This window comes from Giraffa tippelskirchi, chromosome 5 (assembly GCF_054371585.1).
Source record: "Giraffa tippelskirchi isolate mGirTip1 chromosome 5, T2T-mGirTip1v1.2.pri, whole genome shotgun sequence".
Lineage (NCBI taxonomy): Eukaryota > Metazoa > Chordata > Mammalia > Artiodactyla > Giraffidae > Giraffa > Giraffa tippelskirchi.
Window position 1 is genome coordinate 186,991,711 of NC_137279.1, and position 217,533 is coordinate 187,209,243.

The 217,533-nt window shown below is 41.8% G+C and overlaps 3 protein-coding genes, 1 long non-coding RNA gene, 2 other non-coding genes and 8 pseudogenes across 51 annotated transcripts; 13 read left to right on the forward strand and 1 right to left on the reverse strand.

Annotated features, from left to right (window-relative positions):
- Window positions 1-1,208: 1,208 nt before the first annotated feature.
- Window positions 1,209-84,449, reverse strand: USP40 (ubiquitin specific peptidase 40). Of its 46 annotated transcripts, XM_081491031.1 has the most exons (35): window positions 84,339-84,449; window positions 83,049-83,266; window positions 79,838-79,905; window positions 78,587-78,700; window positions 75,813-75,977; window positions 73,938-74,084; window positions 71,505-71,648; window positions 68,885-69,013; window positions 63,290-63,385; window positions 61,807-61,914; window positions 54,222-54,522; window positions 50,422-50,503; window positions 48,424-48,595; window positions 45,206-45,290; window positions 44,320-44,390; window positions 43,327-43,646; window positions 40,014-40,137; window positions 38,620-38,677; window positions 33,283-33,336; window positions 32,437-32,525; window positions 31,039-31,125; window positions 26,398-26,434; window positions 24,022-24,086; window positions 23,479-23,480; window positions 22,075-22,130; window positions 20,919-20,920; window positions 20,802-20,876; window positions 18,063-18,189; window positions 17,304-17,398; window positions 15,906-16,021; window positions 11,797-11,862; window positions 6,837-7,047; window positions 6,595-6,690; window positions 2,975-3,069; window positions 1,209-2,762 (listed from the first exon to the last, which is right to left on the reverse strand). In XM_081491031.1, the coding sequence occupies exons 2-35, from the start codon at window positions 83,245-83,247 to the stop codon at window positions 2,651-2,653; spliced, it is 3,768 nt and encodes a 1,255-aa protein (XP_081347157.1). In that variant the 5' UTR covers window positions 83,248-83,266; window positions 84,339-84,449; the 3' UTR covers window positions 1,209-2,650. The 46 variants fall into 46 exon arrangements, 38 of the variants coding, with proteins under 38 accessions (XP_081347157.1, XP_081347159.1, XP_081347156.1 ...); XR_014053905.1 differs by lacking the exons at window positions 20,919-20,920; window positions 22,075-22,130; window positions 23,479-23,480 and adding an exon at window positions 17,169-17,208 and having other exon boundaries at window positions 61,807-61,911; XR_014053903.1 differs by lacking the exons at window positions 20,919-20,920; window positions 22,075-22,130; window positions 23,479-23,480 and adding an exon at window positions 17,169-17,208.
- On the forward strand, window positions 45,911-45,983 carry TRNAG-CCC (transfer RNA glycine (anticodon CCC)). Its single transcript has one exon. It is a non-coding gene; the product is annotated as a tRNA-Gly (tRNA).
- On the forward strand, window positions 59,726-59,861 carry LOC145508152 (small nucleolar RNA SNORA11). The gene has a single exon (XR_014055408.1). It is a non-coding gene; the product is annotated as a small nucleolar RNA SNORA11 (small nucleolar RNA).
- LOC145506421 (uncharacterized) lies at window positions 83,561-109,560 on the forward strand. Its single transcript, XR_014053908.1, has 3 exons — window positions 83,561-84,524; window positions 103,495-103,571; window positions 108,977-109,560. It is a non-coding gene; the product is annotated as an uncharacterized LOC145506421 (long non-coding RNA).
- Window positions 109,561-124,908: 15,348 nt separating this feature from the next.
- LOC145505307 (UDP-glucuronosyltransferase 1A6-like) lies at window positions 124,909-125,838 on the forward strand. Its single transcript, XM_081487027.1, has one exon. It carries the CDS (start codon window positions 124,909-124,911, stop codon window positions 125,836-125,838), a length of 930 nt encoding a protein of 309 aa, XP_081343153.1.
- Window positions 125,839-152,266: 26,428 nt separating this feature from the next.
- On the forward strand, window positions 152,267-153,166 carry LOC145505308 (UDP-glucuronosyltransferase 1A3 pseudogene; annotated as a pseudogene).
- A 3,610-nt stretch (window positions 153,167-156,776) lies between these two features.
- On the forward strand, window positions 156,777-157,694 carry LOC145505309 (UDP-glucuronosyltransferase 1A3 pseudogene; annotated as a pseudogene).
- Window positions 157,695-161,264: 3,570 nt separating this feature from the next.
- Window positions 161,265-162,164, forward strand: LOC145505310 (UDP-glucuronosyltransferase 1A3 pseudogene; annotated as a pseudogene).
- Window positions 162,165-168,063: 5,899 nt separating this feature from the next.
- LOC145505311 (UDP-glucuronosyltransferase 1A3 pseudogene) lies at window positions 168,064-168,981 on the forward strand (annotated as a pseudogene).
- Window positions 168,982-172,542: 3,561 nt separating this feature from the next.
- Window positions 172,543-173,394, forward strand: LOC145507405 (UDP-glucuronosyltransferase 1A3 pseudogene; annotated as a pseudogene).
- Window positions 173,395-185,643: 12,249 nt separating this feature from the next.
- On the forward strand, window positions 185,644-187,154 carry LOC145505312 (UDP-glucuronosyltransferase 1A3 pseudogene; annotated as a pseudogene).
- Window positions 187,155-194,978: 7,824 nt separating this feature from the next.
- On the forward strand, window positions 194,979-195,971 carry LOC145505313 (UDP-glucuronosyltransferase 1A3 pseudogene; annotated as a pseudogene).
- Window positions 195,972-200,214: 4,243 nt separating this feature from the next.
- LOC145505314 (UDP-glucuronosyltransferase 1A3-like) lies at window positions 200,215-209,508 on the forward strand. The gene is made up of 2 exons (XM_081487028.1): window positions 200,215-201,078; window positions 209,500-209,508. The coding sequence occupies exons 1-2, from the start codon at window positions 200,215-200,217 to the stop codon at window positions 209,506-209,508; spliced, it is 873 nt and encodes a 290-aa protein (XP_081343154.1).
- Window positions 209,509-210,562: 1,054 nt separating this feature from the next.
- LOC145505315 (UDP-glucuronosyltransferase 1A3 pseudogene) lies at window positions 210,563-211,475 on the forward strand (annotated as a pseudogene).
- The last annotated feature ends 6,058 nt before the right edge of the window (window positions 211,476-217,533 follow it).

Genomic DNA, 217,533 nt, shown 5'->3' on the forward strand with positions numbered 1-217,533 from the left:
GAGAGCACACCTCGAGGGCTGTGCTTGGGTCCCCAGCCCACACGACCGATGAAACAGGGCCTAAGTCACACATGGGCACCCGGGCCCAGGAGCCTGTGGTCCTCCTCGCACCGATGGCAGGAGCCAGGTCTCAGCCTTTGCGGGTGTTGTGGGGTTTTTCTGGCCACGTGGCGTGTGGGATCTTAGTTCCCTGACCAGGGACTGAACCTGTGCAAAGCGGCCCCAGTACCACCACCGTGAGGCCCGCCACTGGGCTGTTTGGGGGCTGTGAGTGCTCTGGGCGGCCTTGTTTTCCGAAGGGCTGTTGGACTGTGGTGCCTGTCCCCTTGGCACACTTGCTTCGGGCCGAGTTATTCGTCACTTGGCCGCTGGCTGCGGAGCTGGGAGGCGCTCCCTCCACTGGGCCCACCCCAGACCCAGGCTGCGGGCAGGAGCCCCCGGGCCTCTGGGCTTTGGGTGGAGGGGCTGCTGCTGAGGGTGGGGTCCCCCTCAGAGCCCCCACTCGGGACTGGAGCTGGTGGCAGGGCGGGCGGGCACCCGCTCGGAGACTGTGGGCATCGGGCCCAGGACTTGATGGGCACGTGAAAGGAGGCCTTGGGCCGACAGGGAGTAACTCGGGGGCTGCTGGCGGCATCGCACCCCCGGGGGCACGCGGCGGGTGCTGCAGCCTGACCTGGACTGGACGCTGTGTTGCCATCACAGTCCCCTCCTCTCTGCAGACAGCACCCCCCACGGGGATCCATTGTGTCTTTTACCGACAGGGCAGGACTGAGAACGGGAGTGGCGGCCATGTCTCCATCCGGCCAGGATGCAGGGCCCCGTCCGTCTTCCTTCACAGCTAAGTCTGTCCTGGGGGCAGCCGACCTCTCTAAGCCATGATTCTGGATCATTCAGGACTTCGGTGCCCCGCCCTCCTTCTGCCAGAAGAGTGACATAGCGGTATAAACGTGTTTTCTCTACAACCACCGTGGGCAGCTGCATTTCCCTGAAAGGAAGAAGAGAACCAGACCACTTCTGGTTTCTTCAAATGCAATTATTCCCATGAGTCTGAGTTTATTTAAAATCAAAACACAGTTCTGTTCTTTTTTTCTGTTATTTCTAAAGCAGTACTGAACTGGTCTTTTTTAATATAAACCCCAGCGACTTAGATCCAAAGTTCACTTGGGAAAAAGGCCAGAACATGAAGCAGTCAGCAAATAGACAGGAGGTGACAAATCCAACAGTTTATTTTTTCTTTAACAAAATCTTAGCACTTTCTCCCTGTAGCCCCACTCCATGCCCGAACTACAAGGAAGGAAGGAGGGGAGCAGAGACCACGCCGTTCACTCGGGACACCGAGGGAGAGCACCTCGACCTTTTCTTGTGGTGAGTGACCTCCAGCGAGGCCTCTGGCTTCCCGGTTGTTACGTTGCTGTCGGGTTACGGTGGAACGAAGGGGTACCAGGGAGCCCTGGACAGGGCACGGGGCCAGCCTCGGTCAGCCCCAGGGCCGCAGTGTCGGCATCGTCCCCGCCCACTGGGCGCCCTGGAGACAGTCGCCTGGGTCTCCTGAGATGGGAGTTGGTGCTGGAGAGCCGGAAGCACTCGCCAAAGTCCAACTTCTTAAAACACAGCTGCTTCCATACTGTGTGAGTGTGTGTTAGTCACTCAGTCGTGTCCGACTCTTTGTGACCCCATGGACTGTAGCCCACCAGGCTCCTTTGTCCCTGGGATTCTCCAGGCAAGAATACTGGAGTGGGTTGCCATTTCCTTCTCCAAAAAGGCTGATGAAAGTGTGTAAAATCAAGATGATAACCGTACTTAGCAGCACAGTCACAATAAAGCATCACTGAGATCTGAGGAAGTATTTTCTTAGGAGTTCCTGCTTTGGACTGAGTTAGCCTGAGACACTGATCACCCCAGTGTCCTAAATCCATCAACAGGAACACAGATGCTCTATTTGTTATAAATATCTATTCAATCTTTTAAACTGACGGCTAGCCATGCCAAATTAAGAAGACTCTTGGCCCACATTTTTTTTCTCTCCTGTTTTAATCAAGGCTGCTCAGGGCTGGCCCCCAGCCTGCCACGGGCCTGTCTGCTGTGACCCCACCTCCCGGTCGGGCTCCTGGATGGGGAGACACGCGGCCCCCGCAGGCGGCAGGCCCAGCCGTGAGGACCCCTGACTTGCACGGCACAGCAGCCGGTGCCCCGGCAGCACGTGCCTGACTCCAGAGGGTGCCCCGCCGGGCTGCTCTCTGGGAAAGAGAGGGAGCGCTTTAGAATCACAGACCTAACTCAGCCCCAAGGGGAAGGGTGCCTTCTGGGAGCCAGTTTCTGTTGTCACGTTGACAGCGGGAGGAGGAGAGTGGGCGAGCGAGCTTGAACGGGCGGGCCTGGCGGAGTTAGCAACGTGCCGCCTCATCCTCGCCTGCAGTTAGTGCAGAACGAGCTGCCTTTCATGTAAAGACGCGCGGGGCGGCGAGTGTAGGGTGCGGGGGCTGGCCAGTCTGTGCCAGCCCCTGGGGGGACGCCCCACAGAGCTGGGAGAAGCCCAGTCACTCGGCCTGAGACGAAAGCTCCCTCTGCAGGTGACAAAGCAGCAGGCCTGCTCCCGAGAACCTGGAGTGGGAGCGCGGAAGTCCCATGCTGTCCGGCCCCGCCCGCAGCGCTATCTGAAGCTCCCGACGTGGATGGAGAGAGAAGCTTCTGGTCCACGGGCCTGGGCGGGCATCTCTGCACCAGAGAAGACATCGCTGCTGCGTGCATGGAGGGCCTCCCGGCTGTAGGGAGAGAGAGGCCGTCAGGGGTTCACATCCCAGACGCTGGGGCCCCAGCAGGTTGAGGAGGGGCTCCTGATTTCACTTCCAACGTTCAGGGTCAGGTGAGAACAGGGCACAGATATTCCCACAAAGCCCTGCAGACCAGGGCTCCACGCTGCACTCAGGAGCGTGAGCCCAGAGGTCGCAGTGGGAAGCTGAGGACCGTCACTCACCTTTTCCTTTTCCCCAGGGCAAGCTCTTTCTGTTTTTGTCTTCCTATGTCGTCTCGGACGGTACTGAAATCATCATCGTCTTCAACCAGGAGATTCTGCATGTCAAAATAATTACTGAGCAATGTTTTCAGACATCTTTCTAGCCTACATTTAAGAGATGTATGTAAAAAATCACCTATGGGATATCCAAACTTACATAAACTAGATTAATAACATGAGACGATCTAGTGCTTGATGAGAACAAAATGAGCTAGGGGCAGGCCAAGCTCGAGACGGAGGTGCGGGGGTACTGTCCGAGCTCCCCAAGTGAGCAGGCAAGGGGCCCCGAGGCGCAGCAGGCCACCCAGTCAGTGTAGCTCCGCGGCCGTGTCCTGGCACTGGGCTTCCTGCATCTCCCTGGAGCCGCCCCGGGGCCCCCTCCACCCTGCCGGGACCCACAGGCAGTCAGAGACGGGGAGTCGGCGTCAGGCTCGCCGCTCCCACAGGCCGGTCTCTGTCCGGGTGCACTGACCACAACGCTCCGTCTGAGCACACGTGGGCAGGAGGAAAGCCTGTGTTGCAAAGTGATGCCGAGCCTCCCAGGCCCCGGGTTAGGGACGCCGGGGTTCTTGGCCACGAGCCCCAAGGGGATATGGGGGAGCGAGCGCTGATTGGGGGTGGTGGTCCTCCCACGCCCGACACGCCAGCTAAGGGGCTGCAGGGGGCTGGCTCCCTGCTTCTCCACCTCAGGTGGGAAAAGCCTCCCCCACGACAGCCAAGTGCTCCGCTGAGTTCAGTGCGACTGTGTCCATCTTCGTCTTTACAGCACAGGAACCTGACCCCCAGCAAGCCTCGGCGTTCCACCTGGTTCTCTGCTTTCTGTTAGTGATCGTCCTGTGACTTTCCCACACCAAACACTTGGATGTGTGTTCGCAGTGACACCTGGGCTCTGTTTTATCTGCTTTAAATGCTGTGCTCTCTACCGCCACATCAATCCTTTCCCCCCCATTTTACGTATCCCCTTTCTGGGGGTCATTTAAGTTCTTTCCAGTGTTAGTCTTCTATCCAAACAGCCCTTCAATGCTCATTTCTGCATACCCACCCCCCACACATAGGTGATTTGGCAACCCACTCCCGTATTCTTGCCTGGAAAATCCCATGGACAGAGGAGCCTGGTGGGCTACAGTCCATGGGGCTGCAAAGCACTGGACACGACTGAGCATGCATGGACGTGCGTGCGCACACACGTGCACACATGGGTGTTTCTGGGTGTTTATATCTAGAGTGGAAGCACCTGGCTGCATCGTGTGGGCACCTTTGTTGACTGCTGCCAACTGCTGCTTACTTGGCACTGGTGTTTCCTGGTGCCAGTCCCACGAGTCTGGCCTGGCAGCTCAGGTTTTATCTTGCAGGCCCCTGGTTACTGGGAAGCTGTCTTTTCACCTGCTTTCTGAGCACTGCCAGGCATTACTCACTAGGGGAGAGATGGGCAAAGCTTATTTTTCTGTAACTGATTTGCAGAAGTACTTTACATATTTGGGACACTAGTCCGTATTGCTTGTATCCTGATATATTATCTTTTCCTATTTGTGGCCTGTCTTCTCACTTTGTACTGTTTCCTTTGATGAAAAGCAGCTTTTACTTTAAATGTATGGTTGGCCCTCAGAGTTCACAGTGGACTGGTTTCAGGACACGCCACAGACACCAAAATCCTGGGATGCTTGAGACCCACAGCTGGCACTCTGCATCCGCAGTGCCACACCTGCGGATTCAACCAACTGCAGTTTGTAGTACTCTGTGTATTTATTGGAAAAAAAAAATGTATATATAAGTGGACCCAGGCAGTTCAAACCCATGCTGTTCAAGGGTCAACTGCAGTCAAATTTATTCATCCTCTTCTTTATGGATTATGCTTTATATTTCTTACTTTAAGAAATCCTTCTTAACCTAAGTCATAAAAATTTTCTTATCTTCTAAAGGTTGAAATGCTTTTCACATTTAAGTCTTCATGTTGATTGTTGTACAGGTGTGAGCAGAGGTGGACAGAGATTTTATGGGGTCTACAGCTTATAAAAATTGATCCTCTTTATGAAAATACAACCAAACTTATGACTATAATTATTGAATAATCCATTTTTAATGCAGCCTGAAATACCTGTCAAGTTTCATTATATGAGTGATTTTGTTTCACTGCTCTATTTCAATCTTGCCCCTGCCCCAAAGCTAGTCAACACAGCTCTGTAATCAGTCTTAATTCTTGGTACGGCAACACCCTGATCTTGTTCTTTAAAAATATCTTACCTCTTCAGCCTTTTGCTGTTCCACGTGAATTTATTCTCTTTAATCTACATGGTTTTTCACTGTGATGATACTGAACTTACAGATGTGGGACAACAGGTATCTTTACTGTTGTGAGGCTTCTGTTCCCAGAACATGATATGGGATATGATTCTGTATCTAACTGAAGCTTTAATGTCTCTCAGTATTTTTGTAATACTCTCCAGAAAGGTCTTATAAATCTTTTTGTTGGATGTATTCCCAGGTACTTTGTAATTTTACGTATGTTGACCTTATAACCTTTTGAACTCTCTTATTAGAACTAATGGCTTATTTGTATAGTCTTTCAAATGTGGAAAAACTGTATTTAAGAACAGTGTTATATATATTTTCCTTTGAGAATTTCTTTTACCTGTCTTTCAATTTCTGTTTATTTGCTTTTCTTTGTTGGGGGGAAGGTCATATTACATTGGTTACATTATTTAGTATTGTACAATGAAGAACAGAAGTGGTGATTAAGGGAATACTTATTCCTTAGTATAAATTTAAGGGAATACTTATTCCCTAATACAAAAAATTATCTAAGTCAAAAAACAAATTATTAATCAATAATTTAATAAATTATTAATTCTTAAATTAAGGATTTAAATCATTAACCCTTAATACAAAAAATACAATGACAACAAGTAGGTCTGTCCAAGGAATGCAAGGAAGGCTCAGTGTTGAGAGTATGTTTATGTAATAATACTCCATTACCAGATTAAAGGAGAAAAACCATATGGCTAATTAAACAGATGCAGAGAAAGCAGAGAATAAAATTTAATATTAAAAATCCAGTGCTCACTCATTATTTAAAAAAAAAAAACTTAAGAGTAAACTAGGAATGACAGAAATGTTTTAACCTAATATAGGTACCTGCATAAAACCTAAAGCCACACACTTAGTGATAAAACTTCAAAAGCATTTTCATTCAAGTCAGACTCAAACTTAAGGTTTTGGTATTGTGGTTCCACTGGCCTCATCAAAAGAGCTGTCTGGCTCTCCCTGTTCCCCCCACCTCGTGAAACAGTTTATCTGAAATGGGGCCGTCGATGCTCTGAAGACCTGAGTGTGCTTATCTGTGCTCTCCTGCAGAGGCTTCCTTTGCTCTTGCAACTACACCACCTTTTCTCTCTTCCCAGCTCCAGAGGCCCTCAATTTCTTCTCCCTGCCTAAGTTCTCTGCCAGCTTCACCGCGGCTTGCTCTGACATCAGCATTTCCTGGGGAGTTTCGCCGTGGCGGGGAGAAGTTGATAACACTTCTCTACACAATCATTTGATTCTGGTGTTTTGTCAGAGTGGTAAATTTACTGTGAAAAACTTACCTTAACACCAATAATATCTCCATCTTTCAAGTAATAAGGTGCACCCTGCAAATTATCTTGCTTTTTCTTCTTTTTCCTCTTGGTAGTTTGCTGATTCTACAGAAAAATTAAAACATCTTGAATTAAAACAAAAACTCAATCTCAAATTCTTAGTAGATACCCTATCAGTCTGTGAAAATATGGTTAATCTATTTGCTATGCCAGGAAGGCCCAATTTTCTTGAGAAAGCCCCATGTCTTTACCCAACTAGATACTGGAAGCCACGCAAACTTTTCAGGAAAGTATTTGGCAATTTCAATTTTCTCCACGGGAAGTGAATAGACGTCTGCCACTCGCTGCCTCAGGGAGCCGGCCGTCCAGCCTCGGGCCGTGTCCCACACCACATCCACAGGCGGGCCGTAGGCTCTCTTGCCAGGAAGGCGCATCTGTGTCCGCAGCAGCACGTCCCAGGGGCTGTGCCAGAAAACAGTTGCGTGTCAGATTTACCACCAGAGGAGAGAGGTGCTGTGAAGGGCAAAGCTGCTCCTCTGACTCGGCTGCTTTTCCCAAGAGATTCGCCCTGAACGAGCCCTGAACGCTTGTGGGGAACTTTGATTTCCTTCACTCCTGACCCAGAACGGAGGTGAGCGCCCATTCTGAGTCTGCGGCGCAGTCCTGGGGGAGGCAGCAGGAAGGGCTGAAGGCGGAGTTGGAGATGTTCCTCCCGGGAACACAGAGGAAAGAGGACTGGAGACAACGGGAAGGGCTGGCAGGGCTACACTCAAGAGGTGAGAGGGAAGGGGCTCAACACGACCAGGTTTTCTGCCACGGCGACTCCCCAGGAAATGCCGATGTCAGAGCAAGCCGCGATGGAGCTGGCAGAGAACTTAGCCAGGGAGAAGACATTGAGGGCCTGGAGCTGGGAAGAGAGAGAGAAGGCGGTGAAGTTGTAAGAGCAAAGGAAACCTCTGCAGAAAACCACAGATAAGAGGTCCTTGGAGAAAGAGAAAGAAGAGAAACATTCAGACAGGTCAGAAGGAAGTTCAGATGTGTGGAGAGTGTTTAAAATGTAAAATAGTAGGACGTGAAATAAAAACTACAGATAAGAACTGGAAGATAGGAGAAATGAAAACAATGGTGAGACAATGAACAGTTTTAATGCTGTATTTCTATTATATATAATATATATAAATATATATTATATATAATATATTTATATTATAAATATAAGTATATAATATATATTTTTATATATTATATAATACATATATAATCTATAGCATATAATTATATATAATATACTGATATATATTATAATATATATTATATTAAATATAAATATATAAATATATTTATAAATATATATTATATTTCTATTATATTGGTGTTTTATTGAAAGAAAGGGAAATGCAATTGTAGGATATGGACAACAGGGAGAGGGAAGGCCTGGTGAATTAGGAGACTGGACTGAATGCAGGGGACTGTGATCAAGAAGGGATTTGTCAGAGGGTGTGGGTGTTTTGGGGTCACTAAGCTCTATACAGTCAGCTAAAACAAGACCGGGAGCTGACTGTGGCTCAGATCATGAACTCCTTACTGCCAAATTCAGACTGAAACTGAAGCAAGTGGAGAAAACCACTAGACCCTTCAGGTATGACCTAAATCAAATCCCTTATGACTATACAGTGGAAGTGAGAATAGATTTAAAGGACTAGATCTGATAGACAGAGTGCTTGATGAACTATGGATGGAGATTTGTGACATTGTACAGGAGACAGGAATCAAGACCATCCCCAAGAAAAAGAAATGCAAAAAACCAAAATGGCTGTCTGAGGAGGCCTTACAAATAGCTGTGAAAAGACGGGAAGTGAAAAGCAAAGGAGAAAAGGAAAGATATACCCATTTAAATGCAGAATTTCAAAGAATAGCAAGGAGAGATAAGAAAGCCTTCCTCAGCGATCAGTGCAAAGAAATAGAGGAAACAACAGAATGGGAAAGACTAGAGATCTCTTCAAGAAAATTATAGATACCAAGGGAACATTTCATGCAAAGATGGGCTCGATAGAGGACAGAAATGGTAGGGACCTAAGAGAAGCAGAAGATATTAAGAAGAGGTGGCAAGAATACACAGAGGAACTGTACAAAAAAGATCTTCACGACCCAGATAATCACGATGGTGTGATCACTCACCTAGAGCCAGACATCCTGGAATGTGAAGTCAAGTGGGCCTTAGAAAGCATCACTACGAACAAAGCCAGTGGAGGTGATGGAATTCCAGTTGAGCTATTTCAAATCCTCAAAGATGATGCTGTGAAAGTGCTGCACTCAATATGCCAGCAAATTTGGAAAACTCAGCAGTGGCCACAGGACTAGAAAAGGTCAGTTTTCATTCCAATCCCAAAGAAAGGCAATGCCAAAGAATGCTCAAACTACCGCACAATTGCACTCATCTCACACGCTAGTAAAGTAATGCTTAAAATTCTCCAAGTCAGGCTTCAGCAATATGTGAACTGTGAACTTCCAGATGTTTAAGCTGGTTTTAGAAAAGGCAGAGGAACCAGATATCAAATTGCCAACATCTGCTGGATCATCGAAAAAGCAAGCGAGTTCCAGAAAAACATCTATTTCTGCTTTGTTGACTATGCCGAAGCCTTTGACTGTGTGGATCACAATAAACTGTGGAAAATTCTGAAAGAGATGGGAATACCAGACCACCTGACCTGCCTCTTGAGAAATCTGTACACAGGTCAGGAAGCAACAGTTAGAACTGGACGTGGAACAACAGACTCGTTCCAAATACGAAAAGGAGTACATCAAGGCTGTGTACTGTCGCCCTGCTTATTTAACTTATATGCAGAGTACATCATGAGAAACACTGGGCTGGATGAAGCACAAGCTGGAATCAAGATTGCCGGGAGAAATATCAATAACCTCAGATATGCAGATGACACCACCCATATGGTAGAAAGTGAAGAAGAACTAAAGAACCTCTTGATGAAAGTGTAAGAGGAGAGTGAAAAAGCTGGCTTAAAGCTCAACATTCGGAAAACTAAGATCATGGCATCTGGTCCCATCACTTCATGGTAGACAGATGGGGAAACAGTGGCTGACTTTATTTTTCTGGGCTCCAAAATCACTGCAGATGTTGACTGCAGCAATGAAATTAAAAGATGCTTACTCCTTGGAAGGAAAGTTATGACCAACCTAGACAACATATTAAAAAGCAGAGATCATATTATAAAAAATAAAAAAGAAAGCAGCAGGAAATAAATAAATGTTAATTGTAGTTATCTCCAAATCTAAGGTAAAAAAAAAAAAAAAAAGCAGAGACATTACTTTGCCAACAAAGGTCCGTCTAGTCAAGGCTATAGTTTTTCCAGTAGTCATGTATGGATGTGAGAGTTGGACTATAAAGAATGCTGAGTGCCGAAGAACTGACGCTTTTGAACTGTGGTGTTGGAGAAGACTCTTGAGAGTCCCTTGGACTGCAAGGAGATCCAACCAGTCCATTCTAAAGGAGATCAGTCCTGGGTGTTCATTGGAGGGAGTGATGTTGAAGCTGAAACTCCAATACTTTGGCCACCTGATGGGAAGAACTGACTCATTGGAAAAGACTCTGATGCTGGGAAAGATTGAAGGCAGGAAGAGAAGGGGACGACAGAGGATGAGATGGTTGGCTGGCATCACCAACTCAATGGACATGGGTTTGGGTAAACTCCCGGAGTTGGTGATGGATAGGGAGGCCTAGCGTGCTGTGGTTCACGGGGTTGCAAAGAGTCAGACACGACTGAGTGACTGAACCGAACTGAAGCAGAGCTGAGGTCCCAGAGCTTACAGAAGGTGGTCATTGTAGACGCAGGTGTTGCCAAGGAGGTGACAGAGGCTGGTGAAGACCCCAAGGAGCCAGAGTCCCCACTGAGGGTGGGCAAGAGTGCTTTGGAGGTCGGTCCAGGACAGAAGTGCCAATGGGGAAGGGGGTCTAAGTAAGTACACAACGTGGTCTTCAAAAGGACACTGCTCACAACAAATAACGACAGAAGGTCAAATTACACAATATAATATTCTGTATTATAGGAAGAGCTCACACAAATTAAGACTTTTTACTAAGACATCATTACAAACAGGCAAGATATATGAAACAATTCACATACCCACAAAATATAAATGGCCCATAAACCTTTGAACAAATGCCCCAATCTCACTAGCAATCAAAGCACCAAGGCAAATGAAACAAGATGACCATTTTTCATTTAGCAAACATTTAAACATTTAGCACTCAATGAGGGCTTGACAGTGAGGTGAAATAAATACTTAGAAACACTGCTTGTGGGAACATAAATTGATATACCTTACCTGGAAACGAATTTAATGATTTATTTTAAGAGGTTTAAAATGTCCATACTATTTGATCCAGAAATTCCCCTCCAGGGAACTACTAGAGTAACACAATTTGCATTAAGAATGTCTTTTTATAAAACAGAGGGATTAAGTGAAGGTCAGATACGGTTGAAAGAGCAGACTTGTTATACAGGTGGGCAATGAGAATCATCGTGTCAGGCAGAACTTAGTATCTGGTGTTACTGACAAAAATGTCTCATACAAGAAAGTCCTATAATGAAAAAAAGAATAGTTACGTTTGATCACAGACAACTCTGGGGTGCTTCTTTAGTCAATAAACAAACTGACTGTGACAAAGGCGCTGTCCTAGGTACTGGGGACGCAGCAATGACCAAAAACAGCGCTCGCTCTCCCAAAGCCATTATGGGTTCAATATACACTGGGACTGACTGAAAAATTAATCTGTTTTTATGGAAAGATGAATTCTAAGATCTAGATATCAGACATACAAACACATTTCTAGAACATAATCTGTTTTAAGTTGCCAGACTCATTAGAAGCAGTGGAAAAAAACACTTAAAATTTTAACAACTTAATAGTAAAGAAACTATCCTTTGTGATCAGTTGTTGTTTAGTTGCTAAGTCATGTCCGACTCTCTTGTGACCCCATGGACTTTAGCCCACCAGGCTCCTGTGTCCATGGGATTCTTCAGGCCAGAATACTGGAGTGGGTTGCCATTTCCTTCTCCAGGGGATCTTCCTGATGGAGGGATCGAACCCACGTCTCCTACATTGGCAGGAGGATTCTTTCCCACTGAGCCTCCAGGGAAGCCTTGCTGTGATCAGACACATATGTAATTCTGTATGTGTAGTAGGATGTCTTACCCCAGGTTTTCTTCTTTCTGAAGGGGCTCTAAGCAGATCTCAGTTCTCTTTCCCAATTTATATTCCCTGATAACAAATGAAACAAAACAATACTGAATGACATACTACTTAATTTTTTAAAGGTTTTTTAAAAAACCAATTTCAAGTATTCTTAAGTGAAACAGTATACCATATAAGAACACTGAAAATTTAAGAGACTACCATGAAAAATTATATACCAACAAACTGTACAACAGAGAAGAAATGGTAAATTCCTAGAAATATACAACCTACCAAGACTGAATCATGAAGAAACAGAAAATCTGAACAGACCAATTATTAGTAAGGAGATTGAATCAGTAATAAAAAACCTAACAAAAAAGAGTTGAGGACCAGATGTTTTTACTGATGATAAAAGATTTAATACCAATCCTTCCCAAACTCTTCCAAAAAAAAAAAAACAAACAAACAAAACCAGGAGGGAACACTTCCAAACTCATAGTATGAAGCCAGAATTACCTAGATATCAAAATCAGACAAGAACATTACAAGAAAAGAATATTAAAGGCTAAAGTCCCTGATGAACACAGCTGCAAAAATTCACAAAGAAATACTAGCAAAACAAATTCAACAACACATTAAAAGGCTCATACACTATGATCATGTGGGATTTATGCAAGGGATGCAAAGATGGTTCAACATTCGCAAATCAATTGATGTGATACAACCACGTAACAGAATGAAGGACATGATCATCTCAACAGATGCAGAAAAAGCATTTGACAAAATTCAACTCTTTCACATTAAAAATTCGCAACAAACTGGGTATTCAACACCATAAAGGTGTTATTTGACAAGCCCATAGCTAGTATGATACTCAACAGTGAAAAGCTGAAAACTTTCTAAGATCAAGAACAAGACAAGGATGCGCTCATACCACTCATATCCAACACAGCAGTAGAAGTGCTACTCAGAGCAATTAGAAAACAAAAGGAATCCAGACTGGAAAGGAAGAAGTAAAACTGTTGTCTCTGTTTGTGGATGACATGGTGATGTTTACAGAAACCTCTAAAGGCTCCACCAAAAAAAACCCTCTTAAAATGAATAAATAGGGACTTCCCTGGTGGCCTAGTGGATAAGAATCTGCCTGCCAATGCAGGGGACACGGGTTTGATCCCTGGTCTGGGAAGATTTCACACACCTCAGAGCAACTAAGCCCGTGGACCACAACTACTGAGTCCACGCTCTGGAACCTGTGGTCCACAGGAGCAGTGACCCCACTGAGGAGCCCTCGCACAGCAAGGAAGAGGAGCAGCACCCATTAGCCGCACTGCAGGAAGCCCACGCAAAGAGCAGCAAAGACCCAGCACAGCCAAAAATGAATAAATAATGATTAAAAACCCACTAATAAATGGATCCAGTAAGCTTGCAGGACACAAAATCAATATACAAAGATCAGTTGCATTTTATATACCGACAATAAATTATCAGAAAGAGAAATTAAGAAAACAATCCCAATTCCAACAGCATCAAAAAAATCAAATAAAATACTTAGGAATAAATTTAACCAAGGAGGTGAAAGACCTGTATACTGAAAACTACCAAGACACTGATGAAAGAAATTGAAGACACAAACAAATGGAGCGATTCCATGGTCATGGATTGGCAGAATATTGTTCAAATGTCCACACCACTCCCCCCCCCCAAATCTATAAGTTCAATGCAATCCCTGTCAGAATTTCAACAGCATTTTGCAATTAAAAATAGAAACAGTTCTAAAATTTTTATAAACCCACAAAAGACCTCAAATAGCCAAAGCAATCTTTTCCTAAGAAAGAAGAACAAAGCTGAAGGCATCATGCCCTCTGATTTCAAACTATACTATAAACCTATAGTTATCAAAACAGTGTAGTACTGGCATAAACAACACACACGTATCAGTGGAACACAAAAGAGAGCCCAGAAATGGACACATGCGTATCTGGTCAATTAGTTTATAACATGGAAGCTAAGAACCCACAATGGGGAAGTCTCTTCAATAAATGGTGCTGGCGGGGGAAATGGACAATCTCATGCAAAAGAATGACACTAGATCCTCACCTTACACCATATGCAAAAATCAACTTAAAATTGATTAAAAGATTTGAACATAAGACCTGAAATTGTAAAATTCCCAAAAGAAAACCGTGGGGTAAAGCTCCTTGATATCAGCTTTGGCATGATTTTTTTTTGGATTTGACACTAAAAGCGAAGGCAATAAAAGAAAAAATAAACAAGTGGGACTACATAAAATTAAAAAGCTTTTGCACAGCAAAGGAAACCATCAACAAAATTAAAAAGCAATCTATGAAGTAGGAGAAAGTATTTGCAAAGCTAAGAGGTTAGTATTAAAATTATATTGAGAACTCATACAACTCAATAGCAAAAAGCAAACAATCTGACTAAAAAATGGCAGAGGGTGTGAACAGAAATTTTTTAAAGAAGACATACTAATAGTCAACAGGTACATAAAAAGGTTCTCTACATCACTAATCATCAGGGAAACGCAAACCAAATCCACAGTGAGATACCATCTCACACCTGTCAGAACACTTATTATTGAAAAGACAAGAGAGAACAAGTATCAGTGAGGATGTGGAGGAAAGGGAACCCTTGTTCAAGGCCGGTGGGAATGTAAATTGGTTCAGCCACTATGGAAAAACAGTATGGAGGTGCCTCAAAAAATTAAAAAAAGAACTATCACATGATCCAGCAATCCCACTGCTGGGTACCTCACCAAAGGAAACGAAAACAGGATTTTGAAGAGATTATCTGCATTCCCAGGTTCACTGCAGCATTATGTGCAGTAGGCAAGATATGGAAAAACCTAGTGTCTTTACTGAAAGACTGGATAAAGGTGTGGTTTATGGGTGTGTGCATACACTCACACACACAAGGAAAATCATGCAGCCCTAAGAAAGGACATCCAGTGGCTTGAGATAACACAGACAGACACTGAGGGCATTATGCTAAGTGAGACAGGGCCACTGCTGTATGCATCCCTTACATGTGGACTCTAAACAAGCTGAACTAATAGACACAGGGACTGGACTAGCGGTTTCCAGGGGCTGGGAAGGGAAAAGGGAAGATACTGGTCAAAGGGTACAGACTTTCAGTTATAAACTATAATCAGCATGCTGTACCTGACATCCCCAGGATGTACTTATCTTATAACACTGTATTATATACATACTTTTCTTATAACACTGTATTATATACATACTTTTCTTATAACACTGTATTATGCACTTAAAAGTTGCTGATAAGAGAGTAGATCTTAAAATGTTCTCACACAAAAAATGGCGATTATATGATGTGATGGAGGTGTGAGCTAACACTATGGTGGTAAAATCATTCTGCAATATATGTCTGTCAAATCAATACTGGAGAAGGCAATGCACCCAACTCCAGTACTCCTGCCTGGAAAACCCCAGGGACGGAGGAGCTTGGTAGGTGGCAGTCCATGGGGTCGCTGAGTCAGGCACAACATTTTTCACTTTTCACTTTCATGCATTGGAGAAGGAAATGGCAACCCACTCCAGTATTCTTGCCTGAAGAATCCCAGGGACAGAGGAGCCTAGTGGGCTGCCGTCTATGGGGTCACACAGAGTTGGACACGACTGAAGCGACTTAGCAGCAGCAGCAGCAAATCAATACACTTATACAGTGTTAGTGAGCTAAAATTGCTCAGTCATGTCTGACTCTTTGCAACTCCACAGACTGTTGCCCGCCAGGTTCCTCCGCCAATGGAATTCTTCAGGCAAGAATACTGGAGTGGGTTGCCATTCCCTTCTCCAGGGGATGTTCCTAACCCAGATCTCCTGCATTGTAGGCAGATTCTTTACCATCTGAGCCACCAGGGAAGCTTTATACAATGTTATATATCAATTATATCTCAATAAAGCTGGGGGAAAAAACACTCAAAATTTTGTTCCACAGTCTCTGGACCAAAGTAAAAACAGGCAAAACTACATTTTTACTTAATATGAAAAACTGAAGTTGTCTCAGAGTTTGTGATAAAAAGCTCTGTCCACCTGACAATGTGAATGACCTGGAATGGGCTGTTAGCGAGTGTTCACTAAGAAACCTACTTGAGCTGCTGCTGGTGGACTCGTAAGAGCCGGCCTAGGCGCTTACTTTCCACTGTCCAGGCTCGGAGGAAGGCTGGAGATGGGATGGAAAACTCCAAGGAGGGCAAGGTCATGGCCTAGAAAAGAAACAGACAACTGAAAAAGCACTCTTAAAAACAGACTGCTCTAGGGAAAAATGAAGTGCTACACAATGACATCTGAGGGAGACAGCATCTCAAGTGATGATAATATCTACCAAAAACCCACAGGAATCTCTCTTAAATGAAATTAATCCTGAGTCACTTTTGTATTCCTCTATGCTAAATGACTTTTCTATTTCTGAACCAAAAGCTCCTTTTTAATGATTATGTTTTAGAAAATGAAACTTTAATTTCTATGTGACTGTAACTCAAGAGCAGAGGCCACTCTAATAAAAGCAAGGACTTGTCTTCAATTTCCATCTGTACTACTATCATTCAACAGTGTTTGCTCTGCCAAGGAAATGACTTTCTATTTTGAAATATTTCAGAATCTCCGGATCCAACTGCTAGGCCCAAACCACTGTACTAATTCTGTAGGGTGGATAACTATTCATATACTTAGGTTGTATTATATGACATGGCCAATATTCATCCATTTTTTAATCTAGAAACAGTAATTTTGTATCTTTTAATCCAATATAAGAAAAAAAAGGTCGCTTCCTTCTTGTTCTTAAGAGAATAAGATCATTTGCTTTTTTTGAGGAAGGTATTTCAGACAGTGAGGATACACAGGAGGTCAATCAATGACTGATATTTAACTTACATGCCCCTACACTTTTTCCTTTAAGAAAAAGAAGGATGCTCATTTTAGTCCATTGAGAGTTAAGATGCTTCTTAAGCATTTTGTGTTGTAGTCAACCGAGCCCTTCCATTTGGACAGAGCACTCTGTGAATATTAATGTCCAAGAAAACAATACAATATCTAGTTTAACATTCTAACATAAAGCTGAGATTCTAACCTCCTGGGCAACTGACAACACAGCTTTTGCTAACCACATTTAACACATGAATCACAATGGTGCAAAAACAATGTAAATAAAGGAGTAAAGTGAATGCTTTACAAACGTTCCAACAAATGTTGCCCTAAAAAAAATCAAAATGAACATAAGCTGCAAGTCACTGAGGAGACAGTCAAATGAAAGCACAGCATGCCTGTCAGAGTGGGAAGAAAGGAAGCCACAGGGTGACTGAACGAGCCCGGGGGCCCCCTGAGCAGTGTGGGTGTGGCCTGTGAGGTACTCACCACTGAACATGGCATGTGACACATGCCATATCAGAACAGACTGTAATTGAGGGAAAAGGAAATAGAAGAATATATTAATATCTCACTGGAAGCAGCCAGATCACCACTAGGGTTCGCTGCAGGAGGAAGGCTGACCTGAGACTTCAGCTCCCCCAAGGTGGCATCTTCTGAGATTTCAAGGTCTCCCAAGTACCAGAGGGAAGCTTCCGCGTGTGCGTCACTGGGAGCACCTGCAAAGGACAGAGCGAGACTCTGACAGGAGCTTTAGATGAACTGAGCTCATATTTCTGAAATACAGGCTGTGTTGGGACACTGTACACAGGCTTAGTACAATTCTATCCAAGCAACTCGGAATCTGCGTGCCTGAGAGTCAGCCTCTCGGGACTTCATGGGGAGGAAGCGGGGTCTGGTAGATGGGCCGCCAGGGGGCGTGGTGTGGGCACAAGACCGTGTCTTCTGCCAGGATGGGTCTGAGGAATTTCACACTTGAGCTGTCACTGAAAGCATCAGGAGCTTAAATGTCCTGTTCTGTTACAGTGAAGGGGGATGCTATTCCTACTGCCAAGGGGAGCTTGAGAGATAATATATAACAATTCCTTGAAAAAACTGAATACACTGCCATAACAATAAAGATAATAAAAATAACAGATGGCAAATGAAAGGTAAATCCAAAAAAAAAAGAAACAAAACAGGATGGTATTTTATAGAGGTTACATACAAATCACTGTATAAAAATAGGATGGTATTATTATGCTATGAATTACAGAATACATAGATTTTGTTGTAATTTAAGTATATTTTAAAAAACACACATTTCTGTTGCTTCTCAGCAGAAGCAGTCATTTTACTTTTCTTCATGACACATTGGCTGCTGTAATTCTGTTGTGTTCTCACCTGGAGTGGAACTGGCTTTCCAGACGCCGCCTTGAGAAAGGGTACAATTCATCTGGTCCTGGTGATCCTTCCAGTGATACAGCAGCCCCTGAGGCTGGTACCACCAGATGGGCATCGTCAGGAAACCCTGAGGAATGGAGATTTCAAACTGCTGATGCACACAGATTAAGTCAACTTCCACTTCCACAGATAAACATCTTGATATAGAAAGTGTTCCTGAATTTAGTATCTTTCCTTAAGATGTATGTATTAACTGCCATACATTATCAATTTACCGCTTTTACAATCAAAAGTTTAAAATCATAAAAATCAGTATTTAGGGTGAATGGGACTAATGTTCTATAAATTAGGAGCTACAATAAGTGAAAAGTATAAACAAACTAACAAAACATTTGACAGAACAAACTACATAACTATTTTCAGGCACTGGAACAGCACCGCAGCACAATGCACCAGTTACATGCAGTTTTAATTTATAAAAGTTTCTAAAGGAACTTTCTACAGAGAAGCAACAATCTATTCATCTAAAGTGCATTCCTATATAACAACTACATGAAATAAACCCATCTCCTAAAACACATTCTGTAATTTCAGTTTTACTAACTTAATTGGTTCTTCCCCACCCCTTTTTTGAGTTAGTAAAGAACTTGAATAGATTAGCTATGCTACAGTGGTCAATTTCCAACAATAGAAGATGAGAATGTGGGGAAAAAAACATGTACTTTTAAATACATATTTTTCAAGAAATGCATGTTAAAATGAGAATATTTTTGTTTATCAAATTGGTGACAATTAATAAATACTTAACTTTCATGCAATAAATAAATGTAAATCAGAGCAAAAAACTCCATTTTTTCATTCAGTTCAAACCTAAACTCTTGTAAACTGGTGCCTGGAGTGTAAACTGCTGCCAAGTTTCTGGAGAGTAATTTGGTGCTGTCAAAATTTAAAATGCCCAAGCCCTCTGACCCAGTCATTCTATGGTTGGGATTTTACCCTCTTATATACTGGCCCATGCATACTGAGATATTCACTGCAAATTGTTTATGGCAGCAAAAACCATGAACCAACCTCAAGGTTCCATTTTAGAAGACTGGTACATTACGGTAGGCCGTAACTTTTGACAAAGAAATTTCAGTTCCAGGAATTTATCCTATGGATACATATGTACAAAATGGCAAGTAGACAGTATTTTTGGCAGTGTTATTTCTATCAACAAACGACTGGAAACAACCTAAATGTACTGGTTAAATAAATCATGGGTACCTCCATACATATCAAATAGAATGAGATAATTTTGTGTATGGATACAGCATATATATGGGGATAAACCATTAATGAAGAAAGCCAGGTGCAGAATACGGTGTAAAGCTTATAATCTTTTCTGTAAACAGAAATATGTATATACACATGAATGTGTACATGCATGCTCCATATATACACATATGTGTGTATGTGTGTATTGAAGCACACGCTTCTGGAAGGATACAGGGGAAGCTGGCTGCCTATGGAGGGAGGACAGACACCAAGGGGATGCTGCTGCTGCTGCTGCTGCTAAGTCGCTTCAGTCGTGTCCGACTCTGTGCGACCCTATAGACAGCAGTCCACCAGACTCCGCCGTCCCTAGGATTCTCCAGGCAAGAATACTGGAGTGGGTTGCCATTTCCTTCTCCAGTGCATGAAAGGGAAAAGTGAAAGTGAAGTCGCTCAGTTGTGTCCGACTCTTAGCGACCCCATGGGGGACCTCCTTTTCATGGCCCAGCTTTTTATATCCTTTATATTCAAAAATTAAAGAGCACAGTATAAAATACAATAGAATTCTTTGAAGTCATGAAGAATAAAAAGGTAGGTCTGTATGTGCTGATGTGAAGAGATCCTCAAGACATACTAAATGAACAAAAACAAAAAACACAAGGAATAAAACAGTGCGTAGAGTATGATCCCCTTTATGTAAACTTTGAAAAGGCTATGCACATATTCACATTCAACATACAAACAGGTGCAATTTTTTTCTTGGAAGTATAAAAAAGGAAAAATAATTGGGCTCTTTCTGGAGAGAAAGATATAAGAGAAACTTCTGTTAATCATTCTATAGCCTTCTACATTGTCTGAATTTTCTAATCATAAGCAAATGATTATCTGAGTGCTAGAATTTGGGGTAATTTTATTTTCCTCTTTACATGTGTCCACATTAATAACAACAACAACTACTAAATAATGGCTTTTCTGAGTGGTAATATGCAGTGTCTGTGGCAGAGGAGCAGCATGAGCCCCCTCACAGACCCACACTAGGACTGCAACCTTGCTTCAATCAACTCTTCGGGAAAACGATTTGGCTTGTTAACTCCATCTTTAGAATTGTCTTAAGAAGGATTTATATTTATTACTATTTATAAGAACAAAAAGTTTAAAATAAACTGAACTCCAAACAACAGGGATATAGATGAATTAAACTGTGCTAAGTCATACACTGGATATAATGACTGTTTTTAGATTTTATGATCAGGTTAAAAAATTAAATATAAAAAATAGGAAATAAAACTGTACATACAATTGATGGAAGGAAATATATAAAGATGTAAAGTATGGTAGCTATCTGACTGGTAGAATTTGGGGTAAGTACTCTGTACTCATTATGATTGTATTTCCCTATTTTCACACAATGAGAACATATCATCTTTGCAATCACAACACAGAAACTGCTATTTACAAAATGTCTACTCGGGAGCAAAGTCTTACCAGAGGAGGAAGTTTTCCTTCAGTTAAAAGCAAAGTATCTCCAGAACAGATCATAAGCTCTTTCAGCTTTGCATCCTAGAAACACAGAAAGTGAAAGTCTCTTTTGTCACTTATGACTTCTGAAAGGAATAAAGAGACCATTCAATCTTTAAAAAAAAAAACACCGATGCCTCTATTACCCTTTCAAGAAATAAGTAGATGAATAATGAAGCGGATATTGAAGAGATGGAAATAAGCTATAAAATAGTACATCATTATGTATTAAAACTGTATAATTAAGAACTTTAAAAGATTAAAGGAAGGCAGATGGATGAGATGAAAAATGGCAGACTAATTTACAGAAGATAAAATTTTCGTTACGCTTAAAAGATGGGCTGGATTTGGAAAACTCAGAGGAAACAAGAAGGAATTTCTCAAGGAAAGAAGAATACGGCAGGACTTCCTCAGTGGCTCCATGGTAAAGAATCCGCCTGCTAATGCAGGAGACACAGGTTTGATCCCTGATCCAGGAGATCCCACATGCCACAGAGCAACTAAGCCCGTGAGCCACAGCTATTGAGCCTGTGCTCAGAGCCCAGGGGCCGCAACTACTGAGCCCATGCACCCTAGAGTCCATGCTCCAACAACAGAGCCCACTGCAAAGAGAAGCCCGGGCACCGAAACAAACAGCCTCCTCTCAATGCAACCAGCGAAAGCCTGCCTGGCAGCGAAGACCCGGCACAGCCAAAAATTAAACCAATACAATTATCACAAAAAAAGAAGAAGAACATGGCAAAGTCAAGGTTAAGTCAAGGGTCAGTATGATTTGTATATATGATTTACATCAAGGGGAAGAGCTAAGAGACTAATTAGAGTGGGAGGTATCTGTTGGAGAGTAACAGGAAAGAAAACTGGGTGGGAAAGGGGTCACAGGTCAAAGGGGTGTGGAACAGAAAAAAAGTAGTTTTCAGTTGTTTTTAAAAAGCCACTCAAGATTTCTGAGAAGAGGATTTTTAAAGATCACCCTAAGTTGTCAGACCTGTGACATACTGATATCAAGTGGGAACACCGAGGCTTAGGGACGCCAGCTGTAGTAACTCAGGCAAGAGGCAAAAAAAAACCCAAATGAAACAAAAGACCAAAAATCAGGGTTTGAACCAGGAGGCCAGCAATGGAATTGGAGGAGTGGAAAGACTGACAGGTCTCTGAAGGCCAGGACCAAATATGACCTACGTCAGGTAAGGAGGGTAAGCCACATGTGGAGCTGGAAAAGGTTAGGATGAGAAAGACTAACGGCAAATCTGAGAAGTGGAGCCAGTTCTGAGGGTAATGAGTTTGCTTTTAGAGGAACTGGTTGATACTGGTTTGAGAATTAGTAAGAGAAGAAAATGAGGCAAACATTTGACTAGATAAACTCTCCTGACATCCAAACTTTATGTCCTGACAATTCGTTGAGGTCCACTTCTTACTCTAGGCTGTCAAATTCCTGGCCAGGACTCACAGGGGCCTCTCTATTGGCTGTTACACAGCAAAGACCTTTCCCTGGAAGGCCCTGCTTTAAATCAGCCTCTGCTGATGTTTAATGCCAGAGTCTCACTGAACAGAAAGCAGGCACATAAAGACTGGGGGAAAGGGCACAACCATCTGAGGACATAGATTTGGACTGTGAGGTCTGATGCTACTTGGAGCAGCAATAAGGAGATTAACCAACATGAAAAGATAGTCATCATCACTAATTATCAGAGAAATGCAAATCAAAATTACAATGGGGAATCCCCTCATACCAGTCAGAGAGGCCATCAAAATAGTCTACAAATAATAAATGCTGGAGAGGGTGTGGAGAAAAGGGAATGTTGGTGGGAATGTAAATTGGTACAGTCACTATGGAGAACAGTATGGAGGGTCCTTAAAAAACTAAAAATAAGAGTTTTCATATAATCCAGCAATTCCACTCCTGGGCATATATCCAGAGAAAACTCTAATCTGAAAAGATACAGGCACCCCAGTGTTCACAGTGGCACTATTTACAGAAGCCAAGACATGGGAGCTGTCTAAGTGTCCATCGGCAGATGAACAGTTAAGAAGATGTGGTACACACACACACACACACACAATGGGGTATTACTCAGTCCGAAAAATAAGAATGAAATAATGCCATTTGCAGCAACATGGATGGACTTAAGAGATTATCATACTAAGTAAGATAAAAAGACAAATATACATTGCTTACATATAGAACCTAAAAAATGGTACAAATGAACTTATTTACAAAACAGAATAGACTCACATACAAAGAAAGCAAATTTGTTTACCAAAGGGGAAAATGGAGGAGGGATAAATTATGAGGTTGGGATTAACATATACACATTACTATGTATAAAATATATAACAAGGACCTACTGTATAGACAAGGCAACTATACTCAATATCTTATAATAACCTATAATGGAAAAGAGGGCTTCCCAGGTAGTGCTAGTGGTAAAGAACGCGCCTGCCGGTGCAGGAGACCTAAGAGACATGGGTTTGATCTCTAGGTCAGGAAGATCCCTTGGAGGAGAGCATGGCAACCCATTTCAGTAAATGAAAAAGAATCTGAAATAGAATATATATATATATATATATATATATATATATATATATATATTTAACTGAATCACTGTGTTGTACACCTAAAACTAACACTCTAAACCAACTATACTTCTATAAAAATTAAAAGCAAGAGGAGGAAGAGTAACCAGACTCCAACCGTCCTATAATAACTTTGTTCCTATGTCTTATCCTAAGTGTCTGGTGGAATTTAGAGATGCAGCTTGAAGCAGAGCGTAAGTGATTGGCTGGTAAGATGAATTCTGCCATCATCAACTTACACAGAAACTCTGAGATTAAAACATTCAGGTTTCAAAATTTAGAGTATATCTTCAAATTCTTCACTGGTTCAAATGTCTTTTGTTCTCTGTAGTTCTCTGCCTCTTTATGAAGAACTACTACTAGAGACATATTCTCTTATCAAAAGAGGACTCAATACATATATTAGATATGTTCCCACTTAGCTGAAACTTTCCCTCTGACTCTGAAAAAACTACAGTGAGAAGAAACCAAAGTAGATCCACGTACGGATTCTTGTATCCTAAAAAAAGTAAGCTTTTTCTAGAATTTATTCATATGAATAGGGTGGTATCCTTAGGAAAACACAAAACAAACACAATCACTTTACAAATGAAATGTATAGAAATAATCTTACTTCTTCACATAAAGGCTCCCCAGCTTCAAAGCACCAATCCATTTTTCGTAAATGCCATGTGTCTCCTAGGAAGGAATCAAAATCAAGATGGAAAAAACAGTCAGAATAATATGGTTTATGAGTTTGCCAGGAATGACCCTTCTGGATAAATGAATATCAAATGGGATATAATCTAATAATTATTAACTAATTTTAAAAGTAAATCATCTCTTCAGAGCATGAAAAAAATTAACTTGTTGCCCCAACTTGGTGAATCTTCTATTCCACCAAGTACTGTATACCTTCAAATAAAAATACTTGGTACTAGTATGCAACATCTATTTATACCTTTATTATCTACATGTACATATGCATACCTACATCACACGTTAAGTGTGAACAGATGTACATACAAGCATAGAATCCCTTTTAAAATCACAAAGTTGTCTTGGATGTAAATACATGCTAACGTTACTCAGCAACTGGTAACATGTACAACAAAACTGTTCCTGTCCGATCAGCAGTTAATCTAACAAAGAATTGCGTTGAGTACAGAAGTTTAATGAGTTGGGTATAAAAGAACATTTACGAATGTTAATTAGATTTCAGATTTTCAGCATGTTTATTACACTGACAAAACGGGAAGAGACTATTTTTTTTTGAGGAGAGGGAGCTGAGTAAAAGTTGAAAATTTTGGTTACTAAAAAATTAGTGATGTTTTATAACAGTCAACTCCCCCACTCACCAAAAGAAGCTCCAGACCAGGGAATAAACATAGATCTCATATTTATCCTGCACAGGCCACAGGTTTTAAATCCTCTTCTTGTGGCTCAGATGGTAAAGAATCTGCCTGCAATGTGGGAGACCTGGGTTCGATCCCTGAGTTGGGAAGGTCTCCTGGAGAAGGGGATGGCAACCCACTCCAGTATTCTTGCCTGGAAAATTCCATGAACAGAGGAACCTGGTGGGTTACAGTCCATGGGGTCACAAAAGAGTCAGACACGACTGAGCAACTAACACTTTCACTGTAGACCCTCTTTTGTCATTATTTCTAGTTTTAAATGCAGCACAGGCGTGTCGCTTCATTGGTGTCCGACTCTGTGTGATCCTATGAACTGCAGCCGGCCAGGCTCCTCTGTCCATGGGATTCTCCAGGCAAGAATACCGGAGTGGGTTGCCATGCTCTCCTCTAGGGCATCTTCCCAACCCAGGGATTGAACCTGTGTCTCTTGCTGCTGCTGCTGCTGCTAAGTTGCTTCAGTCGTGTCCGACTCTGTGCGACCCCATAGACGGCAGCCCACCAGGCTCCGCCATCCCTGGGATTCTCCAGGCAAGAATACTGGAGTGGGTTGCCATTTCCTTCTCCAGTGCATGAACAGGAAAAGTGAAAGTGAAGTTGCTCAGTCATATCTGACTCTTAGCGACCCCATGGACTACAGCCTACCAGGCTCTTCTGTCCATGGGATTTTCCAGGCAAGAGTACTGGAGTGGGGTGCCATTGCCCCCACTGTGTCTCCGCTGTGTCTCTTAGTCTACCTGCATTAGCAGGCAATTCCTTACCACTAGTGCCAACTGGAAAGTCCCTTTAAATGCAGCAAGTTGTAATGATATTTAACTTAATCTAAGTATGTTTAAAAAAACAATACCAGTAAATTAAGAGTGAACACCATTATGTCACAGCACAGCATGGCAGAGAGAAATCAAAAATGAGCTGTGAAACCAGAGCAACCTAGCTACCTGTGGTATAACTCTGGGTGAGCTGTTTAGCCATTCTCTGCATCTGAGAAATAGGAACAAGTGAGGATCCCTGCTGGGATCCACTAGTGTGGAGATGAAACAAGACACCGCAGTAAACTCCTAGAAGAGTGCCCTAAGCCTGAGCAAGCCAATGTTCCTGCCTTCTACTCTGGTGCAGAGAATGGCAAGCACTCAGTCTACTGAAACCAGCTTGATCCCTCCTCAAGCTTGCTCACATGGCTCCACGTGGGTAGCCACTTCAGGATATCCTGGGTTTATTTTTTTCATTTATATTACATTCCCTAATCTATACACAGAAATACTGGCATCAAACACAACGTACTAAAATGCTGAATTAATGAGGTTACAAAAATCAGTAAAAGATCTAGGAAATTCCAGTGGGTCTAAATCTTAACCTTATCTCTTCTGTATCTCTGCTGGATCCTATCTAGGCTTTCCTTCCTTAGAAGTAGGCTAACCTACACCTAGTTTTCTTTCAGCATGCAAAGAAGAATCAGGAGAATTATGTGCATATAGAAGTGTAAAGCACAGCTGACAACCCTGGAGAAAAACAAGTTTAAAAAGTTTTCATTAGGCTTATAGAAAATGTATTACAAGTAAAGGACGGGAACAAGCTTATGTATCATCATAGTAACCCACCTGTGAGGCCACATTTGTCCAGCATTATTTTCAGACACTGTTAAGAAAAAAAATTACGTTCATTAGTAGTTCTGTTTCTAAGTTACAGTATGAGAAACACCTTTCTTTTGACCCTGGGACTATCTGATTATATTTAACAACTCTCAAATAGATAAAGACATTCATGGTTAACTGGTTAGGTAAGCGCTCCTTAAGGGCTAAGGAGGTGCCAACTCAGCAGGAAAAAAAAAAGCTTCCGGTGTTCGCAACCAGAACCTACAAGTTCATCCACTTCCAGGTCTGCAGTATGATTTTCTTCTTATGAGGACTAACAGTGTATTTCTGACCAGATATGATTAATTAGGTTGCTTTCACCATGACTTCCCAGGTAAAGAACCTGCCTGCTAATGCAGGAGACCTATGAGACATGGGTTCCATCCCTGGGCTGGGAAGATCCCCTCAAGGAGGAAGTGGCAATCCACTCCAGTATTCTTGCCTGGAAAATTCCATGGGCAGGGAACCTGGCATGCTACAGTTCACAGGATTGCAAAGAGGCAGACATGACTGAAGTGACTTAGCATGCACAGATAAGTAAACTCTGACTCCCATAAAAGGAGATTAGCTTTTATTTATCCAAGAAGCAACTGATCATATACCGACTCACAAGGGGAAACTGCACACGCTGTGAGCTCACTGCATATGCTGTGAGCGAGACACGATGAGCAGACATTCGAGCAAAACAACAATAGTCATTAAAAACTCCCAACTTCTCGAGGTGAAAAATATTCTTAAATAAATGTAGGGCAAAGGAGAAAGTAAAATTTGATTTATGCTATAACCGGGCAGAAGGGAGAGGACTAGGGATGATGACTGCTGCCTTGCTTGGCTTAGAGGAAAATGGCAAACAATCCAGACAGCCCTGGATTGGCAGGGGAACGTTTACATAAACTAGGAAAGGTCTTAAAACAATTAAAGGATAAAAGAGATTTATATTTATTGGCCTTAAAAGATCTTTAAAATATTTTTAGTGGAACCAAGTTCTAGGATCCCATTTATGATTTTAAAAGAAACCAAGTCAAGCTCTTATTTCTACATGTACATACATACTACACATTGGTGCACACACAGCAAAGGTGTGGGAGGATACACTATTGATGTGGATGGGATTACGTTATCCAATGACAAAAGTGACTTCTGAGGAAAGGACAACAATAGGGTGGTAACTAAGGAGGACTTTTAGTCACCTGTGAAGTTTAAAAAATAAGACTAAATCCACAATTACCTGTATGATTAAAGATAAAAGCAACTATAGAATTAAAGATTGTTTAGAAAATGATGACGGGAACAACATATTAAAACAAAGAATGGGGCCAAAGAAAACTGGATTCAAAGAAAACCACAGTCTCAAAGGTCTCTATTATTTAAGAAAAATGAGCAATTGAGCATTTAACTTCACTATGTTTCAGACAGAGGAAACTGCCAGTGTAAAGGCCTGTCTGAAGAACAGCACAAAGACCAACTTGGCTGGAGTAGAGCAAGTGAGAGTAATAGTTACAAGTTCTGTTTTTTGTTTTTTTTTTTAAAGATACCAAAGGGTCAGATCACAAGAGCCTTGCAAGGTCACTCAGGGGCTCCGCTCTCACTCCAAGTGAGATGGGAAAGCAGAGGAGGGCTGTGTGTAGAGGACTGACTGACCTTAACTTTAAAGGATCGCTCTATTTCTTTGTAAGAATGTACCCTGGGAGGTGCCAGGTTAGAAGCAAACAGATCAGTTAGGAAGCTGCTGGAATAATCCAGATGAGGGGTGAAGGCGGTGAAAGCAGTGGAGGGAATGAGATGTGGTCAGATCCCAGATAAATCCTGATGGTAGAACCAAAACGATTTCTTGAAAAACTGGTTATGAAGAAAGAAAGAAAAGAATCAAAGATGATTTCAAAGGTTTTGGCCTAAGCAAGTGGAAAATGGAGCCACTGTAACGGAAAAGGAAATTGTGAGTGAAGTGCGTTTGAGAGAGGTCAGGAGCTCCATTGTGGGTGTGCTATCATTTGGGATGACAATCAGACAACCAAGGAGTAGCTGGATATATGAGTACAGCATCTATGAATTGAGTATGAGGTGCTCACAAGGCAGAGAGAAGAGGAAACAGACTGAGAAGGGGGAGGCCCGCGAGACAGGAGGAAAACCTAAGAGCTGCGGTCTTCTAAAGGCAGATGACCAATGTCATCAAGTATGTCACCGCTGCTGAAAGAGCAAGTAAGCAGACGCCTGGGACCTGCTCCCTAGACACGGCAACATGGTGGGCTCTGACAGCCGTGACACAGTAGTTTCAGCTCTGGGGAGGGAGGAGTGGGTAGGCATGGGGAAGGAGTCTGTCTACAATGGTTTCAGGACAAAACAAAGAAATACACAGTATTTGAAATGAAAAAACACCGAAGTTACCCACGGCCATACCTCAGGCACAAAGGACTAACCATCTTTTCCTCTGAGGAGCTGCCTTTCCACCAATGATATCTCCAGTCCCTCTTCACACTTCCAACTTATGAAGACAAATAAGATACTAAATTTCCCCCAACTCTTGATAGCATCCAAGCCACAATTAGCCCTTATCCCTCCTTACAATCATTTAGCACAAGTCCAAACCCTGTCAGGGAGATCATTCAGATGAGAGGTGAAGGGGGTACAGCAGTGGAGGGAGGAGTGCCAGGGGCACTCTAATGTCTGATTCCTGTGATATGAATCTCATGCTGGCAGTAAGTCAATAATAAACCTTTTTTTAAAAGCTAACCACCCCCAACAAAAAACTCATTAAAGTTAACAGGCAAACGAAAAACTGGGAAAATATTTACAGCATATAGCAAAGGGTAAAAAATATATATTTATTAAAAATGTGTTTAATCACAGAAAATCTCAAACTTATGCACAGGGTTGTAAAATGAACCTTCAAGTATCCATCTCCAGCCTCAGTTCCTGCTGCAGCCTGTCTTGTGTGTCAATACCCCCACCCATTTCCCCTGTCTAGCTCCCTAGATTTTTTTTTGAAGCACATGTCAGGTATCACTTCATTTCATTTATTGATATTCAGTACTTATTCTAAAAGATGAAGATTCTTTAAAAAACTGTAACTGGTAAATAATTATGATACAGAATTCCTAAATAATGAATATCCTGTCAATGTTCAAATTTCCCTAATTTCTCTTAACTGTTACTGAAGTTCCTTTGGTTTCAATCAAGGCCCATATGAATTCTACACATTGTGCCTGCCTGCTATTTCTCCTCAGTCTCCTTTAACCTGCAGGCTGCCTCACCCTGCAATCGATTTCTTGAAGAAGAGTTTCCCACTTGAGACCTGTGCTGACTGCTGGCCTGAGGTGCATTTAACAGGCCCTTCTGTCGCCTGAATTTCTTACAAACTGGTACTCAGACCTTGATCGGACTCAGGTCCAGTTTTGTTTTATGTTTTGGCTAGAGCACGGGTATTGCTGTGAATCTCTAAATGTCTGGGTGTTGCTCTTTTGGGGCTGTTAGCAGTTTCTCAGGATCATGGCTTAGATCCATTAATTCATTAGGACTTGAAAAATGGTGATAGTTTAAAATTTCTTCTTCATTTTATTAGCTGGGATATGTCTATTTAAAAAAATCTCATTATCTATTTGGTTATTGTGAGGTAAAGTTTGCAAAAGAAAAACAGGATAAATATTTGATTCTTTCCTTTATGGTTCCCTGGCATTCACCACAGAAAGCAATGAACAGCATATTTTTAAAGATCATTATGAACTCATGGATTTTATGTATATGTGAATCAGATTTCATTATTATTCCCACTGCGGTTCAAACGCTTATCTTCAGGTTGGCTCCTGACTCTCTTTGCTAATCTCAGAAGTCTCTGCTAGCTTCACTGCTTCTATTGTGGCAAGATGTTCCAGGCTCCTCACACACTTTCCTGACCTAGCGACAGGACAAGCCATTACTCCAAGAAGCCCTAGTGTCTTCCTGGAAATGGAATTTAGCAAACCACAGTCTGGGTGCTGGGGTGCCTGCTACTACCAGGTTGATCATTGTTTCTATAAGCTGTTTCAGGGGACAGAGATAGAAAAATAATTTTTTAAAGAAAAAATACATCAGGTTCATTTTGACTCTTCTAATTAACATTGAGGAGTACAGGCTTTATTTATAACCACGTAACATTGATGTTATCTGTCTCTTCATTTTCCAATACTGAAAGTCCCTGTTCTCAGTGATACCAACGTAACTGTTTGTTTTATCACTCACACAAACACATTAATACCTGTGTGTGTCAGATTATGTGTGTATACATAATGTAAAATCACCAGAAGGAAATATACCAAAATGTGAATATTAATGGGATAAAAGATAATGAGTTCTAATTTTTTTCTTTTAATCCATTTTTATACATCCCAAGTTTCTATAATAAACATGTATTATCAATAGTCAGAAAAGAAAAAAAAATAATCTTATTTTTGAAACCACAGCTGGCTCACCAACTTTCAAGACACCTAAAATACTCCTTTAGCGAGTACATAGAATTCTTTAAAGGCTATTATGTAAACCCTAGCCTTAGGATCTCAAAACCCTAATATAGGTTACCACTGCTCCCCACCCCAAACACCCACAGACCCTGGCTCCCAAAGTAAAATAACTTACATCCCTCACAGATATTGTTTCCTCTACTATGATCTCCATCTCTGTCCCAGGGTGAACATCACTCCCCAAAGCAAAAAACAGGAACAGCTAAGATTGAAACAGAGGTATAAACACAGTTTAATTTGAATTTTAAAATTCTATAAATATATTTATTTCCAATAAATTTATAAATAAATTTATTTCCAAAAGAGAAAAGCCAATGATCATAGAACTTTAATAAAAACCTCAAGTTATGTAAAAACAAGTCTTATGTTGAGTAAATTTATAATTTAAACAATAATCTTGACTACCTAGAAAAGTAAGATTCTTTATCACCAATGTTTTTACTCCTAATAAACATCTCTCACAGATATTATTTAGTCTATTATGATCTCCATCTCTTTCTCAGTCATTCCTCAAGGAGATTTGCAATAATTGTACTCTGTAAGCATGAACTGTTTTTTCTGAGTCCTTAGTTTGTGATCTTATTTTGTGTCCAAAGGTCCCATACACTTCAACTCCAAGAAAACCAAAGAAAAAAATGTAAACCTGATCTCTTGTCTGTTCAGTTTCTTATAGCCTTATTTCTCCTTTCTAATGCGACTTCACTTGTCATGTTTTTCATTCTCTGAGCTTGTCACGTACTACTATTTGCTAGTTTGGGGAAGAACAAATTAAAGGGTGGGGGGTGGTTGGGAAACTAATGAAGTGAATTAGTTCCATAACAGGGATCCAGGAGCCAGGGGAATCCTGATATAGAGTTCAGCTTACCCTGATACAGAGTCCTAACAGTAAGGACATCATTATGCCTTCTGGACTGTAATGAAAGTTTATTAAGTAGGCAGGGCTTCTGGCAAAGGTCAGTCTGATAGTATTTTATACATAAAATGAACACTGATAAGAAAAAAGCTGCTGTGAGTCTATTATTGCAGGCAATAATTAAACTCAAAATCAGTACACTGTATTTCATTAAATCTAAAATACTGCTGGTTGTTACTTACTATTTTATGTACCACTAAGAAAGAAAGCACAGCACCAGCTATAGCTGTAGGAAGCCACGACTGTCAGATGCATCTAAATCTCACAGATATTAAAATGTAGGAGGAAAGGGGTGAATTTTAGAATTTATGAATTATGGTGGTTGAAACTAGAGGCCATTCAACTTTAAAGATCCCCCTTAACAACAAAATTTTCACAGGAAAACAATCTTATGAATATACTTTGACATAACATTTTTGATTTAAACACAGAGAACTAACTATACGGATGTATTCCTATAGATAAAAGGTATAATCTAAGGAAAAGAAAAAATTTTTAAGAAAAACAGTATTACTACAGTAGTTAAGGAAAGAATTTTGCAATTAAGAGCTTCCAGTCATGGGAAGGTGGGTTTTGGTCTGTCGGGTGACCTCTGTTTACCTGAGAGGAAGTTGGTGCTTTTCCAGGACACAGTCCCAATGAACTCCCCATCTTCAGTCCTGCTTCCTTCAGAGTGTATCTGTCTGGCACTATAAAGAATTTTGATAATATGGTAAATGTTACTAATTCCTACCTTTTTGGGCAAAAGAATACACCGAGATCATCTTTCTTTGAAAATCAAGAATGTTAAAGAAGAAAACTGAGTTGTCCTCCATGCAAAAGGGTTATATATATTCTAGTTGTTTGATTTCAGATTTTCTCACTCTAGAACACATTATTCTTGTTATCTGTACAGCAGTGCTAAGAACTAAGAGGCAGCTATGAATGTTCTAGATTCATACTTAATAAAAACCAGAAAGCTGTTGTTTGCAAGGATTATGTAATATCGTGAATTGATTCATGAATGATGGACTAGCTTCTTTCAAATTTAAAGCTGCTGTGATGAACAGTTTCAGTAAATTAAGTCTAATGACAAGATGTGTTACAGAGGTAAGAATCAAGTCTCTGGTTACAATGTAACTGGTGTCACAATAAAATTAGCAAAACAAAAACTTTGATAATAAACCTGGAAAGATGTAACTAGATCAAAACCATGACTAAAATGAGCATCGGTTAATCAGGAAGAAAGATGTTTTACTTTAGAAAACAGAGGTGACTGAAATTTGGGGTAAGACTTTCTGTAATTCATAAGGAAGACACCTGGATGACAGTATGGTTTATAAACCAGTTTATAAAAGGTACCTTCAGAATATTAGGTATTAGAAGTCACTGTTTAAAGTAAACGTGTTGAGAAAGATAGATGGCATGATTATGTGTCAGCTTTTGAAGGCTAACAAAAAGATTTACCTGGGCAAAGCAGTTTCCCATTTCTATCAATAGGCCTCAAACAGCTGTTCTCAGCTATAAATAAAAAGATGCTGGTTAGTACAGCAAACAAACAAACCCCAAAAGATACTCTACTGTGTTAATTAGCAAGAAGTTGAAAAACAAAAACAAACAAGAGACAAAAAAAAAAAACCCAACCACTCAGCAACAAAAAACCACATACAGGCAATCTTCCCTTTGTGCAGCAGCACGGGACCATAAGCACACCTGTGCAAGGTGAAACTGCAGAGAAATCTTAATCAGAAAAATTACCACTGCACTGTGAGTTCAAAAATTTGTCAAAACATTAAAACTCTGTCAGTCACATGTGTACAGTGAAATGAAAAAAATAGTAAAACTAATATTTACATTGTGATTTAAAACACTACAGACATGGAGAATTAAAATGTTTCCTTTGCAAAAAACAGACCACGAATCGTTTAAACAAGGCCTGCTTTCTTCTCGTACAGTTTGCGGGACAGGGTGAGCATCTTCTCTGCCCTCGAGTGACACTCTTTCTAAGTCTGGGTCAGCTTGGTACTTTCAATTTCGTGAAATATCTCCACGAGTTCCTTTAACATGAAGTTTTGTGCCAGCATCAGTTCCTCTGGGATTATCTTCATACTTTCCGTCATGATCACTTTCCTCACTTCTGTGAGTTCATGCTCATTGGCTCCTCTGGCTGCAGACCTGGAGTCTCTCAGATGACAATAGCATCAGCATCCCCACAGTCAGCTATTTCTTCCTCTGCTCCACATACTTCTGTTTCTTGCCTGCACTTTCACTGTTGTTAGCTAATTATCCTTTTTTTTTTTTTTGTAAAATATCACCTGGTTTTATCACTGGGGAAAAAAGGAGGCCATAAACTACACACTTCGCTGTCCATGTGGTGAAATGAACAGCAGCTGTGTACTGACCAGTTACTGACATGCTTTAAAAAGTGAAGTAAACTGGTCACTGATTTACAGCTCAGTTCAGTTCAGTCGCTCAGTCGTGTCTGACTCTTTGCGACCCCATGGACTGCAGCACGCCAGGCCTCCCTGTCCCATCACCAACTCCCGGCGTTTACTCAAACTGATGTCCATCGAGTAGGTGATGCCAGCCAACCATCTCATCCTCTGTCGTCCCCTTCTCCTCCTGCCTTCAATCTTTCCCAGCATCAGGGGCTTTTCCAATGAGTCAGTTCTTTGCATCAGGTGGCCAAAGTATTGGAGTTTCAGCTTCAACATCAGTCCTTCCAATGAACACTCAGGACTGATCTCCTTTAGAATGGACTTGTTGGATCTCCTTGTTGGCCAAGGGACTCTCAAGAGTCTTCTCCAACACCACAGTTCAAAAGCATCAATTCTTCAGTGCTCAGCTTTCTTTATGGTCCAACTCTCAACTCTCATGACTACTGGAAAAACCATAGCTTTGATGAGGCAGACCTTTCTTGACTGTGTACATGCTACTTCACAGTGATCTGCAGACTAAAGAGCTTATAGCAAAGTCTGTACTTAATGTGATGACTTAATTAATATCTGGTGACAGCTGACATTTGAACCATGCTGCTGGGTAACTGATAAACAATTAAATTCAATCAGAACTGCAGAGACTACCTAGATTTAAAAGTTAGGTGATTTTTATGCTGAGTTAGTAAATGGATTAAGGCCAATCTGCCCTGTTTTTGAGGATGTGAAGATTCCCACTTTGTGGGAAGACACTAGGTTTTAATTCCAAACAGAATTCTTACCAAGTTGGATATGAAGCTGGGAAATTCGAAGGAGTGGAGCGAGCCTTCTGAGGGGGCAGGAATGGCATGGGCCTTGGAAGGTCTAATTGTATCTGAGCAGAGCAGAGTCTCTTTGAGATTCCTGAGTTCTAGCCCTTATACTACAGTGATGTGAAGCTAGCATAGAATTCTAATACAATTTCCTAGATAACTGAAACAGCTTGTGTTAAAGAGTCCTCCAATTAAAAAAAATGCATTTAAAATAGTTTTTTTTTAAATTTTTCATTTTCTTTTGACAAATGCCATGTGTCTCCTATGTGCCAGGCACTGTCCTAGAAGCTGACAATAAGCAAAACAGTCATGGACTCTGCCTGCAAAGAGCCTCATCTAATGGAGGAGATGGACGTTCATTGCACAAAACACAAGCAGTTATAGAGTAAGTACCACAAAGGAAAGGACGAGGTGTTAAGAGTGAGACAGACAGATCGAGGCTGTGCAGTCAGGGACGATGAACGTTATTTCAGCTGAGACCAAAGGAAAGACTGAAGTTAGCAGATGAAGAATAACGAGGACGGAGTTCAAACAGATTACAGCACTAAGAAGTCGCAGGGGTGGAAGAGGCCTTGTGCACCAGAAAAACCAGAAGGTGAGCACAGAAGTGTGACGTGAATGACAGATGAGTGGAGGGTGAGGTTAGTTAGGCAAGGAGGCTCCTGTAGGCGAGGAGCCCACACGCAACACGTTACAAAGTACAAAGAGCACAACAAAGGGTTCTGAGCAGAGGGTGACATGACCTGACGCACCTATGTTTAAGAAAATCACTTGCTATATAAAGAACAGTTTGGAGGGGAGGAAGAGTGGAAGGGAGGTCTGTGACACAGTAAGACAATGAACTATTCATCTTAAGAAGCCATATATTTTTCATCAACTTTACTGAGATATACTTTACTTACAGTAAAACACATCCAGTTTAAGTGTACAGTTCAGAGAGTTTGATAAAAACACTCAGTGACCACCAGCAAATCGAGGTGAAATCTGCATCACCCCCCAAATGCCCTCATGTCACTTTGTAGTCAACTCCCTCGTCCTCTAGTCCTGATCTGACTCTGTAACTCTAGCTTAGATTTTCTTTTTTGACAATTTCACATTGTAAATGCAATCCTAAGAGTACCATGCTTTCATGCTAGCTTCTCTTGCTTGGCATGATGTCTTCGAGATTCACCCACGTTTTGCATGAGGCAGTGGTTCACTTAAACAGTATCCCATTGTCTGGAATTTGGTCACCTGCTCATGAACATCTGGAATGTTTCCTGTTTTGGGTTATGAACATTTATGTACAGTATTTGCAAGATTTGTATTTCAAGTTTTCTTAGATGAAAATCCAGAAGAATTGGTAAGTGAATGTCTAAATTCACAGGAAATAAGCTGACTCTTTACCAAAGTGACTATCATTTCACGCTCCCACCAGCAATGCATGGGATTCCAGTTGATCCACATCTTTGATATCACTTGGTTTTGTTGGCATTTAAAATTTTAACCATTCTGCGTGTGTAGTGATGTATCATTATGGTTTCAGTTTGTTGGCTAATGATACTGAGCACCTTTTCCTGTGCCTGTTGGGTGTTCACAGGTAGAGTTTCTTTCGTAAAGCAGCTTCCCGATTTGAGCTGTTTGTCTTCTGATTAGGTGATAAGTTTTTTTTAATGTATACTGGATGCAAGTCTATTGACAAATCCATGTTTTATAAATTTTTTCTCCCAGTTTGTGGCTTGCCTTTTCAAATGCCCTTTGAAGAAGTTTTAAATTTTGCAGTAATCTAATTTGCTTTCTCCTTCCTGATTTGTACTTTTTGAGTCCTATCTTTAAAAAAAAAAAAAAATCTCTTCCTTATGGTAAAAGTAACAAAGATTTTCTATGTTTTCTCCCCAAATTTTATAGTTTTAGGTTTTAACATTTAAATAATGTGAGTTCATTTTTCACACGATGCAAGGCAAAGTTGGACTCGATGGGCATGAGTTTGAGTAAGCTCTGGGAGTTGGTGATGGACAGAGAGGCCTGGTGTGCTGCAGTCCATGAGGTCACAAAGAGTCAGACACGACTGAACGAGTGAACTGAAGGCAAAGTTGGAGGTTCATTTTTGCATTTATGGCTATCCAACTGGTGCAGTATTGTACCCTGAAATAACCCATGAAAATACCTTGGCACTTTTGTTGAGAGTCAACTAAATGTGTTTGGATCTGTTTCTAGCTATTTCAATGCAGATCCATTGAAAACACTTTAGAACATTTCCACGTATGATCTCTGTTACATATTCTTCTTAAAAGAGCCCTTAAAAGTGTGAAAACTATATTCTTAGCTCATGGGAGAAACAGGTTGTAGGCCACAGCCTGCTGACCTCTGCCGTATGTATCTACTCTCATGACAACACACACTTGCTGGTTTCTAGTTACAGAGGAAGTCCTGAAATCAAATAGTGTAGCTCGTTCACTTCTCAGGGAATAGAGATTCCGAAAGCCATGCAAAGCAGCCAAAAAAAAAAGAATTCTAAATACTAGCAAGGATGTGAAGAAGCTGCAACCCTGATACATGCCAGTGGGTGTGTAAATGACTCAGCCACTCTGGAAAATAATATGGCAGTTTCTTATAAAGTTAAACACAATTCTTCCATATGACCCAGAAATTCCAATCCTGTACATCTACCCAGGAGAATAGAAAACGTATGACTACACAAAGACACAATCTGTACAGCAGAGTTATTTATAAAATCCCCAAAGTAGAAACAATCCAAATATCCATCTACTGGTAAGGAACCAACAAAATGTGATATATCCATACAATGGAATACTAGTCAGCAAGAAAATGAACAATTATTGAAACATGCTAAATCATGGATGAATCTCAAAAATAATGTAAGTGAAAGAAGCTAGTCACAAAAGACTATATATTATATGCTTCCATTTACATGAAACGTCCAGAAAAGCAAGTCTAAAGGGACATTATAGATGAATGGCTGTTAGGGACCTGGAGATGAGTGATCTTTCTGGAGTGATAGAAATGTTCTAAAACTGGATTGCTGTAATGGTTGTACGACTTTATACATTTACTAATAATCACTGAATTACACTTAAAATGGATGTTTTATCATACGTAAATTATACCTCAAAAAGCTGTAAAAGAATACCTAATGCCAAGTAAACAGTGAATTTGCAGAATGTTATATTCATTATGATAGAATATATATAAATGTAAAAATATAACATACACATACATATATATAAATGTTAAAATATAATATACACATATGTATAGAGCATAATATATATAGTACAATGTGAATTCAGAAACCAGATACACACCCAGATCAGATATAGTGATTGCAACTGGGGAGGCAGGGAGGGAGGGTTAGGGCTGAGGAGAACAACAGGACTTTACTGTAATATCTGAAGGAAAAACAAACATGGCAAGATGTTGACATTTGTCCATTTTGGGTGGTAGATACATGAGTTTTCCCTAAATCACATTTTTTTATATAAATACTCTCCCATATTTTTTTCAATTAAAAATCAAAACAAAACTAAATTAAACCAAAAGCAAACATAAATGATTACCTAGTTCCTTCAATAATTTTAATTCCTTTATGGCTTTAATTCGAATATCAAACACCACCTAAAATAGAGAAATAAACTAATGACTGTGTATAAGTTAAAAACAATGGGAGGAAGGGAAAAATGAAGATTATCAGCGTGTGCATATGCAGATTATCTAAGTTACTAATTACCTGATGTTTAACAATCTTTGCATGCTTGAAAAAAAGTTATTTCCTTCCCTGAAATTCTTCCACAAAGTCAAAGGGAAAAACTTAGACCTTGGTTAAGTTTTTACCAAATTGATAATAATTGGAACAGAAAAGGCTGCCTACAGAAAACTTTAGAAAACTAAAGACGTAATAGTAGCAAAAGGCAAAAAAATAGAAAAACAACTCATCTTTCTGATGATAGCAAACAAAAGACACTATAGACACTTATATTTCTTTATGTCAAGAATGATGAATTTAGGGCCAATAAGCATTAATTATATAAAAATGTACTAATCCAAGGGTACTATTTAAAATTTCTATGTAAATTATCTTATTTTAGACTTTTTTTCTTTTTTAAAAACTTTAGGCTAATCGCCTCTAGGGCACAAAATTGTGGAAATTCAGGGATAAAGATAATCACAGACTCTACTTTCCCACCAGTGCCCCCTCCCAGCTTGTCCCACCACCACTGCTGCTGTGCCAAGACTGAGCAGAGCCTGCAGTGACTAAGGACTGCACCAGCCTCTTGCTCAGGGTCAAGGAGGTAGGTCTCCTGAGCTACGCGGCACTGATCTTATACTGTCCCCACTACTGTGCAAACAAATATTAATGCACCTTAAGAAACTATAATTTTATATAAAAGAAAACATTCTAAGTTTTCAAAATGAAGTTACAGAAAAAATCTTAGAGACTACATAAATATAAAAAGATGTTTCTGAAATACTGTTTAAGGAAACCAGTATAACAGTCTTCAAATGGGAAAAAAATGAAGAAAAATCCTTTTTAAGAGCAACTGACTTTATATAGAGCAGAGTATACTGCAGAGCAATTTAAGATAAACTTTGTAAAATCCAAACACCAAAGAACACAAAATCAAAATATATACCTGACTTAAAAAGTACAGAAAGAACTCTTAAAAATAGCATTTCATAGTTACCAAAGTCAGAAGATTCCATGAGCTAATTAAAAACATAACTCTCATATTCTAATTCTAGGCTTTGGAGGGGAAAAAAGGCACATAATTTCTTGAAACGTGTCAAGGGCTAACAAACGTAAATAATCAATAATCATATATTACAAAAAAAAAGGTGACTTCTGAAGATCTGTAAGTTTACCGAGATGATTGTTTCAAAAGATTAGGGTACTGCTTTCTAAACAAAATTCTATCAACTAAAAAACTGTCAGCCACACTTATAGTCTACTCACTGTGTTAAGAGTTGCTGATATTTTAACTTGCTCCTCTTCAGATTCTAATTGGCTTAAATTTTTAACTTGGAGCCAGTCAATCTCATTCACAGTATTGATCCATTTCCCTTGTTTTGTCAACAAACTGTAGGTAAAAAGACATTTAAAAAAATGTGTGTTCACACGGTCCTTTTATGGATCAGAGAGGATTGGAAAATTCATGCTTTTCCTTAGGCACCACTTCCAAAATTTTCCACTTAACGTGGCTAATTAAGGTGACCAAGTTCTACTGAGTAGGACTTTTGAATGTTGACTATCTTTCTAGGGCGGTGTTAGTAGAGGAAAACAACAGAATGGGAAAGACTAGAGATCTCTTCAAGAAAATTAGAGATACCAAGGGAACATTTCATGCAAAGACGGGCTCGATAAAGGACAGAAACAGTATGGACCTAACAGAGGCAGAAGATATTAAGAAGAGGTGGCGAGAATACACGGAAGAACTGTACAAGAAGGATCTTCACGACCCAGATAATCACGGTGGTGTGATCACTCAGCCAGAGCCAGACATCCTGGAATGTGAAGTCAAGTGGGCCTTAGGAAGCATCACTACCAACAAAGCTAGTGGAGGTGATGGAATTCCAGTTGAGCTATTTCAAATCCTGAAAGATGATGCTGTAAAAGTGCTGCACTCAATATGCCAGCAAATTTGGAAAACTCAGCAGTAGCCACAGGACTGGAAAAGGTCAGTTTTCCTTCCAATCCCAAAGAAAGGCAATGCCAAAGAATGCTCAAACTACTGCACAATTGCACTCATCTCACACACCAGTAAACTAATGCTCAAAATTCTCCAAGCCAGGCTTCAACAATACGTGAACTGTGAACTTCCAGATGTTCAAGCTGGTTTTAGAAAAGGCAGAGGAGCCAAAGATCAAATTGCCAACATCCGCCGGATCATCGGAAAAGCAAGAAAGTTCCAGAAAAACATCTATTTCTGCTTTATTGACTATGTCAAAGCCTTTGACTGTGTGGATCACAATAAACTGTGGAAAATTCTTCAAGAGATGGGAATACCAGACCACCTGACCTGCCTCTTGAGAAACCTGTATGCAGGTCAGGAAGCAACCATTAGAACTGGACATGGAACAACAGACTGGTTCCAAATAGGAAAAGGAGTACGTCAAGGCTGTATATTGTCACCCTGCTTATTTAACTTATATGCAGAGGACATCATGAGAAATGCTGGGCTGGAAGAAGCAAAAGCTGGAATCAAGATTTCCAGGAGAAATCTCTAACCTCAGATATGCAGATGACACCACCCTTATGGCAGAAAGTGAAGAGGAACTAAAAAGCCTCTTGATGAAAGTGAAAGAGGAGAGTGAAAAAGTTGGCTTAAAGCTCAACGTTCAGAAAACTAAGATCATGGCATCTGGTCCTATCACTTCACGGGGAAACAGTGGAAACAGTGTCAGGCTTTATTTTGGGGGGCTCCAAAATCACTGCAGATGGTGATTGCAGCTTTGAAATTAAAAGATGCTTACTCCTTGGAAGGAAAATTATGACCAACCTAGATAGCATATTGAAAAGCAGAGACATTACTTTGCCAACAAAGGTCCATCTAGTCAAGGCTATGGTTTTTCCAGTAGTCACGTATGGATGTGAGAGTTGGACGGTGAAGAAAGCTGAGTACCGAAGAGCTGATGCTTTTGAATTGTGGTGTTGGAGAAGACTCTTGAGAGTCCCTTGGACTGCAAGGAGATCCAACCAGCCCATCCTAAAGGAGATCAATTCTGGGTGTTCACTGGAAGGACTGATGCTGAAGCTCCAATACTTTGGCCACCTGATGTGAAGAGCTGACTCATTGGAAAAGACTCTGATGCTGGGAAGGATTAAGGGCAGGAGGAGAAGGGGACGACAGAGGATGAGATGGCTGGATGGCATCACCGACTCGATGGACATGAGTTTGGGTAGACTCCGGGAGTTGGTGATGGACAGGGAGGCCTCGCATGCTGGGATTCATGGGGTCGCAAAGAGTCCCACAGGACTGAGCGACTGAACTGAACTGAGTATTCTACAGAGTCTATAGTCATGATTCCAAATATTCTTTGTCTTATGCAAATAATTCGTTGCCACAGTTTTCAAAGAGAACTGTTGTACTTGAACAATCAGTATTTGAACAAAGCCAGGCAGCTGGCCCCTGAGGCCTTGTCCCTGCCCACTCCTCACACAGGAGCACAGGCAGGTAACACAACATAGGTTATTATGCAGCCATGAAATGAGGTGTATGAAGAGACTTCAAACATGAGGGGAAAGCAGGATAAAACTGTTTATCTACAAAATTGTCACTATGGTGTTTAAAAGAAAAAAAATCTTCAAAACAAAACCCCAATTATTCGAGCTCAGAAAGTTGACAGAGATGGACACTGCACGAGTGATACAGGGATGCTGTTCTGGGGCTCCTGTTTTCACCCCCGTATTTCCCAAGTCCTAAAAAATGTATATTACTTTCTAAAAAGAAATATATAATAAAAGTTTAAATTAAACAAACAAGGTGGGCAAATAAGTGTCTGGAACACACTTGTTGAAAAGAGTGGTAAGTGTAACACAAAATAAACACAGTTCACAAGTGCCCTGTTTCTCTATGTCACAGCCACTAATAAATAATAATACAGAGCCTCTGTAATCTAAGTGCATTCACAGCACCGATAAAGCAGGAAACTGATTCACTGGTCATAACCTAAAGTCTTTAATGTATGGAAACTGGGGGGCTTATGGTATATGATACACTGATCACAGAAAATTGAAGAGAGGAAGCACTTTTAAACTTCAAATGTGACTTATAGGAATCGAGGGTGTAACTCCCCACATAATTGCCCTACCTGGGTATCTAGAGGATGGCAAAAAGATTATAACAAAAAACTGAACTGCCTTCTGAGATTCTTGTGACAAGACAGACAAGCCATAATACCCTCCTCATGAAAAATTTCGGGAACTTTCTTTGCGAGAATGTGCCCTCAGTCTTATGATGAGTACTAATTAGAATTATTTGGTAGGATTCTGCTTTATTGCCAACCAACCTACACTGTATCTAGCCTATACCTATATTATTCAGTTACCACATTTACCAAATTAAAAAAAAAAGAAATCACATTACAGTATCATTTTCTTCCAGGTCGCCTAACCAAGAACATTCCTATTTATGATATATAGAACACAATGTCTAGAAATAAAAAGAAACATTTAACTCTTATCATTATTAACATAAAGCTTTAGAGTTCTAAGAGATAGCACTGTAATTAAAATAACTTTGAGAAGCATTCTCTCTTTAGCATGTTACCTGTTACCATCATTAGAACCCTGGATTAAAACTGAGCTTCCGTTTCTGAGGCCTTGTTCTCTGAATGTCTTTTTCAAGTCTTCCTTGGGAATGGTGGTCCAGTTCTCTTCACCTCTAGATTCAGTGTTGTTGATTAAGATGACTCCCTCTGGAATTGCTAGGGCTGTGAATACAGTGCCTATTTCCGCATTAGATGGAAAGACATGTGGAGATTCTATCAGCTGCTGACACTCCTCTCCCTCACTGCTTGTTGCTACATGAAGAACATTTAAAAGCAGAGGTTCACAGTCGCTACCAGTTGGAATCTGGATTCCACCAACCTACAACAGTATCAAGTCAACCGTTAGTACAGTTCACATTGGCCAAAGTTAAATTAACATAGTAATGCAGTAAAAGACGTTCGTAGAATAATTCTCATTTTTTTTTTCAAGTGAAATAAAGTTTTCACAAAATCTCTTTCGGTATCAGAAGCACAGCTTTAGATTTTGAAGCTTTTTCTTAGCCATCGTTTACTTTTTAGAAGACAGATCTCAAGTGGAGACAGACATGTGAGTCCTCAGAGGTGGTAAAGACATGAGGAGGACCAAGGACAGTCCATGGAGAGGGTGAGATGCTCCTCACCCCTTTCTCGGCTGTGCTCCCTTGGTCACCTCCACCTCTACTCATATAGTGTCCCGCCCTGCTGAGTCCTCATCCCGAGTCCGGACAGACCCTCCCGGGCACTTAGCTCAGTGCAGTGACTCACACCTCGGGCCTGAAGGACACAGATGGATTACTCACCTTTGCGTCTAGCTTCTGACACACAGCCTGGCCCCATGGAGATGTTCTACAACTATCCCTGAACATATGACCAGCATGGACTGGACTTAAAATTTATTGGACATTTCAGCAGTTTTCTAATATATGTGCTGTCACATATGCTGAATAAAATTTTATCATAATAACTTAAAACATATCCAAAACTCTCAGGGCATTTCTTCAACATTTATTTACCTCTACCCCATTCCATACAAAGATGTCTTCTCCGTCAGCGATTTCAATTTCACACAGTGTCAGGTCATCTCCTAGGAAGATGAGATTATCAGTGAAACTGTTCTTATGATCCTCAAAAAAAAATTTTTTAAAGACAGAACTGAGATACAAACATTTGTTTGAAAAAGCATTCTCATTAAGGAAAATTAAGAAAAAGGAAGTAATTATGGTTGTTATACTGGTATTATTTTTATCTTTATTCCTTCCATCATACTCTTTACTTTTTTTTCTCTTCATTTTCATTTTATGCAAGCATTTTCCCCAAAATCTTTGTGGGCATGATAGCAAGAAAAAAAAAATCAACATAAAAGGTCAACTGTACTTGACACTGTGAACATAGAGAAGACTTACACATCACATGGTCCTCACCCACCACTAACTAGCTGTATGTCCTTGTGGACTTCAAGCCTCTATGCTCAGTTTTCTCATTTATGAAATGGGGATAAAAGAATTTTGTGAAATCAAATGAGAATTTATACAAACACTTGTCTTGGTCTTTGGCTCCATAAGTCCAAGATAAATGTCACTGCTGTTACTGCTATTCATGTTTTGCTGTTATTCAAAGGAAGTACTTTTAAGCTCTTAAAGTGCTTTTGTCTTGTTACCAAATCTGAAGTTGAGAACTGGGTAAAAAAACCAAGCCGTATTAAATATTTAAATAGTTTCAAACCATTTTGCTCAGAAGTTTGTGGTAATATAAAAAAATTTCCAAAGCTTTAAAATTTTTGTTTAGGTGCTAAGAAAAGTAGTAGGTAGGGGGAAACTGGCCAAGAGTAGAAAATCATATGAGCCCCACAAAAAATGCAAATATACAAAATAAGTTGCTGTGTCTTAATATTTATCTTACCATTAAGTGTCTGGCAAACATGAAGTCCTGCTGGTACAAACTTTGCAACGCTAAGAACCATATCTCCTTCCCAAAATTCTAACAGCTGCAGAATATGAGTGAAAGAAAAGAAGACAATGAAAAATAACAGAGATTACTTTTCCAGATTAAATAAGGAAGAGCACTGTGCCAATTTCTTTATGTAGCTGATACAAACGAATACGACAATGTCCACCCAGCATCAAAAATGAGGAAAGAAGGCATTTTTCATCATTAACCTAGTCAAATCCAAAGACAGTTAACCTCACACCCATTAATGATAAAAGAACCTTGACATATACAAAGAGCACAATAACCTTCTCAACAACCATTTCTACTTAATTTATTGGAAGACCACTTTTATCAGAAGGCAAAGTGATCTGTGTGCCAGCCCAGGAATCCTGGTCCCAAAGAACAAAAATTGTGTGTTTAATCAGCCCTATTCAGGGAGAAGCAGCACACATGAATATTCCTGCTTCTTGAAAGGAATGTCTCCTTTTGTAAATTTAAAAAGTGGCATTACCACTTTACTCAATAGATTAGCAGGGAGTTTTTAAGTTTCTAGCTCCAAGAGTCTAAGGACTGTGGCAACCTCACCAAAACAACACCACTCATAAAGGTCAGTCCTATTCAGCCTCCCTCCACAGTATTACAAGGCAGTTCTCTTAAAAAGAAATTTCAGGGACTTCCCTGGTAGTTCAGTGGTGAAGACTCTGCACTCCCAATGCAGGGGGTCCAGGTTTGATCCCTGGTCAGGGAACTAGATTCTACATGCCACAGCTAAGAGGTTGCATGCTGTAACTAAGACCTGGCCCAGACTAATAAACAAATAAAAATAATAATAAACTTCATACTTATTACATGAGTACTTAACTGTGTCAGTCACACAGACTCCTGCCTGTGGGTTAATTCTAAGATAACAGAGTGCGTGTGGGGGTACAGCACACACTCAGTCACATCTAACTCTTTGGGACCCCAAAGACTGTAGCCTGCCAGGCTCCTCTGTCCATGGGATTTCCCAGGCAAGAATACTGGACTGGCATTATTAGAGAAATGCAAATCAAAACCACAATGAGGTATCATTTCACACTGATCAGAATGGCTGCCATCAAAAAGTCTATAAACAATAAATGCTGGAGAGGATGTGGAGAAAAGGGAACCCTCTCACACTGTTGGTGGGAATGCAAACTGGTACAGCCAGCCACTACGTAGAACAGTATGGAGATTCCTTAAAAATCTGGAAATAGAACTGCCATACGACCCGGCAATCCCACTGCTGGGCATACACACTGAGGAAACCAGAACTGAAAGAGACACATGTACCCCAATGTTCACTGCAGCACTGTTTACAACAGCTAGGACATGGAAGCAACCTAAAAGTCCATCGGCAGACAAATGGATAAGGAAGTTGTGGTGCATATACACAATGGAACATTACTCAGCTATAAAAAAGAACACATTTGAGTCACTTCTAATGAGGTGGATGAAACTGGAGCCTGTTATACAGAGTGAAATAAATCAGAAAGAGAAACACCAATATAGCATATTAATGCATATATGTGGAATTTAGAAAGATGGTAACGACAACCCTATATGCAAGGCAGCAAAAGAGACACAGATGTAAAGAAGAGACTTGGACTCTGTGGGAGAAGGCGAGGGTGGGATGATTTGAGGGAACAGCACTGAAACATGTCTACTACCATATGGAAAACAGATGACTAGTGCAAGTTTGATGCATGAAGCAGGGCACTCAAGGTGGTGCACTGGGCCAACCCAGAGGGATGGGATGGGGAGACAGGTGCGAGGGGGGTTCAGGATGGTGGGACATGTGCACCCCTGGCTGATTCATGTCGATGTATGGCAAAAACCACCACAATATTGTAACTATCCTCTGATTAAAATGAGTTAATATAAAAAAATACTGGAATGGGTTGCCCTTTCCTTCTCCAGGGGATCTTCCTGACCCTGGGATCAAACTAGTGTCACTTGCATCTCCTGCACTGGCAGGTGGATTCTTTATCAGTGCACCACCTGGCAAGCCCTAAGGTAACAGAGATGCACACTTTAAAACGCCAAAAAGCACGACTGGCATGAATCTAAACATTATGACTGTGATTAAGGCCTTCTCCACTTGAAACGTTACCCTAAGCAGGGTCAATCCCCAAGTCTACCTATATCAACACTGTCAGGACTGGCTCAGAAATAAACTTTTAACAGAAAAGTTCAGAAGTATTAGACAATTTTAGAAATCCTGATCCTATATTAAAATATCATTCAAATCAACTACAGTTAAATAAGAAATTCGCCAGCTTTTCTTTGTACAAGTGGAAACTCAAAAGAAAGCTAATAATTTTGATAAATGATACAGATTTTTCAGAAAATTCATTTATTTCTATGGGGGAGTGCTTCCATTTTCTATTGCTCTTTTCCTTGACAGGATGTAGTGTGGGGTAAAGTAAAACTAAGAAAAAGAAACAGTAGGGAAACCAGGGCTGGAGTCCGAGTTCTACTGCTAATGTCTGACCCTAGGCAAGCCATTAGATCTCTTTAAGTCAAAATTTCCTCATCTTTAAAACAGGGCTATCTTGTCCTCCTGAAGTTGAAGAATCAAATGATACAATTTATATGAAAGCACTGTAAGCAAAATAAAGAGCACTATTGTTGTTGTCATTAAGATACAACTGGATAAATTATTTGCAGACCATGATTATAACCATGGTTGTTTTTACTATAGACCAGTAGACATTTTCTTTCCCTTAGGAATCTTGTGAATAAATGTTATTCTACAATGAAAGGAAGAAAAGTTAGTTGTTTTTATTTGTTTCGTGGCTCTTGGTTTTAGGCAACATAATTATCTATCTTTTTACTCCTTTTAAAAAGCAATTCTCTTTCATTTCTTTTCCCGGAAACAGACAACCTTATACTCTTTCTCTCCCCCAAATTAAATATACCAGGCTTGCTTCTTCTCTGAAAACGTGCTGACAGGACCCTCTGAGTCTTGACTGTGAAGAAGAGCTCTTTAAAAACACTGGCAAGTGAGGGGAGACATTTGGGCCATCCCCCTATGGAAGTGGCTGATGTAGGATTTTCCTAAACTGCTGTGAAAAATTAATAGCTGAATCCTAAACAGAAATTTAAATAGGAAAATCCAGCTTGAGATAGACCTTAATGTCTGTTAAGAGGAACTGAGGCTAAATTACCTGAAATATTGATTGTCGAAGATCTCCTAAAGTTTTCCTTTTATCAAAGGTCAAATCCCACACGCTTTCTGTTTGGGACACTACTGGGTGCAGAGCCCCGTTGCAGAAATGATAGTGGGGGCCGAGGTGGAGACGCAATTCAACAGGATTGTTTGTAGAATCACATTCCGCCCTTGAAAGAGGCATAAGAAACACATAAATGCCATGTTTCTATAAAAGATACCCTTTTATCTCAAACCAAAAATATCTGATTTACAATATAAAGAAGTTCTCCACTTAAGTAATTATAATTAACATCCTTTTCTTCCATGCTCCAAGATGTCTCATTCCAGTTTCTCAATAGCTCTGCCACCGTGCATTCCAAGGAAAATGGTGTTAATGTACGCTGTGCAGTGTTACTCTGAACAAATATTGACATCTGAAATCTTCCAATCCTGAGATCATCATTATGAACAAAATGCTGGAAACATGCTCCTAAAACTGTGGTAAGCGCTGTGGCCCAGCTGCTTCCTTCTTTCTGGAACTACTGGCAACTGCCTGCCACTCTTCCCCAGCAGCATAGTCGACACCTTCTGACCTGGGAAGCGCATCTCGCGGTGTCATATCCTTTTGCCTTTTCATACTGTTCATGGGGTTCTTGTGGCAGGAATACTGGAGTGGTTTGCTATTTCCTCCTCCAGCCGACCACATTTTGTCAGAACTCTCCACCATGACCCGTCCATCTTGCGTGGCCCTGCACGGCATGGCTCATAGTTTCACTGAGTTACGCAAGCCCCTTCGCCACAGCAAGGCTGTGATCCATGAAGGGGTTACAACTTCTATTTTCCTCCTTACTTCCACTAGACCTCACAGACTCTCCCATAAACTATATGAAGTCAGTCTCATGATCCATGGAGTCTACTCTCTCCAGGTCATATGTCCTCAGCAGCAGCCTTGCGTCTGCTACACTTCTGAATCCATGGAGCTTCTGTGAGGCACTGGGCCCAAAACACTCCGGAGCTCAGCCAATGGGGAGCTAGATGACTCATGTGGCTGTAGCCACCACTCAGGTACCTCAGGCACAGTTCTGTGAACGCGGTCAGAGGCAGCATTAGCTTTTGATGACCACAGTGTATAGCTTAGTGGTGGCTGACTAAAAACCCCTGGGTTGTTCCTGTTTTTAACACTAACTGCTAATCCACACCACTCATGGAGGCTGGTTATTTTTCACACTTCAGATATTTGACTCTGATAAATTTCTCTATTTTTAATGCCTTAATTTTTGTTGAGATCTATTTTCTTTGATCTTAATTTGCTGTTCAAGCAATTTATTTTTTCTCAGCTTCAAATCAATGATAAAAATGTTGAACACATACCTGCTATGTATTGTCACCCCGTGGGTCTATAAGGAGACTGTAGGAACATCCATTTCCCTACTCCAGTACCCTACAGACCCACCAACCCAGAAAACAAATAAAAAACCACTTCTTCACGGTCCAAGGTTGGACCTCAAAAGAAAAATGTTGAGATCATCAAGTTCTCACAAATCATCCATTTAATAATCCATTGTAGGTTTTCGCCCAAGACTGACATTAAGCCAAACAGTCTGCAGACTCCACATTTCCTCCCCTTGGCCCGTCTCTGCTGTGCTGTCACTACAGGCCAGTTCTCCACAACTACTTACACACGAGGGGGAATTTTCCTGACAGACTCCTTCCGTGTGGAGGAAAAAACTCATTCAGCACAATCACGGCTCAGATTTCTCTAGTTTTCTTAGACTTTGACCCCTACTTAACAATGGCCATTTAAGTGTCATTATTTCATCACTCTCACAGATAAGGGTAATTTCAAAGTAAAAGATACTCTCAGTATTAAAATTCAGCAGCTAATAACAAGACACTGGCATTAAATAGTTGACTTTTTTTCTTCTTTACTTTTCATTACTGAATACTTAAGACCTCAATTAGGTCTTTGCTCCCCAGAAAAACCATTTAAATTCTAAAAGTAACTTAAAGTTACCTTTTTATTTGTAGTTCAATGTTAGCTGCATCCATTTCACTCAGCAAATGACATGGAACCTTGTATCGTGGGTTAGCTCGAGCTGTGAACAAAACTTTTCATTAACTTGTGCTGACTAAATAAAATCTGGTTGCTGAAAAGGAAGTACGGAAAACTAGAAAGGACCACGCTGGGAGCTAGGAAAGCTTCTACAATCTGCGTGAATACAAATTTTCTCTGGATCTTAATTTTCCCATCTGTAAATTGAAAATATTAAAACATAAAAAAGGTAAACAGTTCTTTAAGCGAAGCTAGAGAATTCCATTTCTTCAACTCTTTTTAAATACACTTTTTAAAAAGAACATGTACTATTTTCTTCCTGATACCAAATGATCATTATAAATAAAAGTTCCAGAAATGATGTTTTTTAACGTAAAAGAAATAAATATCACCTATAATTGCACTCCTAGGGAATACTGCTAAAATGTGATCTATATACTTTTTTTTTTTTTTGAGGATCTATATATACTTCTGGTGTTTATTCTACACAATGTGTCTGTACACACACACACATACACCCCACACCTATTTAAAGCAACTGAGATTATAGTCAACAAATATATAACTTGCTTTTTCATTTAATATACTGTGAATATTTTTCCAAAGCCTTAAATGACTGCATGGCAGCCCATTCTATAAATAGCTTAATTAATCCATTTCTGTTGGACATTCAGGTGATGTCCAGTTAGTCATTACTACAATGTAACAGGGCTAACAAGTATCTCTGAACTAAAAATTTATACACAGCTCTATTTCAAAACAAATCTGTACAATTATTGGCTTAAGGTTTTTAAATACATACAACCAAACAAGTTGTATTACTTTATATACCTACCAAATGTAGAGGAAATGCTAATTTTTGAGAACCAGATTAACAGAAATATTTGATTTGGGAGGAAAAAAGTCACTCACTGCTGTTATGATTCATGTGTTTTGGTTATGGGCTAGACAGATTTTTTTGGCAGTTCATTGGTTGTTCTTATTTCTTCTTTTGTACATTATTTATACCCTTTTTCCAATTTAACACTGAGCACAATGGAATAAATGTAAGAGCACTCTATAGACAGGGAAAATAAATGTCATGTATTTTTCAGTTTTCCACTAGCCTGTCATTTGCCTTTTGGCATTGTGTAATAAGGTTTATGTGGGCTTCCCTGGCGGCTCAGATGGTAAAGAGTTTGCCTGCAATTCAGGAGGCTAGGTTCAATCCCTAGGTTGGGAAGATCCCCTGGAGAAGGGAATGGTTACCCACTCCAGTATTCTTGCCTGGAGAATTCCATGGACAGAGGAATCTGGCAGGCTATAGTCCAAGGGGTCACGAAGTGTCACAAGCGTTAGTCACAACTAAGTGACTAACACAAATACACAATTAAGGTTTGTATCACTTTTCCTTCAATTTTTTTTGTTGCTCTCAAGCTAAGAAAGGTCTTTCCTATCTTAAGATCAGAAAAATATCTACATTTTAAGGCTTCTTTTTTACATAAACATTAAAGGAAGTATAATTTCATGAAAGGGATAAATAGAATCATTTGTACTAACTGTTAATTCAAGTGATTAGCAACTAACCAACTTCCCAGTTGTATTTGCAGAGTAATTCATTTTCCCCCTATTTATCTGAAAGGCTACCTTTTTATGGATTAAAATCCTAAAAATACTTAGTATCAGCTTCCGGGCTTATTGCTCAATGATCTGTCTACCTCTGCATTAGTGCTACACTGTCTTAATTATTACAGCATTATAAATATGTTTACACTGATAGAATAAATTTTCCTTTAGCATTCTCTCTTCAGTTCAGTCCAGTTCAGTCGCTCAGCCATGTCCGACTCTTTGCAATCCCATGAATTGCAGCAGGCCAGGCCTCCCTGTCCATCACCAACTCCCGGAGTTTACCCAAACCCATGTCCATCGAGTCAGTGATGCCATCCAACCATCTCATCCTCTGTCGTCCCCTTCTCCTCCTGCCCCCAATCCTACCCAGTATTAGGGTCTTTTCCAATGAGTCAACTCTTCGCATGAGGTGGCCAAAGTATTGGAGTTTCAGCTTCAACATCAGTCCTTCCAGTGAACACCCAGGATTGATCTCCTTGCAGTCCAAGGGACTCTCAAGAGTCTTCTCCAACACCACAGTTCAAAAGCATCAATTCTGCGGCACTCAGCTTTCTTCACAGTCCAACTCTCACGTCCATACATGACCACTGGAAAAACCATAGCCTTGACTAGACGGACTTTTGTTGGCAAAGTAATGTCTCTGCTTTTAAATATGCTATCTAGGTTGGCCATAACCTTCCTTCCAAAGAGTAAGCGTCTTTTAATTTCATGGCTGCAATCACCATCAGCAGTGATTTTGGAGCCCCAAAAAATAAAGTCTGACACTGTTTTCACTGTTTCCCCATCTATTTCCCATGAAGTGATGGAACCAGATGCCATGATCTTAGTTTTCTGAACGTTGAGCTTTAAGCCAACTTTTTCACTCTCCTCTTTCACTTTCATCAAGAGGCTCTTTAGTTCTTCTTCACTTTCTGCCATAAGGGTGGTGTCATCTGCATATCCTCTGGAGAAGGAAATGGCAACCCACTCCAGTACTCTTGCCTGGAAAATCCCATGGACGGAGGAGCCTGGTAGGCTACAGTCTATGGGGTCGCAAAGAGTTGGACATTCTCTCTTCAGTTTTCATTAATTTATCTTTCGAGGTGAATTTTAGAATCATTTTGCCAAGTTCCATCCCTTCAACCCCCTAAAAAACCATGAAGATTTTGGCTGGACCTTTATTCAAGTCCTAAGCTAACTGGAAAATTGTCACTTAGTACATACTCTAATTATGTACACACTTAAGTTCAGTGAAAAAACAACATGTCATCTGAAAAAACTGATATATATTTCTACAATTGTGAATTCAATTTTTCTTCAATATTTTTTTATCAGAACCATTACCAGATTTTTTCCCCCTTAGGGAAAAAAACCTTTCTGGTCAACAGAACCATTATATAATTGTTACTGTTTCAGGTCCAGAGAGTTAATTTCCTTTGATTCACTGCAAATCAGTAATTGCTTTATTCTTATTCTTTATAAAAATGATCACTATTCTCATTCTCCAAGAACAGTATCCTCATCTGTAATCATAGATATGTCTCAATCTAAACAGCTTTCCTAGTTAGGATTTTTCACTTTTGCATAAATTCTGGGAAGTGATTAAAAAAAAAGTCTTACAGACTAATTAATGTTAGTAGCTTAAGTTCAAAAATTTATCATTGTGGATCTCAGTGTTTAACCTCCATCCACCATGGTATGAGTTCTCTTAGAAGATTCAGCAAAGAAGGCTTCAGAGATACTTCAACTGCTTAAAGACTTATTACCTTGAGGAAAAGGAAAAAAGAAAATAAAAGGGAACACATGAAAATAAGACCAAGGCCACTTGCAACCCAATGACAACACACGCCCGAACTGCAGAGACAAGCCTGAATGGAGAACAATCTTGTCTGCCCTGCCCACACAACAAGAAAACATGATGTGATCCAAGGAAATGCCATTTTGAAAATCCAACTATGGCCTCATATTATCACCCGGTGAAAAAAGACAGAAATATATCATCTTTTTAAAATGACAGAATGTTGACTTTCTGGTATAGTTCTAGTTAACTTGAAAATATTTTAAAATATTCCAAGAGTAACCTTCTTCTAAAAGGGAAAAACTTCAAACAGCACTCAGTATTTATCTTCTATGGTCATCAACTTAAACAAATAGGGACATTTATCTTTCCATACCTTCAGGGGGTCTCTGCAAATGGGATTTCCGATAAAACAGCATGTAGGCACTTTCTTTTCCTTGAAATTGCTGTTCAATATCCTTTTCCTTGATTGGTTGGACTCTGGAATCATTTATATCAAACCAGTGGGGACAGGAGGGTCTATCATTTAATCTTGAGGATTCTGAAGTAAGTGTCTTGAAAAGTCGTTGATCATTTCTTTGGGTATTAGACTCAGCCTGGACAGAAGAGTCCTTCAATAGACTAACTGTACTTTCATCTGAACTGAGCAGAAATATCTGAGAATGAAGCTGCAAAAACTGTACAGAAACAAAAAACAAACATCAGGTTAACAAAAAAAATTTCCATTGACATGATTAAAAAAATTGTCCTTTCTGTGTATGTCAACTTTTTGGCCTGGCCAGTTAAAGAGGGAAAAAAATTTCATTTGGGCCATAATAAAACATTTAATAAAAACCAGAGTGCTTTCTGTTGAACAGTCTAAATGCTATATCCAGGGAGAAAGCTGCCATGACACAATCTATTTTAGTGTTTTGTTTTTTTTTGGACATTTCTACCCCTGGGCCCTAGCCTCTCAGGACATGCCCTGTTATGACACAATCTTAAACATGTTTTAATTATATCTCAGTAACTGTTTTAATGCTGTTTTAAAAAGCCTTTACTGAAACAGATTACATGGAATAAACACTTTCAAAATGTTTAACGCCATCCAAACAAAGCACAAAACAAAGGAAATTACACAGTGAAGCATCACAGAAGATAATCCTGACAAAATTATGGGATATAGTCATAATTATAAGCTTACATGAACTAAATTAAGTATTGTCTTTCCTGGAGGCTACAGGCTAGCTCAAGAAATCAAAACATTGAAAGGTTAAGTCATAATCTCAAAGATGCTCAAATTCCTCCAGCTAAAGGATAGGAAGAAAAAAAATTTTCTTCCCCAGCCTATCCCACCTTTCCACCCCTACTCCACTCTTCTCTCATTCCCTAATCTGCCTGTATCTCTTCTTTTCTTCTCAGCACAAACTACTTCACACAGAAAATCACTTGGGGGCATATGGAACATTTTCTTAGCTCATTGAACAACACAGAAAGGTGATTTTCTCATTTTTCTCTTGGAAAGGAAGAATTTATAATGATGCATACTCTCTAATCAAACAGATGATCCAGAGGTAATACTGTTAACACTATATCTAACAGACGGTAATATAGTTTTGTAGCTAAGTACAATAAAATAATAATTTTAAGTACAATAAAATAATAATTTGAAACCTCTGAGTAATGAATACTTTCCATATAGCAATTTTTTTCTTTGTTCGATAGTTGAAGATTAACTCTTTTAAACCTCAAACTTCAGTGTAGTCTGGTCCCAGTAATAGCAGAGAATTTTATCAGTAGACTAACCCCACTGATTAAAAATCATAAACTTTGAGCAAAATAAAGAAAACAACTGTTTGAAGAGTAACCAAAAACAGACAAAATGGGGGGGGGGGCATAACCCTTCAAAAAGGGAAACGAGCTAGGTGAGCTCCGCACTGACCCGCCACTTTCCAGTCTGCTGCACAGAACGATGGAGAAGAGAGTTCAAGCGAAGGGCAGGAGTCTTACTGGACTTAGGAGGCAGAATTTGAGAATGCCAGAGAAGCAGAAGAGTGAAAGAGAAAATTCCAGAAGTAACCCTTATCAAAACCTCCTCCCATCCTTGGCTGACTTTTGAATGGCACGTGTACAGTCTGAGACCCAAGGAACCGAGCAGAAGGCAACAGCTGGGAGATTTAAGATATGAGCAGAGATTTTGGCCCCCTGCTGCTGGACAGGAAGAACATGGAGCTGAAGACCTGCCAAGTCTGAGGCATATGACAAGCACCTCAGGCTTTCCACTGGGATTCTAGCAGGGTCCCGTCTTAGGTCAGGGACTGGTAAACTTTTCTGTAAAGGGCCAGAGAGTAGTATTTTAGGCTTTGTGGGGTAAGAGGCAAACCTGAACACCTTTTTAAACATAACTGTTTGAAAATGTAAAGACAGTTCTTAGCTGGGGGCTGTACAAAATAGGGCAGCGATCCCTAGCCTGCCCATGCTTGCTAACCTCTGCCTTAAGAGGGAGGACCACGCAGGCCCCAGGACTAACAGCTACTCCCTAGGACTGTCAGCTAAACTACAACAGATCCACCCTACCAAAGCCCCAAATGAAGCTTCCACAGGATCAAGGTGATTCAAAGTTACTTAAGGGTCTGTTAGACTATAATGAAAAAGTCTTATAATCCACAGCCTCTAAAACACATCTTCCACAATGTCCAACAAGCAATATAAGAATATATGGCATGCAAAGAAATACGACAATGTGGTTCATAATAAAGAGATGAGGCAGTCAATTCACAAGAGACAAAAAAGTGAATACAGACCCAGAAATAAGCCAGATGTTATAATAGTAAAGTTATTGAAATACATAAATTTATAGGAAAGGATGTACAGAGTAGGTTCAAATGCGGAATTTCAGCAAAGAAACGGGCATTTTAAATAAGACCTAAGTGAAAAATATACAGCTGAATAAGACAATAACTGAAACAAAAAAATCCATTGACTGGGCTTGACAGAAGACTGGATACAGCAGAAGACAGATCAATGGAAATTACCCATATTGGAGCCAAGGGGGAAAAAAACCCCACAAAACCCTACAAGAATATCTACGACCAGTGAGGAAATACTGAATAGTCCAATATATATGAAACTGTAGGTTTTGAAGAAGAGACAGATAATAGAGCAGAAAAATAAATTGAAAATATGGCCAAAACTGAAGAAAGATTTCAAGCCTCAGACATGAAAAAACTTAGCAGATACAAAGCAAATAAACACAAAGAATGCCATACCAAGACACATTATTGTTAAACTGCTAAAGACCAAAGATAAAGAGATGATCTTAAAAGTAGACAGAAAAAAAGACATGTTACATTTAAGTGACACTGACTTCTCAGCCAAAATAAAGGAAGCCAGAACATAATAAAATGACATTTTAAAGTGCCGAAAGAAACCAATAAAAACTATTAACCTAAAGTTCTATATCCAGCAAGAATGCCATTTAAAAAAATGAAAGCAAAATAAAAATATCAGACAAACAAAAACTGAGAATATTTTTGCCTGCAGCTCTAGAGGCCCAGAAAAACACTAAAGGAAGATTTCTAGGCTGAAGGGAAAGGATATTAGATGTAAACTTGGACATGCAAGAAGGAACAATAAACACCAGAATGGGTAAAATAAAACATGATTTTTTTCATTAATTTCTTTAAAAGTCACTTAAATGTTTAAAGGAAACACATACATACATACAAACACATGGTGCATTTACAAATAATGGTAAGATACAAGACAACAGCAGAAAAGAATGAGTAGGAAAATGAAATTATACTGTAAGCCTCTTACATGGTACATGAAGTGTTACACTATTGGTCTATAAATTACAATACTAACTTATGAATAGTGTAATCCCTACAGTAAAAAAATTAAAGAACTACAGCCAAAAAGTCAACACAGGAGACAAAAATAAAACATTAAAAATTACTTGATTAATTCAAAAGGCAAGAAAGAGAAAAAAGGAACAAAGAATAGAGGAGGCAAATAAAAATCAAACAGCTAGATGATGAATTCAACTCAACTATACAAATTAGTACATTAAAAATAAATGGACTGAACATTCTAATTAAAAGGGAGACTATCAAACTCTAATATTTGATAGAAAACAGGTGAACAAAAGAGAAAAACAAATGCAAAGCTGTTTCTTTGAAAAGGTTAGTAACCTTGATAAACCTCTAGCAAGAATGATGAAAAAGAAATCTAAAAAACACAAATTACCAATATCAGAAATGAAATACGGTCCTATAGGTCCTACAGATACTAAAAGGATAATATGGTAGTATTTCAAACAACTTTATGCTAACAAATTTGACACTTTAAGAGGTTAAATTCCTTAAAATCACAATTTTCTAAAATCAACAAAAACTAACTTCACACTGTTTACAATAGACACACTTGCATTAGAAAACTTGGTGCAAAGTAGGTAATAATACCAAACAAAGTAGATTTGAAGGCAAGGACCATGACTCAGACAGTAAAGAATCCACCTACAGGAGACCTAGATTCAATCCCTGGGTCAGGAAGATCTTCTGGAGAAGGCAGTGGTTACCCACTCCAGTATTCTTGCCTGGAGAATCCCACAGATAGAGGAGGCTGGCGGGTTGGGCTACTCCATGGGTCACAAAAAGTCAGACACGATTGGGCAATGGAGCACAAATTAGCGCTAAGAAGGAAATTATGATTTAAAAGCATGTTTTAAAAAACAACTGAGATACCAACCCAAGAAGCTAGAAAAGGGTAATTAGATTAAATCCCAGGGGTGAAAGGGAGGAAATAACTAAAAACAGAAATCAATGAAGTTGAAAACAGATGAGTAGAAAATACAGGTAAAAGTTGTTTTTTGAAAAGCTGTTTTATTAAAATTTGGTAAGCCCTAAGGCAAGACTTATGAACAAAGCAAGCAAACACAAATTACTAATTTCAGGAATGAAAATGAAGAACTTTAGGTCCTACAGACACTAAAAAAGATAATATGAGATATTCTGAACAACTTCATGCCAATAAATTTGACACCATATATAAAAGGACAAATTCTTTTAAAAATATAATTTTCTAAGACAATCCAAGAAGTAAAAAAATGTAAGTAACTCTACAAACAAATTAAAACTATAATATAAAAAACTTCCCATAAAAACATTTCAGGTCTAACAAGTTTTATCGAATATTTAAGAAAGACGTAATAATCTACCTCAGAAAAATTCTTTCCAAGAATATAAAAAAGTGAAAATTTCCCAATTTGAGTCCTCCCTAACTCTGATAATAAAATTGGACAAAGATACTACAAAAAAGGAAGTTAAAGACTCATATCTCTCATAAACATAGGCTGCTGCTGCTACTGCTAAGTCGCTTCAGTCGTGTCCGACTCTGTATAACCCCATAGATGGCAGCCCACCAGGCTCCTCCGTCCCTGGGATTCTCCAGGCAAGAACACTGGAGTGGGTTGTCATTTCCTTCTCCAATGCATGAAAGTGAAAAGTGAAAGTGAAGTCACTCAGTCGTGTCCAACTCTTAGCAACCCCATGGACTGCAGCCTACCAGGTTCCTCCATCCATGGGATTTTCATAGGCACAAAATCCTTAATAAAATATGAGCCAAATATTTGCCATTTCCTTCTCCAGGGGATCTTTCCAACCCAAGAATTGAACCCGAGTCTCCTGCATTGCAGGCAGATTCTTTACTGAGCTGCACGGGAAGCCCAACATAAACAACAGAAATACATAAAACTATGTCACATAAAACTATGTCATGATCAAATGTGATTTATCCCAGAAATGTAAGATTTGCTTTAACATTGAAAAAAGTCAACAGAATTCACTACATTAACAGAGTAAAAGAAAAGAGCCATGTGGCCACATCAACAAATGTAACCAAATGGCCTTTGATAAACTCCAACCTCTATTCAAGATACAACTATCAGCTGCTTATAACACACCAAAAAGGAATCTGGGTTCACTGTGACAAGGGGCATAAAACTTGTGGCCTTCCTATGACCAAATACTCTACACGTGTCCTCTGCACTTTATGTGGCTGTTGGGCAGGACCAGTGGGACCAGGTTCAATATTGGAAGGAAAGCTGCAGCATTTAGTGGGGAAGTTTGCTACTTGGAGTCTGCCCAGCCCATGAATGCGTGGGCCATGAGTGGTCATAGAAATATAAACGCTTTGAAAGAAGAGAGATTTCAACTATTTAGGCCATTATGGAAAAGGCAAAACTATGGATACAATAAAAAGGTTAGTGGTTGCTAGGAGTCTGGGAGTGAGGGGAGGTGAATACACAGAATACAATTTTTTAGTGCAAATACTTTGTATGACATTGTAACAATGGATATATGTCATTATACTTTTTTTTTCAAACCCAAAGAATGTAGTACTACTTACTTCATTAGAATGAATCCTAAGATGAACTGTGGACTTTGGTGATTATAACACATCAATAGAGTTCATCCTTGGTTTAGGAAAAACAAGCTAACCAACCAACCACCCTGATGAATGATGTTGGTAACAACTATGCATGTTGTGGGGAAGGGGAATATAGGAAATTTCTGTACCTTATTTTGTTGTAAAACTGCTCAACAAACTTATTATACAGATAAGTATACATGTTCTTTACATATGCGTTTACTGAACTGTGATGTAAAATGTATTTTTAGGTCAAAAAAGTTTGTAAGCCACTGTAGTTAAGTTATATTGGCAAATAAAAGCACAAATTAACTTCAAAGAAAAAAAGAGATAAAACTACCAATCAACTATGAGTAAAAGCTAACTTCCTCAAACTTATGAATATTTTTATTTAAAAACAAAACAATAAAGCCCCTGCACAGCTGATAACATACTTAACAGTAAAATACTGAAACACTGGTCCAATCGTTTTGATTGAAAACTTAAGACTGTCTATGAACTCAGGGTCAATAACTTCATTTATGAACTGTGGTCAAATTAAAAGATGAAATTAAACATGGACAGAAGCACATAAGCACCTTGCTTCTACAAGAAATAGCTCCAAATGTTTACTAAGTGTTTTGTTGCTTTGCTTGTTTTCAGTCAAGTTTTCGTCTCAATTCTGGTATTACCAGCTTTTGCTCATCTTACAGTCGAGGAAACCAGACTGCCAAGTTTAGTAGAACTGTGTATCAAAGAAAGATCAAGTGAAATGTGGATGAATGCCAGAAGACATTTCTATAAGTAAGATGATAAGCCTTAGAATATGAACTTGGCATATACACAATGGAGTATTACTCAGCTATAAAAAGAAACGCATTTGAGTCAGTTCTAATGAGGTGGATGAAACTGGAGCCTATTATACAGAGTGAAGTAAGTCAGAAAGAGAAACACCAACACTGTATACTAATGCATATATATGGAATTTAGAAAGACGGTAACGACAATCTATGCAAGGCAGCGAAAGAGACACAGATGTAAAGAACAGACTTTTGGACTCTGTGGGAGCAGGCGAGGGTGGGATGATTTGAGAGAATAGCATTGAAATATGTATATTACCACATGTAAAATAGAAGACCTGTGCAAGTTCAGTGCCTGAAGCAGGGCACTCAAAGCTGGTGCTCTGGGACAACCAAGGGGGATGGAATGGGGAGAGACAGGGGAGGGGGTTTAGGATGGCGACACATGCGTACCCCTGGCTGATTCATGTCGATGTATGGCAAAAACCACCACAATATTGTAAAGTGATTATCCTCCAATTAAAATTAATTAGAAAAAAAGAATATGAACTTGGTGACATTTTTTGCTGTTGTGATTAAAAGCCCATTCTCTATTCTTCTCTTTCTTGATTCTATGATAAATTACTAAGTTATTTAACTGAATTTTAACCATTAAGAAAAATACTAATTATATTTCTACCTAGTTTAAATTTCCTTCTGCAAAGAAATTCATGTTGCCAAGATCACAATAAAATTTCTTGGGAATGGAACTTTCTAGAAGGATGTCATGAATACCTTTCGCAGTGGTCCATACTGTTTTCGGTACTTCTTATTCCAAGATATTCCTATCTTCTTTAACAGTTTCTGGCCCAGCTGATCAACAGCAATTAGATTACTCTCCTCCTTATGAAAGAAAGAAAAGTCATTTAAGAAAATCTGATAAGATTTAAGTGCAATGCTTATGAGTTCAAGGAACCAGCAGGATTTGGTGCCTGTAACACCAAACCAGTAGGTGGATTAACCAAAATTATTTAAAAATAAAAAGGTTTTAAAAATAGATTAAGCCTAAGTTTAGAAAACTTGAATTTTGCCACTTTCTATGTGGTAACATTTAAACATTTCAAGAGCAATATCCAAAGAGTATTTAGAGATTTGGTAAATTTCTGATATTATGTGGGATTTTTAGAAGAAATACTTTCATGCAAAAAGACTACTGGTCTCTTCTGAATGTTCTGAATTATAAACAACTTCTAAAAGGGGGTAAGAAGTGACTATTTTGAGCTGAAATCTGTCCCCCTACCACAAAAATTCACATGTTGAATTCCTAACTCTCAAAATTTTAACTGATTATATTTGGATAGGGAAGTTAAAGAAACGACTAAGTTAAAATGAGGCCTTTAAGGGTGGGCCCTTATCCAATCCAGCATCCTTCAAAGAAAGGAAATTTGGACACACAGAGACACCAGGGGTGCACATGAACACAGGAAAGGCCATATGAGGACACAGCAAGAGCCAAACAGAGAACCCTCAGAAGAAGCCAAATCTGCAGACACCTTGATCTGGACTTCCAGCCTGAGAACTATGAGAAAGCAAATTTCTGTTAATTAAGACACCGGTCTGTGGGATTTTATTATGTCAGCTCTAGCAGACTAATACAGTAGCCACAGACCAATATTCAGCCTAGGTCCCTAGAAAGAAACTGAGAAAAAAATGTTCATTAAGAATGAATGAATAAATGAAAAGAGACTACCATCTTTACAACAGAGTACAAGGCAAACGTTAGAAGTCATACACTTGAGGTATTATCAATATTGGGAATGAAAAGGGGGACATAACTTCAGGTCCTAAAGACATTAAAAGGATAATATGGGAAAACAGTAAATTCCAAAGAAGTATATACAGTATATCCCAATTCTACTTAAAGTAACAATAACAATAATAATACCCAAAGAAATCTTGTAACCCAATCCTAACATATCTATACAAACACAAAGGAAATAAAATGCAAACAATATATATCATAGTGTTAACAGTAACCAGACATTGGGTTTAAACTTATTTTTTTTATATACTTTCAATTTTTCCCCTCAAAATTTCTACCATTCATAAGTATTTCTTTTATAATCAGAAAGCATCTAATAAAAAAAAAAATTTTTTTTAATAGAGAATTTCCCCTAAAAAGACTATGAATAGTAACAATATCATTTCTACCAACTAAATCATATAGCTGATAGCTGATATCTACATAAACACAAACATAAACATATACTCTTTCTACCTGTAATAAGATTGCTTTTAAAATCATCAACGGATCATCAATCTCTTCTTTATTCTGAATATCTTCCAAATTCACATCTGGTTTACTTTTGTCCTCCTAAAGAAGCAAAACAATAAAAAAAAGTTTCTATCACTAATCTTTTAAAAAGTAATTAGCAAAACAGGAATGTTTGTGCCTCAGAGGTTTCAAGATGAAGAAATATGATATAAACATCATACTAACTTGTATGTGCTTTGGAATCAGGCAGTCTGGTTTTGAATTTCAACTGTGGTTGAATAATCCTGGACAAATTACCTAATTTCTCTAGCATTTCTATAAGTTGGGATTGTGAGATAAACACAGCTTCTAGCACAGTGGTCCCCAACCTGGACACTCCCTTAGTCCCCTTCTTTCAGAGTTTTATTTAAGTTTCATTATGCAGGCACGACTGATTGAATCGTTGGCCCTTGGTGACCAATCATTGGTCCCTGGTGGCTCAGGGGTAAAAGAATCTGCTTGCACCACAGGAGACATGAGTTCGATCCCTGGGTCAGGAAGATCCCCTGGAGGAGGGCATGCACCCTGTATTCTTGCCTGGGAAATCCCATGGTCAGAGGAGCCTGTCAGGCTGCTGTCCATGGGGTCGCAAAGAGTCAGACATGACTGCAGCAATGAGCACGTACCACCAAACTCAATCTCCTGGTCCCTCCCTGGTCAGGGGGTGGGGCTGAAGGTTCTACCCTCTAACCACGTGATTGGTTCCTCTGGTGACCAGCCCTCACCCTGCAGGTAACTTCATTAGCAAAAACAGGTATGGTTGAAAGAGGATCATTATGAACAAGAAAAGACAACCTTATCACTCGGAAAATCTCAAGGGGCTCTAAGCCAGGAATCCAGGTCAAAGATCAAATGTATACATTTCTATTATACCCAGCAAAATAGATCCCTGCAAAAAGCTAGAAACCTGAAAGGGCTATGTTCTAAATATAAGCATGATCCACAAACAAACCCCCCTCCTCAACAAAGGACAATGAGAAACTTGTTTGCTTTCACCTTGATACTAGATGAAGGTGGAAATACACTTCCTCTAAAAATCTATAATCACAAATAGGTCCTCATGTAAGTTTGTGGCCCAAATTCATACTAGTTGAATGGCTCTAAAACACAGATCTTATCTTCAAGGTGTTAAAGGTTGGAGGTGACCACGGGCATGTGGTAGAGACAGACACATATCTTTCATGGAGGGTACTTTTAACTCAGGCTTCCAATCATTCCTAAACTGTATTTTTAAAAAACAAACAGCCAACCAAGTCTACAGCCTTAAATAACAAAAACACGAGGAAATAGAGCCAGCAGATATTCAAAGACCCACAGTCTTCAGATACTGCAATTTTCAGGTAGAGAATAATAAAATAGTGTGTTTAAGATGTTTAAAGACATTCATGAGCTTCCCAGGTGGCCCTAGTGGTAAAGAAACCGCTTGCCAATGTAGGAGACATAAGAGACATGGGTTCTACTCCTGGGTTGGGAACATCCCTTGGAGAAGGAAATGGCAACCCCCTCTAGTATTCTTGCCTGGAGAATCCCATGGACAGAGGAGCTTGGTGGGCTATAGTCCATGGGTTTGCGTAGAGTCGGACACAACTGAAGTGACTTAGCATGCAAAGACATTCATGGCTAAGAAACAAGAGATTTAAAAATGGCAGGAGGGGAGAGGTAGGCTGGCATCACCCAGGACGTGACACTGGTGCAGGGGGCATGTGGCCTGGGCCGAGTTCTCCTGCCCTCTGTCAGTGTCCAACCTTGGTCTTGTGAGGAGAGGCTGGTCCTGCAAGCACCAGTCCCGGGGCTGCCTGGTGGGACTTATTGAAAAGCCTTCTTTGTCCCACATCCTCAAATGTTCAAAGTGATATCAAAACATCAATGAAACGAAAGGCCCCCCTTTGGAAGGCCTAAGTCAGGCTCCTCTTCATAGCCAGATCTAGGGCCACATTCTGAATAGTTAATGACCTCCATGCAAGAGAGAAGAACTCATCTTCTAGCTGGGCTGAGAGAGACTGAAATGTTGGCTTTCACCCAAGAAACATTATGTGAGACAGGTTATTTAAAGTTGTTCCTTGCAGATGGCACCTAGCAGGAAAACTTGCAAGGGAAGAAGAAATCACCAAACTGAAAGCAGAAAAAACAATACCTGCCTGTGTTTACAGTATTTGGAGTCCTTTATCACTAGGCATAAGAGAGCTCTCAGGATAATGGTAGTAAACAGACAAGCAGTGTCCAGCAGGTATACCTACTGAAGCTGAAATTCTTAAAGCATGCATCATTATTTGAAAACCATAAAGCTCTAGATGAAAAGCTAGTGATTCTTAAAGAGCGGAATAATAATAGTAATAAAAGATAAATGTGATGCTGCACAGAAGTCATGAATGAGGAAATATACAAGCAGAGACAGAAAGCAATCTTCTGATTGTTCTTTAAGTTTCAAGAAGACCCTGCTAAAGTACCAGAGCTTCAGACCAGAGAAGTAGTGTAGATAGCCAAACCAAGTGAAAGCATGCCTGCCTGCCCTTTTGAGTCATATAATGGAACTGAGAGAAGAGCCTGATGCTGCTAACCATTTCCAAAGAAATGAACATGGAATTATTGAGATGTCTAAGGAAACACAACTCAGGGAAGATATGGAAGAATCATTCCTTTTAAGCTACCTCACCGCACCATGTGAAGCTACCTCTGAGTGTGATGTCAATGATAAACTTAAAAAGGAAACTGTAAATAAATACTTTATGCATCAAAAGACTGAGGATAAATCCCGCCCGCTAGAGAAGTGCCTGAAATCTGACACTGGCTGAGCAAGACTGAGGGGGGCCTGCGGCCAGCATGGAGGACAGCAGAGACACAGCCCCGAGGCAGAAGCAGAACTGCATGGAAGGCAGGGGCACTTTCCAAGGCTGAAGAGAGACAGGGTACCATTGGAAACAAAGGCTACCACAGAAGCATAAGTGGAAGGAGAAAACCAGGAACTACAGTGGACTAGGCAAAGAGAAGAAAAAAAAAAAGAACTATATGGTAACTATTTATCAGACCTGTTCATAAGCTTCAATAAAGATCTAATACAAGGTTCAACTTCATCTTTTAGAGAGAATGAAATAAAGTTAATATAATTGTTTGAAAGTGGGGTGGCGCAGGGGAGAACAGCTGTTTGGAGAGTAAGATTCACTATCATGGGGCCTGGAAGACAGAGGTGTGAAGGAAGGTAACAGGATAAGAATCAGCAACTAAGGGTGGAACATGGAGGGCAGAACTAGATCAGAGGAGGTAAGACGTGCGTCATTCCACCTGACTGAAATGTGCCCAACGAGTTAGTGTCTTGGCAAATAGGCACAAGCATTCGAGAGATGCTTGTATGGTTTCCTAGACCCCAAACTGGATAAACCCAGTTCTAGAAAGAAAAGAAACAGGAGGTTAAGGATAGGAAAGAGTGAAACAAAACAGTCTTTTTCCAAAAGCAAGATGGTTATTATAAAGTCAATGTACTAACAAGGTAACTGTATTTCAATATACCAGCCACAAGCAGTCCAAAAACTACACAGAATAGACACAGTACCATAGAACATCTCCCTGTCAATATTTTCCCAATAGAACAGTTAGACTTTAAATATCCAAACTTTACAAAGCACAAGTATCTCTCAGTACATTCTAAGTATAACCAACAGAGCATCAGAAACACAGGGAGATGCTCTGAAAAGCAAAGTGAATGTCAACAAAGGGAACATGGCATTTTTCAATACTGCTGGCACTCAGAGGGATTCCCAGGTGGCTCAGTGGTAAAGAGTCTACCTGCCAATGCAAGAGATGCAGGAGACCCAGGTTCGATCGCTGGGTCAAGAAGATCCCCTGGAGGAAGAAATTGCAGCCCATTTCAGTATTCTTGCCTGAAAAATTCCACAGACAGAGGAGCCTGGCTACAGTCTATGGGGTTGCAAAGAGTCGGACATGACTAAGCATGTACACATGCATGCACAGCACTCAGAGAAGCTATGTTACCTCAAGTGGAGCAATTATTCATTCATCACAATATTAACTGTTTGACAACCAGGAAGGTATGTTTGAAGCATGCCACATCCTAACATGATGGGTTAGAACTTACATATTAGTGTTTTAGTTACATTTTAGGAAACTGGTTGAGAGTTTGGGGCTAGCATGTAATATATAATTTTCTCCACTGCAAATAACTGGAACTGGACTCCTGATGAGTGCTTTATTTTCTAGAGAAAATTATAAAACTTTTTTTAGACAACACTAAAGAAGCTCTAAAAACCAAAAAGATAGATCTTATTTACACATGTAGATTCAAAACCCTACTACTATTATGTGCATATATGTCTTAGAATATTGATAAGGTGACTCTAGAAATGTTCAGAAAACCATAAAAACCAAAACACTCCTGAAGAATAACAACACATAGAGAGACTTGCCCTACCAGATAACAAGACTTACCAATACAGCTATAGAAATTAATAGTGTAGCATTTGCCTAGGAACAGGAAAACAAGGAATAACAACAACAAAAACTGAATACAGAGCCCCAAAATGGACTTAAATAAAAATAACAATTAATATAACAGAACTGGCATTGTAGATTGGTGGGGAAAGAATGGAATATTAAATAAATGGTACTGGGAAACTGGGTTCCCAGACAAAATAAACATCATGCCATTCACAGTCAAGTATTTCAGGAAGACTGAAGTCGCATCTGTAAAACACAAAGAAGACAATATAGAAGGACTACCTTTGTTTGGTGCCATGAAAGACAAAGAAAGCTGAGGAATGGTTATTAATTAAAAGAGACCGAAGGGCTTCCCTGGTGGCTCAGATGGTCAAGAACTTGCCAGCTAATGTAGGAGACGCAAGAGACACAGCGTTCGATCCCTGGGTCCGGAAGATCCCCTGGAGTAGGAAATGGTAATCCACTCCAGTATTCTTGCCTAGAAAATCCCATGGGCAGAGGAGTCTGGCAGGCTACAGTCCATGGGACTGCAAAGAGTCGGACATGTCTGAGCACCTAACACTTTCACTTTTCAAGACATGTTAACTAAATATAATGCATGTTCCTGGACTTTACACTACAGTGGGAAGAAAATGCTATAAAGGATTTGGATGAAACAGGTTAAATCTGAATATAAAATATTTATTAGATAATAAATAGTATTGTATCAGTGTTAAAAATTCTTGATTTTGATCTATGCTTATGTAAGAGAATGTCCTGGTTCTCTGGAGATAAACACTAAGGAATTCAGGGGGTAAAGAGGCCCACGAAACTTCAAGTGGTTCAGCACTAATAATGATAATGTTAACTCTGTGTGTGTGTGTGTGTGTGTGTCTGTATACAGAGGATGGGCTTGCAGAAATGTGGCAAAATGATAACAACTGGAGAACCTCGGTGAAGAGAAAATAGGAGGTGTTTAAAAAATTTAAACTTCTATCTGTATTAACTTTTAATGCCTTTAAGAGTTTTCTACAGAGTGAACATATAATAAATGACCAAAAATAGCCTCACCAAAATAATAAGGCTAGAAAACAGTTGCAAAGATACTCTTAAACTAATTTCTATACTTACTTGAAACTGCCAGTTTCCCAAATGATCGACATCTTTAATATACACGTGATAATGTCCTCCATAGCAACCACCTTTGTGTATAATAACCGAGAAGAGGTCATACATATATTCCAAGTCATCTAATTCACTCTACAAGAAAGAACATAAACATTGTTATAGTTTACATAGACAGAAAGATATATAATGAAAGGGGAAAGAAGAATTTCAACTATTAAAATCAGTAAGAAACATCACTGGTTATTATTATTATTATTTAGGGTAAATTAACATAAATTTGAATAACCAGTTTTAAATTTTGAAATGCATAATTCTTTGACTGAAAATACCAATCATACTACACCAACCAAACTCTGCCTGAGTTAAACATAAAAACATATATTCAATCAAGATGCTATTTTTATATACTTTGGCTAAAATCATGCAAGTCCACATTGTAACGCAACACATACTACCCTACCAGTGAGTGAGAGAGCATTTTAGCAAGAGAAAATTGTCTTGTATTAAACCTATTACACTGGTTTATAAAGGAGTTCTTTAGCAGTTGAATATATTTTAATGAGATTGTTATGTGCCTCAAAGTCAGAGCTATATCTACTATGCATTACCCCTCCAGACACTTCAGTCCTCTGCATAAAACAGGAATTTAGCAATTATGAATACTAGCTGGTTTTGTTTAGAGGCAGTTTACTGGAATGAAAAGTTTTTTTTCAGTTATCAAATCTGTGATCAATCTTCTCTACAAGTAATGTATTCTACAACTGTATAATTGTGAACACCTATGTGTGCATGCTCAGTCGTGTCTGTGTGACCCCACTGACTGTAGCCCACCAGGCTTGTCTGTCCATGGAATGTTCCAGGCAAGAATACTGGAGTGGGTTGCCATTTCCTACTTCAGGTATGAACACCTACATGGGCATTAAAAAACAAAACCTACTTTAGGTTAAAAGATACTTGGCATATGTGATGCTACTTAAGGATGTGTCAATTATTTAAGGAACTTGTTTTCTTAAATTATACTTTTTAAGTGAGCAGCATTTTTTAAATGTCATTTTTCAAATGTCTGGTTCAGGCAAAAACCAAGAGAGATGCAAACAAAGATGATAATGATTTTCATTCATACAGATAATCAAAAAGCAAAATTATTGTGAATTTCTTAGATGCTCAATGTCTTGCTTTTTTCAGTTTTGTTATTTCAACATATGCTAAAATCATGTAACAAACTACTTTTTATAAAAGGACAAAAATATTTCTATATGAGATAATGGAAGTCAACTAAACCTGCTGTGGTAATCGTTTCATATTATATGTAAACCAAGCCATCATTCTGTACACCTTAAACTTATACAAGTGATGTGGGTCAATTATTTCTCAATAAAACAGACAGGGAGAAATAACTCAATTATTTCAAAAAGAATTTTTATTTTTTTCAGGCAGCAAATAGGAGGAAGGAAAAGTACCCTGGAAAACCTGTTTGTTCTGTGTATGCTGGTAACAGGCTCAGAGCCAAGACATTAGAACCTTTCAATGGAAATTAGTGTAATTATAAAACCCAAAAGCTCGATAACTATGCTGAGGAAGGCCCACCCGAATTTAAAACCATTTAGAAAAAGATTACTTTGATACACAGAAATTCTATAGCTGGCTAATTAATGTTCTGGTCTCAAACATATAAAGAATGGTTCTTAATACAAAATGCATCAGTCTCATCATTCTGATTTTGGCATGTATAGCAATGGCACAGAAAACATTTTTAAACAGCTTATAAAGTAGGCTGATTATAAAATTAATGTTTTTAAACTTTTTTTTTCCCCATGTCTTAAGGATTACAAATTCTACACTAGTGACATTCCAATTTCTCATTCGCTTTCTAAATGTGTAATTCATTTTTGCATCTAAAGTAAACTAGCTACAAATAGGAACATACTACTGAATGGTAATTTTTCCTATCGCAGGGTCTTTTCTAATTCTATTCTTAAACTTTCATTTCAAAGATTTTTCAAGGAGAGTTTAGGGTAAAAAAAAAACTAGAAATAAATCCATACTTGGAAATTAAAAAGGACTGTAATAAACTAGTGGTTCTCAACCAGGAGCACTTTTACCCACCTTTCCTCTCCTCAGGAGACAGACATTTGGCAAAGTCTGAAGACCTTTTGTCACTTCTGGGCACAGAAGCAGGAGATGCTCCTGTCATCTACTAGGCAGAGGCCAGGGATGTTGCCTAACATCCTAGAATACATGGCACATCCCACCACAACAGAGAATTACACAACTCTAAACGTTAATGGGGGCTTCCCAGGTGGTGCAGTGGTAAAGAATCCAGCCGCCAATGCAGGAGACATAAGAGACGCTGGTTCGATCCCTGGGTCAGGAGGATCCCCTGGAGGAGGGCATGGCAACCCACTCCAGTATTCTTGCCTGACAAACTCCACGGACAGAGGATCCTGGCAGGCTACAGTCTTTGGGACCACAAAAAGTTGGACATGACTGAGCAATTAAGCACACAAATTTTAACAGTGCCAAGGCTGAGAGACTCTGCACTAAGCAAACTGCAAATAAGGTGAACAAAAAGATTCCCCTTTAGAGGGGAAAAGAAAGAATTTCAAAACAGAATAGTTCGAACCTGTTCACAAAAAGGCTTGAGATTGATCCGGAGAGGGAATGTGTAACAGCTTGTTTCCTTGTATCGTTCACACTTCACAAAATCAAAATTAAATCTTAATAATGAAATTGTAAGAAAGGGAGGCAGCTTACGCAATTTGGCCGACTGTCAAAAGAAAAAAATTTAAATTTTAAAAGCTGAATTATATAAAAGAATAACGCTTCTTACGGTATAAAAAGGCAATCTATGACACAGTTTTAAGAGAAATATATCCTTAAGTCACATAAACTAATCATTGTGGATTCAATACAGCTCTTGACATAAACGCATCTATTTTATGGTGCTAAAAGTTGATATTGCTCACTTACGCTTACACCTAAAAATTTACAATGCACTTGTATGTTTTAATGTTGCTATCCTAAATAAAATTAAAGCTACCTGATGAGGGTGCTTCCTCCCAAACAGTGCTCCTTTCCTGTCTAAGCCCTGACCTTTCACCTTCCCCCTCGGTCACTATCTCGACTTTACACAGCTCTTATTTACTGAAGAGCTGGAGCTCTTTCACCTTCGACCTAGGGACTGTTTCAATGGATCTGAATCCTTTAAATTATATGAAAATTGTATGTGTATTTGCATGTATTTTTCTGGGGAGAAGATCCACAGCTTTCATTAGACTTTTAAAAGGACTCTAACTTCCCAAACACTGAGATCCATTGACTGGGGTTTTATAGTTACTGTCCTTAAAAGCAGATAGTAAAATATTTTTTATTTTAATGCCTTGCTTTAAAACAAAAAACTAAATTAAAGCTGCTTTTTATTTTAAAGGCATGAGCTTTTCCCAAATCCCTTATTAATAGCAATGTGAGGCGGCAAAAAAATCCTTCCCCATATATAAAATTATCCATAATCATAAATATCTAACATTCCTAAAAATATATAAGACAGCAATTCTACAAATCTAGTGGGTGAAAAACAAATTAAATGAAAAAGCAGCAATCTAACAACATGGCAGATTTTCACATGAGCTCAAAAAAAATATCTAAAAAAAGTAAGTAACTCAACTATAATGTGGTAAGAAAAGAAAGACTGCCCAGAACAAGAAAATACGCATTTTTTTAGGTAACACAACTAAGCCTAACCCTAGAATACAGTAAATCTAATGCAACTAGAAGGCAACTTTAAAAATATCGAGATCAAAATTCACTGAAAATGAATTAAGCCAGTAACATAAAAGGTGCATACAAGAATTACTTTTGTTTGGTAAAAGGTTCTTATTTTACTAATGTGCAAATTAAGTTCAACCAAAACTAAGCATGCGTTTGTCTTTGCATGATGCTCCATCCTCTGAATTTTGTATTTATTTTATTAGGTTGTAACACCAACGAGGAAATACAAAGTAAGTAAGCAAAAAATAGGCCTTTCTCTTCTGGTTTATAAAAGGGCAAAGGCTAGATGGAAATAAATATTAAACAATATAAAATTGTTTTCACATCCTGGTTTCAGATACCACTGTGAAAGCTACAGACATGGAGTTTATTGTTTTTATCACATTTTCACCTACAATCTCCAGGATCCAAATCAATACCGTGTGCTGTCTAAATCAACCTTCATTTTATCTGTTGGAAAATTCAATATCGTCAGCTCTAGGAACAGTGCTATCACTGTCTTAACAGAATAACTGCAAAGATACATCTGTTGTGGCAGTTCTTTAAGTCAGGGCTCAATAACCACTGGTTCAACTGAGTTCAAGGTTATCGGGTTAATGCATAGCCTGTCATATCATCCACAAGCAGTGAAAGAGTTCCTACTACAGATAATAGCAGCTGAGTTGATGCCACGTTGCAAAATAAATCAGTTGCTTAAATCTTGTTTTCTTTTTCTTCTATATTTTGCTTTGTTGTATGAATAAAAACCCTGATGTACTCTGTCAAGTCCTGTCAAGTTAGGTACTTTCAATGCGGGAAAAAGGAAAGGTCATATTAGATTTGTTAGCATCAAGGAAGATATCTATCAACATATATATCAATATTGTACAATAACTGCATATGCAAAAAATAAAGCTTTCCGTTTTCATAATGGCAGACCAAAAACCTGAAAGCTCAACAAGCTTCCTAGTTGGCAGAAATAAAAATATATTGCCTTCTTCATAACAGTAACTTCCAAAAGAGAAAAAAAAAGGTTTATTTAAGAAACACTGAGCTACAAATAAATTTTTCCTGGGCGAGAAAGAAGTTGAGCAAACTGTGAGGTTGATGGTTTAAAAAATACTGTAAAAATAATTAAAATACAAATATATATACAGTGTAAGGAAATGTCTTTTCAATCCTTATTACTGATTAAAAGCTTTATGTACGTCTTCAAGACTCTTCTTATACAAGGTAACTTCACTTGACAGACGTTCCTGCTCCAAGTACTACCTGCGCACCCTCAGAAGAGGCAGGGGTCTATCTTTACCTTTGCTGCTTTAACCAGCCTGTCACAGTTTCCACAGTGGTATAAGTTGTCGTAGTCAAAAACTTCCTCCTCTACATACATGTTCCAGAGTGCATCTTCTAAACCTGATACATTTTTGACTGCTACTGTTAGATCTAGGAAGTCTTCCTGAAATACACATGAATATAATATTGAAAATACAATTCCACAGAGGTTCACAAACAGATCACCAACTCAAACATACACTGGGAATAATCACACATATATTTTTTTCTAAAACACATATATCTTTTCTATATATGAAGGCATAGGTCTCCCAACTAGATATGGTGAGATTCATAACAATAAATTATTCTCTCAATCAAATTATAACTCAGCTTAAAATATATCAGGAGCCAATTTACGAGTTCACTGTAGATACAATAAAACCTATTTTTATCAGGAAATAAAACAAACCACTGAACATATGAATTGAGAAGAGTGTATGTGCAATTCATTAGTACTATGTTAGTCTCCAGGCAGGCACAGCAAGTCCATGGTTGGACTCTCTATTGTAAACTCTGCTTCCCCCTCTTCTGCTAGGGTTAGTTTAAGAAAAAAAATTATTTTGAGAAAAAAAATTATTTTCAGCCAGGACACAAAGGTATTTTCATGAAAATTAAGAGGAGGATATTTTCTAAAATGTGAGTCTACTAATTCCACTAAAATTACCTTTGAATTACAACATATTTCCAATATTAAACAGATACAATTTGACAAGTTGAAAGCACATTTATAATTTTGCATGTGTGTTTGTGCAACAGCATTACCTTGAGGGATTATGGGGATCGTAAAATAGCACTAGTTAATTCATGGTGGAACTCTAAAGCAGTAAGACTAACATTCATCTGTGCTTTACAAGATAGATACATGGAAAGTTAATGCCTAATTTATAATGTGCCTTCACGTACATTATATCTTAAAATTACTTTACGATTCATTACATTATAGTGGTCAATCATACAGTAAACCACATACACATAACATCTTAATATTTCCAAACCAGGCTGGCCAAATCTATTATGATACACAATAAGGGCTCAAAAGTCTTTTATATGCCCGAAACTTTCATTAAAAATATAGAAAAAAATGTATATATACTTCAAAAGGGCAATTAATGCAACATTTATAAAATGGCATTTAATTTTTTTACTCATACAAACATATAAACTTTCTATAATTCTTGCCATAAGAAAAGAAGGTTTTTATTAAAAGACAATGGTTCAGTGATGAAATCATTTGTTATATAAGATTTGTAGTGCAAGCAGTGATTATTAAATTTACATAAGCAAATTTCTAACTAGATAAAATGGACAATCTGTTATGACAAATAATTGAACGTTACACCAGTTTAAACAGGATTTATGATAGCTTTATATATATAATATTTAAACATAAGCACACACATACAAATGAGCTTTCTGAGGGACATCAATAAACTAAATCCAATATTTAATTACAGATTTAATTGTTAACTTAAACATTCCTCAGTGTTCTCTGTTTTTATTACCTAAGTGACTTTCTTTATGATATTCCAACCACCAACCCATGACAATATTGGCTTTTCCATGATGCCACAGGTCCCTACTGTAAATATTCCCCAAATCTAATTTCTAAATATTAGAGCACTAAATAGAAAATTTAAGCTATATCTTAAGATATCTACTTCTTTCAGTTTACATGGAGAAATATGGATTATAAATTTATCATCTGGGAGCATCTAGAGTACAAGAAAAAAAGTGATAGTTATTTATAGTAATAAGCACGTTAATCCTCACATGGTACAGATCACAGATTTAATTACATGAATTATAATTTATGATTTAACTTATTACTAAAATACTCTTGCATATTCACCTGCTTTTCACTGACATTCTTACATTCTTTACAAACAATCTGGTTAACAATGGTTCCGTGATATAGGCGGTTGATGAGGTCATGGCCGGAGGTTCCAACTAAAGAAGTTTCCAAAGCACTAAAGAGAATTCGATTCAGTTCCTGCACATCATGTTGCCTCATTTCCTATAAAACAGGTAACTTTTAAATGTAATTTTGTGCTTCAGAATTTTAAAAACAGATTTTTTTTTAAGTGATATTAGTTAAAAACCACAAGATTTATTTAGAAATCCAAAGGCAAGCCTCCATCAAATGTAAGGATGACTAAGCTAAATGAGCTGAGAGCAGGCTAAGAGATCACCACCTATTCTCACTTTTACTATAAAATGAAAAAACAAACAGATGATGTTCAGTGTGTACATGTAACTCAAGTCACCTGAGAGCAGGAAAGTGCATTTGTTTGGCAGGAAACCACGTACATGGCCGTGCCAGAGGAGAGGAGGAAGGGACAGAACAGGCAGAGGATAGTCAGGCAGCATGTGCAGAGAAATCGCAGATCAGAGGGATGGGTAAACACTCTGAATCATCAATGTTTGAGAAGAACTAGAGCTTACTGCTTTGACATGTAGACCAACAAAGCAAGACTAACACACTGCTATGGAGAAAAATTCTGATGGAGTCTGCCTTAACCTGCAGATTAATCTGAAAGCCACCGAGAAATCACTGTTGTATGAAACTGTGTGTGAAGAGGCTGAGAACCATTTATAACTCTAAAGTCAAGGGGCACACCAACATATAGGAGTGGAGAAGACAAGGAAGAACCAGCACAGGAGCCCGAGGAAGAGCGAGGGGAGAGGCAGGAGAGCGAGGTCACGAACATCAGCAAGGGTGGTGAGCGCCACTACTGAGGGCCGCGGGGAGCGGAGCAGTGTCTCCTGGACTTGGCACGTGGACGCCGTGAGTGACTGTGACTGGAAAGGTAGAAAGGAGCAAATGGAGGGTGCAGAGGAGAGGGGTGAGAAGATGATTTTGAAGATAAGTTTCATGGGAAGAGAAGCTGATAAAGGGATGAAAGCTGGAGAAAGATGTGGGACGTATGATCTTTTTCTTGGTTTCTGATACACAAGACACTAGGTGATATAAATTTCTCCAATATCACTGGCTCTGATGGGACAGAAACTTTGCGGAAGTTTTCAAGCTCTGTTTCTGAACAATCCTAAGTTTGGCAAAGGTGCCTCCGAGATCTACCACTGCAGGTCCAGTCTGAGAGGGTTTCCTACAAGATTTTATTTAGAAATCAATCAATCAGGTTTTCACAGCTTTAAGAAGGCTGAAGCCAACAAGAGGAAGCTCATTATCTAACCAAAGAGAAATCCATCAACTGATGACTAGGTTAAAAGAAGCCAAAACACTGAGGCATATCCATCCGATAGACTATTATCTGGTAATAAAAAGGGATGACATACTGATACATAATACAACACGAATGAATTTTAAAAACTTTACATAAAAGATGCTAGCTACAAAAGTTCACATACTATATGAAACTATTTCTGTGAAGTGTCCAGAAGAGGCAAATCCACAGAGACAGAGAGGAGAAAAATGGTGGCCAGGGACTCAGGGAAAGGGCATGTAGGGTCGGGGAGGAATCGCTAATGGGTATGTGGTTTCTTTTGGTGGTAGTGAAAAAACGTCCTAAAGTTGACTGTAGTGATGCTTGTACAACTCTAAATATACTAAAAAAACCACTGAACTGTACCCTTTCAAAGAGTGAATCTTAGGGTATGTGAATTATATCTCAATAATTTAAGACAAGACAATACCTTTAAAACAAGGAAAGAAAAAGGACTTCATCCTAAGCACCTGCCCTACACCAGAAACGTAACATAAACTCTTCAGGGAATGTATTATACCCTATTTTACTTCCAAGCCCAAACCTGACTTCTTCAACCACATAGCATCGTCCAGTTAATTAGTGTTACTGGTTAGAAGACAAGAGTTCACAGTTTATTTCTGAAGGCAACATAAGCTTATTCTGATCACTGCCTCTTTAAATTCTGTGGTGGTCTCCCATACCTTCGTCTCTGCAAGAATACATCTATTCCATAAAAAACTGCAGACCTGATTTTGATTTTGTACAGCTAACAGCTCATCAGTATTGACAATGGGCATCTTCACTTAGTGCTGACAAAGGTTTAGTGTTTGCATATAGTGAAATATCCTTTAGGAGTGCAAGCAAAATAAAAAACAAAACAAAACAGGAGGAAGTCCACACACACGGTAGGATACAGGAAGAAAATGAAGTGAGTCAGGAGAAAGGCAGGGCAGGGAAAATGAAAAGACCTGCCAAGAATGGTTTCACCGTTTTGCTTGAAGAAAATGTTCAAAATCAGAATACCCAGATTCAAACACATAAAGGCAGATATATTAACTGCCAGTCAGCTTAAGTTGATAAGTGGTTTGCTATAAAAATGGCAACTTTCCATTAACATAACAGGTATTACATCTCAACTACACTATACAAAGGGTAGAAATGATAAAAACCAGCTCTTACAAACATTTCTCCTTGTATCCACAACTCCTTTCCCCAATCCCAAATGACATCCATTCATAAAATCCTGGGTAACAGCAAATGTCTAAAATATATTTCTGGCTTGTAATTGTGTAGTATTAGAAGTAAGTATTTAAACAATATCCTGTGACCATAAGATAAAATTAAAGGAAGCTAGATAACATTAAGCCAGTGTTCACTCTTTATTGCTGGTAATATTTCCATGGAAAGCTGACCTTCGTACCTCATCACTGGTCCACCCAAAGCTGTCAGTGAGGTCGGCTGTGGATGCAGCTTCCTGGTCTAAGAGTAGAAGCTGTGCAAACAACCGCTGTAACTGCAAAGGTATGATTCGGACCTGAATGAGAAACAAACGTGCTCCTAGATGAAATCTTTTAAATGTTGGCTGGGCCTTTTTAAAAGAATTGTGTACTAGTGTTCTCCTATCTCCTAGTCGATTTAGTTCACTCAGGAGAAAATTGATGAATACTGTGAGGGATGAACACATTTTTCTTTGAAAATTCTAATTCAATACAATTCTTAGCTACCTGGAACTCTCTACCTTGGCATAGTAAAGATAAATATTAAAACCCAAACCGCCCTAATAAACCACCCAATTAATCACAGACTGACAGGAACTTAAGTCTCCAACAATTCATCCTTTCTCCAAAACACCTCAGATACAGACGTACTCCCTGTGAAGAACTTTCCAGCTGCAAAAATCTCACAGGGCTGGCTGCACCCTGCCTTTGCTTTCTTCCTGCCAGCACCACACCCGTTCTGCCCCTGTGGTGTGGGCTGGAACACTGAGAATGCTGCTCAGAGCCTGCTTTGAAGACTGGACTTAAATATCTCAAGTGAGAATGTGCCAGAAACTTTTTTGGCAATTTTGCATTGTCATAACGTTTTTTTATACCCAACAAAAGTCTGATCTGCAACAGACTGAGAAAAAAAAACAAAAACAAGAACCAAAAACCAAAAAACCAGGCTCTTTGCCACACACGGAGTTTGAGAGACACTGGGCTGATCATGAAACTCTTACTAAGAAGTACAGATTGTAGTCTGGGGGTGATAAATTTCTGAATGATATTTAAGTAAGGGAGGAACATGATTAGATATGTACTTATAGTAAGCCAATTCCTCAGTTTATCTCCAGAACACCAGACTGAGAGAATACTGGTCTCTATTTTTGTTCTTGCTACATGTAAGTGCATTAAGTGGGTTTTTGGTAGGCTAGTGTGGATGATTTGCAAATATCTCCTTAGCGGAGAGTGAGGCTATCTATAAAACAGCAGGAGCATTACAACTGGAAAAGCAATTCTCTGGAAGGAAAATTCCCTTACCAGTAAGGTACAGGGCAAGGTGCTTTCTAAAATAAAGATCTTAATTTGGTAATTAATAAAATTACTGATTTCTATGAATAAGGAGCTTAATTCTTTCCTTAAAATATCTCCTTAATGTTTCAAAAATCCCCTGTAAATCATGGATTTAATACCTTTGCATCAGGTTTATCCTTGTCCTCTAACGAACCAAGCTCTTCTGGGCCAAGAGAGAATAAAGCTTCTAAACAAAAAAGTAGAATCAAGAGATGTAAATGACATTATTTCACTTTTGAAAACTGTTTTAGAAAGCCAAGGCCACCAGTAAGTAAAAATCAGCTTAAGATTCAGAAATAAGATTATGACAATATTCATATCCCTACACCACACATTTTGCTTTCTAGTAACTTTACTTTGGGGCTTCCCTGGTGGCTCAGTAGTAAAGAATCTGCCTGTCAATCCAGGAAATGCAGGTTTGATCCCTGGGTCAGGAAGATTCCCTGGAGAGAAGGAAATGGCAACCCACTCCAGTATTCTTGCCTGGGAAATCCCACGGACAGAGGAGCCTGTGGGCTACAGTCCACGGCACTGTAAAGGAGTCAGACAGGACTTAGTGACTAAACAACAGCAACAACATTACTTTTAACCACTGACTATAAAGTGGAAGCTAAGGTTTCAATACGAGAGCTGTAAAAGGAAAATCATACAATTAAAAACCCTGCAACATCATAAATCTTTGGTGGCTTCCGACTGCCTATGGCAATGGGTTCCAAAGGCCACATGAGTAGAATTAGGAAATATGTAATAGGGTTACGACATTTACAAGCCACAAGTGAGACTGCCAACCACTCTTTCATAAGAAGGAGCACCTTTAACTCTGGGATCATGCCTTTCTCTTTTTTGGTATGAAAATATCTTTTCTGCGTCAGGGGTAACAGCAGATGGTAGTGAGCTTACCTGGAAAAGAAAGGTTGGTAACCCACTGCTGGTCTCCAGAATTTTCTTTTAATTCAGTGTCTAGGAATGACACCCAGTGGGGCACATTTGAATCGTTTGGGAAGTCTGTATTCAGACAGGAACTCCTACTGAGAGACTCTGATATACTTGAGGGAGATGGGATGGAACAGATGTTGTCTTGCACTGAAAACCACTACTGCCTTAGTGATTACTGTTACGATACATTCTTCCTGAGTTCCCAGCAGGAATTGGGGGAGAAAAACTACATGAAGGTTGTATACACAAAGGTTAAATCATAAAAACCATAGAGAGACTTCTACAATCATCTCCTACTATTCCCAGCTACACTGACCTGGGTGTGCAGGGGAATCAAAGCTAGTTCTGCTCCTTTAAAAAGGATTCCAAAGAGTTTCCCTCCATTCTGTCAGTCCTTACCCTTTCCCAAATTACACTTCTCCATCAATGAGCACCAGGATTCATGCTAAGCCTTACAAGTGCACAAGTCAAGCTAATGCATCAACCCATGTGCTTGGCCAGCCACCTTCTTTGCTAGAGAAGAGGGCCTGGGGTTTTCAGTCCTATCCTTGCTTAGCGGTACTCTCAGCAACCTGCCTACCTTCCAAAACAACCACCTTTCTCAGTCTTTTTGGATTATTTATGAAAATATTTTTTATTTTTATATTTTACTGAGTATAGTTGATTTATATACAACTATATAACAACACAACAATGTTGTGTTAGTTTCTGCAGTACAGCAAAGTTAATCAATTATATAGTCTCTTTTAAAGGCTAATTTTCTACTTCAAGCTGCTAATTTCAATTATACTAAAACTTAGGAAAGATTTAACCTCCCTAAGAATCTGCTTATTCATCCTGCAAACTTTTAACGGTAGAATTACTGAATGCATTGGGGGGATATTCTGATGGAGTGGATGGAGTCTAAGATGAGAAGCAACACTCTTAAATTCCCAATTTAATTCAAACCATTAGAAGACCCTAGAAAGGGGTTGATGATAATTATACACTAAATCTCTGAAGGCAGGAAGTCTTTGTAAGCTTAGAAACAAAAAAGTCACAAAACTTTGCTACATTTGGTAGTGGTGGGAAGGGGGTGAGATAGAGAATAAAAGCCAGGATGTCTATCCTCAGAATAGGGAGACATGTGAGGAGCTGAACTACAGTCATGCAGCTTTGTAGCTGGGGACCCTCCAAGACCATGTGAAGGTAGAAGAACGTTAGCACAAAAATCAAGGGAAAAGACTGACATCCCTGCAGAGGAAGCTAGTTGGCAAAGAAGGGATTTGGGGACAAACACGTGGAGAAAAACAGGGGCAAGGAATCAAGGGTTCAAGGAGGTAAGATAGCTTCCTGTAGGTGGTTTCTAGATTCCCTCTAGATTCTTAAAGTAAATCTGTTAATTGAGCTGTTTGACTGGGTTTCTATTCCTTGCACATGGTCTGTTATCTAACACCCTGTATCTCTGGAATTCAGAAATTCCAGATTTTAGAAAAGTTAAAAAATCCAGATTTTAGAAAGTTATTATGACAAAAGGGTTATATATGTTAACATTACATCCCCAGGAGGGTGTGGGACTAATAGTATATATTAACCAATATTAACCTTAATATTCCTGTAACAAATGTATGACCCACGTGAGATAATTAAGACTAGAAACAGTCTCACCTCAGTTCAAGGTCTGAAGCCAAACAGGTTCAGATTAGATCACCTTGTTAGAATTTTCTGCATTTCAGAATTGCAGATAAATGACTGTAGTTTGTATGAATTAATATGACAACACCTGCCACTCCAAAGAGAAGCATATAACTGCATTGAGTAACTCTGGTTTAAGTGTTTATTACTTTGAGAAGATAAAAAAATACAAATACTGAAACAATAATGAAGACTGGCCCTCATGATACAATTGTCTTTATGTTTATTTTAAATTATGCTATTTAGTCTCTAAGTCAGGTCCAACCCTCTTGCCACCCCATGGGCTGTAGCCCCCCAGGCTCCTCTGTCCATGGGACTTCTCAGGCAAAAATACTGGAATGAGTTGCCACTTCCTTCTCTAGGGGATCTTCCCCACCCAGGGATCAAACCTGCGTCTCCTGCACTGGGAGGCAGATTCTCTACAACTGAGCCACCAGGGAAGCCCCATATTCTAAATTACAGGAAGGAATTACAAAAGAAATACATTGCTTAATTTTTAGTTTGTTACTGAACATTACTGTGATCATACAGAAAATATTCATAATTTAAGCTTCACATTTTTCTGCAGAGAATTACCAATTTATGTCCCTCATAGGAACAATTAACACATACTGTGGAATACACATTTAAAATAATTCAGCTACTTGTGATTCTGCATGATTAAATACATGTAGAGATGAGGGTACATATTACCAGCCAAATGCATGTAACATATCATACCTCTGAATTCAGGTGTGAAATGAAGAGTCTGAAGAAGGGAATTGAGGTAACAGGTTCCACCCTGATTTCTGATTCCACTTAAATTGGTGAATTCTCTAGGAGCAGGTGGCTCCAAAGCTTTGGTCTTTAATTTCTTCCCTTTTCCATAATGATTATTTGACACACTGGAATAATCTTCTTCAAATAGGTCCCCAAACATTGTGAAACTAAATACTACCCTTAAAAAAATATGACATGTTATATAATGTCTTTATTTTAAAACAGAATTCCCCCACATCTCCCCCTTGGGACTATTTTAAGTTGCTCATTAATAAGTCTGGGCTTTGGAGGCAGCACGATCTGAATTTTTTTCATCCCTATTCCACACTACCTGTGTGACCTTGGGCGAGTTCCTTAACCTGCGTTCCATGTAAAAATGGGATAACAACTGTCATGCAGGGTCATTTTAAAAAAATCAAATAATGAAACAAAGGCATTAGCTCACAATAAATGACAGCTATTTTTTTTTAAAGGCATATTGATATCACCAGTGAAAAAAGAAAAAAAAAAACATGAATACACCTAATCCGCTGAGGTGGCAAAGTCAATCCTAGATCCTGAGCGTTGACAAGAGCCTGGGGACCGTGAATCACTTCCCCAAATCTCTGCTTCTCACACTCCTTGTACCAGATTGTGACAGCTAAAAAAGTTAAAAGGAACAAATTAATCCCCAAAGGAATTTAATACCGGCCCCAAAGCTGGAGAGCCCGGAATTTCACTGGGAAAAAAAAAAATGCCATTTAAGTCGTCGGGCCTCAAAGGCTCACAATATTTATCCAGTGATCTTGATATTAGCTCCTGGGACGTCAAGCATCCGGTCAAGGTCTCACTCACATCGAGTGTGGAGAAAGGTTCCTTGGGAAATGAGAAAGCAAAGGGCCTAGCCCAGTTCCTAAGTGACAGGAAACACTGAAGTAAAATTATTTTTCTCTTCAATCCGTTCCTCAGAAAAAAAGCACACAAAAAAATGGAACGTAAAAGTGTGGCCTCGAGCGCGTGGTCGGGATTCCGGTCTCCCCCACGCCACGGCCGAGGCCAGGCCCTCAAGTCCTTCCAAGCCACCATGGAGCCTACGGGCGCCAGACCGCAGAGGTCCCCGCGGCGGGGGACCGCAGAACCCTCACGCCAAGAAGATCCCGCATTTCGGAGCCGGCCCGAGCAGCCTCTCGCCTCGCCTCGCCCGCCTCAGGCCGTGCCGTCCCTACGCCCGCCCCGTCCCTCCCGAGAACCCCGGCCGCCGACCCCACTTACAGCCTAAAGCCCAGACCCCCGCCCCGGACAAAACTCGAAGCGAAAGAACGAGCCGCAACGGGGCGCCGCCATGATGGCGTACGCAGCTCTCCCGCCGCTCCGTGCGTGAGCAATTTATGGAACGCGCGGACTACTTCTCCCAGGATGCCCTGCGGGACCGCTGGCCCGCCGCGCAGGATCTCATGGGTAATGTAGTTCTTTGCGCCGAGATTTCGGCCGTCTGGTATAATGGATGGTGTTCGCTTCTAGTCTACTGGCGAGTTCGCGGGTTCGCTGGATCAGGCGGCCACTCATTCATTCACAGTTTTAAAGTTTATATTTATTGCTGTTCGCAACTCATATTAGTTAGAGAATACAAAGATCGCTTGTCTTTTGGCTTGGCCAACGCCAGGTTACTTCAACCTTGGAAATATTTGTGTAGGGCTTCAAGGGTGCCGTGTACTTGCAAAGACATTTTACAAGTGTATCTCCAGTGAAAAGTGTTCCACATAACTTTGATCCTTTATAACGTCCTCAGTATTTGTTTTGTCTGCACCAACTCTCATACCCAAGAAAGGAAAGAGGAAAGTGTTAGTCGCTCCGTCGTGTCCAACTTTTGTGTCGGACCCTGCCTGCCTATGGACTGCAGCCCGCCAGGCTCCTCTGTCCGTAGGATTCTCCAGGCAAGAATACCAGAGTGGGTTGCCATTCCCCTCTCCAGGCGATCTTCTCAACCCAGGGGTGGAACCCGGGTCTCCTGTATTGTGGGCAGATTCTTTACTGTTTGAGCCACCAGGGAAGACCCTCATACCCAAAGGTATACTAAAAATACCTCAAAATCATGCTCTTTTGCCCACTTGAGCACGTTTGGTGGGCTCTTTTGATAGTTTTTTTTTGGCTCTTCTGGCATCTCTCCTGTCCGATCTAGCTTCCATCCAAGAATGAATGAGGCAGGCAGGGAGAAAATTATTTTGACTTAAGCTAAAGGTTTCAGAGATTGAGAACAGCAATAGTGATAGACAAAATCACAAGGCAGGAGTCGAAGTGAATGCCAGCCTGAGGGGTTTGTGTTTGGAACACAGGAGGGGCATTTCTGTGGTTGCAATGTTCAGATTGTCGGGAGGGAGAGCACTGGGGGCAGGGGACCAGCTAGCAGGCTTAAGGTCTAGCCCAGGAAACCGCAGTGGGAATTGCTGGTTCTCAGGTCTCATTTCTCTTGGCGGCCTCCTCTTCGTAACTCTCCTCCCTGGCTCTGAGGCACTCTATCCTACCATTTCTCTTACTGCCTTTTGATTGCTTCTTCTTTACTTTCGGTGCTTCATTTCCCTCTTCCTCAAATTTGAGTAAATATTCCTCAAATTCCCATTCTCAGATCAAGAATGAGCCCGGAAGATTAGCTCCTGAGGACACAAGCTCACCCTTGTGCCCAGCTCTGTCCCTGCCATCTCAACAGTGACTGGCTCATTATAGGATCTTAATGATATGCGTTAAATGAATGAATGGTTTATTAACACCACTGTCATTCCCAGGTCTTGGAGCTGTATTTGAAACTTCATCTTTTCCGCAGGAAGAAAATCATTTGTCACTCAGAGTATTGCCTGGGCAATGCTTGTTCCATGGTTCCCTCTCTTCCTGTCAAATCCTTTCTCATTAAGGCTCATCCACTTTAGGATGACAACCTTTTAGGGTGGACTGCCGCTTTATCTAGCCCATCCTGCTTGTCACTATGAGATCGTCTGAAGCTCGCCCCAAGCCTATGTTTCTTTACCAAAGAGGCTTTGGTGATTCCTTGGTATCTACTGCAGAAATTCCTCCATGGTCCAAACACTCTTCATGCTGTATTTCTTATGACTCAACTATTCTCCAGTTAAAGTGCTTCCAAATATGCCATATGCCTTCCTGCTTCTGTGACCTGAATCGTGTCCTCACTGCAAGAGACATCCACCCTCCCAGATCCTTGTCACTCCGTTCATTATAAAGTGAAAGTGAAAGTTGCTCAGTCGTGTCTGACTCTTTGCGACCTCATGGACTATATAGTCCATGGAATTCTCTAGGCCAGAATACTGGAGTGGGTAGCCTTTCTCTTCTCCAGGGTATCTTCCCAACCCAGAGATTGAACCCAGGTCTTCCTCATTGCAGGCGGATTCTTTTTCAGCTGAGCTACCAGGAAATCCCTCCTTCATTATAAGTCCATCTCAAACTCTAAATCATCCATCTGAAATTTCCATCTTAAAATTTTCAGAGCTCTCTAAACAAGGTATGACCTTCTCTTTCATCCAGGCTTCAGGATGATATGCTCCTCTCTTGTAACCCGTGTCTCTGACAAAGTCAGATTCGCTCTTTTTGTCTGTATCTCCAAGACAGAGATTGAACACGATCTTCCCTATAGCCCCTGTATCAGTCCACACTAAAAATATTAGTTGCACTTTCATTAATAACACTAACATATGGAGATCAAACCAGTCAATCCTAAAGGAAATCACCCCTGAATATTCATTGGAAGGACTGATGCTGAAGCTGAAGCTCCAATACTTTGGCCACCTGATGCAAAGAGGCAAGTCGCGTTGAAAAAGACCCTGATGCTGGGAAAGATTGAGGGCAGGAGGAGAAGGGGATGACAGAGGATGAGATGGTTGGATGCCATCACCAACTCAATGGACATGAGTTTGAGCAAGCTCTGGGAGATAGTGAAGAACATGGAAGCCTGGCCTGCTGCAGTCCATGGGGTCACAAAGAGTCAGACACGACTTAGCGACTGAACAACAATGTGGCTTTTTAGTTTATGGTGAAAATTTAAATCTTTTATTTGCTCAACAGAGAACTGAAGTTGGATCTTTAAAGCCATTGACTAGACTCTGGGCCTTAAAAGTTTCACCCAAGTGTTTTTAGCATGTAAAGTGCTGCTCAAGGAAGATTAATGATGCTTTTTAAAAGTGTGAGCATTTATTCTGTGCCAGGTAGGTGCAGAGGGTTTCCAAACACTATCTCATTTAATTCTCATAACACTCCCACGAGATGGGTAGTGATGTCATTCCCATTTTACAGATAAGGAAACTGAGGTACTGAGAGGTAAATAATTTATGCAAAGTGACACAGCAAGTAAGTCTCAAACCAAGACTTGAACCCTGGTGATCTGGCTCTAGGAGCTGTGCTCTTAACCACTGATCCTATAACAGTGAAAAGGAAAAAAAGAGTAATGAATTTTTCTTTTTTTCTTTCCCTTTCCTGAGAACAAAAAAGACTAAAAGAACCTTGAGCAGACCTGATTAGTCCTAGCTTTTACTTTAAGTGTTCCTAATTTATAATCGGTAACTAATTTGCTTTCCTCAAAACTACATCCTGCGCTTATTACCCTCTAACTCCATGCTAAATACATCCTGTCCTTCACTATGCTCTCTTCAGACACCCTTGGTAGCTTTTTGCATTTCAGAAAGGAGATTGCAGTGCAATAAACCAGAAGCAAACAGACCCAGTTACCGGGCTACCTAATAGCAGTTATGACTGTTTTTGAGACAATGCAAGAAGAAAAAGAATGCAACATTCCATTGATATATGATCCCTCAGATTCCTCATGGCGGGGTGCAGTTCTTGAGGTGCTAAAGTGCTGTGTTTCCCCCTCGGTCAGCTGAGGGAGGGACCTGGGTGAGAGAAGATGAGTTTTTAGTCCATGGATTGGGGACCACCAGGTTGAGTTGTGTGTGTTCAGTAGCTAAGTTCTGTCTGACTTTTTGACTCCCTGGACTGCAGCACACCAGGCTTCCTTCTCCTTCACTATCTCCTGGAGTTTGCTCAAACTCATGTCCACTGAGTCAGTGATGCCATCTCATTCTCTGTCACCCTCTTCTCCTTTTGCCTTCAATCTTTCCCAGCATCAGGGTCTTTTCCGATGAGTTGGCTTTTCCCATCAGGTAGCCACAGTATAGGAGCTTCCAATGAGTATTCAGGGTTGATCTCCTTTAGGATTGACTGGTTTGATCTCCTGGCAGTCCAAGGGACTCTCTCTTTCTGCATAGTTTTCTCCAGCACCACAGTTTGAAAGGTTAGCTGACCTTAAAACTCTAACCCTAAGCTTCCTGATTCTGAGCCTGATGGAAGTTTCTCTCCTGCTGTCCACGTTCCCCTTGGTGCTGCCCATGGGCATCGTGAGCAGGGCCTGCTGATGCAGGCATCACACCCAGAGGCCCACCCCAGCCAGAAGTCCCCCAGAAATCCCACAGATGTCTGGGGACTTGCTTCTGAAAGCATTAATTGTTTGGGGCCAACTATTCTGAGGCTCATGGTTACTTTTGCACATTCTTTGGGATTTTTTGCCACAAATGGTTGAAGGGAGGGAAAAAACCAGGATTCTGGCCTGAAAAACTTGCAGTTTTATTTATCGGTATTCTTTGTTTCCCTGTGTATGCTGTGTTACTTAATATATTTACTATATTGATCTCTACCCAATACTGTAAGCCAGAATCTTTCATACTGAAGGTTATGTCTTATTAGTGAGTTACAAAATCTATTCAGAGGGGGTTGTAATCAGCATTTAAAAAGAGAGAGAAAAGACTCCCTTGGTGATCCAGCGGTTAAGAATCTGACTGCCAATCCAGGCCATGTGGGTTTGATCCTTGGTCCAGGAAGGATCCACATGCCCCGGAGCAACTGGAGCAGCTGATCCTGGGAGCCACAGCTATAGAAGCTGCCTGCAAGCCGTGCCTAGTGCAGTCTGCGCACCTAGAGCCAGTGCCCCGCAGCAAGAGAAGCCCCCTCAGTGAGAAGCCCTTGCCCGGTAATGAAAAGTAACCCCCACTCGCCGCAACCAGAGAAAGTCCACACGCGGCCATATATTAATTAATTTTTAAAAAGAGAAATGTAGAAGAGATAGGATTGGATTGGATTAAAAAAATCAGAGTATAAGAGTAAAGGTTGTTATGTTGAACTTTTGTTTCTGGCACATAGTTGCACAGTTGTGTAGAGTAGTTCTCCCTTATCTGGGAAGTATTCGTTCCAAGATCCCCAGGGGATGCCTAATGCCGTAGATAGCATAAAATCCTAAACGACATTCTTTCCTCTGCGTACGTATCTATGATAAAGTTTATTTATAAACGAGGCACAGTTAGAGAATATCCAAATGGTCAGCATCACTACTCTGGCACTTTGGAGCCATTATTACATAAGGGTTATTTGAAAACAAACACTGCAGGACAACAGTGGTGTGTATCTGATAACCCAAGTTGGCTGCTAAGTGACTAATGGGCAGGTAGTGTATACATGTGTGTACAGCACGGATTCTCTGACCAAACAGATGATTTACCTCCTGGGCAGGACAGAGTGGGTCGATATAAGATTTTATCACGCTGCTCAGATCGGCGTGCGATTGAAAACTTAGGAATTGTTTATTTCTGAAATTTTCCATCTAATATTTTCAGACTGAAAACTCAGAAAGCAGACCCACAGGTAAATGGGGACTTCTGTTCTGAGTCTCAGTGTTTATGTAAATATCACTGGGGGTCCTGACCCAAGTTGTTTAAGAGTCACTGTCTTCAACCACCTATAGACCATGCAGCAGCCTCTGCAACCCAGTCAAACAAACTTTGCCGACTATGGGCTCCAAGTAGGGAAGACAAGACTATTTTGGATTACCCACCAGGTTCTTCTGTCCATAGGATTCTCCAGGCAAGAATACTGGAGTGGGTTGCTGAAGGAAAGCTACACGGCTCAAAATAGCCTGGTATTAAAACTCCCCTCCAGGTCCTCCCCACCATTCTACACAGAATAAAGAACTTTCTCCCCTGAAGAAAGGAATGGGCGTTAAGATTGATTACGTTCAGCTCCCAGCAGATCCCAGTTTCTGACCAAGTGTAGAGCTTCTATTCATATTAATTTCTTCATGCCTAACAGCTTTATTGAGGTAAAATGGCCCATGATGAAGTGCGCAAACGTGGCACACAGAACTTGAGGAGTCTGTGGGGTTGCAAAGGAGTCATTTGTGACTTAGAGACTCACCACCACCACCACCAGCAGGCATACAGGAGAGGCTCAGGCAAACAAAGTTTATTATACTTACAGGTCCTAGAGATAGGGCCACGACACCCCATACAGGGCCACATGGAGAAGCACCAGGTTTGGTCAGGAGGCCGTGGCCATTATTGGAGTTTTCGTGGAAAGACGAGACAAACAGATTAGGACTGGCAAATCTGAATGATTTTTACAGGCTCTATGTTATAGGGGTGGTCTCTGGTTGCCTGGTCCCTGTTCCTAGGATGGTGAAGGCTGAGGAATGTTGCCACCTATGGCTCTGGGTTGGTTAATTTCCGCATATCAAAGGCATGCTCCCAGCTGGGCCTTATGCTGTCTGAGAATTGACAAGCCCACGGAGGGGTAGTTTCTCCTCAGCCAGAAGGGTTTTCAAGATGTCCAAACATCATAATATACAGAAAATTAAAAATACAGGAAGCATTGTATGTAGATAGGGTAGAGCATCCCCAGAAAGAGGGAACAAGGCATGGCTTTCTTGACATAAGAAAAGCCATTTTGAGCCTTAAGCCTGGCTACAATGTTTGTCTCACTTGAACAGGTCTCAGTAATTAATGTGTGTATTAGTTGCTCAGTCATGTCTGACTCTTTGCAACCCCATGGGCTGTAGCCCACCAGGTTCTTCTGTCCATAGGATTCTCCAGGCAAGAATACTGGAGTGGGTTGCTGAAGGAAAGCTACACGGCTCAAAATAGCCTGGTATTAAAACTCCCCTCCAGGTCCTCCCCACCATTCTACACAGAATAAAGAACTTTCTCCCCTGAAGAAAGGAATGGGCGTTAAGATTGATTACGTTCAGCTCCCAGCAGATCCCAGTTTCTGACCAGTCTCAGGAATTCCTTGCCCCAGTTGTTGAAAGCTAACTAATCAAAAATAATCATGAGGAAAAACAGACCCCCTCAAAACGATATATCTCCACATATATATGTTTTCTATATATACCTACTCTCTGCTTGACTTAGCGCAGCAGCTCACTGATCTGACTGCTGCCCCTTCTGGCCTCATTAAAAGTGATGTGCTCCTGTAAGGTGCCGGTCTCCTTCTTTCTCTGAACCTCGCCTTCTCTAGTTCCTTTACCTTACATTTTTGGTGTCAAAACCCAGAAGGTTGAGGTTCCTTCTCATTCTCATTCTCCATGGCCAGCTCTTCGGAGCATGGAAACCTGCTGAGCTCACTTTCCCGCCAGGGCTTAAGACCTCCTCAAGAGGACACCCTGCACCTTCGTGAGCGGTACAAGCTCTGTGTAAGGGCTTTATTGGTTTTCCACGTACCCCGAGGAATATTGGCCTCTTTCTCTCTTTCTCTCTTCTCTCCACTCTCTTTTTCGTGAGACCGACCAACTCCAAGACAGTGGCCTTTTGCCATTCAACCTCCCTCCATCCACCATGAATTCTCACCTGACCCAGTAGCCCAGGTAAGCTTGGATGGTACTTTAGGGTGCCATAGACTATCGTCCTTTCCGGGTTCCTGGGGAACCCTCCGGCCAAAAGGCCCTCTGAGGAAGTACTTGGAGGACGCCCCCTCCCTCCTTCAGAGTTTCTCTCTCTCCTTTTGCCCGGTAGAAGGATTAGGTGATGACTTTTTCTCTTGACTGGACAGTCGCTAGCCATTTGCTATGGGGTCAAGCCAATCCATCCCATGGGACTCTCCCTCGGCCTGAGTAAAATGAAACCTCAAACCTCTACTCTTGAAAGATCTCTAGGTTCATAAATTTGAGTCACTTTGTACTCAAATTTGGCCTCAATACAAATTGGATAACCAAAACCGCTGGCCTGGGTTCAGGACTTTTGGTTTCAATATTTTATCAGATCTCAGTAACTTCCTCAGATGGAACGGCAAATGGTCCGAAGTCCCCTATATTCAAGCCTTCTGGGACCTTAGAAGCCGTCCTTCTCTCTGCAAGGACTGTGCTAACTATCAAATCCTCCTCTGTTCTTTCTCCCCCTCCACCACAAAAGAATCCAAATCTAAAGCCCCTAAAAGGACCTCTAAACCCTCAGCCCCCGATTTCGACCCAGCAGATGAGCCTCCTCCCTACCACCCCAGGAGATGAGGCTTCCGGAGACAAAACCCCACCCTCTAACCCTTCCTTCTCCAAACAGGCAAGTGATGACCCCAAAACCCCAAAAGAGATTTTCACCCCCCACCCCCGCCATCGACTAGGATCCAAGGCAAACACATGTTTCCTCTCAGAGAGATAGAGGGACCAGAGGGCCCTACACTGGTTCATGTGCCTTTCTCAATTTCTGATATGAGCTGAACTGAAGAAAAATTGGGATCTTTTTCAGAAAATCCTACTAGATATAGGAAGGAATTCCCCCGCCTTACACAAGCATATTGTTTAACCTGGAATGATCTTTATTACATCTTAAACACCATTTTAACCCCTGATGAAAAGGAACGGATATGGCAGGCAGCCCAAACTCATGCTGATCAGCTCCACAACCAAGACAGGGCTAATCCAGTGGCCGGTGATGCAGTTCCTTTAACTGAGCCACGATGGACATATCAAGCCGGCAATGCCAGCCTCCAGTACCTACATCATATGATCACCTGTTTATTAGAAGGAATGCCAAAGAGCTCTCACATTCATGTTAACTACAATAAGATTTTGGAAGTGACTCAAGAAAAGGATGAAAATCCTGCTCTTTTTCTTTCACAGCTTACTGAGGCAATCCAGAAATACACAAACCTAGTTATATCCACCCCCTCCCGACTCCTATACTTACACATCCAGTTCGTAAGTCAGTCAGCCCCTGATTTTTGCCGAAAACTATGTCAGTTAGAAAAGCGCCCCGAAACCCCTCACCGAGATCTGCTAGAAATAGCTTTTAAAGTTTTCAATAATAGGGAGGAAGAAGCGAAAAAGGAAAAAGAAAAAGAAAGAAAGGCCAAATAGGCTTTATTCGCTGCTGCTACCCAAGGAAAAAATTCAACTCCTTTGGCCCGCCAACCTCAGCCCACCTGTATGGGACCTAACCCTCCGGGCTCCTGCTTCAGATGTAACCAAACGGGACACTGGGCTAAGTCCTGCCCAAACCCCTGGCCACCCACCAAACCCTGCCCCACCTTCAAACAATGGGGCCACTGGAAAATGGATTGTCCTCAGACACTACCCACCAAATCTTGGGGTCCACCCCAGACCCAACAACAATGGACTGGGAACCAGACTCAGGGGGGCCCTGGCACCCCAGACCATGGTTCCTCGGATGAGGTGAGAGATAATCCAATTGTGCCTGAGTTATTCCAGTGCCAGAGCTCAAGCTCCAGACCACAAGTCCGTCCCATACGGACAGACTCAGAGCTGCGGGTAATTGGCACGTGGCCGGACACAAAGTCTTGTTCTTAATAGACACTGGACCAGCCTTTTCACTTTTAACTTCCTTTAAGGGCCCCCTCCAACTTTCAGGAGTGGCCATCGAAGGGATCTCAGGCATCCCTTTTTATCCCAAAATAACCCCTCCTCTCCTTTGTTCCTTTGGCAAAACAACACTAGCACATTCTTTTATAGTAGTTCCTCAGTGCCCAATGGCATTGATGGGATGTGATATTCTGGCTAACCTACAAATTTCTATAAACCTCCCATTTTTAGATCTCATATCAATTCTTTGCATCCAAATGGCACCCTAACCCTTGGGCAGTCCTTACTCCCAAAACCTGCGCCCTGATTTTCCCCTGATAGATTCTCAGATTTGGGACACTGAAGCCCCATGAGTAGCTTGACACCATTCGCCCTGTACAGGTTTTTCTTAAAAATCCCTCTCAAGTCATAAGCCAATCTCAGTATACCTTGACCACAAAATCCCGACAAGGACTTAAACCAATAATCTCCCGACTGCTCAAAGCTGGCCTTTTGCGGCCTATCTGTTCTCCTCATAATACTCCAATCAGTTCAGTTCAGTTCAGTTCAGTTGCACAGTCATGTCTGACTCTTTGCGACCCCATGAACCACAGCACTCCAGGCCTCCTGGTCCATCAACAACTCCCGGAGTCTACCCAAACCCACTTCCATTGAGTCAGTGATGCCATCCAGCCATCTCATCCTCTGTTGTCCCCTTCTCCTCCTGCCCCCAATCCTTCCCAGCATCAGGGTCTTTTCCAATAAGTCAACTCTTCACATGACGTGGCCAAAGTATTGGAGTTTCAGCTTCAACATCAGTCCTTCCAATGAACACCCAGGACTGATCTTCTTTAGGATGGACTGGTTGGATCTCCTTGCAGTCCAAGGGACTCTCAAGAGTCTTCTCCAACACCACAGTTCAAAAACATCAATTCTTCTGTGCTCAGCTTTCTTCACAGTCCAACTCTCACATCCATACATGACCACTGGGAAAACCATAGCCTTGACTAAATGCACCTTTGTTGGCAAAGTAATGTCTCTGCTTTTCAATATGCTATCTAGGTTGGTCATAACCTTCCTTCCAAGGAGTAAGCGTCTTTTAATTTCATGGCTGCAATCACCATCAGCAGTGATCATGGAGCCCCAAAAAATAAAGTTTACACTGTTTCCACTGTTTCCCCATCTATTTGCCATGAAGTGATGGGACCAGATGCCATGATCTTAGTTTTCTGAATGTTGAGCTTTAAGCCCACTTTTTCACTCTCTTCTTTCACTTTCATCAAGAGGCTCTTTAGTTCTTCTTTGCTTTCTGCCATAAGGGTGGTGTCATCTGCATATCTAAGGTTATTGATATTTCTCCCAGCAATCTTGATTCCAGCTTGTGCTTCTTCCAGCCCAGCGTTTCTCGTGATGTACTCTGCATATAAGTTAAATAAGCAGGGTGACAATATACAGCCTTGACGTACTTCTTTCCCTATTTGGAACCAGTCTGTTGTTCCATGTCCAGTTCTAATGGTTGCTTCCTGACCTGCATACAGGTTTCTCAAGAGACAGGTCAGATGGTCTGGTATTCCCATCTCTTTCAGAATTTTCCACAGTTTACTGTGATCCACACAGTGAAAGGCTTTGGCATAGTCAATGAAGCAGAAGTAGATGTTTTTCTGGAACTCTCTTGCTTTTTCAATGATCCAGCAGATGTTGGCAATTTGATCTCTGGTTCCTCTGTCTTTTCTAAAACCAGCTTGAACATCTGGAAGTTCATGGTTCACATATTGCTGAAGCCTGGCTTGGAGAATTTTGAGCATTACTTTACTAGTGTATGAGATGAGTGCAATTGTGTGGTAGTTTGAGCATTCTTTGGCATTGCCTTTCTTAGGGATTGGGATGAAAACTGACTTTTTCTAGTCCTGTGGCCACTGCTGAGTTTTCCAGATTTCCTGGCATATCGAGTGCAGCACTTTCACAGCATCATCTTTGAGGATTTGAAATAGCTCAGCTGGAATTCCATCACCTCCACTAGCTTTGTTGGTAGTGATGCTTCCTAAGGCTCACTTGACTTCACATTCCAGGATGTCTGGCTCTAGCTGAATGATGACACCATTGTGATTATCTAGCAGTCAAAAAAGGATCCCACTCCTGGCATCTACTCCAAGGTCTTCACAAGATCAATGAGGCCATAATACCCATACACCCCATGGTCACTAATTGTTGAGGTCCTTTAATGGACTGGAACCTATGGTGGTACAGAGTCGATGATAAGAAAGTAAAAGAAACAAAGAGGCTGATACTCCCTGGTTTACTCAGAAAACCAATAAAACCCTAAGACAAAGGATTTGCACTGCTTATGTAGGCTCAGGGCGCCCTCTTGAGGAAGTCTTGAAAGCCTGGGCAAGTAAGTAAACTCGGCAGGCCTCTACGCTCCAAAGAATTAGCCTGAAGGAGAGAGAGAGAGAGAGAGAGATGAAGAAAGACATGGGGACCCAAGCTTTGATGGAACAAAGGTGTTTTATTCAACATAGTGTGGGTATATATACTGTCTTACAAGGTAGCTTTTTCAGCAAAGATAAGGATCAAAAATCTTACAAAATATCAAGGAAACATAAGGCTAGAATTCATGTCAAAGAGAGAGGGTTGCAAATAATCACTTTCCATATCAGAAAGGAAGAGGGTCATAAATAGTTACTTTTCACCGTATGGAAAAGCTAATGAAGGAAATACATGCATTCCTCAGTCCCTGGGAGCAGCTTGCCAGCTCCTCTTAATCCTTGAATATTCAAGGATTAATAAGGAACAGAGGAATCCTGACAGATCAAAAAACAGCACACAGGAAGCCTCCTGTTAAATGCTCCCTAACAATTCCCCCTATTTTATTATATTTGTAAAAAAGGTCCTGACCATTTGAGTTTGTTTAGTATAAACCATTCTTATAGAAAGGCAATGATAAACAGCAAATATAATCACCAAGACAATCACCAAAGTTACAGTTCCAGACCCAATGCTGTGAATAATACTTTGAAACCAACCTCGTGGGTCTAGCCCAAATAATTGATCAGCTAGTTGTACAGCTAAAGTTTCTAAATTAGTGGAAGAAGGCAGACGTTTAGAAAAGGTATCAAAGATTTCTTTTTGCAGTAATTTTACATTCAGAGAGGCATTATCATGTATGTTTAATAAATGAAATTTAATTTGTTCGCAGTTGTAGGCACTATGATTAAATTGAACAGGAGTAACACAAAACTGAGTAAGACAAGTATGTAGTTTGCAATTAGCAGAAGTTACAGAACGTAAAGACTTATTAAATTGTAAGTTTCCTATGGCTATAATGAAAGGAAGTGGGACACAGGCCTGTATAAAATAGGATTGATTATAGTGAAAGAAATAGTTACTAAAACCACGGCTGGTCCCTGTGAAATGTCCGGTCCAAGTCTCAAGTTCTTCAGTGCTTGCAGCAAGTTTCCAGATGTCCCATTGTTCCAGATGTCCCATTGTTTATCGAGGACGATTTGAGGGTGAAGTGGGGAGATTTCTCCGTCAAGCCACCCAAGAAGTCCTTTGTCATGGTAATGCTCCATCATATTGTCGGTAACCTTCCATGTGACTTGAGTAGCATAGTCACACACAGTGCTGTTAATATCATCTGATCAGTTATATAACCACTTACCATGGGCTCTCCAATCGACAATAGTATGATTAGCCATAAATATTAATTTTCCTGATTTGGCTTGACATTTGTCCCAACGAACAGGGAACTCTTTGCATAATGTTCTTTGTTCTTTCCCTAAAGTCTCCATAGTATAAACATGGCTCACAAAGAAAAGGCTGTAAACAATCCAAGCAACATCTGAAAGTCCTTTTTGGGAGGCAGGGCGAAAGCCCAAGTTTGTCAGCTAACATTTATGCATAGTTCTGCTGGGCCCATGCACAAAGGAAGGCGTTCATAACCTAGAGAAATATTAATTAATTTCCCTTCTTCTTCAGAGTGTGAGGACCCTTTAATGCTCCAGGGAAAAGGCATATGTATAGGGTCATTAGTAGAAACAGTCCATCCTCTCTCCATCCATTCTACCACCTGTAGTAAAGAGGGGTTGGGTATGATTAATTAGTTCGGCTTGGGCAGAGGGGAAGCACAGGCAAGCAGATTGAGCATTGCCAGGAAAATGTATTCAGGATTCCGCGGCACTCCTTGTTGAAAGACCAAATTTTCAGCTTGATTAGTAAGGGTTTTTATTTGTCCCCAAGTGTGGAAATCATAAGGTTGATGCCCCCAAGCACAGTGCTTCCTGAAGATCTTTAGAGCCCCCATGGCCCGTTTTGGAATTTCTTCCTCCTGGGGTTTTTGCTGTTTCGTCTCTGTTTTGAAGGCTGGGGGCCTCCTTGGGTCAAATCTTCCGAAGAGGAAGCCATGTGAGTTTGTTGGATCCATCTGGGGAAATACAAGCATACCCGTTTCCCTGTAAGATTAGTTTCCCAGATTTCCATTGTTTCGTTAACCCGTCTTGGTACCAAATGGACAGAGGAAGAGAAGTGTCCTTCAATTCCTCAAAATGTTTTTCTGCTCTTGTTAAGATATCTCCCTGTGGTAAGTTTAAAAAATTTAGAACAAATAAAGCTGTATTAACAATAGTTATAGGTTTAGAAAATATCTTATGTTGGAATCTGGTAAAGTCTGCTTTAGATAAGGAAGACAGTAGTGTTCCTGTGTATTCTCCCTTTTTAAATTTTTTTATTTGCAATTTTAGTGTGTGATGTGCTTGTTTGACTATGTCTTGTGCCTGTGGATTATAAGGAATACCTGTAATATGTTTAACAGAAAATGATTGTAAAAATTGTTCAAAGTGTCTAGAAATATAGGCAGGACCATTGTCCGTTTTAATAGAACTAGGAATTCCCATTGCAGCAAAACAAGCTAGGAAGTGAGTTATAACACGTTGTGCAGCTTCACTGTGAAGAGATGTGGCCCAAATAAAAGAAGAATTGGTTTCGATACAGATACGTAAGAAAGAAGAGGGAGAAAGTTCAGGGCAATGAGTCACATCCATTTGCCATAGTTCATTAGGTTGCAAACTGCGAGGATTAATACCTAGTGCAATGGGTTGAAGATGTAAAGGCCTCCAAGCGGAACAATTATTAATAATTTCTTTAGCCTGGTGGTGTGGGATTTTCCATAGCTGGTGTAAGGAGCCAGCATTGTTGTGCAAAAGAGCATGCTGTTCCTCCGGAGTAGCAAAAGAAATAAGTTTATCAGCTTGTTCATTACCACGAGTCACAGAGCAGAGTGTGCTCGAATATGGGTAATATAAATGGGAGAAGTGCAGTTTATAATAATGGATTACAGTTCGAAAAAAAGTTGTTGAACAATAGGTTGATTGGAGTTTATGATGGAGGTTTCTATATTTTTTAATATAAAAACTGAATATAAGGAATCAGAGACTACATTAATGGGGTAAGGATGTAGACAAATAACTTGAATAAGAGCATACAATTCATTTTGTTGAGCAGAATGAAATTTAGTATAAAAGACTTTATATTCTTTAAGAGACCAGAATGAAGCTTTGGCGTTTTTAGTCCCATCTATATAAAAGACCTCAGCTTGTGGTATAGGCTGTGAGCTGATAACACAGGAAACAATAAATTCAGTGTTTTTGAAGAAATTCCATAGCTTACCAGAAGGATAAAGAAATGAAATTTCTCCAAAATATTCCAGAAAAACTATTTGGAAATTGGTAGAAGTTTGTAATGCATTCTCAAATTGAGATTTATTGGTATTACAATTTTATGAGGATCAAAGCCAATTAGAGTTTTAGTCCTATTTCTACCATTGATAATGATTAGAGCAATTAAATCAAGGTAGGGTGTAAGTGACTTTATTCCCCTAAAACGGGTATAGATCCATTCTATTGGGTGTTCTTTTTGGGCAAGAAGTCCTGTGGGAGAATGGAGAGAGGGAGTATAAATAATTCTAGAGGTAAATCTAGTCTGATGTGAGTAAGAAACTGTTTTTGTAATTCATTTGGCACTAAATAGAGTTCCTCTCGTGCCTCTTGAGAAAGTGAACGATGGCTATTTAAATCAGGATCTCCTTTTAAAGTGTTAAATAGGTTATTCAGTTGATAATTAGCAATGCCTAAAGAAGGTCTAATCCAATTTATATCACCTAAGAGCTTTTGAAAATCATTTAAGGTTGATAATTTATCAGTATGGATTTGAGTTAGTTGGGGAGTAACATGTTGTCGATTAACAACAAACCCCAAGTAATAGTAAGGTGTAGAGGTTTGAATTTTTCAGGGTCAATGATTAATTCAGAGTTTTTTAAGCACAATTGAGCTATGTCAAGCATGTGTTGAGTTTCTAAGATAGATGGAGCTGAAAACAATATATCATCCATATAGTGAATAACAAGAAAGTTAGGAAATTGTGCTCTCACAGGCTCAAGAACTTTAGCTACGTAGTACTGACACGTGGTGGGAGAATTCAACATCCCTTGGGGCAGCACAGTCCACTGGTATGTTTACGAGGCCTGATATGATTAGGATAAGGGAGAGAGAAGGCGAATCTCTCTTGGTCTAAAGGGTGCAGAGGTATATTAAAAAAGCAATCCTGTAAATCAATAATAATAATGTGCCAATTTTGAGGAATGATGGTAGGTGATGGGATTCCTGGTTTCAATGCACCCATAGGTTTCACAGATGCATTAACTTTTCTAAGGTCTGTTAGGAGACACCATTTGTTAGATTTCTTTTTTATAACAAAAATAGGAGAGTTCCAAGGAGAACAAGATTCCTCAATATATTTTAATTCTAGCTGTGTATCTATAAGTTCTTTAGCCGCCTGTAATTTCTCTTTTGTGAGGGGCCACTGCTCTGTCCAAATAGGCTCGTCATTCTTCCAAGTTATTTTAATAATTGCATTGTTTGTTAAATGAGCAGTGGCCCCTAGGAAAAATGTGGAATGTAAATTTGAGCCTGCCATTGCATAAGTAAGTCTCTTCCTATTAAATTAAGGGGTGCATCTATCTCATAAGGTTTTAATGTTGCAGGTGGGCCTTCTGGTCCCTCACATGGATATATTTGAGTACTTTGGTAAATCTCTTGTACTTTAGTTTGAGAAATTCCTGCATTTTGGCAACAAATTTTTTGTATAGGCCAGGATTTAGGCCATAAATGTTTGGAAATAATAGTAATATCAGATCCAGTGTCAAGGAGACCAGAAAATTTTTTACCATTAATTTTGATATTTATATTCAGTCGGGCAAATTCAGATATTAATGATGTCCACAAGGATTGTTTTTGATCCGTACTGCCGAATCCGCCCATCCATACATCTTTAGAGGAGTTAGTAGAAATAGAGGGTAAAAGAAGTAATTGAGCAATTTTGTCCCCCTTTTTGAATTACCATAAAATCTGAGATGACATCATAATTTGAATTTCTCCTATATAATCTGAATCAATTACTCCAGGGTGAACAGTAATTCCTTTAGAAGTCAAACTAGGTTGGCCAAGTAAAAGATCGAAAGTTTGTGGGGGCAGGGGTCCAAAAAGTCTGATAGGTATTCTAGAGGGGACTGCTTGAGGGTAAAGGAGAAAGTCATTTTGGGCTGCTATATCAACGGCAGCACTGCCGGATGTTGAGGGTTTGAGGGAAAAGATGGAATTTGCCCCAAGTTTTTGTTGAACGGGACCTGGGGGGTCCCCTGCTTGGAGTTTCTCGGAATAGGTTTTCCTTCAATATCAAATTTAGATTTACAATCTTTGGCCCAATGCATTCCTCTACGGCAGTGAGGGCAGATTTTGGGAGGTTTTTTATTAGCCTTCTTAGGGCAGTCCCTTTTTAAATGGTTTTTATCTCCACATGTAAAACATCCATTTCCCTTTTTAAGGGCGGCAACCATTGTTTCAGCTAGCATTTGCATCTTTTGAGTTTCTGATCCTAGATTGCGACAAGCCTTCAAATAATCTATAATAGTCCCTGTCTCTCGAATAGGAGCTATAGCCTTTTGACATTCCTGATTTGCATTTTCATAAACAAGTAGTTTCTCGAGTTGTCTTTTAGCTTCTTCTCCGATTACAGTACGGTAAATAGCAGTTTCTAATCTAGCTAAAAATCAGCATACGTTTCATTAGATCCTTGGAATATTTTAGTGTAGCTACCTGTAGGCTCCCCTTGAGGAGTAATTCGATCCCAAGCCTCAAGGGCCACTGTTTTTAATTGCAACAAAGGAGGACACTGTATTTGAGCTTCTATAGCGTCAAATTGTCCTGTACCAGTTAGCATCTCAAAAGTAATTTGATTTTGGGGAGCGCCAGCTCAAACATTTCTGTTAGCATGATCTCTGGCTATATCATCAAACCACATTATCCATTGAAGATATTCTCCTCGTTTAAGGAGAGCCTTTATTAAAGTTCGCCAATCATGGGGAATAAAATTTCCAATAGAGGATGTTATAGAATTTAGAAGTACTTTAGTAAAAGGTGAATGTGGGCAGTACATAGTTATAGCCTTTTTTATTTGTTGCATGTGATAAAAGTTAATAGCCTCATAATGAGGTATTATGTGCCCTTGAGTGTCAGGATTTCTTAAAACTGGAAAGGCGGAAAAACCATCAGTTTCAGAGACCTGCGATTGCGGAGCCAGCAATTCAGAAAGCCTCTGTCGTGAAAGAGAGTGGGTAGGTAGCAAATTTCTACAATTAAGAGTATGTGGTAAAAACTCATCATTGTTATTCAGAAAGGTGTTGTCAATTTTAATGTCAAAAGGTGTCTTAAGGGAGTCGTTGCCAGAATCATTCAGCTCAGTTCAGTTCAGTTCAGTTGCTCTGTTGTGTCCGACTCTCTGTGACCCCATGAATTGCAGCATGCCAGGCCTCTCTGTACATCACCAACTCCCGGAGTCTACCCAAACCCATGTCCATCGAGTCAGCGATGCCATCCAACCATCTCATCCTCTGTCGTCCCCTTCTCCTCCTGCCCCTAATCCTACCCAGCATTAGGGTCTTTTCCAATGAGTCAACTCTTCACATGAGGTGGCCAAAGTATTGGAGTTTCAGCTTCAACATCAGTCCTTCCAATGAACACCCAGGATTGATCTCCTTTAGGATGGAATGATTGGATCTCCTTGCAGTCCAAGGGACTCTCAAGAGTCTTCTCCAACACCACAGTTCAAAAGCATCAATTCTGTGGCACTCAGCTTTCTTCACCGTCCAACTCTCACATCCATACATGACCACTGGAAAAACCATAGCCTTGACTAGACGGACTTTTGTTGGCAAAGTAATGTCTCTGCTTTTAAATATGCTATCTAGGTTGGCCATAACCTTCCTTCCAAGGAGTAAGTGTCTTTTAATTTCATGGCTGCAATCACCATCAGCAGTGATTTTGGAGCCCCCAAAAATAAGTCTGACACTGTTTCCACTGTTTCTCCATCTATTTCCCATGAAGCGATGGGACCAGATGCCATGATCTTAGTTTTCTGAACATTGAGCTTCAAGCCAACTTTTTCACTCTCCTCTTTCACTTTCGTCAAGAGGCTCTTCAGTTCTTCACTTTCTGCCATAAGGGTGGTGTCATCTGCGTATCTGAGGTTATTGATATTTCTCCCGGCAATCTTGATTCCAGCTTGTGTTTCTTCTAGCCCAGCATTTCTCATGATGTACTCTGCATATAAGTTAAATAAGCAGGGTGACAATATACAGCCTTGATGTACTCCTTTTCCTATTTGGAACCAGTCTGTTGTACTATGTCCAGTTCTAACTGTTGCTTCCTGACCTGCATACAGGTTTCTCAAGAGACGGGTCAGATGGTCTGGTATTCCCATCTCTTTCAGAATTTTCCTAGCGAAGGAGAGACTTCTGGATTTGCACCTGCTGGCAGAGGAGGAGTGCTTGGAGCAACCGGGGCAGGGTTCGTAGGAAAATTCTGAAATATTTTATGTTATTCTAATTGGGCCTTTTGTAAGTTTTCATCATTTAATTCATATTCATGTAATAAGTGTTCTGCCTGCTGCTGAATATCAGGAGGGCCAGAATTACCTTGAAATGGCAGAATCACAGTTTTAATAAGAGCCCATAAGGGCCAGAAATTTATTGGAATATTTTTTCCCTGTCTAGCTGCTCGTTCAACATTCTCTTTGACCCGGTGCCAAATTTCTAAATCAAAACTGCCTTCATCAGGGAACCAAGGGTTACATTCAACCACTGTTTGAAGGCACGCCTCTATTTGCTGGAGTGAAACCGAAAGTCCCTGAACTTTAAACAAGTGATGAAGTAAAGTAGAAAAGTGAAGGGGCTTTCCAGCCATTATACCCATGTCTTTAGTACTTACCAGCCTCAATAGGCTTCCGAGTCACTCCGCCCAAAGTGCCACATGTACCAGGCCCCTGTTCTGGGCGCCACTTGTTGAGGTCCTTTAATGGACTGGAACCTGGTGGTATGGAGTCAAAGATAAGAAATTAAAAGAAACAAAGAGGCTGATACTCCCTGGTTTACTCAGAAAACCAATAAAACCCTAAGACAAAGGATTTGCACTGCTTATGTAGGCTCAGGGCGCCCTCTTGAGGAGGTCTTGAAAGCCTGGGCAAGTAAGTAAGCTCAGCGGGCCTCTACGCTCCAAAGAATTAGCCTGAAGGAGGGGGAGAGAGAGAGAGAGAGAGAGAGAGAGATGAAGAAAGACACGGGGATCCAAGCTCTGATGGAACAAAGGTGTTTTATTCAACATAGTGTGGGTATATATACTGTCTTACAAGGTAGCTTTTTCAGCAAAGATAAGGATCAAAAAAATCTTACAAATTATCAAGGAAACATAAGGCTAGAATTCATGTCAAAGAGAGAGGGTTGCAAATAATCACTTTCCATATCAGAAAGGAAGAGGGTCATAAATAGTTACTTTTCACCTTATGGAAAGCCAACGAAGGAAATGCATGCATTCCTCAGTCCCCAGGAGCGGCTTGCCAGCTCCTCTTAATCTTTGAATATTCAAGGATTAATAAGGAAAAGAGGAATCCTGACAGATCAAAAAACAGCACACAGGAAGCCTCCTGTTAAATGCTCCCTAACAACTAATCCTTACCCCCTTCTCGCATATATTCCCCCTGACACAATCTACTTCATGGTATTAGACCTCAAAGATGCTTTCTTGACCATACCTCTACACCACTCTTCACAGCCCTTATTTGCCTTCACCTGGACGGACCCAGACACATATCAGTCTCAACAATTAACTTGGACCGTTTCACCACAAAGGTTTAAAGAGAGCCCTCATTTTTTCAGTCAAGCCCTCTAAAGAGACCTACAAACTTTAGATTTAGGCTCTACTACGTTACTCCAGTATGTAGCTGATTTATTGTTATGTAGTTCCTCTCACCATAACTGCCTAGTCCACACTGCGACAATATTATATGCCCTAGACAACTGGGGCTACAGAGTCTCGCTCTCCAAACACAAATTGCTTCCACCACCGTCAATTACATGGGATTGCTTCTCACTCCCACATCCAAAATAATTCAGCTCAAAGAATTTGAGCCTTGACACAGACCCCCGGGCCCCAAGCTAAGGGGGAACTTCTTTCTCTATTAGGTCTATTAAGCTTCTTCCAAATATGGGTCCCAAATTTTGCCCTCCACGCAAAACCTCTCTACCAAGCTACTCAAGGAAACTTAGATGAATGCTTATTGGCCCCCACCTCTCTCCACACCCCAATACAGACTCTTGTCAAACATTTACTACAGGCCTCTTCTCTTTACTTGCCTGATTACACCAAGCATTTTTTCCTTTTTGTACATTTTCGACAAGGACATGCCTTAGGGATTCTGTGCCAGAAACAAGGGGACATATGGGGACCTCTAACTTATTTATTCAAACAACTTGATCTCTTCACGCTCGGATGGCCACCTTGTCTCCAGGCCTTAGCTGCAACCACCCTCTTAATACCTGAGGCCCAAAAACTAACCCAAAATGCTTCTCTAAATGTATGCTCTCCTCATTCCTTCAAAGATTTACTCTCACATCAGGCTTTCCTTTCTCTGCCCCCTGCTTGACTACAAATCCTCCACACACACCTCCTTGACCCATCCCTTTCTTTCATGCCTTGTAAACCTCTTAATCCTGCTAGTTTACTCCCCACACCAGATCCAGAAACAGAACACCTATCTTACGACTGTGTTCAGACCTTAGATGACACTTAATCCCTTTGAACATATAACCAATCAGCCCTTTACTGACCCCAAAGTCCCATCCTGGTTCATAGATGGCAGTGCTAAGAGACAAGCCCCATTTGGGGCTGGATATGCTATAGTCCAGGGACAGCCCGACAAAGTTATCCCCACTGCCTCATCAAGTCAGCCACACTCCCAGCTCACACATCCTCACAGCAGGCTGAACTGATAGCTCTTACACAAGCTTTGACCCTAGCCAAAGACCAAAAGGTAAACATTTACACTGACTCCAAATATGTCTATAACATATTACATTCTAACATTATAATCTGGAGGGAGAGGGGATTCCTGACTCAGAAGGATACACCTATTCTCAATGCTTCCATTATTTCTGAATTCCTCTATGCGGCTCAGCTCCCAAAACAACCTGCTGTAATACATTGCTGGGGATATCAGCGATATGGTCTATCTCCTTTTATAACAATATAGCAGATCACGAAGCCGCCTCTGTTAGTTCTGTCTTTACTATAGCCCAGATTGACGAGCCTAACATCCACACATTACTTTCATATTTACATTTCCTTTTCCACCCCTCTGCAAAAGTACTTAAGACTTTCCTTTAGACCTTTATTGAGGTGACTAAGGACAATGTGACTTATTTAAATAATCTGACCCAAATTTGTACCACTTGTCTAACATTCGCCCCCCTCCTTTTCCCACCCACCAAATTTGCGGACATCTTCCCGCACAAGACTGGCAGGTAGATTTCACCCACATGCCACCCATTAAAAGTGTTAAATTCCTCCTAGTCTTCATAGATACATTTTCTGGATGTATTGAAACTTTCCCGACTACTAACAAACGAGCTCCTACTGTGGCTCGCCTTATTCTTACTGAAATCCTCCCCAGGCTTGGAATGCCTTCCTCCGTCCAGTCTGACAACAGGCCCAAGTTCACATCCAAAATCACCCAAAATATTGCACGAGCCCTTCAAATTCCTTGGAAGTTTCACATTCCTTATCATCCCCGGTCCTCCGGTAAGGTTGAGAGAGCCAACTGAGGCCTAAAAGAAACTGACCAAATTAACAATCGAACTTCATCAAGATTGGACTAAACTCCTCCCTTTAGCCCTTTTAAAGGTCCAGGCCTTACCAAAAAATCCTCTAAATATCAGTCCATTTGAGGCCATGTACAGGAGGCCCATAGTACCTTTAGGACTGCGCCTGCCCCATGACAGCCCGAAAATGCCATCCCATCTTCCTTTTCCCTTACTTGCCCAGATACAAGATGCCCTTTGGCAACATATGGAAAACCTACTCCCTCGACCACATCCCAATCTCCCATGCCCATCCATCCCTCCAAATAGGAGACAAAGTCTGTATGACAGTTCAGTCCCACTCAGGTCTAACCCCAAAATGGCAAGGACCCTACATGGTTATTCTGCTGACCCCTACTGCTGCAAAATTAAAAGAAATCACCCCCTGGGTCCACATTAGTCTACCAAAAAAGGTTATGCAGCCCAATGATGAGAATGCTTACCAGACTAATCCTTGTCAAGTTTCTCACACAGGCCCCACAACTCTAAAATTCTCATGGCTTCCACTGGCCCCAACTGACGACAGATGAGCCTATTGGTTTCGTGGCTACGATTATTTCTGGAACAACTCCTGGCAGATATCTGTGTCGAGAGTCCTCAAGGATCCACATTCAAACACATTGAAGATTACATCTTTACCTTGTGGCGACAGGGAACCTTTTATAACTTTTACCCTCTTGAAATCTAATTCTTCTCCATAGTAGTCTATCTTATAGTCACTTCCCTAAATGTTGGTTAATATCTTCTGTCTTTCCTCTGACCCAGGAACTCTTTCAAAACCCTAACCTCAACTACCTATTCCAGACCCTTAATTTAACCCGTACTCTCCTCAATGCTTCTAACCCACAACTGGCTAAAGACTGTTAGATATGTCTGGGAGACATATCTGGAATCTCTGGGAGATACAGCCCCCCCTACATCCATCCTTGATTTGACCACTGGTAACATATCCGTACACCACTCATACCATGGGGAGCCTTTATTCATCTCATATTTTAAATATCTTCACACTAATGATCAAATCTGGAATTCAGACAAACTCTTAGAATGTTTACTCACTGACCTTCCCTCCCACAACAGAAAACCTCCAATAGGAGGCCCTATCGCTGAGAGTAACATAAAACCAACTCCTTTTTGCATATCTAGAAATTTCCTGAAACAGTTCATATGACCAACCCATGGACATAATCCCTAAACCCATACCTCCACTTCACTGTTTGCCACTGGAAAAGCTGTATATAATGTTTCTGGTCCTACAGGACACTCTTTTACCTTTACAGGATGGTTTCCCTCAGCATACTCCTCCACTTCTCCCATCATTGGGGCCACCTTAGCGGTGTCCCTAACTGTTCTTGAATGAACAATCAACACTCCCCCTCCCCGCGCCCCCAACTCCTCTTTGCCATCGACTTCAGCTGTTGTATTGTGACACCTGGCCTGTTTTTCTTGTGCGGGGCATTTACATACATCTATTTACCTACTAACTGGACCAGAACCTGCACCCTGATACACTCCTGTCCAAACATTTTTATAGCCCCCAATGATCAACCCCTACCTATTCCTCTCATTCACAAGTGAATGAAACGAGCCGTTCATCTCATTCCCCTCTTAGTGGGACTAGGAATAGTGGCTGGAATTGGAACAGGAACTGCCGGCCTAACTACCTCCATCCAAAACTACCAGGCACTATCTAAAGACCTATCAGACAGCCTCCAGGAAATAGCCCAAGGTCTAATAACTATCCAAAATCAACTCGATTCCTTGGCGGCCGTAGTGTTACAAAATAGAAAGGGATTAGATCTACTAACTGCAGAAAAAGGAGGTTTATGCCTTTTTCTGGACAAATCCTGCTGCTTCTATGCCAACCAGCTGGGTGTTGTCCAGGAAGCTGCAAAAAACCTTACAGACCGAGCCTCTCGAATCAGCAAGAGATTAAGCAACTCCTGGCAGTCATGGTTGACAGATTGGAACTGGATGCCTTGGGTTTTGCTCCTTCTCGAACCATTCATATTTATTACCCTCCTATTCACATTTGGACCTTGTTTGTTTAATCTTTTCCAGGGATTCCTCCAGAACCAAATCCAAGCCATTTCTCAAGATCAAGTCAAGACTGTTCTGCTCAAGACCCTGGCAGCTAGGATAGAAAATCAACACTACAGGCCTTAGACTTCCTTCCTCCCAGAACAGACCCCCACCCCCGACCCTCATTTACCAGCACGAAGAAGCCCCGAACATTGACAACTCCTATCCCTCTTTCTCTTTTTATATATTCCTTAGGGTCTGGAATGAAGGAAAGCTACACGGCTCAAAATAGCCTGGTATTAAAACTCCCCTCCAGGTCCTCCCCACCATTCTACACAGAATAAAGAACTTTCTCCCCCGAAGAAAAGAATGGACATTAAGATTGATTACGTTCAGCTCCCAGCCGATCTGTTTCCGACTGGTCTCAGGAATTCCTTGCCCCAGTTGTTGAAAGCTAACTAATCAAAAATAATCATGAGGAAAAACAGACCCCCTCAAAACGGTGTATCTCCACATGTATATGTTTTCTATATATACCTACTCTCTTCTTGACTTAGCGCAGCAGCTCACTGATCTGACTGCTGCCCCTTCTGGCCTCATTAAAGGTGATGTGCTCCTGTAAAGTGCCGGTCTCCTTCTTTCTCTGAACCTCGCCTTCTCTAGTTCCTTTACCTTACAGTTGCCATTCCCTTCTCCAGGGATCTTCCCAACCCAGGGACTGAACCTGGTTCTTGTACACTGCAAGCAGATTCTTTACTGTCTGAGCCATCGGGGAAGCCCTGATTAACAAACACATGATTATTGACAGCCCAGTAATTAATAAACACTTGATTAACAGGAGACAAAGTAATATGTTTTCTGTTCAGTTCAGTTCAGTCACTCAGTCGTGTCTGACTCTTTGTGACCTCATGAACTGCAGCATGCCAGGCCTCCCTGTCCATCACCAACTTCCAGAGTTTACCCAAACCCATGTCCATTGAGTCAGTGATGCCATCCAACCATCTCATCCTCTGTTGTCCCCTTCTCCTCCTGCCCTCAATCTTTCCAAGCATCAGGGTCTTTTCCAATGAGTCAACTCTTCACATCAGGTGGCCAAAGTATTGGAATTTCAGCTTCAACATCAGTCCCTCCAATGAACACCGAGGACTGATTTCCCCTAGGATGGACTGGTTGGATCTCCTTGCAGTCCAAGGGACTCTCAAGAGTCTTCCCAACACCACAGTTAAAAAGCATCAATTCTTCTGCACTCAGCTTTCTTTAGAGTCCAACTCTCACATCCATACATGACTACTGGAAAAACCACAGCCTTGACTATATGGACCTTTGTTGGGAAAGTAATGTCTCTGCTTTTTAATATGCTGTCTAGCTTGGCCATAACTTTCCTTCCAAGGAGTAAGCACCTTTTAATTTCATGGCTGCAATCACCATCAGCAGTGATTTTGGAGCCCAAAAATAAAGTCTCTCACTGTTTCCACTGTTTCCCCATCTATTTGCCATGAAGTGATGGGACCGGATGCCATGATCTTAGTTTTCTGAATGTTGAGCTTTAAGCCAACTTTTTCACTCTTCTCTTTCACTTTCATCAAGAAGCTCTTTAGTTCTTCACTTTCTGCCATATGGGTGGTGTTAACTACATATCTGAGGTTATTGATATTTCTCCCAGCAGTCTTGATTCCAGCTTGTGCTTCATCCAGCCCAGTGTTTCTCATGATGTACTCTGCATACAAGTTAAATAAGCAGAGTGACAATATACAGCCTTGACGTACTTCTTTTCCTATTTAGAACCAGTCTGTTGTTCCAAGTTCAGTTCTAACTGTTGCTTCCTGACCTGCATATAGCTTTCTCAAGAGGCAGGTCAGGTGGTCTGGTATTCCCATCTCTTTCAGAATTTTCCAGTTTTTTCTGGTCCACACAGTCAAAGGCATTGGCATAGTCAATAAAGCAGAAATAAATGTTTTTCTGGAAGTCTCTTGCTTTTTCGATGATCCAGCGGATGTTGGCAATTTGATCTCTGGTTCCTCTGCCTTTTCTAAATCCAGCTTGAACATCTGGAAGTTCATGGTTCACGTATTGCTGAAACCTGGCTTGGAGAATTTCATTTTCTGTGATGGAACATTAATGACCAGAGACGTGTCAATGTCAGTTACATAACAAATCACTGGCCCCAGGCATTAGTTTCTGCAAAAATGCCCCAGTCAGTAATGAGTTAAGGGAAGTGAAGAGATGAAGAGCCAAAGGAAAAGCAACCAAGATATAATAGTTTAACCATAAAGCACTCCGTGTTCCTCCTCAAGGGGTAGACAGAACAATCTGATACTGATCTCTGAGTTCTGAAGGAGTCAAGGTCCCCACCACATGGAGTAAAGAATGACTATGTTGACCTCTTCTGACCTCAATCAACTAAGACTGTTGATCTTTGCTCCAATTCTATGCTAAATTCTCCTCTGCTGGTGCCCCTTTATGAATATGCATGTACCTTTAGCTTGAAGCTTCCCCAGTTTGGCTGTTGGGGAAACACGGTTTTGGGCAAAATCACCAGTTTTCTCATTACTTGCTGCAAGTAATAAATCCTTCTTTCTTGTGATCTTGGCTTGGTTGTATCTTTTGGCTCAATGCTCACCAGGAGGCACACCCAGTTTTACTGGTAATGGTATGCCTTCTTTTCTCATGGATAAATACCTATGAATGGAATGCCTGGGTTATATGGCATTCAATATGTTTATCTTTTTAAGAAACTGCCAAACCACTGTATAGTCTCACCAGCAGTCTATGAGAGGTCCAGCTTTTCCGTGTGTTCACCAACATGCAGTATGGTCAGCGTTCATAATTTTAGCCAGACTAATAAGTGTATATAAATTTAATTGTGTTTTTTAAGTTGATTTCAGTAACATCAGTCATGGTAGAGACTCCTGTGAACCTTAGGTTCACTGCCAGTGAGGAGGTCAGTGGCAAGGGGCTTCAGATCTTTCCTTGGAATCTGGGATGTCAGTTGCTTTCTGGGCAAAGAATCTTTGGTAATCTGAAGATAAAAATCCAAATTTTCCTTTGGGACAAATTGCAAAACCAACTTGATTGAAATTTACTTTCCTTTTTACCTTTCTGAGTCTTCAGATTCCAAAAGCATGACTTAAGAATTCTGTTTCTGAAAGGGAATTGCAGGGCAATGCCGCTGCCCATGGCAAAGATCAAAAGCTATCTCATCTGGAAAGCATTCTACTACCTGTTTCAGCAAATGCTCCTCACTCATTATCTTCCTTCTGAGTAAATCATTGGCAACGAATGTCATTTTTTTTTTTTTTTTTTTTAACGAATGTCTAAATACACGCCCTCTCATGAGGCAGCTTTTATTCCTGAGCTTCTGCTGCTCACGTTACCTGAGCTTAGAATCCAGGCAGCTGGGTTGGTCTGGGCTTCAGTTATCCAATGGCTCCTGCAATGTTAACTGGCTTCTTTCCTCTGTGTGTGTGTATGCTACTGACACCAGGCTTCGCCGAGGCAGGCAAGGTGCTGGTGGTACCCATGGATGGGAGCCACTGGTTTACCATGCGTCCAGTGGTGGAGAAACTCTCCCAAAGGGGGCATGAGGTGGTCCTAGTCACACCAGAGGTGAGTTGGCACCTGAGCAATTCATCCAGGTTTACGATAAAGACTTATCATACGGCTTACACTCTGGAGGATTTGAACGTTGAGTTCCAGAAATTCTCTGATTTTCAGTGGAAAGTTCGGCCACAGAGTCTACTTCCTATGTTAATAAGTTCAGCCAACACAATTTTTGATTACTTGTTTTCACACTGTAAGAGCTTGTTTGAGGACAAGAAATTAGTAAAATACTTAGAAGAGAGTTCTTTTGATGCAGTGTTTCTAGATCCTTTTGATATGTGTGGTTTGATTATAGCCAAGTATCTCTCACTCCCCTCTGTGATCTTCACCAGGGGAGTTTTCTGCCATTATTTTGAAGAAGGCACTCAGAGTCCCATGGCCCTTTCTTACGTTCCGAGAGCTTTTTTGGCGTTCTCTGATGCCATGACTTTTGAGGAGAGAGTGTGGAATCTTATCCGGCACTTAGAGGAACATTTATTTTGCCACTATTTTTACAAAAATGTTGAAGAAATTGCCTCTGAGATTCTCCAGACGCCTGTCACAACATCTGAGCTCTTCAGTCAAGCATCAATTTGGTTGTTACGAAATGACTTTGTTTTGGACTATCCCAGACCAGTGATGCCCAACGTGGTCTTCATTGGTGGCATCAACTGTCAGGAGTCGAATCAAAAGCCACTGTCAGAGGTAAGTTACTTCTCCTTTAGCATATTGAAGATTAATGTGGCTTTGGACATTTAAAAAAAAAGATGCCTTAGTAAACTGTGATTTGTCATTTATATCCTTAGCATTTGTAATTTCTTTCCATTTGAACAAAGTTGTTTTGTGCCAGTTCATTTAATTGTGCGTTATCAAATTTTACAAAACTCCTTCTTTGCTAAGTATGTGTATACGATTGATGTGATTGTTTATAGTTTCTAGGCTGCATTTTTAAATACTGTTTTTGAAAAAAAAAGCTAAAAAATTCCAGTAAGAAATGAAACTTCCCCTTTGTTGACCCAATGCTACCCCCATAGGAAAATGCTTTTAGCAGTTTTGTATGCATCTCTTCCAGTTTTTCTGAAATTATTTTATATAAGTGCATGTATCTCATGTAACTTCTCACAGCCATTTGTTAAAATGCAATATACTATCAGACAGGACATGTAATTCCTTACCTTCCTTTTTTTCACTTGCCAATTGTGTACATCTTCTCAGTCAGTATATATGCAAATGTGTCATTCTTTTTATTTTTAAATTTTTTATTTTTAAAAATATTTATTGTTTTGCTGCATCGGGTCTTAGCTGCAGCATCTGGTATTTTCGTTGCGTCATGCAGGATCGTGAATTACCGCTCAAGGGCTCTCTGTGGCTCGCAGGCGAAGTAGTTGTGGCATGCTGGCTTAATTCCTCTGTTGTGTGTGGGATCTTAGTTCCCAAACCAGGGATGGAACCCGCATCCCCTGGATTGAAAGGCGAATTCTTAACCACTGGACCACCAGGGAAGTCCCTGTCACACTCTTTTAAATAGTCGCATAAAATTCTTTACTTTGAATGCATCATAGTTTATTCAGCTAACCAATACTGGTAGATATTGATGGTTTTCCTCACTTTTTCTTTTATAAGCAAGACTGTATTAAACATCCTTAATTTCTTTACCTGCATATATTTCTGACTTCTTGCTCTTATCTCTGTAAGCTAGAGTCTTTGTTTTCTTGCCTGGGCAGCTTGTGGGATCTTAGTTCCCTGACCAGGGCCCTTGGCAGTAAAAACTCAGTGTCCTAACGACTGAACCGCCGAGGACTTCCCTCTTTGATTATTTATAACTCTTTAAAAATGTAACAACCATTCTTAGTTCATTGGCCACACGCAATCAGGCCACCCAGATTTTTCATTCTCTTTGGAAGTGGGGAACAAAATTGCTGGGCTCCCCAGGGTAAAGACAGAGGTGAGACAAGTGAGGAAGAAGGGGGGGGAGTCTAGTAGGAAAATGTGAGTTTTAAATATGTTATAAAGCTCTACTCACCCTGAAAGCAACACTGCATCACTTGTTAATAAGAAATATATTAGAGTAAGTAGATGTTACTGGTACAAGGCAAGGTTACTCAGAGTAGTAATCCATTTAAATTTAAAACATTAGGGAGATAACCTGAGTCCTTCTGGTCAGCTATGGGCCCAAACCGCAAGGCTCTGAGAGGCTGGGCCTCTCCACTTTGCCCAGTTTCTGTGGCAACCCCAGGCACTACCCAGCACCATCTGCACTCTCTATCTGAGGGTGGAGTACTGCACCATCCTGAAACCACACCCAGTCCATTGTGGTTCATAGGTCACCCAGAGGGGTGTAGAGCTATGTAAAGCCATATGGATTTTATATCTACCTATTACAGATAGATAGCTATAAAACATGTTAACCATATATGGCTTTATATGTTTGGTTACATATGTCTGTACTGGGTTGGCAAAAAGTTTGTTTGGGTTTTTCTGTAAAATCTTTTTCTGAAAAACTCGAAATGAACTTTTTGGCCAACTCAATATATCTATAAAATAAATAGTTTTCTATATCTATTAAGGGATTACATGTATTTGAAAGGTTTCATATGTCTGAAAGGCAATATATAGATATTTTTAAATTTATATATTGTACATTTATTTACATTTATATAAATTATATATAATATAGTGCATATAAAATTAAAAACATGTATATTTGTAAGTACAAATATAAAGTAAGCATAATTGTCAGAGAGAATTCTGATCTCAAAGAAGACCCTTTAACCAAGATCCTTGGATATAGCATAACTACAAAAGCAAATTTTCATGAAAAGACTTATGGACATCATGTATTTCTCCTGTGCACTTTGAAACGATTAAGATGGTGAATTTTTTAAAGTGGAAAAAAATGTCTTTTAACAGCGGATTGGTTTGAATCAGGATACAAACATGTTTCCCACATTGGATCATTTCTTCTAACTATAACTGTCTCCTCCCTTTTAGCAATCTCTTGTTGTAGCAACTGGATCAGTGTCCTGCAGAATGTTTCACGTTCTGGTTTGTGTGATGGCTGTCTTGTGGTCGTGTTTAACTCGTTCCTGTAAACTGGAATTTAGTGTAGGTTTGATTGACCCAGGTTCCCCTCTTTGGACAAGCACACGGCATCCGTAGTGCTGTGTGGTTGGTATTGCATCACTGCAGATGGCAGCCCACGTCTGACTGTTCTACTTTGATTCTGACGTTGGTCTGAATGCAGAGTCATGCTCTCCCATGTCTGCTGTGGCTTTCCGAGGTCCTGAGGGAACTTGGACCAGGTGACAAGTAGGGATGAGGTTGGACAAGTTTTCACCTCCAATCTTTTGGCTCGGAATTGCAGACCCGAGACATCCTTGGTGCAGTTGACAAAGCTCTGTGTCTTCTAGTCCCTGCCAGCCCTGCCAGCCATATCCTTCTCCTCTTTTATGTTCCAACCCCACTGCCTGCTTCCAGTCTTTCACACCCTTCCGCTTAGGGCCCTCATACCTGCTGTTCCTCTCTCTGGAATCCTCTTTCTCCCCTTCACAGCCAAGCTAAATTCTTATCCTTTTTTTGTTTGGTTTCAATGATCCTTTTTGGGGGAAACTTTCCATGACCCCCATGTAAGGTCACACACTCTAGTTATAGGCTCTCATGGAGCCTGATATCACCCTCAAAATATTGGTAATCCAACGGCAATTAATGAGTTCCCTGGCAACCCTGTGTAGCATCTGTTATACCTCCCTGTGCTGTAAGCTCCAGGCAGGAACCATCTTTGCCTTTCCTGTTGCTATATCTCTAGCATCTGGTCTGGTGCTGGAAGCAAATTTGCTGGTTGAATTAAAACACAGTTGGAGTAGAAGGATGTGTAAAAATGTCCCAGAAAGTTATGTTAAGAGGAAGAAAGGCACTTGTTTCATGTCAGCCTGAGGCTTTGCCACTCCCATTACAAGTAGATCGAGCCTTGCAGGACAGGATAAGTGAAAATGTTGCTTCTGGACTAGGTTTCAGTCAAACTGCTTTTCAAAAACGGAAATCTATGGACTTCCCTGGTGGTCCAGTGGTTAAGACTCTTAGCTTCCAACGCAGGGGCACAGGTTCCATCCCTGGTCCAGGAACTAAGATTCCACATGCCGTACAGCATAGCCAAAAAAAAAAAAAACGCTAAAAAATTCAAATTTACTCTCCTAGGCCTCTCAGTGTTAGGAAAGAGGGCAGAGGAGACTAATCACTGCCAAGGGTTATGTGACAATTAAGAGCTCGCCATGTCTTTGAGGTCTCCTTACTCTAGCAAATGCAGGAAGTGGAAGTCCAATTTTCTGTCTCTTCTGAGTAGTCCTCTGTCATGGCTGCTGAGTGACCTTTCCCCCCCGCCCCCATTACTGCTGGCTCCTGGGGCCACCACCCACATTGATGCCATACACGCTCCCCCCACCCCCACCCCGGAAGTCACAGACAAGGTCCCTATGGTAGGATGTGTGGCCACCAGTGATATCAGGCTGAGCAAACCATATTTGCCAGGACTGGCCTATCCATGGGTGATTCAGACTTGACCCTTTGGGACCTGTGCCAAGTCCTGGGCCAAGAGCACTCTGACTTCAGGGGTCCCCACCCCACAGCCTAGCAAATGGACTAAATTGCCCCTGTAATCCCGCATCACATATTCTGTCAATGTCACTTGATGAACTGAAACACAGTGGACCAACTGACCTGAGGTTATATTTGTACGCTATACAAATATTGTATGCTATACAAATATTTTTATTAATTTGATTTTGCTCTTTTTAGATTCTGGATTTAGTAAATGTCTTTTTCAGGCCTCAAACACTTGGCAGAACCTTTCAAATCTGTAGATCCAACACCTCTTTATCATGAGCTGCAGGTAATTCAAGGGTCAACATTTCTAAGCATCTTCCTTCTATCATGACATCACCACCTCCACATACACAGAGACCTTTTCATCTTCCCTCTACTCAAAATGCCAGGTGTCCTCCATTTAATTTTAGGGACATCTCAGCTTCCATCCCAGGATCTGCCCCCTCCTCCCTGTGGATGCTGTATCGTGCTGTGCTTAGTTGCTCAATTGTGTCCGATATTTGCCACCCCATGGACTGTAGCCCCCCGTGGATACATGCCCTAAACTCAGTGGTTGGGTCTTCAGGAGACCCCGAGAAAAGGTTGGCTTTCCACCTTGACACTCAGTGATGCCCCAGGACACAGAGAGTCCCATAGCACTACCCAGAGCAGGCCTGGCCCTCCAGGGTGGCTCACCCTTAGGATCTCCCCTCTCCCCTGCTGTGACTGGCAGACACTCTAGATTCTTCTTCTTGTTGTCTTGTTGGTACACATTCACATGCATACACACACATCATTCTTATTAATAGAAACAGTCTTCTACACACTCCCTTCTTAGTTTGCAAGGTTATCTCTCTGGTGATGTTTTACAAAGTGGTGTTAGTTTCTTTCTTTCATCTCCTGTCTCCTTGTACGACCCTTTGGGCCTGCTGGGAATAAGAACAGGCCCCATAGCCAAGCCTCCTGTCCAGCAACTCAGAGACCAGAGCAGAGCTCTGCCAGGAAGGGCCCAGGGTGGTCCTCTGCAGGACGGGGCCTGGGCTGAGGAGCCTGAGGTTTGCAGGGCATCTTGCTGCATCTACCTCCACACACTTCCTTCAGTCTTCCTCCCTCTAGAAGCACTGCTCTTGGAAAGAACCTGTGGGGGTCCTGCCCGCCCTGGAGGGTGGACTCTCACTCACTGTGCTTCCCTCGGGACCATCAGGGTCTGCGTGCCACCTTGATGGACACACACCAGGATGCTCTCCTTTCCTGACTCTGATCACTCTGAGTGGGAAACCCGGCTGACACTCTTCTCCTTGGAATGTTGCAATGAATTTGCGATTTGGCCGGGTTCCTGGGACCAGTGTTGTGCTTGCAACAGCCCCTTCCATGCCGTTTCTTGGGCTTCTTCTCTTTTCCTGAGTCCCAACATGCTTCCTGAGCCCATGGGCCTAGGTTAGGACAGGGCCTTGCGTGCAAGTTCAGCTGTGCGTGACTAGTCCTGGGCGAGTCTGTTTGAGTTCTGCTAGGAACCACCTCTCACTTGGAAAACTGCCTCCCATGCATGTCATCTCCTGGACTCCCTCTACTTGGCAATAAATCAGGCAGCGCTAACGTGAGAATCAAGAGCCAGGTCACACCCTGGACTGATGGGTGGGAGGGCTGGAAATCAATCCCCGGCTTTCTGACTCATACTCCAGGGCTCCCAACACGTGCTGGCTTCCACAGGGACTTGCACACACGCAGTAGAACACCTAAAGAACATCGACTCTTTTGCGAGAGGAAGCTGGTCAGTGACACTATAATCTGTAATCGTTTAAATCTGTAAGCTGTCAGTTGCAAAAAAAAAAATGTAAAAAAATGTCACTCTTCTATTTTTTTGTTTGTTTGTTTTGGTAAATGCAGCTATTTTTCTTTAATATGCTATATATCCTAACCCAGAATGGACTTATTCTTATTATCTTAAATCAGTTAATGAGGAAGCATTTTTTAAAGTGATTTTAATTTCTAAAACGGATCATTTTGTTGTTGTTGTTGTTCAGTTGCCAAGTCCTTTCCAACTCTTTCTGACCCCATGGACTGTGGCAAGCCAGGCTCCTCTGTCCTCCACTGACTCCTAGAGTTTGCTCAGATTCGTGTTTATTGAATTGGTAATACTATCTATTAAGTAATCTATTAAGATCACTTGGGTAGACATAACCCCCACGGGGCTTTCCAGGTGGCACAGTGGTAAAGAATCTGCCTGCCAATGCAGGAGATGTGTATTCGATTCCTAGGTCAGGAAGATCCCCTGGAGAAGGAAATGGCACCCCACTCTTGTATTCTTGCCTGGGAAATCCCATGGACAGAACAGCCTGGTGGGCTACATACAGTCCATGAGGTCACAGAAGATTCAGATAGAGCTTAGCAACTGAATGACAACAACAACAACGTCCTTATAAAAAAGGTAAATCATCAGAGGCTGGAAGGGAACCTGGAGCAGACCATTCCTGAAAGTCTCCAGAAGAAATCCACCTGGCCCATGCCTTGATCTCAGGCATTCAGTCTCCAGAACCCTGGTAATAAATTTCTGCAGTTTAGGCCACTTGCTGTGTAGTCTTTGCTTCAGGGGCCCTCATTAGTGGGAAATTCCCTAAGCCAATGGGAAACTGTTTTCTTTTTTTTTATTTTAAATTAGTTTATTTATCTATTTTTTAACTTTACAATATTGTATTTGTTTTGCCATACATTGACATGAATCTTCCATGGGTGTACATGTGTTCCCCTTCCAGAAGCCCCCTCCCACCTCCCTCCCCATCCCATCTCTCTGGGTCATCCCGGTGCACCAGCCCCGAGCACCCTGTATCATGCATTGAACCTGGACTGGCGATTCATTTCACATATGATAATTTACATGCTTCAGTGCCATTCTCCCATATCATCCCACCCTCGCCCTCTCCCATAGAGGCCATAATACTGTTCTATATATCTGTGTCTCTTTTGCTGTCTTGCATATAGGGTTATCTTTACTGATTTACTAAATTCCATATATATGTGTTAATATACTGTATTGGTGTTTTTCTTTCTGGCTTACTTCACTCTGTATAATAGGCTCCAGTTTCACCCACCTCATTAGAACTGATTCAAATGCATTCTTTTTAATGGCTGAGTAATATTCCATTGTGTATATGTACCACTGCTTTCTTATTCATTTGTCTGCTGATGGACATCTAGGTTGCTTCCATGTCCTGGCTATTATAAACAGTGCTGCAATGAACATTGGGGTACATGTGTCTCTTTCAATTCTGGTTTCCTTGGTGTGTGTGCCCAGCAGTGGGATTGCTGGGTCATATGGCAGTTCTATTTCTAGTTTTTTGAAAAATCTCCACACTGTTCTCCATAGTGGCTGTACTAGTTTGCATTCCCACCAACAGTGTAAGAGGGTTCCCTTTTCTCCACACTCTCTCCAGCATTTATTGCTTGTAGACTTTTGGATAGCAGCCATTCTGACGGGAATGAAATGGTACCTCATGGTGGTTTTGATTTGCATTTCTCTGATAATGAGTGATGTTGAGCATCTTTTCATGTGTTTGTTAGCCATCTGTATGTCTTCTTTGGAGAAATGTCTGTTTAGTTCTTTGGCCCACTTTTTGATTGGGTCATTTATTTTTCTGGAATTGAGCTTCAGGAGTGCTTGTATATTTTTTAGATTAATTCTTTGTTGTTTCGTTTGCTATTATTTTCTCACATTCAGAAGGCTGTCTTTTCACCTTGCTTATAGTTTCCTTTGTTGTGCAAAAGCTTTTAATTTTAATTAGGTCCCATTTGTTTATTTTTGCTTTTATTTCCAATATTCTGGGAGGTGGGTCTTAGAAGATCCTGCTGTGGTTTATGTCGGAGAGTGTTTTGTCTATGTTTTCCTCTAGGAGTTTTATAGTTTCTGGTCTTACATTTAGATCTTTCATCCATTTTGAGTTTATTTTTGTGTATGTTGTTAGAAAATGTTCTAGTTTCATTCTCTTCCAAGTGGTTGACCAATTTTCCCAGCATCACTTGCTAAAGAGATTGTCTTTTCTCCATTGTATATTCTTGCCTCCTTTGTCAAAGATAAGGCGTCCATAGGTGTGTGGATTTATCTCTGGACTTGCTATTTTGTTCCATTGATCTATATTTCTGTCCTTGTGCCAGTACCATACTGTCTTGATGACTGTGGCTTTGTAGTAGAGCCTGAAGTCAGGCAGGTTGATTCCTCCAGTTCCATTCTTCTTTCTCAAGATTGCTTTGGCTATTTGAGGTTTTTTGTATTTCCATACAAATTGTGAAATTATTTGTTCTAGTTCTCTGAAAAATACTGTTGGTAGCTTGATAGGGATTGCACTGAATCTACAGATTGCTTTGGGTAATATACTCATTTTCACTATATTGATTCTTCTGATTCTTGAACACGGTATATTTCTCCATCTATTTGTGTCCTCTTTGATTTCTTTCACCAGTGTTTTATAGTTTTCTATATATAGGTCTTTTGTTTCTTTAGGTAGATATATTCCTAAGTATTTTATTCTCTTTGTTGCGATGGTGAATGGAATTGTTTCCTTAATTTCTCTTTCTGTTTTCTCGTTGTTAGTGGATAGGAATGCAAGGGATTTCTCCGTGTTAATTTTATATCCTGCAACTTTATTATATTCATTGATTAGCTCTAGTAATTTTCTGGTGGAGTCTTTAGGGTTTTCTATGTAGAGGATCATGTCATCTGCAAACAGTGAGAGTTTTACTTCTTCTTTTCCAATCTGAATTCCTTTTATTTATTTTTCTGCTCTGATTGCTGTGGCCAAAACTTTCAAAACTATGTTGAATAGTAGTGGTGAGAGTGGGTACCCTTGTCTTGTTCCTGACTTATGGGAAGTGTTTTCAGTTGTTCACCATTTACGATAATGTTTGCTGTGGGTTTGTCATATATAGCTTTTATTATATTGAGGTATGTTCCTTCTATTCCTGCTTTTTGGAGGGTTTTTTTTTTAATCATAAACGGATGTTGAATTTTGTCAAAGGCTTTCTCTATTGAAATAATCATATGGTTTTTATTTTTCAATTTGTTAATGTGGTGTATTACATTGATTGATTTGCAGATATTGAAGAATCCTTGCATCCCTGGGATAAAGCTCACTTGGTCATGATGTATGATCTTTTTAATATGTCGTTGGATTCTGTTTACTAGGATTTTGTTAAGCATTTTTGCATCTATGTTCATCAGTGATATTGGCCTGTAGTTTTCTTTTTTGTGTGGCATCTTTGTCAGGTTTTGGTATTACGGTGATGGTGGCCTCATAGAATGAGTTTGGAAGTTTACCTTCCTCTGCAATTTTCTGGAAGAGTTTGAATAGGATAGGTGTTAGCTTTTCTCTAAATTTTTGGTAGAATTCAGCTGTGAAGCCATCTGGTCCTGGGCTTTTGTTTGTTGGAAGATTTCTGATTACAGTTTCAATTTCCGGGCTTGTGATGTGTCTGTTGAAATTGTCTATTTCTTCCTGGTTCAGTTTTGGAAAGTCGTACTTTTCTAAGAATTTATCCATTTCTTCCAAGTTGTCCATTTTATTTGCATATAGTTGCTGGGAAACTGTTTTCTAAGCCAAGAAAGTGTTTTTTGGTGTCTGGGGTCCAATGCTAGAGACACATTTTTGTTTCAAATGCTGGCTGGTTGAGTCACCATCAAATCCCTGTCACCTGCTGCTTTCCCTTTGTTTTATATTTCTACATTCTCTCCTCTTTTACATTTTTCCACTTTCTCTCCTGCCTCTTTTATTCCTCCTATCCTCTTTCCATTTACAGTGCATGACTTGGAACTTTCACTCCTTGAGATTTTGTCTTAAAATTAGTTAATTATTAGGCTGCCTTGGGTCTTAGTTCCAGCATGCAGGATCTTTGTTGCACACACTCTCTAGTTGCGGCACACAGGCCCAGTTGCTCCATGGCATGCTATCTGGACAAACCTAGACAGCGTATTAAAGAGCAGAGACATCACTTTGCCAACAAAGATCTGTCTAGCCAAAGCTGTGGTTTTTCTAGTGGTCATGTACAGATATGAGAGTTGGGCCATAAAGAAGGCTGAGCACCAAAGAATTGATGCTTTTGAATAGTGGTGCTGGAGAAGACTACTGAGAGTCCCTTGGACTGCAAGGAGATCAAACCAGTCAATCCTAAAGGAAATCAGTCCTGAATATTCACTGGAAGGACTGATGCTGAAGCTGAAGCTCCAATACTTTGGCCCCCTGATGGAAAGAGCCAACTCATTGGAAAAGACCCTGATGCAGGGAAAGATTGAAGGCAGGAGGAGAAGGGGGCAGCAGAGGATGAGATGGTTGGATGGCATCACCAACTCAATGGACAAGAATTTGAGCAAGGTCCGGGAGATAGTAGAGGACAGAGGAGCCTGATGTGCTACAGTCCGTGAAGTTGCAAAGAGTAGGACAAAACTTAGTGACTGAGCAACAATAACAACAAAGTTATCTGGGATCCTAGTTCCCTGACCAGGGCTCAGGCCTGAATCCCTGCATTGCCAGGCGGACTCCCAACCCCTGGACCACTAGAGAAGTCCCTCTTTGAGACAATTTGAGGATTTGCTTTTGCCCAGCAGAGGGCTTCTCGGTTCATCCACACAGAACCTGGCTGCCTGATTAGAGCCAGAGGAAGCCTCCCTGAGGGACCTGCTCTGGTGACCACACTCTCAGATTAGTGGATTAACTCGCTAATTCTAGACGGAACCCTCTGTGGCAGATGCAGTAATTCAGGTGCAGAGCAGTGGGTTGTGCTGCTGGCGGGGGTGGGGTGGGGAAGGGGATGCGACAGACTTCAGAATTTCTGTTCTTAACCACAGTCAGAGTGGGCGTTGTGGTCTTCGAGCACGTATTTGTTGGGATTATTTTTTAAAATAATTTGATTTATTTATTTTTGACTGTGCTGCTGTCTTCGTTGCTGCGGGGCTTTTTATCTCTAGTTGTGGCAAGCGGGGGCTACTCTCTGGTGTTCCGCCGACTTCTCATCGTGGAGGTTTCTGTTGTTGCGGAGTGTGGGCTCTAGGGCATAAAGGCTTCAGTAGTTGTGGGACGTGGGATCTTCCCGGGCCAGGGATCAAACCCTGGTCTCCTGCACTGGCAGATGGACTCTTGACTACGGAGCCAGCCGGGAAGCCCCTCGTTGGGATTCTTTTTATCTTCTGGTATAACAGAGAGCCCCGAGGCACAGTGGTGAGACCAGGAGAAGTGGGGTGGGAGGTAGGTCAGACTCCTCTGTGCCAGGGCAGCTTTCTGCGTCCTCCCTCGAATCGAGCTATCACTGTGGTAACCAGGTAACCAGGATTTGGAGTGACCAGCTCTGCTGTGTCGTTTCCATCCCTGAACTTGGCATCTGTTGACCTTGCATTTGGGAATGAGAAAAGGTGACAAGTGAGGAAACCCTGGTAAATGCTTGTCCATGGACATGGTCACAGATGCTGCAGAATCCAGGGTGAGGGATGCTCAGGATGGAGGGCCGAAGCCAGCCCCTGGGACCCTCCGAGTTGTCCCCCAGTGGGAGTGGGACAGACCCGTTGTTGGGGGCTCAGAGAAAAATAAAAAAAAAAAAATCAAGAGGCTCAGGTGAATGCTGTTAAGGGGCCTAGCTGTTGCAAGTTAGCGATGTGCTTGAAAGTGGTTAAATATTAATTTAGATTCCTTCATGTAATAGGGCAGTTCAGGGCAAGGAGAGGTAGGCTGGGTCTGTGAAAGGTAGGGATTTGTTGAGAGAAAAAAAATTTTTCCCAGAACTTGGCAGTTTGGAGCCTGCAAATTGTTCTTGTTGCTCCCTGCCCACCCTCCAACATGGCTTGCCTCCTTCGGAGAGTTTCTGTGGCGGTTTTCTTCTTAGCACTTTGGGGCTTTGCCCTGGGGGACAGACTGCTGGTGGTCCCTCAGGATGGAAGCCACTGGCTCAGCATGAAGGACATCATTGAGCATCTCAGTGAGAAAGGGCATGAGATCGTGGTGGTGGTCCCCGAAGTCAACCTGCTCCTCCAAGAGTCCAAGCACTACACGAGGAAAATCCACCCAGTGCCCTACGACCAGGAGGAGCTGGAAGCCCGTTACCGTTCCTTCGGGAAACACCACTTCTCTCCACGCTGGTTGGTGACTGCCCCCATGGTGGAGTATAGGAACAACATGATTGTCATCAATATGTACTTCCTCAACTGCCAGAGTCTCCTGAGGCACGCGGATACCCTGCGCTTCCTCCGGGAGAGCAAGTTCGATGCCCTGTTCACAGACCCGGCCTTACCTTGCGGCGTGATCCTGGCCGAATACCTGAGCCTGCCGTCCGTGTATCTCTTCAGGGGCTTCCCCTGTGCCCTGGAGAACAAGTTCACCAGGACTCCGAGCCCCTTGTCCTATGTCCCCAGGTACTACACTCAGTTCTCAGACCGGATGACCTTCCCCCAAAGGGTGGGCAACTTCCTGGTGAACTACCTGGAGAGCATTCTGCTCTACTTGCTCTATGCTAAGTACGAAGACCTGGCGGGGGAAGTCCTTGGGAGAGAGGTGCACTTGCCGGCCTTGTATCGGAAGGTCTCCGTTTGGCTGTTAAGATACGACTTTGTGTTCGAGTATCCCAGACCAGTCATGCCCAACACGGTCCTCATTGGAGGGTCCACCTGCAAGAAACAGGGCGTCCTGTCTCAGGTGAGTGGCTGGCTTTCTTTCGGGTGCCCTGTGTCTTCCTGGACAGACGTGATTCGTATGTGTTCTGTCTTCCCTTGAGCATTTGGCTCTGGGGAGGGCTGCCTGAGGAGGAGAGCACAGGCTGAGGTTTTGAATGATGCTGTGGCCTGGAAGGAACACAGGGGTGGTGCATGGCAACAGCGGGAGATATCTTGAGCGAGGTTCTCTGGGGGCACTCACAGAATCCTCGAATGAGCCTGACAAGTTTCCAGTCCAAATCTTCTGCTTGTCTGTTGAGGAAACAGGTGAAGCTGGACCAAGAGGACACGGAGATAAGAGGCTTGTTTGCTTCTGTTGTTGTTTAGTTGTTAAGTTGTGTCTGACTCTTTGTCACCCCGTGGTCTGCAACCTGCCAGGCTCCTCTGTCTATCCTGGCCCAGGTCAGAATACCTTCTCCCTGTGGCTGAGTCCCTTCGCTGTCCACCTGAAACAACCACAACGTTGTTAATTGGCTATACTGCAATGTAAAATAAAAAGTAAAAAAAAAGTGCATTCTCCCATCTCTGGGCACTGCCTTTTCCCTGGACCCTAAACCAGGAGTCAACACACGATAGCTAGAGGACAGACTCTGCCCATATCTCAGAATCTGCCTAAGAATGGTTTTACATTTTTTTTTTTGAAGGGATGTTATAAACCACAACAAAGAGTGTGTGACAGCAATCTGTGGGGTGTGCTGAGCCTGCATATTTCCTATCTGACTCTTTACAGAAAAAGTGTGTTGACCTCTGACCTAAGGCAAGTGTCCCTAGATGCTCTCTTGACGTGTGCGGAAGAGGGCCCAGACCTACTTTGGAAAATAAAAACTTGTGAGTTTCGTGAGATTGTTTGGTTTTGGTTTAATATTTACAACTTTGAAAGACTTCTGATCACTTGTTCACACCGGAATTCTCTTTTAAAATGGATTTTTTTTTTCCCTCGGAAAGAAACCCTGAAATAAATCCCAATGGTCCTCACCACCCTTCTTGAACATCTGCTGATTACTTTAACACTCTGGACAGTTGGCAGCAGCTATGGGAACAGGGCCAGAGGCTGATGAGTTTAACTAGACTGGTTTTAGGAAGCACAGAGCATGAACTAGAAATTCTGGGTTCTGGGAAATTTTAATTAAGACATTAATTAGCAAAAATGTACTAAGAAACATTTGGCATAAGAAGAGAAGAAAATAGCGTTTTTGTTAGCTTGATACCTATCATTTTATTTTTGCAAATAAAAAGGAGTTGTATTTAGTCATATTGAAAAACCACACTGTAGTGGGTGTACTTTCTGAGCTCTGTGAATCTTTACCTGATGCTTGACTTACATTTGTGTGTGAATTGCAATCCTATTTCATAATAGAAAACATTCTGTACTACAATACAAAATTATCAACATACATTTGTAAATTACTGGAGGTTCAGTTCAGCTCAGTTCAGTCACTCAGTCATATCCGACTCCGTGACCCCATGGATTGCAGCACTCCACGTCTCCCTGTCCATCGCCAACTCCCGGAGTTTACTGACTTCATGTCCATTGAGTGGGTGATGCCATCCAACCATCTCATCCTCTGTCATGCCCTTCTCCTCCTGCCTTCAATCTTTCCCAGCATCAGGGTCTTTTCCAATGACTCAGTTCTCTAATCAGGTGGCCAGAGTATTGGAGTTTCAGCTTCAGCATCAGTGAAGCTGGAATCCATTCATTCATTCACCTTCCAATGAATACTCAGGACTGATTTCTTTTAGGATGGACTGGTTGGCTCTCCTGGCAGTCCAAGAGACTCTCAAGAGTGTTCTCCAACACCATAGTTCAAAAGCATCAATTCTTCGACGCTTAGCTTTCTTTATAGTCCAACTCTCACATCCATACATGACTACTGGAAAAGCCATAGTTTTGACTAAACGGACCTTTGTTGGCAAAGTAATGTCTGTGCTTTTTAATAAACTGTCTAGGTTGGTCATAGCTTTTCTTCCAAGGAGCAAGCATCTTTTCATTTCATGGCTGCAGTCACCATCTGCAGTGATTTTGGAGCCCCCAAAAATAAAGCCTTTCACTGTTTCCCCATCTATTTGCTATGAAGTGATGGGACCAGATGCCATGATCTTAGTTTTCTGAATGTTGAGCTTTAAGCCAACTTTTTCACTCTCCTCTTTCACTTTCATCAAGAGGCCCTTTAGTTCTTCTTCACTTTCTGCCATAAGGGTGGTGTCATCTGCGTATCTGAGGTTATTGATATTTCTCCCAGCAATCTGGATTCTAGCTTGTGCTTCATCCAGCCCAGCGTTTCTCATGATGTACACTGCATATGAGTAAAATAAGCAGGGTGACAGTACACAGCCTTGACGTACTCCTTTCCCTATTTGGAACCAGTCTGTTGTTCCATGTCCAGTTCTAACTGTGGCTTCCTGACCTGCATACAGATATCTCAAGAGACAGGTCAGATAGTCTGGTATTCCCATCTCTTTCAGAATTTTCCACTGTTTTTTCAGGTCCACACAGTCAAAGGCTTTGGCATAGTCAATAAAGCAGAAATAGATGTTTTTCTGGAACTCTTTCGCCTTTTTGATGATCCAGCAGATGTTGGCAATTTGATATCTGGTTCCTCTGCCTTTTCTAAAACCAGCTTGAACATCTGGAAGTTCACTGTTCACGTACTGTTGAAGCCTGGCTTGGAGAATTTTGAGCATTACTTTACTAGTGTGTGAGATGAGTGCAATTGTGCGGTAGTTTGAGCATTCTTTGGCATTGCCTTTCTTTGGGATTGGAAGGAAAACTGACCTTTTCCAGTCCTGTGGCAACTGCTGAGTTTTCCAAATTTGCTGGCGTATTGAGTGCAGCACTTTCACAGCATCATCTTTGAGGATTCGAAATAACTCAACTGGAATTCCATCACCTCCACCAGCTTTGTTCGTAGTGATGCTTTTTAAGGCCCACTTGACTTCACATTCCAGGATGTCTGGCTCTAGGTGAGTGATCACACCATCGTGATTATCTGGGTCGTGAAGATCTTTTTTGTACAGTTCTTCTGTGTATTCTTGCCACCTCATCTTAATATCTTCTGCTTCTATTACATCCATACCATTTCTGTCCTCTTTCGAGCCCATCTTTGCATGAAATGTTCCCTTATCTCTAATTTTCTTGAAGAGATCTCTAGTCTTTCCCATTCTGTTATTTTCCTCTATTTCTTTGCATTGATCACTAAGGAAGGCTTTCTTATCTCTCCTTGCTATTCTTTGGAACTCTGCATTCAGATAGGAATATCTTTCCTTTTCTCCTTTGCTTTTTGCAGCTATTTGTAAGGCCTCCTCAGACAGCCATTTTGCTTTTTTGCATTTCTTTTCCATGGGGATGGTTTTGATCACTGCCTCCTGTACAATGTCACAAACCTCTGCCCATAGTTCTTCAGGCACTCTGTGTATCAGATCTAGTCCCTTAAATCTATTTGTCACTTCCACTGTATAATCATAAGGGATTTGATTTAGGTCATACCTGAATGGTCTAGTGGTTTTCTCTACTTTCTGCAATTTAAGTCTGAATTTGGCAATAAGACTGATCTGAGCCACAGTTAGCTCCCAGTCTTGTTTTTGCTGACTGTATAGAGCTTCTCCATCTTTGGCTGCAAAGAATATAGTCAATCTGATTTTGGTGTTGACCATCTGGTGATGTCCGTGTGTAGAGTCTTCTCTTTTGTTGTTGGAAGAGGGTGTTTTCTATGACCAGTGCATTCTCTTGGCAAATTTCTATTAGCCTTTGCCCTGCTTCATTCTGTACTCCAAGGCCAAATTTGCCTGTTACTCTAGGTGTTTCTTGACTTCCTACTTTTGGATTCCAGTTCCCTATAATGAAAAGGACATCTTTTTGGGGTGTTAGTTCTAGAAGGTCTTGTAGGTCTTCATAGAACCATTCAACTTCAGCTTCTTCAGCATTACTGGTTGGGGCATAGACTTGGATTACCGTTATCTTGAATGGTTTGCCTTGGAAACGAACAGAGATCATTCTGTCATTTTTGAGATTGCATCCAAGAACTGCATTTTGGACTCTTTTGTTGACCATGATGGCTACTCCATTTCTTCTAAGGGATTCCTGCCCACAGTAGTAGATATAATGGTCATCTTAGTTAAATTCACCCATTCCAGTCCATCTTAGTTCTCTGATTCCTAGAATGTCGACATTCACTCTTGCCATCTCCTGTTTGGCCACTTCCAATTTACCTTTATTCATGGATCTAACATTTCAGGTTCCTAAGCAATATTGCTCTTTACAGCATTGGACCTTGCTTCTATCACCAGTCACATCCACAATGGAGTATTGTTTTTGCTTTAGGTCCATCCCTTCATTCTTTCTGGAGTTATTTCTCCACTGATCTCCAGTAGCATATTGGACACCTACCGACCTGGGGAGTTCCTCTTTCAGTATCTTATCATTTTGCCTTTTCATACTGTTCATGGGGTTCTCAAGGCAAGAATACTGAAGTGGTTTGCCATTCCCTTCTCCAGTGGACCACATTCTGTCAGACCTCTCCACCATGACCTGTCTGTCTTGGGTGGCCCCACATGGCATGGCTCATAGTTTCATTGAGTTAGACAAGGCTGTGGTCCATATGATCAGATTAGCTAGTTTTCTGTGATTATGGTTTCAGTGTGTCTGCCCTCTGATGCCCTCTTGCAACACCTACCATCTTACTTGGGTTTCTCTTACCTTGGACTAGGGGTATCTCCTCACGGCCGCCCCTCCTGACCTTGAACATGGAGTAGCTCCTCTCGGCTCTCCTGTGCCCGCACAGCCACCGCTCCTTGGACGTGGGGAAACCAGTCAGTGCAACTCAAATGTGGGAGAGTGACTTTAGCCTGGAATAACAGGAAGGGGGCTCCTGAGGCAGGAGGTTGTCCAACACATAAACACAAAAATGGATGCCTCGAGGAGAGCTGAGGGAGCTGTCTGAGGACTTAGGCTGCAGCCAGGGCAGAGGCGGGATGAGAACCCACTTCTTGGCTTCTCCCACCCTGAGGTCCAGCCCTCTTTTTTTTCTAATTATGCAAGACTTGGAAAGGCTCAGCCTCATGGAGGAAAGAAAGGAACCGAAGGGCAAGTCGGTGGATCTGGCCAGCTTTCTCCTGACCTGTGGCCATAAACTTTGGCTTCCTCAGTTGAAATGGGCCTAACGAGGCCTACCTCACCCCCTCACAGGGTTAGGGTCGAATGGGCAGTAGGTTACAGCAGTTTGTAGATCATCAAAGGAAACTATGGCCCCCATCCCTGCCTTCCCAGAACCTTAACTCAACACAGGCTGAAACTTTCACCCCAACCAGGGGTTGAACTTGTGCCTCCCTAGCAGTGGAAGTGCCAAATATTCATCACTGCACTGCTAGGGAAGTCCCTCTTGCCATGTTTTTTGGAGAGCATTTCCTCCCCAGAAAATCAGATTCCAATTTCTCGGGACTAGTTTTCTGGTCCCCAATTTTCTCCTCTTGTGTTCTGGAGTCATTTAGATAGTGGTTTTCAAACAGGGGTGATTTTGTCCCCCAGGGAGCAATGTCTGGAGACATTCTGTGGGGTCATAATTGAGGGATAACATAGGCTTCCCTAATGGCTCCATGGGTAAAGAATCCACCTACGATGCAGGAGACACAGGAGATGAGGGTTCAGTCCCTGGGTTGGGAAGATGCCCTGGAGAAGGAAATGGCAACCCACTCCCGTATTCTTGCCTGGAGAATCCTATGGACAGAGGAGCCTGGCAGGCTACACACAGTCCATGGGGTCGCAAAGAGTTGGACACGACTGAGTGACTAAACCACTGCCATTGCCATCTGCTAGGAAGAGGCCAGGGATGCTGTTAAAAATCCCACAAAGCACAAGAAGTATACCCATCCACCCTCTCCCAACAAAGAATCATCTGACCCCAGAACAGTATAAGTGCTGAAGCTGAGAGACACTGATCTGAACAAATTCCAAGTGAGCATCAGTGACTTCTTCCCACAGGACCCCCAGCTAGGTGGTGATGAGATGACAAGTGTGCTCTGCTCACCCTCTGAACTCATCTTGTCTCCAGACAGGGGTCTCTATGAGAAACACTCACTCAGGCTTGCAGGTTGAACTGAGGATTGACTTTAGGCAAGTCAAGGGAACAAAACCCCAAAATGCCAAGTCATTCTTAACAGGCGATTTTAAAAATCTAAGACTTGAGCCAATGTCTACAGTGCCTTCAGCAAGTTGGTTCTCTTTCAAAATTCTGTGTTTATCTTTATGACTGGTTATCTCAGAGATTAACAGACATGCAGTAATTTTGACATCACTGTTTATGTTAATAAGTAATTTCTAAGGAGTGGCTAAGTACTAGAATGAGTCAGAGTTAAAAAAGAAAGTGTTCAGTGTGAGTGTCTGAAATATAAGAAACTTGGTTGGCTAGTGATTTAGATAGTTCTAGGAGAAAGATAAAGTGGGTTTAAAAAAGAAATGTTACTGAGTTACAATTCATAAGCCATACGGTGTGAAAGTTGCTCAGTTGTGTCCAACTCTTTGCAACCTCATGGTCTATACAGTACATGGAATTCTCCAGGCCAGAATACTAGGGTGGGTAGCCTTTCCGTTCTCCAGGGGACCTTCCCAACCCAGGGATCAAATCCAGGTCTCCCGTATTACAGGCAGATTCTTTACCAGTTGAGCCACCAGGGAAGCCCCAAGTCATACAAGTCCTCATTAAAATCTACAATTTGATGGATTTGGAGTACATTCATAGATTTGTGCAACCATCAGCCCAACTAACCTTAGAATATTTTCAATCACCCTCAGAATAAAGTCCTTTTTTTTTTTTTTTTGATGTGGACTATTTTTAAAGTCTTTATAGAATTTGTTATGACATCATTTCTGTTTTATGTTTGGGTTTTTTGGCTGCAAGACATATGGGATCTTAGCTCCTTGACCAGGAATTGAACCAGCTCCCCTTTGCATCGGAAGGTGAAGTCTTAAATAGTGGACCTCCAAGAAGTCCTCAGAATACTCTTTAGCATCAATAGCCCTTCCTCAATCTCCCCTCTGCCCAGCCCCTGGTAGCCCTCCTTTTCTGTCTCTATGGATTTGTTTATTCTGATCATTTAATACAAATGAAATATGTAATATGAATATGTGGTTGATTTTTTTTTTCACACAGCACATCTTCCAGGCCCATCTATGTTGTAGCATCACTTTTTATTGTGGAGTAATATTTTGTTCTAGGGATCCTCTGGTGGGTCAGATGGTAAAGAATCTGTCTGTGAAGCAGGAGACTTGGGTTACTATACTCTATGTGTGTACTTGTCAGACTTCTGCCTTGGTTTGCTTTTTGGCTCTTATGAATAATGCTGTGAACATTTGATCACAAGTTTTGTGTGGACATATGCTTTCACTTCTCTTGGGTATATACCTAGGAGTAGAATTGCTGGGTTGTATGGTAACTTCCCTGGTGGCTCAGATGGCAAAGCGTCTGCCTACAATGCGGGAGACCTGGGTTCAATCCTTGGGTTAGGAAGATCTCCTGGAGAAGGAAATGGCACCCCACACCGGTATTCTTGCCTGGAAAATCCCATGGATGGAGGAATCTGGGAAGCTATAGTCCATGGGATCGCAAAGAGTCGGACATGACTGAGCGACTTCACTTCACTTTACATGGTAACTATATGTTTCACCTTTTTTTGTTCGTTGTTCAGTCTCTAAATAGTGTTCAACTCTGCTACTACAAGGACTGTAGCCCCCCCAGGCTCCTCTGTCCATGGGATTCTCCAGATAAGAATACTGGAGTGGATTGCCATTCCCTTCTCCAGGGAATCTTCCCCACCCAGGGATCAAACCCAGGTCTCTTGCATTGGCAGGTGGATTCTTCACCACTGAGGCACCAGGGAAGCATGTTTCATCTTTGCTGTGCTTAGTCACTCAGTCGCATCCGACTCTTTGCAGCCCCATGGACTGTAGCCCTTCAGGCTCCTCTATCCATGGGGATTCTCTAGGCAAGAATACTGGAGTGGGTTGTCATGGCTTCTCCAGGGATCTCCCTGACCAGGGGTCAAACCCAGGTCTCCTGCATTGCAGGAGGATTATTTTACTGTCTGAGCCACCAGGGAAGCCCAAGAATACTTGAGTGGGTAGCCTATGCCTTCTGGTGAAATACACATATAGTGAAAATGACCATTTTAAAGGGTGCAGTTCAGTGGCACTTAGTACATCCTCGGTGTTGTCCATCCTCACCACTATCTAGTTGGAGAACATTTTCATCACCCCAAAGGGAAACCCTTTCCTCATTAAGCAGTCACTCCCCACACCCCTCTCCCCATAGCCTTTGGCAAACACTAATCCACTTTCTGTCTCTATGGATTTGCCTATTCTGAATATTTCGTGGAAATGGAATCATGCAGTAGGTGGCTTTTTGTATCTGACTTCTTACCTAGCTTAATGTTCCAAGGTTCATCCACATGAAGTCAGTACTTCTTTGTATGACTGAATCGGATTCCACTGTATGTGTGGACCACATTTTGCTTATCCATGCATCAGCTGATGGTTGTTTGGGTTTCCACTTTTTGCTATTGTGAACAGTGCTGCTATGAACATTTGTGTTCCAGCCTGAACACGCGATTTCAATTCTTCTGCGTATACACCCAGGAGTGGAAGTGTTGGGTTATACAGTAATTCTATGTTTAACTTAGAAACTGCCAAACTGTTTCCCACAGTGGCTGCACCATTTGATTTACCTCTAGCAATGTATGCCTGTTCTGGGGATCTACTTACTGTATAGAATGCTCAACTAGAGAGTTGATGACCCTGTATTACATACTTGAAAGTTTCGGGGAATTCTTTGGCAGTTCAGTGGGTAAAACTCTGCACTTCCACTGCAGGAGGCCTGGGTTCAATCCCTGGTCAGGGAACTAAGATCCTGAAAGCTGTGCAGCGTGGCCAAAAAGAAAAGTTTCTAAGAGAGTAGATATGAAATGTTCTCACCACCAAAAGAAATGATAATTGAGTGATGTGATGAAGGTGTCAGCTAACCCTACTGGGGTCATCATGTTGTAATACAGACATCATGTACTAAATCATCATGCTGTATACCTTAAACTTACACATAAGTAGCTGAGATTTATTTGTTGAGTGCTTACTGCATGGCAAGAGCAATTCTGTGCATTTTCCGTGGATATCCCTTGTTGCCTAGATCCTCCTGCTGGTAGTATTTTTCATTCACCACTTTCTGTAAGATCTCTCCCTGGTGGTTCGTGTAGGTTTATTTCACTCCTTATACCTGCACTCTGTCAGTAAGCCCCTGTTCACTTAGCCCTATTCCTACTGATGAGCATTTAAGTTGTCCCTTTTCTTTTTCAACATTAAACTATGTATTTTAGTAATTTAATTTATTTATTTGACTGCGCTGGGTCTTTGTTGCTGTGTGGGCTTTTCCCTAGTTGCAGTGCACGGGCTTTTCATCGCAGCAGCTTCTCTCGTTGCTGAGCACAGGCTCTAGAGCGCTCAGGCTGCAGTAGTTGCAGCACACGGATTCCATAGTTGCGGCTCCGGGCTCTAGAGCAAGGCTCAGCAGCTGTGGCGCACGGACTTAGTCGTCCCGCGGCACGTGGGATCTTCCTGGACCAGGGACTGAATCCGCATCTCCTGCATTGACAGATTCTTTACCACTGAGCCACCAGGGAAGCCCTAAAATGTGTTTTAAAGGTCCCCAAATCTGGGTCTCCCTCATAGTCTTGCCTTCTCTACCTCCCACAAATGTAATATGCAAGTTACTCCAAGATTCAGTCCACTATCTCGGCCAGGAGATCTAGCCTCCCAGGATAGACCCATGGACACGGCAGGACCCATGTCGCAGGACAGACCACCTGCCCATGCTCACTGGGCACCACCTCCCCAGGATAGTGACCCTGTCTTGGGCATCTTTGTACACTTAGTCAGTGCCTGGCATGGGGAAGGGAGTAAATACACTCTTGGGGCTGTTTGAGCATCAAGCTATATACTGTTCCCACATTATCTCAAGTTTCCAGTTCTTTGCTGAAGTTGGATCCTCTGTCTGTAATTTGTCCTTCTCCAAGCAGGTCCTTTCATCTGTGTATCCTTAACAGTTGATTCATTCATGGTTTAGTAGACCACTTCCTATTGCATGTACATGATTTATGTTTATTTCCCCCTAAAGGCAAAGATTAGATGTTGTGTTCCTCCATAGGCTTATTTGTGGTATGCTGCTGCTGCTGCTAAGTCACTTCAGTCGTGTCTGACTCTGTACGACCCCATAGACGGCAGCCCACCAGGCTCTCCCGTCCCTGGAATTCTCTAGGCAAGAACACTGGAGTGGGTTGCCATTTCCTTCTCCAATGCATGAAAGTGAAAAGTGAAAGTGAAGTCGCTCAGTCGTGTCCGATTCTTAGTGACCCCAAGGACTGCAGCCTACCAGGCTCCTCCGTCCGTGGGATTTTCTAGGCAAGAGTACTGGAGTGGGTTGAAGTGAATGCAAAAGTGTCTGTGACAAGTAACGTACATTTTTAAATTTCCGAAAACTAGAAAACAGAACACACAGACCAGTACATCAAATATATATGCACGTTAGTAGAAAAATATAAAGTGAATATCCTGTAAGTTTCACTGCAGTCAAGAAATAGTGAAAGGAGGGCAGGGTAAAGAATCTTCCTGCCACACAGAAGACTCAGGTTCAACCCCTGGGTAGGGAAGATCCCCTGGAGGAGGAAATGGCAACCTACTCTAGTATTCTTGCTGGAGAATCCCATAGAAAGAGGAACCCAGTGGGCTAGAGTCCACGAGGTTGCAAGAGTCAGACACAACTTAGCAAGTAAACCACCACCCTAGATACCCGCTCCCCCATGATAGCTGTTCTGTGCATGTTCTGACCTCTGTGATGGTTATTTCTTTGTCTTTATTTATGGTTTTGTCATCCAACTGTGCAACACTAAGTAATACAGGTGAGTTTTACTTGCTTGAGTACTTAATATACACAGAACATACTGGATTTTTTCTTGCTTCTTTTGCTCGACTTTATGTATGAGAGATTCATGTCATGTGTTCTTTCCAGTTGTAGTCCGTTCATTTTCAGTACTGAAGAGTGGTCCATAGTAGGAATATACCACAATTCTATTCTGATCCATTCTGCCGTTGATGGACGTGGGGTTGTATCCAGCTTTTGACTATTGTGGACAATGGTACAATGGACTTTCTTGAGCTCCAAAATCACTTTGGACAGTAACACAGGTTGTGTCTCAGAGCAGCTAGCAGAGCTTCTCCTGAAGCCCAGGGGAGTTTGCTGGGATGAGTCACTTCTTAATGACTTTCTACAGTGGACACAATGAAGATGTTTTCAACTTGTTATAGATCTATTATCATATAGATTTCTCTGTGCCCTAATCTGAGTTTCTTTCAAGAAAATATGAGTGAGCATTAAATAGGAATGTCCCCAGTTCAGTTCAGTTCAGTCACTCAGTCCTGTCTGATTATTTGTGACCCCATGGACTTCAGCAAGCCAGGCCTCCCTGTCCATCACCAACTCCTGGAGTTTAGTCAAACTCATGTCCATGAAGTCATTGATGCCATCCAACCATCTCATCCTCTATCATCCCCTTCTCCTCCTGCCCTCAATCTTTCCCAGCATCAGGGGCTTTTCCAATGAGTCAGCTCTTCTCATCAGGTAGCCAAAGTATTGGAGTTTCAGCTTCAGCATCAGTCCTTCCAATGAATATTCAAGACTGATCTCCTTTAGGATGGACTGGTTGGATCTCCTTGCAGTCCAAGGGACTCTCAAGAGTCTTCTTCAACACCACAGTTCAAAAGCATCAATTCTTTGGAACTCAGCTTTCTTTATAGTCCAACTCTTACATCCATACATGACTACTGGAAAAACCATAGCTTTGACTAGACGGACCTTTTTTGGCAAAGTAAAGTTTCTGCTTCTTAATATGCTGTCTAGGTTAGTCAGAACTTTCCTTCCAAGGAGTAAGCATCTTTTAACTTCTGGCAGCAATCACCATTTGCAGTGATTTTGGATCCCAGAAAAATAAAGTCTGACACTGTTTTCACTGTTTCCCCATCTAACTGCCATGAAGTGATGGGACCAGATGCCATGATCTTAGTTTTCTGAATGTTGAGCTTTAAGCCCACTTTTTGACTCTCCTCTTTCACTTTCATCAAGAGGCTCTTTAGTTCTTCTTCACTTTCTGCCATAAGGGTGGTGTCATCTGCATATCTGAGGTTATTGATATTTCTCCCAGCAATCTGGATTCTAGCTTGTGCTTCATCCAGCCCAGTGTTTCTCATGATGTACTCTGCATATAAGTTAAATGAGCCGGATGACAATATACAGCCTTGACGTACTCCTTTTCCTGTTTGAAACCAGTCTGTTGTTCCATGTCCAGTTCTAACTGTTGCTTCCTGACCTGCATACAGGTTTCTCAAGAGGCAGGTCAGGTGGTCTGGAATTCCCATCTCTTTCAGAAATTTCCACAGTTTACTGTGATCCACACAGTCAAAGGCTTTGGCATAGTCAATAAAGCAAAAATAGATGTTTTTCTGGAACTCTCTTGCTTTTTTGATGATCCAGCGGATGTTGGCAATTTGATCTCTGGTTCCTCTGCCTTTTCTAAATCCAGCTTGAACGTCAAGTTCAAGGTTCACGTACTGTTGAACCCTGGTTTGGAGAATTTTGAGCAGTACTGTACTAGCGTGTGAGATGAGTGAAATTGTGTGGTAGTTTGAGCATTCTTTGGCATTGCCTTTCTTTGAGATTGGAATGAAAACTGACCTTTGCCGTCCTGTGGCCACTGCTGAGTTTTCCAAATATGAATGTTCCCAAGAAAGGATAATCTGTCAGCTTTTAAGGTAATCATTTGGGGGCTTATAAGCATTTTGTTTTTAAAGTCTCTGACTTTCGTTCTCCTTTAGGGAATTCCCCCCCCTATTGTGATGCTCATAGACAGTTTTAAATTTAAACTTAAAATTAAAAATATTCACCAGCATCTGAAAGAAATATTATTAGCTATGGGGTCTTTTTCTGTTAATGTTTTCCATGGTAAATTTTGATCTTCGTCAGCTCAGGAAAGTTAAACACTTTTGCGATTGCATTATAGCTTTTCAATTTTTTAAAAAAATTAATGCTACTGAGGTATTATTTACATGCAATAGTATAGCTTAGCGTAGAGTAGTGTGAGTGCTCGGTCTTTGCAGCCCTTTGGACTGTAGCCCACCAGGCTCCTCTGCCCATGGAATTTTCCAGGCAAGAGAGCTAGAGTAGTTTGCCGCTTCCTACTCCAAGGATTGAACCTGTGTCTCTTGCATCTCTTGCACTGGCAGGCAGATTCTTTACCACTGCACCACTTGGGAAGCCATTACTGTGGTAAAATGCACCATTTTACTTGTACATTTCTGAGTTATAATAATTGTGTATACCCATGTAGCTATCACCACAGTCAAGATATGGGACACTTTCTTCATGAGAGAGTCAATTCCTAGGTAGGTTGATAAGAAGTCCAGGGTCCCCGAGTTGGATAAAGGGGCCTGGAGCCCTTGAGAAGGAGAAGGGGGCCTGGGGGTCTCAAGGAGATAAGGACAAATGTTTTCCTCTACTTTGCTTTGTCTTAGTCAGTATGACAATGTATCTGGCTCAAGGACATGTTTCTCCTTAACAAGAACATTTTGACTAATCCTGTCATCTTAAAATGTATATTACGGGAGTGGGTCTGGTAAGATCTTTCTATTATTAGTTCTAATCTTGTTAATTTAAGATGTATGTTGTGGCAGTGGGTCTAAAAAAAGTATATAAGGCCTTGAAAAGACCCTTCTGATGTCTATGTCAGATGCTGTCTCTGTCTCATTTTATACTTTAATAAAACTCTGCTACACAAAAGCTCTTGAGTGATCAGATCCCTGGTCCTGAAGCTAAATCTTCTTGGGAGATCACAAATCCAACATCGTTCATTGAAAGCTATCAGTCACTTCAGTAACTGGCCTTGTCTTCTATCCCAGTCAACCAACAGCTTCCCTAGGCCTTAGGCAATCACTGATCCTATATCTGTCACTGAGATTACAATGAGCTTTCTCGAGTTTCATTTGAATGGAATTATACAAATATGAATGGAAAAAAGCTGCTATGAATATTCAAGTACGTGTGTTTTTGTGAATAAATTGTTTTGTATTTCTTGGGTAAATACTTAGGAGTAGGATTGCTGGGTCGTATGGTACGTGTATGTATAACTTTATGAGAAATAGCCAAAGTATTTTGTAAAGCAGTTGTGACATATAAAACTATTTTATATTCCTGCCCCTCCACTCTTGGTGACACTTGCTATTGTCAGTTTTTACATTTTAACCACTCTTGTGGGAATGTGGAATTTCATCCCGGTTTTAATTTGTTTTTCCTCTTTCCTTCCTCCCTCCCACCCTCTCTATTCCTTCCTGGCTGCCCTCCCTCCTTCATTTATTCCTTCCTATTTTGGGCTTGCTGCATGGCTTGTGGGATCTTAGTTTGGTTCAATCCCTTCAGCCAGGGATTGAATCTGGGCCACAGCTGTGAAAGCTACAAATCCTAACAACTACGTCTCCAGAGAACTCCTAATTTGCATTTCCTTATGACTGATAATGATGAACATCTTTTCACGTGCTTTTTGATCACATGCATACCTTCCTTTCACACAACTGTCCCTTCACAGTTGTGAATCTGTGCTCTTCCGCTCATTTTTATTGCGGTGTTTGTCTTCTTATTTTTGAGTCACAAGAGTTCTTTATATGTTCTGTATACAAGTCCTTCGTCAGATACATATCTTGCTGATGCTTTCTCCTGGTGTGTGGTATACACTTTTATATTTTTAAAATGGTATCTTTCAAAGAGCAGAAGTTTTACATTTTGATAAAGTCTGATGAATCAGGTTTTTAATAGTCTGTACTTTTGTGTCCTAAGAAATCTTTGCCTACCCTGAGGTGTGAAGATTTGGTCTTATATTTCCTTCAAAAAAGCTGAAGGTAAAGAATCCGCCTGCAATGCAGTAGACCTGGGTTCGATCCCTGGGGTGGGAAGATCCCCTGGAGGAGGGCATGGTAACCCACTCCAGTATTCTTGCCTGGAGAATCCCCATGGACAGAGGAGCCTGGCGGGCTATAGTCCCTGGGGTGGCAAAGAGTCGGACACAACTGAGCAACTAAGCACAAGGTGTGAAGATTTGGTCCTATGTTTCCTCCAAAAAGTTTAATACAATAGTTTTAATTTTTATGTTTAGGTTTTTGAGATTGGAAGTGCGGGAACACCATCTCTCAGGGGTCATGCTTGAGAAATGTCCTATTCTATTTCTGGACTTCTCTGGGGTGACCTCACACACACCCCTGGCTTCAATCTCCACCATATGCTGAGGGTTTCAAGTTCATCTGTGCAGTCCAGAGCCTCCCCTGCTCCAGACCCGTGAAGCCTTGGACACATCCTTCTGGTGTTTCATAGGCACCAGGAAGACATGTTCCTCCCTCTCCACAGCCCTGCTTCTCCCAAGCCCTGCCTCCACCTCTGTGAAGGTGCCAGCATCCTCCAGGGGTCCCGCTCTCCCCAGGGGCTCCAGGTTCAAGAAGTTCCAACAGAGATCGGACGATGCTAGTGTCTAGATAAAATGCCACCGAGTTAATTTGGAATGGGAGTGGTGGTGGCAGCACTCAGTCGCTTCTGACTCTTTGTTACCCCAAGGACTGTAGTCCACCAGGCTCCTCTGTCCATGAGATTTCCCAGATGAGAATATTGGAGTGGAGAGCCATTTCCTACTCCAGGGAATCATCCCAACCCAGGGATCAAAGCTGCATTTTCTGCATTGGCAGCTGGATTCTTTACTACTGCACCACCTAGAATGGGGAAGAGAGCCTTTAAATGTGACAAGATGTGCCTGCCCCCATCCTATACTCACAGTCATTCTAATGGGTTTGGGGGACTAGTTCAGGGGCTGAAACATTTTGCCCATAGCTAAGAACCCCTTTCTAGTGCCCTGTCTATGCACAGCTCCCAAATCCAGACTGTGTTTTTCTGGGCGATGCAGGACGCGCTCAGTAGCCCTGCCTCTGCCTTCTCTGGGCCCATCCTTTATACACTGCTGTAGGAACCTGGAATGTTACGTCCATGAATCAAGGTAAATTGGAAGTGGTCAAACAGGAGATGGCAAGAGTGAACACTGACATTTTAGGAATCAGCGAACTCAAATGGACTGGAATGGGTGAATTTAACTCAGATAACCATAGTATCTACTACTGTGGGCAAGAATCCTTTAGAAAAAATGGAGTAGCCGTCATAGTCAACCAAAGAGTCTGAAATGCAGTTCTTGGATGCGATCTCAAAAACAACAGAATGATCTCTGTTCGTTTCCAAGGCAAACTAGTCAATATCACAGTAATCCAAGTCTATGCTCTGACCAGTAATGCTGAAGAAGCTGAAGTTGAACGGTTCTATGAAGACCTACAAGACCTTCTAGAACTAATACCCCCAAAAGATGTCCTTTTCATTATAGGGGACTGGAATGCAAATGTAAGAAGTCAAGAAATACCTGGAGTAACAGGCAAGTTTGGCCTTGGAGTACAGAATGAAGCAGGGCAAAGGCTAATAGAATTTTGCCAAGAGAATGTACTGGTCATAGCAATCACCCTCTTCCAGCAACACAAGAGAAGACTCTACACATGGACATCACCAGATGGTCATTACCAAAATCAGATTGATTATATTCTTTGCAGTCAAAGATGGAGAAGTTCTATACAGTCAGAAAAAACAAGACCAGGAGCTGACTGTGGCACAGACCATGAACACCTTATTGCCAAATTCAGACTTAAATTTCAGAAAGTAGGGAAAACCACTATCCCATTCAGGTATGACCTAAATCAAATCCCTTAATATTATACAGTGGAAGTGACAAATAGATTCAAGGGATTAGATCTGATAGACAGAGTGCCTGAAGATCTATAGACCGAGGTTCGTGACACTGTATAGGAGGCAGGGATCAAAACCATTCCCAAGAAAAAGAAATGCAAAAAGGCAAAATGGTTGTTTGATGAGGACTTAGAAATAGCTGAGAAAAGAAGAGAAGTGAAAAGCAAAGGAAAGATGTACCCATTTGAATGCAGAGTTCCAAAGAATAGCAAGGAGAGATAAGAAAGCCTTCCTCAGTGATCAGTGCAAAGATATAGAGGAAAACAATAGAATGGGAAAGAGCAGAGATATCTCCAAGAAAATTAGAGATATCAAGGGAACATTTCATGCAAAGATGGGCACAATAAAGGACAGAAATGGTATGGACCTAACAGAAATAGAAGATATTAAGAAGAGGTGGCAAGAATACACAAGAGAACTATACAAAAAAGATCTTCATGACCCAGGTAATCATGATGGTGTGATCACCAGCCTAGAGCCAGACATCCTGGAATGTGAAGTCAAGTGGGCCTTAGGAAGCATCACTACAAACAAAACTAGTGGAGGTGACGGAATTCCAGTTGAGCTATTTCAAATTCTAAAAGATGATGCTGTGAAAGTGCTGTACTCAATATGCCAGCAAATTTGGAAAACTCAGCAGTGGCCACAGGACCGGAAAAGGTCAGTTTTCCTTCCAATCCCAAAGAAAGGCAATGCCAAAGAATGCTCAAACTACCACACAATTGCACTCATCTCACATGCTAGTAAAGTAATGCTCAAAATTCTCCAAGCCAGGCTTCAGCAATACATGAACTGTGAACTTCCAGATGTTCAAGCTGGATTTAGAAAAGGCAGAGGAACCAGAGATTAAATTGCCAACATCTGTTGGATCATAGAAAAAGCAAGACAGTTCCAGAAAAATATCTACTTCTGGTTTATTGACTATGCCAAAGCCTTTGACTGTGTGAAAGTGCAGTTGCTCAGTCTTGTCTGACTCTTTGCGATCCCATGGACTGTAGTCTACCAGGCTTCTCTGTCCATGGGATTTTCCAGGCAAGAGTACTGGAGTGGGTTGCCATTTCCTTCTCCAAGGGATCTTCCTGACCCAGGGATCGAACCCAGGTCACCTGCATTGCAGGCAGACGCTTTACCCTCTGAACCATCAGGGAAGCCACAACAAATTGTGGGAAATTCTTAAAGAGATGGGAATACCAGACCACCTGACCTGCCTCCTGAGAAATCTGTATGCAGGTCAGGAAGCAACAGTTAGAACTGGACATGGAACAATGGACTGGTTCCAAATACGGAAAGTAGTATGTCAAGGCTGTGTATCGTCACCTGTCTCATTTAACTTATATGCAAAGTACATCATGAGAAATGCTGGGCTGGAAGAAGCACAAGCTGGAATCAAGTTTGCTGGGAGAAATATCAATAGCCTCAGATATGCAGATGACACCACCCTTATGGCAGAAAGTGAAGAAGAACTAAAGAGCCTCTTGATGAAAGTGAAAGAGGAGAGTCAAAAAGTTGGTTTAAAACTCAACATTCAAAAAACTAAGATCGTGGCATCTGGTCCCATCACTTCATGGCAAATAGATGGGGAAACAGTGACAGGCTTTATTTTTGGGGGGCTCCAAAATCCCTGCAGATGGTGGCTGCAGCCATGAAATTAAAAGACGCTTGCTCCTTGGAAGAAAAGTTATGACCAACCTAGATAGCATAATAAAAAGCAGAGATGTTACTTTGCCAACAAAGGTCCAACAAACTATGGTTTTTTGAGTAGTCATGTATAGATGAGAGAGTTGGACTACAAAGAAAGCTGAACACTGAAGAATTGATGCTTTTGAGCTGTGGTGTTGGAGAAGACTCTTGAGAGTCCCTTGGAAAATAAGGAGATCCAACCAGTCCATCCTAAAGGAAATCAATCTTGAATATTCATTGGAAGGACTGATGCTGAAACTGAAGCTCCAATACTTTGGCCACCTGATGCGAAGAACTGACTCATTTGAAAAGACCCTGATGCAGGGAAAGATTGAAGTCAGAAGAAGAAGGGGACGGCAGAGGATGCGATCGCTGGATGGCATCACCGATTCAATGATGAGTTTGAGTAAACTCTGGGAGTTGGCGATGTACTGGGAGGCTTGGCCTGCTGCAGTCCATGGGGTTGCGAAGAGTCAGAGAGGACTGAGCGAGTGACCTGAACTGAACTGAACGTTTGCTGTGACTGCCCTCTGCTGGCATAATTCCTGTACTGCCTCTCAATCGGCTCAGTCCCCAAAATGGCTTCAGCTGGGATACAGGCCCTCACCTCAAACAAACAGCCTCTGAGGAGGACCCCTGTGGTCCAGGCTGACCCCTCTGAATTATTCCCCACTTCTCTGCAAAAAGGATTCTTAAAAAAAACAAACTTGCCCACGCCACACCGACTTCAGTAGCTACCCCAGTCTTTGGCATGAAGTTCAAGCCCCAGCCTGGCTCACACATCCCGTGGAGAGCTGGTGCTTGGTTACAGGCTGGATTGAGGCTACCTCATAAAAGATATGTTATGGACTTCCCTGGTGGTGCCGTGGATAAGAGTCTGCCTGCCAATGCAGGGGACAAGGGTTCAATCCCTGGCCTGGGAAGATTCCGCATACTGTGGAGCAACTAAGTCCACGCTTCACAACTGAACTGTGCTCTACAGCCTCAGAACTGCAACTACTGAGTCCGTGTGCTGCAACAACTGAAGCCTGTGAGCCTAGAGCCCCTGCTCCACAATGAGAGAAGCCATCACGATGAGAAGCCCGTGGACTGCAGTGAAGAGGAGGCCCCGCTCGCCACAACTAGAGAAAGTCTGAATGTAGCAACTAAGACCCAGGACAGCCAAAAATAAATAAATGAATAATTTTTTATTCCTGGGTTGGGAAGATCCCCTGGAGAAGGGAATGGAACCCACTCCAGTATTCTTGCCTGGGAAATTCCATGGACAGAGGAACCTGGTGGCTACAGTCCATGGGGTCAAAAAGAGTCAGACACAACTGAGTGCAAACACCTCCAGAATCAGTTCAGTTCAGTCACTCAGTCATGTCCAACTCTTTTTGACCCCAAGGACTGCAGCACACCAGGCTTCCCTGTCCATAAGCAACTCCCAGAGCGTGCTCAAACTCATGTCCATCGAGTTGGTGATGCCATCCAAACATCTCATCTTCTGTTGTCACCTTCTCCTCCTGCCTTCAATCTTTCCCAGCATCCAGGTCTTTTTCAATGAGTCAGTTCTTCGCATCAGGTGGCCAAGGTATTGGAGCTTCAACTTCAGCATCGGTTCTTCCAATCAATATTCAGGACTGATTTCCTTTAGGATGGACTGGTTGGATCTCCTTGTTGTCCAAGGGATTCTCAAGAGTCTTCTCCAACACCACAGTTCAAAAGCATCAATTCTTTGGTGCTCAGCTTTCTTTATTGTCCAGCTCTCACATTCGTACATGACTACTTGAAGAACAATAGCTTTGATTAGATGGACCTTTGTTGGCAAGGTAATGTCTCTGCTTTTTAATATGCTGTCTAGGTTGGTCATTGCTTTTCTTCCAAGGAGCAAGCATCTTTTAATTTCACGGCTGCAGCACCATCTGCAGTGATTTTGGAACCCAAGAAAATAAAATATCTCACTGTTACTATTGTTTCCCCATCTATTTTCCATAAAGTGATGGGACCGGATGCCATGATCTTAGTTTTTTGAATGATGTTTTAAGCCAATATTTTCACTCTCCTCTTTCACTTCCATCAAGAGGCTCTTCAGTTCCTCTTCGGCTTCTGCTGTAAGGGTGGTGTTATCTGCATATCTGAGGCTATTGATATTTCTCCCAGCAAACTTGATTCCAGCTTGTGCTTCATCCAGCCTGGCATTTTGCATGATGTACTTTGCATATAAGTTAAATGAGCAGAGTGACAAAATACAGCCTTGACATACTCCTTTCCCTATTTGGATCCAGTCTATTGTTCCATGTCCAGTTCTAACTGTTGTTTCTTGACCTGCATACAGATTTCTCAGGAGGCAAGTCAGGTGGTCTGGTATTCCCACTTCTTTGAGAATTTCCCACAGTTTGTTGTGGTTCACACAGTCAAAGGCTTTGGTGTAGTCAATAAAGCAGAAGTAGATGTTTTTCTGAAACTCTCTTGCTTTTTCTATGATCCAACAGATGTTGGAAATTTTATCTCTGGTTCCTCTGCCTTTTCTAAATCTTACTTGAACATGTGGAAGTTCTCAGTTGGTGTATTGTTAAAGCCTGGCTTGGAGAATTTTGAGCATTACTTTGCTAGTGTGTGAGATGAGTGTAATTGTGTGGTAGTTTGAACATTCTTTGGCATTGCCTTTCTCAGCGATTGGAATGAAAACTGACCTTTTCCAGTCTTGTGGCCACTGCTGAGTTTTCCAAATTTGCTGGCATATGGAGTGCAGCATTTTAATAGCATCAATTTTAGGATTTGAAATAGCTCAGCTGGAATTCCATAATCTCCACTAGATTTGTTTGTAGTGATGCTTCTTAAGACGCACTTGATTTTGGACTCCATAATGTCTGGCTCTGGGTGAGTGATCACACCATCGTGGTTATCTGGGTCATGAAGATCCTTTTCGTATAGTTCTTCTGTGTATTCTTGCCACCTCTTCTTAGTATCTTCTGCTTCTGCTGGGTCCATACCATTTCTGTCCTTTATTGTGCCCATCTTTGCATGAAATGTTCCCTTGATATCTCTAATTTTCTTGAAGAGATCTCTACTCTTTCCCATTCTATTGTTTTCCTCTGTTTTTTTTTTTGCATTCATCACTGAGAAAGGCTTTCTTATCTCTCCTTGCTATTCTTTGGAACTCTGCATTCACATGGGTATATTTTTCCTTTTCACCTTTGTCTTTCGCCTATCTTCTTTTCTCAGTTTACTTGTAAGGCCTCCTCAGACAACCATTTTGTCTTTTTGCATTCCTTTTTCTTGGGGATGGTTTTGGTCACTGTCTCCTGTACAATGTCATGAACCTCTGTCCGTAGTTCATCAGGCACTCTGTCTATCAGATCTAATCCCTTGAATCTATTTGTCACTTCCACTGTATAATCATAAGGGATTGATTTAGGTCATACCTGAATGGTCTAGTGGTTTTCCCTACTTTCTTCAGTTTAAGTCTGAATTTGGCAATAAGGAGTTCATTATCTGAGCCACGTCAGATGCCGATCTTGTTTTTTTCTGCCTGTATAGAGCTTCTCTATCTTTGGCTGCAAAGAGTATAATCAATCTGATTTTGTTGTTGGCCATCTGGTGACGTCCATGAGTAGAGTCTTCTCTTGTGTTGTTGAAAAGAGGGTGTTTGCTATGACCAGTGCGTTCTCTTGGCAGAACTCTGTTAGCCTTTGCCTTGCTTATTTTGTACTCCAAGGCCAAACTTGCCTGTTACTCCAGGTATCTCTTGACTTCCTACGTCTGCATTCCAGTCCCCTATAATGAAAAGGACATCTTTTTTTTGGTATTAGCTATAGAAGGTGTTGTAGGTCATCATAGAACCATTCAACTTCAGCTTCTTCAGCATCACTCGTTGGGGCGTAGGCTTGGATTACTGTGATATTGAATGGTTTGCCTTGAAAATGAACAGAGATCATTCTGTCGTTTTTGAGATTGCGTCCAGGTACCGCATTTCAGGCTCTTTTGTTGACTGTGAGGGCTACTCCATTTCTTCTAAGGGATTCTTGCCCACAATAGTAGATATAATGGTCACCTGAATTAAATTTGCCTATTCCAATCCATTTTAGTTCACTGATTCTTAAAGTGTCAATGTTCACTCTTGCCATCTCCTGTTTGACCACTTCCAATTTACCTTGATTCATGGACCTAACATTCCAGGATCCTATGCAATATTGCTCTTTACAGCATCGGACTTTACTTCCATTGCCAGTCACATCCACAACTGGGTGTTGTTTTCACTTTGGCTCCATCTCTTCATTTTTCTGGAGTTATTTCTGCACTCTTCTCCAGTAGCATATTGGGCACCTACCAACCTGGGGAGTTCATTTTTCATTGTCCTATCTTTTTGCCCTTTCATACTGTTCATGGGGCTCTCATGGCAAGAATACTGAAGTGGTTTGACATTCCCGTCTCCAGTGCGCCACGTTTTGTCAGAACTTTCCACCATGACCCTTCCATCTTGGGTGGCCCTACACGGCATGGCTCACAGTTTCATTGAGTTAGACAAGTCTGTGGTCCATGTGATCAGTTTGGTTAGTTTCCTGTGATTGTGGTTTTCATTGCGTCCGCCCTCTGATGATTAAGGATGAGACTTATGGAAGCTTCCTGATGGGAGAGACTGATGGGGGAAACTGGGTCTTGTTCTGATGGGCAGGGCTATGCTCAGTAAATCTTTAATCAATTTCTGTTGAAAGGCGGGCTGTATTCCCTCCCTCTTTTTTGGCCTGAGGCCAAACTGTCCATCCACGCCTCCACTGGACACTCCTGGACACTCATAGGCAAGTCTGGCTCAGTCTCCCACTGGCCTCCAAAGTCAAATTCCCTGAGAATTCTCAGTCCCTTTGCCAGATCTCCAGGTTGGGAAATCTATTGTGGGTCCTAGAACTTTCTTAATAGTGTGAGAATTTCTTAGGTATAATTGTTCTGCAGCTTGTGGGTTGTCTGCTTGGTGGCTCAATGGTGGCACTAATGGCGACCTCCTCCGGGAGGGCTTACACCACACACTGAGTGACCCAGGTCTCCTGCAGCCAGATCCCCTGTCCTTGCAGCAGGTCACTGCTGGCCCGTGCCTCTGCAGGAGACACTCTCTCAAAGGCAGGTCTGGCTCAGTCTCTGGGGGTCTCTGCATCCTGTTGCACACAAGGTTTTGTTTGAGTCCTCCGAGCGTCTCTGGCGGGTATGGGGTTTGATTCTAAATGCGATTTCTCCCCTCCTACATCTTGTTGCAGCTTCTCCTTTGCCCTTGGACCTGGGGTATCTTTTTTTTGGTGGGATCCAACATTCTCCTGTCGATGGTTGCTCAGCAGCGAGTTGCAATTGTGGAGTTCTCGCAGGAGAAGATGAGCACATGTCCTTCGACTCTGCCACCAGAGTGGGAGGCAATACATTTTTGTTGTTACAAGTCACCCTATTCTGGGCACTTTGAGGTGAACACAGCCCTCTCCATTTTCAGCCCCCTGCTACCTGCTCTTGCAAGTTCCATGAGATTCCCATGGTGTACAGTTCTCTTACTGTCAAGGACGCTTCTTGTCTGTTCATACTTGTGTGCAGGGAGAGGTGGGGCCCATCAAAGCATCAACTGTGGCTTGCCTTCATGTAAAAATCATAAAACTGGACATTGGGAAAGGCAGTCTCATGCAAGCAGCTTTATACATAGTATTTATTTATTTATTTTTGGCTGTATCAGGTGTTAGTTGTGGCAGGCAGGATCTTTGCTGTGGCATGCAAGGTTGGTTGCCCGATGGTACGTGGGATGTTATTTTCTCAACCAGGGATTGAACCCATGTCCTCTGCATTAGAAGGCAGATTCTTAACCACTGGACCACCAGGGAACTCTCACATATGTAGTGTTTTGGCCCTCACTTGGCAGCCTAAGAATGGGCCTTGTGCTTGGAACTTTCCTCATCAGGAGCCAACCAGCCTATGCTAGGCATATCACCTTGTGTGAGAGTGTATTTCCCTCTTAACGGTTCAATGACTGCTCTTCTGTCTTTGAAGTGTACGCATGTTATGGAAATTGGCCAACTCTACTGTTATACTGTCCTCCTCAGGGAGGGGGCAGTGTCTTTCTACTGGGCATAAAAGGGATGCACGTAGGCAAATTGCCCTGCGTCGGCCATTAGGGGAGACAGGCTGGTTGTGGGGACTGATGCCCACTGTTGGGGCTGATCTTGCTCTGTGTAAGGAAAGTGTTCTTTCATCCCGTGCTTGACTATGCTCTTCCTGGTGATTCAGATACCAAGGCACAGTGGGCAGAAGTGTTTGGACTTCTATTCCTGGCGGTTGGCATAGTGATGACCTTTGCTGTTCCCCGCAGAGTTGGTGCCTGGCTCTGGTTTTGCTGACGAGTGCCCTGTAACCTGCTTGACAGATATGATAGGATTTAAGCTGGGAGTGGAGGTCAGAAGGTGAGCCTTGGGGAAAACACACAGGAATATGGCTGGGACAGAAAGAGGATCCAGAAAAAGAGAGCTGAGATGGTGCTGTTGGAGATCCAGGATCTTGGACCACAGCCTCCAAGGATGGTTATAGCAAACGACCCCAACACAGTGGCAGCCTGTGTGATACAGGAGGCACACTAGCCGGCACACACTTGCCCCGCGAAGAAATCTGTTATCAACGTGGATCCCAAATAGGGGAGAACTGTCTCCCAAAGGAAAACGTCAGCCTGGCCTGTCATGTGGCCCATGGCAGGATGTCGTTATGGCAGAAGCCATGGATGCAGAAGAGGGTGCTCAGTGAGAGGGCTGGACAGCCCAGAAAGTCCTACCCCATCTTCCGCAGGGCAGATTAGGCATGGAGATGTCACATTCTGTTGAGCACATGTGGGCATCAGTCTCTGTAGTAGGCTCACCTCATGGATCTGAGACACAATCATTGCATAGGCCCCACCTCGGAAGGATCTCACAAATTCTAGAGCTCCTCTGTTTTGAGGAATCTGTCCTTTTCAGGATTGGGTCTGTAACTGACTTTGGAGAAAAATCTGAATATAAACTATAAGATATAACAAAGGCCCAGATTAATGTACACCTCAGTCCCTAAACATAGTGGAGGACTGGCACCTTCAGCATCAGAAGAGGATTCAGAGAGCCTGCATGGAGGCATGGGGCTTATCCCTCCTGTCCAAAGTGGAGCAGGTGCTGGAGCCTCGCGTCCTCTGAACCCCACTGTCATTACAAAGCGCTGCCTTACCCATTAATGATTTAGATAACAGGAACTTCTATTCCATGAGGCAGAGAAAGAATTCTCAAGCAGCCCTTCTGCTGTTGTCCTCAAGGATCTTGCCAGATGTTTTCGTATCAGACAGGTGCTCAGACAGACTCTCTGCTGAGCAGTGCAAGAGGTGTCCAGTGTGGAACAGGAACGAACCAGAGAGCCACCATCCCCTCCCCACTGAGAGAGCAGACCTAGCATTGTAATATATTTCCCTGGATTAGCTCCGTTGCACCAGTTGGGGTGAGAGAGTTTAAAGAATTCTCAGATAAGGTCACACCCAGCAGAGGTTCTGGGTGGGGACTGAGGCAGAGGTGACTGCTCAACATTTAGTCCGGCCCCAGAGAACACGGTTAGCAGAGAAGTAGGAGGTGACCAAGGGAATGGGCAGGCACAGTCTTGCTTTGGGTCTTGGATGAAGAACAAGAGGGTGAACTAGAATGTTCCCCAGAGGAAGCGGCAGAGTCAGAGGAGATTTTCCAAGATGAGGGGGTGTGATCTTGCCCTGGGTGAAATCAGAGGTGACGAAACACAGGCATACTCTTATTCTGTAATGATTAATGCATAGAGGGCATGCTGCCTTCCAATCACATACCATTTTCTTAAGTGACTTGATGATAAGATAAAGATAAGGGAACAAATATAGGTGGCACAGCCCCACCAGAGAATCAGATGTTTCTGGTTTGTGCAGAGATGGCCCTGGGACTGCAGCTTCCACAGCAGGTGCTGGCTGGACTCCTGCTCTGTCTGTGCGTCGGGCGATGGGCCGAGGCTGGGAAGGTGCTGGTGGTCCCCATGGAGGGCAGCCACTGGCTCAGCATGCGGGAGGCCGTGCGGGAGCTCCACGCCAGAGGTCACCAGGCAGTGGTCGTTGCTCCGGAAGTGAATATGCACATCAAGGCAGAGGACTTTTTCACCATGAAAACCTACGCCATTCCCTACACACAGGATGAGTTTGATTCCCTCATGAAGACTGATGTACATCTGCTTTTTGAAAGAGTACATTTTGTAACAATGTTTTTGGAAACTATGGCATCTTTGAAAAAGGTGTCTTTGTTCTTTGAAAGGTCTTGTGAAGGGCTCCTGTATAACAAGGACTTGATCAGGCACCTGAATGCCAGTTCCTTCGATGTGGTTTTAACGGACCCTTTTTACCCCTGCGGGGCAGTGCTGGCTAAGTACCTGTCCATCCCTGCTGTGTTTTTTTTGCGGCACATTCCATGTGACTTAGATGTTGAGGGCACAGCATGCCCAAACCCTTTCTCATATGTTCCTAGGTTTTTTACAACGAATCCAGACCGCATGACATTCTTCCAAAGGGTCAAGAACGTGCTCTACCCTCTCGGCCTGAAGTATATTTGCCAGGTTGCTTACACGCCTTATGCACGCATGGCCTCTGAGCTTCTTCAGAGAGAGGTGTCACTGGTGGAGATTTTTGCTTCTGGATCCGTGTGGCTGTTCAGAGGAGACTTTGTGATGGAGTACCCACACCCAATCATGCCCAACATGGTGTTCATTGCGGGTATCAACTGTGCCAACAGGAAACCTTTATCTCAGGTCTGTACTGTTGCTTTTGTTCAATCAGTGCTCTAAGCGGAATACATTCTTTGAATTAAAAAAATTTTAAAAACTTTTTCACCACACTGCAGCCTCTTGCAGTGCAAGGCCCTTGCAGAGAAATGGACGGTTCCAATCACGAGACCAACAGGGAATTCCCAAGTGGAACATATTTAAAAAGAACAGCTTACTTCCACATGCTTATTTATCTACTGATCTTTCTAAAGATTTCTACCTCTCATTCTCTTTTGAACAGTCTTTGGAGAGATACATTATTAAAGTTCCTCAGGAGTGTAGTGTAGGTTTGCGATGGACTTTGAGACTGATGAGAGGCAGGGGTGAAGGTCCGTATTAGGTTTGACAAGGAATGGGGTGGTGTGACCATGATTGCCCTTTCATACAGCCTCTGTTTTAATGGTCGTGCAGCTTTCTCAGTCTAGCAGGAGCCAAGAACTTGAGCTGTGAATCCATCAATTATGGGTTTTTTGCCGGAGGGTGTTCAATTGGAGGAGGAAAGAAGCAGCAAATTGCACTTATTGCCCTGATACTTCATCGTGTTTTTGTCTTGGAAAGGATTAAGGTTGCTCACTGGAGACCTCCACCCCAAAAGGAAGCAGAAGTTTCAGAGAGGTTGAGTAAATTAAGTGGAAGTGAGACAAAAACCGGAGATGGAAGTTGGGCTTTCTGTGATCAGAGAAAGGAATAATTGAGCCCAAGTTTCTTGAGATGGAGCTGTGCTGACCGGAAATTTTCTGACCAGGAGTTGGGGTCTGGAGTAAAACGGTCAGATGTACAGAGTTGAATGGCATGTCAGATAGGTCTTCAGCATGGGCCACTGAGGTCCTCAAAGGCTAGTGGTGGGAGCTGGAGAGGAGGTCAAACTGAGCCTAAGAGCACAGTGAAGGTGGCGACAGTGATGCTGAGAACTGAGTCTCAAAGGGGAAGGGACTGACCCCATCACCACGCCTAACCCAGCCAAGTCACCACAGCCTGCATTTCTATGGTGGGAGCTACTGCTTTCCTCATAGTTTCAGAGTCTGCTTGTATTAACCCTGAATTGTTGTTGTTCAGTTGCCAAGTTGTGTCCAACTGTTTGTGGCCCCATGGGCTGTCGCACAACAAGCTTCCCTGTTCTTCACTATCTCCCGGCGTTTGCTCAGACTCATGTCCATGGAGTCAATGATGCCATCCAACCATCTCATCCTCTGTCGTCCCCTTCTCCTCCTGTTCTCAGTCTTTCCTAGCATCAGGGTCTTTTCCAATGAGTCAGTTCTTCTCATCAGGTGGCCAAAGTATTGGAGCTTCAGTTTTATCATCAGTCTTTCCAGTGAATATTCACAGTTGATTTCTCTTAGGATTGACTGGTTTGATTTCCTTGCTGTCCAGGGGACTCTCTGGAGTCCTCTCCAGCACCACAATTTGAAAGCATCAATTGTTTGGTGTTCAGCCTTCTTTGTGGTCCATCATTCACATCCATGTATGGCTGCTGGAAAAAACATAGCCTTGGCTATATCTACTTTTGTTGGCAAAGTGATGTCTCTGCTTTTTAATACGCTGTCGAGTTTTGTCATAGCTTTTCTTCCAAGGAGAAACGATTTTAATTTTGTGACTATAGTCAGTATCCACAGTGATTTTGGAGCCCAAGAACATAAAATCTGCCAGTGTTTCCCCCTTTCTCCCATCTATTTGCCATGATCTTTATTTTTGAATGTTGAGTTTTAAACCAGATTTTTCACTTTCCTCTTTCACTCTCATCAAGAGACTCTTTCATTCTTCTTCATTTTCTGCCGTGAGACTGGTATCATCTGCCTATCTGAGGTTGTTGGTATTTCCCCTGGCAATCTTGATTCCAGCTTCTGATTCAAACTGTGTGGCATTTTGCATGATGTACTCTGCATATAAATTGAGTAAGGAGGATGACAATATACAGCTTTGATATAATCATTTCCCAATTTTGAACTAGTTTGTTGTTCCATGTCCAGTTCTAACTGTTGCTTCTAGATCTGCATGCAGGTTTCTCTGAAGGCAGGTAATATGGTCTGGTACTCCCATCTCTTTAAGAATTTCCCACAATTTTTTGTGATCCACACAATCTAAGGCTTTCAAGTAGTCATGAAGCAGAGGTAGATTTTTTTTCTGGAATTTCCTATTTTTTTCTAATATCCAGTGGATATTGGTAATTGATCTCTGGTTTCTCTGCCTTTTCTAAATCCAGCTTGTATATCTGGAAGTTTTCGATTCACATATTTGTTTGAAGGATTTTAAGTATTACCTTGCTAACGTGTGAAATGAGCACCATTGTCCAGTAGTTTGAACATTCTTTGTCATTGTTTTTCTTTGAGATTCCAAATTTGGTGGTGTATTGAGTGCAGCACTTTAGCAGCATCAATTTTAGGATTTGCAATAGCTCTGCTGGAATTCCATCACTTCCAATAGCTTTGTTTATAGTGATTCTTCCTAAGGCCTGCTTGACTTCACAGTGCAAGGTATTTGGTTATAGGTGAGTGACCACACTTTCGTGGTTATCTGGTGATTAAGACCTTCTTTGTATAGTTTTGTGTAGGCTCCTCTGTCCATGGACTATTCCAGGCAAGAAATCTGGAGTGAGTTACCATTTCCTACTCCAAGGGATTGTCTGACATTTAACCTAGGGATTGAGTCCATGTCTCTTGTGTCTCCTGCATTCGTAGGAGGATTCTTTAACACTGTGCCATCTGGGAAGTCCTGAGCATAAACTCTGAGATGTAATAAAGATCCAGAATAATACACACTTCAGTCCCTACACAGAGCAGTGGAAACCTAGTGCGGTCCTCATCAGAAGAGAATACAGAGAGCCTGCACAGAGGCATGGGGCCGGTCCCTCCTGTCCAAGGTGAAGCAGGCCCTGGAGCCTGGTATCCTCTGAACCCCACAGTCATTACAAAGAGCTGCCTTGCCCATTGATGATTTAGATAACAGTAACTTCTGTTCCATGAGGCAGAGAAAGAGTTCTCAAGCAGCCCTTCTGCTGTTGTCCTTAAGGATTCTTCCAGAAATTTCCATATCGGGCAGCTGCCCAGACAGACTCTGCTGAGCAGTGCAAGAGGTGTCCAGTGTGGAACAGGAACAAACCAGAGAGCCGCCATCCCCTTCTCGCTGAGAGAAGGCTGTTCTCAGGATGCTATATGTTTCCCTGGATGTGCTCCGTGTTCACCCATGATGGGGGGAAAGAGTTTAAAGAGTTCAGATAAGGTCTCATTCAGCAGAGGTTCTGGGTGGGGACTAGGGCAGAGGTGACTCCTGAGAGTTCAGTCCAGCCCCAGAGTACATGGTTAGCAGAGACATAGGAGGTGACAAGGGAACAGGCAGGCATAGTCTTGCTTTGGGTCTTGGATGAAGAACAAGAGAGTGAACTGGAATGCTCCCCAGAGGAAGCAGCAGGTCAGAGGAGTTTTTCCAAATAAGGGGGTAAATACTCCGTGGGTGAAATCAGAGGTGATGAAACACCGGCATGGACTTATCCTGTAATGATTAATGTAAGCAGGGTAAGCTGCCTTCCAATGACATGCCATTTTGCTTAAGTGACTTGATGATAAAATAAAGATAAGGGAACAAATATAGGTGGCACAGCCCCACCAGAGAATCAGATGTTTCTGGGTGTGCAGAGATGGCCCTGGGACTGCAGCTTCCATGGCAGGTGCTGGCTGGACTCCTGCTCTGTCTGTGCGTCAGGCGATGGGCTGAGGCTGGGAAGGTGCTGGTGGTCCCCATGGAGGGAAGCCACTGGCTCAGCATGCAGGAGGCCGTGCGGGAGCTCCATGCCAGAGGTCACCAGGCAGTGGTCGTTGCTCCGAAAGTGAATATGCACATCAAGGCAGAGGACTTTTTCACCATGAAAACCTACGGCATTCCCTTCACATGGGAGAAATTTGATTCCCTCATGAAGACTCATGTACATCTGCTTTTTGAAAGAGTACATTGGGTAACAATGTTTTTGGAAACTATGGCATCTTTGAAAAAGGTGTCTTTGCTCTTTGAAAAGTCTTGTGAAGCACTGTTGTATAACAAGGATCTAATCAAGCACCTGAATGCCAGTTCCTTTGATGTGGTTTTAACGGACCCTGTTCATCCCTGCGGGGCAGTGCTGGCTAAGTACCTGTCCATTCCTGCTGTGTTTTTTTTGCGTTATATTCCCTGTGACTTAGATGTTGAGGGCACAGCATGCCCAAACCCTTTCTCATATGTTCCTCGATTATTAACAACGAATCCAGACCGCATGACATTCTTCCAAAGGGTCAAGAACATGCTCTACCCTCTGAGCCTGAAGTATATTTGCCAGGTTACTTTCACACCTTATGCACGTATGGCCTCTGAGCTTCTTCAGAGAGAGGTGTCACTGGTGGAGATTCTTGCCTCTGGATCCGTGTGGCTGTTCAGAGGAGACTTTGTGATGGACTACCCGCGGCCAATCATGCCCAACATGGTGTTCATTGGGGGTATCAACTGTGCCAACAGGAAACCTTTATCTCAGGTCTGTACTGTTGCTTTTGTTCAATCAGTGTTCCAAGTGGAACACATTCTTTGAATTAAAAAAAAGTTTAAAAACTTTTTCACCACACTGCAGCCTCTTGCAGTGCAAGGCCCTTGCAGTGAAATGGATGGTTCTAATCACGAGACGAACAGGGAATTCCCAAGTGGAACATATTTAAAAAGAACAGCTTACTTCCGCATGCTTATTTATCTACTGATCTTTCTAAAGATTTCTACCTCTCATTCTCCTTTGAACAATCTTTGGAGAGATACATTATTAAAGTGCCTCAGGAGTGTAGTGTATGTTTGTGATGGACTTTGAGACTGATGAGAGGCAGGGGTGAAGGTCCGTATTAGGTTTGACAAGGAATGGGGTGGTGTGACCATGATTGCCCTTTCATACAGCCTCTGTTGTAATGGTCGTGCAGTTTTCTCAGTCTAGCAGGAGCCAAGAACTTGAGCTGTGAATCCATCAGTTATGGGTTTTTTGCCGGAGGGTGTTCAATTGGAGGAGGAAAGAAGTGGCAAATTGCACTTATTGCCCTGATAGTTCATCGTGTTTTTGTCTTGGAAAGGGTTAAGGTTGGTCACTGGAGACCTCCAGCCCAAAAGGAAGCAGAAGTTTCAGAGAGGTTGAGTAAATTAAGTGGAAGTGAGACAAAACCGGAGATGGAAGTCGGGCTTTCTGTGATCAGAGAAAGGAATAATTGAGCCCAAGTTTCTTGAGATGGAGCTGTGCTGACCGGAAATTTTCTGACCAGGAGTAGGGGTCTGGAGTAAAACGGGCGGATGTACAGAGTTGAATGGCATGTCAGATAGGTCTTCAGCATGGGCCACTGAGGTCCTCAAAGGCTAGTGGTGGGGGCTGGAGAGGAGGTCAAACTGAGCCTAAGAGCACAGTGAAGGTGGCGACAGTGATGCTGAGAACTGAGTCTCAAAGAGGAAGGGACTGACCCCATCACCACGCCTAACCCAGCCAAGTCACCATACCCTGCATTTCTATGGTGGGAGCTACTGCTTTCCTCATAGTTTTAGAGTCTGCTTGTATTAACCCTGAATTTTTGTTCAGTTGCCAAGTTGTGTCCAACTGTTTGTGGCCCCATGGGCTGTCGCACAACAAGCTTCCCTGTTCTTCACTATCTCCTGGCGTTTGCTCAGACTCATGTCCATGGAGTCAATGATGCCATCCAACCATCTCATCCTCTGTCGTCCCCTTCTCCTCCTGTCCTCAGTCTTTCCTAGCATCAGGGTCTTTTCCAATGAGTCAGTTCTTCTCATCAGGTGGCCAAAGTATTGGAGCTTCAGTTTTATCATCAGTCTTTCCAGTGAATATTCACAGTTGATTTCTCTTAGGATTGACTGGTTTGATTTCCTTGCTGTCCAGGGAACTCTCTGGAGTCCTCTCCAGCACCACAATTTGAAAGCATCAATTGTTTGGTGTTCAGCCTTCTTTATGGTCCATCATTCACATCCATATATGGCTGCTGGAAAAAACAGCTTTGGCTATATCTACTTTTATTGGCAAAGTGATGTCTCTGCTTTCTAATACGCTGTCGGGTTTTGTCATAGTTTTTCTTCCAAGGAGAAAGCGCCTTTTAATTTTGTGACTATAGTCAGTAGCCACAGTGATTTTGGAGCCCAAGAAAATAAAATCCGTCAGTGTTTCCCCTTTTCCCCCATCTATTTGCCAGGATCTTTATTTTGAATGCTGAGTTTTAAGCCAGCTTTTTCACTTTCCTCTTTCACTCTCATCAGGAGACTCTCTCATTCTTCTTCATTTTCTGCCATGAGAGTGGTATCACGTGCCTATGTGAGGTTGTTGATATTTCCCCCGGCAATCTTGATTCAAGCTGTGTGGCATTTTGCATGATGTACTCTGCATATAAATTGAGTAAGGAGGATGACTATATACAGCTTTGACATAATCATTTCCCAATTTTGAACTAGTTTGTTGTTCCATGTCCAGTTCTAACTGTTGCTTCTAGACCCGCATACATGTTTCTCTGAAGGCAGGTAATATGGTCTGGTACTCCCATCTCTTTAAGAATTTCCCACAATTTGTTGTGATCCACACAATCAAAGGCTTTCAAGTAGCCATGAAGCAGAAGTAGATGTTTTTCTGGAATTTCCTATTTTTTTCTAATATCCAGTGTATGTTGGTAATTTGATCTCTGGTTTCTCTGCCTTTTCTAAATCCAGCTTGTACATCTGGAAGTTTTTAATTCACATATTTGTTTGAAGGATTTTGTGTATTACCTTGCTAACATTGAAATAAGCACAATTGTCCAGTAGTTGGAACATTCTTTGTCATTGTCTTTCTCTGAGATTCCAAATTTGCTGGTGTATTGAATGCAGCACTTTAGCAGCATCAATTTTAGGATTTGCAATAGCTCTGCTGGAATTCCATCATTTGCAATAGCTTTGTTTATAGTGATTCTTCCCAGGGGCCTGCTTGACTTCACAGTGAAACATATTTGGCTATAGGTGAGTGACCACACTTTCGTTGTTATCTGGTGATTAAGGCCTTTTTTGTACAGTTTTGTGTAGGCTCCTCTGTCCATGGACTATTCCAGGCAAGAAATCCGGAGTGGGTTACCGTTTCCTACTCCAAGGGATTGTCTGACATTTAACCTAGGGATTGAATCCGTGTCTCTTTATCTCCTGCATTCGTAGGAGGATTCTTTGCCACTGTGCCTTCTGGGAACGCATTACTCTAAGATGTAATAAAGATCCAGAATAATGCACACTTCAGTCCCTCACAGAGCAGTGGAAGCCTAGTGGAGTCTGAATCAGAAGAGAATCCAGAGAGCATGCACGGAGGCATGGGGCCGGTCCCTCCTGTCCAAAGTGGAGCAGGCGCTGGAGCCCGGCGTGCTCTCAACCCCACTGTCATTACAAAGCGCTGCCTTGCTCATTGATGATGTAGATAACAGGAACTTCTATTCCATGAGGCAGAGAAAGAATTCTCAAGCAGCCCTTCTGCTGTTGTCCTCAAGGATCTTGCCAGATGTTTTCGTATCAGACAGGTGCTCAGACAGACTCTCTGCTGAGCAGTGCAAGAGGTGTCCAGTGTGGAACAGGAACGAACCAGAGAGCCACCATCCCCTCCCCACTGAGAGAGCAGACCTAGCATTGTAATATATTTCCCTGGATTAGCTCGTTTCACCAATTGGGGTGAGAGAGTTTAAAGAATTCTCAGATAAGGTCACACCCAGCAGAGGTTCTGGGTGGGGACTGGGGCAGAGGTGACTCCTCAGCGTTCAGTCCAGCCCGAGAGAACACGGTTAGCAGAGAAGTAGGAGGTGACCAAGGGAATGGGCAGACACCTCCTTGCTTTGGCAATTGGATGAAGAACAAGAGGGTGAACTAGAATGTTCCCCAGACGAAGCGGCAGAGTCAGAGGAGATTTTCCAAGATAAGGGGGTGTGATCTTGCCCTGGGTGAAATCAGAGGTGACGAAACACAGGCATACTCTTATTCTGTAATGATTAATGTAGAGTGGGCACACTGCCTTCCAATCACATGCCATTTTGCTTAAGTGACTTGATGTTAAGATAAAGATAAGGGAACACATATAGGCAGCACAGCCTGACCAGAGAATGAGTTGCTTCTGGTTTGTGCGGAGATGGCCCTGGGACTGCAGCTTCCACAGCAGGTGCTGGCTGGACTCCTGCTCTGTCTGTGGGTTGGGCGATGGGCTGAGGCTGGGAAGGTGCTGGTGGTCCCCATGGAGGGCAGCCACTGGCTCAGCATGCGGGAAGCCGTGCGGGAGCTCCATGCCAGAGGTCACCAGGCAGTGGTCGTTGCTCCGGAGGTGAATATACACATCAAGGCAGAAGACTTTTTCATCATGAAAACCTACCCCATTGCCTACACACAGGACACATATGATTCCGTCATGAAGACTCATGTACATCTGCTTTTTGAAAGAGTACATTTTGTAACGATGTTTTTGGAAACTATGGCATCTTTGAAAAAGGTGTCTTTGTTCTTTGAAAGGTCTTGTGAGGAGCTGCTGTATAACAAGGACTTGATCAGGCATCTGAATGCCAGTTCCTTCGATGTGGTTTTAACAGACCCTTTTTACCCCTGCGGGGCAGTGCTGGCTAAGTACCTGTCCATTCCTGCTGTGTTTTTTTTGCGTTCTATTCCCTGTGACTTAGATGTTCAGGGCACGGCACGCCCAAACCCTTTCTCATATGTTCCTCGATTATTAACAGCGAATCCAGACCGCATGACATTCTTCCAAAGGGTCAAGAACATACTCTACCCTCTGAGCCTGAAGTATATTTGCCAGGTTGCTTTCACGCCTTATGCACGCATGGCCTCTGAGCTTCTTCAGAGAGAGGTGTCACTGGTGGAGATTCTTGCCTCTGGATCCGTGTGGCTGTTCAGAGGAGACTTTGTGATGGACTACCCGCGGCCAATCATGCCCAACATGGTGTTCATTGCGGGTATCAACTGTGCCAACAGGAAACCTTTATCTCAGGTCTGTACTGCTGCTTTTGTTCAATCAGGGTTCTAAGTGGAACATATTCTTTGAATTAAAAAAATTTTAAAAAGTTTTTCACTACACTGCAGCCTCTTGCAGTGCATGGCCCTTGCAGAGAAATGGATGGTTTCAATCACTTGACCAACAAGGAATTCTCAAGTGGAACATATTTAAAAAGAACAGCTTACTTCCACATGCTTACTTATCTACTGATCTTTCTAAAGATTTCTACCTCTCATTCTCCTTGGAACAGTCTTTGGAGAGATACATTATTAAAGTTCCTCAGGAGTGTAGTGTAGGTTTGTGATGGACTTTGAGACTAATGAGAGGCAGGGGTGAAGGTCCGTATTAGGTTTGACAAGGAATGGGGTGGTGTGACCATGATTGCTCTTTCATACAGCCTGGGTTGTAATGGTCGTGCAGTTTTCTCAGTCTAGCAGGAGCCAAGAACTTGAGCTGTGAATCCATCAGTTATGGGTTTTTCGCTTGAGGGTGTTCAACTGGAGGAGGAAAGAAGTGGCAAATTGCATTTATTGCCCTGATAGTTCATCGTGTTTTTGTCTTGGAAAGGATTAGGATTGGTCACTGGAGACCTCCAGCCCAAAAGGAAGCAGAAGTTTCAGAGAGGTTGAGTAAATTAAGTGGAAGTGAGACAAAACCGGAGATGGAAGTTGGGCTTTCTGTGATCAGAGAAAGGAATAATTGAGCCCAAGTTTCTTGAGATGGAGCTGTGCTGACCGGAAATTTTCTGACCAGGAGTTGGGGTCTGGAGTAAAATGGGCGGATGTACAGAGTTGAATGGCATGTCAGATAGGTCTTCAGCATGGGCCACTGAGGTCCTCAAAGGCTAGTGGTGGGGGCTGGAGAGGAGGTCAAACTGAGCCTAAGAGCACAGTGAAGGTGGCGACAGTGATGCTGAGAACTGAGTCTCCAAGGGGAAGGGACTGACCCTATCACCACGCCTAACCCAGCCAAGTCACCACAGCCTGCATTTCTATGGTGGGAGCTACTGCTTTCCTCACAGTTTCAGAGTCTGCTTGTATTAACCCTGAATTGTTGTTCAGTTGCCAAGTTGTGTCCAACTGTTTGTGGCCCCATGGGCTGTCGCACAACAAGCTTCCCTGTTCTTCACTATCTCCCGGCGTTTGCTCAGACTCATGTCCATGGAGTCAATGATGCCATCCAACCATCTCATCCTCTGTCGTCCCCTTCTCCTCCTGTCCTCAGTCTTTCCTAGCATCAGGGTCTTTTCCAATGAGTCAGTTCTTCTCATCAGGTGACCAAAGTATTGAAGCTTCAGTTTTATCATCAGTCTTTCCAGTGAATATTCACAGTTGATTTCTCTTAGGATTGACTGGTTTGATTTCCTTGCTGTCCAGGAAACTCTCTGGAGTCCTCTCCAGCACCACAATTTGAAAGCATCAATTGTTTGGTGTTCAGCCTTCTTTATGGTCCATCATTCACATCCATATATGGCTGCTGGAAAAAACATAGCTTTGGCTATATCTACTTTTGTTGGCAAAGTGGTGTCTCTGCTTTTTAATACGCTGTCGAGTTCTGTCATAGTTTTTCTTCCAAGGAGAAAGTGCCTTTTAATTTTGTGGCTGTAGTCACTATCCGTAGTGATTTTGGAGCCCAAGAAAATAAAATCCATCAGTGTTTTTGTTTTTCCCCCATTTATTTGCCATGGTCTTATTTTTGAATGTTGAGTTTTAATCAAGCTTTTTCACTTTCCTCTTTCACTCTGATGAAGAGACTCTTTCATTCTTCTTCGTTTTCTGCCATGAGACTGGTATCATCTGCCTATCTGAGGTTGTTGATATTTCCCCTGACAATCTTGATTCCAGCTTTTGATTCAAGCCGTGTGGCATTTCGCATGATGTACTCTGCATATAAATTGAGTAAGGAGGATGACAATATACAGCTTTGACATAATTATTTCCCAATTTTGCACTAGTTTGTTGTTCCATGTCCAGTTCTAACTGTTGCTTCTAGACCCGCATACATGTTTCTCTGAAGGCAGGTAATATGGTCTGGTACTCCTATCTCTTTAAGAATTTTCCACAATTTGTTGTGATCCACACAATCAAAGGCTTTCAAGTAGTCATGAAGCATAAGTAATTTTTTTCTGGAATTTCCTATTTTTTTCTAATATCCAGTGGATGTTGGTAATTTGATCTCTGGTTCCTCTGCCTTTTCTAAATCCAGCTCGTACATCTGGAAGTTTTCGATTCACATATTTGTTTGAAGGATTTTGAGTATTACCTTGCTAACGTGTGAAATGAGCACAATTGTCCAGTAGTTGGAACATTCTTTGTCATTGTTTTTCTTTGAGATTCCAAATTTGCTGGTGTGTTGAGTGCAGCACTTTAGCAGCATCAATTTTAGGATTTGCAATAGCTCTGCTGGGATTCCATCCTTTCCAATAGCTTTGTTTATAGTGATTCTTCCTAAGGCCTGCTTGACTTCACAGTGCAAGATATTTGGCTATAGGTGAGTGACCACACTTTAGTGGTTATCTGGTGATTAAGACCTTTTTTGTACAGTTTTGTATAGGCTCCTCTGTCCATGGACTATTCCAGGCAAGAAATCCAGAATGGGTTACCATTTCCTACTCCAAGGGATTGTCTGACATTTAACCTAGGGGTTGAATCCGTCTCTCCTGTGTCTCCTGCATTTGTAGGATTCTTACCACTGTGGCATCTGGGAAGTCCTGAGCATAAACTCTTTTCTCCTTTGCTTTTCACATCTCTTCTCTTCCCAGCTATCTGTAAGGCCTCCTCAGACAGCCATTTTGCATTTCTTTTCTATGGAGATTGTCTTGATCCCTGTCTCCTGTACAATGTCACGAACCTCTGTCCATAGTTCATCAGGCACTCTGTTTATCAGATCTAGTCCCTTAAATCTATTAGTCACTTCCACTGTATACCCATAAGGGATTTGATCTAGGTCATACCTGAATGGACTAGTGGATTTACCTACTTTCTACAATTTTAGTCTGAATTTGGCTATAAGGAGTTCATGATCTGAGCCACAGTCTGCTCCCTGTCTTGTTTTTGCTGACTGTATAGAGCTTTTTCATCTTTGGCTGCAAAGAATATAATCAGTCTGATTTTGGTGTTGACCATCTGGTGATGTCCACATGTAGAGTCTTCTCTTGTGTTGTTGGAAAAGGGTGTTTGCTATGACCAGTGCGTTCTCTTGGCAAAGAATAGCAAGGAGAGATAAGAAAGCATTCCTCAGTGATCGATGCAAAAAAAAGAGGAAAACAACAGATTGGGGAAGACTAGAGATCTCTTCAAGAAAATTAGAGATACCAAAGCAACATTTCATGCAAAGATAGGCTCGATAAAGGACAGAAATGGTATGGACCTAACAGAAGCAGAAGATATTAAGAAGAGGTGCAAGAATACACAGAAGAACTGTACAAAAAAGATCTTCACCACCCAGATAATCACGATGGTGTGATCACTCACCTAGAGCCAGACATCCTGGAATTTGAAGTCAAGTGGGCTTTAGAAAACATCACTACGAACAAAGCTAGTGGAGGTGATGGAGTTCCAGTGGAGCTATTTCAAATCCTGAAAGATGAGGCTGTGAAAGTGCTGCACTCGATATGCCAGCAAATTTGGAAAGCTCAGCAGTGGCTACAGGACTGGTAAAGGTTAGTTTTCATTCCAATCTCAAAGAAAGGCAATGCCAAAGAATGCTCAAACTACCGCACAATTGCACTCATCTCACATGCTAGTAAAGTAATGCTCAAAATTCTCCAAGCTAGGCTTCAGCAATACATGAACCGTGAACTTCCAGATATTCAAGCTGGTTTTAGAAAAGGCAGAGGAACCAGATATCAAATTGCCAATATCCGCTGGATCATCGAAAAAGCAAGAGAGTTTCAGAAAAACACCTATTTCTGCCTTATTGACTATGCCAAAGCCTTTCACTGTGTGGATCACAATAAACTGTGGAAAATTCTTCAAGAGATGGGAATACAGACCATCTGACCTGTCTCTTGAGAAACCTGTATGCAGGTCAGGAAGCAACAGTTAGAACTGGACATGGAGCAACAGACTGGTTCCAAATAGGAAACGGAGTATGTCAAGGCTGTATATTGTCACCCTGCTTATTTAACTTATATGCAGAGGACATCATGAGAAACACTGGGCTGGAAGAAACACAAGCTGGAATCAAGATTGCCGGGAGAAATATCAATAACCTCAGATATGCAGATGACACCACCCTTATGGCAGAAAGTGAAGAAGATCTAAAGAGCCTCTTGATGAAAGTGAAAGAGGAGAGTGAAAAAGTTGGCTTAAAGCTCAACATTCAGAAAACTAAGATCATGGCGTCTGGTCCCATCACTTCATGGCAGTTAGATGGGGAAACAGTGGAAACAGTGTCAGACTTTATTTTTTTGGGCTCCAAAATCACTGCTGATGGTGATTGCAGCCATGAAATTAAAAGACCCTTACTCCTTGGAGGGAATGTTATGGCCAACTTAGATAGCATATTTAAAAGCAGAGACATTACTTTGCCAAAAAAGGTCCGTCTAGTCAAAGCTATGGTTTTTCCAGTGGTCATGTATGGATGTGAGGGTTGGACGGTGAAGAAAGCTGAGTGCCGCAGAATTGATGCTTTTGAACTATGGTGTTGGAGAAGACTCTTGAGAGTCCCTTGGACTGCAAGAAGATCCAATCAATCTATCCTAAAGAAGATCAATCCTGGGTGTTCATTGGAAGGACTGATATTGAAGCTGAAACTCCAATACTTTGGCCACCTCATGCAAAGAATTGACTCATTGGAAAAGACCCTAATGCTGGGTGGGATTGAAGGCAGGAGAAGGGGATGACAGGGGATGAGATGGTTTGATGGCATCACTGTCTCGATGGACATGGGTTTGGATAGACTCTGGGAGTTGGTGATGGACAGAGAGGACTGGCGTGCTGCAATTCATGGGGTCGCAAAGAGTCGGACATGACTGAGTGACTGAACTGAACTGAACTGAACTGAGCATAAACTCTAAGATGTAATAAAGATCCAGAATAATGCCCACTTCAGTCCCTCACAGAGCAGTGGAAGCCTAGTGGAGTCCGTATCAGAAGAGAATTCAGAGACCATGCATGGAGGCATGGGGCCGGTCCCTCCTGTCCAAAGTGGAGCCGGCGCTGAAGCCCGGCATCCTCTGAACCCCACTGTCATTACAAAGAGCTGCCTTGCCCATTGATGATGTAGATAACAGGAACTTCTATGCCATGAGGCAGAGAAAGAATTCTCACGCAGCCATTCTGCTGTTGTCCTCAAGGATCTTGCCAGATGTTTTCGTATCAGACAGGTGCTCAGACAGACTCTCTGCTGAGCAGTGCAAGAGGTGTCCAGTGTGGAACAGGAATGAACCAGAGAGCCACCATCCCCTCCCCGCTGAGAAAAGGCTGTTCTCGGGATGCTATATAGTTCCCTGGATGTGCTCCGCATTCACCCATGATGGGGGGAAAGAATTTAAAGAGTTCAGATAAAGTCACATTCAGCAGAGGTTCTGGGTGGGAACTAGGGCAGAGGTGACTCCTCAGAGTTCAGTGCAGCCCCAGAGAACAAGGTTAACAGAGAGGTAGGAGGTGACCAAGGGAACGGGCAGGTACAACCTTGCTTTGGCAGTTGGATGAAGAACAAGAGAGTGAACTAGAATGTTCCCCAGAGGAAGCAGCAGGTCAAAGGAGTTTTTCCAAGATAAGGGGGTAAACGCTCCCTGGGTGAAATCAGAGGTGATGAAACACAGGCATGGCCTTATCCTGTAATGATTAATGTAAGAAGGGCAAGCTGCCTTCCAATGACATGCCATTTTGCTTAAATGACTTGATGATAAGATAAAGATATGGGAACAAATATAGGTGGTACAGCCCCACCAGAGAACCAGATGCTTCTGGTTTGTGCAGAGATGGCCTTGGGACTGCAGCTTCCATGGCAGGTGCTGGCTGGACTCCTGCTCTGTCTGTGTGTCGGGCGATGGGCCGATGCTGGGAAGGTGCTGGTGGTGCCCATGGAGGGCAGCCACTGGCTCAGCATGCGGGAGGCCGTGCGGGAGCTCCACATTAGAGGTCACCAGGCAGTGGTCGTTGCTCCAGAAGTGAATATGCACATCAAGGCAGAGGACTTTTTCACCATGAAAACCTACGCCATTCCGTACAACCAGGAGAAATTTGATTCCCTCATGAAGAGTCATGTACATCTGCTTTTTCAAAGAGTACATTGGGTAACAATGTTTTTTAAAACTATGGCATCTTTGAAAAATGCGTCTTTGCTCTTTGAAAGGTCTTGTGAAGCACTGTTGTATAACAAGGATCTAATCAAGCACCTGAATGCCAGTTCCTTTGATGTGGTTTTAACGGACCCTGTTCATCCCTGCGGGGCAGTGCTGGCTAAGTACCTGTCCATTCCTGCTGTGTTTTTTTTGCGTTCTGTTCCCTGTGACTTAGATGTTGAGGGCACAGCATGCCCAAACCCTTTCTCATATGTTCCTCGATTGTTAACAACAAATTCAGACCGCATGACATTCTTCCAAAGGGTCAAGAACATGCTCTACCCTCTCAGTCTGAAGTATATTTGTCAAGTTACTTTCACACCTTATGCACGTATGGCCTCTGAGCTTCTTCAGAGAGAGGTGTCACTGGTGGAGATTCTTGCCTCTGGATCCGTGTGGCTGTTCAGAGGAGACTTTGTGATGGACTACCCGCGGCCGATCATGCCCAACATGGTGTTCATTGGGGGTATCAACTGTGCCAACAGGAAACCTTTATCTCAGGTCTGTATTGCTGCTTTTGTTCAATCAGTGCTCCAAGTGGAACATATTCTTTGAATTAAAAAAAAGTTTAAAAACTTTTTCACTACACTGCAGCCTCTTGCAGTGCATGGCCCTTGCAGTGAAATGGATGGTTCCAATCACTAGACCCACAGGGAATTCCCAAGTGGAACATATTTAAAAAGAACAGCTTACTTCCATATGCTTACTTGTCTACTGATCTTTCTAAAGATTTCTACCTCTCATTCTCCTTTGAAGGGTCTTTGGAGACATACATTATTAAAGTGCCTCAAGGGTGTAGTGTAGGTTTGTGATGGACTTTGAGACTGATGAGAGGCAGGGGTGAAGGTCTGTATTAGGTTTGACAAGGAATGGGTGTGTGTGACCATGATTGCCCTTTCATACAGCCTCTGTTGTAATGGTCGTGCAGCTTTCTCAGTCTAGCAGGAGCCAAGAACTTGAGCTGTGAATCCATCAATTATGGGTTTATCGCTTGAGGGTGTTCAATTGGAGGAGGAAAGAAGTGGCAAATTGCATTTATTGCCCTGATAGTTCATCGTGTTTTTGTCTTGGAAAGGATTAGGATTGGTCACTGGAGACCTCCAGCCCAAAAGGAAGCAGAAGTTTCAGAGAGGTTGAGTAAATTAAGTGGAAGTGAGACAAAACCGGAGATGGAAGTTGGGCTTTCTGTGATCAGAGAAAGGAATAATTGAGCCCAAGTTTCTTGAGATGGAGCTGTGCTGACCAGAAGTTTTCTGACCAAGAGTTGGGGTCTGGAGTAAATTGGGCGGGTGTACAGAGTTGAATGGCATGTCAGATAGGTCTTCAGCATGGGCCACTGAGGTCCTCAAAGGCTAGTGGTGGGGACTGGAGAGGAGGTCAAACTGAGCCTAAGAGCACAGTGAAGGTGGCGACAGTGATGCTGAGAACTGAGTCTCAAAGGGGAAGGGACTGACCCTATCACCATGCCTAACCCAGCCAAGTCACCACACCCTGCATTTCTATGGTGGGAGCTACTGCTTTCCTCTAGTTTCAGAGTCTGCTTGTATTAACCCTGAATTGTTGTTCAGTTGCCAAGTTGTGTCCAACTGTTTGTGGCCCCATGGGCTGTCACACAACAAGCTTCCCTGTTCTTCACTATCTCCCGGCGTTTGCTCAGACTCATGTCCATGGAGTCAATGATGCCATCCAACCATCTCATCCTCTGTCATCCCCTTCTCCTGTCCTCAGTCTTTCCCTGCGTCAAGGTCTTTTCCAATGAGTCAGTTCTTCTCATCAGGTGGCCAAAGTATTGGAGCTTCAGTTTTATCATCAGTCTTTCCAGTGAATATTCACAGTTGATTTCTCTTAGGATTGACTGGTTTGATTTCCTTGCTGTCCAGGGGACTCTCTGGAGTCCTCTCCAGCACCACAATTTGAAAGCATCAATTGTTCGGTGCTCAGCCTTCTTTATGGTCCAACATTCACATCCATATATGGTTGCTGGAAAACCATAGCTTTGGCTGTATCTACTTTTGTTGGCAAAGTGATGTCTCTGCTTTTTAATATGCTGTCTAGTTTTGTCATAGCTTTCTTCAAAGGAGAAAGCATCTTTAATTTTGTGTCTATAGTCACTATCCACAGTGATTTTGGAGCCCAAGAAAATAAAATCCGTCAGTGTTTCCCCTTTTCCCCCATCTATTTGCCATGATCTTATTTTTGAATGTTGAGTTTTAAGCCAGCTTTTTCACTTTCCTCTTTCACTCTCATCAGGAGACTCTTTCATTCTTCTTCGTTTTCTGCCATGAGAGTGGTATCATCTGCCTATCTGAGGTTGTTGATATTTCCCCTGGCAATCTTGATTCCAGCTTGTGATTCAAGCCGTGTGGCATTTCACATGATGTTCTCTGCATATAAATTAACTAAGGAGGATGACAATATACAGCTTTGACATAATCATTTCCCAGTTTTGAACTAGTTTGTTGTTCCATGTCCAGATCTAACTGTTACTTCTAGACCTGCATACATGTTTCTCAGAAGGCAGGTAATATGGTCTGGTACTCCCATCTCTTTAAGAATTTTCCACAATTTTTTGTCATCTACACAATCAAAGGCTTTCAAGTAGTCATGAAGCAGAAGTAGATTTTTTTCTGGAATTTCCTATTTTTTTTCTAATATCCAGTGGATGTTGGTAATTTGATCTCTGGTTCCTCTGCCTTTTCTAAATCCAGCTTGTACATCTGGAAGTTTTCAATTCACATACTTGTTTGAAGGATTTTGAGTATTACCTTGCTAACGTGTGAAATGAGCACAATTGTCCAGTAGTTTGAACATTCTTTGTCATTGTCTTTCTTTGAGATTCCAAATTTGGTGGTGTATTGAGTGCAGCACTTTAGCAGCATCAATTTTAGGATTTGCAATAGCTCTGCTGGAATTCCATCACTTCCAATAGCTTTGTTTATAGTGATTCTTCCTAAGGCCTGCTTGACTTCACAGTGCAAACTATTTGACTATAGGTGAGTGACTACACTTTCATGGTTATCTGGTGATTAAGACCTTCTTTGTATAGTTTTGTATAGGCTCCTCTGTCCATGGACTATTCCAGGCAAGAAATCTGGAGTGGGTTACCATTTCCTACTCCAAGGGATTGTCTGACATTTAACCTAGAGATTGAGTCCATGTCTCTTGTGTCTCCTGCATTTGTAGAATTCTTTACCACTGCAGTATCTGGGAAGTCCTGAGCATAAACTCCAAGATGTAATAAAGATCCAGAATAATGCCCACTTCAGTCCCTCACAGAGCAGTGGAAGCGTAGTGCGGTCCGCATCAGAAGAGGATTCTGAGAGCCTGCACAGAGGCATGGGGCCGGTCCCTCCTGTCCAAAGTGGAGCAGGCGCTGGATCCCGGTGTCCTCTGAACCCCACTGTCATTACAAAGAGCTGCCTTGCCCATTGATGATGTAGATAACAGGAACTTCTATTCCATGAGGCAGAGAAAGAATTCTCAAGCAGCTGTTCTGCTGTTGTCCTCAAGGATCCTGCCAGATGTTTTCGTATCAGACAGGTGCTCAGACAGACTCTCTGCTGAGCAGTGCAAGAGGTGTCCAGTGTGGAACAGGAACAAACCAGAGAGCCACCATCCCCTCCCCGCTGAGAAAAGGCTGTTCTCGGGATGCTATATGTTTCCCTGGATGTGCTCCGCATTCACCCATGATGGGTGGAAAGAATTTAAAGAGTTCAGATAAGGTCACATTCAGCAGAGGACTAGGGCAGAGGTGACTCCTCAGTGTTCAGTGCAGCCCCAGAGAACAACGTTAGCAGAGAGGTAGGTGGAGCCCAAGGGAATGGACAGGCACAGTCTTTCTTTGGGTCTTGGATGAACAATAGAGTGAACTAGAATGCTCCCCAGATAGAGCAGCAATTCTTAGTTTTTCCCAGGAAAGGGGAGTGGTCTTCCCTGGATAAACACACAAGTGATTAAACTCAGGCATGGACTTATTTTGTAATGACTAATGTAAGCAGGGCACATTGCCATCCAATGACATGCCATTGTTCTCAAGTGATTTGATGACAAGGGAAGGAAACAAATACAGGCAGCACAGGCTAAACCGAAATTCAGTTGCTTTTGGTTTGTGCGGAGATGGCCCTGGGATTGCAGCTTCGGCGTCAGGTGCTGGCTGGACTCCTGCTCTGTCTGTGCATCGGGCGATGGGCCGAGGCTGGGAAGGTGCTGGTGGTCCCCATGGAGGGCAGCCACTGGCTCAGCATGCGGGAGGCCGTGCGGGATCTCCACGCCAGAGGTCACCAGGCCGTGGTCGTCTTTCCGGAAGTGACCATGCACATCAAGGCAGAGGACTTTTTTACCGTGAAAGTCTATGCCATTCCCTACACACAGGATGAGTTTGATTCCATCATGAGGACCCATATTCATGTGTTTTTCCAAGAAGCATATTTTCTAACAATGTTTTGGGAAGCTATGGCAACTTTGAAAAATGTGTCTTTGCTGTATGAAAGGTCTTGTGAGGCACTATTGTATAACAAGGATCTGGTCAGAGACCTGAATGCCAGTTCCTTCGATGTGGTTTTAACAGATCCTTTTAACCCCTGCGGGACAGTGCTGGCTAAGTACCTCTCCATTCCTGCTGTGGTTTTTTTTGCGTTTCCTTCCCTGCGACTTAGATGTTGAGGCCACAGCATGCCCAAACCCTTTCTCATATGTTCCTCGGTTATTAACAATGAATTCAGACTACATGACATTCTTCTAAAGGGTCAAGAACATGCTCTACCCTCTGAGCCTGAAGTATATTTGCCAGGTTGCTTTCACTCCTTATGCACGCATGGCATCCGAGCTTCTTCAGAGAGAGGTGTCACTGGTGGAGATTCTTGCCTCTGGATCCGTGTGGCTGTTCAGAGGAGACTTTGTGATGGACCACCCGCGGCCAATCATGCCCAACATGGTGTTCATTTGGGTATCAACTGTGCCAACAGGTAACCGTTACCTCAGGTCTGTATGTTGGCTTTTTTCAATGTTCCAAGTGGAACACATGTTTTTTAAAAAAAACTTTTAATTCGAGGTGCTTCATTATATAGTGATCTGTCTAAAGATTTCTACCTCTCATTCTCCTCCCAGCAGTCTTTGGTGAGGTAAATTTGTTAAAGTGTACCGGTAGTGTAGTAAAGGTTTGTGATGGTCTTTGAGAGGAATGAGAGGTAGGGCTGAGGGTCTGTAATAGGATTGACAAGCGATGTGTGATCCAACCGTGATTGTCCTTTTGTAAAGGAACTGTCGTAAAGGTTGTTCGGTTTTCTCCAGCTGAGGGAGAGCAGAGAATATGAGCCATGAATTCATCCATCAGGGGTTTTTGGTGAGGGTGTTCAATAGAAGGAAGGAAGATCTGTCAGATTGCATTTGTTGCCCTGATAATTCAGAGTAGTTTTATCTTGGAGGGGTTGAGGTGTGGTCACAGAAGACCTAAACACCGAAAAATCAGAAGTTTTAGAGAAGTGGAATAAATTAATTGTAAGTGAGGCAATGCCAGGGAGAGAAGTTGGGTTTTCTTGATTAGAGAGAGAAATAATTGAGAACACTTCTTCAGAGATGGAACTGTGCTGATCAGATGTCTTCTGGCTGGGAGTTGGGGTCTGGAGTAAAATGTGGGGACGTACAGAGTTGGAATCCATACAGAAAGGTCATCAAGGTGGGACATGGAGGTCATTAAAGGCTAGTTGTAGGGGCTGGAGAGGAGCTAAAACTTAGCCTATGAACATACTGAAGGTCTGGACAGTGATGCTGAGAACTGAGTCTCAAAGAGGAAGGATTTGTTATGAGGGTTGACCATATTCGCAAACCTCCCCTAGCCCAGGTCACCACACCCCAAGTTTCCATGGTGAGAACTATTGCACTCCTAATGGTTTCAGAGTCTTCATATGTTAATCCTGTTAATATGTTATATAGTTAATATGTTAATATGTGAGTTTAAGTGAAATAGGACTCTTGTGCGCAGGATTTGTTTTCTTATCCACTGACTCAACCATCTTTTTTTGCCCTCTTTTGTCACATGTACTGAATTTATATTAACTTCCATGACTTTAGGCTTCTTATATTTTGTATTCTGATTTTTTACATCTCTTTTCATTAATGTACTTATTATTGCACAACTCTAACTTCATTTTTCTTTATTGCTCACACTACAAAGTTTTATTCTACTTTATTTCCTCTTCATGCAATGCATTTGTCCAATTATGAAACATGTATGTATCTGTGACATTTGTAAAAAGTGAAATGTAAGGAGGTGGTGTTCTTTTTAGTTTTTCTATGTAAGTGTATTTTCTAGAATTAACTGCATTGGTTCAAATCTTCACTCCCATTTTCCTAGCTGAATGACCTTGACTGGGTGAGTTAACCATGAAGAAAGTGAAAGTTGCTCAGTCATGTCCGACTGTTTGCTACCCAATGGACTATACAGTCCATGGAATTCTCCAGGCCAGAATACTGGAGTGGGTAGCCGTTCCCTTCTCCAGGGGGTCTTCCCAACCCAGGGATCGAACCTAGGTCTTCTGCATTGCAGGCGGATTCTGTACCAGCTGAGACACAAGGGAAGCCCAGAATTAATCATTCTGACCTTAATATTGTCACTGTGAGCACACAAATATTGTCTATTATCATTACTGAAAATATGCCCAGCTGGATAAGTTATGTCATTTGGAGGCATTTAGATATGTTTCTGCCAAATGAAAGATCACTTACCCTGAAATTCTCAAATGTTATACATGGTAAGCACACTCTTACCATTTTTGCTCAAACTAAATTGTTTTTTACTTTGAGATTTTGTCAGTCTTATTTATTTGGTGTGGTTTATCCTTAGATGTGACTCCTTTAAATGTTTATGGAAATTTTTTTTCACAATAGGAAAGATAAAATTTGTAATATTTTTGTTCCTTCTCCTTCTTAAGGTTTATGATGGGTGAAATATTTTATGGGTCCCCTCAAAGAAATAACTTTTGGATTTGCTCATTCTTTTTACTATTTTTGTTTTCTATTACATTAATTTCAGCTTATTGTTTTTGTTGATGATGTCATCTTGTTTCCTTTGTTTTTACTTTATAGCTGTTTTTCTAATTTCCTGTGTAAGCATTAAGTTCCTTTATGTTTTCTTAATAATGAAGAACTGAAGGTCATAGATAAAACATTCTCCCCATTCCTTAGATTTTGGTATAAACCACTCTCATTTTCATTTTTTTAACTTAAATGCATGTTTTTGATTTCCTCTTTGAGTCAGTGAGTATTTTTTTTAAACGAGCTTGTTTCCTAACTCCCATATAGTTAACATTTGTCACAGACATCTTTCTATTATCTTTCACAATTATTTTGAAGTATAATCAGAGCATGTTTCTTGTGGAGTCACTACTTAAAAAAATGTTAATAGGTTTCTTTATAGTCTAGTACAGAATAGTCCAATAGAAATCTAATGCAAGTCACATATGTAACTGAAAGCTTTTTAGTAGATATATTAAAATAAAGCAAAAAGAGGGTTAAAATTAATTTTAATTATATATTTTACTGAATCAAATATATAAAAATACTATCCTTTAAACATATACTCAATAAAAAAATTTTCAGGTACTTGTTTGTCATTGTTTCTTTCAGTTTTATTGAGATATAGTTGACAGGCTTCCCTGGAGGTTCAGATGGTAAAGACTTCACTTGCAGTGCAGGAGACCCGAGTTCCATCCGTGGGTTGGGAAAATCCCTTGGAAAAGGAAATGGCTACCCACTCCAGTGTTCTTGCCTGGTGAATTCCATGCACAAAGAAGCCTGGTGGGCTACAGTCCATGGGGTCGCAGAGTCAGACATGACTGAACGACTCACTTTCACTTGTCACTTTCCTGTAGAAGCTTACGGTGGACAGCAGAATGATTTGACTTACCTAGATCATGAGAAGTTTACTAAAACAAATTTAGTGATCACCCATTATCTCATATAGACACAAAATTAAAGGAGTTAATGTTGTTAATTCTTTCTGGAGTTATTTCTCCATTGATCTCCAGTAGCATATTGGGCACCTACTGACCTGGGGAGTTCATCTTTCAGTATCCTGTTTTTTTGCCTTTTCATACTGTTCATGGGGTTCTCAAGGCAAGAATACTGAAGTGGTTTGCCATTCCCTTCTCCAGTGGACCACATTCTGTCAGACCTTTCCACCATGACCTGTCCATCTTGGGTGGCCCCACACGGCATGGCTTAGTTTTATTGAGTTAGACAAGGCTGTGGTCCATGTGATCAGATTGACTAGTTGTCTGTGATTGTGGTTTCAGTCTGTCTGCCCTCTGATGCCCTCTCTCAGCGCCTACCATCTTACTTGGGTTTCTCTTACTTTGGACGTGGGGTAGCTCCTTTAGGCTGCCACCCCTGATCTTGGACGTGGGGTAGCTCCTCTCGACCACTCCTGCACCATCGCAGCTGCCACTCCTGCACTCAGCGTTCAGAAAACTAAGATCATGGCATCCAGTCCCATCTTCATGGCAAATAGATGGGGAAACAGTGGAAACAGTGGCTGGCTTTATATTGAGGGGCTTCAAAATCACTGCAGATGGTGACTGCAGCCATGAAATTAAAAGACACTTACTCCTTGGAAGGAAAGTTATGACCAACCTAGACAGCATATTAAAAAGCAGAGACATTACTTTGTCAACAAAGGTCAGTCTAGTCAAGGCTACGGTTTTTCCAGTGGTCATGTATGGATGTGAGAGTTGGACTACAAAGAAAGCTGAGTGCCGAAGAATTGATGTTTTTGAACTGTGGTGTTGGAGAAGACTCTTGAGAGTCCCTTGGAGTGCAAGGAGATCCAACCAGTCCATCCTAAAGATCAGTCCTGGGTGTTCATTGGAAGGACTGATGCTGAAGCTGAAACTCCAATACTCTGGCCAGCTGATGTGAAGAATTGACTCATTGGAAAAGACCCTAATGCTGGGTAGGATTGAGGGCAGGAGGAGAAGGGGACGACAGAGGATGAGATGGCTGGATGACATCACCGACTCAATGGACGTGAGTTGGGTAAACTCCGGGAGTTGGTGATGAACAGGGAGGCCTAGTGTGCTGTGGTTCATGTGGTCTCAAAGAGTCGGACACGACTGAGCGGCTAAACTAATACTGAATGTTGCTAATTGCATCCCTAGTGTTTATTTCTCTTATAACTCCACATTTGTACCCGTAGACTGCCTTCATGCAATCCCCCTCCCTGTGTCTCCTGCCTCCGGTAGCCACAAATCTGATTTCTCTTTTTATGAGTTTGCTTGCTTGTTTTTGTCATGTGATTGCAGCACTATGTTTGCTCCTGTTATGCAATTTAGTGTCTCAGTGCTTCGATACACTTCAAAATAATCACCACAATAAATCCAGCTCTGATGTTCATCACAGAAATGTATTACATAACTATTGACTGTATTTGCCACACTCCTTTCATACATGTGACATTTATTTTGAAGCCGAAAGTTTATATTTTAACCCCCGGCAGCCTTCTCTCTCCTTCCCTCACTCTCCTGCTCTTTGTCAACTGCCTGTTTGTTGTCTATGAGTCTGTTTCCGTTTTGTTTGGGTTGTTCATTTGCTTTGCCTTCTACTTTTCATGTATAAGCGAAATCATGCAGGATTTGTCTTTCCCTGACTTACTTCACTAGGCATGATACCGTCTGGGTCCATCATGTTGTCACAAATGACACGATTTCTTTCTTTCTTATGGCTGAGTAATATTTAGTAGCCAATATTCTTGGCTGTAGTAAACAAGGCTGCAATGAACATAGGGGTGTATATGTCTTTTCTAATTAATGTTTTTTGGGGTATTTTTTTGGATAAATACCCAGGAGTGGAGTCGCTGGATGATATGACAGTTTTATTTTTAACTTTTTGAGCAACTCCATACTGTTTTCCACAGTAACTACAACAATTTACATTGCCCAAAATAGTGCCCTTTTCTCTGCATCCTTGCCAACCTTTGTTATTTATTGTCTTCTTGATAACAGCCCTTCTGACAGGTATGAGGTGATAGTTCATTGTTGTTTGATTTACATTTCTCTGATGATTAGTGATGTTGAGCATCTTTGCACGTGCCTATTGGCCATTTGTATGTCTTCTCTGGAAAAATGTCTCTTTAAATCTCAGTCCATTTTTAATCATGTTATTTGTTTTTTTTGGTTGGTATTGACTTGTATGAGTTCTTTGTGTCTTTTGGATATTAACCTATTATCAGATATACTATTTGCAAATGTCTTCTTCCATTCAGAAAGTGGCCTTGCCCTTTTGTTTGTAATTTTCTTTGCTGTTCAAAAGATTTTAGTTTGATAAAGTCCCATTCATTTATTTTACTTTTGTCTCTCTTGTCTGAGGAATCATATCCAAAAAAAAAATGTAATAGTAATATTAATAGTAATATTAAAAAAGTTAAAGAGGTTACTGCCTTATGTCTTCTACCTGAAGTTTCGTGGCTTTAGGTCTTTAATCTATTTTGAATTTATTTTTGTTCATGGTGTGAGAGGGCAATCCAGTTTGATTCTTTTGCATGTAGCTGCCCAGTTTTCCCAGTACCATTTACTGAAGAAGCTATCTTTCCCCCAATTTACATTATTACCTCCTTTGTCGTAGATCAGCTGCAGTACAGGTCTGAAGTTATTTCTGCTCTATATTCTGTTCCATTCATCTATGTGTCTGTTTCTGTGTCAGTACCTTACTGCTTTGATCACTGTAGTTTTGCAGTATAGTTTTAAACCAGGAAGTGTGATTCCTTCAGTTTGACTCTTTTTGAAAAAACTGAAGTATAGTTAATTTACAATGTTGTGTTAGTTTCTGTCATACAGCAAAGTTATTCAGATATATATTCTTTTTCATTACAGATTATTACAAAGTATTGAATATAGTTCCCTTTGCTATACTTAGGAACTTGCTATTTATCTCTTTCATGTATAGTGATGTGTAGCTGTTAATCCCAAGCTCCTAAATTAACTCTACCCTCTCTTTCCCTTTCAGTAACCAAAAATTTCTTTTCTATGTCAGTGAGTCTGTTTCTCTTGAAAAATAAGTTTATTTGTATCATTTTTTTAGATTCCACGTATAAGTGATATCACATGATGTGTGTCTTTATGTGGTTATTTCACTTAGTATGGTAATCTCTAAGGCCCATCCATGTTGCTGCTCCAGTTCTGTTCTTTTTTCTCAAGATTTTTTTGGTTATTCAGTCTTTTATGCTTCCATAAAAATTTTAGAATTATTTTTTCTTGTTCTTTGAAAAATGCCATTGGTGTTTTGATAGATATTGTGTTATCTGTAGCTTGCCTTGGGTAGTATGGTCTTTTTAATAATGTTAATTCTTTCAACCCATGTATCCACAGTGTATCTTTCTATTTGTTTGTGTCATCTTCAATTTCTTTCATCAGTGTCTTATAGTTCTCAGAGTATAGGTCTTTAACCTTCTTAGATTTATTCCTAGGTGTTGCATTCTTTTTGATATGATTGAAGATAGAATGGTAATATTATTAATAATTTATTTTCCTGATAGTTCACTATCAGTGTATAGAAATGCAGTAGATTTCTGTATAATAATTTTGTATGCCTTAACATTACTGAATTCATTGATGAGTTCTAGTAGTTTTTGGTGGTGATTTTAGGATTTTCTATGTGTAGTGAGTATCATGTAATCTGTGAAAAGTGACAGCTTTACTTCATCCTGTTGATACCAATCCTGGAGCTCATGTCATCCTGCTGGAGGGTGGGTGAGGCCCAGGAGCACTGGTAGACAATTCTAGGTCCCAGGTGGCTGAGAGCTCAGGGGATTCTAAGGTAGCTGATCACTAGTGGATGGGTCTGTGTCTCCACTCAACCAGCCCTTTTACACGAGGCGTCCTTGTACTGCTGTTGACAGGGTGATGGGTGGGGCTGGGTCCTGATACTAATGATCTAGAGAGAGGATTTCAAAATGGCACTAGCCAGTACAGTGTCATTGTTAGAACTAAGCTCCCCCCAAACAGTTGGTGCCCATATTTATATCCTAGAATGATCTCTGTCTCCTACCTCTCTGGGAGGCTGTTTAAGATCAGCAGGTGGGTCTGACCAGGCTCCTTTCTGATTACTGCTTCTTCCCTGGTCCCTAGATTATGTGAGATTTTGTGTGCATGCTTTGAGAGCAGAGTCTCTATATCCTGCAGCCCCTGGCTCTCCTGAAAGTAAGCCCCACTGGCCTTCCAAGCTCAACATTCTGGAAGCCCTTCTTCCCATTTCAAGACCCCCAGGCTAGGAAGCCCAATGTGGGCTCATATCCCTCACTCCTTAGGGAGAACCTCTGCAATACTAATTAACTCCTATTTGTGGATTGTCCACCCTGGGGTGTGGGTCTTGATTATACCATGTCTTCAGTTCAGTTCAATCACTCAGTTGTGTCTGACTCTTTGCGACCCCATGGACTGTAGCACACCAGGCCTCCCTGTCCATCACCAACCCCCCGGAGTTTACCCAAACTTGTGTCCCTTGAGTTGGTGATGCCATCCAACCATCTCATCCTCTGTCATCCCCTTCTCTTCCTGCCTTCAATCCTTCCCAGCATCAGGGGCTTTTCCAATGAGTCAGCTCTTTGCATGAGGTGGCCAAAGTATTGGAGTTTCAGCTTCAACATCAGTCCTTCCAATGAACACCCAGGGCTGATCTCCTTTAGGATAGACTGGTTGGATCTCCTTGCAGTCCAAGGGACTCTCAAGAGTCTTCTCCAACACCACAGTTCAAAAGCATCAATTCTTCGGTGCTCAGCTTTCTTTAGAGTCCAACTCTCCCATCTGTACATGACTACTGGAAAAACCATAGCTTTGACTAGACGGACCTTTTTTGGCAAAGTAATGTCTCTGCTTTTTATCATGCTGTCTAGGTTGGTCATAACTTTCCTTCCAGGGAGTAAGTGTCTTTTAATTTCATGGCTGCAGTCACCATCTGCAGTGATTTCAGAGCCCCCCAAAATAAAATCAGCCACTGTTTCCACTGTTTACCCATCTATTTGCCATGAAGTGAAAGTGAAAGTCACTCAGTTGTGTCCAGCTCTTTGCGACCCCATGGACTATACAGTTCATGGAATTCTCCAGGCCAAAATACTGAGTGGGTAGCCTTTCCCTTCTTCAGGGGATCTTCCCAACCCAGGGATTGAACCCAGGTCTCCCGCATGGCAGGCGGATTCTTTACCAGCTGAGCCACCAGGGAAGCCCAAGAATACTGGAGTGGGTAGCCTATCCCTTCTCCAGCGGATCTTTCAAACCCAGGAATCGAACCAGAGTCTCTACAAATCTTCTTGTGCTTCCTTCTTTATTTACTCAGTTGTGGAAGATCCTTTCAGCTAGTCTTCAGTGTTTCACATCAGTATTTGCTCTGTAAGTTGTAATATTGGTGAGCCTGTAAGAGGACATGAGCTCAAGGTCTTCCCAGTCCAACATCTTGGCCAGTTTCCTCAAAGTTGTTAATGAGATACTTCAGAATTAAAAATTTCATACTAAGTCCTCCAGATCTTGTATGTCTGTTATGCATACAGCACATGCCAATCTGGACGCTACACATTTCAAGTGCTCGATACTCATGTGTAGTCAGTGCCTACTGTGTGAGACATCGTATGATTGATGTTTGTAAACGTTCCATATGTGAACCTAACGATGTATATTTTAAATTTTTCCATTAAGAAAAGCTCAATGTGCCCAATTCAGAAAATAATATCTAAAAATATTCCCCCATTTTACTGAATTTTTCTCAAATTACATTTGGAAGTTTTACTAGTTTTTCTTTATATATATAGCTGTTAGATTGTTGCACACAGGTTTATGACTGCTGTGTTTTCTTCATAAAATTTTCTTTTTGATATTTAATTGTGGTAAAACATCCCTAACATAAGATTTACCTGTACCTTCTTAACCATATTTAAGTGTACAGTTTAGTAATGTTAATTATGGTCATATCGTTGTGCAATGAATTTCCATAACTCTTCGACTTGAAAAACTGAAACTCTCTACCCTTTAAATGACATCTCTCCATTTCTCCCACTTCATAGTCCTTGGAAACCACCATTTTACTTTCTGTGTATATGAATTTGAGTACTCTAGATACCTAGTATAAGTGGAATTGTACAGTATTTGTCTTTTTGATACTGGCATATTCACTTGGCATCACGTTCTCTGGATTCATTCATGTTGTCGTATATGTTGTTAGCATTTCTTTCCTTTTTAAGGCTGAAATATATTTCATTGTATAAATTGGGCATAGTTTGCTTATCTGTTTATCTGCCAATGAACATGGTTGGCTTTCACATTTAGGCTATTGGGAATAATGCTGCTGAATATGGATGTACAAATACCTCTTTAAAACTCTGTTTTCAATTCTTTTCTGCATATACTAAGAAGCAGAATGGCTGGATCATCTGCTATTTAAGTTTTTGAAGAGCTGCCATTCTGTTTTGACAGTGGCTTCAACAATTTATATTCCCATCAACAGTACATGAGGGTTCCAATTTTTCCACATTTTTTTCCAAGCCTTGTTTTCTGTTTTGTTTGTTTTTTTTATGATTGCCATCCTAATGGTGTGAGACAACATCTCATTGTAGCTTTGATTTGCATTTCCCTAATGATTTCGTTAAGCATCTTTTCAATGCTTATGGGTTATTTACACATATTCTTTCGAGGAATGTCTAAGTTGTTTGTCCATTTTGAATAAGGTCTTTTTGCTGATGTTGAGTTTCATGAGTTTTCTATATATTCTTGATGTTAATCCTGTATCAAATATATTTGTAAATGTTTACTTCCACTCTATGGTGTGCCTTTTTGGTTTTGGCTTCTCTGGTGGCTCAGATAGTAAAGAATCTGTCTGCAGTGTGGGAGACCAGGGCTTGGTCCCTGGTTTGGAAAGATCCCCTGGGGAAGGGAATGGCAACTCACTCCAGTATTCTTCCCTGGAAAATCTCCTGGACAGAGGAGCCCGGTGGGCTACCATCCATGGGGTCACAAAGAGTCGGACACCACTGAGCAACTAACACAACATGAAGTTCATGCATAAATACTTATATTCTGTATCTTAAGTTTGAATGTATTCTAGCAATTCTGTGTTTTTACTCTGTAGTTAATATTATTTGATGCACACATTTAAAATTTTTTCCTGAAGCTCAATTTTTAATTTTTTATTAGCTATTCTTTGGTGTAATTTCAAGAAATCTTTACCAAATACAATGTTGTGTTGTTTTCTCATATGTCTAGTTAGAAGAGTCTTACAGCTTTGGTCTTACATTTAGATTTTTGATTTTGAGTTGAACTTTTATATGGCATTGGGCTTCCCTGGTGGCTCAGTGGTAAAGAATATGCCTGTCAATGCAGCAGACACAGGTTCAATCTCTGGGTCAAGAATTTCCCTGGAGAAGGAAATGGCAACCCACTCCAGTATTCTTCCCTAGGAAATTCCATGGACAGAAGAGCCTGGTGGGGTTGCAAAAGAGTCCGACACGAATTAGCAATTAAACAAATATAAAATAATATATGGCATTAGTAAGAGTCCAATTTCATTGCTTACATTCAGACACCCAGTTTTCCCAGCACCATTTGTTGAAAAGATGGTCCCTGTTGAATATTGTGCAGCATTGCCCCAAATAACTTGACCATATATGTGAAGTCTATCTCTTTTACTTGAAAAATGTATTTAAAAATTGTTTGAGAGCATTGGTCTGATAGGAGTCACTTCTATTAGAAACCAGAAATGCTTCTAGGTGAATTTTTTGGGTCATATTGCAAATCTCAATGAGATTTGACTGGGCCTACCATTTTATCTATACCGTAATTTGGTGCAAAATCAAGAGTTAGAGTGTTCATTATTCCCAGGCATGATGTTGTATGCCTCTTCATTTATTTTATTCCAGTGTAGATTTAAAGCTCTAACTGGACCAGAGAAAACACCATCAGTTTCCAATCCCCCAAATGCACTGTGTGGCCTTAACTGGCTTAGTATATGTGTTACTTTGAATGGCAAACATGGGGCAGCTGATCACATTTTTGTTGTTCTGGGGCTGGGAAGCCCAAGAAGTCCTCCCACATCGTCCCCAGGGCAGATGGGACATGGAGATGCCATATCCTGCTGAGCACACACGAGCACAATCTCTGTAGCAGGGCCACCTCCTGGGCCCGAGATGCAAGCAGTTGCACAGGCCCCACCTCAGAAGGGTCCCATACATTCAGGAGCCCCTTTGTTTTGGAGGAATCTATCCTTATCAGGACTCAACCCTGTAACTGACCTCGGAGAAAAATCTGAACATAAACTATAAGATATAATAAAAGCCCAGATTAAGGTGCACCCCAGCCCCTAAACAGAGTAGCAGAAGACTGTCACCTTCAGCATCAGAAGAGGATTCAGAGAGACTGAATGGGGGCGAGGGGACAGCTCCCTGATGTCCTGGGTGTGCAGATCTTCGGGACTGGTGCTCTCTGACCCCACTGTGTCATTGCTAAGTGTTGCCTTGCCCATTGATGCTTTAGATAATAGCAACTCTTATTCCGGGAAGTTGATACAGAGGTTTCAAAACACCACTTCTGTTGTCTTCATCAGGAATTCCATCAGATATTTCCATATACGACAGCTCCTCCAACAGACTCTCCCCCTGAACAGTGGAAGAGGTGTCCCCGTGTGGAAGAGGAACAAACAGACAACCAGGTCCCCTCCTGCTGAGAGAAAGCTGTCTCAGCGATGTTATGTGTTTCCCTGGAAGTGAATAAGGAATGGCTCCTTGTTCACCCACCAATCAGGGGAAAGAGTTTAAAGAGTTCTCAGATAAGGTCACATGCACCAGAGGTTCTGGGTGGGGACTGGGACAGAGGTGACTTCTGAGAGTTCAGTCCAGCCCTGTAGAGCCTGATTAGCAGAGAGGCAGAAGGTGATCAAAGGGAATGTGCCCACACAGCCTTGCTTTGGGAATTGGATGACAAACATTTCAGTGACCTGGAATGCTCCCTACCAGGAGCAGCAGAGTCAGAGGAGGTTTTCCAAAATAAGAGGGGAATGGACTTTCCCGGGGTGGAATCGGAGATGATGAAACCCAGGCGTGGACTTATCCTGTAATGATTAATGTATGGATGACAAACTGCCTTCCAATGCCATGCCATTTTGCTTAAGTGACTTGATGATAAGATAAAGGTAACAAATAAAAGCGGCGTAGCCCGACCGGAGACTCAGTAGCTTCTGGTTTGGTTAGAGATGGCCCTGGGACTGCAGCTTCCATGGCAAGTGCTGCCTGGACTCCTGCTCTGTCTCTGTGTCGGGCGATGGACTAAGTCTGGGAACATGCTGGTGGTCCCCATGGAGGGCAACCACTTGCTTAGCATGAGACCACCGAGCAGTGGTGATTCCTCTGCAGGTGAATATACACACCGAGGCAGAGCGCTTTTTCACCACGAAAATCTATTCCCAACACACAGGAAGAATATGATTCTCTCATGAGGGGGTCATGTTCATCTGCTTTTTGAAAGAGGATGTTTGCTAGCCCTGTTTCTGGGAGCTATGGTGTCTGTAACGACTGTTTGTTTGCTCTCTGTACGGTCTTTTGAGGCACTGTTGTATTCCAAGGACCTGATCAGACAGTCGAATACCAGTCCCTTTGATGCAGTTTTAAGGGACCCTATGTACCCTGGGGGGGCTGTCTTGCCGATCCAGTTCACAGCAACAACTGTTTCGCTGTATCTCACTTGCCCACTGTTTGTTGAACTAGTGGTAGGCAAGGCGCGAGCTAAGAGGCTGGAATAAGACTCAAGGAGCCATGGAAACTGCAGACGCGTTTCTTCTCTCCTGGCTGGCACAGCAGCTGTAGAGGCAGACACGCTATATTCTCTCCTCTCGTGGCTGACCCCACGGACACAGCTGTGAGGTAGCAGTAATGCCGCAGCTCTTTAGGTGGAGCTCAGACAGGAACACCGCACAAAGTAGCCGGGGACCAAGCAAGGACCTCCTGAGGCACATGCGCAGTGCTAGACAACGCTCTCAGCTGTCCAGTTCCATTCAGTCGCTCAGTCCTGTCCGACTCTTTGTGACCCCACGGACTGCAGCACGCCAGGCCTCCCTGTCCATCACCAACTCCCAGAGCTTACTCAAACTCGTGTCCATCAGGTCGGTGATGCCATCCAACCATCTCATCTTCTGTCGTCCCCTTCTCTTCCTGCTTTCAATCTTTCCCAGCATCAGGGTCTTTTTCAATGAGTTGGTTCTTCACATCAGGTGGCCAAAGTATTGGAGTTTCAGCTTCAGCATCAGTCCTTCCTGAACGTGCCACCCTGGTTGATTTGCTATCTTCCCCACAGGGGCTGGCTAAGTACCTGTTGATTTCTGCTGTATTTATTTATTGTGTTCCCTCTGTGTGACTTAGATTTTGAGGGTATGCATGCCCAAACCTTTTCTCTTCTGTTCCTAAGTTGTTAATAGTGAATTCAGACCACATGACATTCTTCCAAAGGGTCAAGAACATGCTCTACCCTCTGAGCCTGAAGTACATTTGCCAGGTTTCTTTCACCCCTTATGCATGTATGGCCTCTGAGCTTCTTCAGAGAGAGGTGTCACTGGGGGAAATTCTTGCCTCTGGATCCATGTGGCTGTTCAGAGGAGACTTTGTGATGGATTACCTGCAGCCAATCATGCCCAACATGGTGTTCATTGGGGGTATCAACTGTGCCAACAGGAAACCGTTATCTCAGGTCTGTATTGCTGCTTTTATTTAATCAGCCTTCCAAGTGGGACATATGTTTTTTTAATTAATTATTTTTTTTGCCATGCTGCAATGCTTGTGGGATCCTAGTTCCTCAACCAGGGATTGAACCTGGACCCTTGGCAACGATGGCTTAAGTCCTAACCACTGGCTTGCCTGGGAGTTCCCAAGTGAAACATACTTTTTATAAATATCTTCCTTCCAGGTGCTTAATATATATTGATCTTTCTAAAAGTTCCTGCCTCTCATTCTCCTTCTAACAGTCTCTGTTTTGGTGAATTGTTAAAGTGCCTGCAGTAGTGTAGTAAAGGTTTTGATGGTCTTTGAGAGGAGTGACAGTCAGGGATGAGGGTCTGTAATAGGACTGATAAGTGATGGTGTTTGTTATTCAACCGTGATTGCTCTTTTGTTGACGGCACTGCTGTAACCATTGTCCGATTTTATCCAGCTGAGTAGGAGCACGTTTGTTGAGCTGAGAATCCATCCATCAGGAGTTTTTGCCTGAGGGTGTTCAATAGAAGGAGGAAAGAATGGCAGATGGCATTTGTTGAACTGATAGTGGTTTTGTCTTGGAAAGGATTGTGGTTGCAGGAGACTTAAATACCAAAAGGAATCTGAAATTTCAGAGAGGTAGAAAAAGTGGAAGTGAGATAATACCGGAGAGGGAAGTCGGGGTCTCCGTGATCAGAGAAAGGAATAATCGAGTCCAACTTTTCAGAGATGGAGCTGTGCTGACCGGAAGTCTTCTGACCAGGACTTGGTGTCTGGAGTAAAATGTGGTGATGTACGGGGTTGGATTGCGTGTCATGTAGGTCTTCAAGGTGGGACACTGAGGTCATCAAAGGGTAGTGGTGGGGGCTGAAAGGAGGTAAGCAGAGCCTATGAATGCAGTGAAGGTGGGGGCAATGATGCTGAGTACTGAGTCTCAAAGTGGGAAGATTTGCCCACATCACCAAATCTGCCCCAGCCCTGACCACTCCACCCCAAGTTTCCATGATGGGAACTATGGCTTTCCTCACAGTTTCACAGTCTTCTCATGTTAACCCTGAATATTTGGATTTAATTGAAATAGGACTCTTGGGGACAGGATTTGTTTCTTAATCCACTGAGTTAGCCATTTTTTTTTTTTTTTTTTTTTGCTGACTTGTGTCTCATGTACTTAATTTATATTAACTTCCATGACTTTAGGTCTCTTATAGCTTTTGTATTCTTCAATTGTGGGAGATCTTTTTATTGCTGATTCAATTTCATTACTGCTAATTGGTTTGTTAATATTTTCTATTTCTTCCTGGTTCAGTCTTGGGATGTGGTCCATTTCTAAGAATCTGTCCATGTCTTCTAATTGTTCATTTTATTGGCATATAACTGTTCACAGTTATCTCTTACGATCCTTTACATGTTTTGTGTGTTTGTTGTGACTTCACCTTTCTCATTTGGCTTTTATTTACCTGGACTTTCTTTCTTCTTGATGACTCTGACTGAAAGTTTACCAACTTTATTTTTTCAAAGAGTCAGTTCTTTGTTTCATTGATCTTTTAAATTTCTGGCTTAAGCTTTATGATTTTTTTCTTTATACTACCTTTGGGTTTTGGTTATTCTTTTCAGTTACTTTGGGTGTAAGTTTAGGTTATTTCAGATTTTTCTTATTTCATGAGCTGTGCTTGTATGCCTAAAAACATTCCTTTTAGAACTACTTTTACTGTTTCCCATAGATTTTGGATTATCATGCTTTCATTTTTACTTGTCTTGAGGAATTTGTTTAATTTCCTCTTTAATTTCTTCAATGACCCATTGACTGTAACACATTGTTTTGCCTCCGTGTGTTTTTGCAGCTTTTTTTGTAGTTGAGTTTTGGTTTCATAACATCATGGTTGGAAAAAGTGTTTGATACGATTTCAGTATTCTTAAGTTTATTAACACTTGATTTGTGACCACACATGTGATTTATCAAGACAGATATACCATGTACACTTGAAAAGAATGTGTATTTTGCTGCTTTTGGATGGAATGTTCTATGTGTATCTATTAAGCCTAACTGGTGTAATGTGTTGTTTAGCACCAGTGTTTCCTTACTGGTTTTCTGTCTGAATGATATGTCCGTTGATGTATGTGGGATTTTAAATCACCCTAATATTGTTGTTTACTGTCAACTTGTCTTTTTAAGTCTGCTAATACTTGCTATTTGTATTTAAGTGCTTCTATGTTGGGGCCACATATGTCTACATATATATCTAATGGTGGCCCACTGGTAGGTTAATTTGGGTCCTGGAGTCCCTGTCTGTAGAGCCCAAGTTTCCTGGAGCTGGTGTCAGTCTGCTGGAGGGTGGGGTGAGGTCCGAGGGTGTCCTGGGCTAGTGCTGGTGCACCGGTAGGTGAGTCCAGGTCCTTGGCACTCTGGTGCACAGGGCCTGGTCCTGGGCCTTCTGGTGGATGGGGCCAGGTCCCAGGTGGCCTGTTGCTCAGAGGGTTAACGCAGCTGGCCTACTAGTGGATGACTCTGTCTCCACTCAACTAGCTACTTGACCTGGAGTATCCTAGTTCTAGTGCTGACAAACTGATGGCTGAGACTGTGTCCCGATGTTAATCAGGTAGAAGGATGATCCAAATAGCACTTGCTGGCACAGTATCATTGTGGTAGAATGAAACTCTCCAAAATTGCTGCTGCTCATGTCTATATCCCAGAATGATCTCTTTTTGTCTTTTGCTTTTCTGGGAGATTCTTCAATATCAGCAGGTGGGTCTGACCCAGGTTCCTTTTAGATTACTTCTTCTTCCCTGTGTCCTAAAGTGTGTGAGATTTTGCGTGCACCGTCTGAGAGTGATGGAGAAGGAAATGGCAACCCACTCCAGTCCTCTTGCCTGGAGTCCCGTGGACGGTGGAGCCTGGTAGCCTGCAGTCCATGGGGTCGCAAAGGGTTGGACACGACTGAGTGACTTCACTTCACTCGCTTCACTCACTTCATACTTTATCACTGGAGAAGGAGATGGCAACCCACTCCAGTGTTCTTGCCCGGAGAGTCCCATGGACAGAGGAGCCTGGCTGGCTGTGGTCCATGGGGTCGCGGAGTCGGACACGACTGTGGTGACTAAACACTCATGCATTTGAGAGGGGAGTCTCTATGTCCTATGGCTCCTGGCTCTCCGGAAAGGAAGCCCCGCTGACCTTCCAAACCCAACATTCTGGAAGCTCCTCTTCCTGGTTATGGACCCCGAGGCTGGGACCCCAATGTGGGGTCATATCCCTCACTTCTTAGGGAGAAGGTCTGCGATTGTAATTATCCCGCAGTTGTGGACTGTTTGCCCAGAGGTATGGGTCTCGATTATACCATGTCTCCACCTCTCCTACATATCTTGTCATTCCTTCTTTACATATTTAGTTGTGAAAGATTCTTTCAGCTAGTCTTCAGGTCTTTCTTGTCAATGTTTATTCTATAAATTGTAATATTGGTGTGCCTGAGGGAGGAAGTGATCTCAAGGACTTCCCAGTCTGATACCTTGGCCGCTTTTGTCAGTGTAAATTAATTAATGAGATACTTCACATTTTAAAATTTCATACTAAGTCTTCAAAATCTGGTGTTAGTTTAACCTACAGACATATCAATTTAGACTCTGAGCATTTCAAGTGCTCAATAGTCATGTGTAGCTAGTGGCTGCCATAATAGCACATGATCAACATTTGTGAACATCACATAGATAAACCAAAAGACGTACATTTTCACTTTTTGTTAAAAAACTCAACATCCATAATTCTGAAAATGATATCTTAAAATATTTCTTAATTTAACTGAATTTTTCTCAATTTATGTTTAGAATTTTTAATAGTTTTTACTTTAAAAATATGGCTACTAGATTGGCACACAAAGTTTCGACTGTTGTGTTTTATTCATAACGTTTGCCTTTCCAAAATGTTTAATTGTGGCACAATACCCCAACATGATTTACTATCTTGACCATTGTATGTGTACAGTTTAGTAGTGTTAATTATACTCACATTACTGTGCAGCCAAGCTCCAGAATGCTTCATTATGAAAAACTGAAACTCTGTACCCCTTAAATATCTCCCCATTTCCCCCACTCCGTAGTTCCTGGGAACCACCATTTTACCTTCTGTCTCTATGAATTTGAGTACTCTATGTTCCTCATATTAGTGGAATCGTACAGTATTTTTCTTTTCGATACTTAGTATTTCACTTAGCAGGCTGGCCTCCATGTTTATGCATGTTGTGTATATGCTGTTCAAATTTCCTTTCTTTTTAAGACTGAATAATAATCCATTGTACAGACAGACCACAGTTTGCTTATCTGTTCATCTGCCAGTGAACATGAGTTGCTTTCATCTTCTGGGTATTGTGAATAATGCTGCTATGAACACAGGTGTACAAATATGTCTTTGAGATTCCGCTTTCAATTCTTTTGGGTATATACGCACAAGTGCAATGGTTGAATCATCTGGGTTTTTTTTTTTTCCAATTTTTTGAGGAACTTCTATCCTGTTTTCCACAGTGACGACACCATTTTATATTCCCAGAAACAGTACATGAGGGGTTCAATTTCTTCACATACTCTCCAAGGCTTATTATCTTTTTTCTTTCTTTTATTTTTAATGATAGCTATCCTAACAGGTGTGACCCGACATCTTGTTGAAGTTTTGACTTTCATTTCCCTAATGATTAGTGATGTTGAGCATCTTTCATTGCTCATTGGTCATTTGCACATATGACCAATGTCTAAGTCCTTTGTCCATTTTTGAGTCAGGTCTTTTGTTGTTGAGTTATAGGAGTTCTCTGTATATTCTGGATATTAATCCCTTATCAGATATATTTCGTGTCCGACTCTTTGTGACCCCATAGACTATACAGTCCATGGAATTCTCTAGGCCAGAATACTGGAGTGGGTAGCTTTTCCCTTCTCCAAGGGATCTTCCCAACACAGGGATTGAACATAAATATTTTCTTCCATTCTATGGTTTGCCTTTTTACTCTGCTGATAATATCTTTTGATGCACACATTTAAAATCTTTTCATGAAGTCTAATTTGTGAATTTTTCATTAAGTATACTTTGGCATAATTTTCAAGAAATCTTTGTGAAATGCAATGTTCTGAAGTTTTGTCCTATGTCTTCTTTAAAGAGGTTTATAGGTTTAGGTCTTACATTTATGTCTTTGATCCATTTTGAGTTGAACTTTTATATGGCATTTGTAAGAGTCCAAATTCATTGTTTACATTTGGACATCCAGTTTCCCCAGCACCATTTCCTGAAAGGACTGTCCCTTTTGAATAATCTTTGTACCCTTGCCAAAAATAACTTGACCATATATGTGTAGTCTGTCTCTTTTAATTTGAAAATTTTATTTAAAAGTTGTGTGGCAAATATGTGTAGGAATATTGGTATGATAGGAACTACTCATATCAGAAGCCAGAAATGCTTTTTGTTGTTGTTGTTTAGAGCTAAGTTGTGTCTGACTCTTTAGTGACTCCAAAGACGGTAGCCCACCAGGCTCCTCTGTCCATGGGATTTCCCAGGCAAGAATACTGGAGTGGGTAGCCATTCCCTTCCCCAGGGGATCTTCCTGACCCCAGGAACCTGGGTCTCCTGCATTGCAGGTAGATTCTTTACCGTTTGAGCTACCAGAGAAATGCTTTTGGCTGAATTTAAAAATATATATTTTTTTGTTCATAATACAACTCCTAGTGATATTTTGCTCAATCTGCCATTACATCTATACCTTAATTTAGGGGCAAAATCAAGAGTGTCAGAGTGTTAAATCTCCCTATGCATGAGGCCGTATACATCTTCAATTATTTTATTCTAGTCTAGATGTATATGTCTAACTGTAGCAGAGAAAACACCACACTCCTTACCAATCCTGTCACTGTGTACCCTTACTTGGCTCACAGTATCCATGTAGTTTGAGTGGCAAACACGGGGCAGCTGATCACAGTGAAGGAAGCCAGAAAGTTGTCCTGGAATCTTTATGACATGCGGTTAGAGCTGGACAATTAACAGGGGTCACTGAGTTCTTACCAGAGCGAAGGTAATCCAACCCTGTTTACCTGCTGTTTGTGCCACCAGATAAGGTGCCTCTAGATTCACTGGTGGCAGCAAAACAAAATAGCAGCTTCTCTTGCTAAGGATGCTGACAGGAGCTTCAACAGCAGCAGCAAACCTGAATACCCAGCTTCTCAGCCACCTTTTTTCCTTCCCTTCAATGTATTTATACTCTGAAAGTAGACATAAGTAGCCTTGATCCTACAGACTCATGGAATTCTTCATGGCTGTATATAGAAGTGAATGAAGGGAAGATGATAGGATAAAACCCGAGAGCAAAGGATGGAAACTGAGCCTTAGGGAAATCATGCAGTTACAGAGCTGGGACAGAAAGAAGATCCAGAAAAAGAGAGCATAGATGTTGCCGTTGGGGCTCCAGCAAAACCTTGGACCCACAGACTCCAAGGATGGTTAAAGTAAAGGTCCTAGGCACAGTGACAACCTGTGTGACTCAGGAGGTGTCTTGGTGCACACTCATTTGCTCAGGACAGGAATCTGTTATGTACATGCATCCCTAATGGGGATGAGTTTCTCCCAAAGGGAAGCGTCAGCCTGGCCATCATGTGGCCCAGAACAGGATGTCCTTATGGCCAAAGCCACAGTTGCAGAAGAGGGTGCTCAGTGAGAGAGGGAGCTGGGTGGCTCAGGGAGTGCTCCTCATCATCCCAGATGCAGAAGGGACTCTGTGATGTCAGTGTCTTCTGAGCATGCATGGGCAACAGTCTGTATCAGGGCCGACATCACAGACAGGTGACCCAAGCAACTGCGTAAGGTCCCACCAACTCTGGAGCCCATCAGCTTTAGAGGAATCCATGCACATTAGGACTTAGGTCTGTAACTGACCTTAGAGAAAAATCTGAACATAAACTATAAGATGCAGTAAAGGCCCAGATAAATAAAGGCCCCAGTCCTTAAATAGAGTAGCGAAAGATTGGCACCTTTAGCAGCCTAAAAGGAATTCAGAGACTCTCCTGTGGGGCCAGGGGATGGCTCCCTCCTGTCCTATGGTGTGTAGATCTTGGGGGATGGCCCTCTCTGACTCCACTGTGTCATCACTAAGGGTCACCTTGCTCACTGACACTTTAGATAGCAGCAATTCTTATTCCATGAAGTGCAAACAGAATTAACCAACACTTCAGCTCTCTTCCTCAAGGATTCCTCCAGATATTTGAATGTCTGACAGCTGCTCCAACAGACTCTTCCCTGAGCATTGCAAGAGGTGTCCCAGTGTTGAACAGGAAAAAATGACAGTGAGCATACCCTACCCGCTAAGAGAAATCTGTCATAGCAATGTTATGTATTAATATCTTCCTGGCTGTGCTCTGAGTTCACCCATGAATGCGGAGAAAGAGTTTAAAGAGTTCTCAGATAAGGTCACATGCAGCAGAGGTTCTGGGTGGGGACTGGCCCATAGGTGACTCCTCAGAGTTCAGTCCAGCCCCAGAGAACATGGTTAGCAGAGAGGCAGGAGGTGACCAAGAGAATGGGCAGGCACCGCCTTGCTTTGGGTCTTGGATGAAGAACAAGAGAGTGAACTAGAATGCTCCCCAGAGGAAGCAGCAGGTCAGAGGAGTTTTTCCAAGATAAGGGGGAGTGATCTTTCTTTGAGTGAAACCAGAGGTGATGAAACATGGGCATAGATTTATCCTGTAATGATTAATGTTTGGAGGGCACACTGCCTTCCAATGACACGCCATTTTGCTCAAGTGACTTGATCATAAGATAAACCAAACAAATATAGGAGGCAAGACCTGATCAGAAAGTCAGTTTCTTCTGGTTTGTGTGGAGATGGCCCTGGGACTGCAGCTTCGGTGGCAGGTGCTGGCTGGACTCCTGCTCTGTCTGTGCATTGGGCGATGGGCCGAGGCTGGGAAGGTGCTGGTGGTCCCCATGGAGGGCAGCCACTGGCTCAGCATGCGGGAGGCCGTGCGGGAGCTCCACGCCAGAGGTCACCAAGCAGTGGTCCTGTCTCCGGAGGTCAATGTGCACATCAAGGCAGAGGACTTTTTCACCATGAAAACCTACGCCATTCCATACACCCAGGACGATTTTGATTACTTCCTGACGGGCAGTTTTAATATGTTATTTGAAAGAGTACATTTTCTAACACTGTTTTGGAAAACTATGACAGCTACAAAAAATGCATCTGTGGTCTTTGCAAGGTCTTGTGAGGCACTGTTGTATAACAAGGACCTGATCAGAGACCTGAACGCCAGTTCCTTTGATGTGGTTCTAACAGACCCTGTTTATCCCTGCGGGGCAGTGCTGGCCAAGTACCTGTCCATTCCTGCTGTGTTTTTCTTGCGTTTCCTTCCCTGTGACTTAGATGTTGAGGCCACAGCATGCCCAAACCCTCTCTCTTATGTTCCTAAGTTGTTAACAAGGAATTCAGACCACATGACATTCTTCCAGAGGGTCAAGAACTTGCTCTACCCTCTGAGCCTAAAGTACCTTTGCCATTTTTCTTTCACTCCTTATGCACGTATGGCCTCTGAGCTTCTTCAGAGAGACGTGTCACTGGGGGAGATTCTTGGCTCTGCATCCCTGTGGCTGTTCAGAGGAGACTTTGTGATGGAGTATCCACGGCCAATCATGCCCAACATGGTGTTCATTGGGGGTTTCAACTGTGGCAACAGGAAACCATTATCTCAGGTCGGTATTGCTGCTTTTGTTCAATCAGTGTTCCAGGTGGAACACATTATCTTCAATGAAAAAGTTAAAAAAATTTTTATGTCATCCTTCACATCTTATGGGATCCTAGTTCACCCACCAGAGATTTAACCCAAGCCCTTGGCAGTAAACGCTTAGAGTCTTAACCACTGGACAACCAGGAAATTCCCAAGTGAAATATAATTTTAGAAAACAACTTACTTCCAGATTCTTTCTTATCTACTGATCTTTCTAAAGAGTCTAACCTTCAAATTCCTTCTATCAGTCTTTGGTGAGATAAGTTGTTAAAGTGCCTCCAGTAGTGTAGTAAAAGTTTGTGATGGTCTTTGAGAAGGCTTCCCTGTTAGTTCAACTGGTAAAGAATCCACCTGCAATGCAGGAGACTCCAGCTTGATTCCTGAGTCAGGAAGATCCAATGGAGAAGGGATAGGCTACCCACTCTAGTATTCTGGGGCTTCCCTGGTGGATCAGATGGTAAAGAATCTGCCTGCAATGTGGGAGACCCGGGTTTGATCCCTGGGTTGGGAATACCCTCTGGAGAAGGGAATGGCTACTCACTTCAGTATTCTGGCCTGGAAATGTCCATGGACAGGCTATAGGCTATAGTCCTGATAGGCGACAGTCCATGGAGTGCAAAGAGTTGGACATGACTGAACAAATTTCACTTTCCTTTCACTTTGAGAGGAATGAGAGGCAGAGATTATGTTCAGTAACAGGTTGACAGGAAATGGTGTGATTCAACCATGGTTGTCCTTTGTAAAGGTACTGTTGTAACTGTTGTGCAAGTTTCTTCAGCTTAGTAGGAGGAGAGAACTTGAGCTGTGAGTCCATCCATCAGGGATTTTACACTGAGGTGTTCAAATGAACAACGAGAGAACTGGCAAAATATATTTATTGACCTGATAATTCTTAGTGGTTTTGTCTTGGAAGGGATTGAAGTGTGATCACAGAAAACCTAACACTCAGAGGAAACAAGTTTCAGAGAGGTCAGATAAATTAAGTGGAAATGAGATAGTGCTGGACAGAGAAGTTGGGCTCTCTGTGATCAGAGAAAGGAATTATAGATCCAGCTTTTCCAAGATGGAGCTTTGCTGACCAGAAGTCTTCTGACCAGGAGTTGGTGTCTGGAGAAAAACGTGGGGGTATACAGAGTTAGATTGGGCTTCTCTGGTGGCTCAGCTGGTAAAGAATCCACCTGCAATGTGGGAGACCTGGGTTTGATCCCAAGGTTGGGAAGAACCCCTGGAGAAGGGAAAGACTACCCACTCCAGTTTTCTGGCCTGGAGAATTCCATGAACTGAGAAAAGAAGAGAAGCTAAAGGCAAAGGAGAAAAGGAAAGATATATCCATCTGAATGCTGAGTTTCAAAGAATAGCAAGGAGAGATATGAAAGCCTTCCTCAGTGATCAATGCAAAGAAATAGAGGAAAAGAATAGAATGGGAAAGAATAGAGATCTCTTCAAGAAAATTAGAGATATCAAGGGAATATTTCATGCAAAGATGGGTGCAATAAAGGACAGAAACAGTATAGACCTAACAGAAGCAGAAGATATTAAGAAAAGGTGGCAACAATACACAGAAGAACTGTACAAAAAAGATCTTAATCACCCAGATAACCACAATGGTGTGATCACTCACCTAGAGCAGACATCTTGGAATGTGAAGTCAAGTGGGCCTTAGGAAGCATCACTACGAACAAAGCTAGAGGAGGTGATGGAATTCCAGTTGAGCTATTTCAAATCTTAAAAGATGATGCTGCGAAAGTATGCCAGCAAATTTGGAGAACTCAGCAGTGGCCACAGGACTGGAAAAGGTCAGTTTTCATTCCATTTCCAAAGAAAGGCAATGCCAAAAAATGCTCACACTACGACACAATTGCACTCATCTCACATGCTAGCAAAGTAATGCTCAAAATTCTGCAAGCAAGGCTTCAATAGTACATGAACTGAGAACTTCCAGATCTTCAAGCTAGATTTCAAAAAAGCAGAAGAACCAGAGAGCCTATTGCCAACATCCGTTGAATCATAGAAAAAGCAAGAGAGTTCCAGAAAAACATCTACTTCTGCTGTATTGACTACACCAAAGACTTTGTGTGAATCACAACAAACTATGGAAAATTCTTCAAGAGATGGAAATACCAGACCACTTGACCTGCCTCCTGACAAATCTGTATGTGGGTCAAGAAGCAACAGTTAGAACTGGACATGGAACAACTGATTGGTTCCAAATAGAGAAAGGAGTATGTCAAGGTTGTATATTGTCACCCTGCTTATTTAACTTAGGTGCAGAGTGCATCATGAAAAATGCTGGGCTGGATGAAGCACAGGCTGGAATAAGATTGCTGGGAGAAATATCAATTATCTCAGATATGCAAATGATACCACCCTTATGACAGAAAACAAAGAGGAACTGAAGAGCCTCTTGATTAAGTGAAAGAGGAGAGTGAAAAAGTTGGCTTAAAACTCAACATTCAAAAAACTAAAATCATGGAATCTGGCCCCATCACTTCATGGCAAATAGATGGGGAAACAGTGGAAACAGTGAGAGACTTTATTTTGGGGGGGCTCCAAAATCACTGTAGATGGTGACTGCAGCCATGAAATTAAAAGGTGCTTGCTTCTTGGAAGAAAAGCCATGGTCAACCTAGACAGCATATTAAAAAGCAGAGACATTACTTTGCCAACAAAGGTCCATCTAGTCAAAGCTATGGTTTTTCAAGTAGTCATATATGGATGGGAGAGTTGTACCATAAAGAAAGCTGAGCACTGAAGAATTGATGCTTCTCAACTGTGGTGTTGGAGAAGAGTCTTGAGAGTTCCTTGGACTTTAAAGAGATCAAACCAGTCAATCCTAAAGAAAATCAGTCCTGAATATTCACTTGAAGGACTGATGCTGAAGCTGAAACTCCAATACTTTGGCCACCTGATGCAAAGAGCTGACTCATTTGAAAAGACCCTGATGCTGGGAAAGATTGAAGGTGGGAGGAGAAGGGGATGACAGAGGATGAGATGGTTGGATAGCATCACTGACTCAATGGACATGGTTTGGGTAAACTCCGGGAGTTGGTGATGGACATGGAGGCCTGACGTGCTGCAGTCCATGGGGTCGCAAAGAGTCGGACACGACTGAGCAACTGAACTGAACTGAACTGAACTGATGGATGCACAAGAGGGTGCTCAGTGAGAGAGAGCACTGGGCAGCCCAGGGAGCCCGCCCTTATCACCCCCAGGGTGGACAGGACATGGAGATGTCATATCCTGCTGAGCACACGTGAGCATCAGTCTCTGTAGCAGGGCTACCTCATGGGCCCGAGACACAATCTGTTGCACAGGCCCCACCTAAGAAGGGTCCCACAAATTCAGAAGCCCCTCAGTTCTGAAGAATCTGTCCTAATCAGGACTTAGGTTTGTAAATGACCTTGGAGAAAAATCTGAACACAGACTATATGGTGTACTAGGGGTCCAGATTAATGTACACCCCAATTCCTAAATAGAATAGTGGAAGATTGATACCGTCAGCATCATAAGAGAAATTCAGAGAGCCTCCTCTGAGGCCAGGAGAGTGCTTGCTCCTGTCCTAGGGTGAGCTGACATTGGGGGCTGCCCCTCTCTGACCCCAGTGTGTCATTGCTAAGGGTTATCTTGCCCACTGATACTTTAGACTACAGTAGCTCTTATTCCATGAAGTAGATACAGAATTGTCCAACAGCCATTCTACTGCAGATATTTCTATATTTTACATCTGCTCCAATCAAAGGGCTCTCTCCTGAACATTGCAGTAGGTGTCCCAGGGTGGGCCAGGAGGAAAATTGACAGCCAATGTCACCTCCCTACTGAGAGAAAGCTGTCTTAGGAATATAATGCATTTCCTTGGATGTGCTCCAAATTCACCAATGAATTGGGGTAAAAGATTTTAAAGAGTTCTCAGACAAGGTCAAAATCATCAGAGGATCTGGGCGGGGGCTGGGGTGCAGGTAATCGCTTAGAGTTCAGTCCAACCCAACAGAACTTGATTAGCAGAGAGGTCGGAGGTGACCAAGGGATTCTGCTGACACAGCCTTGCTTTGGGTCTTGGATGAAGAGCGAGTGAGTGAACTAGAATGCTCCCCAGAGCAAGCAGCAGAGTCATAGAAGTTTTTCCAAGATAAGGGAGAGGGATCTTTCCCACAGGGTGAAATCAGAGGTGATGAAACAAAAGCATAGACTTACCTTGTAATGATTAATGTATAGAGGGCACACCACCTTCCAATGACATGCAATTTGCTTAAGTGACTTCATGATAAAATAAAGATAAAGGAACACATATAGGCGGCACAGCCCGACCAGAGAATCAGTTGCTTCTGGTTTGTACAGAGATGGCCCTGGGACTGCAGCTTCCATGGCAGGTGCTGGCTGGACTCCTGCTCTGTCTGTGCATCGGGCGATGGGCCGAGGCTGGGAAGGTGCTGGTGGTCCCCATGGAGGGCAGCCACTGGCTCAGCATGCGGGAGGCCGTGCGGGAGCTCCACGTCAGAGGTCACCAGGCAGTGGTCGTTGCTCCGGAGGTGAATATGCACATCAAGGCAGAAGACTTTTTCATCATGAAAACCTACGCCATTCCCTACACCCAGGATGATTTTGATTACCTCATGATGGGCCAATTTAATCTGTTTTTTGAAAGAGTACATTTTCTAACACTGTTTTGGAAAACTATTGAAGCTACAAAAAATGCATCTGTGGTCTTTGCAAGGTCTTGTGAGGCACTGTTGTATAACAAGGACCTGATCAGAGACCTGAACGCCAGTTCCTTTGATGTGGTTCTAACGGACCCTGTTTATCCCTGCGGGGCAGTGCTGGCCAAGTACCTGTCCATTCCTGCTGTGTTTTTCTTGCGTTTCCTTCCCTGTGACTTAGATGTTGAGGCCACAGCATGCCCAAACCCTCTCTCTTATGTTCCTAAGCTGTTAACATTGAATTCAGACCACATGACATTCTTCCAGAGGGTCAAGAACATGCTCTATCCTCTGAGCCTGAAGTACCTTTGTCATTTTTCTTTTGCTCCTTATGCACATATGGCCTCTGAGCTTCTTCAGAGAGAGGTGTCACTGGGGGAGATTCTTGCCTCTGGATCCGTGTGGCTGTTCAGAGGAGACTTTGTGATGGACTACCCGCGGCCAATCATGCCCAACATGGTGTTCATTGGGGGTATCAACTGTGGCAACAGGAAATCATTATCTCAGGTCTGTGTTGTTGCTTTTATCCAATCAGTGTTTCAAGTAGAGCATATTATTTTTAATGAAAAAATTAAGAAAAATTTTTATGCCTTGCCATGCATCTTGTGGGATTCTAGTTCACCCGCCAGGGATTGAACTCAAGCCCTTGGCAGTGAATGCTTGGAATCTAAACCACTGGACCACCAGGGAATTCCCAAGTGAAATATATTTTTTAAAAACAAGTTACTTCCAGGTTCTTTCTTATCTACTGATCTTTCTAAAGATTTCCAACTTTCAATCTCCTTCTAGCAGTCTTTGGTGAGATAAGTTGTTAACGTGCCTCCAGTAGTGTAATAAAAGTTTGTAATAGTCTTTGAGAGGAATGAGAGGCAGAGGTAATGGCAGTAATGGGTTGGTAAGAAATGGTGTGACTCAACCATGATTGTCCTTTGTCAAGGTACTGTTATAACTGTGTGAAATTTTATCCAGATGAGTAGAAGCAGAGAACTTGAGCTGTGAATCCATCCATCAGGGATTTTTCATTGAGGTGTTCAACTGAAGGATGAGAGAACTGGCCAACTGCATTTACTGACTCGATAATCCTTAGTGGTTTTGTCTTGGAAGAGATTGAGGTATGATCACAGGAGACCTGACACCCAAAGGAAACAGAAGTTTCAGAGAGGTCAAATAAATTAAGTGGAAGTCAGACAATGCTGGATAGAGAAGTTGGGCTCTCTGCGATCATAGAAAGGAATAATAGACCCAGCTTTTCAGAGATGGAGCTGTGCTGACCAGAAGTCTTCTGATTAGGTGTTGATGTCTGGAGAAAAATGTGGTGTCATACTCTGTTGGATTGCATGTCATGTAGACCTTCAACTTGGGACACTGGGGTCATCAAAGGCTAGTGGTGGGGGCTGGGGAGGAGGTCAAACTGAGCCTAAGAGCACAGTGAAGGTGGCAACAGTGATGCTGAGAACTGAGATTCAAAGAGGAAACCTTCTGACCACATCATCAAACTTACCCCAGCCCAGTCCGCCCTACCCCAAGTTTCCATTATGGGACTTGCTGCTTTCCTCATAGTTCCAGAGTGTTCTTATGTTAACCCTGAATATTTGGGTTTAATTGAGATAGGACTCTTGGGGGCAGTTGTTTCTTAATCCACCGAGTTAATCATGATTTCGCCCACCTGTGTGACATGCAGTGCATTTATATTAACTTTCGCGACTTTTGGTCTCTAAATGTTTTTGTTTTCTTCATTTTTTGTTGAATCTTTTTATACTAATTGAACTCCGTTACAGTAATTAGACTGTTGCTATTTTCTATTTCTTCCTGGCTCAGCCTGGGGAGATTGTGCATTTCTAGGAATCTGTCGGTGTCTTCTACTTGTTCATTGTTTTGGTTTATCATTGTTCACAATAAGATCTCACGATCCTTTACATTTTTATGGTGGTGGTTGTGCCTTCTCTTTCTCATTTCTGATTTGATTTACTTTGACCGTCTCTCTTTTTCTCCTGATGAATCTGGATGAAAGTTCAGAAAATTGAAGGTGTATCAATTTTCTTTATTTTTTCAAAGAAATAGTTCTTCATTTCATTTAGCTTTTATATTTCAGCTCTTATCTGTATTTTTTTTCTGTATACTGTCTTGGATTTCATATATTCTTTTATTTACTTTTGGTGTAAGATTAGGTTATTTATTTGAGATTTCTCTTATTTCTGGATGTACACTTGTATTGCTGTAAACCTCCTTCTTAGAACTACTTTTGTTGTTTCCCATAGATTTTGAATTATTGAGTTTTCATTTTCATTTTTTTGCAAGTATTTTTAATTTCCTTCTTAATTTCTTCAGTGACCCATTGGTTGTTTGTTGTACATTGGTTAGCCTCCATGTGTTTGTGTTTTTGCAGTTTTTTTCTTTGTAGTTGAGTTTTGATATCATAAAATCATGGTTGAAAAACATGCTTGATACGATCTGTCTTCTTAAATTTGCTGACACTTGTTTTGTGGCCTTACATGTGATCTATCCTGGAGGATGTTCCATGTTCCCTTGAAAAGAATGTGTATACTGCTGCTTTTGGATGGAATATTCTATGTATATCTATTAAATCTAAGTGATCTAATATGCTGTCTATGGCCAGAGTTCCCTTATTGATTTTCTATCTGAATGATGTGTCTATTAATGTATGTGAAATTTTAAAGTACACTAATATGGTTGTTTGCTGTCAACTTCTCTTTTTATGTCTGTTAATACTTGCTTTTTGTATTCAGGTGCTCCTATGTTTTGTGCCCGTATCTGCCTCTATGTTTATATCTAATAGTGACACACTGGTTACTGGGTCCCGGAGTGTCTTGCTATAAGGCCTGTGGGCTGGACCTGGTGTCAGCATGCTGGAGGGTGGACTGTGGCCCAGAGTTCCCTGGGCTAGTTCACTAGTAGGTGATTCCACATCCTGGGCCCTCCGGAGGGCAGGGCCAGGTCCTGGGACTTCTGGTGGATGAGTCTATGTCCCAGGTAGCTGGGATCTCAGCAAGTCCTAAGACAGTTGTCCTGTTAGTGAATCAGTTTGTGTCTCCCCTCAACTGTCTCCTATACTTGAGGCAACATAGTACTGGTGTTGGCAGGCTAATGGGTGGGGCTGGGTCCTAAGGCTAATATGCCATAGGTACGATTCAAAAGTGGCACTTGCCAGTGCAGTGTTTTGGGGTAAAATGTAGCTCCCCAAAAAGGCTACTGTCAGCATCTATATCCCCAGGATGATCTCTGTTTGCCTTCTGCCTCTCTGGGATGCTCTTCTAAATCAGCAGGTGGGTCTGATCCAGGCTCCTTTCAGAACATTGTTTGTTCCCTGGGTCCTAGAGTGTGTGAGATTTTGTGTGCACCCTTTGAAAGTGGAGTCTCTATATCCTATAGTTCCTTGGCTCTCCTGAAAGTAAAAGTAAGCCCCACTGGCCTTCCAAGCCCAGTGTTCTGAGAGATCTTCTTCCAGGTTCTGGACCTCAAGATGGGAGGCTCAGTGTGGGTTCATAGGCTTCATTCCTTAGGGAGAGCCTCAGCAATTATAATTATCCTCTATATGTGGATCATCTGCCCAGGTGTATTGTCTTGATTATACTGTGTCTCCACCACTCCCACACATCTTGTTATGGTTTCTTGTTTATGTATTTTGTTGTAGAAGACCTTTTCTGCTAAATTTCTCATCAAAATTTGCTCTATTAATTGTAATATTGGTGTGTCTATGGGAGGAAGTGAGTTCAAGGTCTTCCCAGTCTGACATCTTAGACACATTCCTCAAATAAAATTATTAATCAGATATTTTACATTAAAAATTTTCATAGTAACCTCTCAAAATTAATGTCTTTTATACATACAGCACATATCAGTTTGGACTACTCACATTTCAAGTACTCAGTAGTCAAAGTTAGTGGCTGCTATGTCAGACAGCCTATGATCAACATTTGTAAATGTTCCATCCCTGGGAGGGAAGATCCCTTGGAGGAGGCCACAGCAACTCACTCCAGTATTCTTGCCTGAAGAATCCCATGGACAGAGGAGCCTGGCGGGCTACAGTCCATGGGGTTGCAAAGAGTCGGACACAAGTGAAGTGACAGCATGCATGCACACACGTGCACACACACACACAGATGTTTCATAGATAAGCCCAAAGATGTACATTTTCAATTTTTTTACTAAAGAAAGCTCAGTGTGCCCAATTCTGAAAATGATGTCTTAAAATATATCCTCATTGTACTCAATTTTGCTCAATTTGCCTTTGGAATTCTTAATAGTTTTTACTTTAAACATATAGCTGCTAGATTGTTGCACACAGGTTTATCACTGCTGTGTTTTCCTCATAAAATTTGCTTTTTAACAATGCTAAATTATGGTAAAATACCTCTAACATAAGATTTGCCATGTTACCATTTTCAAGTGTACAGTTTAGTAGTGTTAATTAGTCATATTGTTGTACAATCAATCTCCAGAACTGTTCATCTTGAAAAACTGGAACTGTATACTCCTTAAACAACATCTCCACAGTGTTCCCCACTCCATAGTCCATAGTAACCACCATTTTACTTCTTGTCTCTATAAATTTGACTACTCTAAGTATCTCATATTAGTGGAGTCACCCAATATTTTTATTTCTGATACTGACATATTTCAGTTAGCATCTTGTTCTCTAGGTTCAATCATGTTGTCATATATGTTGTCAGAATTTCCTTCCTTTTTAAGGCCAAGTAATATTCCATTGTAGAGCTAGACCAAATTTGCTATCTGTTTATCTGCCAATGAAACGGGTTGCTTTCCCTTCTGTAGTTGTGCATAATGCTGCTATGAATATGGATGTACAATACCTTTTTGAGATTCTTTTCAATGTTTTTTTTCTGTGTATCCCTAGAAGTGGAACGGATGGATCACCTGGTATTTCTGTTTTTAATTTTTTGAGGAGCTGCCATACTGTTTCCACAGTGGCTATACCCTTTACATTCCCATCAACATTATAGAGATGGGATGTGCATTACACTGTACACTACACATTGTATGTTACACTTGTACATTACATTGATCTACAAGTGCTACCCCATTTACATTCCCATCACCATAACATTCCCTGTACATGAGGATTGTAATTTTTCCACATTTTTTCCAAGACCAGTTTTCTGGTTTTTTTAAATGATCAGTTTCCTAATGGCGTAAGGTGATATCTGATTTGTATTTCCCTAATGATTAATGATATTGAGCATCTTTTCATTGCTCATTATTCAGTTGCACATGTTCTCTCAAGAAATGTCTAAGTCCTTTGTCCATTTTTGAATCAGGTCTTTTTGTTGTTGTTGAGTTATAGGAGTTCTCTATATATTCCAGATATATTAATCCCTTATCAGTTATATGATTTGTAAATATTTTCTTCCATTCTATGGTTTGCCTTTGTACTCTGTTGATAATATCTTTTAATGCATGCACTTAAAATTTTTCAAAGTCCAATGTGTTATTTTTTCATTAGTTATGCTTTGTTGTAATTTTCAAGAAATTTTCACCAAATACAAGATAGTGAAATTTTGTCATATGTCTTTGTCTAAGAGTTTTATAGTGTTTGGTCTTACATTTATATCTTTGATCCATTTTGAGTTCAACTTTTATATGGCATTTGTAAATGTCCAAATTCATTGTTTACATTCAGACATCTAGTTTTCCAAGCACTATTTGTTGAAAAGACCTTCTATATTGAACATTCTTTGCAATTTGCCAAAAATAACTTACCATATATATGAAGTCTATCTCTTTTAACTTGAAAGTTTATTTAAACGTTGGATGGCACATATGTTTGGTAGTATTGGTTTGATAGAAACTACTCCTATCAGAAGCCAGACATGCTTCTAGGTGAATTGAAAAAAAATTTTTCTTGTAATATTACAAACCCCAGTGACATTGTACTTGGTCTGTCACTACATGTGTAGCTTAACATGGGTCAAAATCAAGAGTGTTAGAGTATTAAATCTTCCCATGTATGATGTTGCATGCCTCTTCATTTATTTTATCCTAGTCTAGATTTATATCCCTAACTATAGCAGAGAAAACACCACCACCATTTCCAATCCCCTAAGTGAACTGTGTTTCCTTACTTGGCTTATGGTATCCATATTAGGGCTTTCCTTCTGGCTAAGCTGGTAAAGAATCTGCCTGCAATGAGGGAGACCTGGGTTCAATCCCTGGGTTGGGAAGATCCCCTGGAGAAGGGAAAGGCTACCCACTCCAGTATTCTGGCCTAGAGAATTCCATGGATTGTATAGTCCACGGGGTTGCAAAGAGTCAGACACAACTGAGTGACTTTCACTCACTCACTCACTCATCCGTGTTAGGTTGAGTGGCAAACATAGGGCCGCTAATACAGTGAGGAAAGCCAGAATATTGATCAGATACTTGCAAACAGGTGTCCACTGTTTGCACAGGGGCCAGTGAGTTCTTAGCAGAATGAAGGGGAACAGACTCGGCTATGCTGCTTCTGCTACCAGATAGGGCACCACTAGATTCCCTGGTGAGAAGAAACCAAAGCAGTAGCTTCTCTTGCTAATGACACTGACAGCAGCTTCAGCAGCAACAACAAACTCGAAGTCCCACCTTCCCAGCTATTCTCCTTCTTTCTCTCACATGTCTTTCTACCCTGAAGGCAGGTCATGAGCAGCCTTGATCCTACACTCTCAAGAAGTTCTTCATGGCTGTTCATAGAAGTTAATGGGGGACAGGAATGATAGGATTGCCCAGGGAATAGAGGACAGAAACGGAGCATTGTGGAAAACATACCATTATGTTGCTGGGACAGAATGAAGATATAGAAAAAGAGAGCATAGATGTTGATGTGGGAGATCCTGGACCCTGAACTCGAGGCCTCCAAGGATGGTTAAGGCAAACATCCCCAGCACAGTGGCAGCCTGTATGATCCAGGAGGCATATTGGTGTGCATGCATTTTCTCAGTGGTGAAGTGTGTTATCAACATGGATCCCGAATAGAGGAAAACTTTCTTCCAAAGGAAAGTGTCAGCCTGGCCAGTCGTGGCTGAGGGCAGAATGTCACTTTGGCAGAAGCCATGGATACAGAAGAGGGTGCTCAGCTCAAGGGAGAGCTGGGCAGCCCAGGAAGCCCCACTCCATCATCCCCACGGTAGATGTCAGGATAGACGGAGATGTCACATCCTGCTGAGCACACGTGGGCATCTGTCTCTGTAGCATGGCAGGCCTCATTGGCCCAAGACATAAACAGTTCCACAGGCCCCACATCAAACTGGTCCCACAAATTCTGGAACACCTCCTATCTGGGGGAATCTGTCCTTATCAGGACTTAGGTCTGTAACTGACCTTGGAGAAAAATCTGAACTAAACTGTTAGTTCAGTTCAGTCACTCAGTCATGTCTGACTCTTTGCGACCCCATGGACTGTGCAGCATGCCAGGCTTCCCTGTCCATCACCAACTCCCAGAGCTTACTCAAACTCATATCCATCGTGTTGGTGATGCCATCCAACCATCTCATCATCTGTTGCCCCCTTCTCCTCCCACTTTCAATCTTTCCCAGCATCAGGGTCTTTTCCAATGAGTCAGTTCTTCGCATCAGGTGGCCAAAGTATTGGAGTTTCAGCTTCAGCATCAGTCCTTTCAATGAATATTCAGGACTGATTTCCTTTAGGATGGACTGGTTGGATCTCCTTGCAGTCCAAGGGACTCTCAAGAGTCTTCTCCAACACCACAGTTCAAAAGCATCAATTCTTCGGCACTCAGCTTTCTTTAGAGTCCAATTCTCACATCCATACATGAACACTGGAAAAACCATAGCCTTGACTAGACGGACCTTTGTTGGCAAAGTAATGTCTCTGCTTTTCAATATGCTGTCTAGGTTGCTCATAACTTTTCTTCCAAGGAGTAAGTTTCTTTTTATTTCATGGCTGCAGTCACCATCTACAGTGATTTTGGAGCCCCCCAAAATAAAGTCTGCCACTGTTTCCACTGTTTCTCCATTTGCCGTGAAGTGATGGGACCAGATGCCATGATCTTTGTTTTCTGAATGTTGAGCTTTAAGCCCACTTTTTCACTCTCCTCTTTCACTTTCATCAAGAGGCTCTTTAGTTCTTTCTTCACTTTTTGCCATAAGGGTGATGTCATCTTCATATCTGAGGTTATTGATATTTCTCCTGGCAATCTGGATTCTAGCTTGTGCTTCTTCCAGCCTAGCGTTTCTCATGATGTACTCTGCATATGAGTTAAATAAGCAAGGTGACAATATACAGCCTTGACGTACTCCTTTTCCTATTTGGAACCAGTCTGTTGTTCCATGTCCAGTTTTAACTGTTGCTTCCTGACCTGCATACAGGTTTCTCAAGAGGCAGGTCAGGTGGTCTGGTATTCCCATCTCTTTCAGAATTTTCCACAGTTTATTGTGCTCCACACAGTCAAAGGCTTCAGCATAGTCAATAAAGCAGAAATAGATGTTTTTCTGGAACTCTCTTGCTTTTTCGATGATCCAGTGGATGTTGGCAATTTAATCTCTGGTTTCTCTGCCTTTTCTAAAACCAGCTTGAACATCACGGTTCATGTATTGTTCAAGCCTAGCTTGAAGAATTTTGAACATTACCTTGGTAGCATGTGAAGTGAGCCCAATTGTCCAGTAGTTGGAACATTCTTTGGCATTGCCATTCTTTGAGATGAGAATGAAAACTAACCTTTTCTAGTCCTGTGGCCACTGCTGAGTTTTCCAAATATGCTGGCGTATTGCGTGCAGCACTGTAACAGCCTCAATTTTAGGATTTTAAATAGCTCAGCTGGAATTCTTTTACCTCCACTAGCTTTTTTTGTAGTAATACTTCCTAAGGCCCTCTTGACTTCACACTCAATGATATCTGGCTCTAGGTGAGTGACCACACCTTCGTGGTTATCCGTGTCATTAGACCTTTTTCGTACAGTTTGTGTAGACTCCTCTGTCCTTGGAATTTTCCAGGCAAGGATACTAGAGTGGGTTACCATTTCCTACTCCAGGATATCTTCCTATATCCAACCTAGGGATTGAATCCACATCTCTTGTGTCTCCTGCATTTGTAGGAGGATTCTTTACCACTGCGCCACCTGGGAAGCCCTGAACATAAACTCTAAGATGTAATAAAGATCCAGATTAATGTACACTTCAGTCCCTAAACATAGTGGAGGACTGGCACCTTCAGCATCAGAAGAGGATTCAGAGAGCCTGCACGGAGGCATGGGGCTGGTCCCTCCTATCCAAAGTGGAGCAGGCACTGGAGCCAGTCGTCCTCTGAACCCCACTGTCATTACAAACAGCTGCCTTGCCCATTGATGATGTAGATAACAGGAACTTCTATTCCATGAGGCAGAGAAAGAATTCTCAAGCATCCCTTCTGCTGTTGTCCTTAAGGATTCTTCCAGAAATTTCCTTATCGGGCAGCTGCTCGAACAGACTCTCTGCTGAGCAGTGCAAGAGGTGTCCAGTGTGAAACAGAGCCACCATCCCCTCCCTGCTGAGAGAAGGCTGTTCTCGTGATATTATACCTTCCCCTGGATGTGCTCCGTGTTCATCCATTATGGGGTGAAAGATTTTGAAGGGTTCCCAGATAAGGTCACATGCAACAGAGGTTCTGGGTGGGGACTGGGACAGAGGTGACTCCTCAGAGTCCAGCCCCAGAGAACACGGTTAGCAGAGAGGTAGGAGGTGACCAAGGGAATGGGCAGGCACAACCTTGCTTTGGAAATTGAATGAAGAACAAGAGAATGAAATAGAATGCTCCCCACTGGGAGCAGCAGAGTTAGAAGAGGTTTTTCAAGGTAAGAGGTGGGCGGTAACCTTTCCCTGGGTGAAATCAGAGGTGATGAAATGCAGGCATGGACATATTTTGTAATGATTAATGTAAGGAGGGCTGCCTTACAATTACATGCCATTTAGCCTAAATGACTTGGTTATAAGACAAAGGCAACAAGTACAGATGGCACAGACCAGACAGTCTGGCTTGTTCAGAGATGGCCCTGGGACTGCAGCTTCCATGGCAGGTGCTGGCTGGACTCCTGCTCTGTCTGTGCGTCGGGTGATGGACCGAGGCTGGGAAGGTGCTGGTGGTCCCCATGGAGGGCAGCCACTGGCTCAGCATGCGGGAGGCCGTGCGGGAGCTCCATGCCAGAGGTCACCAAGCAGTGGTCGTGTCTCCGGAGGTCAGTGTGCACATCAAAGCAGAGGACTTTTTCATCATGAAAACCTACACCATTCTGTATACCCAGAATGAATTTGATTACCTTGTGACGGGCCATTTTATTCTGATTTTTGAAAGAGTACACTTTGGTAACGATGTTGTTGGAAACTATGGAAGCTTTGAAAATGTGTCCTTGCTCTTTCAAAGGTCTTGTAAGGGGCTGCTGTGTAACAAGGACCTGAATGCCAGTTCCTTTGATGTGGTTTTAATGGGCCCTGTTTACCCCTGTGGGGCAGTGCTGGCCAAGTACCTGTCCATTCCTGCTGTGTATTTTTTTGCATTCTGTTCCCTGTGACTTAGATATTGAGGATGCAGAGTGCCCAAACCCTTTCTCATGTGTTCCTAGGATATTAACAATGAATCCAGACCTCGTGACCTTCTTCCAAAGGGTCAAGAACATGCTCTATCCTCTGGGCCTGAAGTACATTTGCCAGGTTGCTTTCACTTCTTATGCACGTACGGCCTCTGAGCTTCTTCAGAGAGAGATGTCACTGGTGGAGATTCTTGCCTCTGGATCCGTGTGGCTGTTCAGAGGAGACTTTGTGATGGACTACCTGTGGCCAGTCATGTCCAGCATGGTGTTCATTGGGGATATCAACTGTGCTAACCGGAAGCCATTTCTCTGGTCTGTATTGCTGCTTGAAGGGATGTGTGTGCTAAGTCTCCTCATTGGTGTCCGACTCTGAGTGACCGTAAGGACTGTAGCCCCCACCTAGGCTCCTCTGTCCACGCGATTCTCCAGGCAAGAATACTGGAGTTGGTTGCCATGACCTCCTCCAAGGGATCTTCCCGACCCAGGGATGGAATCTGCATCTCCTTGGTCTCCTGCATTGTCAGGCAGGTTCTTTACCACTCATGCTACCTGGAAAGCTCCATTCCAAGTAGAACACATTAAAAAAAAAAACAGACTTAATACCAGGTGCTTCATGATATACTCATCTTTCTGATGATTTCCACCTCTCATTCTCCTCCTCACCATCTGTGGTGAGACACATTGTTAATGTGCCTGCAGGAGTGCAGTAAAGGCTTCCAGTGATCTCTGAGAGGAGTGAGAGGCAGGGTTGAGGGTGTGTAATGGGATTGACAGGCGGTGGCGTGATTCCACCGAGATTGCCCTTTTGTAAAGACATCGGTGTAACAGTTGTGCAGTTTTCTCCAGCTGAGTAGGAGCAGGAACTTGAGCTGTGAATTTATCCTTCAGGGGATTTTGCCTGAGGGTGTTCAGTAGAAGTGTAAGCAAAGTGGAGTCTGGTTGCTTGCGACTCAAAAGACAATAAAGAAGCAAGATTGGCGGATGTGAAAGTTTGCTTGGATGAATATTCCCGGGATGGGGATGGAGGGAGGCGGGGATGGAGAGAGGCGAGTCCTGTCGAAACACTTGTTCCCTCCTTGGACAATCAGGGGCAAGAGCTTTTACTGACAGAGGGAAGGGGGCTCTGTGTAGAAACAGCACAGTCAGCTCTGACCGTCATCTCGAAATTGGTCATCAGTGATCTGACCACCATCATTTTGATTGTCTTGTGGTCAGCCACTCAGTTGTGGTAGACTCTTTGTGACCGCATTGACGGTAGCCGGCCAGGCTCTTCTTTCCATGGAATTTTCCAGGCAAGAATACTGGAGTGGGTGGCCATTCCCTTCTCCAGGTTTAATTGTTTTCAGTACAGTTGATCTTCAGTTCCAGGGCCGGTCTGTTCCCATTTGCTTGAGGCCAGTTCTCAGAGTTGTGGCAGCTTATGTGTCATGGCTACAGTCTGGTTGCCATGTAGTTAACTTCTTCCACCTCATAGGGGTTTCAGTATCTTGATAGCTCACAGGATATGGCTCAGAGTGTTATCTATAGCCCTTGAGGAGGAACTAAAGGTCTTTGATGTTGCTTACTGACTAAACTAGTTAGTTTTGTTGGACTGTTTTCCTTTGTTTTTTCATTTTCTCACTCCTTTGACTAAACTCATTCTTGGGCCAAAGGTCTTCCACAGAAAGAAGGCAGACAGAGGACATGGCCAGTAAGGACCATGGGGTCTGGCACCATCAAAACCAAGGGAGAACTGGCAGATTGCATTTGTTGACCTGATAGTTCTTAGTGGTTTTGTCTTGGAAGAGATTGAGGTGTGGTCATAGGAGACTTAAATGCCAAATGGATGTAGAAGTTTAAGAGAGGTTGAATAAATAAAGTGGGAGTGAGACAATAGTGGGGAGAAAAGTCTGGGTCTCTGTGATTGGAGAAGAAAATAATTTGGTCCAACTTTTCAGAGATGAAGCTGTGCCTGCCATAAGACTCTGACTAGAAGTTGAGGTCTGGAGTAAAATGTGGGGACGTACATAGTTGGATGGCATGTTAGATAGGTGTTTAAGGTGAGACATCATCAAAGACTAGTGATGGGGCCTGGAGAGCAGGTAAAACTGAGCAGTGATGCTGAGAAGTGAGTCTCAAAGAGGAAGGGTTTGACCACATCACCACACCTACCCCAGCCCAGGTCACTGCACCCCAAGTTTCCATGATGGAAACTACCACTTTCCTCATGGTTTCAGATTCTTCCCATGTTAACCCTAAATATTTGGGTTTAATCGAAATAGGACTCTTAGGGGCAGGATTTGTTTTTTCATCTACTTAGTTAGCCCTCTTGCTTTGCCCACTTACATGACATGTACTGAGTTTATATTAACTTCCATGACTTTAGATCTCTTATAGTTCTTGTAATCTTACTTTTATATCCCTTTATATTACTGTATTTATTATTGCAAAGGACTCTATCTTCACATTTCTTTTTGTTCACACCACAAATGGTCTATTCTACTTAGTTTTCTTCCTATATGCAATGCATTTGTCCAATTATAAAATATGCATGTATATACTAGATTTGCAAAAGGTAGAAAGTAAGGAAGCATTTAAAAAGTGTTTGCCACTCCTTTCTTTTTAGTTTTTCTGTGTGAATATATTCTCTAGAGGTAACTGTATTGGTTCAAATCCTCACTCTCATTTTTCTAGCTGAATTACCTTGGCCGTATGACCCAACTATTCTGACTTTATACTGTCATTGTAAACACACAAATAGTTCTATTATCATTATTATAAAGTGCTCAGCAGGACATGGTGTATCATCTGAAGGCACTTGGATATATTTGTGCCAATTTACTTGGTACATGAAAAATCACATACACTGAAATTTTCAAATGTTACATGTGGTAAGCAGACTATTAATCACTTTTGCTCCACTAAACTGTTTTTTACTTTGAGATTTTGCCACTCATTTATTTGGTGTGGTTTATACTTAGAGGTTTACCTTTGGAGGCGGGCTTCCCTGGTAGCTCAGGTGGTAAAGAATTTGCCTGCAATGCAGGAGACCCTGGTTTGATTCCTGGGTCTGAAAGGTCCCTGGAGAAGGGAATGGCTGCCTGCTCTAGTATTCTTGCCTGGAGAATCCTGTGGACAGAGGAGCCTGGTGGACTACAATCCATGGGTTTGCAAAGAGTCAGACATGACTGAGCGACTTGCACTTTACCCTTAGAGGTGATGTCTTTGAATGTTAATGGACAATTTTTTCAAAATATGAAATATTAAAATCTAAATCTTTTGCATTTTTGTTTCTTCTTCTTAAGATTTATGACACGTTAAATTATTTTACTGATATTCTCAAAGAAATAGCTTTTGGATTTGCTTGTTCTTTTTACTATTTTTGTTTTCTATTTCATTAATTGCCACTCATTTTTTATTGACGATATCATCCTTGTTTAGTTAATTTTATAGCTGTTTTTCTGCTTTCCCTAGGTAAGCATTAATTTTCTTTTGTTTTCCTAATAATAAAGAATTGATGGTCATACATAAAACATTTCTTAGATCCCTTAGATTTTGAAATAAATTGTTCTCATTCTCTTTCTATGTTTTAACTTAAACTTTTGTTTTTGATTTCCTCTTTGAGTCAGTGACTATCTGCTTTTTAAAAATAATTGTATTTATTATTTATTTATTTTTGGCTGCACTGAATCTCTGTTGCTGCTCGGGCTTTTCTCTAGTTGCCGCAAGCAGAGTCTACTCTTTGCTGCAATGTGCAGGCTTCTCATTGTGGTGGCTTCTCCTGTTGGGGAGTGCAGACTCTAGGGCGTGCCGGCTTCTGTAGCTGTGGAACATGGGCTCATTCGTTGTGGTTCCCAGGCTCTGGAGCACAGGCTCAATGGTTGTGGCCCCGGGCTTTGTTGCTCTGAGGCATGTGGGATCTTCGCAGATCCGCGGTTGACTCTGGCTCCCCTGCAATCGCAGATGGACTCTTGACCTCTGAGCCGCCAGGGGTGCCCTGCCGTTTGTTGCTGTTGTTAACAAGGTTGCTTCTTAGTTCCCATGGGGTTAAGATTTATTGTGGCTGCCTTTCTCCTATTTTTTCTATTTATTTTTGATTATAATCAGAGAATGTTTCTTGTGAAGTCATTGCTATAAAAATTTTCTTAATAGTTCTTCTTTCTGGTCTATTACAGAATTACCCAATAGAAGTATAATGTATACCACATGTGTAACTGAAAGCTTTTTAGTTGGCATATTTAGAAAAGCAAAAAGAGGGTTAAATTAATTTTAACAGTATATTTTATTAAATCAGATATATGAAAAATATTATCCTTTAAAGATATACTCAGCATAAAAATTTTAAGGTGTTCATTTGCTATCATTTCTTTCAGTTTTCCTGAGATATAATTGACAGGCAGCCCTGAATAAGCAGAGTGATCTGACTTTTCTAGATTATGAGGTGATTGCTCTAACAAGTTGAGTGATCACTCATCATCTTATATAGATACAAAATTAAAGGAGCAGAAAAAATTTTTTACCTTGTGATGAGAATTCTTAGAATATACTCTCTTAACAATGTTCATATGTAACATACAACAGGGTTAATTATATCTATCATGTTGTAGATTACACCCCTGTCCTTATTTCTCTCATAATTGGAAGCTTGTCCCCTTAGACTGCCTTCATCCAACTCCTCTTTGCCCCTGCTCCCTGCCTCTGGTAGCCACAAAGTTGATTTCCGTTTCTATCCATTTGTTGATTTTTGAAGTATAACTGACCACAGCACTATGTTAGTTCTGTTAGACAACATAGTGATTCAGTACTTCCATACCCTTCAAAAGAATCACCATGATAAATCCAGTTATGATATTCACAGTAGAAAGGTATTACATAACTTTTGACTCTTGCACTCTTATTTCATACCTGTGACATTTATTTTGCAACTGGAAGTTTGGATCTTTTAAAAAACATTTTAATTTGAGGATAATTGCTTTATAATGTTGTGTTGGTTTCTGCCATACATCAGCATGAATCGGCCATAGGTATACATATAACTCCTCTCTTTTGAAACTCCCCCCATCTCCCACGCCACCCCACCCCTCTAGGTTGTCACAAAGCGCCTAATTTGAGCTCCCTGCATCATACAGCAAATTTCCATTGGCTCTGTATCTCACATATGGTAATTTATATGTTTCCACGCTACTCTCTCAATTCATCCCACCCTCTCCTTCCTGTACTGTGTCCACAAGTCTATTCTCTATGTCTGTGTCTCCATTACTGCTCTGCAAATAGGCTCATTAGTACCATCTTTCTAGATTCCATATACATGCATTGAAAGAAAGTGTCAGTCACTCAGTCATGTCTGACTCTTTGTGACCCCATGGACTGTAGCCCACCAGGTTCCTCTGTCCATGGAATTCTCTGGGCAAGAATACTGGAGTGGGTTGCCATGTCCTTCTCCAATATATGCATTAATATATATTTGTTTTTCTCTTTCTGACTTCTTCACTCTGTGTAACAGGCTCTGGGTTCATCCACCTCATTAGGGCTGACTCAAATGTATTCTTTTACATGGCGGTGTAATATTCCATTGTGCATATGCACCACAAGAAAGTTTGCATTTTCATCCCCCTTACCCTTCTCTCTCCTTTCTCCTCCCCCACCCCCTCTGTCAGCTGCTTGTTTGCTCTCTGTATCTATGAGTCTGTTTCTGTTTTGTCATGGTTGTTCATTTGCTTTGACTTTTTTCCCACATGTAAGTGAAATCATACAGTATTTGTCTTTCTCTGTCTCACTTCACTAAGCATAATACCCTCCAGGTCCATCCGTGTTGTTGCAAATGACAAGATTTCTTTCTCTCTTATGGCTGAGTTATAGTCAATAGCCAATATATCTTGGCTGTTGTAAACAGCAATGCAACAAACATAGGGGTCTATATATCTTTTCTAATTAGTGTTTTCCATTTCTTTGTATGAATACCCAAGAGTAGAATTTCTGGATCATATGGTAGTCCTATTTTTACCTCTTTGAGAATCTCTGTAGTGTTTTCCTTTGTGGCTCTCCCAATTTACATTGATACCAACAGTGCCCTAGAGTTCCCTTTTTTCTACATCCTTGCCAGTGCTTGTTATTTATTGTCTTTTTGATAATGGTCATTCTGACAGGTGTGAGGCAATAGTTCCCGATGATTTGATCTGCATTTCTCTGATGATTAGTGATGTTTAGCATCTTTTTATGTGCCTGTTGGCCTTCTGTATGTCTTCTCTGAAAAAAAGTGTGTTTGAGTCTTCTGCACATTTTTAATCATGTTTTTTTGTTGTTGACTTGTATGAATTCTTTTTGTACTTTGGATATTAACCTATTATTAGATATATCATTTGCAAATATCTTCTTCCATTCAGTAAGTGGCTTTTCTCTTTTGTTTGTAATTTTCTTTGCTGTTCAACATAAGAATAGGGATTCAGAGAGCC

Excerpts from the sequence above, each read along its gene's own strand:
- USP40 (XM_081491031.1), bottom strand. The coding sequence starts at position 83,247 with ATGTTTGGGGACCTATTTGAAGAAGATTATTCCAGTGTGTCAAATAAT. Across the intron at positions 24,087-26,397 it reads GGACAAATGTGGCCTCACAG|GAGACACATGGCATTTACGA; the intron begins GTGGGTTACTAT and ends ATTCCTTCCTAG. Across the intron at positions 2,763-2,974 it reads GCCCTGGGGAAAAGGAAAAG|CCGGGAGGCCCTCCATGCAC; the intron begins GTGAGTGACGGT and ends CTCTCCCTACAG.
- LOC145505307 (XM_081487027.1), top strand. The coding sequence starts at position 124,909 with ATGGCTTGCCTCCTTCGGAGAGTTTCTGTGGCGGTTTTCTTCTTAGCA.
- LOC145505314 (XM_081487028.1), top strand. The coding sequence starts at position 200,215 with ATGGCCCTGGGACTGCAGCTTCCATGGCAGGTGCTGGCTGGACTCCTG.